The sequence below is a fragment of the Symphalangus syndactylus genome, chromosome 11 (assembly GCF_028878055.3).
Source record: "Symphalangus syndactylus isolate Jambi chromosome 11, NHGRI_mSymSyn1-v2.1_pri, whole genome shotgun sequence".
In the NCBI taxonomy this organism is placed as follows: domain Eukaryota; kingdom Metazoa; phylum Chordata; class Mammalia; order Primates; family Hylobatidae; genus Symphalangus; species Symphalangus syndactylus.
In genome coordinates, this window is record NC_072433.2 from 83,030,136 (window position 1) to 83,318,493 (window position 288,358).

The 288,358-nt window shown below is 41.0% G+C and overlaps 4 protein-coding genes and 4 pseudogenes across 10 annotated transcripts; 3 read left to right on the forward strand and 5 right to left on the reverse strand.

The window, feature by feature from the left end:
* Nucleotides 1-3,090: 3,090 nt before the first annotated feature.
* On the reverse strand, nt 3,091-30,991 carry LOC129492668 (endogenous retrovirus group S71 member 1 Env polyprotein-like). The gene is made up of 4 exons (XM_055297881.1): nt 30,956-30,991; nt 19,623-19,741; nt 7,369-7,490; nt 3,091-4,724 (listed from the first exon to the last, which is right to left on the reverse strand). Exons 1-4 carry the CDS (start codon nt 30,989-30,991, stop codon nt 4,351-4,353), a joined length of 651 nt encoding a protein of 216 aa, XP_055153856.1. The 3' UTR covers nt 3,091-4,350.
* On the forward strand, nt 30,832-117,979 carry RHOBTB3 (Rho related BTB domain containing 3). Of its 4 annotated transcripts, none has more exons than XM_063612380.1 (12): nt 30,832-31,663; nt 31,838-32,063; nt 36,873-37,059; nt 48,429-48,583; nt 52,354-52,465; nt 55,499-55,864; nt 63,648-63,760; nt 68,197-68,317; nt 81,088-81,261; nt 84,635-84,801; nt 89,591-89,687; nt 108,012-108,158. In XM_063612380.1, coding segments are annotated over exons 1-12 (1,815 nt in total). In that variant the 5' UTR covers nt 30,832-31,661; the 3' UTR covers nt 108,107-108,158. The 4 variants fall into 4 exon arrangements, with proteins under 4 accessions (XP_063468450.1, XP_055089348.1, XP_055089349.1 ...); XM_055233373.2 differs by lacking the exon at nt 108,012-108,158 and adding an exon at nt 117,945-117,979 and having other exon boundaries at nt 30,833-31,663; XM_055233374.2 differs by lacking the exon at nt 108,012-108,158 and adding an exon at nt 111,233-112,515 and having other exon boundaries at nt 30,833-31,663.
* Nucleotides 69,450-74,072, forward strand: LOC129457831 (60 kDa heat shock protein, mitochondrial-like; annotated as a pseudogene).
* Nucleotides 115,494-125,890, reverse strand: GLRX (glutaredoxin). 2 transcript variants are annotated; one of them, XM_055233385.2, is made up of 3 exons: nt 123,968-125,890; nt 118,031-118,150; nt 115,494-115,906 (listed from the first exon to the last, which is right to left on the reverse strand). In XM_055233385.2, exons 1-2 carry the CDS (start codon nt 124,172-124,174, stop codon nt 118,037-118,039), a joined length of 321 nt encoding a protein of 106 aa, XP_055089360.1. In that variant the 5' UTR covers nt 124,175-125,890; the 3' UTR covers nt 115,494-115,906; nt 118,031-118,036. The 2 variants fall into 2 exon arrangements, with proteins under 2 accessions (XP_055089360.1, XP_055089362.1); XM_055233387.2 differs by having other exon boundaries at nt 115,494-116,475; nt 123,968-124,557.
* An 8,437-nt stretch (nt 125,891-134,327) lies between these two features.
* On the reverse strand, nt 134,328-137,329 carry LOC129492669 (gamma-glutamylcyclotransferase-like; annotated as a pseudogene).
* Nucleotides 137,330-157,165: 19,836 nt separating this feature from the next.
* On the forward strand, nt 157,166-160,403 carry LOC129457836 (putative uncharacterized protein encoded by LINC01554; annotated as a pseudogene).
* Nucleotides 160,404-193,737: 33,334 nt separating this feature from the next.
* Nucleotides 193,738-268,837, reverse strand: ELL2 (elongation factor for RNA polymerase II 2). 3 transcript variants are annotated; one of them, XM_055233368.2, is made up of 12 exons: nt 268,373-268,837; nt 249,263-249,310; nt 226,041-226,162; nt 220,371-220,534; nt 213,110-213,369; nt 207,351-207,475; nt 207,089-207,176; nt 204,643-205,213; nt 202,011-202,074; nt 197,446-197,617; nt 195,430-195,474; nt 193,738-195,336 (listed from the first exon to the last, which is right to left on the reverse strand). In XM_055233368.2, the coding sequence occupies exons 1-12, from the start codon at nt 268,517-268,519 to the stop codon at nt 195,220-195,222; spliced, it is 1,923 nt and encodes a 640-aa protein (XP_055089343.1). In that variant the 5' UTR covers nt 268,520-268,837; the 3' UTR covers nt 193,738-195,219. The 3 variants fall into 3 exon arrangements, with proteins under 3 accessions (XP_055089343.1, XP_055089344.1, XP_063468449.1); XM_055233369.2 differs by lacking the exon at nt 268,373-268,837 and adding an exon at nt 238,899-238,980 and having other exon boundaries at nt 249,263-249,311; XM_063612379.1 differs by lacking the exon at nt 226,041-226,162 and having other exon boundaries at nt 268,373-268,439.
* Nucleotides 268,838-279,631: 10,794 nt separating this feature from the next.
* Nucleotides 279,632-280,275, reverse strand: LOC129457834 (fatty acid-binding protein 5-like; annotated as a pseudogene).
* Nucleotides 280,276-288,358: the final 8,083 nt, after the last annotated feature.

Here is a 288,358-nt window from a genome sequence, read left to right on the forward strand (position 1 = left end):
TCAAAACAGATTAATATGAAATAGTTGATAGGAAGTAGTAATTTTTTCCACTTAACTTTTAAAATTATTTTACTTAGACTCATGTATAGAATGTTACATGTCAATCTATAAAAATAGTTTTAAATAAAATATAGGTCACCCTTAAATGATTAATAAAATAAAGTATCAATTAAAGAGTTAAAACCAGCCCCATAATATGTTCCTTATGAATACATTGCCTTAAAAATAAATAAATATATTGCCTTAGTCCATTTGTGCTGCTATAACATAGTACCTGAGACTGGGTAATTTACAAAGAACAGAAATTTATTTCTCACCGTTTTAGTGGTTGGGAAGTCCAAGATTGAGGCATGGACATTTTGTGAGGATCAGTCTCCTTTTCCAAGATGGTGCCTTATTGCTGCATCCTCTGGAAGGGAAGAATGCCACATCCTCATATGGTGGACAGGACAGAGGGTCAAGAGAGTGTACTCTTCAAACTTGAGAACTTTTATAGGGGTATTAATCCCATACATGAGGATAGAGTACTTTTTTTTTTTTTTTTTTTTTTTTTGAGACAGAGTCTCCCTCTGTCACCCAGGCTGGAGTGCAATGGCAAGATCTCAGCTCACTGCAGCCTCAACCTCCCAGGCTCAAGTGATCCTCCCACCTTTGCTTCCCAAGTAGCTGGGACTACAGGTGCACACTACCGCACCTGGCTATTTTATTTATTTATTTGTTTTTATTTTTTATATTTTTTGTAGAGATAGAGTTTTGCTATGTCACCCAAGCTGGTCTCGAACTCCTAGGCTCAATGATTCGCCCACCTCAGCCTCCTAAAGTGCTGGGATTACAGGCGTGAGCCACCATGCCCAGCCAGGATGGAGTACTTATGACTTAATCACCTGCCAAAGGCCACATCCCTTAATATGGCTGCATTGGGGATAATGTCTCAACATGAATTTTGGAGGGGACACCATAATTTAAACCATAGCATATATAATTAAGTATTTCATTCATGAAATTCAATAATTCCATGTTACTAGCATGTCAGTGACCATTTAAAAATATATTAATGGTTTAATCACAACAAAAAGTTCTCTGATTTTCTTTTTTTTTTTTTTTTTGAGATGGAGTCTCGCTCTGTCGTCTAGGCTGGAGTGGAGTGCAGTGGTGCAATCTCGGCTCACTGCAAGCTCCGTCTCCCGGGTTCACGCCATTCTCCTGCCTCAGCCTCTCCGAGTAGCTGGGACTACAGGCGCCCGCCACCACGCCCGGCTAATTTTTTTGTATTTTTAGTAGAGACGGGGTTTCACCGTGGTCTCGATCTCCTGACCTCGTGATCCGCCCGCCTCGGCCTCCCAAAGTGCTGGGATTAAAAGCGTGAGCCACCGCACCCAGCCTAAATTCTCTGATTTTCAACTTTTTCAGTTTTATGTACAGAACTAAGTGATTAAAATTTTTCTTTAAAAATTCAATAGAGGTCAGCTGGTAATAATGTGTATGAAGTACACTCCTCTAATATAACTTTATAAAAAGAAAATGAATTGAGTATTTGTGGGGAGCTTGCTTTAAACCCAACTCTATAATGATTATAAACTAGATTAAATTTTACTGTAATCTAATAGTTACCCAGTTTTTTACTTCACTATGAGAAGCCTTTTCATTTTCAATGATTATTTTACAGCTAATAACTGTCAAGAAACACACAAACATTAACTGACATCTCAACAAAAGAGTTGGTCAAAATCTATCTCAACAGAATTATATCTCTAGTGTTTTTCCATGGGGTTTTATTACTCAGAAACCTTCCCAGATTTTCTTTTTTGATATTCCAAAAGGATTTAGCTATCTCCTTACTTTTCTGTTTCTGTAAGGAAAGTAAGGGATGCTGGGAGGAGAATGGGAGAAAAAACAAAATGTTACCTATAATGTTTGGGGGTTCAACAATTCCTAAAACATATCCATGGACCTCCTCCCACTCCCAGCAAAAACAAAAACCGACGTCTCAGACCTTTGTTTAGACTGATTTGTAACAGATCCTTTAACGGCCCACTTGATTCCATCAAGCTATGAAGTCTTCCTGAATAAGGAGAGGATTCACTTACTTCCTAGAGGAACTGCCCAGTTGATATGGTTTGGATTTGTGTCCCCACCCAAATCTCATGTCCAATTATAATTCCCGGTGTTGGAGGAGGGTCCTGGTGGGAGGTGATTGGATCATGGGGGCGGATTTCCCCCTTGCTGATCTTGTGATAGTGAGTGAGTTCTCAGGAGATCTGATTGGCTAAAAGTGTGTAGCACCTCCCCCTTCCCTCCCTTCCTCCTGCTCCAGCCACAGATGGGTGGAGACGTGCCTGCTTCCCTTTCACCTTCTGCCATGACTGGAAATTTCCTGAGGCCTCCCCAGAAGCAGAATCCTGTACAGCCTGCAGAATTGTGAGCCAATTAAATCTCTTTTCTTTAGAAATTACCTAGTCGCAGGTATGTCTTTATAGCGTGTGGGAACAGACTAATACACCAGTATAATCTAAGGTAGATCTCCTTTACATCAGACAGGTAAATTAAGTTGTTTCTCTCCCTTCTCATTCCTTTCATCATTTAAGTAAATTCTTAAATTCTAATTTTTTTCTTCAGTAACTAGAAAAGAGGACAATTTCTCCCTTTCTCAGTCTTATCTAAACAGAAACTCTGAATATATTATCTAATCCTTCAACAATATTTATTGTTTTATATGCACACAAATACCACATTTGCATATATATAATTTTGTATGCAAAGTATACCTTTATTAATATTTGTTTAATATTTTGACTTTAATGTTAAAGAGACAATAAGATCCCTGCTATCAGAAACAAGTCTTCTCAAGTTACTTGTATAACATAACAGGGCAATGTAGAGTTTTGATTTTGCCATTTTGACCCTCCTGTTTTTGGCCTTGAGGGTATTTTGATAGAAAAGCATTTTTTAGTAAAAATATGTAAATCAGAAACTAACATTAGTGAATCTTAGAATTCATTAGTCTGATAAATTATCATTCAAGAATAAAAGTGAAATGAAAGCTTATTTTCAGACAGAAATCAGAAGAATTTACCATGAATAGGCCCTAGCTGTGAAAGAACTACTAAAGTAGGAATTTTAGGAACAAGGAAATCTTGGAGGAAGAATGAGTGTGAGAAAGAATGATAAGAAAAGCGAGTGATTAACACATGGATTAGTTCAGACATAGAACAAGAATAATTGTTGTACCCGAGTGAGTTAGAAAAACGCCACACTTTGAGACGAATTAAGAGTCCTTTATTAGCCGGCGACCGAGAGACGGCTAACGCTCAAAATTCTCTCGGCCCGGAGGAAGGGGCTGGATTAACTTTGATACCTTGGTTTAGGAAGTGGGGGGAGGGGGGGTCTAGTTAAAATAATTTTACAGAAGTAAAGTAGTCAAAAAGTTAAAAGGATAAATGGTTACAGGAACATAAACAGTTCCAGGTGCAGGGGCTTTAAGACTACTACAAGGTGACAGACCCGGGGCTTTGGGCGTTATCAATCGGACGAATTCCTGGGAACTGCAGATATAGCTTGCCACAGTATCTTATCAGTTAATTGCTTTCTAGGATGTGCTGGGAGTCAGCTTGCACAAGTTAAGTCCTTGAGGAAGGGGCTGCCAGTGAAAGAGCCAAGATGGAGTCCGTCTGGCTCTCTTAGCTAAGGGAGAGTCAATTCAGGTGGAAACAAGGCTAGCTGATTAAAGGAAAAGGGAGAGTCTAAAAACACTTAGTAAAAACCAGGTTGGGCATTACATTCCCCACTTGTGTTTTTGGGGAATCAAATCGTTGATTCCTCAGTTATAACAAGGGGGTTGTATTGAGTCTTAGGATACATAAGTTTGACAGAAGCTATGCATTGTTTTAAAAAATTAAGAAGCCAATTTAATATACAAGGCCCAAAAATTAAACTTAATAGTATGATGAGGAGAGGTCCAGCTAACCCAGTGATTAAAGTAGTTAGCCAGGGATTCCAGTTGAACATGTTTTGATACCAGGGGATGTAATTTTCTCGTTCCTGTTGGTGCCCATCTAGATTTTCTCGAACTTTTGGAGTGTATCTTTTATGACTAAGAACGGTGGAGGAACAGTTAAATCAACTTTGTCAGGGGGTTTCTGGGACATAGGGTCACCTAGAGCAGTCAAAGGCCCCATTGGCTTAGGTGGGCTCCGTGAGACCAGGATTTTTTTTTGGATGGTGAACATAGTCCCAACATTAAATCCTGGGATATAAAATCTTAATCCCCATGACATGCCATAATATTACTGAGTTGAATTAGGGTCATGGACAGTTATAGTAAGAGGATTACAATTTTTTCTAGTACATAATTTAGGACGAGAAGCATAAGTTATGGAATGAAGATCTGGTTGATCCCCCAAAGTAGGTGGCTAAAGTTACATATGTCCAATCAGGGCAGAAAAACTGATAAGTATCTCGACAGCTAGCGTCAGGGTGATTCCCAGGACAGAGGTAAAAGTCAATATTTTGGAGTTCTTTTTCTGCACCTTTGGAGATGCCACATCCAGTTTGGCTCCCAGAGTGTCCAAATCCTGCTGCAAGGTCAACACTTTCTGCTCCTATGACCAGTAAGTTGTGTTGTTCATGGGTGCGAGCTGGCTCTGGGAACAGTGCACATAAATCGACTGCAAAGGTGACTTCCTTGGAAGTACCGGCCCTCCAAGTAGTGTTGGCGAATACACGTCCTGTTGTGAAAGAGGTGAGGAGGAAGGAGTAGGAAAGGCACAGAGGACATAATAGGCGAAAACAAACAAGTAAATAAAAAGAATTAATCTAACAGTTTCACCCGACTTAGGCGCAGTTTTAAGGGGCCTGATCCAGGCTTGGGGACCCATGTTTCTAGTTGGGCTCTGTTGGCCTTTTTGATGCGGGACTGGTGAATCCAAGCAGGAATTCCGTCCACCTTCAGAGCCGTTGGCATCGTGAGGATGACTGTGTGAGGTCCCTTCCAAGCAGGAGTGAGTCCTTCTCTCTGGAACTTTTTAATAAACACTAGGTCTCCTGGCTGGAATGAATGGCAGGGCCCCGTCTGTTCAGGAAGTGGATTGGGATGGGCTCCTTGAACAAGTGGCAGAATAATATCTTGTGGAGAGACTGTAGGTACTGCAATAAATTAGCTTGTGATATTTCTGCCAAATGGGCATCTCTTAGCTTAGGCAAGACAGGCGGCGCCCGCCCATACACAATTTCAAAAGGCGATAACCCAGCCTGATAAGGGGTGCACCTTACTCTAAGTAGGGCTAAAGGAAGGAGACTTACCCAATTTTCACCGGTTTTTAAAATTAATTTTGTAAGAGTATTTTTTAGGGTGCAGTTCATGCATTCTACCTGCCCAGAGCTCTGGGGTCGATAGGCACAATGGAGCTTCCACTGAATGTTTAACGTCTTACTGACCGACTGAGCTATAGACGAGGTGAAGGCAGGTCCATTATCAGACCCCACAGCAGCAGGCAGCCCGTATCGAGGGATGATTTCATTGAGTAAGAACTACTGTATTGGCAGTTTCGTTTTTGGTAGCAAATGCTTCAGTTCATCCGGAGAACGTGTCCACTAGTACTAGAAGGTATTTGTACCCAGTCCGGTTTGGTTTTACTTCTGTAAAGTCAATTTCCCACTTTTCTTCTGGAGAGTTTTTTCAGAGACAGTGGCCTGGGCTGGGTTTAGGACCTTGCTTGGCATTTACCTCGGCGCAGGTTGTGCACCGGAGAGCTGCTTGATCTGTTAGGCTTTGAAGACGGGGGATTCTTCTTTGTTTTTGATAGCCTTTCCTGCTGAGGTGAGTAGCCCACACTCCTGGTAGATGGCTCCATGTACGTGCACAGTAGCAAAGGTGTATCTGCTGTCAGTGTAGACGTTAATACGTTTATCCTTACCCCATCGGAGAGCCTGAGTGAGGGCAATCAATTCAGCTTTTTGCGCTGAGGTGTTTGCTGGTAAAGCCTGAGCCCACAACACATCTGTCTCCATGGTAACAGCTGCACCAGCCTTTCATACTCCCTGCTCGAGAAAGCTGCTACTGTCTGTGAACACAGTGGCGTCCGTCTTCTCTAGGGGCACATCTTGAAGATTGGGTCGGCCGGTTTCGGTAGTTTCTAACAGTTCCTGACAGTCATGGATAGTAGCTGGATTTAAACACCATGTGGGAGAGAAAGTCAAACGAGGCTGATCTAACAGTAAACTCTGATACTGCAGGATGTGAGCATTTGACATCCATTCCCCAGAAGCACTTTGAAGTAAAGTCTCTAAGGCATGAGGAGCCGTAAGGGTTAAATTTTGGCCCAGAGTTAACTTATCAGTTTCTTGGACTAGGCTTGCTGTAGCTGCTATGGCTCGCAGACAACTTGGCCATCCAGAGGCCACAGGATCCAGTCTCTTAGACAAATGCGCCACTGGGCGTCTCCAGGGTCCTAAAGTCTGAGTAAGCACCCCTTTAGCAACTCCCTGGCTTTCATGGACAAAGAGGTGAAACGGCTTTGAGATATTAGGGAGGAGGAAAGCAGAGGCTTAAGTTAATGCCTTTGTCAGGTTTTGAAAAGCCTGTTCTAATGTGTCTGTCCAAATTAACGGGCCATTTCATTCTGTACCTCTTGGATAGCCGCCACTAAGATTTTTGTTTGTCCTTTAAATGCTTTATCAGCAGCCTTTTCAGCTGCCTGTGTTGCTTGTTTTTGTTTTTCAAACTCTCGGTTGTCAAAAACCTTTTGGGCTATTTCTAAAAGCTGACTGATATTCATTCCAGCAAATCCCTCCAGTTTTTGGAGTTTTCTTTTAATATCTGGGGCTGCCTGAGCCACAAATGCCAAATTAAGAGCACGGCTATTTTCGGGGGCCGCCGGGTCAAAAGGGGTGTAAATCCGATAAGCCTCCTGGAGGCGCTCTATAAACGCTCCTTGTGACTCATCGGGCCCCTGGACGACTTCAGTCTCCTCAGACAAGTTTATGGGCTTCCGAGCGGCTCCCTTAATACCCGTGAGGAGATACCGGTGAAAATCGTCCAAAGCTCTCCTTCCACTTGAGGAATTTGGGTTCCAGTTAGGCTGGGTAGAGGAAAAGACCTCCTCAAATAGGTCTCTAGCTTCCTCCTCCGGTCTATTGGCTGATGCAAGGAAGTGCTTTCTGGCCTCTCTCTGGATACGCTCCCTCTCCTCAGAGGTAAAGAGAGTTGTTGGCAGCCATCCCAGGTGGGCCAATGGGTCCGGAGTGTGGACTCCACTGGGGAGATCGAAGCCTGGGGCTTTTCAGAGAAGGGAGGATTTTGGGTTTTCCAATTATACAAGTCAGAAGTAGAAAAAGGGACATAAACCAAGAAGGGGGCTGAGCGCTCGTTACCTGGAGGACTTGTGCCTCTCTCGGTGGTAGCAGAGGGGCTGCTTCCTCCCGCCGCGGCCGCAGTCGAGAGGCAATGGGTGGCGAGCCCACAGGGGACGTCGTCGAGGAGACACGGGATGACCCTAAGGGAGCAAGTTGGTTGTAAGGCGGTGGGACTGGGTGAGGGAGACTCTCCTCTTCTTCAGAGGGAGGCAGTACAGAGGGAGCTGAACTCTGGCTGACCCTCGGCTGAGGGTCGAGGGTGGAGGCGAAAATGCGGCCTGGCTCAGGAGGACTTTGGAGGTGGAATTGTGAATGGCGCGTGAACGGAGCCATGGAGGAGGATTCCTGACCAAAACCATTGATTTATATAGGGAAACTAATCAGGGTAGCCAGGAGCTTCGGTAACAACCCGCCACATGGCTTGAACAATTGTAGGATTCAATGACCCTTCAGAGGGCCACCCAACTCCAAACTTTGGCCATTCTAATTTACAGAGTGTCCGGAGCTTGCCTTTCTTAAGGCGGACTCCATAATCCTCTGAGAAACCAAGAGAAAAATTTTTCAGCATACACTGGAGGGGGCTCCAACCCTTGCAAGGCCGGGACTCTATAAATGACTAAGTTTTACAGTTAAAAAAAAGAATACTAAAGTATTGGACAACAATTACATGTAAGTTGTGTGTCCGGAATTGGTGGGTTCTTGGTCTCACTGACTTCAAGAATGAAGCTGTGGACCCTCGCGGTGAGTGTTACAGCTCTTAAGGTGGTGCATCTGGAGTTTGTTCCTCCTGATGTTCGGATGTGTTCGGAGTTTCTTCCTTCTGGTGGGTTCGTGGTCTCGCTGGCTCAGGAGTGAAGCTGCAGACCTTCGCGGTGTTACAGCTCTTAAGGCGGCGCCTCTGGAGTTGTTCGTTCCTCCCGGTGGGCTCGTGGTCTCGCTGGCTTCAGGAGTGAAGCTGCAGACCTTCGCAGTGAGTGTTACAGCTCATAAAAGCAGTGTGGACCCAAAGAGTGAGTGGTAGCAAGATTTATTGCAAAGAGTGAAAGAACAAAGCTTCCACAGTGTGGAATGGGACCCGAGCGGTTTGCCGCTGCGGGCTGGGGCAGCCTGCTTTTATTCTCTTATCTGGCCCCACCCACATCCTGCTGATTGGTAGAGCCAAGTGGTCTGTTTTGACAGGGTGCTGATTGGTGCGTTTACAATCCCTGAGCTAGACATAAAGCTTCTCTACGTCCCCATCAGATCAGTTAGATACAGAGTATGGACACAAAGGTTCTCCAAGGCCTCACTAGAACAGCTAGATACAGAGTGTCGATTGGTGCATTCACAAACCCTGAGCTAGACACAGGGTGCTGTTTGGTGTATTTACAATCCCTGAGCTAGACATAAATGTTCCCCACATCTCCACCAGACTCAGGAGCCCAGCTGGCTTCACCCAGTGGATCCCGCACCGGGGCTGCAGGTGGAGCTGCCTGCCAGTCCCGCGCTGGGCGCCCGCACTCCTCAGCCCTTGGGTGGTCGATGGGACTGGGCACTGTGGAGCAGGGGGTGGTGCTCGTCTGGGAGGCTCGGGCCGCACAGAAGCCCATGGAGGGGGTGGGAGGCTTAGGCATGGCGGGCTGCAGGTCCCCAGCCCTGCTCCACAGGAAGGCAGCTAAGGTCCGGTGAGAAATCGAGCGCAGTGCCAATGGGTTGGCATTGCTGGGGGACCCAGTACACCCTCCGCAGCCGCTGGCCCGGGTGCTAAGCCCCTCATTGCCTCATGCCTACCCAGAACTCCAGCTGGCCCGCAAGCGCCGCGCGCAGCCCCGGTTCCCAGTCGCACCTCTCCCTCCACACCTCCCTGCAAGCTGAGGGAGCCGGCTCCCGCCTTGGCCAGCCCAGAAAGGGGCTCCCACAGTGCAGCGGTGGGCTGAAGGGCTCCTCAAGTGCCGCCAAAGTGGGAGCCCAGGCAGAGGAGGTGCCGAGAGCAAGCGAGGGCTGTGAGGACTGCCAGCACACTGTCACCTCTCAGTTGGGCGTGGGGACATTCACATAAAATTTATATATTAACTAATAAAGAATTGAGATTCAAATGATGGCAAGCTGTTTCATCCAAGAACATGTATGTCAGATTACATTTTCCAAAGATGCTGCAACAATATTTCCCATACCACAATGTGGCCTTGACACTCCTCTCATCAAGAAATGGGGTCTATGTCCTCACCCCTTTAACCTGAGCCATCTTGTCTCTGAGTTGTAACTGGTAGAATGCGGCTGAAGTGAAACTGTGTGAATTCTAAGACTAGGTTATAAAAAGTGATATAACTTTCTCCTTGTTCACTGGCACACCCACTTCTGTACCCCTGAGCCACCATGTAAGATGTCCAACTACCCTGAGGCCTCTATGCTGTGAGGAATGCAAGGGCAGGGTATGTGTAGGGCATCTGGTTATCAGCCCCAGCTGAAGTCCTAGCCAACTGCAAGCATCAACTGTCAGACATGAAAGTGAAGGTGCCTCAGGATGATTCCAGCCTCGAGTCACTGGGCCACTTGAAGATGTTGAATCACCACAAGTCATTTGAGTTTTCCCACCTGAGGCCCCAGACATCATGGCCATTCCTATTGTGTTCTGTCTAACCTCTGACCCACAGAATTTGTCAGTAAAATGAAATGGCTGTTTTGAGCCCCTAAACTTTAGGATAATTTTATTTGTTATCTTAATAGCAACTAGAGCAAACAGGGAATGCCTTTTTCATGTTGTTTTTTTAATTGCTTTTCTTATCAGTGTTTAAAGTTTTCTTCATATAGATCTCATGCATTTCCTGTTAGTTGCATTCCAAGAGATTTTATCCTTTTTATTATTACTGTAAGTGAAATATATTCTCCTACTAAGTTTGCAAGTGGGTGTTCTTTACATGTATAGATTATGCATGCATACATTTGTTCCTAGAAAATTTACTTAATTTTTCAATTTGTTTTAGCTGGTTTTCCTGTTGATTCTCCCACTGCCAGCAAAAGCAAAAACCCATGTCTCAGACCTTTTTTTAGACTGATTTGTAACAGATCCTTTAATGGCCCACTTGAGTCCATTAGGCTATGAAGTCTTCCTCAATAAGGAGAGGATTCACTTACTTCCTAGAGGAACTGCCCAGTTGATATGGTTTGGATTTGTGTCCCCACCCAAATCTCATGTCGAATTGTAGTTCCTGGTGTTGGAGGAGGGTCCTGGTGGGAGGTGATTGGATCATGGGGGCGGATTTCCCCCTTGCTGATCTTGTGATAGTGAGTGAGTTCTCAGGAGATCTGATTGGTTAAAAGTGTGTAGCACCTCCCCCTTCCCTCCCTTCCTCCTGCTCCAGCCACAAAGGGGTGGAGACGTGCCTGCTTCCCTTTCACCTTCTGCCATGATTGGAAATTTCCTGAGGCCTCCCCAGAAGCAGAATCCTGTACAGCCTGCAGAATTGTGAGCCAATTAAATCTCTTTTCTTTAGAAATTACCTAGTCGCAGGTATGTCTTTATAGCGTGTGAGAACAGACTAATACACCAGTATAATCTAAGGTAGATCTCCTTTACATCAGACAGGTAAATTAAGTTATTTCTCTCCCTTCTCATTCCTTTCATCATTTAAGTAAATTCTTAAATTCTAATTTGTTTTTTCTTCAGTAACTAGAAAAGAGGACAATTTCTCCCTTTCTCAGTCTTATCTAAACAGAAACTCTGAATACATTATCTAATCCTTCAACAATATTTATTGTTTTATATGCACACAAGTACCACATTTGCATATATATATATATAATTTTGTATGCAAAGTATACCTTTATTAATATTTGTTTGATATTTTGACTTTAAAGTCTCTTGGGACTTCCAGGCACACAATCATATCATCTGAAAATGATGATTTTATCCCTTTTCCCTAATGTTTTATATCTCTATTTTATTTTTCTTTTATGTTTGCCTTGGGTAATTTAAATTCTATACACGTTAAGTTTACATAAAAATATTATTTTTAGACAAAGTCAGCAAATTTTTATTATTAAGCTTGCTGGGGAAGGATCAACTGGGGATGACTAGGCAATTGGATATACAGGCTCGAGGCTCAAGAGAGTAATACGGGATCTGATAATTTGAAATCTGAGAGTCATCAATGTAGGAGCAATCACTGAAGCCATGAGAGCAGATGAAAGGGCTCCAGGAGGAACAATGTATAGCAAGAGGAGAGAAAAGAGTCTAGGACAGAACCCTAAGAAAATCAATATGTACGAGACTGACTGAACAAGTAATCCTGCAGCAGAGAAGTTGAAAAAACAAGAGTATTTTGCAATAGAAGGAAAAAAAGATGGCATTTCAAAAAGGGGGAAAGGTCTGCAAGCTCTTGAGAAAGCTAAGGAGTGTCCTTCGGATTGGGCAATTTAAGGGCTGTTGGTGACCTTGAAGCAGCAGTGTGACTGGAGTGGTGGAGGAGGAAAATTCATTCGTAGTGAGTTGAGAAATGAATGGCATTTAAGAAAGAGAGAATCATTTTTAACAAACTTTGAGGAAGTTTGTCTTAATTATTAGAATTAATAATGGGACTTAGCAGTGTTATGAGGGCAAATCAATTTCAGAAAAACAACTGTATTTTTATACACCAATAAGAAAGAGGTAGATGATGAAATAGCAAATGGATTCCCTTTATATTCCCTTTATAATAACATCTAAAAATATCCAGTATGTAGGAATAAAACATTATTGAAAAACATTAAAGAAGACTTAAATAAGTGAAGAGATACATACTATGTTTATAAATTGGAAAACTGAATCCCATATTAATTCATAGACTTAATGCAATCCCAATTAAAATCTTAACTTCTTTGTGTAACTTGACAGTCTGATTATAAAATTTATGTAAGACTGTGGCCGGTGTGGTGGCTAATACCTGTAATCCCAGCACTTTGGGAGGCCAAGGCGGGCAGTTCACGAGGTCAGGAGATCAAGACCACACTGGCCAACATGGTGACACCCCGTCTCTACTGAAAATACAAAAATTAGCTGGGCGTGGTGGTGTGTGCCTGTAGTCCCAGCTACTCAGGAGGCTGAGGCAGGAGAATGTCATGAACCCGGGAGGCAGAGGTGACAGTGAGCTGAGATCGCGCCACTGCACTCCAGCCTGGGGACAAAGAGAGATTCCATCTCAAAGAAATAAAAAAAAAAAATTATGTAAGATTGCAAAGGGCCAAGACAAAACATATTTTTCAAAGGCGAAATAATTAAGGCAGCATAGTATTGACAGGATAACCAAGTAGACGAATAGAAAAGCACAGACACTTAACATGTGAAGTAGATGGCATTGCAGAGCAACAGGGAAAGGAAACTTTTCAAAAAATGAAATTCAAACAATAGAATATCCATATGGAGAAAAAGAAAATTGTTTTCCTGTCTGGAGTTATGTATAAAAATTATTTGCAGATAGATTAAATATCTACATGTGAGAGGCAAAATATAACTCTACTAAAAATAATATAGAAAAAATTTTATGATCTCAGGGTAGGGAAGAATTTCTTTAACAAGAGAGAATAAGTCCTACTTATAAAGGAAAATATTGATAAATTTGATTTCATTAAACTAAAGAACTTCAGTTCAGCAAAACAAAGAAATTAAAAGATAAACTACAGAATGAGAAGCCATATGTAACAGATATAGCTAACAAAAACTAAAATCTAGAATACAGAAAGAATTTGTTCAGATCAAGAACAAAAACCACTCAATGTAAAATACAGACAAAAGATTTCAACAGATACCACATAAAAAGACAAATCCAAATGGCTGATAAAGCCATTCTTATTATTGTCAAGGAAATGCAAATGAAAATCACTATGACTCACTGTCCACCAGAACTGGCAAAAATACAAAAGTGTGAAAACAACAGGATGGTTACTTTGGTGAGGATGGAGAGTAGAGAGGAGAGAGAGTAACAGAATCACTGTGTACTATGGGTGCAGTGTAAATTGAAGCTACCACTCTGGAAAAGTGTCTGGCATTCTCTCATAAAATTAAATATATGTGTATTTTATGATGTGGTAATTCCAATCCTACATATATACCATAGAGAAAATTGTGTATATAGATGCATATTTCAAAATGTTCCTAGATGCATTGTTTATGATAGCTTAAATCAGGAAACAACACACATATTCATCAACACTAGAATGGATACATAAATCATGGTATATTCATGTATTAGAATTCTATATAGCAACAAAGATGAATGAACTGTTACATACAATAATATGGATGAAGCTTCTGTAAATAACATGGAACAAAGGAAGCACAACACAGGAAAATACACACCATGACTCCATTTATATCAAATTCAAAAGCAGGCAATTATATTGCTTAGTATTGTGTGCTTGGAAAGTGTATTGGCATACTTAAGCTGAATAATCAAGGACTATTTAATAAAAAGCATGGGCAGAGTTTAGGAAAAACTACAAGGAATGGTGCATGCCCTCAGGCTCATAATAACCAGAGCCGTAACCATTCCTAGGCCTGAAGAGTTGCATGGAAAGGTAAGTCTCATAAGAAATGTGGCCTTTTGGGCCGAGCAGTGGCTCACGCCTGTAATCCCAAATAACAAACAACCACAAACAAATAACAGTTGTAATGCCAAAATACTTGAATAAGGGGTCCAGATATTAGCTACTTTAAGCCATTTTAGTTAGGGAGAAGATTTGTAAAAAATGCAAAGCTCTCAGGACCCTAAATTAGGAGTGTGTTTGTGTGTGTGTGTGTGTGTGTGTGTGTGTGTGTGTGTGTGTGTGTGTGTGTGTTAAAAATAAAAGACAGAATTCTCTATTTCTAAAAAGGCCTATTAAATTTTTAATTGGGCCAGGTGCGGTGGCTCATGCCTGTAATCTCAACACTTTGGGAGGCCGAGGCGGGCGGATCCCCTGAGGTCAGGAGTTCAAGACCAGTGTGCCCAACATGGTGAAACCCCATCTCTACTAAAAATAAAAAATAAAAAAATAAAAAAAATTAGCTGGGCATGGTGGTGATGCACACCAGTAGTCCAAACTACTTGGGAGGCTGAGGCAGGAGAATCGGTTGAATCTGGGAGGCAGAGGTTGCAGAGAGCTGAGATCGTGCCACTGCACTCCAGCCTGGGCAACAGAGCGAGGCTCCATCTCAAAGAAATAGAAATGTGGCCTTTGGTTGGTGTGATGGCTAATTTTATGTGTCAGCTTGGCTGGTAATATGGTTTGGCTATGTCCCCACCCAAATCTCACCTTGAATTGTAGCTCCCATAATCCCCATGTGTCACGGGAGGGACCTGGCAGAAGGTAATTGACTCATGGGGGCAGGATTTTCCTGGGCTGTTTTCGTGATAGTGAATGAGTCTCATGAGATCTGATGGTTTTATAAAGGGCAATTCCCCTGCATACGTTCTCTTGTCTGCTGCCATGTAAGACATGCCTTTGCTCCTCCTTCACCTTCTGCCATGATTGTGAGGTCTCCTCAGCCATGTGAAACTGTGAGTCCATTAAACCTCTTTTTCTTTATAAATTACACAGTCAGGTGTGTCTTTATTAGCAGCTTAAGAAGAGACTAATACAATAAATTGATACCAGTAGAGTGGGGTGCTGCTATAAAGATACATGAAAATGTGGAAGCGACTGTGGAACTGGGTAACAGGCAGAGGTTGAAACAGTTTAGAGGGCTCAGAAGAAGACAGGAAGATGTGGGGAAGTTTGGAACTTCCTAGAAACTTGTTGAATGGCTTTGACCAAAATGCTCGTAATGATATGAACAATAAAGTTCAGGCTGAGATGGTCTCAGATGGAGATGAGGAACTTGTTGGGAACTGGAGTAAAGGTCACTCTTGCTATGCAAAGAGACTGCCGGCATTTTGCCTCTGTCCTAGAGATCTGTGGAACTTTGAACTTGAGAGAGATGATTTAGGGTATCTGGCAAAAGAAATTTCTAAGCAGCAAAGTGTTCAAGAGGAAGCAGAGCATAAAAGTTTGAAAAATTTGCAGTCTGGCAGTGTGACAGAAAAGAAAAATCCATTTTCTGGGAGAAATTCAAGCCAGCTGCAGAAATTTGCATAAGTAAGGAGGAGCCAAATGTTAATATGGTGACTAACAAAGACAATGAGCAAAATGTCTCCAAGGCATGTCAGAGACCTTGCAGCAGCCCCTCCCCATCACAGGCTCAAGGACTAGAAGCGAAAAATGGTTTCCTGGGCCAGGCCCAGGGCCCCCCTGCTGTGTTCAGCCTACGGACTTGGTGCCCTGCATCCCAGCTGCTCCAGCCACGGCTAAAAGGGGCCAAGGTACAGCTCAGGCTGTGGCTTAGAGTGTGCAAGCCCCAACCCTTGACAGCTTCCATGTGGTGTTGAGCCTGCAGGTACACAGAAGACAAGAATTGAGGTTTGGGAACCTCTGCCTAGATTTCAGAGGATGTATGGAAATACCTAGATGTCCAGGCAAAAGTTTGCTGCAGGTGCAGAGCACTCATGGAGAACCTCTGCTAGGGCAATGCACAGGGAAAAGTGGGGTGGGAGCCCGAACACAGAGACCCCACTGGGGCATTGCCTAGTGGAGGTGTGAGAAGAGGGCTGCCATCCACCAAACCCCAGAACGGTAGATCCACCGACAGCTTGCACCATGCACCTAGAAAAGCCACAGACACTCAATGCCAGCCCATGAAAGCAGCCAGGAGGGGGGGTTACACCCTGCAAAGCCACATCGGCAGAGCTGCCCAATGCCATGGGAGCCCACCTCTTGCATCAGTATGACCTGCATGTGAGACATGGAGTCAAAAGAGATGATTTTAGAGTTTTAAGATTTGACTGCCCCACTGGATTTAGGACTTGCATGGGGCCTGTAGCCCCTTCATTTTGGCCAATTTCTCCCATTTGAAATAGTATATTTACCCAATGTCTGTACCCCCATTATATCTAGAAAGTAACTAACTTGCTTTTGATTTTACAGGCTCCTAGGTGGAAGGTACTTGCTTTATCTCAGATGAGACTTTGGACTAGTGGACTTTTGAGTTAATGCTAAAATGAGTTAAGGCTTTGGGGAACTGTGGAGAAGGCATGATTGGCGTTGAAATGTGAGGACATGAGATTTGGGAGGTGCCAGGGGTGGAATGATATGATTTGGCTGTGTCCCTATGAGAATTTCATCTTGAATTGAAGCTCCCATAATCCCCACGTGTCATGAGAGGGACCCAGTGGGAGGTAACTGAATCATGGGGGTGAGTTTTTCCCATGCTGTTCTCATGATAGTGAATAAGTCTCATGAGATCTGATGGTTTTATAAAGGGCAATTCTTCTGCACATGTTCTCTTGCCTGCCACCATGTAAGACATGCCTTTGCTCCTTCTTCACCTTCTGCTGTGATTGTGAGTCCATTAAACCTCTTTACTTTATAAATTATGCAGTCTCAGGTATGTCTTTATTAGCAGTATGAGAACAGACTAATACAGCTGGGTCATGGGGTCCATATATTCGGTTGCTTCTGTGAAGTTATTTTTTGAATGAGATTAACATTTAAATTGCTGGACTTTGAATAAAGCAGATTACCCTCTATAATGTGGATGGAACTCATCAAGTCAGCCAAAGGCCTTAACAGAATAAAGATTGTCCTCCCTCAACCAAGAAGGATTTCAGCCAGCAGACTGCCTTTGAACTCAAACTGCAACTTTTCCCTACATCTCCAGCCTGCCAGCCTACCCTGTAGATTGTGGATTTATTTGAGTCTCCACAATTGCATGAGCCAATTCCTTAAAATAAATCTCTCTCTCTCTGTCTCTCAGTATATAGATATGTATGTGTATATGTGTGCATATGTGTGTGGGTACACACACAAACATGTATCTATTTACATTATATACATATATGTGTATGTTTGTATATACACACACACTACACACATATATATATACACACATCATGTTGGTTCTATTACTCCAGATAACTCAGCTTATACAGTTGGTGACAAAGGAGACTCTGCAGGGGAGGAGCCAGGGGAAGAAAATATCCTGTCTCATTCTGCTCCCTCTGATCTCTGCATTGACTAAACCTAACTAGAAGCCAGAGGCCAAAGGAATCTGTCGATATACAAGCTAGCTTCCCAGTGGATGCAGCAGGATGGAAAAGAGGAAGAACTGGCCTGGAGGGACAAACAAAGGGTTAAAAGAAAAGGTGAGGAATCATTATAATAAAATTCAGTATGGTGGTTATCTCTAGAAGGGTGAGAAGATTGATTTAGAAGGGACATATAGGATGGGGTTATTTCCTTGACCTTAATGACAGTTAAGTGGGTATTTGTTTTACAGTTATTCATTAAACTATACATTTATGTTTTATGCCTTTTGTATATTTTGTAATTTAAAAGTTTAAAGAAGAAAACAATGCTGAGTAATTAAGAACTTATAATATATTTGAATGCTAAGTGGTAAATAATTTTCCAGGTGAGCAATTTTGTAGCATTTAAAACCAGTTTGCTTTAAACACTAGAAAGTATGTTATAGACCATTATACAAGTCTTAACAAGTGAAAAAGTTAAATAACCCTGAACTAAAAGATACTTTCTCTCTTTTTTTTTCTTTAAAAAAAAGTTGCTTCTAGCCATATGGGGAAGAAAGAATAACAGCTAGAGACTTGCATATGTTTAAATGCTAACAGCAAAAGCAGTAGAGAGATAAAAGTTGAAGACGGGAGAAGAAAGGGGAAATAGATGCAGTGCAGTCCCTCCAAATTAAAAGGAGATCGAGACCACAGTGAAACCCCGTCTCTACTAAAAAATACAAAAAATTAGCCGGGCGTGGTGGCGGGCGCCTGTAGTCCCAGCTACTCGGAGAGGCTGAGGCAGGAGAATGGCGTGAACCCGGGAGGCGGAGCTTGCAGTGAGCCGAGATTGCGCCACTGCACTCCAGCCTGGGCGACAGAGCGAGACTCCGTCTCACAAAAAAAAAAAAAAAAAAAAAAAGGTCTACACAAGGCACTATCAGAGGGATCAGCCTGAAATCAGATAAGGCATTCTTATTGCATTTTGACGGGAGGAAAAAGTAAAGAACGGATGTGGCTACATGCAAATTTATTAGCTAATTGTGGGAAGCTGAGAGAAGTTCCCCCAGCTGATGCCTCCGTTTTCTCTGACAGAAAACATGAGACTGAGGGAAGAGATTTCAAAGTTAGAGACAGGGGTAAGTGAGAAGACTTGAACCACTTTGGAGAGCCAGGCAATACCAAATGCTCAACTGAAGTTGGAGGCCATGAATTTACAGTGCCATCAATACGCACTATTTTGAGATTTTCTACAGCAATATTTTACAACCCAGATATGGATATTGAAAAATCACACACTAAGGTTGATCCAGGGTTGGGGTTTTAGACTGAAAAACAATAGAACAGGGCTATGAGAACAGAAACAAGAGATGCAGCATGAAATCTCAGTTGGATAGGGAAGAAAACGAAGACAGAAGAGGTCTAGCACAGAGGGAGAAAGCAGGAGGGTCAAGAGTTAGGAGGTCCCAGGAGAGCACAAGCAGGGAGCAACTGCATGATGAAAACAGGGTAGAAGGCTGCTTGTCCAAGTTGTTGGATAATTGAATGTGTTGTTTTAGATGTGGAGCTGTTGCAGGCAGTGATCTAGGGTCTGGCCATGGTAAGGAGGTATCAAATGGAGGGGAGGTGAAGGTCATCATGGAAAAAGAGTCTGAGATGTTGAGAAGGAGTTCATGAGGACATTGAGATCATAGAGGACATGGACATATCTGGGGTCGAGAGAAAGACAGAGGCTAGATACTGAGCATTTAATGAACAATGTGTGTGTTGAGGTTCCGGAATGAGGTTAGGTGGTTGACTGGGAGGTTGCTAAATGACAGCAACAGGAGAGAGAGACGGGAGTATAGTAAATGTCTTCCTTGAATCTCAGAAGAACAGAAGTGCTTCAGGAAGATGAAAGAGTAATTAACTGGCTCTTCCTCTCTACTCAGAATGGAATTCCAGAAGGTGAACTAGAAAGATTCGGCAGGAAGCAAAGCATGGGTAAACCTAGATGGGTAAACCTAGATGGCCAAGATAAGTTACAGCTGGGCCTGTAATAAGGCTATCAGGGAATGGGGCAAGTTAGGTTAAACTGGCTATAAAATTTTCAAGAATTCATTTTAGTAATACCCTGATACTGGGTAGTGAGCAGTATTGGTCTAGCTCTGGAGATTCCAAGTTTTTACATCACTACTTGATATGAGAATCTAATAGTAAAAAACATATATACCTTACATGCAATTATTTGCATACCTGTTCAGAGACTTGTAAGATTTCTTTGAAGAACCATATTCAGAGACTGGCTTTGTGACTGTGGCCCCTGGATGATCCTTGTAGTTAATGCCATCATGCAGATAGGTCACCAGTCTTTCCTAAATGGCTGAACCTGCCAATCAGAAGAGAAAATTTTAGAAAATTGGTCAAGGCGTAAATTGGCTTAATGCAGTTTGCTCTGGAAATGATATCTCTCTGTGATAACTCGGTGTTGGGGTAGTTCTAATAAAAGTGTTTATAGATACAAAACATCCTTGGGATCAAAATGACCTGTACTCCAGGTGCTTAAAAGTGTGTGTTGAACTGAAAAGATAATAATGGGCTTCCCATGTAGAGTTTCCCATAAGGGAAGACAGCTACCTATTATAAGTTTCTACCCCTTTAATAGTCGAGAGTCCCATTACAAATGAGCAAATTAGTATTCTAGTTTACACATTGGCCTCTTGTGCATTGGATTGGGACAAACCTAGTCCCCTGAGTGAGATCAACCCTGGGCACCTTGACAAAATAAAGTTTCTGAACTTGCAAAACTGAAGAATGAGTCTTGGATAATGTGACTTAACAGGCAATGTCATCCTGAGGCCAGCCTGAGCAGCCCAGCTGGCCTCTCCCCACGATATTTCTAGCTCAGTTGTTTAGAATAGTGACTCTATTTAGATCAATTTCACTTCCTGCAATAAAAATATTTGAGATTATGATGGGGATCATTAGCAAAACATTGTTGTAATCATAGTTAATGCAAAAGGACTGAGGAATTTATATTAGATCATAGTGAGTTAATAAAATGCACTGGCTGAAAATGTCTCCTAGCTCTAGAGTCTAGCATGGAGAGTTACTAACAGTTCAGTTTGTGACTGTTTGTGGGTGGTGGCCTAGTAACAGACTGTTCCATTTCAAGGCTACAGCTAGTGAGTACTAAAATGCTTGTGCTGAAACAAAATGAAGCAAAGTAAACTCTGCTTTTTTTTTTTTTTTGTCTGTTTTATTTGTATTACACTATACTTCACTGCTTCTTATGTTATACCAGGGCTTCACATTTCTGAATGTCTCATTCTTTTTATTCATAGATAGACTCATAGACTTTTCCCATGATTCTGAAGAGTTAGACATAATAATCAGTAAAAACAGATTTTTGCCAATATGACAAGCTTTCTAGTAACAATGACTGATTATTCTTTTGTTTCTGTTCATCTACAAAAAGAATTGTGCACTAACTTGTTCAACAAAATGTCATTTGTTGCCATATTTTACTGAAGAAAAAGATTTTCTGGCTCTTTAGAATTTAATAGGTTCTTCTTATGATTTGTCAATTTCTATGGTGGTAAACCAAAGTGTATAAATAAAAGTCACAGTCTAAACATGGCACATCCCTTAATTTTACCTGGTGGTAATTAATCCTTATTTTTATATTAAATCAATAAGGATACACTATGACTTAAAGGCAAAAAACCTTGGGAAGATTTTGAAGAAATCAGGGCTTGTGCTGCACTATTTACGTTGCAGCCTGAATGAGAGTTTAGGGATGGGAATAGTGGAGGCTTTGTTCAGGTATCTCTAACTTAGTGGAGAAGTTTGAAAAGCTCTGCTTGCCACTGAGATTAGTCCAGAACGACCTTTGCTTGGCTCTCTGTACTTATCACATCACTGAGAAAGGTCTAAATGTCTTTTAATGTAGATGGAGAGTGCCCTTGTCCTACCCAAGTCCTAGAACTGGTAACACAAGAACATGCTGAAGATGAACATTGAAAACACTCCTTCATTAGCAGAAACAGGATGGGCCTTGTTGGAGTTGTGACAGTTACTGACTGGGCAGGAGGTTTGGATCTAGCTAAATATAGCCAGGGAAAAGAAACTAGTAGTATAGCTGGAAAGATGGTAATGATTACACAAAGGCATATGTTTTAATTTGAAGGTAAAAGAGGAGAGAATATCAATCAGAGACATTACTTAGGTCCCAGCTTAATATTTTAAATATTTAAGGTGCTCTAAAGAGGAATATCTGCTTCTACTCAGAGAGAGCATTAAAAAAAAAAAAAGGAACATGAAGATCACAATAAGTAAGAATGTGTCCAAGAGAATCTCAGGAGAGAGTAATGTGCAGGAAAAAAAAAAAAAAAAAAAAAAACACGAAGTGAAAAAATGTCTGTAAGATAAGCCAAAATTGTTAAATGTTTCAGCTAGGTGATCTATTAGAATGCCAAAATTCATGAGGGGTAGAACTGCCAACCTAATATATAATGGCATTAGCAGGGCTTTTCTCAAAAAAAAAAAAAATCTCTAAGAAAATTTTAATTACTATTAACTGTAAAATCAAATTTTTAACTGCAGACAGGATTATAGAGTGAGAAGTGAAAAGTTGTAAACAAGTTGAGAAAAATGAGGACCAAATGTATTGTGTGAGGGCAGACAAGGTCAAGGGAAATTATCTGTGATAGCTTCTGAATAAAAAAGGAGAACATTTCTAAGCATATTTGTAAAATGTGCCAGCTGGGATAGTACCCAATGGATGGCCATAGCAGAGATGCATGTAAACAACACAGCAAGCAAAGGGAGTGCAAGAGATGGGGAAGGCTTTTAATACAGTTAAAACATGAGTCAAATTATAGCAATACTGAACAAAATCTATCTTTTAACATATTAGAGTTCATTGAAAAGAAGATATACTTGCAAAGTATTAAACCACTTAACGCTAACATACTGTATTCCTGTATGACTACAAATGGAAAACTTCAAAAAAAATTATGCATAACTATATAATACACAATCAATGGTGCTTGATAATAATACTTGTATTTATTTATATACATCCCTGGGGGTGGTATTTTATAATTTAAAAGAGTTTTTTTTTTTTTTTTTTGAGATGGAGTCTCGCTCTGTCACCCAGGCTGCAGTTCAGTGGCACGACCTAGGCTCACTGCAATCTCTGCTTCCTGGGTTCAAGCGATTCTCCTGCCTCAGCCTCCCAAGTAGCTGGGACTACAGGCTCCTGCCACCACGCCCGGCTAATTTTTGTATTTTTAGTAGAGGCAGGGTTTCACCTTGTTGGCCAGGCTGGTCTTGAACTCCTGTTGATCCTCCCACCTCGGCTTCCCAAAGTGCTGGGATTATAGGCGTGAGCCACTGCGCCCAGCCTAAAAGAGTCTTATCGCTTTTCAACAGCTAAATAACAGAGCAGGCATATTAAAGGCCAGATTACCAGATTTCTGTGGAGTTCAATCCTTTGAAAAATGCTAGTAGAAACAGGGAGTTCTGATTCAAAGAAATGTAAGTTCTGCTATTTTTAAGTAATATTTTAACTGCGAAACCAAACAATCGTCTTAAACATCACTGAGCACAATGATAGAGGTGGCTGGATAACAGAGGTTCAAACAAAGAAACAAACATAGACATTTTCTGAAAGAGTTTGGGATAGCTGGATTTCACGTGCACATAACATTCTAGATCAGGGCTTCCCTGGGCTGTACTGGAAGAAAAAGAATTGTCTTGGGCCACACACAAACTACACTAACACCAATGATACCTGATGAACTTAAAAAAAAAAGATAGCAAAAAAAAAAATCTCATAATGTTTTATGAAAGTTCAAAAATTTGTGTTGGGCCACATTCAAAGCCATCCTGGGCCACATGCGGCCCTTAGGCCACAGGTTGGACAAGGCTATTGTAGATTCTCGCTTTGACTTCTCCAAACACAACTGAGATTACAGCCTTGCAATTTAAAAGAAATCGACAATTTAGAAGAAGACTGTAGGCTCCTTCTCTGGGAATAATGACCCAGGGAATAAAATGAGTAAAGTCAGCTTTGCTGAAGACTGACTAAATGGTTATTGGCTTTGGTGAATGACTTTGCTTAGTTACTCTCATGAAGTACGTGCAAACTCTTGTTTTTGTTTGTTTGTTTGTTTTTTTAAAAAAGCTAATCTTGAAATTTATAAATTTTGTGTAAATTTGCACACTTTGTCTCCCATTAGATTAGTTAAAACAATACAAATACATTTTTCACAGAGCTGATTTCTAGGCAAGTGAGTCTGCAGTTCATCTGTGTTGCTTTTCCCTATCTCTCCTTTACTTCCTGTCTCGCAGCCTCCCTTACCACAGTAGCCAACCCCAGCGCTGTGTTCTGCATCCTGGCAGTCCCAGCTTCACTGTGGTGTCTCTAAGCTTGTCCTCCAGAGCACAGCCCAAAGCACCAGCCAGGAGTCTGAACTTTTTTGACCGAGCACCCCATCAGGAAAAAATGTGAGCACACTCCCAAGGGCTATAAATTACATGCATATATTACTATGAATACAATAAAACACAAACAGAAAATTTTTAATAGATGAGATAAAGATCAAGTCAATCATAGTTTAATGTATTAATGGTGATACATTATTTGATAATGACACAAACATTATGAAATTTTCCTCTCAAAAGTTATTGTGAATAAAGCTTTACAGGGAGAAGGATAATTGAATATGTCTCATTTTAAAATCTTGGTTTATACTTTATGACACAGCAATACAGTTATCTGGTTTTATGATTAGTTTATTTAAAGGCTCTCTGAAAAGAACTTAAAAAGATATGTGGAATTTAATGAAGAGCTGCTTCATGGTTCTCATTTTTCAGTCCCATTATGCAAAGGTTTTTGTTGATATTTGATGAATATATTTCCCACTTGCAAAATGTTACTCATCTGTTTCTGAAACTAATCAGAAGTGTAATACATTTTTACATGTTTAACACATAGTTTCAGAACTGACTGAAATTATATTTGGAAAATGTTTAGGGAGTTAGAAAATTCTATAAGATAGAAGAGTTTTTATAGGTTACATGCATTGTTTTCAATCACAAACATTACATAATGAAGGAGGTAGTTTCAAACACTGGGTAAGGGCACAGACCCTGGGGCCAATTGTCTGAATTGGAATCCCAGCTCCTTTACTCCCTACTTGGGTAGCTGGGATTACAGGCTCCCACCACCACGCCCCGCTAATTTTTGTATTTTTAGTAGAGATGGGGTTTCAACATGTTGGTCAGGCTGGTTTTGAACACCTGACCGCAGGTAATCCACAAGTTTCTTGCCTTTTTTTTCAGGTGGCCAAGTTTCTTAACCTCTTTGTGCCCCATTTTCTCTCTAGTAAATTAGGATAATAATAGAACCTACCATAGGGTGGCTGTGAGAATTAAATGAGTCAATATTTGCAAAGCACTTAATGTAATGCCTGGTACATGGTAAGTATACTTAAGTATATAAAGAATTATGGAGCTGGGCATGGTGGCATGCACCTGTAGTCCCAGCTACTTGGGAGGCTGAGGTGAGAGAATCAATTGAGTCTAGCCTAGTCAACAAAGTGAGACCCCCACGTCTTAAAAAAAAAAAATTATGTGTAGAACCCTGGACATACACACGCCATGTGACCCAGCACACCCACAAATATACTACATTTTGAAGCAAAAGTGATCCTAGCAGCTTGTTTATAATAGGCAAAAACCTGGGAATAGCCCACAAGTCTGTCTACAATGGGATGGATAAATAAATGGTGGCATATATTTTCATTGGATGCTATTCAGCAATGAAAAGGAGAAAAACAAACCACAGCTACATCAACACCATTGAATCTTACAAATGATGATGAGTAAAAGAATCAAAGCACAAATACATACAGTGTGATCTCACTTAGAAAGAGTTCAAAAGGAAGCAAAACCAAAATATCTGTTTAGGAATGCACGTAGAGGTTGTAAAAATCTAATGAAAAATGAATAATAATTACAAAAGCCAGGCTCATTATTATCTCTGAGGGAAAGAGGAAGAGGGCTGTAGCTGAAGAGGGGCGCCATGTGTGCACACACACAAGCGCACGCCTTTGCGTGAGCACTGAGAATGCTCTCATTTTTGACCTGAGAGATTTTAGAATGTTTATTTTATAATTATTTATTAAATCATCTGCATAACTTTTCTGCACTTTTTTTATGTGTGTTGTATTGCACAACAAAAACTTTTTCAAGCTGCTATAAAATTCTTGTTTCTACAAAATTAACTACTTGTATAACCTCTTACAGTGTTGTGTATTCTGGCTCCAACTTCTTTGTTAGAATAAATTGCATAGGAGATATGCTGTGAATGAATTTCATGTGGTTGCCCTCATTGTAATGTTAGCTTGGAATTCTTCTTTCTTTTTTTTGATGTTTAGTCAAAACAACTAATCCATCAGTGGTTACACGTAAAGAAGTTTTGCATAAAACACAGTTTTTATTTTTAAACAGTCAATTATTGTTTACAGTATTGTCAAAAGATGTAGAAGAGAAAATATGTCTTCTCTACTACAGCTTTTCTTTAGTGGATCACAAAAAAAAGTTATTTCAAAATGTATTTCATTTATTGGAACACAATGTAGTAAATACTACACTGAAACAGAATTTCTCAAATACCATAAAGTGGAACATATTAAAAACATCTGTGCTTTCAGTTTAACCTTATAGTAAACTTCCCACATTGTTTAACTTGTTCAAATACTTATGACTGGAATTTTAGCAAAACTTCATGTGAATATTCTCAAGGTATTTGCTAACAAAGGAATGCAGTTGTTTTTTTCCATTTGTGTTCTATGTATTATTTTAGATATTTTTATCTTGGCAAGAAGAAAACTATTTCCCCAACAGTGTGTTGCTTTTTGACTTTCATTTTTAAGAAAGCTCAGAAGAGACTTTGTAGCATTTATTCTTGGTGACTTTTCTTGAAAGTATTGACTTGTATATAGTACACTACTTAAACATGCTAGAAACTTTATTGAGTTCGCCTTCAATACTTCGATGTTTAGTTTTTAAGTTGCTAGCTAATTGTAATCAGTTCAGAATATCATCGTCTATTAACTATAACATGCACTTAGGATGAAATCAATGTTAGCAAGAATGGTCGTAAATTCATACTTAAAACAGTGTTCTTTATAATCCATTATTATGGTCAACTTCTTGGCAAATCTGATTAGTCGTCGGTTTTTTACCTTGCAATGTGGCTCCCAAAGAGTGTCAGAAACATCAGCTTGGCTGGGTGTTTTTGCTTGTTCTTGCATTTTTAACACTGTCTCCCTTGGTTCCTGCTGTAACAGTAGTTTACTTAAATATCATTCATAAGTCCCCTTAGAAACAGAAACTGCAACATGTGGCAATATATTGAAAGTGAACAAAGGAGGCAGCCCTCCGGCTACCCCTCTCTGTGCATCCTATTGCTGCCATGCCCCCAGCACTCCTTGTGTCTGCCCACTTACTGGTCAACCTGGGGTACGAGCATCAATCCCGACATTAACTAGTAGTAAAGCTTAATTTCTTTCTCCCTTTTTTTTTTTTTCCGGCAAAAAAATAATGTGTGTGATTAGAAGTTTATTCTGGAATTTCAGGGATCATCTTCTGTACCCCACCTTGAAGACTCTGGCTCTAGATAAGTGGTCTTAAAAATTGCGTTTGTTTTTAACCTTAGAAAACCCATCTTTTTTATGAAAATGAATACGAAACTTTAATATTTTTTAAAAAGATAGCAATAAGACTGCTCTGATTGGCTTTAAGCTGACGTGTCAGAGTTCAGGTCTCACTGCTTACTCTTTTTCTGCCACCTCCTCAAGCTGGTTTGAAGATTCTTCTATGGAAACCTAGTTTTCCTTGAAACATAGTTGGAAAAAATCTTCTGCCAAGCCTAGATCTCTAGGCCTGCCCTCACCAACGCTTACTTCCTCTCCAGCTGTTAAGGAACCAAGACGTTTTTCAAAAACTGGTATATGAATATTCACAATTTGGGGACTAGTAATAGCCCACCGAATTACTTTACACATCCTCACTGTACTTTATGCTACATCTTATTTAGGGATAAGAACAGCTAATAGAGTAAATATGAAATGGTGGCATTTCAGCCACTAAAATATGAAAAAAATATTGTTTGGGTTGGAAGCCCTTCCTGTGTGTTCCCCAGTGACCTTGAGGTTGGAGGACACGTGATATCTGTTCTGTTAACACTGGTAAAATAAAATTTTTTAAATGTGCTAATGAGAGAAACTACAAATACATAAACCAAATAAAAATTTAAAATAAAAGGGAAATAACTTTTAAAAAGTGGTCATAAGAAAATTATGAAAAGATCTTTAAGATATCAGGAAATGGACCACCTGTGATATTCTTTTAGCCAAGATAAATAACACTAACTGCTGTAATAATTGACCTCAGAATGTCTGGCTCAACTCACTGAAGATCTATTTATCACTCAAATCACAGTACAATGCATGCTGTGAGGAGGCTCTGCTGTAACTAGTCATTCAAGGACTGGTTCCACACTGCAGTGCTAATAGCTTCAAACACCTGGCTTCAAGGTTGACCTGACTTCATGTGGTTGAGACAGGAAGATAAAAGAGAATGGAGAGACACACTTCTCTACTGCTCAGCAGGGATCATATTCTGTTGATGAGAACTAATCATGTGGCCCTACCTATATGCACAAAATTTGAGAAACGTCATTTAGCTGTCTTGGAAGAGAAAACAGGTTTGGTGAGTATGTAGCCAGGCTTTGTACCAGATACTCAATTTGTAGCTTTAGTATCACCAGGTATGACTCCAGAAATCTCTTGGGAAGCCTCCACCACTCTTTTTTCTGCCTGCTTTAATATAGAAACCTTCGTGCCAGCACTAACTTCATCTCTTGCTGTTCCTAAGACAAGCCATAATCTTCCATTTCTTTATAACTTTGCATGTGATGTTTGTCCAGTTCTTTCAAGTACTCCTTCCCTTCTAACCTCCTCTTCCTCCAAATCTAACAAACTCTTAATCTTTTAAGACCTAAGACAATGTTTACTTTATGAACTTCTATCTGACACAGAAAGCACAGATCTCTTCCTAACATTCACTGAACTTACCTTTACTTTGTACCTATCTCTTTCACTGACTGCCTAGGCCTGTGTCATAATCACTTAAGGAACTAGAATGTTTTCAAAAGGATTGAGTGTGCTAATATTCACAAACTAATTAATATGTCAGAGGCGTCTGAACCAGAACGACTCCATCTTGAGTAGAGGCTGGGTACACCGAGGCTGAAACCTACTGGGCTGCATTCCTAGGAGGTTAGGCATTCTTAGCCACGGGATAAGATAGAAGGTCAGCACAAGATACAGGTCACAAAGACCTTGCTGATAAAACAGAATGCGGTAAAGAAGCCGGCCAAAACCCACCAAAACCAAGATGGTGGTGACAGTGACCTCTGGTCAACCTCACTGCTCATTATATGCTAATTATAAGGCACTAGCATGCTAAAAGACACTCCATCAGCACAATGACAGTTTACAAATGTCATGGCAACGTCAGGAAGTTACCCTATGTGGTCTGAAAAGAGGAGGAACTCTCAGTTCTGGGAGATGCCCACCCTTTCCAGAAAAACTCATGAATAATCCACCCCTTGTTTAGCATATAATCAAGAAATAACTATGTATTCAGTCGAGAAGCCCATGACACTGCTCTGCCTATGGAGTAGCCATTATTTTTTACTTTACTTTCTTAATAAACTTGATTTCACTTTATGGACTTGCCCTGAATTCTTCGCTGGAGGTCCAAGAGCTCTCTTTTGGAGTCGGGATTGAGACCCCTTTCTGGTAACAAATTGCCTTAGCTTCTTAAGGTCAATGACCAAGTCTTATGTATCTTGGGATCTCCTATGCCTACCCAGCACAGGCTTGGCTCACCTATTCAGTAACTAAGGAAAAAATGAATAATTTCTCCCTTTCTGACACTTCCAAATTGTCAGCAACTTTGGTGTCTTTTCTTGTTTCATTTTTGTATTAATATTTTTATTTTGTCATAAAATATAACAATATTTACCATGTTAATCATGTTCTAATATTCAGTACACATTCTAGTGTTTAGTTAATAATGTTCCAGTGTTCAGTTCTATAGTTTAGTATAGTATGAACTATATATGCACCTCATGCAATAGATCTCTATAACTTTTTCTTCCTGCAAACCTGAAACACTATACCTGTTGAACAACCCCCCCTTTTCCCCTCTCCCCAGCCCCTGGTAACCATTATTCTACTTTCTGTTTCTAAGAGTTTGACTACTTTAGATACCTCATATAAATGGAATCACTTTTTGTGATTTGCAACTGGCTGATTCCACTTAGCACAAGGTCCTCAAGGTTCATCCGTGTTGTAGTTTATGAAGGAATTTTCTTCTTTTTTAAATGCTAATCATCCATTACATGTGTATACCACATTTTCTTTATCCATTCATCCATTCTAGTGTCCTTGTTTTTGACTTATGGGTTTCTGGAAGAGACTGATGAGAAAATATATTTTCCATTAACCCAAGAGAAAAAGTGATCCTGCATGCTGGAATTGTTAAGGATGGTTTAGGTTCTAGAGCCTAAAAGAGAAATCATAGAAAATGCAAAGGGAAATTAGATTTAAAAAAAAAAAAACAGTGACCACATAAAGAATGTCTCCGATTATATCCTCTCTGAGCACGAGAAACTATTAAACTACTTTCAACCGAGCAATAAGGGCCCATAATAAAAAGCTGTTGCCCTAGTTTTTTTACTGCCCTACTCAATACCCCCTCTTTCATACCCTCAAAATAGCTCAGTTGAGAAAAGAAACAGTCCAATTTTACAGAAGGGAAAAATAAATAGATAAAAGGATAAGCAAGAACTCTTTTCAACACAGAGTAAGGTACTGGTTAGAATTTTAATACTGTATGGAGGAGTCTAACCCCAGAGTAATCCCTGGCCCATTTTGGTGTTAGTAAGTGGATCCCAGTGTTCGCTTGTATCGAGGTAGTTTGAAGCACGTTAGGGATATTCATAGCCTTTACTTCAGTGCATTATTATGAAAGAATCTAAAGTATCTTTGCATTTAGATGATTATGTTTTCAGTTGGTCTGCGGAGCTATTATTAAATATGTGGCCATAACGTGTACAGAAAAATCTCCAAGTAAACTGGCATTTAACTTACCAACACGTTAAACCCCCATACATAACTTCCTTTAAAAACGATCACACTAAAAATCCCAGCATTGAAAATCCTGACGTTTTCGGTAAAATACGCTAAATATAGCTTGAAATAGTAAATAATCCCCCCAAGGCGACATTAGCAAATTAATTGGTGTGTGAACAAAGAACCTTTTCTGCAGCAGCATGAATGTTGCCTTTATTTTTTCTCAGAAGTATGATTTTAGAAAACAGCTGTAGCGCATGTTGACAAATGACAAAGCGGCAGACGTGGTAAAGCACTTTCGGTCAAGGCCAAGGAGGGGGGAAATCGGGTTGCTGGGGCGGCACTCGGGCTGGAATCCCTAGCTTCCCTAACCTCCTTTTTCCAGTCCGGAGTGAGCGGGGGCCCCATGGCCCCACCCCCCTTTCCTGGCTCTGGTTACGGCCTTGCGAGTTGAACAAACTTGCTGCAGTCGGATTGGCGGCCGGGAGCTCTCGGGCTGGGGCGTTGTATTTATTAATTTATATTCCGCGGCGCCCCGCGCGGGCTGCTCCTTTGTGTCCAGCCGCCGCCGCCGGAGCTCCAGGGCCTCGGCGGGGAGCGCGTCCCCCGCGTCCGCCCGACCCCCAGGGCCGGCACGTGCTGAGCCCGAGCCCAGTCCGCCGAGGGGGCGGAGGCCCCGATCTCGCCGACCCCCCTTCTCTGCCTAGAGGAGGAGGAGCAGCGGCAGCGGCAGCAGGAGGCGACAGCTGCCAGCCGAGGAGGCACGGCGGAGAGGGGACTGCGGTCAGCTGCGTCCACTCGGGGCTGCGCGGCGGTCCAGCGCCCAGCGATGTTCCCCGGCACTCCCTGAGTAGCAGCAGCTTGTCCCCCGCCCGCTAGCCCGCCCTGGTCCCCAGCTCGCTCGCTGGCTGGCGCGGCCCCGGCCCCGCTGTGCGTCGGCCCCGCCGCGGTGGAGGCGCGCGGGGAGGACGCGGCCAGGGATGAGCGGATTGCGGGTGAACTCGCCGCCCCGGGGCCCCGCGAGGCCGTGAGCCGCTGCTTTTCTCCGAGTCGCCGCCCTGCCCTTGGATTTGAGATCATGTACGTACGCGCCGCCGTCCTGCCATTGTCTCTCTCCAGCGCGTGCCGTGCGCCCCAGGGACAGGGGCTGGTGCCCATCCTCGCCGCGCACTGTCCTCCGCACTTCCTGTTCTGAGGGGAGACCCGCGCGCTGACCGTGTTTCCCTTCTCCCCTCACCCCCTCTGTCCGTGCAGGTCCATCCACATCGTGGCGCTGGGGAACGAGGGGGACACGTTCCACCAGGACAACCGGCCGTCGGGGCTCATCCGCACTTACCTGGGGAAAAGCCCTCTCGTCTCGGGGGACGAGAGCAGCTTGTTGCTGAACGCGGCCAGCACGGTCGCGCGTCCGGTGTTCACCGAGTATCAGGCCAGTGCGTTTGGGAATGTCAAGCTGGTGGTCCACGACTGTCCCGTCTGGGTAAGGAACAGCAGCTGCTCCGCGCCAAGGCTGAAGAAGCTTTTCTTTCCTTTTTTTTCCTCCCTCCCCCTTCTGCCCACTTCCGTGAGTGTGGAGTGTCCGCGTTACATGGGTCAAATTTTTAAACATTTTTGAGAAAATCTTTGGTCCTTTGTTTCACTGGGCAGGGAACAGCCCCGTCAGAGAACACTCTTAGGAAGATAGAAGGCCCCAGTGGGAATGTGGAGCACTTACTGGTACACTTCACGACTGTGGGTTGTCCCTTGGTAGGCAGCTGACAGTTAAATGTGCCAACTCCAAGGGACGGGGTCACTACGTTTCATCAGCAAAAAGCAGTGTTTTTTTATGCCTACCCTATGGGTGATAGTGTAATATTAGTGTTCTAAAAATACAGCCCTCTCAAAGCTCAACACAGGCAAAAATACTTTTCACTGGGACAGTTCAGAAATAGTTCCTCTGGAAAGCGGAGGAAAAGACAGGGACTGGGAGTTAATTTTAAATGACTCATTTATAACACTATTAATTGATCTCTGAAAACTTTTAATTTTAATAATGCAATTACTCTTTATGTATTAGCTGTTTGTCTTAGTGACTCATAAATCAGAAATAATATTACTAATGTTGCTTGGAAAACTTAAAAAAAATTAAAATTTGTAATAATTGAACAAAATTGTAGTGAAGTAGATAAATTATAGTCCGATTCTTGAGTGTTTAAGGAGAAAGGAACTTACTTTCTGACACATGTAAGTATTTTCAGTATACAATAACATTATGTTTGAATGATTTTCTTTCATCTTATTTGAAAATCTCCAATTCTTTACTGATATTGGAGTTATGTATGTTTCAGCTAAATGTTACATTTAATAACAGAAGAAAGTTAAGTGCCTGAAAAAATACAAATTTTCACTGTGTGAGATTTCACATTTAAACAGCAATATTAAAAAAACTGAATTAGGGCTATAGGAAACTATCACGCCATTCTAAAAAATGTGTAGAATGTACTTGGAAAAATTTCTTATGCAAAGTTCCATATAACAGAAAGAAAAGATCACTCGCTCGTGTAAGTTTTCAGTTAAAGAAGAAAGTTATGTTAATTTGGTAAAATAAAAAACGGGCCTTTTCAATTAAGAGATGCTATTAAACCCCTAGTTATGACAGTGATGACGCTGTTCATGAGAAGTATTGATGGAGAACCTACTGGCCAGAGTCGATGCAGGCAAATGAAACATTTCTTTGACTTGGGCTCTTTCGTTGTGAAAGATCTTACAGCCTAAAAACATAACGGTTCAACATGCAGTTGAACAAATGTTTAGTGAATCCAGTAAATGTAGAGAAAATAAAATTAGCTACATTAGGTTGTTAGCATTGCTTTCCCTGTATTTAATTTGAGCTGTTAACACTTTCTGGTTTATATTGTTAATTTCGCAAACAGCAATGCTTGTGATCCCATAAACTTTGTCTAGTTAAATGAAATCTTCCAAATGGAGAAAATAAGCACCTATAGTACGGATTTTTGCCGTATTCTGGTTGTTATGGTTTATCTTGCTAATCACTTTTTGTTTGGTTAGACTCTGGCCCTGTTTAAGGCACCAAGTTTGTAACCAGGTACAATTTTCTAGGTTATAATGATCTTCAGATATGAGATTCCATTTCTAGAGTTGTTCTTTATAATGTGCTTTTCTTCACTTGGTGGTAAGTAAAGCCCATCAGAGATACTAAAGCTGATTGCATTAATCAACTGTTATTTGACGTATGTACGGAATCAGAATATTAAATATAGCAGAGCAGATAGAGTATAGCCTTTGATATCAAAAGGATCTGATTTCAGATTCCCACATTGCCATTTCAGGTCTGTGTGTCCTTGTTAAATCACTTACTTTCTCTCAGCCTTATTTTCCCTATCTATAAAATAATCTGCCTCTTGGAGCTATGCTGAGAAGTGAATGAGAAACTAGCATGTGTCAAGTTCTAAGTATAGAGGCTGGCATTTAGTAGATGCTCTATAAGTGGTAGCTAATATAAAAATAAAGAGTTATAACTTTAGTATAGTTATGTATCACTTATATTAATACTAAGCAAAAGTAAGATTTTCACAGGTCATTCAAGATTTATACAACTACAGTACCAGTACACTGGGGCACCGATGTTCATACTTCATACATGCAGCCCCACAATCAAGTAAAATAAAATAGTTTCACTGTAGAAATTCAGATTTTTTTTTTTAAAGATGAGTTCAATTCTCCAAATGTGGCTCCAAGCCTTGTGTTGCATAACCCCCTAGAGGAAATCCTGGAACTGATTTACAAGGGGTGGGAGAATTTGATTTCCTTCATAATTCTAGAAATCTTTGGAGTATTTTCTCTTTGACATAGTTTGAGAAGAGATGTGTTGTTGTTGCCTTGAAGTTGAAACGAGATAGCTGTGTTTCTCTCCCCTAGTTCTGTTCTATAGATCCTTAGCCTTACCCTGGATCCTTGCCTTATATACTTGGCAGTTTTAAAACAAATGTGCTGCAGATTCATTAGACGTAGCATATTATTTAGTATGTCTTTCTCTCTCTTTCCCATCTGTTTTTTTGATGTGGTACATTATTATTTCATTTCACGTTTCTATATCTTTTACTGTTTATTAAAAATATTCCACAAAAAGCAGTGAGGTAGTTTAATAGATTTACAGTTTTCTTTGCAGGGTTTGAAGCTCTGATTTGGATTACAAATGAAGTATTTATAGTCTTCACCTCCTCAATCCCACAGAGTTAAAGATGCCCAGACCCATTTTTTCATAACATTTTCCCTTAAAGGTCCTCCTCTTCCCTGCATACCTCTCCAGTAACTCTGGAATTTTGAACTATTTGGAATTCGAAAAGCAGCTACTTTTGATTTATTCTCTCAGAGTTAAATGGCTGCTTAATATTGGCCCCACTTTTGTTTAGTTTTTTATCTCATTTGCCTTCCTTGTTATACTTACGCACTCTGTTATACTTGTATACTTTGAATTTGAACGCTATAACAGATGCAGTTGGAACTGAATCGGCTGTGTGGTTTGGGATTTGGCAGTTTGAGAGTTCTGCTGGGAAGCTTTCCCATTTTTTTCACTGTGTCCCACTTCCCTTCTCCCCCCTTGCACCCTCTACCAAGTTCCACCCTTTGCCTTTGTTGTTTATAGTCCATATTTTGCCTTTTTTTGTTGTTTTTTTTGGTTCTTTTACCTCCCTTCAAAAATACTATACGCATCCCAGTTTTGATAGGGTATTCATGACAAAAAATTCTGCAGTTCTTGTTACTCTGAGTGTACTTGTGGGAAATGAGTGGCTGGGAGGGTATGGGGAACTGGGGGAGGCACTGATGAGAAGAAGCTCTCTCTTCAGAAGGGCATTGCTGTGTGATACTCCTCCAGAATGTGCCATCGTAGGATAAAAGCTCTGTCACATAGACCTTGGTTGGCTGATTCAAACACTGTTAACCCTGTTTTAGACTCATATGTCAAAGTTTGAACTTTCTTAGCTCGACAGCTTTTGGACCTGTTAGTCACACCTAGCTATTTTCTTAATCTAGCTTTATTACATCCTAGAAGTATGTACCAAAGGCCACATAAAAGGACAGATGATTAATAGTTAACTAGAATGTGAGAAGAAAACTACTTGCACGTTATTTGGTAGTGGAGTTAAGATACCTAAAGATATTTTCCTCACATCACTATTCATACAGAAACTGAAAAATTATATTTAAAATATCAACCCAGGCCAGGCACGGTGGCTCATGACTGTAATCCTCGCACTTTGGGAGACTGAAGTGGGCAGACTGCCTGAGCTCAGAAGTTGGAGACCAGCCTGAGCATCATGGTTGAAACCCCATCTCTGCTAAAGTACAAAAAATTAGCTGGAATGGTGGTGCACACCTGTAGTCCCAGCTACTCAGGAGGCTGAGGCACAGGAATTGCTTGAAACTGGGAGGTGGAGGCTGCAGTGAGCCGAGATCGCACCACTGGAATCCATGCTGGGTGACAGAAAAAAAATCAAAACATTATATTTTTAAGGAATAGTGTTTGTAATAAATTACTTACTGGCCCCAGTTCTAAATAAATATAAATGTTATTAGCTGTAGCACAAAAGTAAATATTTCAGAACTAGAAGAATTTATCCTGAATTTTTAATTTATGTAAGCAAAATACATGAATTGAAAATATATTCCTTACCATGTTAACACCTTGTAATACACAGTATCTCTTTTTTTAATAAAGGAATTTCTCCCTCACCCCACATTCATACTGTGTATATACAGTACTGTCCAAAGGATGGATGAAGTTGAAAAGTATACATGAATTTTCAAAATATGAATAAAGTATATGGAACTTCACAGAATTTAAAATGTATTGCAGTTCAAAACACTGAAAATCCTGCAGTGTCTAACTGGGTCACAGGAAAACCTTTGAAGCTTCGTTACTCATACTGTTGCTCTTCCATCTAATGCCATAATGTTACACTTTTGAATTTATGAGGTGATAAAAATATAGTGTAATTTTAAAACAAAGGGCTTATTTTTAAGTGCAAATAGTGAAAGAGGTTGCTTATTTCATCTGACTCTCAAGAATTCTCAGGTTCTCCTGTTTAACCATTATATAATTGTCCAGGCTACATGAGTAAGTAAACATTTTTAAAAAGAGAGTTGGCAGACTGCAACACTTTTAATTTTATGTGGTTACTTATTTTAAAATAATTTTTTATGAATTCCAAAAATTAATGTCATAAATTATTTCAGGATTGATTGGAAGATAAGTAGACTAAAGATTGCTATTTGCATTTTGGTTTAGGACATATTTGACAGTGATTGGTACACTTCTCGAAATCTAATTGGGGGTGCTGACATCATTGTGATCAAATACAACGTTAATGACAAGTTTTCATTCCATGAAGTAAAGGATAATTATATTCCAGTGATAAAAAGAGCATTAAATTCAGTTCCAGTAATTATTGCTGCTGTTGGTACCAGACAAAATGGTAAGTATTTAATATTCTTTTTTGTAGTGAGCATGCAAATATTATATATATTTTAAATAGTGCTAAGTTTATTAATGGATAATAGGGTTTGTTTTTGAAAACCAAAATGACTTTGGTTCAATGCCAGCTGCTATCGCTTCATCATTTGATACAATAAAAAAACAACAAAGGGGAGGATCATGAACTTCTGCTGTGATTCCACTGGGTGCAAATCTGTCTTCTAAATGGCTCTTCCACAGTAGTGATGGAAGTCAGCAATTGTATTATTTTGACATATGAGAGGTATTAGGCTGATGCTGAGCCCTAGAAAACTCTTTTTGATGATCTGAAGGTCTACCCAATTGGGAAGGATAGATTGTTCACATGAAGATGTGGGCTTGGGAGCAGGATTTTTAGGTAGATAACAATGAGTGAGCTGGAAACACTGACAGTGCTGCCTAAAAGAAAGGATTGCTTATTCCATGGCTGATAGATTCATTGGGTTCAGGCTGCTTCAGCCATTGCTGCTGTGCATATTATTGTCAGATATCTTAGGGCCAACTCAGGATTCAGTTTGGTTTGGTGGTATTTTACAGATCTTCTTAGTGGTATTTCCTAGTAAAGCTATTTTTAAAATTTTATTTGTACAGATTATTCTAAAAACTTTTAAATTGAGGTATTGCAAAGTAAAGGACATAAACTTTACTCATCTTAGAGTGCAGCTAAATGCATTTTTACCTATGTATGCAGCCGCGCAACCCACACAGATCAAGGTATAGAACATTTGCAGCATTTGAGAAGGCTCCCTCACGCTCTTCCCAGTTAATAATGCTCCTCCTCAGAGGTAACTGCTATTCTGACTTCTAACAATACAGATTAGTTATACCTATTTCTGAACTTCATACAAATGAAATTATATGGTATGTAGTAGTGTCTTAGGTTAGGCTAATTTCAGTTAGCATAATACTTTTGAGATTTGTCCATGTTGTGTTTATCTGTAGTTTGTTCTTTTTATTACTATATATTAGTCCATTGTATGAATATGCCATAATTTATTTATCCATTCTTCTTTTGAAGATGCTTAGGTCATTACCCAGGAGCAGGATTGCTGGGTCAGAGGGCAGGTATATATATAGCATTAGTAGATACAAGTAAGGCAGGCATGACCTACCCGTGACCCCATATCCCCTCTACTTCCCTATCTTTCTTTTTATTTCTGGTCATGATTCATAAAAGAGTTATCTGCACTTCCCGAGTCCATTTCCTATTCATTCTTCAGTCCACTACAGTCTGACTTTGACTTTCACAAGTACACCAAGTTTTTTCTTACTCAGGGTCTCCAGTTGCTGTGGTCTGAATTTGTTCCCCAAAGTTCATGTGATGGGCACAGTGTTGGGCAGTGAGACTTTAGGAGGTAATTAGGGCAAGAGGACTCTGCCCTCGTAAATAGATTGATGCTATTATCTTTAAAATGGGTTAGTTATCATGGGAGTGGGCTCCTGTAAAAGGATGAGTTTGGCCCCCTTCTGCCCTCTGTCTTGTGAGCTCTCTTGTACTTCTGCCTTCCACCATGGGACGATGCAGCAGGAAGGTCTCACCAGATGCTGGCGCCTTGATATTGGACATCTCGGCCTCCAGAACTGTGAGAAATAAATTTCTTTTCTTTATAAATTACCCAATTATGTGGTGTTCCATTATAGCAGCACAAAACGGACTAAGACATCACTTATATCCTCGTTAGCCAAATTTAATACACTTTAATAACAATTATCTCTTATTGAAGAGATAAGAGATAATAATACTTATCTTTTATTGAAATTATTGAAACATACCTCTCCCTCCACTTAATAAAGCTACTGGTTCTTTTAACTATCTGTCTCCTTTACCTTTCTCCCATCCTCCCACACACACAGTGGAATTGTTTCCCAGGGTTCCATCCTTTGACCTCACCTGTTCTTACTCTTCAGCCAAACCATTAACCTGCTAATCTGTTGCCCTGGCTTCTCCTATGTAAACACTGATAACTGTTCAGCCTGTCTCTCTGGCTTTAGTCTTGCTCCTGACACATATCTCCATAGACATCATCTTCCTCTGGCCAAATTTCCTGTCTTGGTGAATGATGCCAATCCTATCCACTCACCCAAACAAGAATCATCCTAGACCCAGCCTAATTCCCCATATCCAGTTGATTAAGAAGCCCTTTTGTTTTTACATTTTAAATAAATCTCAAACTCATTACTTTCTCTTCATCTCCATTGGATTTCACATTCTAGTCATTTAGTTATTTGTCATGGTGGCCTTCTTTTTGGTCTCTTTAAGGGATGGTTTCAGATTTTGTAGGGCCTCAAACTTATACCATCTGGGAGGTCCTTCATAAGGAAAAAAACCCACAAAACAACAGATACATATATGTACAAACGTAAATATTTAGAATGATAAGTGAAAGCACAACAAATTACAACTAAAAAGTTGTCAAATACTGCAGACATTTTAAATATATGTGTATATTTTTGAGATAGGGTCTTGCTCTGTTGCCCAGGCTGGAGTGCAGTGGCATGATCATAGCTGACTGCAGCCTGGACCTCCTGGGCTTGAACAATCTCCCCCCACCTCAGCCTCCTGAGTAGCAAGGACTACAGGCATGTGCCACCACACCCAGCCAATTTTTTTATAGAGATGAAATTCTGCCATGTTGCTCAGGCTGATCTCCATCTCCTAGGCTCAAGCCATCTGCCCACCTCAGCCTCCCAAAGTGCTGGGGTTACAGGCGTGAGCCACCACACCTGGCAACAGATCTTTTTAACAGCCTGATACTTCTTCAACTTTTCTTATATTTTTTGGGAGACCATAGTTTTTGGTCATCTCTTCATATGATAACCACTGATAGGTTATGGCTGTGTCCCCACACAAATCTCACGTTGAATTGTCATAATCCCCATGTGTCATGGGAGGGACCTGGTGGGAGGTGGTTGAATCATGGGAGCGGGTTTTTCCTGTGCTATTCTCATGATAGTGAGTAAGTCTCTTGAGATCTGATGGTTTTATAAAAGGGCAGTTCTGGTCATGCTCTCTTGCCTGCTGCCATGTAAGATGTGACTTTGCTCCTCCTTCACCTTCCACCATGATCATGAGGCCTCCCCAGCCATATGGAACTATGAGTCCATTAAACCTCCTCTTCTTTATAAATTACCCAGTCTCAGGTATGTCTTTGTTAGCAGCATGAGAACAGACTAATACAACCACTTTATGATATTTTCTACAGAGACGAGAATGATAATCGTTTTTCTTTCAGCATATTTCTTCTCTTTCCACATCTTTCTGGTCCTGGGCACCAGAGTTTGTGTTGTATTCCTATTTCAGCTCAGGATTCTTGTCATGACACCAAGTAAGTGTGCACTGTGGGTGGCAGAAGCATTTCTAAAAGTCATATGTGTATTAGGATAGTTATCAAACACTCAACTATACATGGAAGTGACTATAAACCACAAATAGTTCATTAACCCTAAGGTTAAATTCCCTTTAGCAGCATCCCATAAATGCCCGTAGTTACTCCAGAGCTGCCTGATACAAGATGAAGTGATTTGGAGTGGAAAGAGACAATAGTCTTGACTAAATATCTTATTTTGCAAATTTTGCAAAAGAATATGACCATGTGAAGATATATTGCTCAGGTTCTTCCTGGGGCTTGGAAAGGATCCACAAGAAAAGAGTCTTGAAGCTTGAGCTTCATCAGCTTTATGGTAAATTGGCCTCTGGTGTGCTATTCCTGGTTTGTCTCTTTCTGAAATAAATTCTCTCAGAATAGTCATCCTAGAATACAAGTCAGATCATGGCACTCAATGCTTTGAATTCCTTAAGAACTTTCTTCTTTGCCTCTTATTTTGCAAAATTTCAAACCTAAGAAAGTTGACAAGAATAAGACATTTAACCCTAGATTTTATAAACACACACACACACACACACTTTTTTTTGGCTGAACTATTTGAGAGTAAATTGTAAACATTATGAGATTTCTTTATTCCTAATTACTTTAGCACGCATCATCTAAGAACAAGGCCATTATCCTATTAAGCCTAATACAATCATCAATCAAGAAATCTAACATACTATTACATTTTTACTATTATTTAAGATATAATCCGGCCGGGCTCAGTGGCTCATGCCTGTAATCCCAGCACTTTGGGAGGCCGACGCGAGTGGATCACGAGGTCAGGAGATCGAGACCATCCTGGCTAACATGGTGAAACCCAATCTCTACTAAAAATATGAAAAATCAGCCGGGCGTGGTGGCAGGCGCCTGTAGTCCCGGCTATTCGGGAAGCTGAAGCAGGAGAATGGCACGAACCCAGGAGGCAGAGGTTGCAGTGAGCCGAGATCACGCCACTGCACTCCAGCCTGGACGATAGAGCGAGAATCTGACTGAAAAAAAAAAGAGAATCCGTATTTACATTTCCCCGGTTGTTTCTCTATAATGCGCTTTAATAGCTGGGGCTTATTATTGTTGTTTTTTTAACCAGTCCAGGATGCAATTAAATATTACACATTGCATTTAGTTGTTATATCTCTCAATTCTTTTTTTTTCTTTCTTTTTTTTTTTTTTTTTAGGGACAGGATCTTGCTGTGTTGCCTAGGCTGGTCTGGAGCTCGGGCTTAAGCAATCCTCCTGCCACAGGCTCCCAAGTAGCTAGGATTATAGGCATGCATTACCACATCTGCCTTCTAATCTCTTTTAATCTGGAGCAGTACCCCCAATGGTTTTTGGGGGGAGGGACTGTGTCTTTCATAATATTAACATTTTTAATGAACCCAGGCCCTTTAGTTTGCGTAATTCCTTCATTTATGATAAATGTGCTTGCAAAATAGTGATGTTTCTATCATTCTTCCTATACCTATTAGTTGATATTCTTCTGTAAATGGAGCTTTCCTTTTTCTTTGTTCCCAAATTTTTCTCTTAGAATTATTATGATTCATGGATTTGTATTTTAAATTCAGTATTTTATAATCTGTTTTGATTATTCTTTTGGATGCTCACATTGCTCCATATTTGCTTGCAGGGAGTCATTTCAAACTACCTCTAATCAGTTTTTAGCCCCTTCCTTGTTTTCTGGCACAAGATATTCCAGGCTCAGACTTTGCCTATCCCAGTCCTAGAATCAGCCATTTCTTCAGGGAACTCTCATTCCTTCTAGGGGGCAATGATATTTAGAAACCAAGGTCTGGGCTCTAGGATGCTCATGACTTTAGGTGTCTTTACTTCTGCACCCTTTAATTGGCTAGAGCCAGGGATTATACTTTTTATTTAAATTATGGGCGCTGATGCCCTTATTTCAGTCCAGTATTTGTATCTCATTTCAATAACTTTTTCTTGTAAAATCTTTACCTGAAATACAAGATCCTTCATGAGGTAGCCTCTGACTGTTTCTATAATCTTGCAGGGCACAATCCCCTGTCTTATGTGTCAGTCACACTGAACTACTTGAAAAACTTAATGTCTTTCTTTAGGTCTAGTAAAGTCTTAACTGTGTGACTTCCGATATCACCATCCCTCCATTTTCTCTATTCTCTTCTTTTGGGACTCTTATTAGACTGATGTTGAAACTTCTGGATCTGTTCTCTGATTCTTTTATCCTTCTTTTATATTTCTTATTGCTTTATTTCTTTGTGTTGCATTATGGGAGAGTTCCTTGGCCTTTTCTTCTGGTTCACACATTAGTTCTGCTGGGTCTGTTCTGCTATTCTGCCTTATTAAATTTTTTATTTCAAAAGCTTTTCATACCAGATCTCTAATGGCTGCTTTCATAATTTCTTGTTCCAATCTTAAGGATGCAAACTTTTATTTAAAAAAACTCTCAGGCCAGGCGTGGTGGCTCACACCTGTAATCCCAGCACTTTGGGAGGCCGAGGTGGGTGGATCATGAGGTCAGGAGATAGAGACCATCCTGGCTAACACAGTGAAACCCCGTCTCTACTAAAAGTACAAAAATTAGCCAGGTGTGGTGGTGGGCACCTGTAGTCCCAGCTACTCGGGAGGCTGAGGCAGGAGAATGGCATGAACCTGGGAGGCGGAGCTTGCAGTGAGCCAAGATCGCACCACTGCACTCCAGCCTGGGGGACAGAGCGAGACTCCATCTCAAAAAATAAAAAAATAAAAAATAAGTAAATAAACTCTCAGGATAATTAATGATGCTTAATAATTCAGTTTTGATTTTTCTATTAAGTTTGGTTTTAAGACGACATTATAAGTCATTCTACTTGATGAGATTTTATTTTATGGTATGGATGTTTCTTAAACATTGGGGAATTCTTAATTTGCCTACTTTTGCAGTTGACTTTCCTTATTGGATTGATGCCTTCCTCTTTCTCTGCCTAGCTGCTGTCTGGGGATGGGGGTGTAAGTAGGAAAACACCCAGGATCAACAGGCCTGGCTGCTTCCACTGGGGTTCTCCCACTAATCACCAGTCATTTGCCTTTGGGCCTCCTCCTCCTTGTTGCTCCCTGCATTGTTGAGCAGGGAGCACTCTGGTTGTGGCTGCAGTGTGAGCCTCTACTCAGAGCTTCAGGAGGCCTCTTCGGTCCTGTGCTGCCTCCCTTCATTCTCTCAAGCACTCCTAGTTTCTGGGCTGATGAAGTTTCCCCTCTAGTTTTTGAGCATTGCTGCGTATTCAGTCCTTCCTGCCTCCCTCCCTGTCTTTCTCCCTCCCTCTCTTTCTCCTTCCCCCTTCCTTCTTTCCTTCCCTCTTCCCTCCTTCCCTCCCTTCTTCCCCCCCCCCCATTTTTTTTTTTTTTTTTTGAGACAGAGTGTCACTCTGTTGCCCAGGCTGGAGTGCAGTGGCACGATCTCAGCTCACTGCAACCTCCACCTCAGGTTCAAGTGATTCTCCTGCCTCAGCCTCCTAAGTAGCTGCAATTATAGGTATGAACCACCATGCCTGGGTAATTTTTGTATTTTTAGTAGAGGTGGAGTTTCATCATAGTGGCCAGGCTGGTCTCGAACTCCTGACCTCAGGTTATCCACCTGCCTCAGCCTCCCAAAGTGCTGGGATTACAGGCATGAGACAACACACCTGGCCCCTCTCCCCCTTCCTTCTTTCCTTCCTCCCTCCCTCCTTCTTTCTTCTCTCCTTCCCTCTCTTCTTTCTCTCCTCCCCCCTTCCCCCTTTATTTCATCATCTCTGTGATTTGACAGGGAGGGGAGATCACAATGTGGGCTTAGCTTTCCATCTTGAAACTGGAAATGAATGTTTTCCTTTCTTCTCACATCCAGTCCCCTGTATATGCTGTATTCTTAACTGTAGTGCCCCTCTACACAGCCCCTATCATATCAGCATAGCAAATTCACACTTATCTTTTAAATCATTACACTTTCTGTGAAGCCTTCCATAATCCCCCCAGACAGTTAACTTTCTCTCCTCTGTTCTGTGGTGGCTTTGGACACCTTTATTTCAGTGCTTGTTATGTTATATTATAACTGTTTGCAGTCATGTCTATCTTCTCTCAGTAGACTATGAGTTTTTTAATCATTGCATTTTTATATCCCTGGCACTTGATGTGTGGTAGGTATTCACTAAACGTTTATTCAATGAGTGAATGGTTTTATGGATGATCTAAGTAAGTGAAAAAGTCAATTTCACTAACAAGATGAAATTAATTTGCCATACAAGATGTAATTACAAAGTAATTACAAAGCTAAATCTGGCTATTCAACTAGAGGACCTTTATTGGCTTCCCCCCATCCATCCCTTGGAATACATGAAACTGTGCTGGGTGCTCTCCTGGTAATTCCCTTGGAACTCTTTTTACCTTTTTGTTTGTTTGTTTGTTGTTTTAAATAGAGATGGGGCTGGCCACGGTGACTCACGCCTGTAATCCCAGCACTTTGGGAGACTGAGGTGGGATGATCACTTGCGATCAGGAGTTCAGGACCAGCCTGGGCAACATGGTGAAACTCCATCTCTAGTAAAAATACAAAAATTCACCAGGTGTGGTGATGCACACCAGTAGTTCCAGCCACTAGGTAGGCTGAGGTGGGAGGATCACTTTAGCCTGGGGGAGGCAGAGGTTGAAGTGAGCAGAGATCATGCCACTGCACTCCAGCCTGGGTGACAGAGGGAGACCCTGTCTCAAAATAAATAAATAAATAAATACAAATTTAAAAAATAAAAAAATGGATATGGGATCTCGCTGTGTCGACCAAGCTGGCCCCCAACTCCTAGGTTCAAGGGATCCTTCCACCTCAGCCTCCCAAGTAGCTGGAATTAAGCATACGCCATCATGCTCAGCTTCTTGAAATTCTTTTTAAAGTTAAAAAGAATTCAGCAAATATAATCCAGTCTCATTTCTTTCCTTTGTTACACATATTTTTGACAACCTTGACCCTATGGATGTCTTCATCATACTTGGCTCTGAATAAATTTTCGGCTTATACTAAATATTGAATCTATTTTGAAAAGAGAATTTTTTTTCAGAATGTGCTTAGAATGTATTCATAGCTTTAAGCTCCCAAAGACAGGCATCCTTTCAGTTATTTCTGACGCTCTGGTAGAACCTGGTCCTTTACTAGGCCAGAAGTTTTTAAAAGAATTTCTAAAACTTCCAAGCAGTGGCAATGTTGTAAGAATTAACCTGCAGTTTCCCAAAGCCACTACTTTTCAAAGAGATGTTATCCATTAGAATGTCAGAGTTACATTGTGCTTGCTTTTTAAAAAATAGACAGCATTTTATGATAACATCTTAAGCATATAAGGGAAAAAAAGACTATAATGTTAGCTAGAAGTGTAGCACCCATTCAGAGTCACATGACCATGCAGCACCACAATTTAAAATTAGTTTGAATCCTCTGCTTGTTCCTAATTAAATGGTTAATGTAAATAAATTTAATTCTGAATCGGTTCTCCTGCTATAACCAATACAAGCCAGACTTCTACTTGGACTCTTAGATCATATAGCTGATTGATATTGAAGAATATAGGAATGGTTCAAAAGAGAACCACAAAGTAACTATTTAGAAACAAAAGCCTCTCAAGAAGGTTTTAAGAAGTAAGATTTTAGAATCCAGATAAAGGGTAGGTAGCTAAGTGGCAACATAGTTACAGCATAATATGGTGTAGAATGACTAGACATTTTTTCCTTTCTGGCGAGTGAACAAAAACAAATGTCTTCAGTGACATAGAAGAGATACAGGGGCACTTTCTAGGAACGTGTGTAGGTAAGTTGCTTACAATCACACACAGTGGAAAAACCACCCCGCTAGCATAAACCTGAAATTAGTTGTATTTTCTCCCTCAAATCAAGATTGTTAAAGATTATTTTACATTGTGTTCACTTCACTTTTCCACTTGAAACACTCTTGTCTCTGCTTGATTTCTGTCCAGAAATAAAGTGTAATAAGATGATCTGGCTACCCACTCCATTCCATCAACATAAGGAGACCTTTGTAGATATAAGAAGGCCTCTGTTTTCAGAAAATCAAAGGCACTGTTTAGGAAGGCTTTGTGAAGAATGTGAAATACCAACATGTTATTTTTCAAGATAGGCTAAATTCTGTATGAAAACTTAATTTGCTCCAAACTTAAAATGATCTTAGAAAAAGTAAAAGTAAAATCTCAAATTAGAATTTATGGCATAATTTAGAGAACTCGTTTAATTTTTAAATCACTGTATCTTTGGAATCAGTAATTCTTTACTAAAACTATATTTTTATTTTTCCTTTTGGTGTCACTTTTATTATCAGGTAGAGCAAGTAGCAGTATTATGATTGTTTCTCTATCTCTAACCCACAAGGAGACTTGGAAAAGTCACATAACCTCTCTGAGCCTCAGTTTCTTCCTCTGCAAAATAAGAATATGAATATATGACTTTTGAGCTCCAAAATGCTTTCAGTGAAGCTAAAATTATCTAAGCCATGTGTGTCTGTGTGTACGTGTATGTGCATTTTTACATACATGGTATGCATATGCACTAAATATATTTAGCATATACCCAATATTTACATATATCTGCTCCATCTGTATGCAATTCATTCACAGGGAAGTTGCTGCGTATGCGATGGGGAGTTGCTCAAATGTCGTTTCAGGGCCAGTGTACTTACTCCCTCCATTATTGGGGCTTGTTGGCTGCTGCTGGTGCACATCTGAGCCCCTTTCCATGCCTTACTCTGTGCTGATGGGAGCTGCCTTGCCCAAGTTATGCCTGCTCCAGGGGCTCAGCCCTTGTCTGATTACTGGTCGATTTAAGGATAGGATACAGCTCAGCTACCTCCTTTCCCCAAGGAACAACTCTAAAAGGCCATCTAAGCTCCAGAGCCCCCTGTAGGATCAGCTTTGGTCCCTGTTCCAACAGTACTGCAATTCCAATTTTCCCTCTACCCAGTCCCGCATTCCTCACCCCCGAGGAGAAGCTTTATTCCCAAGATCACTCCCCAATTAAGCTTCTCCACACCACTCTTCATCTTAGAGTCTGCCTCCCCACGGGAAGCCAATCTACAACAACATGCATTTCTAGAAATGGATTTACCCTCTTTTGATCTGGCAGCCTTTTTGAATGGTGACACATCTGATGTTGTGGTCACGATACATAACAAATCTGGCCGACAAATATGGAGTTAAACATACGTTTTTAGCCTTACTAGGGATGTTCTTATAGATAGATTGTTCTATCACCTTCCTAGCCATAGATCTATACATGGTACAACTGTGAATTTTGGGACTTTCACTTTTTGAGTTAATACTTTTTATTTCTTCAGTTTTTAATTTTTTAATCTTAAAGGAAAAGATAAAGAATGATTGAACTTGTTCTCTGAAGTTGAATGCTTTAGAGTTTAATGATTGAAATGTCTGAATTAATAGGAATGTACTCCATATGAAGTTTACAAAGAGAGTGACAATTTTGTTGCCTGGAAAATCAGGTCAAATTGAAGGTTCTGTTACAATAAAAGTATGAGTTTTACTCAAACTTTGTAAATAAATTTTAAGTTTATTATATTAAAAAAGCAAATCCACTGTTTTCCATGCTCTCCATGGCAATCAAGTTGTTACATTTATCTTCTTTTCTACTGGCCTAGAAATACTGATATTCAGGATGTCAAGGTTGTGTAAAAAGAAGCAGGCCCACGAGTACTGGTTGTTTGTTAATACCCATTCACCTACTTTTAAGTGTTTCTATTTTCTAAAATACTATTTATTATTCTTGCAGTGAATGCTTGTTTGCGGACCTTTCTATGGTGATTGACACTTTGTGCTCAGAGTTTAGTGGGTAGTGGATATACTGAATGCTTTTGAGCTGTGGCTCTGGTGTGAGCTCTTAGTTTGTTGTTTAATGTTCAGATTGTCTGTGTACCTTTTTTTTTCCTGTTTAATTTCAAAACTCTTTGTTTTAAAATTTGTTTTCTCAGAAGAGTTACCTTGTACATGCCCACTATGTACCTCAGACAGAGGGAGCTGTGTTAGTACAACTGAAGGGATCCAACTTGCGAAAGAACTAGGAGCGACCTATCTTGAACTCCACAGCCTTGATGACTTCTACATAGGAAAGTATTTTGGAGGAGTGGTAAGTGGAAATTCCTATTAAGTATAAAGTTATTTGTCAGGTTGGCTCTTTAGGTATTTTCTAGAACATCAGTTAGAACTTCAGATTTAAGAGCATGGTTTGTCATACTTAACCTTGAGAAATAAAATGAGAGTGAGTGGCAAAGGTTTTATCAGAACAAAATTATAATTTTATTTTTCTCTCCAAATGAAACCTTTTCTATTATCTAATATTATATTTTGGAATTTTTCATTTGGTGATCTTTAGTAGTCTTTGTTGTATGTATCAAAAGCATGTTTACTTAACCAAACCTGTGATGCCACTTTTAATAGTCATCTTTATACAGCTGAATGAGCCTGGCAGCCTGAGCCAGCAGGCCCTGAAAGTTCTCTTTCATTTCCATCTACTAGTTGGAAAGAATGATTTTTCTTCCTCTGTGTGTGCTTTGGCAGAATTTTATATCCTCCTAATCTTGTTGTAGCTCAGACAGATTCAGAGGAACTACTTATACAAATAGCTGCTTGTTGGAAATGTGGGAGCAAGTTTGCTTGCTTGGTTGCAGTGGCGCATACTGGGTTCTGCAGTCATTTTGGTGCTGATCTTAACACACAGGACCTCCCATATAGTATTAGGACTGTAATGTCCTTGGTGAATACTGTGGAGTTGTATCATTTAAGAATTTGCTGACATAGAAACTACATTTCCAAACCTCTAAGAAGCAACTCCTCTCAACAGACAAATCTGATATACACGGATGAGAAGTTAAAAGCAAAGAAAACCTACCTTAAGCAGCAGCACTTTGGCATCCCCCATCAGTTCCCTAGCTCTTCACCAAGTACTCTTTCCAATATGCCCCAATATTCATTATGTAAATTCATGTTGAAATGTTGAGGTTCCACAGATGACTACAGAAGTATCATTTGTGTAAATGGGTAAAATAAAGACCAAATATAAATGCTGCCAATTTCCATCAAATATAAATGGCTTTTATTCACTCGGTAATATAAAGAAACATTAATATTACAATGTTAAGGAAGATATGCTCACAATATTGATATTATTGATGACTGTGAGAAACTTTTGTTGCACTCATTTATAGTGATGAGCAGTGAGTAGAAAGGTGGATAAGAGAAATTTAATCTTCCTGTCAAGCAGATTATATTCTAGTGGCTTTTTAAAAAATCTTAATTTGGCGAAGAATGGTGCATTTCCTAAAATCCTTGGGGAGCTAGAGAGCAAAACGATGGTTTGGTTTTGCTGATTGTGAAGGTTCATTTGTCAGATAGTTTTATGCGTTAGATTTGGTTTCATTTGTTGAGGGGAGGCCGTTGCCTTGGAAGCCAGAGGTCTCCTTGCTCCCTGTTCCAGGATCCTGAACCTGAAATTCCCAGGATCACTCTTCCCACCTTCCCACTCCCACTTTCTCTCCTCTCTTTCTCTTCTTGTGGCTCCTTTTTTCTCTTTCTTCCTAATATCTAATGTTGCAGTTAGGGTTAGAGGCACGATGAGGATTGATGTGGCCAAGGTTGGGAGAAAGACATGGCAGTTTTTTTACCTTAACTCAAGACCTGTTGAGAATACGGAAACAAGATCAGAATGATCTCTTTTTAGATGCTTTACTTTCTAGTAAAGTACAACTGGGATCTCGAGTGTAAAATAGAATGGCACTGGCAAACATATGGATGGAGATGATAATGTTAGAATAAAAGGAGCATTGAAAATCTGCATTTAAGGGTCAGAGTTGAAGAGCTGTGCAGTACTACCCTTAGACCTAGGCCAGAGAGAAAGGTGCCTGCTTTCCAGCTTTAGAGAGCTCCATCTGTCCGTCCTCCAGTTGCACACCTCCCCACAGGGCACAAGTCAGTGGAGCCAAGGGTTGTGCCCACCTGGAGCTGGTGGACTTCATTCCTTTCTAGAGCTGTGCTGTCCAGTATGGCAGCCACTAGCTGCATGTGGCTATTTATATTTAAATGAATTGAAATAAAACCAAGTAAAATTCAGTTCTCCAAGCATATGAACCATATTTTAGGTGCTCTATGGCTACATGTTGCTAGTGGCTACTGTATTATATAATGCATATATTACAGAACATTTCTATCAACACAGAAAGGTCTGTGGAATAGTGCTAGGGCTATGCTCCCAAATCCAGTACCCCAGAATTCTCTGGCCACTGGTCCTGGGTCTCTTTTTGGCCTGTGCAGGCCATTTCCTGGGACAGTCTTCCTGATGGTGGACCACATTGCTGGTATATGCACCCCTAGGCCTGCGGGGTGGCCAAAGGGTGAGTCTTTATAGGGAATGGGGGAGGGGACAGTGGACAGAGCTTGGATGTCCACTTGTGTGCACAGAGCTCTTTAAAGCATGAGTTAGAGCAGGAGGTGAGAGGAGAATGGGTGGTCTTAGGGCTCAGGAATTAGGGATCAGCTGTCCCTTTGCTGTATGAACCTCTGAAGAATCTCAGAATTTTAATATAAATCTTGCCTGCCAGGCTTTTATGATGAAGTATTTGTCAAAGCAGAAGTATAGAATATCTTTGATATAACAGTTTGTTTTCTTGATTTACAGCATTTAAATATTTAGGTGTGTGGTGGGTGGGCCTCCATTTGGACTTTACCCCAGGCCTTGCAAGCTAGGGCACAGGCCTGAAGCTATGTAAATGCACCTGAGTGAGATTTTTAGTTTGTAAAGGACAGATTTTAAAGAAATTTGTTCAAGAGAAGAAAGTGAAGTTTCCTGGCTCATGGGAACATCTGTAGACATAGAGGCAGCTCTGTTCCTGCTTTAATTTCACTAATATTAACTGTGGTGATTGCCCACTGAGAAAATTATTAGCAGCCACACGATTGTAGTGCTTGGCTTTCTTGAGTATTCAAGAGAGTAGCTGCGTGGGATGGCATGCACTTACAATCCCAGTGACTTGGAAGGCTGAGGCAGGAGGATCCCTTGAGTCCAGGAGTTTGAGTCTAGCTTGAGCAACATAGCAATACTCCATTTCTAAAATAAAAAAAAAAAAAAAAAAAAATATATATATATATATATATATATATATACATATGTTAAATTTTAAAAAGAGAACCAACAATTCCTTCCTTTAAAGAAAAAACTTTTATTTTAGGTCCAGGGGTACATATTTGTTATATGGGTAAATTGCATGTCACAGGGGTTTGGTGTTCAGATTATTTCACCAACCAGGTAATAAGCATAGTACATGGTAGGTAGTTTTCTGATCCTCACCCTCCTCCCTCCCACCACCCTCTCAATTAGGCTCTGGTGTCGGCCAGTCACTTCTTTGTGTCCATATGTACTTAATGTTTAGCTCCCACTTATAAGTGAGAACATGTGGTATTTGGTTTGTTGTTCCTGTTCGTTTAGGATAATGGCCTCTAGCTCCATCTATTTTGCTGCAAAGGACATCGTTTCATTCTTTTTATGTCTGCTTAGTATTCCATCGTGTATATACGCCACGTTTTCTTTATCCAGTCTATCGGTGATGAACATTTAAGTTGACTCTATGTCATTGCTGTTGTGAATAGTGCATGTTTCTTTGTGGCAGAATGATTAATAACAATTCCTTCTTGAGTGGATAGTTTATTTATGTTCAGAGAAGGCACAATCTGCTCTACTCAATTCATTTTTTTAAATAAAAAAATTGTTTATATGTCTTTGCTAATGCATACATATAAATGGTACTGACATTTAAAATGTTTGACAATTGTGACTTCGGATACAAATTTTCATGTTGGATATATAGGTTTGTTGGATCCTCAGTTAAAATTTGATTCCTGTTTTAGTTGGAGTATTTTATGATTCAAGCCTTAAATCAGAAGACAAGTGAAAAAATGAAGAAAAGAAAAATGAGCAACTCGTTTCATGGAATTAGACCACCTCAACTTGAACAACCAGGTGCATTTCTTAGCCAATGTCTAGACATTCATTAAACATTCATTACAGATCCTTTCTCACAAGTCTTAGAGCAATTGTTCTCAAACTTGAGCATGCTCAGAGCTTACCTGACATTCTGATTCGGTCAATCTGGGATAGGGCCTAGAATCTGTGTTAATCAACCTCCCAGGTGATGCAAAAGCAGATTGATACTTGAATCACATTTTGAGAAATACTGCTTTAAAAATTGAGCCTATAGATCCTATGTGTCCTGGGTTGGGAGCTGTTCTAGATTAAAGTCTAATGCTAAATAACTACTAAATGCAATGCATGGACCTTGATTGGATACTGGTTCAATAAAAACACCTAAAAGATGTTCTTGGGACATGGGTTAAATTTTAATATGGACTGGAAATTAGATTATATCATGTAATTACTGTTAACTTTCTTATGTATCATAATGGTATTGTGATGAATAGGAGAATGTTCCTGTTGCCAGGAGATGAAGGTGAAGGTATTTTAGAGCCCCGGGAGCGGTGGCTCACGCCTGTAATCCCAGCACTTTGGGAGGCCAAGGTGGGAGGATCACGAGGTCAGGAGATGGAGACCATCCTGGCTAACACGGTGAAACCCCGTCTCCACTAAAAATACAAAAAAATTAACTGGGCGAGGTGGCAGGCGCCTGTAGTCCCAGCTACTCGGGAGGCTGAGGCAGGAGAATGACATGAACCCAGGAGGCAGAGCTTGCAGTGAGCCGAGATTGTGTCACTGCACTCCAGCCTGGGCGACAGAGCAAGACTCCGTCTCAAAAAAAAAAAAAAAAAAAAAAGTATTTTAGAGCCAAGGCATCCTGATGTCTGCAACTTTTAAATATTTCCACTGTGTGTGTGTGTGTGTGTCTGTCTGTCTGTCTGTCTGTCTCTCTAGAGATAAGGGGAAAATAAAAAATGTTAATAATTGCAAAATCCAGGTAAGGGATATATGTGAAGGGTATATGTGTGTTCATTGCATCATTCTTTCAACTTTTTTGAACGTTTGAAAATATTTTTAATACCAAGTTCAGGGCAAATAAACTTAAAAATAAATAAATAAATTATATCAACTGTTATCAGAATTTTCTGCATGATTTTGTAATAGAAATAGTAGAGTAGCACTTTGTTGGATCAATGTCGTTTGGAATTTAAGGGACCTCATCTCTTTAAAAAAGTACAGATATATAGACCACATATATATATAAATGATACACACTTGGCTTTGAATTTCCTGGTGTGTAAAGTGAAAGGGGAGACATGGTCTATTAGGTTGCAAACCCTTGTGGATTAGAAAATGAGTGGGAAATGACCACATAAATAATGTAGATAATTAGTTCTTAGTTCTCATTAATCAAGAAGACAAAATATACCAGATCCTCAGAGAAAGCAAAACATTACATGTCATTTAGCTTTAAAAGAAATATCTTGGCCCAGGCATGGTGGCTCATGCCTGTAATCCCAGCACTTTGGGAGGCCAAGGTGGGCAGATCACCAGGGGTCAGGAGTTCAAGACCAGTCTGGCCAACATGGTGAAACCCTGTTTCTACTAAAAATACAAAAATTAGCTGGGCATGATGGCGACGCCTGTAGTCCCAGCTACTCGGGAGGCTGAGGCAGGAGAACTGCATGAACCGGGGAGGCAGAGGTTGCCGTGAGCCGAGATCATACCACTGCACACCAGTGAGACTCTGTCTCAAAAAAAAAAAAAAGAAAGGAAGGAAGGAAGGAAGGAAAAGAAAGAAAGAAAAGAAAAATAAATCTCTTGTGTGAGTCTTCATGTGGGGGCACTAAGTGATATAGTGGACAGGGCCTTCAAAAGTGTCTCTTCAGGAAATGCAGCCTCAGCGTTCACAAGGCTGTTTCTTGTACTCTTCCGTTAAGAGAGCTGTGTGTATAACACTAAAGATATCCCAGGGGTTCAGAATAATACGCACTGGGTACATATTTGGGGCTGATTTGTTCCAAGGACGGATCCTGGGCTCTGGGGCACATGGCATTTAGGGTTCTGTGAAGGGACCACAGGCAGTGGAAGGGAGGAGGGTGGACTGGAATATAGTGCTGGGAGAGCCTGGCCTCCAAAGGACTTTGTTGTTATCTGTTTTATAGGCTGGGGTTTGCTTTGGAATCAAGCATTTCTGTTGCTAAAGAAGTTTGAATTCCACTGATTTAGACAGTTGCATACCCTTCAAGCAACCTTCACACATATCACTTTCCTCAGCTCCTCTTTGGATAAAAATGAGATGGCAGATGTTTTACAGTTAGGGTCTGTGGTGAGGGCCTGGAGTGTAGGTATTCTGAGTTGATTGAGGGCTCATCTCTCTTTATTGGTGATCAAACTAGTAAACTGAAGGTTATATTCTCTTTTAGAAATTAGGGAACTGAGTCAGCACTTTTGCTGAAGTGTTTTACTAGAAGGAAAAAATGCTGGTTTTGGAATCCAAATAAAGGGGTCAAAATGTTTTCAAACAGTCGAGTTCAAGACTCTGAGCCTTGACTTTGAGAAGTTGCCGAATTTTAACAGCTCAGCCCTCTACCTCTACTTCTGGTCCCACGAGAAAAAGGACTTCAGATATGAGATTGGGTTCTTCGGAACTTATTCAGTACTTTGAATTTTTAAAATCAAAGAAGTAAAGAAGGATGACTATGAAATACTAAAGTTCAGTATTTGGCGGATTGTTTTATTTTGGGACACACAAGTAAGAAGAAATGTTATTTTATTGCTCCATACGTCATTAATAGGTTTTTCATTTGCTCTATAAAATGTAAATAAACTTAATATTTGTGTGTCTGTGTTATAAAATTCTACAGTCCCTGAATAATTAGTTTATATATGTTTATAAATTAGGTTAAGCAGTAGAAAATTGCTGCTTTTGTACATGAAAAAATGGTTATTGGCTGTTTCTTATGCTTTAGCCTAATAATATTTTAAAATATTATACGATTATATTTAAAGTAAACATGAAATTGTTGGGTCTGTAAACCTGAAAGGAATTTATTATTTTTATTTTCTTTTTCAAAACAGAAAAAATGCCTGTCTTAAAGGCTGAAGCGTCACATTATAACTCTGACTTAAATAACTTGCTGTTCTGCTGCCAGTGTGTGGACGTGGTATTTTACAACCCCGATTTAAAGGAAGTTGTAGAGGCCCACAAGATCATTCTCTGCGCTGTAAGCCATGTTTTCATGCTGCTTTTCAATGTGAAGAGTCCCACTGACGTTCAGGATTCCAGTATCATCCGAACTACCCAGGATCTTTTTGCTATAAACAGAGATACTGCATTTCCAGGTGCTAGCCATGAATCTTCAGGCAACCCACCATTACGAGTCGTTGTTAAAGACGCCCTCTTCTGTTCTTGTTTATCAGACATCCTTCGCTTCATTTATTCAGGTATCTTGTCAAGTGGTTCTGGTTACTTACAATCTCATAAGCTTTGGAAATGAAACGTGCCTGTGACACTCAAGGGTACTGGTTAGTTTTACAGTGATCTTTACCTACCATCTGAGATTAAGATTATACATGAAATATTATTTGCTTTATATAAAAGAATTGGTCCAAGCTTTCTGTTTTCCTTACAAATGTACTTGCCTCATCTTTTTCCTATCAATTTCATTTTATTGTGGTAAAATACATAGAACACAAATTTTACTATCTTAACCATTTTTAAGAACACAGTTCAGTGGAATTAAACACATTCATAATGTTGTCTAACTATCACCACCATCCGTTTCCATAATTCTTTTCATCTTATAAAATGGAAATGCTATACCCATTAAACAATGATTCCCCATTCTGACCTCTTTCCAGCCCCTAACAGCCACCATTCTACTTTCTGTCTCTGTGATTTTAACTCTCGTAAGTGCCTCATGTAAGTGGAATCATACAGTATTTGTCATTTTGTGATTGATGTATTTTACTTAGCATAATGTCTTAAAGGTTCATCCAAGTTGTGGCATGTATCAGGATTTTCTTCCTTTTAAGGTTGATAATATTCTGTAGTACATATAGACCACATTTTGTTTACCCATTCATTCATCCACGGACACTTGGGTTGCTTCCACTGTTTTAGCTATTGTGAATAATGCTGCTGTGAACATAGTGTACAAATATCTCTTTTGAGACTCTGCTTTTATTTTTTGCATATATACACAGAAGTGGAATTGCTGGATCACATGGTAATTCTATTTTTGATTTTTTACAGAACTGCCATACTATTTCCCACAGTAGCTATACCACTTCACATGCCTACAAACTGTGCACAAGGGTTCCAATTTCTCCACGTCCTTGCCAACACTTGCTGTTTATTTTTTTTAATAGTAGCCATCTTAATGGGTATGATGTGGTATCTAATTTTGGTATTGATTTGCATTTCCCTAATGATTAGTGATATCAAGCATCTTTTCATATGTTTTTGTATTTGCCTTGGTTTTATATCTACTTGTAAAAACAATAATCTGCCAAACAGGTATGTTAATATTTTATTTCTTTAAAAAACATCCAAAATATGAAATGTGAGAATTTATTGTCCAATTTAGTTTTAAAGACATAAAATATTCCAAGAGTAAATGAAATCAAATGTCTATACCTTAAAACCTAGCTATTCACTCTTCAGTTCGACTCTTAGGTTTTGTAGGGCGTCAAAGAGAGAATTGCATTCAGCTTACGGACTGGAAATCAATATCCAGTGTTAGTTGAGGTCTGATTAACTGTGGCTATGACTATCATAGACGTTACTTTTTTTTTTCCTTACTGCGCCCTTTCTTTTTAAGATTTAGCTTATCAAGTATTTTTCTCTTTGCCTTTTTAAAAACTCAGTAGCAACTATATTTTAAAGATAGAAGTTCTATCTGAATCATTTTAGCAAATGAATTGAAGGTCTTACATCTAAGTGTCCCATGTAAGAATGGAAAAGAACAAATGTAAAATGAATTTTAATGTAAGCATCTAAATATAAGTTTTCTGAGAACTCCTGTCTTTAATTTTCTTTACCCACTTCAAATCATGTATCAATAACCTATTAGGCTAAGGTCACTCCTGCTCTGCAATGTGTCTGGAGAAACATTTATAATTAATTTGCTTTTAGGCTTCAAATAAAGCCTAGTTGGGAACAGATAAAAAGTTTAAGGTCTGCAAAGCAAGTATCATTTCATACAGGTAGGGAAATTTGGGGCAGCCTTTATTTAAGTAATTGATGTTAAAAATGAGGTATTACTTTGTTCATGTGGGTTGTGGTCACGTAATTTTATAAGTTAAAACTTAAATTATGATTTTGAAAAGTACAGTTGCAGCACGCAGATTTATGTGGATAAAAAATACATATTGGAGTAGAATGTGGTGCTATGTTAGTGAAATATTGGCTTGGAAAAGGCATAAATTAAGCACCTGTACAGCACACACCCAGCACATTGCCTTCAACGGGTTCTCTATAAGTTTTAGTTGAATTAAAGAGTAGGCTCCAGTAGCCGGGCATCATCATATCAATAAGCCAAACTAGTTAAAGACTTCATTGAGTACTATAGATTTTAACGTTTAAACTTAGAATGTCACAGTTCAGAATTTAAGATTTTGAAAAACTAACATGTTTACATGTTGAGAAAAAACTGTTTTTAATCATATGTTTAAGGAACTGTGAGGGGTGTGACTTTTTATGATAATTTTCTGTTGAAATTATATGAATTATTCAGTAGTTTTCCACAATTATTCTTGACTACTTTCAAAGGCATATGAGCACTCTGAAGTCTTATATCCATTTTAACATAGTAGCAGTAAAATAGCTAGATATATCTCCAGTGGCTGATCCTGCCTAGCTTTCTCCTAGGGGGACTGCTTTATTTAATTGCAAAATTAATACAGGCAGATGGAAAAAAAGGGAAAGAGAAGAAAAAAGTTATCCTTCTACCCTAGACCCTTTCCCCGGAGTCATTTACCTGTTGTAATTTTTTTATGCATTCATTCTGATACTGTTTGAAAGAGATTAATATGCTGGGGACATTTGCATTAATAAAAATGTAATCCTAGGTAGCTGCTGCTTTCCAGGGATCACAGGCCATTTCCCACGGCTGCAGTATAGAGTGAAAGGTGATGGCTGGTGGGTGATGAGGTGGGCAAGGCCTGTGGAAGCTGTTCCTCCTGCTCTTACACTTGTGCTAGAGTTTTAAGCATGATCAGACTGGGCTTTAGAAAGCTCATCTCTGGTGATGGTTGGAGGGTGGAACAGTGCAGCCAAGACAGGCATTCAATCAGGAGGTCCCATTACTCTGGCAATCAGCCCCAGGAAGGCCAACATTCAGACAATGGGTGGCCCTGCCATTGGCCCTTCATCGTCTAGGCCAGTGCTTTTCAAACCTTAAAGTGTGTGCAGATCATCTGAGGATCTTGTTCCTGTGGAGATTCTGATTCAGTTACCTGGAGTGGGGCATGAGATTCTGCATTTCCAGTAGTCTCCCAGGTGGTGGTGGATCTCTGGACTACCAGAACCAGCTGGAATACCTGCTTTTGGAAGAACTGGGAACCAGCCAAAGCCAGCAAACTAGAGCCTAGAATTCAGTGCAGAGGCCTAGGAAGGCTACCAAGTTATCAGCTTAGGATTCAGAGTAAAAATGGGGTGAGCTGCAAGGCTGACTGATGCAGAGCTATTCGGAACAGAGCTCTCAGTGCCCTGTGTGTCCACTGCCTGACGCGAGGAAAAGTGGATGCCTAGTGGTTGGGTGGAAATTAAGTAAGCCTGGAATAGGGATCGGAGGGCAGGCAGGCATGATTGTGTGGAGAGCCTGCTGAGCTACAGGTCTTCAACCAGTTCAGAGTCCTGGCTTCTTAACCTGACACTGACCCGTCCCATTTCGGCTGTGATCTCTCCTTGTACATCACGGCCAAAGCCGGAGATGTTGTCTGGTCTGAGCAGGGGCACGGGCCATTGACCTGGGGCTGCAGGGATCCAGATGCTGGTTAAGGAAAAGGGAAAATAACTGGTTCTGCAGGTATCTATTTATTACTCTTTAATTATTTACAGATTACAACCTCTGGCTCAAGGAAAAGTTTCTTTTACATTATGTTAAAAAGAGATATCAAAGCTGTATTTGCACTAAAAAGACAATTTTGAAAAATGCTGAAAATTAAGAGAAAAAAATTTACCCAGATTCCACTATCAACAGAAAATATCTAAACATTTATTGCTTTGTTTGATCCTCTATTCGTTTGTTTGTGTATGAGTGACACTGTTTTTGAAAAAATGTATTTTGTAATCAAATCAAACAAAAATTGTAAACCTACATTTTTCTCAGAGACTTCAGTAAATGGGCCAGGCTTGTTTTGTTTTGTTTTTGTTTTTGTTTTTGTTTTTGTTTTTTAACATTTTTAAACCTGTGAATAGAACACAAGTGTTAAGGCACGGTTATGCAGTGGTTTTCCCACAGAAGTACTGTGCACTGCCCTTGGGTTATGCTAGAGAACCATTGAAGACATGAGTTGTTTGTTTGTGTTCCCATCAGATGGGTTGGTAAAGCAGAGGTTGAACTCCATCATGTGCTCAGGAATATTTGCCTTGAGCAAACATGGGCTAGAGAATTATAATAAGCCTATCTCCTGTCCTTGTTTTTTTTTTAAAGAACCAAATTACAAAGAATATCTTAATTCTTTTTAAATAACATGCTTTTTTTAACCCTTAGGAATTTGAAATTTGGTGTGTGTTACGTCACCAAAATTGTTATGAACATTTGGTTCATTATTTAGGAGCGACCTGTTTAACAACAGTCCAGTTAACATTTTACACCTATCTATTCCGATTCAAATTTTTGATTCAATAGACACAGTCAAGGTATATCTGTTTTGTATATGTTAGTTTTCTATTGAATAACAACAAACACTGCATAATGCATAAGTACTTAACTACTAATCCTAAGGAACAAGGAGTAATGTGATAAGTGAAGCCAGCCCTTTCCTGGTCGTCAGGGAGTAATTCTTACATGGCACACAATTGTAACATTCTTATAATACTTGATACATTCTTACGGTTGCACATTCTTGAGTCATATGATCTCAGATGGTTAGGAAGTGAAGTATTTGTAAGAACCTCAAGAATTTAGCTTTGAGCTCTTCCTGCCACAGATGGCCCTTAGAGTTTCACATCACTTATTGAAATGCCATCAGAGTAGACAAATATGTGGAAGCAAGCTTTCATCTTCAGTTTATGTAGCATTCTCCAGTTCTTAGAATTATTCGGTGGCATGCCCTTTTCTGTATTGCATAAAAACACAGCCTGGTATACATGAGTATACCATGCGCTCTAAAAGTCTAAGTGAATTCAGTGCTTTAAGAAGTTAACTAAAGAAAATCCCAGTCAGTGATGCAAGATGTCATCCTGCCCTTGTCTGCAGTTGATCAATCAGTAAAGTTATGCAAGATGAGTAAGTTCTGGAGACCTGCTGTATGACATTGTGCCTATTGTTAATGATATTGTGTTATATACTTAAAGTTTGCTAAGAGGGTAAATCTGATGTTAAATGTTTTTACCACCAGAAAAATAAAAGGAAAGTCCCAGCCTTAGGATTATTGGTTTATTAGGACCTAAAAGTCTCAAAGATGACTTGATTAATGTTTCTAATTATGAAAACAGCCCAATCAGCAGTGTGCTCTTGAGAATTAGTCTTACTTTCATTTTCAGTGAGTGATTCTTCCTGTGTGTGTTCTCAGACAGTTCAGTGGCCTGTGGGGATTTACCTGCTACTAATTCCATCTGTTTCGATTATTTGATGCTTGCTTGCTTTTAGATGATCTTCTGAATGGAGATATTTTATAGGTGTTTTTTAGTTAATATGCTTTTACTTAAGTAACAATGTAACTTTTACATATATAAGTAGGTAAAAGAACACAGAAACAGTACTTATGTTCTTCTTTAGACTGGATGAGTGTAGACAATAAAAAATACTTACATATTCCCTTTCCTGGATACCACGGACACTGGGTTTGGGTAATGGCTGAAATTTCTTTCCTTTTTCCTCTTTTTTTTTTTTTTTTTTCTTTTTTTGAGACGGGGTCTCACTCTGTCACACAGGCTGGAGTGCAGTGGCATGATCATGGCTCACTGAAATCTCTGCCTCCTGGGTTCAAGCAGTTCTCCTGCCTCAGCCTCCCAGGTAGCTGGGATTACAGGCACACACCACCATGCCCAGCTAATTTTTGTATTTTTAGTAGAGACAGGGTTTCCCCATGTTGGCCAGGCTGGTCTCGAACTCAGTGGTTGAAATTTCTAAAGGGAAAGCAGTGGCCATCAGCAGCATACAATGCACATTAGGGTCACCAGGGAGAATTTTAAAACACTGATGCCAGGGGCTTCAGGCCCAGAAATTCTAATTTACTTGATCTGGAGATGAGACCTCCTCTGATGGTATTTTATAAAAGATCCCAGGTATTTATAATACACAGGTATAGTTGATAATCACTGGCATAGAGTAATTTTCTTCATCTGGGATCCATTGGCTTCTAAGGGGTTCTTACACTCTGACGTTGTTATACTGACTTTAATGTTTGTGTGCACTTGAAATTTTCTGGTGATACAATCCAAAGAATTTATGAGATGGGAAAAGAGGATGTGGCCACAACGTTAAAAAGCATTCATGCAGAAAGAGAAAAACAGAAATCATAGAGCTCTTCTACACTACACAGGTTTGGGAATTTGAGGAAGAAGGGGAGCAATCAGTGAAAGCATAAAAAGAGCTAGCAAAGGCAGGAAGAAGCAGTGGTGTGCTGGAGCTGGCACCAGCTTGTGAGAACCCAGTTGCGTTTATCATCCCCGTTTCCTTGTTCTGTGATGTCATATTGGTAGCATCACAAAAATGGCAAATGCTACATATCATTTGACTCCCTCCCCCAGGACACACTGTAAGTATTAGGAAGGCCAGGTGGGGAGAAGTTGAAAGGATATGCATTAGTGCTTAGTGCTGCAGGGCTCAGCTGTAAAGAGCCTGAGAGCTTCTGGACTTGCAATCTGCCCCTTCCAATTGGATTTGGTTCCAGTTGGTACAGACTGGCTGCAATTGCCTGATCTCATTGGTTTAATAAATGTTTATGTGCCTGCCTCATTCCCCAGTATCCATGAAGGCATCTGGTGAGTGCTGAACACAGGAATGAAAACATCAGAAGAAATAAACTGAGAGCAGATAAAAAAGGGTCTCGAATTACCCAGAGAGGTGAAGTGACTTGTCACACTAGTAGTTAATAGCTGAGGTAGAACTGGATCCTAGGTCTCCTAACTATACCGCCCACACTAGGCTTCTTGAATTATATTTTTAGGGGATAGGACCTTCTATAAATCATAGGATGGATGTGGGTAATCTCTTGGAATATCATGATCAGATTCGTGCTTTTGAAAACTCACCAGCTTTCAGTAATAGGATGGATTTGATGGGGAAAAGGCTGTTAGGGAGCAGGGATGTTGGATAGGAGGTTGCTGCAGGCCAAGTAAGAGAAGTCCTTGGGGAAAAGGTCAGCTTTTGCTGACCATAGAATAAGAATTTTGCAAGACATAGAGGAAAAGAGGCTGACAGAGTGGGAGAAGTGAAATGAGCCTAGGAAGAGAGTTTTGAAGTGGGCTGGGGAAAGGCAAGGGACGGTGGGGTGATTTTGCTCCGATGACATGAGCTACATGGACGATGTAGCTCCCTTCCTCAGGCTGGTTTTGTAGAGTTGGCTCTCAAGCATCCCAGTCTGCCCCTGAGAATGCATGAGACCTTCTGAATGCATTCTGTTGCTGCTGCATGTTCCTCTACCTGATGGTAGTCACTGCTGCCCATAACTGGTAAGATTTAATTCACCCTTGGGAAAAGACCACATCTACCTTTTTACTCAGGGCAAGTAAATAATTTGGGTGCTGGACCACTTGTCATGGGAATTCATATTCTGACCATTGCTGTTATCACTAGCTGCCCACCTATTGCAGAGAGGTAGCAGCAGTCCGGGGAGGAAGACTTCAGATTTTGAGAAATAATTTAGGGGGAGTTAAACTGATTTTCTTGAAATGTGAGTGCTGTTTAAATGTTTTAGTATAGTTATAAGGATATATATCTGGTAAAGAAAAATTGAAAGCACTAAAAAAGGGAATGTTGTATTTAATAAGAGATTTACTTTTGTTACTTCCTCATTTAACAGAAAAATCCAGCATGTACTAATTTGTTTACAGGTGCTTTTCAGTGGGAAGAATTGGAAGAAGATATCAGGAAGAAGTTGAAAGATTCTGGGGATGTTTCAAATGTAATTGAGAAAGTTAAATGCATTTTAAAAACACCAGGAAAGGTAAGTTAATTTGTTGTAAGTTAGTTTACTTTGACCCTCTGAATTATAACTCACATACTGTGATGAATATAAAATTGAGTCGTTAGAAGAGTCAAATGCTATACAAATGTAAATGTTTCCCTTAAGTATATTTTGCCATTTAAATATTTAAAACATAAACATGGGTTACTTGTATCTTAGATTGTGTGTGTGTGTGTGTGTGTGTGTGTGTGAGAGACAGGGTCTCACTGTGTTGCCGAGGTGGGAGTGCGGTGGCATGATCTTGGCTCACTGCAGTCTCCACCTCCTGGGCTCAAGTGGTATCTCCCACCTCAGCCTCCCAAGGAGCTGGGACTACAGATATGCATCACCACACCTGGCTAATTTTTAAATTTTTTGTAGAGATGTGGTTTTTCCATGTTGCCCAGGCTAGTCTCAAACTCCTGGGCTCAAGCGATCTGCCCACTGTAGCCTCCCAAGGTGCTGGGTTTACAGGCATGAGCCACCATACTTGACCCCATCTTAGACTTTAATTTATGTAAGAATTAAAATACATGTGAGTCATGTCTTTAAAATGCTTGTTTAGAATTCTGCGTTCTGAAACATTCCCCTGGAGCTCTGGGAATACACCATCTATATCAAGAATAAAAGGCTGTTTAATTTGTCCAGGTACAGTTAAGGTTATTAGAGCGGGTGCCTTCTCACTCCTCACAATTTAAGTCTCAAAGAGTTTTTGAGAGGAAAGCAGTTTTGCATGTCCCTTTTTCAAGTGTTCTGAGAAATCTATTCAACAAGGTGGACAGTTAAGTATTATCTCATCAATTATAGGTTCAAAATTATAAATTAGATTCAAGTTTATAAAAACAGACTTTGTATATTGCCATAGACTGGTACACACTAAAACAGTAACTTGGGATTGTGTAGTCTGTAAGGGCTTTAAAAAACATTTCAAAACTTTAAGCCGTTACACAATTTAGCCAGTGTATTCTTTTTTCTGATTTTGTGATAAACAAATTGGCTGCAGTAGATAAATAAGGTAAGTTATATGCAATGCTTAGCGGAATAAAGGTATTTTTAATTATAAGAAAAATGATTATTCCTTTAATTTTTTAATACAGATGACTTTTCTGTTTTCTAAAACCTGTTAACATTTTAAAGTTAATGTTTTACAAATATAAAACTGTGCTAGCTTTTAGTGAAGATTCTTGATTGTTCTTTAGTTGAGAAAATAGTTTTTTTGTAAACAAAGTAACGTGGAATTAAGGGGTAAGATTTTTTTTTTTTTTTTTTTTTTTTTAGTAACACATTGAAGCAGGTATACAGAAGCTGTCCAGTTTTACAAGTATATGGCAGGATGGTAGCTCTTGCTACCATCAAATTCAACCAAAGAATCATTTGTAAAAATTTGCACATATGCCTATATTCTCATTTTCAAAACAGTTCATCTAGTTGTCTTGATTAACTTGTTTATGGACCAGTGGAAATGTACGTCACGTACATTTGTGTTCTCTCAAACTTCTGCTCTCCCATTTTTTTCAAATTCAAAACAGAATAGATGAGGGAATCTGTTTATAGATTCTCTCCCTCTCCAGTTCTCTCATACATTCATGTGTAATATACATCTATAAAATAGTCACAATATGCAAATTTATAACCTTTATATGGCTGACAAATACAGAAATCTTGCCTTTTCTTCTAACCCTGAACCTTTTCTTGAGTCTGATTTGGAACACATTCCTTTGAATACTGAGAATAAAATGAATTCTTGTTGCGGAAAGGGAAGGCTGGGTGATATGATTCCATGGTATTGCACTGAATTCCCTCCTCTGCACAAGGGGAAAGAAGAGTTATTTCACCCCTTCTTCCTGTGCTTTCCCAGGGTAAGGGGCTCTCTCATTTACTGAGTACCACACAGGGATGTAACCCTGAATTGGGACTCAGGAAACGTAGATTACAATTGTGAATCTGCCACAAATCATCTCTGTGGCTTTGAGCAAGTGAGGGCTTCCTATAAAATGAGGGATAAATTGGATGGTTTCTGAAGCCTCTGCGAGCTCTCCAATTCAGTGACACTTTTTGTTTTTGTTTTTTGAGATGGAGTCTTGCTCTGTCGCCCAGGCTGGAGTGCAGTGGCATGATCTCGGCTCACTGCAAGCTCCGCCTCCCGGATTCACGCCATTCTCCTGCCTCAGCCTCCTGAGTAGCTGGGACTACAGGCGCCCACCACCACACCCAGCTAATTTTTTTGTGTTTTTAGTAGAGATGGGGTTTCACCGTGTTAGCCAGGATGGTCTCAATCTCCTGACCTCGTGATCCTCCCTCCTTGGCCTCCCAAAGTGCCGGGATTATAGGTGTGAGCCACCGTGCCCAGCCCAGGATGCTTTTTGACTGTTACTCTCCTTAAGCGTGGCAGTCACTTGACTCCCATGCCCGAATTCTTTCCATGTGTATGATGGTATGTTGTGTATAGGATCTCAGAATGACTTTATAGGACCAGGATTTGTATGATTCTGTTTTGCCTCTCTGTTTTGTGTATGGATACCATTCTGGAATGTTTTTTTCTGCCTTAGGAGGAAGAATAATATCATTTCCCCCCCCAACCAAAGATTTTAAACTTCCCACCATAGTAGATTAATTTAGAGTGAGAAGTAGGTGTCATTTATTCTTATTACTGCTAATGTTGTATGTTTATTTCTTAAGGATAAAGCTTTCAGAGTTTCCTAGCTAGCCAGGCAGAGGATTATTAGCATTCTGACCAGGGCTGGGGCTCTGAGATTCAGCAGGGGAAATGGGTGGAGACATCAGAATTTAAAGTGAATAAAATATGATATTTCAATAAAAATCATAAGTAAATCATTCCAAATTAGGGAACAACATAGGCTTTAGGCAAGATTGTGGTCTTAATGAATCCTAGTATTTAAAATGACTTATTATTTCATCATCATTTGGGTAACACTACCTGAAAATATTCAGGCTTGTTTTGTTTATCCACTGTAAACAGAGTAAAATTTAAAAAAAAAAAGAAAAAGAAAGGAAAGAAAAGAAAAGAAAAAAGGGTGGCGGGTATGGAAAGGGAGGCTGGCCCTTGACTTCCAGGAGGGTTGGCACACAGGGGATGCCTGAAGACCACAGAAAGGATAAAGCACTGAGGCCTGAGTTAGACAGAGAGGCTGCTCCCGGAGCCACTAGCTCCAGCCAGGCACGACAGGACAGACAAGTTATCAAGGGAGAGAGTCTCCAGAACGCCAGATCAGAAACCCAGGAAACTCTTTATAGGTTCTAGTGGGCTCTGCTGTGAGTAGGAAGGACAATTAGGATTATAAGATTGGAGATGAAGATGGTGGTGAACCCGCCGGGCCTGGTGGCTCACACCTGTAATCCTAGCATTTTGGGAGGCCAAGGTAGGCGGATTGCCTGAGGTTAAGAGTTTGAGACCAACCTGGGAAATATGGCAAAACCCTGTCTCTACAAAAAATTAGCTGGGCGTGGTGGCGCATGCCTGTAGTCCCAGCTTCTCGGGAGGCTGAGGCACCAGAAGCACTTGAGCCTGGGAGGTGGAGGTGGCAGTGAGTCAAGATCGCACCATTGCACTCTAGCCTGGGCCACAGAGCAAGACTCCATCTCAAAAAAGATGGAAGTGAACCACTTCATCACTCTTGGTTATTTTTTTAAATGCTCACTCCTTTAAGAGAAAGTGTTAAGCTAGTAAGCAGAAGAAGGATATGGTGTGATAAGGGAAAGTTGTATTTTTCTTTTCTTTTTTTGGAGACAGGGTCTCACTCTGTCGCCCAGGCTGGAGTGCAGTGGCATAATCTCAGCTTACTGCAGCCTCTGCCCCTCGGGTTCAAGTGATTCTACTGCCTCAGCTTCCCGAGTAGCTGGTATTACAGGCACGTGCCACCATGTCCAGCTAATTTTTGTATTTTCAGTAGAAACGGGGTTTTGCTATGTTAGCCAGGCTGGTCTCAAACTCCAGACCTCAAGTGCCCACCTTGGCCTCCAAAGTGCTGGGATTGTAGGCGTGAGCCACTGCGCCTGGCCAAAAGATGTATTTTTCTTAATTACAAATCAAGGACTATCTTAATGAACAAATTAGGTTGTACATGTAAACATATTTTAGTAGGCATTTGTATGGAGTTGGACTACTGTTGTCTGTTTCTCGACAAAGAGTCATAGGGTTTCAGGACCTTGCAGCTTCTCAGCCATGGAGCTGAGTTTTCACTTAGGCAATTCGTTTACTGCTGTGAATGCCGAAGAGAGCAGTGTTGTTCACTGACTGGCAGCCCATACAGTTCTTAAAGGTAAGTTCCTTTGAAACCTGTGATCAGAGATGCCATAGAGTAGGGAATCATATTTCTTTTGAGATTTAGCATAATTTTCCAAATTCCTAGCCTAACCTATATGTTATCAAAGCATATTAAACAACCTTTCCCCTGTATTTTTGTTTTCCCTTATAGATTAATTGCCTAAGGAATTGCAAAACCTATCAAGCCAGAAAACCTCTGTGGTTTTATAACACTTCCCTCAAGTTTTTCCTTAATAAGCCGATGCTTGCTGATGTTGTCTTCGAAATTCAAGGTATGGATCAACTTTTACAAAGTTTATGATTCATTTTTATTTCTTATTTTCTTTCCTTGCTTTCTACTTCAGGTTTGAATGTTTGGTGTGAAGGAATGATTATTCCCTATTGAGGGATGTAGATTAATACTACGTTAATGTCAACAAAATCTTCTAGGTAAATAGGAAGTATTTTATTAAAATGATAAAATAAATCTGTATTTCCCATAGTATTTTTTCCTTTTCCATATGCTTCATCAACTTTTAGGGCCTAGCAAGGGATGGGATGATCTATAATATTTTATTATATATTTTTGTGTGTATTTCTTTAAGATCCTAGTGTTTGCTGCATCTGGAGCTAACCCCCTTAAAATTATTTTATCTCTAGCTTATTTTATCCAGCTCTCTTCCTTTTTATTTGAGCAAAAGGAATTGACCATTGTTTTATTCAGCTGTCTTCTGTTTCTTTTGAGCAAAAGGACTGAGGGTTATGCCTGGCCCACCTCAGGCACCCATGGATATTGCTACATTTATTCCTCCTAGCACTCTGAGAATTTTATCACCAGAGCAACTGAGAGCTGCTGCTTATGTCTCTAAGAAAGTAAGGCTACCTAATTTTAATGAAGATGAGCTGTTTGAGTGCCCATTATTGATTACTCGCTTGGATAATTTTGTCACTTTAGTAGATTAAGATATAAAGAATGTGGTGGGAGCCGCCAGCACACAAGGTGCCACCAGGTGGGGGAGAGGCGGAGGGAGGGGACGTGGCTCATCGCCATGTGTGTCTTGCATTCTGTCCCTCACTGGCCGCTGACCTGTCTGACTGCACAAGCTCTGCTGCTGCTGCCCCATAGAAATACTTGGATTACCCAGTCTTTCCGCAGATGAGACCAGGATACTAGGATCCTCATCTCACTTGGGCTTATGCCAAAGATGTAAAATTTGGTGCAGGTGCCTGAGCCTTAATTCTTCAAGGTGTCGACCTTTTAGCCGGTGCCGTAGCTGCTACAGTGGGGCCGAAGGGAAGAACTGTGATTATTGAATGAAGCTAGGGAAGTCCCAGAGTAACAAAAGATGGTGTGACTGTTGCAAAGTCAGTTGGCTTAAAGGATAAATATAAAAATATTGGAGCTAAGCTTGTTGCCGGTAACACTAAGATGTTGCCAATAACACAAATGAAGAGGCTGGGGGTGGCACCACCACTGCTACTGTGCTTGCACTCCCTATGGTCAAGAAAGTCTTTGAGAAGATTAGCAGAGGTGCTAATCCAGTGAAAATCAGGAAAGATATGATGTTAGCTATTGATGCTCTAATTGCTGAACTGAAGAAGCAGTCTAAACCTGTGATAACCCTTGAAGAAATTATTCAGGTTGCTATAATTTCTGCAAATAGAGACAAAGAAATCAGCAACATCATTTCTGAAGCAATGAAAAGGGTTGTCATCACAGTAAACAGTGGAAAAACACTGAATGATGCATTAGAATCACCATATCTAATTTTGCCTACCTTATTAATACATTGAAATTTTTGTGTATCTTATTAATGCATCGAATAATTAGGCTAAATTTTTGCATAACTTATTAATACATCAAAAGGTCAAAAACGTGAGTTCAAAGATGCCTATGTTCTGTTGAGTGAAACAGAGATGTCTAGTGCCCAGTCTATTGTACCTACTCTTGAAATTGCCAGTGCTCACTATAAGCCTTTGGTTGTCATTGCTGAAGACATTGATGGAGAAGCTCTACGAACCTTCCTTTTGAATAGGCTAAAAGTTGGTCCTCAGGTTATAGCAGTAAAAGCTCCAGGTTTGTTGACAATAGAAAGAACCAGCTTAAAGATGTGGCTCTTGCTATTAGTGGTGCAGTGTTTGGAGAAGAGGGGTAGGCCTCATAACACAGGAAAAGTTGGAGAGGTCATTGTGACCAAAGGTGATGCTATGCTCTTTAAAGGAAATGGTGACAAGTCTTGAATTGAAAATTGTATTCAAGAAATCATTGAGCAGTTAGATATCACAGCTAGTGAATATGAAAAGGTAAAAGTGAATGAATGGCAAAACTTTAAAATGGAGTAGCTGTGCTGAAGGTTGGTGTGACAAGTGATGTCAAAATTAATGAAAAGAAAGACAGAGTTACAGATGCCCTTAATGCTATAAGAGCTGCTACTGAAGAAGACACCATTCTGGGATGGGGTTGTGCCTTGCTTCAGTGCATTCCAGCCTTGGACTCATTAACTCCAACTAATAAAAATAAAAAATTGGTATAGAAATTATTAAAAGAATACTCAACATTCTGGCAGTGACCACTGCTAAGAATGTAGGTGTTGAAAGATCTTTGGTAGTTAAAACAGTTGTGCAGCGATCCTCAGAAGCTGGTTATGAGCTATGGTTGGAGATTTTGTGAATATGGTGGAAGAGGAATCATTGGCCCAACGAAGGATGTGAGAACTGCTTTATTAGATGCTGCTTGGGTGGCTTCTCCATTAATTACAGCAGAAGTTGTAGTCACAGAAATTCCTAAAGAAGAGAAGGACCCTGGAATGGGTGCGGTAGGTGGGATGGGAGGTGGCATTTCTGATTCCTAGAATAGGGCTTGACATTTATTAATGAACTGTGATAGGAAGCTCAAGGCAGTATTTCTCACCAGTAACTACAGAGAAATCATTTGAGGAAAATGACTGAGGAAAACGCTGGGTGATGTTTTTAAAAAATCACTACAACCATCAGTTACTGATTTCAGCTGACAATAAATAGCAGTTTACTGCTGTCATTGTTCATGCCTACAAATAATTTACTTTGTATTTTTGAATAAAAAGGCATTTTTACATTCCTGATACTGGGTGAAAGAGCCACGTACCAATGTACTGCTTTCAGCTTAAATCGCTGAGGCATTTTTACTACTATGCTGTTAAAATCAGGGTTTTAGTGCTTGCTAACAGCAGATGAGAAGTTAAGAAGCAGCTTTTCTGTGGAGAGTAAGAATAATTGTGTACAAAGTAGAGGAATACCCAATTATGTGACAACCTTTATTTAATACAGATTTGTTTAAAGTTAAAAAAGAATGAATTGTCAGATACCTTCAGTTATGCAAGAAAGATCGAAGGAGCTGTTTTCCAGTGAAAATCTGAGTAGAACTTTAGATGGGCAATTACTAAAAGGAAGATACAATCTAATCTAATGGTAGAATTGTGTAGCAGCTAATAATAGTCATTTACTTTTAAAAATATTTCCTCAGAAAGATGCACATTACTTTTAACTTTGGTCATCTGCCAAGACAGGGAAATGGAAACTTTCCAATGTACCTTCCGAGAAGCCAAGGCCAGCCCCGTGTGCAGTGTGAACCTGGGACGCTGAAAGTAGGGCAGCAAGAGTGACCTTGAGATACAGAAAAACAACTGGAAAAAAAGCTAACAAGAGGACACAGACTTTATATCATGCTTTCGTCATTTTAGAAAGACCTAAAACTGGCTCTAAGCCCCTCATATGATCACACCTTGATTTATTTGTTGCCTAAATAAAGATCCTAAGTGTCTATCTAAAGACAGCTTTCATAAATTGCTCATTATAGGTAGGGCACGCCTAGTCAGGGATAAAGCTCCTGGCGATTACAGAATTCTCTCATTAGCTTCTAGGAGAGAACTGTCTGTTGATGAAGACATTTACTAAAAGTGTTTGGTACGCTCTATCCATACCAGAGAAACACAGGAATAGATAATTTTGTACAATCATCTAAGAAACTTCTCATTTCAACAGAAAAGACTACATCCATTGTTAAGAAGAAATATGATTGGTAAATTAAAAAGTATTTCCACCTTTCTAAAATTAGCTTTTAAAAAAAAGTCTAGTTTATGGAGATTGAATCAGTTTCTACATTCTGAAAGAAGGAGAATGATGCCGCCGGAGATGGCTGAATGCTGTCTTCCAGATGACTTCCTGGGGGGCACTGGGGTCACCTGTGATTTAGGGTTGATTGGACTCACACTGAGCAGACTCTGCAAGATGGAGATAAGGCGGGGGAAAACCATTCCAGTGACCATTATAACAACCTAGGGCACTGCTTTTCATAACCAGAAAAAGAATTGGTAATCTGAAGGTTATATGGTGAACACGTGAGAGTAGTGTCTAGTGGTGTTTGATCCAGGGCATGGTACATTCTGGTAGATGTCTTCTGTCCTATAACATAGTGTTTGTATTAACCAGACCAAGCATCTCTGATCTTCCTAGATGTTCTAGCTACTGGTTCTATGGCCAGGGCTGACCAATCTCTTAACATTTGCACAGTATTTTATACAAATTAGGTACAGTGTACTCGATTAGGTATTTACTTCCCAAGTCATGAGTATGTTTTAGTCCTCTGTCTGCTCCTTTTTTTTTTTATCCTAGGTCCTCTTGATTGGAGTTTCGGATGTTCCCAAACCCCTCAGTCATCCCCTAAGACTCTGGAATTCTGGGTTATTCTCTAAATGACTAATCTCATTCTTTGTGTGTGTGCTTTAGAAGTTTAACTGTGAGAAGGAAGCCATAATTCTTGGCCGCAGGAGGAAACTTAAAATTTCCACTAATAAAGGATCTATGTTGTTACATTGCTGTGTCTCCTACAGTCCCTAGAACTGTGACTTGCCTTTAATAAATGGCTATTGGTAGTAAGATTAATGATCCTAAACTTGGGAATCCACCACTGAAGCATAAATGCACGTGAAGAAGACTTTGCCTTGTAATAAACTTGTGAAAGGAAAGAGGGTCCATCTCTTTGCCAGGGATGTTCATTTTGCAGCATAGTTTGAGAGCAATCTTTTTCAAGTAAATTGAATATGAATGCCTGGCCCCATCACACATCGATGAATTAGGGGTTGTCTCCCATCCCCACCTTTTCTCTTTTGCTGTGTTATAAAATAGCTACCAAATTTGCTTATAATTTGCATGGGAGGCATTGGCATCAAACATTATGTTAGCATAACTCACTGAAAAGATTTTCAAAGGGAATATGTAACACATGAAAATATGTGTCATATTAAAAAAGAGAGATAAGCAATGATGTGGCGAATCCTTGCTCTTCCTAATCTCGTGCTTTTCTTCCATGATTCTACTTACTGCAGGCACCTGCTCCCCTTTCACCCTTTATGCAGGGGCTGGGGTCAGGAAGGGCTGGCTGGATGTCTGTGCTGATGATGTGCAGCAACTGCTGTGGTGCTCTTCATTGCTTCCCTAGCTCTAAAACCAAGTCTTCTTGGGAGTCAGAATCAGGGAACAGCAGGAATGGTGGAGGCAGGATCCGGCAGCAGCTTCTCTAAGGCCAGCTGTAGGCGAGGCACACCAGCACCTGAGAGTTGGGGAGGGGAGCTGTAGACAGCAGCAGCAGTGTCATTTCGTCAGGATGGGCCCCAGTTCCAGCTTTGGCTTTGCGTCCTGACCAGTGTGTCTGTGAGCAAGTCACCTGACATTTCTTGTCTTCAAGTCTCGTTTGTGAAGTGAAGAGGGTGACGAACCACACAGATAACAAAAGGTTCTTTTTAGTGGTAAGAGTTATGTAACTAATAGCCATCCTTCTTTGATTCTTCTTGCACTACTTGCAGGGTAGCAGTGAGAAAACTAAGAAGAAATTTTGAGTTAGAAGTTGAGTGAATTCTTGCTCCTTTCATGGTTAAAATATGTGACCACTAGCCCATTGAATGGAATGGAGCATGTTTTTTTTTTTTTTTTTTTTGAGACAGAGTCTCACTGTGTCGCCCAGGCTGGAGTGCAGTGGCACGATCTTGGCTCACTGCAACCTCTGCCTCCCGGGTTCAAGCGATTCTCCTGCCTCAGCCTCTCAAGTAGCTGGGATAACAGGCGCCCGCCATCATAACCAGCTAATTTTTGTACTTTTAGTAGAGACAGGGTTTCACTGTGTTGGCCAGGCTTGTCTCGAACTCCTGACCTTGTGATCCGCCCACCTCGGCCTCCCTAAGTGCTGGGATTACAGGCATGAGCCACCGCACCCGGCCTGGAGCGTGTTTGAATTTGCCTCACTGTGGTCACTCTGGAAGCAGGCTCAGCTTACCAGGGCCATTTCTCTGATGTACCTTTGGAATTCTTCCAAAATGTATAGGGAGAAGTAGAAAAACCAGAGGCATTCTGAGTGAGAAATAAGCAGATGACTCAGCAAATCACCAATCTGTTTCATCTCCTTGAATAGCAAATAGTTGAATTTCATGAAGAAACTTTAATTTTTTCTGTTTATGAAAGTCATATACGATTGTTTTAACCAAGTGTGCACAGAATGATCACACTTATAGAAAATGTCTGTTTTGTTTATAAGTTAATTAAAAAGGTCAGGAAAGTTATATTCCATATTGTGAACAGTGGTCATCTTTAGAAAATGAAATGGGTGGCCAGGTGCGGTGGCTCACGCCTGTAATCCCAGCACTTTGGGAGGCCGAGGTGGGTGGATCACAAGGTCAGGAGGTCGAGACCATCCTGGCTAACACGGTGAAACCCTGTCTCTACTAAAAATACAAAAAATTAGCCGGGCGAGGTGGCGGGCGCCTGTAGTCCCAGCTACGCGGGAGGCTGAGGCAGGAGAATGGCTTGAACCCCAGGGGGCGGAGCCTGCAGTGAGCCGAGATCGCGCCACTGCGCTCCAGCCTGGGTGAAAGAGCGAGACTCGGTCTCAAAAAAAAAAAAAGAAAATGAAATGGGCATGGTGATTAGAAAAATTTTGTATGTGCTCATTGTAGGACAGTCAGATAACATATAAAGATGCAAAAAATAAAAAATAAAAATCACCCATAATCCTATGCCCCAATAACAATCACAGTTTGATTTTGGCATAATTTCCCTCAAGTCAGTTTTCCTCTGCTTAGAAAAAGGGGCTGGGAAAATAGATACTGTGTACTCAATTGTGTCTTTTATTTTTAAACTTATGTCTTAAGCACTTTACACTGGATTAAAAACCCCTTGTTAACTAACATTTTTAATGTTATTATATGGCTATATCCTATTTTTTTACTATAGGTGTAAATTTAGGTATCTCCTTTATTTTCATTATTAGAAATAACAGCTGCATTGAAGATTTAATGTAAATATCTCACTCTGAAATTAGGATTATGCCCTTGGAATAGATTCCTTGTCAAAGAATAGGAACATCTCTAAGACATCATAAATGCTATGAAATTGTATATGTCCAGAAACATTGCACTAATTTACATTCCCATTGTCAGTGTATGAAAGTGCTTGTTTTCATACAAACAAATCCTCGTCAGCATTAAGTATGCTTATATCTTAATTTTTCTTGCAAATTTGATACTACTGTGTGTTTTTAATCTTCTAGTCTAGAATCAAGAAGTTCAGACTGTGCAAATCAAAATCCAAATCTCTTCAGATCCATTGAATCTTTTAGTATTGAGACATTTGTAGTACGTATATATATGATAGCATTGACTCTGGCCGCAACTCTGCTAGAGATTGTATATGTAAATCTCAAGTCTTGAAACAGTGTTGTATTTTGGTATTGGTATTCACAGCCCTCCTTGCCACATGATGGTGGAGCAGAGATTTGCACTTTAACTCAAAGGCGAGCGTGAGAGTGCTTAAAACACCTGGTTAGTGCACCTAGAAAAATTAGATTGATTTCAGAATGGCACAATCATAACTGTTGCTCTATTTAAAGTCAAACTGCATTCTCTCATATATCCTATTTTACATTCTTGTCATTAAGGGTTAAGTACCCTTAATCTAAAACTCAAAATCCAAAATGCCCTAAAATCCAAGATTTTTTGAGTGCTGATGTGGTGCTCAAAGAAAATGCTTATTGGAGCATTTTGGATTTTGGATTTTTGGATTAGAGATGCTAAACTATTAAGGAGATTAGAGATCCTAAACTATTAAGAATGTGTGTATATATATATACTATTAAACATTCTTAATAATATATGTATATACATATCTCTCTCTTTCTCTCAAATATTCCAAAATCTAAAAAAAAATGGAAATGTTGAAACATTTCTGGTCTCCAGCATTTAAGATAAGGGCTACTCAACCTGTGCCAGGCATGAAGGTTTGCTTTTTAGATCATGTTAATGCCTCTCAGTGTGACAGCCTTTAGGCTCTATGGTTTTGAATTGTAGCTAAATTATTAACAGACAACTAAATTTTAATGTCACTCTGAAAAATGAATGTCTAATTTTGGGGGCTGTAAATGGGAATAGCAATTGGAAGTGTGAAAGTACTTCTCACTTTATCATTGATGTGTAATCTAAATGTTTTACACCAAACCAAAAAAAAAATTGGGAAGGAAAATATTTTTATATTTTAAATTTATGTCAAACTTAAGACAGACCCTCAAAGTAAGGGTCGGTAACCAGTCTCAATTATAAACTTTTTTTTAAGTTACGGTGAAGTCTTCAGATAAATTTACAGTTTTTTTTGCTATACACTTTACTTAAAATATTTATGATGCAAAATACACACTTCAAAAGATTCATAGTTGTGAAATAATTCACATTGGAATGTAACTTTGATATTATCAATACAAATTTATGTGAAGTAATTGGAATAATAATTTAAAAATTAGATGATTATCCATTTAAATGTAATGTTTTGGCTGGGCATGGTGACTCATGGCTGTAATCCCAGCACTTTTGGAGGCCAAGTTGGGTGGATCACCTGAGGTTGGGAGTTCAAGACCAGCCTGGCCAACATGGTGAAACCCCGTCTCCATTAAAAATACAAAAATCAGCCAGGCAAGGTGGCACACGCCTATAATCCCAGCTACTCGGAAGGCTGAGGCACAAGAATCGCTTGAACCTAGAAAGCAGAGGAAGCTGTGAGCTAAGATCATACCACTGTACTCTAGCCGGAAGACAGAGTGAGACTCTGTCTCAAAAAAATAATAATAAAAATAAAAAATAAAATAAATTTTAAAAATGCAATTTATTTTATAATTATATTTTGTAATTATTTCATACAATAATAATAAATTTGAAGTCACATGTAATAAGTCTTTGGCTTCTTTACTCCAGTTTTGAGCGTGAATATTAACCTCATGAGAGGTTTAAGGAAAACTAAATGAGAATGGAATCTATGGAACAATTTAGACCAGAACTGATATACTGAGGCACCTTGATGAGGTGGTAGTGCCATGAGTCAGAAAGACCTGGTTAAGGTCTTTGCTTGGTTGCATACTTACTATGTAGGTTTGGCTATGTTACTTTACATTTCTGGTTCTTTTGGTTTTTTGCCTATAAAATAGGGATACTAATTTCTACTCTGTGGCGTGGTCACAGGGGTTGAGATAGTGCATACAAAGGACTAGCAGAGGCTTCACCTGCAGACTCCACAGGGGTTGAGATAGTGCATACAAAGGACTAGCAGAGGCTTCACCTGCAGACTCCACTCCTCTTCACCTGCAGTGGCAGCTAGTACCGGTGGATCGCTGTACTTTTTCCTGCTGAATCCACGTTCGCAGCCAATCTTTCCTTTAAATTGTCCCAGACCTTCACCAAAAACTGGCTGGAATTAGCCTAGGATAGAAAATGGGATACCATCCCTATGACAGGTGATCATCAAATATATATATTTTCTCTACCACTCCCAATTTGTTGTTTTGGCATGTAAAAAAAGTTACTATAGCAGTTCTAAAGTCAGTCTTGGTAAATATTTAGAGAGGTATGGATGTCCTTTTGATATGAGTCTCTGTCACATGAAGAGTTCTTTAGAAAATTACATTCCCTCGCCGTTTACTTAGCTAGTACATATTTTGGATGTCTCTTGAGCTAGGTAGGTATCATTTTTTAGGAATGAAACCAAAAACAGTTCTAAAAATTTCACTTTTGAAACCTGGAAAGTAGTATGAAGAAAGTGTGACAAATGTATTTTAGTAAACAGTCAAAACAAAGATCCTTGATAATCTATGTAAAGTGACTAGAAAACTTGGGCTTTTCATTTTTGTTTCACTCTTGTAGTTCTTTTCCTTAGAAAAAAATTCTTAAAATTGTAACATCAAATGAATACTACAAAGAAAAGATAGTTTGACCTTGACAGTTTTAAGGAACATGATTATCTTTTAACTAGAAAATGCTATCTGCCTTTTCCTTAAGTAATTTCTTTACCTGTATCCTATTGCCAGTTAGTACATAAACCATAAACCGCATTATGTTCCTTCAGCATATTTTTATATACAGTGTTGAAAGATCTAACCATACTAAACCATATTACAGTTTCACAACAGAACGATTTATAACATCAAAACAGTAGTTTAAAGAGGTGAAAAACTGAAGTTGATGTTTTCTTAACAGGAAGTGTAATGGTTTTCCAAACTAAATTCCAACCTTGAAATAGGCTTAAAAATGCTTAAAGGCACAGTTGGCCGGGTGCAGTGGCTCACGCCTGTAATGCCAGCACTTTGAGAGGCTGAGGTGGAAGCATCACTTGAAGCCAGGAGTTCAAGACCAGCCTGGCCAACACAGCAAAGCCCTGTCCCTAGTAAAAATACCAAAAAAGTTAGCCAGGCAAGGTAGCGCATGCCTGTAATCTCAGCTACTTGGGAGGCTGAGGCATGAGAATCATTTGAACCTGGGAGGCGGAGGTTGTGGTGAGTGAGATTGTGCTACTGTACTCCAGCCTGGACGACAAAGCAAGACTCTGTCTCAAAAAAAAAAGTACAGTTGTTCCTTAATGTCCATAGGAGATTGGTTCCAAGGACCTCCTGCAGATACCCAGATCCGCTACGCTCAAGTTCGTGATATTAAACGGCTTAGTATTTGCATGTAACGTATGCATATCCTCCTGCATACTTAAAATCATCTCTAGATTACTTACGATACCTAATACAATGTAAATGTTATATAAATAGTTGTTATACTGTATTGTTTAGGGAATAATGACAGTTTTTTAAAAGCTTTGTATATGTTCAATACAGTTGCAGGGTTTTTTTTTTTCTGAATATTTTCTACTCTCTGTTGGTTTAATCTGTGGATGTGGAACCCATGGATTCGGAGAGCTAACTGTACTGAGTGTTTTGTTGCTGAGTTTTGCAACTCTGTTATAACCAGATTATCAACAATTTCTGTTAAAATTTCAAGGTTACTTATCAAATTCTACCCCCATCAACTATCTACTTGGTATTTTTTGGTAGATCTTAAATCCCTGTGCTTAACCCAAGTGATAGATCATCCAGTTTATTTAAGTCCTGCTTCTAATTTTTAAAAGAATAGTGCCCTATTTATCTTTAACATTTTAAAACCTTACAGTTACAAGTCAAATGGCATGACCTGTTTGTATTCTTTATTAACTGCTGTATACAAATATAGCCAGCATGCTTTAATTATGGAAACTGGTCCTTCCCGGTGGAGGGACACTGTCACAGTGAGGAGAGGAGGGGAGTGTGCCTGCCAGGAGGTGAGTGTTGACTGGGTGGGAGGGCTTCCCAAGTTACTTCCCTGCTCCTCAGGTAGGTGTGGCTGTGCAAATGGCAGTGCCAAGCAGTAGGCTCAGAGCTGGCAGTCCCAGGTGTTGCTTATAGATCCTGAGTGATTATTGGCTTTGGAAAAAGCCACTGGGCTTAGATGTAACTCTTTTCTTCTTTCCTGAGTCAGGAGATGTTTTGCTTGGATTTAAAAGGGATGAAGAACCCAATAATTGTAAATGCTTTAGAGAAAACTATATATCCCTGATGAGTATGAGATTTTAGAGATATGTAGGTAAACTCTTGGGCAGGGCTGAGTGGTTTGGTTTGGTTGGAGAGTTACTTTCTGGAATGTGACAGCTTTGTCACTCACACTGGCTGTGGTGTCTTCTATGAAAGTAAAAACTGCTCCAAAGCAGAGGTAGCTTTGTCTTCCTCCTCTTTGTATCTTCAATTCCACGTGCAATGATTGGCACGTGCTGATTCTCGGTAATAATCTGTTGAAGTGATCCAGGCTGAACTGAAGGCTGGCAGTGTGTATTCGTGGTTTTCTAAGGTGGTGGAAGTAGAGAGCCCTGGCCACCCATGGCCCTATCCAGAGCTGCCTTTGTGTGGTGCAGCAGTAGCTAGAGAGCCTAGCAAGCTTTTCCTAGAGAGTCAGTTCAGTTCAGTGAGTTCAGTGAGCAGTATGGGCTGAGAGAGCCCTCAAAATTCAACGTAGCGCTGGCTCTGCCCGCGGCAGGCATTGTTCATGTAAGACAGAATGGTTGCCTGGGGAAGTAGTGTGCTGGGGAGACTGCAGGGGTTAAGGTCATCCTCTTCCAGATTTTCCTCAAGTCTGAAATGCTCTCCTTGGCTCCACAAGAGATCCTCTTGCTATTCTACTGTGGTGTATGGACTGCTTATGGTTTACTTCTTACAGTTTCCTGTTTCAGATAAGGGGAAGCATGGCCAAGATGGTTCTGTGAGTCAGGCCCAGAAGGGTAATGGGGTTTTCTTGGGAGGCACATGGGCACGGGTAGTATTATTAATATTTCAAGCCAATTGGAAAGGATCCAATTGTTTCATTATATATATATATATATAATGAAAATATATATACAATTGTTTCATTATAAAAATATGAAGCAAAATATTTCATTTCAGTGTTTCTATTTCTGGAAATACAAACTAAGTAACAAATAGTTGTCTGACTTGCAAATTGTTGGTTTCAAGGTCAACATCTGAACTTTCTTTATTGCTCCCTTTAAAATTAAGTAGTTTCTGGATTAATGGTAGTTACCACTCCCAAATTCAGATCCTGCATATCAGCCTAGCTGTTTCTAATGTAGTAGTCTAATTAGAAGGAAAATTGCTGGAATAACCCTGCAGGTTTATCTCACTTGTTTCTTGTTTCCCTTTTGAACCTTTCAGGTACGACAGTGCCAGCCCACAGGGCCATCCTGGTGGCCCGTTGTGAAGTGATGGCAGCCATGTTTAATGGCAATTACATGGAAGCAAAGAGTGTCCTGATTCCTGTTTATGGTGTTTCCAAAGAGACTTTCTTGTCATTTTTAGAATACCTGTACACAGACTCCTGCTGCCCAGGTTAGCAATACAAATGTTGATAGTATCTCAGAATTCTTTCTTTTGTTGCCACCCATTTTGTTAAATTGCATTCTGTGAAATCTATTTTCATTTAAGATTTATTAGTTGACATCATGGAATGTACTTAGCAGTTAGAGGTGGTGCTGGAACAACAATGAATTTTCATTCAGTTCAAGTGGAAGTGCAGTGATTGGGTGCCTTTTATGGGTCTCTGACACCGGCACAAGTTCACATGTCTCAGCCAGCACCTACAGCATGGGGATCACTGTAGGCAACCGAAAATGGAGGTGTCTTGTGGTACCCATGGCTACTGTAATTCTAGAGATCGGGGCAGATTGTTACTTGGAGCGCTGTCTCTTCCACAAGAAGAGGAGGGTTGCGCAACTGCTTTGATGTCTGTGACTTCTGATTGGGGCACTTTTAAGGACTTTCAATATTCTGAGACTTTTTTGGTCTTCCTTCTGCCCAGAGGATGTGGGATTTGTAAAGGCCTCCTTCTGACTTCTGCTAAAGTCAGAAACTCCTCAAACTGACTTCTCTGAAAACTTTTCTTGAGATGTTTAGAATGCCCAGTGGACTATAGGATTCATTTCCAAATTCACTGACCAAGGACTATCTTTGACCAGGAACCAGACATCTGTGGCAGCTCTAGGTTGGAACAAATCCAGCAGGGTTCTTCTAGCTGGAGGTGCTTGAAGAAATAGCAAAATTTTTTCTACAGGCCTGGAGCCTTGCTTGGGATGCTGGCAGAGAGGCCCTCTGTGAGTAGTCTTCAGCCTTTGGCCACCAGATGGCTCCCACCACAAGCACAACTAGATTCGGCCCCGTGGAGCTCAGTTCAGGAGCCTGAGACCTTGATTAGAGAACCTGGTCAGGCACCCTAATAAACATAAAAAGCAAACACATATTTCAAGCCAGACCTCTCTTCAGATTCACTGCTTTAATTTTTGGAATGGAAAGGTTTTCTTACATTGGGTATTGAAATAAGTTTTAAACAAGTCATGAGCCCTCTAGTGAAAAATTTTAGAAGTTCAAAAAGAAGCAAATTTATTTGTTTTGATTAAATTAACTCTGGGCTTGCAGCTTGCTGTAGAGTATTTTGGAGCCAGTTGCAGTTGTTTCTGTCAGTGTTAAAGACTGACTTATGGCCAGGTGCAGTAGCTCATGCCTGTAATCCAAGCACTTTGGAAGGCTGAGGCGAGCAGATCACCTGAAGTCAGGAGTTCAAAAACAGTCTGACCAACATGGTGAAACCCCTTCTCTACTAAAAATACAAAAATTAGCTGGGCGTGGTGACGTGCGCCTGTAATCCCAGCTACGCGGGAGGGAGAGGCAGGAGAATCGCTTGAAGCTGGAAGGCAGAGGTTGCAGTGAGCCAAGATGGCGCCACCACACTCCAGCCTGGGTGACAGAGTGAGACTCCATCTCAAAAAAAGACTTAGTATTTTTGCCTGATAAAAATGAAAGCATTTGTTCTTTTTGGAAATAAAGCTTATTGTTTATTATTTCATTGTTGGCAAATTTGTATATTAAATTTACAAATTGACCAGATTTGGAATAATAGGAAAATTTGATTTTCAGTCATCCTCTCACTCGAGTAATTGAAGCTGCTAATATTAAGTTTTACCTTGCTAATTAGAAAATATTACAGAGGAAAGCAGTAATAATGATAGGATGTTTAAAAATTGGCAAAAGTGTGTTAGGGAAAAATGAGTTAAAATGAATAATCAAAAAGTTAAGCCAGATACTGGAATCTATGCATTGGGAAGATCACAGAAGACAGGTAATGTTATTATGTTAAATATTCACCATACACAGTGTTCTTGGTTCCATAGCTGCAAAAGAATGTAAGAATGTAAGGAGGGATAAGAACGAGAATTACATGAAAAACCAGATTTCTAGGGAAGTATTGAAAAAACCCCCAGCCAAACTGGGTGGTTGCCAGGGGCTGGGGAAAGGGGGAAACAGGAAGTTAGTGTTTATTGGGTACAGAGTTTCAGTTTGGGAAGAAGAAACATGTTCTGGAGATGGTGGTGGTGATGACTGCACAGCAGTGTGAATGTACTTCATGCCAATGAATCATATACTTAAAAATGGTTAAAATGGGCCAGGCATGGTGGCTCATGGCTGTAATCCCAGCACTTTGGGAGGCCGAGGCAGGTGGATCACGAGGTCAGGAGATCGAGACCATCCTGGCTAACACGGTGAAACCCCGTCTTTACAAAAAATACAAAAAAAATTAGCCAGGCTTGGTGGTGGACGCCTGTGGTCCCAGCTACTCAGAAGGCTGAGGCAGGAGAATGGCGTGAACCTGGGAGGCGGAGCTTGCAGTGAGCCAAGATCGCACCACTGCACTCCAGCCTGGATGACAGAGTGAGACTCCATCTCAAAAAAAAAAAAAAAAGGTTAAAATGGTAAATTTCATGTTATATTTATTTTATCACAATAAAAACAAAACAACAAACCAACCAACCAACCTGAAGACTAAAGTCAAGAAAAAAAAATGGCAAGGATCTAGTTTAGCTAACAGAAAGATTTACCGGATAGTCCTGGAATTAATTTTTAAGGGCAATTATAGAATCACCTTTTCTGAAGAAAATTTAAAAAAATAGATTCACTTCTGAGTATGAAGGCTTAAATGGATTCTTTTAATTTATTTTTACTTTTTTATTTATTTACTTTTATTTTATTTTATTTTTATTTTTATTTTTATTTTTTTTTGAAATGGAGTATCACTCCATTGCCCAGAGCTGCAGTGCAGTGGCATGATCTCCGCTCACTGCAACCTTCGCCTCCCAGGTTCTAGTGATTCTCATGCCTCAGCCTCCCTAGTAGTTGAGACTACAGGCGCCCGCCACCACACCTGGCTAATTTTTTTGTATTTTTAGTAGAGACAAGGTTTCACCATGTCGGCCAGGATGGTCTTGATCTCTTGACCTTGTGATCTGCCCACCTCAGCCTCCCAAAGTGCTGGGATTACAGGCGTGAGCCACTGTGCTCGGCCTTCTTTTTAAAATGGAATAATAGGCCGGGTGTGATGGGTCACATCTGTTATCCCAGCACTTTGGGAGGCTAAGGTAGAAGGATCATTTGAGCTCAGGAGTTCAAGACCAGCCTGGGCAACATAGTGAGACCTGTCTCTACAAAAAAAAAAAAAGAAGAAGAAGAAGAAGAAAGGAAAGAAAAAAAGATAAAATGGAGTAAAAGTGCAGAATGCTGACTCCCTCAAGGCTTTTCCTAAGCATTCTATTTTATGGTTGATGATACGGTCAGCATGTTTTTTTAATTGTTGTTTTTTGTTGGTGGGGGATGTTTAGGTCATTAAATAAATGGTTTTATCATCCACTTTCTCTCATGTCCCTTTTCTCATCAGCTGGCATATTCCAGGCCATGTGTCTCCTGATCTGTGCCGAGATGTACCAAGTGTCCAGACTGCAGCACATCTGTGAGCTGTTCATCATTACCCAGCTGCAGAGCATGCCAAGCAGGGAACTGGCATCCATGAACCTTGATATAGTTGACCTGCTTAAAAAGGCCAAGGTAATTGACTCTGTGTATCTGATAGCCCAATTTTTTATAAAATATTTTTCAAATTCTACTATTTTAAAATTTATCCTTTTTTAACATACGTTAATACTAGTCTTAGTTTGGAAGTTTGGCTAATGAGGCTAAAGTGCCTTCACAACAGTTTATCTGGCTAGATAATTTTGAAGCATTAGGGTTTGTGTGCAGTCCCTTTATAAGGAGGCAAAATGTCCAGATACGGAATTTTTTTAACTAAATAGTGGCCCTTAGCAGAGTCATTTGAATGAGGTGCTATACTGTGTCACATAGGCATTGTAGGAAATAGAATTTATGTTGAATTTCCCCAAACAATCACATCTTCAGGTTCCTAAAAGGGAAATGACAGAATTGGTCCATATATACTGATAGCAATGGTTAAGCTAAACTAATTTACTTCTTCATTTTTTCATCCATATAATGAACACATTTTGAAGTTTCAGTTGTATATAGGAGATATTGGTGTGCCTCATTTATCCTTGCAGAATGCCTTTTGTTTTCATGTCTCACCGTATTAGCAATCACTGCCGTATATATACATGCTTCTTCTGGGCCTCTTGTAAGCTCAGAGTCTTTTGTTTTCAATAATTATGTCATTACTGATTTTAGAGAACGGGGGTGGGGGAGTTACATAATTAAGTTAATTTTAAGTAACTGCAGTTACAGAGGCCCTAAATTATGAATCGGAGCCAGGACTGTAAATAAGCTAGGACTACTGTGTTGAAATCTACTTCCCAAACCCCCAGATGTGCTCACAGTCAAAAACCTGCCAAATCCTTATTCCCACTTTCTTTCATTCCTGGAAGCAGAAAGCTTATTCAGATGGGCCATCCTACCGTTGGCCATTCTGCCATTCCATCCACTGCCTGAGACAGTTTCAGGACTTGTGGTAGTTATGGCACACTTTTGTGTACTCAACTTGTGGTAAGCCAAGCCCTCTAGGTTTTTTTCACAGGAGTATATTTGTTCAATCACTACAGAGTGTCAGTACTTCTTGAAATATTATCTGGCATCCAACATATCTATACCTATCAACTTTGACATCCAGGGTTACAAAAGCATGACAACTTTTATCTCCATCCACATTGCTAAAATGGAGCCACATGATGGGGCAAATTCCAGATCTGTGACAGCTGAATGCTTGCCTCCAAGCTGAGAGGATTTCATTCATCAACACTTCTGTTTATAGAAGGGAATTTATTTAAAGCATCTAGGTCTTCTCCTACTATCTCCTTAACTATTTTGGACTTCATTTCTCTCATAATCAAGTCTTATGATCACCTATATTTAATTAGGGCTAAAAATAAATTTAAAAATTGAGTAGGGCCGGGTGCGGTGACTCACACCTGTAATCCCAGCACTTTGGGAGGCCGAGGCCGGCAGATCACAAGGTCAGGAGATCAAGACCATCCTGGCTAACACGGTGATACCCAGTCTCTACTAAAAATACAAAAAAAAAAAATTAGCCGGGCGTAGTGGCAGGCGCCTGTAGTCCCAGCTACTCAGGAGGCTGAGGCAGGAGAATGGCGTGAACCCGGGAGGCGGAGCTTGCAGTGAGCCGAGATCGTGCCACTGCACTCCAGCCTGGGTGACAGAGTGAGACTCCATCTCAAAAAAAAAAAAAAAATTGAGTAACACTCATCTCTTTTTGTAATATGTTTACATTCATCTCATGATAAATAAATAGCTCCCCTCCAAATTTAGTTTACAGTTTTTAAAATTCTTTCTAGTAGTTTCACAATCTCAGTTCATTTTTGATGTATCATTTTCATACTATTCTAACAAGTTGTTCATACTTTTTTAAAAATTGGACACAAGTTTCTTTTTCCTCATCTTTTAGTATCCTCTTAAATCGTTTATGTATAAGAGAACTTCCCGTGTGGTCCCATTGATTTCTTTAGATGCCTCCCCTCACTGCCCACCTACACTTGGTTCCTCATCAGAATCATTTTTGATTGCACTGTCGGAAATTCTTGACTTGTTTTCCCTGATTCTCTGGTTTGTGACTCTGTGATTATCCTTATCTTTTCCCCTTGAATTTAAAACAATCTAAGATACCAGCTCATTTTGAATTTTGTTTCTGAAGACTTTTTATTTTCTAAGATTAACCCTAAATTTACCAGTTTTCCTGTATTCTTTTCCTGGTGGTTCCTAATTTGGCAATTGTGAATTCCAGATAACAGAAGTTTTCTTCCCAAGTTTTCTTTGAAGTTCCTAGTTTGAGGTTTCACTTCACCAGTCAGTTCACCCTGCTGGTCAGAATTTGGTTAACTTTTCCCTTGCCATTTCTTTGACTTTTAGGAGTGAAATTGTCTTTTAGCAGAATTAGACACCCAATAGCTCTCCAAATAATCAAAATTTCTGAACACTCTGACAGTTTTGTACTGTATGTCAGGAAACATCATTCATACTTTCTTAGATAGATGAGCAGTGTGGGTATTCTCTCACTTCTCTGTCCTTTTCCCCTAACCTCTCTCAGTTCTCCACCATGATTTACCTTCAGGTTTCCATCAAGGAGGACTCTTAAAATACAAGATTTGAGGTGGGGATTCCTTATCTCTACTCCTGTTTAAACCCTATCTGTTCAAACTTTGGTGATTCCTGTGAAGTTGTATTTATTCTCGTATTAAAAATGTTAATGCATCTTCTTATTTATAATCTATATGTTAATATTTGGCTATCTGAGGCACAAGTTGTGTTTCTGAGAGTTTCCAGGTACTTTCTTGTGAGTTTATGGGTATTTTCTCCACGTTCTTCTTGTAGCTCTTAAGTTCTATTGCATTTGGTTTATGGCTTTTTAATGCCTTTTTAAAAATTCTGTTGCTTATTTCAGTTTGAATCCATTTTCTTACGTCAACACATATCCTTCTAAAACCTAGTTTTTATAGTGAGACATATTCCATTCCTGTTACAGAGTCCCTAGATTATGAATCTGGGCCAGGTTGGTACATTAGCTAGAACTGCTGTGTTGAAATCTACTTCCCAAACCCCCACATGTGCTACCAATTCCTCATTCCTCAGTTCTTTCATTCCTGGAAGCAGAAAGCTTATTCTTTGCAAAAGAATCCACAATAATAATATCTTAAATCTTGGTCAAAAATAAAATTCTTCATTTTTAAGCATGCTTTGTAGCCAACTGTTTATTTCTGTGACCTCCCTTTTCCTTCTCAATCACAGCCCTTAAGGCAATGTCCTAACCTCCTGGTGTTTTGTTATCTGCTCTGGGTTAATCATCTAATAGTAGTGGTGGCTTCTTTAAAAAGCTGAAGGTTCTTACTCTGTTCCCTTGAGATTGCACACATTCATCTGCTAAAAGATAAGGAGAGAAAAAACTGTTAAAATGTTATGTGGGATTAGATAAACTATAAAGTTATTTCCAGTTCAAAAATTCTGATTTTATATCATGAATATGAGGGACCTGTGAATTTGTGTTTAAATACTCTCACACTATACAGCTTTAAAAAAAAAAAAAAGCAAATCCTTGAGTTTTTTTAATTAGGGTTTGAGATTACTAATCTTTCTTCAATTTAGCATTACTTGTTGCTTATTTAATATTTTTGCATCTCCCTAGAAGAGCTATACTTAGCCAAAAGGTGGAAACAACCCAAATGTCCAGTGACAGGTGAAGAGATAAACAAAATGTGGTATATATGTACAATGGGATATTATTCAGCCTTAAGAAGGAATGAAATTTTGATATCTGCTACAACATGGATGAAACTTGGAAAATATTACCCTAGATGAGCCAAACATAAAAGGACAAATATTTTAGAATTTCACTTACATGAGGTAACTAGAATAGTGAAATTCATGGAGACAGAAAGTAAAACAGTGGGTGCTAGGACCTGGTAGGGATAGGGAGAAAACAGATTGTTTAATGGTACAGAGTTTCAGTTTGGGGTGATAGAAAAGGTCTGGAAATGGATAGTGGTGTTGGGTTGCCCCACCATGTGTTTGTACTTATTAATGACACTTAACTGTACACTTAAGGATTGTTAAAATGGTAAATTTTATGTTATACATATTGTACCACAATAATAATGAAAAAAAGAGTTCTATGCTTCTGTACCAAAGTTGCCTGCCAGCAAGTTACTGTCATCTGCATTGGTGGTTGGATGGATCAGTGGGTGTCACTGGATGGGCACCAAGGTGATGATGTCAGTGGCCTGCTTGCTTGGAGTTTTCCCTCCATTAGCAGCTGTTGGAACTCAGAATGAGGAGAATGGAGCTGGAAATCCTGCTCAGTTTACTGTACATCTCATTAAAAGCAAATATTTAGACACAGCTTCCTCTTAGAAACATTTACACATTAAAACCCATGCCTTCGGCCGATGGTGTTTCCTCCTCAAAACATTGTTTGGCTTGCTCCTCAGGTGAACTTGTTTTAACATTGCTCACCATCATCTGCTACACAGATACAGGTGCAGTTAGTGAAGTCCGTGGCTTTAGATTAAAAGCTTAAATTAAATCTTCAAGAACCTCAAATAGATGCAGCCATGCATTGCTTAAAGATGTTTGGCCACTCCGACAGCCATAGATTGTTATTCGCTGTTGGCTTGGTTTCTTCCGAGAATGTACTTTTAACATTATTTGCTAATAGTGCTCCCTCATCCTGTCTGCTGTCACAGTAGACTGAAAGCTGCATCAGGTAAAGGCACATTAAACATGAATATGGGCTCTCCGTGATTGCTCCGAGGCCATCCTCTTGATCTTATCATACTGGTGGCCATTATGTGCAATATTATTTCACTTTTCATTTTTCTTGCAGTTTCACCACTCTGATTGCCTTTCAACCTGGCTACTTCATTTCATTGCTACTAACTACCTCATCTTCAGTCAAAAGCCTGAATTTCAGGATCTTTCAGGTAGGTTGCTAATTTCTGTTTTGAAAAGAAAACTTTATGTTCTTTGTTCTTAGATTTGAGACATAAGTTGTAGAAGTAGTACTTTTAGCAAAATAAGAATAGTCCGTGTAATAAATTTCTTGTAAATTATGCAGTGTGGTAATTGAGGAAACAATTTATAGTCACCTGTGTTACATAAGTGGCTTAACCTGTGTTACACAAGAAGTTTTCTAATGATTATTTTATAGCTCCCATCCATTTTTAAACGCATTTTCTTTCCCTGAAATAGATAAGGTGACAAAATGTGTCCTCAGGTGGCATTTGGTTGTGAAAAATATCTTAGTTCTAACTACCTAAGTCAGTAGCAAAGTTTAAACAGTACAGATTTAAAAAATTTTTATAAAGGAATTTAACTCTTGTTAACTATATGATATATAGCTTTATTGTACTGGATGTCTGTATTTACTGAGTATATCTATATGGGAGTCCATTATATTACTTTGGAATAACAGTTTTTCATATATAAAAAATGTTGTGAAACTTACTGAGAGTATATGTAATATGCTTTCTAAGGTAAATTATAAAAATTAAAACCAAAATGTGAACTACTGAGTACTGCATAAAAAGAAAAAAATGAAAATATAATAGTTGTCAGAATAGACAGTTTAGATGCTGTGGTTTGCTCATGTTATTATCTAGCATAGACTCAAGGAAAATTTGAGCTAAAAAGAAAAGCAAGTGAAAGATTACCTGATCAAGGAGTTTCACACTCTGGACAAATAAATCTCTGTGGAGATAACCAAAGTGTCTTCTAGGGTGGGGGACAGAAAGTAGGGAGTAGGTGAGGAGAAGGAGAGAGAGAGGGAGTAAGGGAAAGGGAAAGAGAAGGCTAAAATTTACAGTTCTTGGACTCCTCCCTCCCTCCTTCAGTCATAGTAGTTCCACTTTATCTGTTTCATATCCTGAGTTCTATCTAAAATTTTACTCCGTAAAAAAGACTCTCCTGGTAAAAGACATAAAAATCATATGGTCGAGATGGTGATTCCACCTCGGTGCAATCCCAGCCAACTTGGGAGGCTGAGGCTGAAGGATCACTTGAACCCAGGAGTTTGAGTCCAGCCTGAGCAACGTAACAAGACCCCTGTCTCTAAAAGAAAAAAGAGTAAAAATCTCTTGTTTTTATTCAGCTGCTTGTTGTACAGTTAAAGGAAACCCAGGAACACACAGTCAGTTTTGGGAGATGTATTCATCCAATCAACAAACATTATATGTCTATTGGGAGCCTCCTTACACAAGTCAGCTATTAGTACAGTAGAGAAGCGTAATCACATCAAAACAAAACAACTGGTATTTATTAGCTATGTACTTTGTGCAAGGAAAAAGCAAAGTCAGTTCATAAAGATAAGGCTTGCGTATGCTTGCTGTCAGAAGGAACATTCTTCTATAGTTATTCTTTAAGTAGCTGCTTCTATAGTCATTTAAGAAGCTAGCTAAAAGTTAAATGAATTGCACTTTGGTCCTGGAGCCACTTTCATTATGCTACCTTAGGTCACTCTTATTTGTAAAAGAAGGATAAGTTTATTTTCTACTTACTACCTTGTATAGATATATGGTATATATGGAGTACTGTTACAACCTTGGGAGAAAGATGCTCTATAAATCCTTTTAGTTATGAATTTTCATTATATGGTATTGTCCAATTGCCTGTAAAGTATGTTATGACACCTGGCATGGTGCAAAGCAGGACTTCCAGTGTGATGTGAGGTGGCAGGCTAGGGAGGAGACGATGTGTCGATGTTGCCTTCTGTTCCTTTGATGGGAATTAAAAGGGAATAATGAGAACTCTCATTCTGCAGTGCCTCTTCCTGTCAAGGGTCCTGCTATGAGGTGTCATCCTCTTGGGCAGAGGAAAAAATCGCCTTTTGGATAAGGGAGAATTTAATTGTTTAAATCAATAGTGACTAACTGGCCATCTATGGTTTAGGTGTAGCCTGTCAACGTGTTTTATTGGGACCCCACAGTTAAAAATATATAGTACTGGTATTTAAAAATCACCATATTTTGGCTTCTTTTGAAAAATTGAAAGATCTGGCTACCCCAGGCCCATCATCCTAGTGGCAACATGTGGCTTGGTGCTGGCGGCCCACCTAAAGGAGCATGCCCTCTCCAGAGGGTCGCAGTCACTTCTGTCCAGTGCTTTACACCTTGTCCACTGCACACGGTCACTTGAAGTTGGGAAATGTTCTCGTCACAGTCACTCTACAGCTTCCTTATAGAACTGCCCATCTTCAGTTTCAAAAGTTCTCAAATTATTATTGGAATTCTATAACTTGTTTTCTGTTGACTGAGAATTTTTCATTTTTAGAGGTGTTTAGAAATCAAAAAGTGAGACTGGAAAAGATGTCATGTCAGTACAGGCACAGATACATCAGAACCCAGTTAAATAGGTCATTAAGTATTAGGTTTTTTTTTTTTTTTTTTTTTTTTTTTTTTTTTTGTGAATATAATCAGTATATTTGATGCACATTGCTTATCCTACTGCGTTGATCTAAGTGGAGGGTAAGAGCATGGCCTTCATAAAAATCATAAATTACTATATACTGGACTCATGAACACAAACAGCAGTGCACAGGAATATGTTACCCTTGGCATTTATGGATTCATTATTCTCACAGTTTAGCTCGATATTATGTGTTATGTGTTACGCGGTTTTGTTTGTTTTGTTTTGCTGGCTGCTAGAGCTCATCTCTAATAACTTTTCTCTGGTTTTTAATATTTACTGAGGGAGTAGCCTCGTGTCACCTTTGCTTCCTATTGAAACTTAGAGCTGAGCAGCTAGTTTGTATGGTCATGCAGCCTGAATCAAGACCCTATTAGTCTGACTTATAATAGATGAGGTTAAACAGTAGATGGAGAATCAAGTGATTCTCCTACCTCATCCTCCTCAGTAGCTGGGATTATAGGCATGCGCTGCCACACCCGCTAATTTTCTTTTTCTTTCTTTTTTTTTTTTTTTTTTGGTAGAGACGGGGTTTTGCCATGTTGGCCAGGCTGGTCTCAAACTCCTGACCTCAAATAATCCGCCTGCCTCGGCCTCCCAAAGTGGTGGGATTACAGACATGAGCCATCGCGCCTGGCCTCCAGCAAGGTCTTTATGATCTGTATCTTGTGTCGACCTCCTATCTCATTCTGTAACCTAGAATGCCTAACTGTCTGGGAATGCAGCCCAGTAGGTTTCAGCCTCATTGTCCCCAGCCCCTATTCAAGATGCAGTTGCTGTACTTCAAATGCCTCTGACAGTTGTGCTTCACCAAAACTAGAGAATGAACAAAGCGAAGGACCTGGAGTTCAGGAATGGAGGGATCCAACCCCAAGGCAGGAAGCAGGTCCAGAAAGCAGGCAGGGCAGCAGCAACAGGAAAGAACAACTTATCTGATGACTGGCTGGGTGGGAAGCACAACTGAGAGGACTTGAAGGACTTTGAAAGACTAAGTTAGCTACAAAGAAAACTAAGTATTACACACAAAAAAATTAGCCAGGCATGGTGGCGGGTGCTTGTTGTCCCAGCTACTCGGGAGGCTGAGGCAGGAGAATGGCGTGAACCTGGGAGGCGGAGCTTGCAGTGAGTCCAGATTGCGCCACTGCGCTCCAGCCTGGGCGACAGAGCAAGACTCCATCTCAGAAAAAAAAAAAAAAGGAAAGAAAACTAAGTATTGTAAGTGGAAAAAAAAAATAAGTCCGTTATATCCAGGAAAAACAAAAGCTTTATTGGAAAAGAAAAGGAAGCCAGGCGTGGTGGCTCACGCCTGTAATCCCAGCACTGTGGGAGTCCAAGGCGGGCAGATCATGAGGTCAGGAGATCGAGACCATCCTGGCCAACAAGGTGAAACCCCGTGTCTACTAAAAATACAAAAAATTAGCTGGGCGTGGTGGCACACGCCTGTAGTCCCAGCTACTCGGGAGGCTGAGGCAGGAGAATTGCTTGAACTGGGAAGGCAGAGGTTGCAGTGAGCTGAGATTGCGCCACTGCACTCCAGCCTGGGCGACAGAGCAAAACTCCATCTCAAAAAAAAAAAAAAAAGAAAGAAAAGGAAAATAATCAAATACTACTCGAAGTAGTGGATGAGATATATATAATTGTAAGTCACATAATAACTTAAATCCTGATACTAATTTAACCAAAATGGTAGTAAATTGTTTGGGAAAACTTGTGGGAATGGTAAGAGATGTATCACAGAGCTTGGATCTCATCTATTAAAGAGGAAATCAATAGCTGATATCTTAATTGATCCACAATAAAACATATTCAGTTAACATTCTTTTTCTTAAAACTTCAGTGGAAGAACGCAGTTTTGTTGAAAAGCACAGATGGCCGTCGAATATGTACTTGAAGCAGCTTGCGGAATACAGGAAGTATATTCACTCCCGGAAATGTCGTTGCTTAGTAATGTAACCTGGAGCTTTTATATACTACATTTCTTTTTTATTATTATGAAGAATGGGATATCTCCAGGTTCCAGTAAAATTCTTCTGAATGAAACCAATGTGGGTGTTAGAAAAATTACCATATAGCTTAATATGTTTATTAGTTCTCTTTGGAAAAAAACTACCATTGTGGTCTTAAAAGGGAACAAAATATACCATAGGCTAAAACTAAGGCTTTCACTCTAGAATGCAAAGCTGTTTTGCAGCTATGTTTTCCCTTAAAGATGTCCTGTTGCTTTAGTGATATTTAGACCCCTCTCAGTTAAGAAATGCTTAGATTTAAAAAAAAATTATATAGGATTAATACAGAAATTTCATCATGTCTGATTAATTGCTCTATTAAAATAAGGGGCATTTAAAGACCCAGCATAACCATTTGTATAATGAGAAATCTAGAGGAAAACCAATCAGTCCAACGTGAGATTTTAGGAATAGAAATTTGCCAGCCATTTGGAAAGTGAAATGCCACTTAGTTCCCAATTGGTAACAGTGTTTGAATCATCATAAAAAAAAAACCTGCTTTTCATCTGGACAACCCAATTGAGCCACTTTATCTCCTTTTGGCAATCTGAGTAGGCAGGGAACCTAGGCAGGGTTGGCTTTCTTAGCGTGTAACTTGTATAGCAGCACAGGGCCCACACTTAGAAGGACCCTGCACTTGGTTCAAGGCTCTGCTATAGCGGAAATTCTTAATAATGTTTGAAGAAGGGCCCCGTGATTTCATTTTGTGCTGAGCCCTCAAAATTGTGTCTATTTCGTGGCAGGAAATATCCTATGTTTTCTTGCTCAAACAGCTTTCTCTCTGAAAGCAGAAAAGAGGCACTGATATAAAGGGAAGAGAAGGAGGCTCACTGGAGGGAAGAGAACATAGTGAAGATTCCCGCCTTTGGGGAGGTCTGAACCACCCAGGGCCTCCACTGCCACCTCGGCTGGCAAGGGAGAAATGTGTTGTGTTGTCTTAGCTTTAAAACAGTCACAGTTCTTGCTCTATCATAGATGAACAAATACTTTCTTGATCGTTCTGTAAGACCAGGAGGTTGGTAAGAGTGACTAACCAGCTTAACTTTAATACACATGTATAAAGATGTTCACAGAGAAAGATGCTCTGTAGAGAATTTGCTACCGAAGTTGGCTCAAGAATTTTTTTTAGTGTTATTTACCAAGATTGGGATGTCAGTGGCTTAAATTCTTTGAATTCTTTTCAAGGACTGCAAGATTATTTGATAAAGAGTAGCATGAATCTTGTCCTCTAAGATTACACAGTAAGTTCAAAGAAAGGATGTAAGTCAAAGACTTGTTACATAGAGGGAGAATGGACTGGGATAGAGGACAGAATGATAGTTTCTTTCTTTCATATCACATGTATAGAGAAATAATTATATCAGAAACTCACAAACCTAGAGATGGAAAAACAGATTACTGTCTATTGTCAGCATCATTTTCATCTGTAAGTCAGTACTGGAATATATTTTTCTTTTAATTTCCAGTGACTTCAGAATACACAGTTTTTCCAACTTTTCAAAAATTTGATTAAATGGTTTTATGGTATAATATTGGGACCCCATACCGTTAGCCCTTGTATGTATACCAACACTGCCAAAGTAAAACATTAGGCCAGGCATGGTGGCTCAGGCCTATAATCCCAGCATTTTGGGAGGCTGAGGCAAGTGGATAACTTGAGGTCAGGAGTTCAAAACCAGCCTGGCCAAAACAGTGAAACCCCGTCTCTACTAAGAATACAAAATTAGCCAGGTGTGGTGGTGCACACCTGTAATCCCAGCTACTCAGGAAGCTGAGGCAGGAAAATTGCTTGAACCTGGGAGGTGGAAGTTGCAGTGAGCCGAGATCGCACCACTGCGCTCCAGCCTGGGTGACAAGAGCGAAACTCCATTTCAAAAAAAAAAAAAAACCAAAGTGAAACATTAAAAATTCCCTATAGATATATTCCAGGAAATATTTTAATTGGGCTGATTTTAATTAGGCTGTATCAGTGAAGATTACTGGAATCGATTTTATGTCTTTTGTATTTTAATCACTTGAGTTAATCAACCACTGGCAAATCCCATTTGACAAGGATTAGCCTTATAAAAAATAGATACTGTGGTAGATTTCTAGAAATTCATTCACATTTAAGACTTTTAAAATACAATAATAGCCTTTTGTTTTTCATGAGCATATTCGCACCCCTATATGAATTACAGCATTTAAAGTTCAAAATCAGTAACTTTTAATCTAGGAAATTGAAAAATATAAGTTGCAAAGCAAAAAAAGGTATTTTCTTGAAAATACTATTTAACGTTTAACTAGACTATAGGTAGTTCCTTAAGGTTGTTTGACCTGAAGTGGAGTTGGGTTTGGAAGCTGGTGCCCAGTTGGTGTGGAGTGTGTAGTTTTGTTATGAAAGTTCTCTACCACCTACCTGTGTGAGTGACACCAACACCCAGATGTCACAGCTCTCCAGAGCTAGTCAGAAATCAAATTAGTGTTTAAACCTATTTGCATATTGACTCGTCAGTACCTTTAACTCAGATAACAAGAAATTGTAAAATACTTATAACCTATCTTAGAGAAATGAGTGCTGGTTTTGAGAGTTGTTTTTTAACTGAAAGATTATTTCTAGATGGGTAGTGCTTTGTGCCGGTTTCTACTTCCATATATTTCCCAGTCGTTTTAGTTAGAGAAGATACTCTATGATAGAACTAAGGCCTTTCCTTTCTTGGCCAAAGTCTTTACCCTATTTAACCCTTTGTATATTTCTGACTGCTCACTGTTCATATTATAGGAGACTAGATTTGTAATATAGAACTCTCCATAACACGAATGAAATTAATTCTGTCCAAGCCAGCATGGTGGCTTCATATTGAGTAGTAACAGAAGTCTGAACAATTGGATAAATTTGACTTCCAAGACAGCTAAACTTTTCAACTGCAATTTTAAAAACTACACTACACTGTTATAGTTAATCTGACAAAAATGTCCTCAAAGAGTACTTTATTTTATTTAAAGCATCTGTTTAATTCAACCTTTAATAATTTTGCAAAGAAGGGTATGTGTGTATTTTAATATAGCCTGACCTGAATTTATATGTTTTTAGCTTTAGTATTTAACTTTTTGTAACAAATAAACCTTTTTTAAAACAAGTTTAACGAACTGTCCTGTAATTATTTTACCTTGGATGTTGAAATACTGAAATGATTTGGAGAATGCTGCCTTGTACTTCTCAAGCATAATTATGCTTCATAGATAATTTTCATTATGTGTAAAATATCTAGAATGTTGCTGATACTATAGCTGACTCATATGTGTGGTGAGATAAAGAAATTTATGTTATCTTTAAAAGTCAAGACCAGAATTTATCTCAGCAAAATAACTGCCTTTATTTAGAAAAATGCTTTGATAATTAAACATAGAAGTGAGCCCCTTGTAGACGTGAGTGTTGCCTGGGACCAAGGCTTAGGAAGTGGAGAAGCTGCTCTGCATAACAGATGGAAAAGAATTTGGAACTTCCCAGGGCTGAGGAGCCCAGGTAGGGAGGGGAAAGAGACAAGGCAGCCATACCATGAGAATGGATGGTGCATGGAATGATGCAGCCCCTCCCCAGAAGCTTCCCAAATTTTCAGTAAAGCCTACTAAACTCATGAAGGGCTCCACAGTTCCTTTGGAATTATGTTCCTAACACAGATCTGATCTGGACACACATCTTCATAGAAGAGCCCTATTGCCTTTAGTTACCTCCACAGTCCTCTTTGCCATGAGGCCTTTTATAACTTAGCGCTGTCTTTTCTGCCTGAGCACTCCTCCCCCAGGCAGAAAAGGTACTGCCATCTTGACACACTGCATTGTCCATTAAGATTGTGTACTGGCAGACTTTAAACTCTTCCTATGGCTTGGGGTGGGTTGTCATTCCCTGTCTACTTTGCAAACTTCTGCATATCCTGAAAAGGCCATCTTAAATATCATTTCTCTTTTGTTTTCTGTGACTTTCCCAAGAAGAATTTGTTGCTTTTGTATGTGTCTTTCCTTAGCTCTTTATTCATACCTTTATTATGGTGCTTACGGCATTTCTAGGTATTTGGGTATTGGTGGTCTCTACTGGGCTATTACTTGAGGGACAGGGACCATGTCTTGATTTTTCTTCGTGACCTGCTTCCCAACCCTCCATCTAGCATAGGGCCTGGCATAACCTGTGTAATACATGGGACTGAAAAGGCCAGATTGCTTCAGCTGGAACAATAATTGCAAACTTGCAAATGAAAATGAAAAGCATGCTAACACTTAAAACTGTTTGCTCAATGTCAGGAGTAGCCAGTGTCAGCCAGCATGTGGGACCAGGGTGATCAGGGAGGCTAAGTGTGTGGGGAGTTGATGAACATGTAGAATGGAAAAGTGATAAGTGATGGACCACTGAGGAGATGCAGAATATGAACAAAATAGTCCTTGGAGACATCTTTGCCTGGGAGTCTTCACTGGAGTTTGGGCAGTAAGATGAGATGGGGAGACAGAAGAGTTTTTGTTGGGCATAACGAAGTTGGGAATTCTCTTGGTGCTATACACAGTGTTTGACTGTAGGCAGATGTTCCTTTAACTGCATGCACTTAATTTTCCATGTCATGAGGCAGGCTGTGTCTCAAAATCTCAGTTGTCCTCTACTGTTAAAGCTTAATGTTCAACAGTAAACTAATGATCAGCATTAGCATAAAAGTGTCTGGCATTCTCTCACATGTTCAGAGCAAAGAGCTCTCTTATTTATAATTATTTAAGAAAATAGCATGCAATTTATGCCACAGCCCGACAAGTTCTTCCTGCCTGCTGCCTCCCAAAAAACCAATGCATTGAGAAGGGGGTCTCAGGACCAGGTGGTATCTCTTGGTCTGCCAAAATGCTAAATCTGAAAAATACCTGAAAAACCAGTTCTTTAGGTTTCAAAATAGTGGTATTATCCATAGGAGTAGATGGGGAAATTACGAATTTTGCAGCCTTCAGTTGCATAACCCTGGGGCAGTAAGCAACTTACAGAAAAACAAGTTAAGCAAACGATGGTTATTGTTCACCTATGCCTATTCTTTAGCAAAGTTCAGGCCCCTACCATAATTCTAACCTTGTGACCTTGTATGGTTTCAATTTTTGAACAAGGAAGAGATCAAGTTCAAGGAGGGAAAGAACTGTTAACGATTTCCACACAAGAATGAGCGAAAGCACTTTAGACTGTTAGAAGCAAGATGGAGTCAGTTATGTTAAACTTCCCTTACTACTATAATTTTTGCAAAGGCAGTTTCATTTAGTGGACACAATATATTATTATTTTTTAATTAAGGGGAAAGGAATGGGGATCTCAACCCCTCTTCCTTTGTTGGGCACTTGGAAGATCTGAAGAACTTTTTAACTAAAAAAACATATGAATAAAGTCCAAAACATTAACTTGCCTTGAAGGTCAAGCCCAGTCCCTCATCTTTGACTTAGTGCCTATCCTGTTTTGTTCATGCCCAAGCAAGATTCTGTTTCTTCCCCTACTACCTACATCACCACTAAAATGCTTTTGCTTTCAATACTTGTAACCTCTAGGACTCCAAAGGTCCCAGTGGTTTGATCTCTGACATGTCATATTCAAACTCAGTGGTTCAACAGTCAGAAATTACTAAAAGGGGTCTCATTCTCTTTATTTTTTGATGGTTAACATTGTGTAAAAGGTAATATATTTGCCTGGCTCAAAGCTCAAAATAATATAAAAAGTCAACTTTAAGAAGAAAGTGCTAGCTCCCATTCCTTCCCCTCATGCCCCGCATCCTTCACAGGTATTCGGATTTATTAGTGTCTTGTGCATGAAAACTGTTTATTTATGTGAATACAAGCAAATGAAAGTGCATATTTCTCATCTTCCTACCTATAGGAAATAATGGCCTCCCCAAAAATGTCCATATTCCTAATCCCCAGAACCTGTGAATAGGTTAACTTTCATGGCAAAAGGGATTTTGCTGATTTGATTAAGTTAAGGATCTTGAGATACAGAGATTGTTCCGAGAGGCTTCGTTGTAATCACGAGGGCATTTATAGGAGGCTGGCAGTAGAATGAGCATTAGAGGAGAAGGCAGTGTAATGGCAAGAGATTTGAAGTGGCTGCCCTTTGCACTCAGGGGCCCTGAGCCAAGGAATAAAGATGGGTTCTAGAAGCTGGAAATGCCAAGGGGGTGGAGTCTCCCCTGAGCGCCTCCAGAAGGAACCAACCTTGCTGAGACCTGGATTTTAGTCCAGTCATTCTGATTTTGGACTTCTGACCTCCAAAGCTGTAAAGAGAATAAGTCTGTATTGTTTTAAGTCACTGTGTTTGTAATAATTTGTTACAGCAGCTCAGTCAGTCCAGTAAACAGTTGGTTTAATGAATTGCTTTGTGGTGTCTTAATAGCTGAAACACAGCATTTTGTTAAACAAGTTGTTCTCAAACTGTAGCAGTCATCAGAATCCCCTGAGGGGCTAATTAAAACAGGGGCTGGGTGTGATGGAGTGTGCCTGTAGGCCCAGTCACTTTGGAGGCTGAGGTGAAGGATTGCTTGAGCCTGGGAGTTGGAGTACAGCCTGAGCAACACAGCGATACCTTGTCTCCTAAAAAATAAAATTAAGGCCGGGCACGGTGGCTCAAGCCTGTAATCCCAGCACTTTGGGAGGCCGAGGCGGGCGGATCACCTGAGGTCGGGAGTTCAAGACCAGTCTGACCAACATGGAGAAACCCCATCTCTACAAAAAATACAAAATTAGCCAGGTGTGGTGGCGCATGCCTGTAATTCCAGCTACTCGGGAGGCTGAGGCAGGAGAATCGCTTAAACCCAGAAGGCAGAGGTTGCAGTGAGCTAAGATCACGCCATTGCACTCCAGCCTGGGCAAGAAAAGCGAAACTCCGTCTCAAAAAATAAATAAATAAAAATTAAAATACAATTTAAAAACCCAGAAACAGAATGCTGGGCCTCAGTTGCAGAGTTCTGATTTTGTCCATCTGGGATGGGACCTGAGAATCTGCATTTACAAGAAGTTCCCAGGCGATGCTTATGCTGCCGGTCCACAGATCATGCCTTGAGAACCCGTAAGACAATTCATTCCAGTTCTCAGGTCTGGAGCAGAACCCAGCTCCTTGAGGGCCGTTCCTTCTCCTCCATTCACTGGCCTAGCCCACAGGGGCTTACAGGGGCTTCCTTTGCCCTTCCACCACCAGCGTGACCTTTGACCTCTAGACCCCAGTCTCCTTTCTCCTTGAGAGTTTTTCCAATTCCATCACTCGACCCGCATTTTTCTAATTCTGTTGCACAAACATTTGACCAAAAGACCACACTTTTCCCTGAGGCCTAGGGCAGCCTAGCGGCTACCACCTCCCAAAATGATCTCTCTTTGTGGGAGGGTGGGTGGGAGCTGGGGGCTGACCTAGATCTTCTCAGGATCACACATTCAGCCCTGTGCCCTCCCTTCACATTTTGTTGACCTTATAATCTCTCCTGCTCAGGGTTTCTCTGGGCTTATACTAAGCACTGGGTCCTTGACCTTTTGGACCAATCAATGACCCAGGGCTATGAATTCTCATGGAGTTGATACAGGAGTTATTAAGAAATACTTTTTAGGCAGATAGTAAGGTTCTCCGTGGAATTTTTCCTGTAATAAGGAACAACCCCTGAACCATCTCTTTCCTAACAGAAAAGGCGGCTTGAAGGGCCAGGCCAGCAAGCTTTGATATGCCAACGCAGGCCCATAAATCTGGGCTCACTTAATATGGCGATTCCTGCCATCTTTTCCTTGTCACCAGGTGTACCAAATGTCATGGCCACCTCCAGATAACACCATGGGTTCAGAACATCATGGCGACCCGCATTTGCATACAAAGGGCTAAGGTGGGAGGGCCAGGCTTTTTGCGGGCTAGGTAAATGACACATCTGGTCAAACCAATCCCCTGGCCCCTATGCAAACCAGACACCACCTCCTCCAGCATCGCAATATAAGCAGCCACTTTTCCGTGCACACAGGGTTTTCTCTTTGTTCGAATCTCCCCTCCTCTGTGTCTGTACTGGGGAGCTACTTTCTTCTTCCTTCTGTTTCTTGCCTATTAAACTTTTTGCTCCTTAAAACCACTCCACGTGTGTTCATGTTATTAATCCTTTTGGCTCGAGACCAAGAACCCTGGTGTTCCTCCAGTCATCAGAGCCCTATCAGAGTTAATCTAAAATTAAATTCTGAAAAAACTTAGAAACAGTTTTATATGAATTTTAAAGCATTTTAAACATGAAATTTGAGTCCCTCAATATTTTTTGTTTACAATGATAGAATTTTCTACCGTTTCAGAATACATATTTTTACCTGAGTTGTCTACCTTTTTGTTAATTTCTGATTTTTTAAAAATATTCAGCTGTCTTGTAAGAATGAGGATAAATATTAAGCACAATCATAAATAAATAATCTTTTTAAGCCTAAGAGCCTTGCAACACCAAATTTGGCTAAGCAAGTTCTAAAGAGAGTTACTGAGTAACCACTGTCCTCAGGCAGGCTGGCTTAGAACTCGAGAGTGCTTTTTCCTTCCTCCTCCCAAGTGGAAGTATCTTGCTTTTGTCTTTACTTTTCATAAATTTAAGGCTGAGGAAAAATGCAACATCCTCAGTTTCAGTTCCCATAAAATTAAAATTTATGTAGGCAATTTTCATTTTCCTCAGAATCTCTCGTCTAATTCTCTCCTCATTGTGAAGCCTGAGTCACTGAACACACCATTGTTTTGGGGGCTTCTGTCCCATTGGTTGGAAGAGGACTAGGGTTGGTTTTCTAAATTTAGTGACTTCCTCTGAGGAATGGATGGCCTCTGAGGCAATAAAGCTGTTCTAGTTTAAAGTAACTGCATACCAAAATCCCTGAGAGGCCACCTGGTAGAACCCTGATTGCAATGTTGCAGTGCCCAGGCGAGGTTAAAATGCTTTCTTTGACTAGGCAGAAAGCAAAAGTTAAGAAAATTCCTTAGCAAGAACTCAGATATAAAGATTATGTACAAAAGCTAATAGGCGCTATTAAGTATGCCTGGGCATTTTGCTAAGCGGCACATCACCACCACCACCACCACCAACAATAACAACAAAACCTTCTCTTTTATAACCTTCACAATTTTTGTTGTTTGCTTGTTTTGAGACGGAGTCTCACTCCATTGCCCAGGTGATCTCCATTCACTTCAGCCTCTGCCTCCTGGGTTCAAGGGATTCTCTTGCCTCAGCCTCCCGAGTAGCTGGGGTTACAGGCACCCGCCATCACACCCGGTTAATTTTTGACTTTTTAGTAGAGACAGGGTTTCACCATGTTGGCCGGGCTGGTCTCGAACTCCTGGCCTCAAGTGATCCACCTGCCTTGGCCTCCCAAAGTGCTAGGATTACAGGTGTGAGCCACAGCTCCCAGCCTGGCCCTCACAACTTTTAACGAATGTGCTAAGAAAGACTGATCTTGTATAGCACCTTAGTAGGCATTGGGTGGCCCTACGCTGCTAGAGGGTGTCCTTGTAAACATATTTGTGGTTTGTAACTTACTTTTTTGTTGTTGTTCACAAATGTTATTTGCTCAGACATCCAAAGAAGATGGGCTACCATTAGCTCTTACTTTTTGTGTGTCTTCTAACACTCTCTCTAAAATATAATAGTTGCTCAGGAAATGTCTGTTGAATGTAACAGAACACAGTGGGGAACACAAAGTCACTGGTCTCCAAGTGGATGGTATTGACTGTTTGGGCCCAGATACCCATTTGTGCTTGGGGCCCAGGGAACTTGGCCAGAGGGCTCAGGGGAGAGGCCTAGGGGACACCAACATCAGTGGAAGGGTGAGGCACCACCTCTAGGGACTTCACAGGCAGGACCTCAGGGAGGGGCAAGTGTAGAAGGACAGGAGGTCCATGGGAGGCATCCCAGGAATAATAGGAGACACTGGGGCCTGGTTTTGGAGCAGGCAAGAGGTGTTTGCATGAAGTCCATAAGCTGGTGAGGCCTGAGGAAATGGAAGTATTAGTTATTATTTCAATATCACCATTTGTTGTGCTCTTACTGACGGCCAGACATTCTGCGTACATGATTTCCTTCAGAAGAGCTGATATGGCACAGGAAAGTGGTCTGGTGGGGTGGTTGAGCATGTGATGAAGCCAGACTGCACAGGCAAATTCACATCCCAGCTCCACCCCTTACTGTGTGACCTCAGACAGGTAAAGTGACCTCTCTCTGGACTTTATCTGCTCATTATAACATGCAGCTAAGGGACTACTAACCCCATAGTGTCACTGGGAGGAATAAATGAGGTCATACACATTAAGTGCTGAAACCAGTGCCTTGCACAGAGTTAGCACTCTGCAAGTATAACCACTCTTATTATCTCTATCATTTTATTGTCCCAGCAATCCAGTGACCAGGGGCTTTGCATGTCTCTATTCTAAAATGGGTACAGTGAGTAATAGCCTAAGGTCCCATGGTTAATAAGTGGCAGAGCTGGGAAGAACTAGGACCTGACTCCAAAGCTCACATACTCTACAGACTAGCAAACAGCCTCCACAAGCATTCTGAGAAAAATGTACAATAATCCAGCAAACACGGAAGTCAATGTCCTCCTTTGAGGATGCTGTTGCATTGCTGTCTTTGGGCAATGTGAGGGAGGCTGGGCATGTTGCCAGGAGACACATTCTTTTTTTTTTTTGAGACGGAGTCTCGCTCTGTCCCCTAGGCTGGAGTGCAGTGGCACGATCTCGGCTCACTGCAACCTCTGCCTCCCGGGTTCACGCCATTCTCCTGCCTCAGCCTCTCCGAGTAGCTGGGACTACAGGCGCCTGCCACCACGCCCGGCTAATTTTTTGTATTTTTAGTAGAGACGGGGTTTCACCATGGTCTCGATCTCCTGACCTCGTGATCCGCCCGCCTCGGCCTCCCAAAGTGCTGGGATTACAAGCGTGAGCCACCGTGCCCGGCCTTGGGAGACACATTCTTTTAGTTGACTTGCAAGGCTGACTCTCCAAGGTCAAGGAGTTATTAAGGTCATCCTCCCTCCCCACTTTCCTTCCCACCCACCTCTGAGGAAACTATTCCAAAGTCTGACCTGATTAGGATTCTTCAAATGTTGTGACTTGTTAACACACCAACCTTGTGGTTAATATTTGACTTAACCCAAATCGGATAATAGGAAAAAACAGCATGCTTGGTGGGAAGTGTTTGGGGAGAATGGAGAGCTGGTTGCAGGGCCCATTCAGCCACAGGGAAGCCAGAGAGTGAGGTTTCTTTGTTAATCATCTTTAATTTTAATTTAATTAGTTAATTTAATTTTCATTATCCTTAATTCTTTTTTCTTTTTTTTTTTTGAGACAGAGTCTCGCTCTTTCACCCAGGCTGGAGTGCAGTGGCGCGATCTCGGCTCACTGCAGGCTCCGCCCCCCGGGGTTCACGCCATTCTCCTGCCTCAGCCTCCTGCGTAGCTGGGACTACAGGCGCCTGCCACCTCGCCTGGCTAATTTTTTGTATTTTTAGTAGAGACGGGGTTTCACCGTGTTAGCCAAGATGGTCTCAACCTCCTGAACTTGTGATCCACCCGCCTCGGCCTCCCAAAGTGCTGGGATTACAGGCGTGAGCCACCACGCCCGGCCGCTTAATTCTTACAATAAAAAGCCAAACTAGAGAGATTTGCTTACCTATAGTCACACAGTTGGGAAATCACCTAACTGGGATTTGAATTCAGTCCACGTGGCTTCTAGACCATGAAAGGAGCAGGAATTTTAGATTCTAGGGCCAGTTCCTGTTAGGAGCTGAGCAGCTTATACATTCCCTCATTGAAGAAAATATACTTCAATAAAGTTGTAGAAAAAGGAAGAAAGAGAGAAGAGAGAAAAGAAAGAAAGGAGGAAGGAGGACGGGAGGGCAGGAGAGAAGGAAGGGAGGAAGAAAAATATAGGTAGCTAGAAAAATGTGTTCTGACTGGTTCTGTAACTGCTGTAGACAAGTGATGTTTTCAAAGCAAGGCCAGCAAAACTGGATAAAAATGGAAAAATTTTGTTTCTGGGCAAATGCTTCTCACACCCTCTTGTGATCTTCTTCTGAATTTATTACCCACCGTGACACCCACAATACAGCCTTGTGACACGGAATTCTACAATCCATGAAGAGCAAGTGCACCTTTTTGTGTTTGCTTTTGCTAACTGCTTGCTGCAGTTAACAGGTCCTAGAATTTATGATTTTCCAGGAGAGTTCAATCTTAACGATGCCATTTATACAGTTGTTGATGCTTTGGACTGTATTGATAAATCAGCTCTAATAGCTCTTAGCACAGACTTTGGTCTATAATGATGCTTGAATTGAACCAGGAGATGAAGACTCTGATGGACTTTGTGTCATTATTGAGAAACTTCGGACTTACACCAAGTTATCAGCTGAAAGTGTAAATAAGTTACAGAATGCTGACAGAAGAATTGCCAAACATTGACATGATGCACCCATTCAGCATCTGTCTTAGGCTGTTGGAGCTGCTATAACAAAATACTATAGACTGGGTAGCTTATAAACAACAGAAATATATTTCTCATAGTTCTGAAACTGGAAAGTCCAAGACCAAGTTCCTGGCTGCTTCAATGTCTGAAGAGAACACATTTCCTGGCTTGTAGATGGTGCCTTCTCACTGTGTCCTCACATGGTAGAAAGGACAAACTAGCCCTCTGGGTCCTCTTTAAAAGGGCACTAATCCCTTTCATGAGGGCTCCACCATTATGACCTAATCACCTCCCACAAGGTCCCACTTCCTAATACCATCACCTTAGGGGTTAGGATTTCAACATATGAATTTAGGTGGGGCAGAAACATTCAGACCATAAGAGCATCCCTTGCATGAAATGGTGTTACTGTGGAGAAGCAAGTGAGAGCGGCAAAGGGGAGAGAAGTCAAAGCACAGAATATTAGCATTTCCAGTGCTTGTGACCCTTAAAATGAATTCTGAGAGAGGTGCTTCTTGAAAAAAGGATAGGTAAAAACTTTGAGACATAATGGGTACTTAGTCACTACTTTGGAAATTCACAATGCATGTAACATATTAAAGGCTCTGGCAAGTTCCAAGGTCAAGCTTCCAGCCCAGCAGTCTTCACAAGCCTGTGTGAATGTCTGCTAAGTAAATTTACCAAGCTTGGGGTCTGTCCAGTGCTGTCCCCTCACTCTGCTGCTACTGTCCTGGACAAATGAAACATCTACTTCTTTCTTTCTTTTTTTTTTTTTTTTTGGTCTGAGATGAAATCTTACTCTGCCGGCCAGGCTGCAGTGCAATGGCGTGATCTCTGCTCTCTGCTCACTGCAACCTCCGCCTGCCAGGTTCAAGCGATCCTCCTGCCTCAGCCTCCCGAGGAGCTGGGACTACAGGCACACACCACCATGCCCGGCTTTTGGCTTTTTTTTTTTTTTTTGGAGACGGAGTCTTGCTCTGTCATCCAGGCTGGAGTGCAATGGCACGATCTTGGCTCACTGCAACCTACACCTCCTGGGTTCAAGTGATTCTCCTGCATCTGCCTCCCAAGCAGCTGGGATTACAGGTGCCCACCACCGCACTGAGCTAATTTTTGTATTTTTAGTAGAGATGGGGTTTTGCCATGTTGGCCAGGCTGGTTTTGAACTCCTGACCTTAGGTGATCCACCCGCATCGGCCTCCCAAAGTGCTGCGATTAACACGCGTGAGCCACCGTGTCTGGCCTAATTTTGTATTTTTAGTAGAGACGGGGTCTCACCATGTCAATCAGCATAGTCTAGAACTCCTGACCTCAAGTGATCTGCCCGTCTGGGCCTCCCAGAGTGCTGGGATTACAGGCGTGAGCCACCGTGCCCAGCCGAAACATCTACTTCTAACATGTTGCAGATACTAATTCCACAGTACTTCCGGAGTGTCTCAAGTGTAAGACTGGATTAGGAACCCTGATTGAGCTCATCTGCTGCATGACTCCACATGACTGATCCCCTCTTCATCCCTCTAAGCTGGAGGTGCCTCTCAGGGATGCTGTTTTCCATCCATCCTCTGTTACCCTTTCGTATATCTCAGCAAAGGGAAAGAGGTAAATATTTTAAATGCTTGTGGGGTTTAATGAGGCTAAGAGTATCTGTTTTTAAAGTTTATCAGATAAAAGGCATAGACTCTAAAAATGAGCACAAGTCCTTCAGGCCAGCATCGTATAGCCCAGCATTTCCAAACTCATGGGGCCCATTTTTTCATGTAACATTTGCTGACGTGCCATGGACCCAGTGTTCTGAGACAGCTACTCTGGAGACTCTGAGCTCGAGTAGCTGGGATTACAGGCATGCGCTACCATGCCAACTAATTTTTGTATTTTTAGTAGAGATGGATTTTCGCCATGTTAGCCAGGCTGGTCTTGAATTCCTGACCTCAGGCAGCCTCAAGCGATCCACTTGCCTTGGTCTCCCAAAGTGCTGTATATAGCCTCTTTAAATGCCTGGGAAACACTGCTAAAGATTCCGTATACACTGACCTTGGTAAGAGTAGACCATTATTTGGTTTTATCCTCACATGGCAGTGATTTGCTAGATTCTCTGTAAGTAGGAAACTTCAGAACTACCAGTGTCAGCCACCTCTTTGATTCAGAGCAGTAATTTTCAACATTTCCAAGCTTGTAGACCCTTTTTCTTGGCCCTAGTAAAAGATGAGGCCGACCACAGCCTCTCCACAAATACTGGTGTGCTTTTGCCATCAACTGAAAAAGCAGAATTGGTCAAAAGCTACTATGAATGCTGGGATACTTTTCTAAAAAAAGTAAATTAAATATTTTGAATAGATAATTATATGTACATGGCAGTTATCCTTGAACTGAGTTTATATTTTATTCCTTGCTGCTGCCGCCATACAGAAAATAAACCAGGAAAAACTTCTAACTGGGTAAATCAGCTGTTCACCTTTATTGAAATATTGGAAAAGGGCCAGGCATGGTGGCTCATGCCTGTAATTCCAACAGTTTGGAAGGCCAAGACAGGCAGATCACTTGAGGTCTGGAGTTCGAGACCAGCCTGACCAACATGGTGAAACCCTGTCTCTACTAAAAATGTAAAAAATTAGTTGGGTGCCGTGGCACACACCCAGCTGCTTGGGAGGCTGAGGCAGGAGAATTGCTTGAACCAGAGAGGCAGAGGTTGCAGTGAGCTGATATGGCACCATTGCACTCCAGCCTGGATGGCAGAGCAAGACTCCATCTCAAAAAAAAAAAAAAGGAAAAAATAGATGCAGTTGAAGCTTTGTAGACTCGTACCTCTTTATGTATATACAATGGAAAACAGGATATGTGTATTCTCTGATCCTCTCAATAGGCCTGAGGACCACTCCTCACCAGAGTTCTACAGTGCACAGCGGCTCAATCTCCTGTAGTCAAAAAGTAATCAGAGGAGAAAAAGTCCGTGTACTAAAGCTCATGCTCCTTAGTGGGGATCACTTATCCCTCACTTATCAAATTCCTATAAAGGAGGAGAAATTTTTCTTTTCCTTCCAGCTCAGGGAGTGTTGAAGGGGTGCTTTGCATCCTTTGCTCATTTTCTCACTTGGAGGAGGAGGATTCCTCTGGTTAGATTAAGGACAGTCTATCTGCCATTGGGCCACACCTTCACACAGGGGTGGGGAAACGGACTCAAAAATAACCTAAGGTGTGGCCGTCCCTCCCTTGTGCTGCCAGCTAAAGGCTTCCTGGATGGGGAGGAGAACTAGGGCTCCTTGGTTTTCCTGTGGTTTACCTGTCTGGAGATGCCCACACACTGTTCCCTTTCTGGGGGCAGCTGTCCCTGCCACCCCCTGAACTTTGTAATCGTACAGCGACTGCTTTGGTGAGGCTAAAGGAGATCTTCTATGCAGGGGGCTGGATGAAGTCACCCAGAGTTAGCTCTACACAAGGGTCGCATTCTAGATGTCGGGGGACAGCCCCTGTGACCACAGGTTCCAGCTGCGCTCTTTAGTTCTGTCTTCCCAGGAGTTGCTGGTCCTCTATTCCCAGAGTGGGTCCTTTGGTCCCCATTTAACACATCTGTCTAGAACCCTGGGCAGACTGTGTTTAAAGATCGTCCACACTCAGTTCTCAAGGATGACTTAATAATGGGAGGAAACGCAAAATCTCCACCCCATAAACAGCTTGTAATTTTACATATGAAATGTTTTAAGTTTCACAAGGCACACAAGAGAATAGGAAGGAGGCATCTCTTCTTGCTTCTGAGAAAGCTCAGCTGCAGGTCCCCAGAGGCTTGAGCCCAGCCAACTAGGAGGGAGGAGTTGAGTGTGCTGGAAGAGCCCGTAAAAAAACCCAGAGCCTCAGCTTGCACGATGTTCTGTGCACGATGTCATTGGCTCTCCTAGTTCCCCTCTCTCTCCTACCTTCCGCTCTACACAGCTCACCAGAAAAGTCGCCTGGGGACAGGAAGTATAAACTTGTGCATAAATATAGACCCATTTTAAAATATCACTTGTGCTTAAAGGGACGAGGCCAGAATTCTCTTCCCCTAATGAGCAAGATTAAATTCTGCTCCTTCAAACATTCAGTGTGTTTGGTAAGAAGACCCCTATTAATGTAAGAAAGGAATTCTAAGTAAAATATTTCAGGATCCCAGTTCTTTACAATATTTCCGACGACCTGTGAACAATTATTATGGTGTAGTAAATTAGGGAGTATGGCTTTCTCTGGCAACCAAATGTCAAGATAACGACCTAATAATACTCACTGGGGATATAAATAGTGTGGTCTGGGCCACATAGATCCATTTACCACCAGTTTAGGAATTTACCATCAGTTTAAGAATTTACCATCAGTTTAAGAATTTACCAGTTCTTTCTCCTTAAGGGGCATCTTTGGACAGCCTTGAATTGGAAGAAATGGCTGTCTGGGGTCCAGCCCAAAGGGCCAGGCTAGAGGAAGCAGAGAAGGTGGTTATTAAAATCAACAACATTCACAGGAGATTGGATCACTTGCTTTCTTCAGTAAACAGAAAGAGTAGAGCTTTGGCTGTGAATTTTTTGGTTGTTAATTTTTGCTGTTTTTTTCTGCGTGCCAATCTCTCTCCATACTCTTTGAAAGATCATTCTTTCTACCCTTGCAGATCACACAGAATAACTCAGCAAGGAGCAGGGCAGAAAACAGGAGGTTACATGAGAGTCTACACACCGGCCAGGAAGCTGCCAAGTCCCTTTTCCCTGCTTGGCAGCCAGAACCCTGAGGATGAGGCCCAACCCCCAGCTGTGAAGCTTGAAAGACTGAATGGCTCAAAAGAAAAGGTGTCCAGGAATCAATAATTGGGGGATCTCCCAGTGAGGCAACAAGATCCATACCTGTTCACTTATCTTTAATTTGTTCACTCAAGGAAGAGCCTACTATCTGCCAAGCAGTCTTGATGCTGCAGATACAGCAGTAAGTAGACACCAATCCCTGACCTCAAGGCACTTATATTCTAATAGTGAAGAGACAGGAAACTAAATAAATCATACCATATATTAAAAGATAGACTGGGTGTGGTGGCTCACGCCTGTAATCTCAGCATTTTGGGAGGCCAAGGCAGGCAGATCACTTGAGCTCAGGAGTTTGAGACCAGCCTGGGCAACCAGATGAAACCCTGTCTCTACCAAAAATACAAAAAAATTAGGTGAGCCTCCATGGAGGCATGTGTCTGTGGTCCCAGCTACTCAGGAGGCTGAGGTGGGAGGATCGCTTGAACATGGGAGGATTTCTTGAGCCCAGGAGGCAGAGGTTGCAGTGAGCTGAGATCGTGCCACTGCACTCCAGCCTGGATGACAGAGTAAGACCCCATCTCAAAAAAAAAGATAAATGCTATAGAAAAAAATAAATTGAAAAAGAGGGATAGGGAATGCTAAGTGAAAGTGGAAGGGAGAGTGTTAGATAGGGGGATGGGGGAGCCCTTGCTGAGAAGGTGACATTTGAACAAAGACTCTATCTACGGTGAAGCTATCAGTTGGCAAGCCTAATCTATGCACACAAGTCTTCCAATCAGTTTTTTAGTGCCTCATTCTTTAAATATTTACAGATAGAGCTCCAGACATTTGAGGAAGGCTTTCAAATGTAAAACGGAGAAAGAAAATTGGGGCTCAGAGGAAAAACAATAAAAAAGAGAAAGATGCAGTTTGCTAATTTTCTTACTACAGCCATTCTCCCCTTCTTTTGATATAGATCTCCTCGAGTTTTAGTGAGTTTTAGTTAGGTAAGAGGCTTCCCAGGCAGGGTCCCCTCTCCCTAACCTACCCGCAGCTGGTGGGGCTATGACACTAAGTTCTGGCTAATGGGATGTGAGCAGAAGTGGTACATAGGACCCCTGGGTCAGTCATGACCCCTTGGAGCAAATGCCACCTGCCTGCCTCTGGACTTTTTTGATAAAGAAGCTTCTATCAGGCATTATATCTTTGTTACAGCAGCCTAGCATGTTGTGGGGGAAAGAAAGAGAGACTGTTACTGTGTCTATGTAGATAAAGGAAGACAAGAAACTTCATTTTGATCTGTACTCAGAAAAATTCTTCTGCCTTGAGATGCTGTGAATCTGTAACCCTAACCCCAACCCTGTGCTCACAGAAACATGTGCTGTGGTGACTCGAGGTTTAATGGATTTAGGGCTGTGCAGGATGTGCTTTGTTAAAAATGTGTTTGCAGACAGTATGCTTGGTAAAAGTCATCGCCATTCTCCAGTCTCGAGTATCCAGGGACACAGTGCACTGCGGAAGGCCGCAGGGACCTCTGCCCAAGAAAGCCTGGGTATTGTCCAAGGTTTCCCCCCACTGAGACAGCCTGAGATACAGCCTCGTGGGAAGGGCAAGACCTGACTGTCCCCCAGCCCGACACCCGTAAAGGGTCTGTGCTGAGGAGGATTAGTGAAAGAGGAAGGCCTCTTTGCAGTTGAGATAAGAGGAAGGCATATGTCTCCTGCTCGTCCCTGGGAATGGAATGTCTTGGTGTAAAACCTGATCGTACATTCTATTTACTGAGATAGGAGAAAACCGCCTTATGGCTGGAGGTGAGACATGCTGGCGGCAATACTGCTCTTTACTGCACTGAGATGTTTGTGTAAAGTCAAACATAAATCTGGCCTATGTGCACATCGAGGCACAGCACCTTTCCCTAAACTTATTTATGACACAGAGTCCTTTGCTCACGTTTTCCTGCTGACCCTCTCCCCACCATTACCCTATAGTCCTGCCACATCTCCCTCATCGAGATGGTAGAGATAGTGATCAATAAATACCGAGGGAACTCAGAGACCAGTGCCGGCGTGGGTCCTCCGTATGCTGAGCGCCGGTCCCCTGGGCCCACTTTTCTTCCTCTATACTTTGTCTCTGTGTCTTATTTCTTTTCTCAGTCTCTCATCCCACCTGACGAGAAATACCCACAGGTGTGGAGGGGCTGGCCCCCTTCACATATATTCTAACTCATACATGTGGGTCACAGGAAAGAGGAGATCCAACATAGGAGAGAAAAAGGGAATCCCTAGAATGACAGTGAAGGGATATCCCAGGTAGAGAACTCTGCCTGCCTCAGGACAGAGCGCAGCAGTCTAGATTGGAGCAGTGTAATTTTCCATGTTGAGGGTTCTCTGTAGTTGCATAGTTTTTAACTTGAGGACAGAAAGCTGAAATGGGCCTGAAGCAGATCCTTATCTGTACTTAGCTTGCCTGGTGCTGATGACATTTCTGTTCTCCCTGCTACACAGCTGGCCAGCTGAGGAGGTGTGGGTGTGCTTTGATCTCCTCCTGAAAGCTGGGGGCAGGGACATGCTGAGCTTAGAAGCAGAAAATGCAGAGCAGCCCTCTGCCATTACCATATTTCTGGGGGACACCCCGTGCTTGGCTCACACAATAGCCTCCCTGATCATGGGGTGCCATATTTCCAAGGACTCACTCAGCACCACTTCTGCTTCCCCAGAAGAGGCTCTGGAAAACTTCCGAGGGATGCTGAAGCCAATCTATAACTCAATGTTCAGTTTACCTGTTTCTTGGGATTGTTCGTCTAATTGTGATATCACCTTTTTCTTACACAGCTAGGTCGGTGTTGTTTTTCAAAAGTAAAACGTATTGCTTAGAGATATTATAAGGAGTAAAACTATAAAGTATCAGAATGATTACAAGAAAAATGAACTAGTGGTTACCTCTATGGAGGGATGGAGAGAGGGAATACCCTTGGGGAGGGACACACGGCCCTGTAAGATACTTTACCAGGACCTGGGTTTGAGGCGGGTAGAGCAGGAAAGACTTTTAGTACTATTTGGCTTTTTAAACCATACGCATACATTGCTTTGACAAAATAGCTCTTCTATGCTGGGAACTGGGTTTCCATAGTTAAGTCTAGGTTCTTGCCTTTGGGTACTTTTTTTTTTTTTTAAGACAGAGTCTCACTCTGTTACCCAGGCTGGAGTGCAGTGACATGATCTCAGCTCACTGCAACCTCCACCTCCCAGGTTCTAGCAATTCTTCTGCCTCAGCTTCCTGAGTAGCTGGGACTACAGGCATGTGCCACCACACCCGGCTATTTTTGGTACTTTTAGTAGAAATGGGGTTTCACCATATTGGCCAGGCTGGTCTCAAACTCCTGACCTCGTGATCCACCCGCCTGAGCCTCCCAAAGTGCTGGGATTACAGGTGTGAGCCACCGCACCCAGTCGCCTTCGGGTACTTCCGAATTTGGCAAGAGACCAATACAGATGATTAACTACAACATAGCCTGATAAGAGCTGTAAAGTATCTACATGCACAGTGTTTTTGAATTCCAGAAGAGGGAACGATGATTTTTCAGTCAAAAGGCCATGAGAGGAGAGAGAAAATATAGGGGAAACGATTTGTAAATCAGGCCTTGAACGAGGAGGAGTTTCAAAGTAAAACAAAGAAGAAAAGCCATCTCAGGAGAAAGAAACACAATGAACATTGACAAAGAAGTGTGAAAGTGCAGGCAAGTGGTCCAGAGTGGATCAGATACTATAACCTCTGGTGGGAGGGGCTTTCATATTGTGCAGTGTGTAAACTGAACAATTATCCATAGCAATCCTGGTTGAAGGGAGTGGTTAGAGCCCACAAAAGAAAGAGGCGAGAAGTACAAGGGCCTTAAGTGGGAAATGGCAAAAAGGAATATGAAATGAAAAAAGACTGTTATTAAACCCTAAGCATTATTCAGTAAGCCGGGGCTGGCATTTATTTCAATATGAAATTTCAAAATTATATCAACCATTTGTACTCAGTGAGTGACAGCAGCACGTGTCTTTATTTATAATGGCAGAGCCAAACATAAACACACTTTTAAGTTAGTGTATTTCACATAACATTCCTTAATGTCTTGAGAACATGGAAACGAATTGGACAAAAATCACTGAATCATCTATAGGTATTTTTTTATTAGAAAAGAAATTAAGTGTTGTCACTAGAGACTGAAGGAAATTAACAATCTTACAATTCTACAACAGGCAAACTTCATGATAAGGGATTCTTAAGTTTTCAAAGTGTAGGAGCTGTTCCACAGATACACTCTTGGTGTAGGGGGCTGTAAGTTTTCTCAGATGTTTTACATTTCATGCTTTAATCTTCGCTGGTAGTCTAAATCAAATAAATACACAGTGTTCAGGATTATCTGGATAGCCATCTTAAATAACAGAGTGTTCCGCGTGACCACAGCCTCTGCACTTGTGCCTCTGATCCATATGACACCAAGACCAACTATGCTTTTCATATGATTTCTCCAATTGGGTCCTGTGACCTTTCACAGAATTGTTGAACATTTCCTATGAGATCTGTGGAGGACAAGGTGGAGAACACTGGTTCAGAGCAGTGATTTTCAAGGTAGGATGGGATGGGGTGGAGTTGAGTGGAGAGATGTATGTAGTTAGAAAGAACACATTCAAAATACCCACTGATTTCATAATACAAACTCCATAAAGTCAAGCAGCAAAATGATTTCAGCTAATGAGCAGTAGCAGATAACCAACTGTGGATTCATCATTGTAGAGAAGGAGTCTGGATAAACATAGTTGAAAAACACTGGCTTAGAGGTAGAGGCATGCTGACACATGGAGAACAGTAAGAAATGCATGCCAAAGAGAACAATTGAGGGTCAGTGAGAGAATCCTGGGCCAGAACTTGTCACAGTCTTCTGAAAGCCAAAGAACACATCCAGAAGAAAACCAAGATGGCCCGTCAACCTTCTTGGCCCTGTGCTTAAGAGCAAGTTGGTCCACTTTTAAATACTGAGCCAAAAGAGGAAAAAAGCTGTTTGTGCCCCCAAATTCATCCACCAGGAAGTGCTGTCATCATTTGCAATGCCATCCAGCTCTTGAGGAGGGACGTCAGCATGGGGCCTGCTCTGCCAGGAAAGAAAGAATGGGATCTCCTTGTAAGGCAAAATCCTTCCTTTCTCTCATTACCAGAACACTTACACCTGCCATATAAACACACTCTGTTGCAGATGGTCTTGAGATGCAGCTGCCAGTAAAATATTGACAGCATAGAACACTGAAGGAAAAGGCCAAATGCAAATAAGGAGACTTTCTGAATATGGGGGACTCTAATGCCCACACCAAAATAGAAGCAGTTGGAGAAATAACATTTCCCATCTTCTCCCATTCTTAATCTAAGCCTAAATTGCTAAACATGTCCCAGAATAGGAAACATTTGGTACCACCATTAATTGGATTTGAGTGCATTTAGTACCAGTGGTAAGGCCAGGAAGTGAACTCAGACAGACATAGGGTGCACCTGCTGTGATGATATCGTAGAATTTTGATTAGAAGATTTATAGCATTGACTATTTCATTTCAGGGAAATCAGTGGTATTTTTTCAGACCTTTTCCCCCTTCTGTTGCTATGTTGAGTAACCATCACAAATAATGTATACTCATTGCCCAAGAGATGAGTTATTAATCAGCAGGCAATAGATACCCCTCCAAGAACATTTTGCTTAAAGAACCATTCATTTCTCCCTCAACTAAAGCAGCATTTACGTCTCTCTGTGTACAGGTCTCTGAATTGGCGTGCTTGGGAGCTAGCTAGCTAGCTGTGCTGGAGAACTGGGGGAGGGAGGAGCTCAGACTCCAAAACCATCACGGTTCCTTTCTAAAATGTTCATCGCCCTGTGGTTTTCCACAGAGCCAAAGATCTCCTTTAGGTTACTGATTTTAGAAAACTTTGTTTTGGCTTTTGGGAAGCCAATTAAATAGAGTTGATTTGACAAGTGAACACAGGTAAAGCCAAAATGACCTCAGTTTCACATTGCATTTTGAATAAATCCAAATTGCTTACCATGGCCTGGGTGCTCTGGCCCCTGCCCACCTTTCTCGCTATTCTTCCTTCTCGCTGTACTTCATTCACTCTATTCCTGCTTTCTTTCTGTTCCACGAACATCCCTTACCTGTTGCCACCTCAGAGCCTTTGCACTTGCTATTCCCTCTGCCTGAAAAGCTCTTCTGCTTCATCTCTGCATAGCAGTCCCCTTGTCAACCAGGTCTCAGCTCAACCCTTCCTGGGAAAGGCCCTCTCTTACCATGTTAGCTCAATTTTCTCCCCACCCCCTGACATATTCTATCACATTATTCTATTCTATTCCAGGATTTGCTTGTTTTTGATCTGTCTACCTCTCTAGAATATAAGTTCCAGGTTATCATTTTATGCATTACATTCTCATGTGTCTGGCACATGCTCAATAAATATTTGTTAAATGAAGGTTGAGTGAAAGGATTTCTCCCATTGACACTATCTCTTTGTAAAGTGTAAAATTTATAAGTGATTGACATCACTGTTCCTCAACTCACCCCAAATCGTTTTTTCCCCAGCCAGAATGCTGTCCTACAGTATAACAAACCATGACAGAAGAATTCCACGGTCTCCCATGTTCCTGGCCCAGCACCTCACCTGCCACTCACCTGTGGTTACTGCAGAGCTCCAATCTGCTTTAGCCGCGTCAGCAGTTCCCCACTCTGTTGCAAAGAGACTAGATCACTGCATCCGCCTATACAATCTTTACCGATAAAGACTCGAGGCACCTAAAAAAGCACACGACCCAGGACATTACTACATTACTAGATTAGAAAGAACATTTCTATCCTACCAGTGAATATTTCCCATGATTCCAAACTTTTCAAATCACTTTACAACCTCCTCATGTATATGCTTACAGGACAGGACTTCCTTACTGTTATAAGGGGTAACATTATTAACTCAAGAATGTTTTTATGCCAGAAGAGTTTTCAAGTTGAGTGTGCTATGCATGAGCTTGTCTAACTTGTCAAAGGGATTTAAAAATTTCACTCTACAGAAACATGTTTTAGAAGGAGAATTCTGATTGGCTGCAGTCAGACCACCTAGCTTGAACTCTGCTCTCTCTGCATCAGGGACCACACCTAAGATTGTAAACTGGGTCACAGCAATCAGGAAGGAAGGAGTTCGTTTCTAAATACAGCTGGAAAAGTATTTGCATTAGGTCTCTGATTTTTCAGGTCCACGGTTTATTAAATATAATCATCTCTCTGTGTTGTTAAAACACAGGTGAGGGCCAGGCATGGTGGCTCATGACTGTAATCCTACTACTTTTGCGAGGCTGAGGTGGGAGGGTCGCTTGAGCCCAGGAGTTCAAGACCAGCCTAGGTAACATAGTGAGACTCCGTCTCTACAAAAAATACACAAATTAGCCAGGCATGGCAGTGCATGCCTGTAGTCCCAGCTACTCAGGAAGCTGAAGTGGAAGGATTGCTTTGGCCCGGGAGGTCGAGGCTGCAGTAAGCTGTGATGGTGCCATTGCACTCACACCTGGACGACAGAGCAAACCAAAGAAAGCAAAACAAAACAACACAGGTGAGCTCTGTCCTCGACCAGGGAGGTGTAGTGGTGTTTGAGTCTCCTTTAATCGCTGGTCATCATAAGATGGTTAAGTCACCCCGGACGTGGGTGCGTCACCCACGCCAAGCCACAGTCATGACACCTGCTGAATAGGCTCCTCTCTAGTTACACGCTTCCTCCCTGCTGCTAGCAGCAGACACATTCCAGAATTTCAGAGGGCTTTTAGAATCGCAAGGGAGGAGGAAATACCCTCAACGTGGCTGAATTTCTAGGCCAAGGGTGTTCCACCAAGGCTGCCTGGCAGTGAAGAAACTAGCCCCATGGAGGTCACGGCGTCATCAGAGCCAGCGGGCCTCTCCCCGAGTACCAGGAACACACTGGAGGGGAGGGAGAGGTGGAGGCAGAAAGCAGTGAGACTATTTTTCAAAGCTTTGGGCTTTCCTCAGAAAGCATAATAATTGAAGCAAATTGTCCAAAAAGTGAGAAAGATGAGAAAAGGGGCTTAATTACTGTGGATAAGTTCTTACAGCACTTTTATTAAAAAGGGGGTCTGGGTGAAAGTAGGCATTAAAAATAAAGTCTAAAAATTAAAAACAAATCTTGCACATTTCCATGGCTATTTCCTGTGCTCTCACAGGATAACTGAGGCTTCGAAAACCCACAGCCCTGGAGCTGCCCCCCAGCCTCCCGAGAAGACCCTGAAATGTGACCAGGCTGCTCCCAGCGTGGAGTTTTGTGCTCAGTGTCTGGCAAAGAAGCGAAAGGCTCCTTTACCCTCACACCCATCCTCTAGTCTGGACAACTGCAAAACTGCCTTAAATCGTATCAGTGAATGGTACCCCTAACCGGAGCTGAATGGCAGGCTGTACAGGACGGCACGGGGGGCTGTGGCAGTGAAACCAAAGCAAGAAGTACTGTTGATAAAGCTGAGCAAAGAAGAGGAAATACCCTGTGCTGCTTCCCCTCCTGTCCCTTCCTGTCCAAGCCTCCTCTTTAGAGGAACTTGAGAGTCCACTCTCAAGCAGAGGAAAGAACTGCAACCCCAAAACGAGTTTGGTAATCCTGTGGTTCTTATTCTCCTGGAGTAGGTTTCCCCAGCCTCAGTCAGGCAGCATCTCCCGCACGCTAGCTAGGGTTACACAAATGCAACTACTCAAAAGCGATTTCTCAACACTCCTCGGGTACGTCCCTGGTATAAGCCACCTTCATTTGTCACCTGAATAACTGCTATAGCCTCCCAATGTCTCCCAGCTTCAACCTTCACCCTTGCCCTACTGTCTCTTCTCCCCACAGCTGTCAGAGTGGCCCTTTCAAAATGGGGTCAGATCAAGTGACTCGTCTGCTCCGCATCCACCAGGGGCATCTCATCTCACACCGAGTACCAGTCACAATTCTTCCAAGCTCCCATTAGCTCTCAGACCTCACCTCCACTAACTCTCCTACAGGCTCACAGTGCTGCAACCATACTGGCTTCCTTACTATTCCACAAACCTGCCAGGCAAACGTCTACCCCAGGACCTTTGCATTCACTCTACCTGTAAATTGTGTACACCCATCTCCCTCAGCTCCTATAGATATCTGCTCGAATGTTCCCTTCTCAGTGAGACCCAATGGTTCCATTTAAAACTGGACCCTGCTGCTTCCTCCCTACCTTTTCTGCTTTTCCTCATAGCATGTGCCACTTACCACCTCCCATACTGTTTTATTACTGTATTTGTTTGTCTCCCCCACTAGAATATAGGTTCAACAAAGGCAGAAGGTTTTTTTTCATGGCAGAAAAGGCAGAAATTTTTCCCCACTGTCTATAAAAGTGTTTGGTACATAGTAGGTGCTTAAAAATATTTGTTGCATCCAGTAAAATCATTATTCAAATGTGAAGGAGAAATACTTTCTAAGATAAACAAAACTTGAGGGAATGTGTTACCAATGGAATCACCTTGCAAGAAATGCCCAAAGAAGTTCTTCAGAGAGAAGGGAAATGATATAGGTCAGAAACTCAGATCTATGTAAAGAAAAGTGCCTTAGAGGAGAAATAAATGAAGACACTAATTTAGGAGCTGTGACTATAGCAAAACAAAAACAGGTTTTACGAAGTACATGGCTTGATTGAAGGCACTAACTTTCCATAATCATGTCCTGCTGATTACTTACTAGATACAGCTACTTTATAGAATAATTAAGACTGCAGGTTCAGGCCGGGCGCAGCGGCTCATGCCTGTAATCTCAGAACTTTGGGAGGCTGAGGCCGGTGGATCACGAGGTCAGGAGATCGAGACCATCCTGGCTAACACGGTGAAAACCCGTCTCTACTAAACATACAAAAAATTAGCCAGGCATGGTGGTGGGCACCTGTAGTCCCAGCTACTTGGAAGGCTGAGACAGGAGAATGGCGTGAACCCGGGAGGTGGAGCTTGCAGTGAGCTGAGATTGCACCCCTGCACTCCAGCCTGGGTGACAGAGGGAGACTCTGTCTCAAAAAAAAAAAACCCTCAGGAGCTTTCAGACCCTTTGAATACAAACACTTCCCTGTTGGGGATCAAACATGCAGCTTTAAAAGACTTGTTCTTCCCCTAGGAGGAATGCACTCAGAATTCAAGAATCTGTGAAAAACATTTTTCTAAAAATGAAAAACACGCTTGTTGAGGTGGATCACATCTGTAATCCCAGCACTTTGGGAGGCTGAGGTGGGTGGATAGCTTGAGGCCAGGAGTTCAAGATCAGCCTGGGTAACATAACAAGACCCCCATCTGTACAAAAAACTTAAAAAATTAGCTGGGTACGATGGCTCATGCCTGTAGTCCCAGCCACGGGAGGCTGAGGTGGGAGGGTCACTTGAGCCCAGGAGTTCAAGGCTGCAGTCAGCTATCATTGCACCACTGCACTCCAGCCTGGGTGACAGAGCAAGACTCTGTCTCTTAAAACAAACAAACAAACAAACAAAAACCTTAAAAGATCACTACAAGAAATATTGTTGTTCTACAAAGAAATGAAAAAGCAATTGTTGACCAGGTGTGGTGGCTCATGCCTGAACTTTGGGAGGCTGAGGTGGGTGGATCACCTGAGGTCAGGAGTTCGAGACCAGGTTGGCCAGCATGGTGAAACCCCATCTCTAATAAAAATACAAAAATTAGCTAGGTGTGGTGGCGGGTGCCTGTAATCCCAGCTACTTGATTGCTTGAACCTGGGCAGTGGAGGTTGCAGTAAGCCAAACTCACACCACTGCACTCCAGCCTGGGCGACAAGAGCGAAATTCCATCTCAAAAAAAAAAAAAAAAAAAAAAGCAATTGTTAAATGAACACATGAAGAGGTTTGCTTTACCTACTGGAGAATAGATGCTGTTGGGCTGAGAACAATAATCACAAATTATGTTGCACATTGGAATCCCCAAGGGATTTTTCCAAATAGTAATGCTGGCCAGGTGTGGTGGCTCACCCATGCAATCCCAGCACTTTGGGAGGCTGAGGTAGGTGGATCGCCTGAGGTCAGGAGTTTGAGACCAGCCTGGCCAATATGGTGAAACCCCGTCTCTACTAAAAATACAAAAATTAGCTGGGCGTGATGGTGGGCGCCTATAATCCCAGCTACTTGGGAGGTTGAGGAGAACCCAGGAGGCAGAGGTTGCAGTGAGCCAAGATTGCACCATTGCACTCCAGCCTGGGTGACAAGAGTGAAACTGTCTCAAAACAAACAAACAAAAAAAACTAATGCTTGGCTCCCACCTCTGACATTGTGATTTAGTTATTGAGGGGCATAATTTGGGCATAAGGATTGTTTTAAAAGCTCTCTAGGTGATACTAATGTGCAGCAAAGTTTGAGAACCAATGGCTAAAAGGTCCTCAGGGTGGCAGCCACAGTGGGACCCGTAGTAGTGTTTGCACTGCCCTTTACACCTCTCAGGACCTGGGCATCCTATGCAGCTGGTGGTCCCACTAGGCAGCAAGAGCCTCTCTCGTCATTGTGTATACTCCAGGACCTCAGCACACAGCAGTAGGGTAACACACTAAGCCCCCCTCTGCACCAAAATGCTGACTTCTTATTAGAGAGAAGGGGAGAAACAACCTCCAATGCTTTATACTCAGAACCCAGAGAGAACCTTGTAAGTCAAACTAAAACTGAAACAGGGTATGTGCTTGGCCCAACACTGTGCTGTAGAATGTGCATCTTAAAAGGGAACTTAGCTGAGCTGGTGTGACATTTCTCATCCCACCTCACAGCAGAACTGATACAGGTGATGTGGTTGGCGTCCCTCCTGAAGCCCAGGATGCAAAGCCAAGGATGGTGAAGAGAGGAAGTCTTTCAGATGGAGGAGAGCAATTTTTAGAGGGTCCCACAGTCTATTCGTAGCAAATGAGACTTTGAGGTCTCCTAATCTGGTCTTGCAGCTGGGATCTTTGAGGACTACTGGGGTGGTGACTTGCCCAGGATCACACAGCCAGCCATTATAAGAGCCAGGCCAGAACTCCAGGCTATGATTCCCTACAATGTGGGGCCTGGAAACATCCATAATTAATTTAGAACAAGGGGCAGATAATGGTAGAGTTTTCCAGTGGGAGGAATTAGATAAGGAAGAATGAGTAAATTAGAAAAACAAAGCCTAGAGAAAAGAATGAAGGACATGAATCTCATGTTAAATAACAAACACATCACACCCGGCCCTCCACCCCAGCTTCCACCTCCAGCCCTGCCAGCTGAAAACTGTCATTTCCTGGCAGTGCTTAAAACAAAGACTCTAGATAATTCCCCAGGGACTCACCGGCAAGCTGCTGGTGCCACTTACCCTGCTGCACAGCAGACATCAGCTGCACTCCCTCTTCTGCTCTGTGAAGACCTTTGGCTGCAATGCCGCCGCTCATTCAAGTGACCGAGATCCTCTCTAAGGCGCCCTCCCCCACACCCCCCGCCCCGCTCAGCCCTCTGGACGCCTTGAAGGACGGAGCCACAGCCTTATCCTAAAGAAAGGCACAGCTCTGACAAGAAAAGGCAATCCGGGAGCCTTTCCCTAGCCGTTTAAAATGAAACTCACCGTTCTTGCTCCCGTGAGCTGTTGCAAATAATCTTGAATCTCGTTAGTGTGGTTGGTGGCTGTGATATCGACAAATTCCAGAAGCCCTTGTTTGATGGGCAATTGACTGAGGATCTCTTGGGCCCTCCTGCAGTACGGGCAGGTGGGCTTGATGAACACAACCACCTTCCCAGGCTGGATTTTGCAGTTCACAAACTCTTGAGCCATGCCGATGGGCTGCGATCTCCCCGAGAAGAATCCTCAGTTGCAGGTATTGCTTGGGGTACTGAGCCCTGACCCAGCCAGTTGGCTCCTATTTAATAAGGAACCTCCCTGGAGGCGGAGTTTGCCTGGTAGCTTGCTCGAGTTTTAAAGGGACAGCTTCGAAGACATTTCCATCTGGTATACTTCACTAGTTAGCAATGCCTAGGAATGCAATACTTGCTATTTAATCATTGGTAGCTATGAAAGACACTCTGGGTGTCTTTGTTGTCCTTGGACATTTGGGGAGTGCCTGCCCATTGGCAATGATCAGAGTTTAGTCACCTCTGGGGAAGCATAAAGTGCTTACTCACAAAGGGGCTGCGGAGGCAGTGACTTCTTAGAGCAAATTCTTGTTTTCCCTTTAGGAGGTACAGTTGTATTTTAAAATGCAAACAGAATCACTTACGAAACAGGATACTTTGAAATCTCTTTAGAGGAAGTGAAATTGAAACTGAATTTGCAGTCCTCATGAAGGTTGCTCTTAGAGCATTTTGCTTGGACTGTGTGGTGGGTGTTTGTTGTGATCTTTTTGATGGAATTCATTCTCAGTATTTAAAAATCCGGAGGTCTCACAAAACAATTTGGACTCACAACTTCTCTCTGAAAAGTCAGGTCAGGCAATACAGAGCTTGCACCTTTTAGTGGAAGCTGCTGGGGCTGACAGCTGTTGCCCCCTTTGCATAGGGCAAGTAGTGGCTTTGGTTTGCCACAGGTCCCAACGACAGGCCCATGCCTGAGACACCTGCTTCACTCCATAACCCTTTGAGTTGGTAACCCTTGAACGGCAGTTTAATATGGAGGCAAATTCCAACACAATCCCTGATACAAAACTACAGATGAAATGAGAATCTTTTTTTCTGGTTGAGCCTCTGTTTGTGACCCTCTGCTTTTAACTGTTTGTGAGGGGAAGTAGTGTTGTAACTCAGACACCACATTCACTTCAAGTGTTATAAGACACGGGTTCTAACAGTAGGAAATCTTTCACTATTCCCCAGGGTGCCCATTCTCCTTATCCCGCGAAGCAAAGTCTTCTACTACTGGGTCTAGTTCCGGCCCCCTCTAGTGTATGGTAGCTTAAATAAACAAATCAAGGAAAAACTATGTCCTTTAAACGTGAATCATCCTTTCCCCAGGAAGTTTTATGGTGAAACCAGAGTATCTTCAAAGAGGTGGGGCCAAGGCCAGAGCTGGACACCACCACTGCCACATAAGAGGAATCCCAAGCATACTGCGATCAAGGGAAGGGAAGAAAATCCACTCCCAGAAGCAGCTTTTTACTGTGACTCTCATCGTTACTAAAATTAAAATGGCAAAATGAGAAAGTCAGATTCTGAGTCACAGAGGGGGGGCTAAGTGACAACTCTGTCCAGAGAAAAGGATGTGGCAGGGCTGGGAGGCCCCTTACAGGGTCAGGGCTCCGGACTTCCCACTTCCTTCCAAAGTAGGCTCTGCCACAGAGTCTGAGCCTCCTCTCTTTTTTTATTCTTTTACCTCAGAACCCTGTGGCCAGGCTCCTTCCAGAGGCTCCTGCCAGGAGGTCCAGGGTCTCTTTCAGGGCCCTCAGGCTGTTGCCTTAGGTTCCCTCAGCCTGAGGTTTATCCACACGACTTGCAGCTGCTACTCACTCAGAGCCTTTCTCTTCTCCGGTATGTTGGTGGCTCCTCCCTTCCTGCTGCATCTTCCTCAGCCTGCCACTGTGTTCAAGTTAAAAGCCACCACCACCACTCTCCCATTTCCTGCTTTCCTGCCTCTGCCCTTTCATGAAATTTACTGTCTGTACTTTTCTCACCTCCATTCTCTCATCTTATTGCGATCTGACCTTGTCAACCATTCTGCTGAATTGTCGGCCGACAGCAATCATGGCCTCTATGTCGCCAAATAACCATTTAGCTAGGTATCCTGACCTTTTGCAAATTAGTCATCTGCCCCAAGAGGCTGGGATCCAGGGAGACTATTGTCTGCCTCTCGCTCAGTCCCAGGGACTGCCTGGTGTCTGAAGCCTTAGGATAGATGGCCATAAGGCACAAGCCAAAGGCATTTTTTTTGTGAGGCACCATGTGGAAAATGGGAGACAAAGAGATGGCAAAGAGGGGGTGTCCTCTCCCTTTCTCAGAAAATGCTGTGGCTTCAACTCAGTGAAAAATGACGAGCATAGAAGCCTCTGCTGCATTGTACAGCAGGAGCTGAAACCCAGCACGGACCTCAGGGCATCTCAATGGGAAGCTGCCGTGGGGGCTGCAGATGCCTCAAGTGCTGTGGATGGAAAGAGGGTGTGTGTGTGGAGTAACACATGTGGACTCTCCTTTGGCTTATGTGAGACACTCCCAAGCACTCTCAGAAAATACACCTTGGAGGGTGGGAAGTAAGGGCATTTTTTAGGGGAGAATCAGTCCTGCTGTACAGATGGTTGGCAACAAGCTAGTGAAATATGTGTGGTTACTCTCTTTTTTTTTTTTTTTTTGAGATGGAGTCTCACTCTGTCGCCCAGGCTGGAGTGCAGTGGCACGATCTCCGCTCGCTGCAAACTCCGCCTCCCAGGTTCACACCATTCTCCTGCCTCAGCCTCCAGAGTAGCTGGGACTACAGGTGCCCGCCACCATACCCGGCTAATTTTTTGTATTTTTAGTAGAGATGGGGTTTCACCGTGTTAGCGAGGATGGTCTCGATCTCCTGACCTCGTGATCTGCCCGCCTCGGCCTCCCAAAGTGCTGGGATTATAGGCGTGAGCCACTGCGCCCGGCCAATGTGACTTCATTTGTACCCACAGGCTGATGAGGGCTGCAAAACATGTGGCCACAAATGAACATTCTTCGGGTTTTTCCTTATTTACCCACTGTGCAGGGTTTGACCTGTAGATCACTGAAGGCCTCTGGAAGTTCTCTTCCCAGTGCCCATTGCAGCATGATCTTTTTACTCTTTCTATTGGATATTGTCTCAGTCTCTTTGTTAAGAATTTTGCCTACACATATGGTCTATCTTGGGGCTTGATCTTCTCATTGTGTACACACCCACTCCTTGAGAGGTCGTAGCTCCACACATGACTCCGGCTGTCAGCTTTTTACTGATGAGCATCACATGTTTTTCCTTATCTGGACCTGTCTCCTAAGCTTCAGGGATGGCTATCTCATTGCCTACTGAAAAGACCCACCTGGGGATTCCTTAGGCCTCTCAGCCTCTAGGAAACCAAAACTGAATCTCCCCTGAAGCCACCCTCTTTCCTCCACACCTGCTCATTGAGCCCGTATGCACCTTCATGTACCTTTTTGGCCAGGGCAGAAACCCGGCAGGTATCTGTGCTGGCCTCTGCTTTCACTTATGCATAGTGGCCAAACCCTACCAAGTTTGCCCCGAGTGCCTCCCTAGTCTGAACACCTGACTGCTCCTGCTGGTCCAGCCCTCATTAGTTCTTCACTCCCTGTTGTAGCACCTCCACCTTCGCCTCACTGCCTACTCCACACTGCTGCTGGGGCAATCTTTAAAAATACAGAAACTATCTTGTTCCCTCTTAAAACTAGTCCATGGGCTGGGTGCGGTGGCTCACGCCTGTAATCCCAGCACTTTGGGAGGCTGAGGCGAGCAGATCATGAGGTCAGGAGTTTGAGACCAGCCTGGCCAATATGGTGAAACCCCATCTCTACTAAAAATTAAAAAATTAGCTGGGCATGGTGGCGTGTGCCTGTAGTCCCAGCTCTTTGGGAGGCTGAAACAGGAGAATCTCTTGAACCCGGGAGGCGGAGGTTGCAGTGAGCCCAGATTGTGCCACTGCACTCCAGCCTGGGTGACAGAGCAAGACTCCATCTCAAAAAACAAACAAACAAACAAAAAACTAGTCCATGTTTCCCCAGGACAAAATCCAGATTTCCTTGTGGGGATGTGGCCCTGTGTGATGGGTCCTCCCTGCCTTGTTCATCGTATCCCAGCCTCCCCCGCAACATTTTAGAGACAGGAGGCAGCCAAGGGTCCCTGGTGAAACCCTGCCTCCAAGTCTAAAACAACCTGAAGGCTGAAAAACTGGACTGCTGTCCTAGCACTTTGGCAGGCCAAGGCGGGTGGATCACCTGAGGTCAGGAGTTCAAGATCAGCCTGGCCAACATGGTGAAACCCTATCTCTACTAAAAATACAAAAAAAAAAAAAAAAAAATTAGCTGGGTGTGGTGGCAGGTGCCTGTAATCCCAGCTACTTGGGAGGCTGAGGCAGGAGAATTGCTTGAACCCAGAAGGCAGAGGTTGCAGTGAGCCGAGATCGTGCCATTGCACTCCAGCCTGGGCAACAAGAGCAAAATTCTGTCTCAAAAAATACCAGAAACAAAGACAAAAATTGGACTGCCGGTCCTGGATGAGGCCCACCCTTTCCCGAATGATTCTTTCTGAATAATGCCCACCTGTGCACTGGGAAGGCAGAATGGAAATTTGGGAAGTTTGCACTGTTTGCAGCAAGGAGGAGCCTGGCCTCTCCTGTTCCTATGTGGTGACCTGGAACTCAATCTGTGAGCTGGGAAACCTGCTATCAGGATTCTCTCTTGCTTTGCTGAGAATTACTTTTCCTTTTTCCTTTTCATCCAGTAAATTCCATTTTCCTCACCCTTCTATGTGTCCGCAAGCCTAATCTTTCCTGGTCGTGTGACAAGAGCCCAGTTTTACCTGAACTAAGGGGAAAGTTCTGCAACAATTTCTCCTTTGCTCCAACTGTGTGGACTCTGAGCCATTTCCTCACTGCTGCCACTCACACTTTGGACCTGCTGCTCCCTGTGCCCAGGGTGTCCTTCCTCTTGTTTCTGTGTGGCTGACTCCTGCTGGCCCAAAGGGATCCAGATCAGGATGGTGTGTTAGCACCTCTAGGAAGTACCCCAAAACACACACCTCTTTCCCCCATGGGATGGGCGCCCCTCCACGGAGCTCACATGTCATACTGCGCCCTGACTCATCACATGTCATTGTTCCTTTGTATTAATTTTCTGTCATCTACAGTGAGTTCCTTGAGGGCAGGGAAAGGGCTGTTATCTCTGCATTACCAGAGCCCAACAGATACACACTGGTTCTTATCCATCCACCCATCCATCCAACAAACATTTACTAATCAACTACTCTCAGCCAAACACAAACATCCATCATACAGTCCCAGGTCTTAGGAGTTTATAGTTTTGTGGGCAATATAAACAAGGAAAATGGACACAAGTGTTAGAAAGTGTTCTAGTTAACAGAAGTGTGTACGGGCATTAGGTTCACTCCCACCTGGAGGGTGGCTGGGGAAAGGGCCCATATCAAAGGAGAGCTAGGCTGAATCTTGAGGGATAAGAAGAAGCTTCTGAGTGTACAAGGAAGGGGAGGGCATTGCAGGCAGAAGGAGTAGGAAGAGGAAGAACAACATAAACGGTGCTCGACATTGAACATGGATAGAGCATTGGGGGTTTGAGTTGGGAGAGGAGAGACAACTGGAGAGCAGGCAGAGAATAAGGGAACTTCACCATACACTGCAGAGAGAGGAGTTCACACACAGGCACCGAGGAGCTGGAACAGGTCTACTTTACACATGGATAGATTTGTAGTCAAACGTTTGATGTATTCATGATGGTGTCACATCTCCCAAGACACACAATGAGTACCTAAATGCAGTTTGAACACAGAAGGGCTCTAATGAGTGACAGGAATGCTTTGGAGCTGGCAAAACTTTCAGGGTCCCTCTGTGTTCACCCTGGGACCAGTCCTGGCTTCCATAAGGCTTGAAGTGGTACGAAGGGGCGGCTCAGGGGGTAGTGGGCTGCCATTGCTCCAGCTGCCCTCAAGGCTGCTACACTAAGCATGGCTGCCCACGTGGCCCCTTAGGCATGCTGCTGTGGGGGCTCAGGTGAGAGACCCTTGGTACCAGCCGCCCTTTTCAACCTCAGAGAATGAAGTTTTTTGGTTTGGGGTCGTGCCTTGTTTTCAGAGTCTAATTCTTTAAGAAGCTCTCTCTGGCCCTCTCCAGATTTGACTGCGGGGGGCACTGACTCTGGCTCTAACTGCAGTCTCTCTGGACAGATGTTTCCTTGCCTTCTACCTCTATGCAGTGCTGTGTGATACTGAACTCAGTAACACTGACAGCTACCATTTACTATGTACCTACTGTGTGCTGGGCTCAGTGCTAAGAGCTTTATATGCATGATCTCTAATCATCACAGCAACTTTGAAAAGTTGGTATTTTGGATCCCAAACTGACTAGAAGAATAAGGAAAATCTTTCTAACTTGAGGGACTTGAAATTCAGCCAAGGTCAGGAGTACGGGCTGCCTCCCTACAGGCTCTGCCATACATTTGGAAAGTCTCTCTTGCTGCCCCGACTCTGCAAACAACCATGTCCAGAGGAAATGGGAAAGTGTTATTCTAAAGTTTTCCCACAGCAAACCTCACCTTGTGTTCTTGGTTAAATTGCATCACAGGCTCATTCCTAACCCAGAGACTAGCAAAAGGAATGGAGTGACCACCACTTTTGGAGAAAATGAGGCCCATTGCTGGATTAGAAATGGTTTGACTTCTAAAGGGAGAGCTCTGATGGGGAGAAGTAGATTCCTTAGCAAACAGGAGTTCCCTAGGAAGGAAGAAGAGAAAAATGGTTGTGGGGTAGGCAAACAACAGTGTTCATTGCCAACTCCTAGCACAAACTTCTTAGAACCAGCGAGCCACCAGTAGGAACTTTATCTTGCTTAGACAGACAAAATTGAAAACACTGAAATAAAAGGTGGGGCTTGTGCTGTTGGGAAGACGGTTTTATCTACTCCAGGCCTAAATGTTTTTCAATGAGGTTATCGAAATGATATTTATTTAACAAATAAGTATCCCATTACAGTAGGTATCAGTACCTGCCATTTGCAGGTAAGAAAACAGACCCAGGAAGGTTAGGAGACTTTGTCCCGGGCTTCCCAGCAAGGAAGTGGCAGATGTGGGATTCAAGCTCAGGTGTTGGGTCCAAAGCAGATGCTCTCTCTGCTGCTCTACAGAGCAAATTCCAAGGTCTTAAAGGAAGGATAACACAAGCCTGAAAGGGGTCCCAAAGACCATCTATTCTAACCCCCTCGTGAGCTTGCCTCCATGCCATGGCATTTTTCCCACTGGGCGCTTGTCCAGCCTCCCCTTGAACCCCTCCATGGAACAGGCAGGAATTCACATCTATGAAAAGAATGCTGAGTGTCCCTCATGGAGCAGGAGCCCACTCCTCAGGGAAACTGAGTGCCTGCACCCAAGGCACACACGACTTTCAAGTTAGAGGGAACACGTCATAGTGTCATTCAGGATCTCAGATCCAGGATCAGGGAGAGGCAGCACCTGTGTGCATGACAGCATGTGAGATAGAATCCCAGCCTTGCTTGTGAGAAAGAAAAAGAGTGGTCCCAAACAGAAGTGAATTTAAATTCACATGGCAAGGTTTTTCTGAAAACACACCTGAGCACATTTCTGTTTGAAATCTATTGGTGATGTTTCTACCAGCTGGTGGTCTATCTGAGCACCAGCTCCATCCTAAGCTAGGCTTACTCCACACAGCAGATAGAGGCTCAGCAAAGCTTAACTAGGCCTGTCATGAACTCGACCCACAACTGAAATGAGACATTCCTGTTATCTTATTCCTAGTCTAACTTTTATCTGGATAATTCTTTTTGTCTATACACGTCCAACCCCCAAACAATCTATGAACTGGATATCTTTTGTCGTAAATAAAAAAAATAAAGCATTGACAAGTGTTCAACTTAAATACTCCTTAAAGGGGCACTAATTTAGAAATATATCAATATAATTAAATACTTAAAAATTTGTTTTTAAAGAGGCAGAATTAAGTCAGTTGATATGAAATGATCTCTAAGATATGTTATTAAGATGCAGCACAGTGGCATCAGTATGCTAGCTACCATTTATGTTTAAAAAATGGTATATTGAGTGGGACTTTCTTGTTTGAGTAGAATTGGAAGGGGAAAGCTGAGGATTATGAAGGATAAATAATGCACCTTGTATAGAAAGCCACCAACAACAGGCCAGAATTCCTTTCTAGGGCTTTCTTAAAGATGAAACAACTGACCTTACAGCTATCAGCACACACTCCCCACCTTCTCACCCTAGTTGGCCTAGTAAGGAGTGTTGGAGTTTTTCCTTTCCCACCACGCCCCCCTGCAAGCCACATGAAATGGGCCCCAAGAGAAACATCATTAAAGATTGGTGTTTACTTGCAAGAAGAGGAGGCTGGTGCCTCATTTACCAGTTAGTCAGCTGCTTAGGTATAGTTGACGCATTGATCTGCCCTGTGCCTCCTGACCAGGGGCAAAGAGCCTTGGGAGAAATCGCAGAGTCTGGCTTGAAAGAGACATGTGAGTCTCCCATGGGCAAGTGCACATGGAAGGTGACAGCCTTGAGTTGTCTTGTTTCCTATCACTGGGCAAGGAGAGCCCAGCATAAGAGGCTGTGGGGTGTACACAGAGGCAGAGGCTGAAGGGGCTGGAGGAGGTCAACGTGCAGCTGGATCTGCCACATTGGGGAAGCCATGTATGTGAGAGAGCCTCTTTGAAGAACTTATCTGGCAACCTCAAACAGCCTGTTTGAGGGTGCCAGCCATTAAGATGGTTAGTGTTGGCCAGTGAGGCCATGAGCATTCACAGAGAAAGAACCATAACATGGGAAGTTCAGTAAGGAAAGTTACCCTCCCTCTCCATTGCCTCTCCCAGTCCCCAACTTTGATAAAGGAGAGGCAGGAGCTGTCATTGAACCTGATCATGACCCATCCCTCTCTACTCCAAGAGGAAAAGTGAAGGGACAGGAGTAAGAGACATATATGCCCCCTGCCCACTGCAGGTGCCCCCAGGTCATGATGGGGGTGGGTGGTTTGAGTAGATATGATTGTAATTTTAGACTAGATTAGACCAGAATTTTTAACAGCTAAAAGTGAGAAGAAAGCTATGGGACCCCTTCATTTTCTGCCTCCCTTGTAGGGATGGGAGATTGGACAGAGCACAGTTGTAAGTTGTGATCAGTTAAACCCCCGCCACCGCCCCACATTTTAGGTTAGTTTCCCACAGCTCCATATATGTGGTTATGGGCAGACTGTCTCTGGAAGGATAGAGAAGAAATGAGGAAATGCCTATTGAAGAGTGACTTGCAGACTGACCCCAGGCCTGGTATACTTCCTGCATATCTTTTGTGCTGGTTTTTGTTTGCTTGTTATCACATACAAATATTACACAAAATAGGCAGAAGGCATGCCAAAGCAGTGACAGGGAACAGGGAGGATGGAAGAATGGAGACAGGACCCTTATATCTCAGAAAAAAATCAACCAAATTTATCTCTTTAAGGTAACAGGTTCACACTGAGGTGCAAAACTCAAGTCTATTATTTGCCCCAGAAGGAGTGGGTGCCGGGGTGATGGAAGCTACTCTGCACACGGTTTGGGCCTGAGGGGCAGATGAAGTGAGAATGAATGAGGATACTCACAGACAAGTTGCATGCTAGAATTGGCCTATCCAGGTGGCAGGAGACAGAAGAGACGCTGGGATGCACACAGCCCTCCACCTGCCTGTTCTCTGCCTAAAGGAGTCTCTTACCCACGTCCTGGGTCATGAGAACATTCCAGAAAGTGGAACTTGACCCTGGCCTTCCCCACCAGACTGCCTGCGAAGGAAAACTCACTTCATTCAAGGATGAGTAGTCAGAAAGTACCATCACGAGATCTGTGTACAGATAATAACAGAGGAAAGGGGTCTGGGACAGGGAGAGAAGAAACATCACCACGGTATTACAGACATATGTACAGGATTCTCCCTGTGACGCTGTTTGTAATAACGATAATAATAATAATAACTTTAAAACTTGAGAATGGCCTAAATATCCATGAATAAGGAACTAATTATACAAATCATGGTACATCTATATAAGTAGTTCTTTTGAAGCCTATTTTGTGTAATATTTGTACGTGATAACAAGCAAACAAAAACCAGCACAAAAAGTATGCAGGAAGTATACCTGACCTGGGGTCAGTCTGCAAGTCATTCTTCAAGAGGCATTTCCTCATTTCTTCTGTATCCTTCCAGAGATAGTCTGCCCATAACCACAAAATCATGAGTTCTGTCTGTACATGCTAATATGGAAAGATATTCAAGATATATAACTTTAAGTGATTTATTAAATAGGCAACATATAAACATAGTATAAAATCCTAATAATACAAAAGGGTATACAGTGCAAAGGAAGTTGCTCTTTTTTTAAAAACCACAAATATGTTTATTCCTCTAAAAACAGCATACCATCTTTCCAGTTTTCAAAATGTTATTATCAATTATCTGCAGATTACTCTCATTAATCTAATTTTTAAAAATCTCAGATAGAGCAGAGCAATTCACCAGCACCATCATCAAGCAAGCTACAAATCTATCCTTTACCATAGCAAGGAGACACTTAAGATCAAGTCAAGAGAAGAGCTTTCAGTGTTTACAGAAGGGGTACTCACATCCATTTGTCACACATTTCAGGGCCCCATATCCCCCTTCTAAACGGTCTAATTCCTAACCCAGTTTATTTTTATAGTCTGAAAACAAGAAGTCACCCAAGTGAGATATTCCTTCAGAGCACTGTTGAAAATGGATCAAACATGGAGATTCTCCAGATCCCTGTTCTCAAGTGTTAAAAAATATTTTATATTAGCACATAGAGCATCATTAGATATACTGTTTTGTTCTAAAGAGTTTGTGTTTCTTGCTTTTTGATGATGTCTTCAATTTCTTCTGAGACCTTTCCTGTATAGTCATTTGGTTCTATTGCTTTTAACTTCTCTTGATACTCCAGTGGCAAACCATTTTTATTTTTGCACCCATGCAAATAATCTTTTTATACTGTGAAGACGGAGGAGCACTTTCGTAATTTGTCATCAGATAACTTTGACAGGTTACTTCTCTTCCTTCTTGAGTTGAAACTTTAACTTCTATTACAACATATGTTCCTTTTTTGTTGTTTTTTTTTTGAGAGGGAGTCTCGCTCTGTCGCCAGGCTGGAGTGCAATCGCGAAATCTCGGCTCACTGCAAGCTCCGCCTTCCGGGTTCAAGCAATTCTCCTGCCTCAGCCTCCTGGGTAGCGGGACTACAGGCTCCCGCCACCACGCCCGGCTGTTTTGTATTTTTAGTAGAGACGGGGTTTCACCATGTTGGCCAGGATGGTCTCGATCTGCAGGCGGGCCACACAGAAGCCCGCCGCCGAGGGGTTTCGCAGGTGGATACTCTCGTCAGCAGGTTGCTACCGTAGGCGAAGTACAGAAAACTGTCCTCATCCGGGCCCGGGACGTCCCTGCAGCCCGAGTTCGCCAGGTCTCATTGCTGCCTGCACGGGAGCCTGGAGCAGAGCTGTGAGGAGCCGCCAGAGAGCGCAGTGCGGCGGCCCGGGACCCAGGCCCAGTGACTGCCTCGCCACCGCCTCCAGGAAGTTGCGCTTTTACCTCATCCCTCAACAGTTCAGATCCTCTCACCAGGGGCAACCCCTATTTTTGGATTCTTGTGCTAGGATATGTTATTAAATTTTTTTAAAAAGGTCAGACCAGCGTATAATTCCATATGTGTAAAATTTAGAAGATTACATATATATTTGCAGGTGTGGGTATGTGTACAATATATATAATATGTTATACATATACACAATATATAAAAGCAATATATATTATTTTTTCTAAAAAGGGACTGATGACTCTATTAATTAATTAATAATTTCCCCATCAGTCAGATGGGGAAGGGGCTTATTTTCCATCTTTCTTCATTGAATATTTACCATATGCACTTTCACTTGTCTGTTTAATCTTTTTATTTATTTAAAGTAGGTACTAGGATGTAGGGAAGTGGAGAAACCCGTTTGGACTAGACTTTAAGGAACTGTGGCAGAAGGGTATGAGATACAATAATAGCTTGAGGGAATAGCAGGATTGAGAAATAGCATCTTTCATTTAAGGGAACCTTGACTATGTTTGTTTTATTTTTTTCCTTTTGCAGAGGAAGCAACTAGTTGAAGGGGGAAATATGAGAGAGAGAGAGACAGAGAGAGAGAAAGAGGTTGCTTGATGGAGCAAAGTCACCAACAGCACTGGAGGAGGGGACAGAGGGCCAGGCAGTGGGGCTGACCTCGGAGAAGAGGGGTGCACCTTTGGAGGGTGCACCGGTGGGGAGGGGACAGACAGGGAGGATGCTGAGGCTGAGGATGGGCAAGCTAACTGGCCACAGTGCAAGCCAAAGGGACGAGGGATTCCACACTCTGGACACACGGCCGAAATAGCCAACTGTGGGTTCCTGGCTACAGAGGAAGTGAGTGGAGCCAGGAGAAGATAAGAGAGCAGAATGGAGAGGCATTAAGTCAAGATGAAGAATAAAAACTGGCTCAGTGCCAGGGTTTAAAGAAACAATAATATTTTTAAAACGTTATGCCCAGTGACAGGAAATTCAGGCTCTGGGTGACAGGAAATTCGGTAGCCACTCGGTGGCTGCTGGGCTACATGACTAAATTTGTGTAGCAATGTCGAATGCTGAAACAAAACGATAAAAGTTTTTTAAAAAATACTTTCAAGGTTTTGGGAAATATAATTTTTGTTAACAAGACCCCACAATGAAATGAGGTCTATTTAATTAGGGAGGCAGTACTTCTGGAGGAAAACAAATTGCCTAGGCTGTCAATTTAGCAATGCAACAAAACATGAAATCAATAGTTTATTAATATCAGATGTATGGGTATACACCTGCCTTATACAGAAGTAAGAGCTACCTTCATACACCTGGTTGCAAAGAAATTAAACATGAGCTGAGATGCTCAAAGGAAATGAATCACTTAGGGATAGAGCATCTCTAATTAGAAAGGACAGTTTGTCCCACCCAGAAACAATCTCTGGGCTCATGTGTAGAGGGAACTGTCACTTGGAATGACTTGTCAAAAGGGCTTCAGGTAAAACTAAAGTTGAAACTGAAAGATAAAACTCTGAGCTAATAATAACTATTGACCCACATCACCAGAAAGTTTTGGAAACGAATCAAGAGGAAACAACAGCCGCTTAGCCCTTCCTCACCCAAGAATCCTCTCTGCCATTCCTTTCCATCCAGCACTTTTCCTGTGTGTGATAACTTTTGGCTTTCATATTTCATTACTCCTCCACAGAATATGAGGTTCAATTACAGGACTCTCACACAGATAGATGAGAAGTGTACTTGTGACAAAATGTTCTTCAGTGGGCTTCTGGCTAATGTATTTTTGGCACATCCAAATTATGAAAGAGGACACAATTGTTGATAAAACCAAGGAAGGCATGTATGTGCTGAGTATTCTGTGTCTAAAATCCAAGTAGGCTGGGCGCAGTGGCTCACGCCTGTAATCCCAGCACTTTGGGGAACCGAGGTGGGTGGATCATTTGAGGTTAGGAGTTCGAGATCAGCCTGGCCAACATGGTGAAACCCCATCTCTACCAAAAACACAAAACTTAGCTGGGTATGGTGGCATGTGCCTGTAATCCCAGCTACTTGGGAGGCTGAGGCAAGAGAATCGCTTGAATCCAGGAGGTGTAGGTTGCAGTGAACTATCACAGCACTGCACTCCAGCCTGGGCGATAGAGTGAGACTCCATCTCAAACCCTCCCCCCCGCAAAAAAAAAAACAAAAAAAAACCACTCACAGAAAACAAAAAACAAAGTGCAGAACCATGTGTATAGGACAATCTCTTTTTTATGAATATAAAAATCCAGGGTATGAAAGCATTATATAATGTGTGTGTATATGGTTATATATGAATGAGATAGAGCTGTATATCCTAACATGAAACATTTCCAAGCGAAAAACATACTAAATTTGTCACTTTGCAAAGTAATGTCTACATCTAAAAGATGAAAAATTAAAAAATGACACATACATAGACGCATGTGCTGTGCAGTGTGGGTGCCTAGACAGGGGACTACGAGGAGGCACAGCCAGCCATGGGCAGTGCGACCTTGAGGAGGAGTGAACTGGAGCGGGATGGTGCAGGTTTTCAGCTTTGCTCTGTAAACTTCTATATTATTTGAAACTTATACAATCAGGATATATTCCTATATGACTTATGTAAGAAAATAAAGAGAAACAGTAAGCACCAAAAATGAAAAGTGTGTAATCAACTCTTTGAGGCCTTCATGGGAAACCGGAGAACCAGACAGGAGTTAATACAAACATGAAATGACACATCCAGGTCTACTAATCATGACCACACTGGGAAAGAGGGGACAGAGAATTTGATAGGCGTGGCAGACCCAAGTATCTTACTTCTGCATATTTGAGGAATACCAGAGAACTGTGAAGAGACTGAGCTTGAAAGTCTATCTCAAAAGGTCTTTGCCCTTCAGCAGTGACATGGCAGTGGGGAGGAAGGAAGAAAACAGGCTGTCTTTGTGTGGCTGGTGATGCCTAAGTGCTGGAGCATGAGATGGTCCCCAGGCCCTGTGCCATAGCTGACATGCAGGAATAGGCGTTGGCACTGGTGAGAGCCAGTCTGCATGTGACAGAAGCAGCAGATGATCAGAAATGGAGGGCGCTCTCTGACAATGACACCATCATCCCACAGGGAAGGAACATCTGACTCTTGGCTCACACTAAGATGCTGCCAGCGCGGCTGGTCTCAAAGGGCAAAACAACAGCCCCTGATGGAAAGTTCACGAAGCAGCCTCCGAGGTCCTTCTGCTCAAGGTAAGAGCCCTGCTTGCCTGGCTCTATCTGGATTCCTGAAAACACTCAGGCACAGGGCAAGCTGAGGAAGGGGTGGTGTGGGGCGGGGTGGTAGCAACAAGTCAGTCTTCTGAATCCCCTATCAAAAATCTGGGAAAGGTAGCTTTTTACAATGAGGGTTGGAAACACTGATACAGAGGATGCTGACTGGGGAGGTTTGGAGCCAACCATGGGACCAGGCCTGTCCGTTACAATAGAACCAACAGGGCAACCTGGAGTCACATAGGCTAATCTAAAGCAGCCTGACTGATCCCCATGTCCTTCCCAGGCCTTCACTGCTCCAAGAGTAATCAGTCACATGTCTCAGTAGCAGGAATGAAATCTTTGACCTCACAGCAAGTGAAGCTGGTGAAGGAACAGAAGAGAGGTGAGAATGGGTCCATCTCCACAATGAGGGGTAGACAGCATGGAAGAGGGAGTCCAGGCCTTGCCAGCTGAGGAGATGGGGACATAAGGCACAGCTGTGGAAACCCTGGGCCACTACTCTGCAGCGTCCCCAAAGCCTGCTGTGGTACTCTGTGGCTGCCCTCTGCATCCTGTCTGGCTACCAAGGCGAAAGGGTCTCAGCTGTTTAGGCTAGTGCCAGCCATGCTCCCTCTAATGCCTAAGTGAGGGTTCTGAGGCCTCCACTTCAGCATCTGGGATACCACAAGGGGGACCCAGGAGGAGAAGGGGCCCTAAACATGAGCAGGGGATTTTGGCATCCAAATGTGTTGGCCTGGAGACTGTGGGGAGCATAGAAGCTTGGAGAACACACAGCAGGTGTTGATGTGAGGCTGGGCGATGGGGAAATGGAGACTGGGGTTGGGAAACCAACCCATGGAACAGAGGAAACACAACGCCTTAGGCCTTTACATAACCAGCTTTCAATCTGTCTGCACAGGAGAGTCTCCTGGGAAGCTTTAAAAATACGTGTCTGGGCCCCAACCCAGAACAACTAAATTGGAACCCCGGGGGTCCTCTTGGACTTACGCTCCTTCCAGAGACCTTTCTTCCTCAGAGGAAAACCCACTCAGAGGTGTCTTTTCCGTCTTTGCTGGGAGGTAGAAAATTCACTTGGCACACAGGCTTCTCTGCCAAGTCTTGGGAAGTTTACCTACTCTGTGAGGTGCTGTTTCACTATGAAATTTACTCCTCTGTGACATTCAATCCAGGAAACTGAGTCGCAGGGACCCTGGCTAACAATAGCCCTCACCTCCCTTTTGGTGTATCCCCATTTATTTATGGAAAGTATTTTCTGCCACGTGAAGCACAAAGATTTACGGAGAGGAGGGTGTAGCAGAGTGGTGGGTTAATCCTGAGTGGAGTTGCTTTGCTGTGCAGGTAACTTCCTCTTCCCCCTTACGGCATGAACAGACAGGCCTTTGTGTTCTGAGTTCTTGATTCCCTTGTCCTGGGTATGGAATGGGCAAATGCTAGGCTCTTTTGCTTTTTAGAATGGAGATGTTGTTTTGAAATGTAAGCTGGAGAGAGGTAGGGGATGGCAACTAGGCTTTGAGAAGAAGAAGGGAGTAGCCTGGCTCTGATGGTAGAGAGAGGGTGGCCAGTCTTGAGCGGTGGGGACTTGCATGCCACCCACCATCCAGCACCCAAGTTGAGATATACATCTTAGGTGAACTGAGTGAACTGAGGCCATGGATACCTGGGGATGAGACCTGGAGTCTCAGGAACTGGAGCCAAGTGAAAGGGTCAAGGACCTCGCCTGACCTGGAGATGGTGGGGGCCACCAGAGGAGCCTGCAGATGGGGGCATCGTCCTGGGGGCCTGGACAATGAGCAGCTCACTGGCTACCATGCTGCACTAAAAGGCCTCTGCCCAATGTTCCTGAATGGTGGAAACTCTAGGACTCTAGACTTCTTTGACCTTCCCAAGGGAGGGATAAGCACAAGGTGATTGGGGACTGGGCCAGATTTAATTTTCTTTAGAGAAATTAAGAAAGGTGGCAATTCTTTTTTTTTTTTTTTGAGACAGAGTCTTACTCTGTGGCCAGGCTGGAGTGCAGTGGTGTGATCTCGGCTCACTGCAATCTCCGCCTCCCGAGTTCAAGTGATTCTCCTGCCTCAGCCTCCTGAGTAGCTGGGACTACAGGCCTCCGCCACCACGCCCAACTAATTTTTGTATTTTTGGTAGAGACGGGGTTTCACCATGTTGCCCAGGGTGGTCTCGATCTCTTGACCTCATGATCCGCCCACCTCAGCCTCCCAAAGTGCTGAGATTACAGGCGTGAGCTACCGTGCCCAGCCGAAATGTGGCAATTCTTATGCTCTAGGGTAGTGGAGTGATTCACACGACCTATATAGATTTGTTGGTTTAAGCAGATCATTGAGGGAGGGAGTTTCCATCCAGTGGCTTTGAAGAAGAGGGTAGAATTAAAGTCTGGTGTATGGCATGAAAAAACCCAACAGAGCCAAAGGGGTGATGCAGGAAAGCCAGGGGAGGAGATCCTGATAGAGGTGTTCTAAAAGGAACTTTGGAACCAGCAATAACTGGCATTTTCTGTGGAATATGGATCTAAGGCTCTTCTGTTCCTCCTCTAGGGCATCTTCAGTGAAGTTGAACCTGGTTCCCTAACGTCTACACGTGATGGCTTCTCTTACCCCAATTCCTCCTTGGAAATTTTTTAAAGTAACTGTGATTTATTGTTACAAAAACTCCTATAAAAATGTGTACTTCCTCTCATTCCTGACCCCTAGCTTCAGTTCCTCTCACCAAAAGCAACCACTGTTACCAGTTTCTCGTGTCTCCTTCTGGCGATGCCCTTCATGTATTTTTTATTAAACAGTATCATTTCTGCTGCTGTTCCGCCCCAGCCCTGGTCACTTCACAATTGACCTTGAGCGGATGTACCCCTAACTCATTTTTAGAATGCTACTCACGATTCCATTTTGTGAATGTACCCTCATACATTCAACCAGTCTCCTGTTATTGGAGTTTCCAGCATGACTTTCCTTTCTGTGTGAGTGTTTTCTTTTGGAGAACTCAGAGGTACCTGGGGGGGACTCAGGAGCTTGAGGTCAGAGGACCCAGAGAGTTGAAATCCTGGGGAATTGCTAATATTGGGGAACTTTGGGGTTTCCCCAGCCAAGGCATTGGAGATTTGAGGCGATACTAAAAATATCTCAAGGGTTGATATTTCAGTTTTTTCCCTTCTCTGAATCCCAGAAATTTCTGGACTAAGCTCCCTTATGTGCATTAGTGGAGGGATGAAGAGAATGCACCTTTACATGCCCTGCAGTCTGACCCAGAGGCTCTCCATAAAACTGGATTGAATTGAATATACCTTATCTTTTGTGAACAAAAATATAGCATTTGTTACACAGTTTTTTTTTTTTTTCTCCTCTGAATCTTCCAGTAGAGAACGGCAATCCTTGCAAAGACCTTCCTATTAGTTTTGGGAATCAGCAGTTGGTGTCCGACATGCACTTAATTTGTTTTTTCCTTCCCCCCAACTCTGGCCCTGTCTTTTTTAGGCCCTGCTGTTTTGCTGGGCTGAGCAGTATTCCTGCCTTTCAACATCATCCTGAAGGCTCTGACCTGTGAGCACTGATTCACAGGCGGTGTTGGAGGCACTTTAAGATTCCTGCCATGTCATCCTGTTCCTCTTCTGACACAGGCAAGAGCAGTAATGTTCCAGTTGGGTGTTGGCTTCTTCCAGAACTGGGTCAACATTCAGGAATTATGAAACTAGGTGCCTCATTTCCTCATGATCTGAAAAACCAAAGGCAATTCCCTCAGGAGGAACAAGTGGGCGGCTGCCGTATAGACACCAGCTGGATATCCTCACAGCCGGAGTTTGAGATGAGGAAAGGGTGATGCCCCTTGATAGCAACTTAATGCACATGAGGCATTATTCAGACACACAGTGACACACCTGGCTGTTGTTACTCCTCTTGGATTATTCCATCCCTTGTACTGAGAGCAAGGCCGGCCCCACCATGATGAAGCAATTGGTTGGGAGGAAGGTTTACATAAAAGGAGAAAGAGAATGATGCAATCTCCATTTTTGTTTCTTCCTCACCTAGTTGAATTCTATAGCAATATTAGCAGAAACGCTAGGTCCTAGCTCATGATTCCCAGTTGCGGTGGTGGGAAAGGTGCCCCCAGGAAGTATTGCAGGACTCCTGGAAGTATACACAGGGCTAATGCTGGGCTGCAGTTCAGCAGCATGCGGCAAGGACCAGCAGCAGTTCTGATTGGTTGGGGCCAACGTGATCTGGGGCGTTAATATTTTAAATATGTCTAGGTGTATTCTGATATTTAATATTATATAAACATTTTATATGTGGAAAATAAAGGAAGGGAATTTTGTAATTCAAACTACAGGAATTGGTAGGTGAGATGGAGAAATGCAAAAATCACGGTGGGAGGAAAGAAATCCCTGGGGACCATCCCAGCATTTGGAACGGTGGTAGTAAGAATTTTGCACGTATCAGAAGGGCACATGAGTAAAATATGGTTGAGAAACACTATATAAAATAGAGGTGGTTCTGGTTTGATACCAGCAGGGGCGATACACGAAGAAAACTCCTGTTATAAATCTTCTGTGCATGCCATTGCGGGGTGGTGCATTGTCAGACATAGAGATTGAAATCACTCAGCCTTGTGGTCATGAGGCGTGCCAATGGCCTTCCCGAGTCTTTGGGGGCTCCTGAGCAGTATTCCAGGCACCCTGGTTTGTTCTCACCATTCTGTGATTTCAGGCTCATGTGCTGGAAAAGGGCTTCCTGAAGTAGAGGCCCACAGAAGGCACTACAGTGTGGTGGTGAAGAGCGTGGTTTCAGTTCCAGGCAGACCCAGTCCCAGTTCCTCGGCTGTCACTCACTGGCCACAGAATGCAAGCGAGTGACTTAATCTGTCCGGCCCCCAGTTTCCTCTTTGGTGAGGGTCATAGGACTCACCGCAGAGGAGAGGGGAGGAGCATTTGAGATGATATACTGATAATGTGTTTTCCACAGGGCCTGGCCTAGAGTAGGTGCTTAGTAAGTGGTAGCTGGCACTGCCAGTGCACAGGAGTGAGAGAGCTTGTGAGTTCCACTTCAGCCACAGAAGAGGAGGCAGAAATGCCATGAAGGTTGAGAACTGGAAAAGATGATGATCAGGAATAATGATCCTAAGGAAGCAGGAAGTCTTCTGAATCCTCGAAGATTTCCCTGTCCCCAGTAAATCTCCAGTCCTGATGAAGAAAAAAATCTTGTTTCTTGTTTTTGAGAGTGTCAGAAGTAGCTGGAAAGATGTGTCCTGTGCCTAGCCAAAGTTAGGAGAAGAGAAAACACCTAGGAACCAGAGGCAAAAAAAAAAAAAAAAAAATAGTAGCTGACAGTCAGCCAAGACTCAAAGTGTGGCCCCAGGGGCTTGGTCAACAAGAAACCTGTGGCAATTCCTGACACAGTAGTTCTGGGAAGTTGATTTACCCAATAACTCTCCCTGCATGGGCTCAGTTTCACTTTGTGGCTTACTATAAATAAATATTTGTTCGGTGAACACAACTGAATGGGCAGGCTAGCTTGGCTAATAGTATCTACGATTTAGCTACTCCAGAGCCCTCCAAAGGTATCAGGTGTGCCTTATCCATTAGCACAGAGAGGCACAGGGCTGAGCAGGTGAAGGGAGTACACTGCTGTGGTTTGACCTGCTCGATATCCCTTCTTCCTGAAACAGAATCTATCTTTTCTTCTTGGGGAGCCACCCCTCCCTTACTTGTAGCCCTTGGTTTAGGTTCCTCTTTTAAGACTCAGTTCTACCAGGAGGTAACCTCCGGTAAATTCTCAAATCCCAGTGCCAGGGTTAGGCATGCAATCAAGGCGATGTATCCGAGGAGGGGTATGGGAGGCAATTTGAGCCAATGAGATGCAACTAAATACCTGGAGCCCCTGGGCCAGAGACTTGGAGTTTGTATATCTGCAACTGTTGGGGTTTTGCCTTCTCTCCAAGAAAGACTGAGTGAGGATGAAGACAACAGGATAAAGCAGAAACAAGAAAGGGAGAGATGGATTCCTCCTGACACCATTTGAGCTCCTCCTTCTCCAGCTGAGTGTGAGCTAGCCCTGCATTTTCCCATTGCATGGGCTTGTAAATTCTCTTAGTGCTTAAGCGGGTTTGAGGTGGGCATCTTTCCCCTAAATACAGTGGGAAACTGAGAGGATACCTTGTGTTATCTCTTCACCAGCAGAGTGGAAAGGCAACAGAGTCCTCCTTGTGACCCGAATTATAGATTTCACAGCTCTTTTCAAGGGTTAGCCTCTGTGTTGAATTTTGGTCTTCCCAACTCAGGTGCTTGACTCAAGGTCTAGTCTGAAATTAATTCCACATTTTGTAAAATAAGGAGGAAACAGGAGTTGGTGAGGAAGCATCAACATTTTACAAGAAGATCGATTTATATAAAATTTGCTAAACATCCGCCAGTGTATCCGCTGCCGAGCCTGGATTATCATCTGCAGCATGGAGTACTGTCTTTTTCTTAACTTCATGGGAGCCATTCTGAGACACAGCAGGAAATAACTTTGTTAAAAGATGGAGAAGAGTCATCTGGACAATGGAAATTAGTATTCTATTACCTTTCAAGTTTGATGAGTATGGGTTTGGGGTTTAGTAAGTAGTAAATACAGTTTGCATGTCTGTGTCTCTGGCAAGAGGATATATATCTCTGAATAGAACCTGGGCAGCAAATATAAACTGCCTTTAGGTTCATGTAGTTTGACAAACATGCTTTTCTAACCTGTGGGTCAGATGGAGATGTGGTTCTTTCTTGTTCCCTGCAGACACCCTGGTCTCCCTTTGTATTAGTCCATTTTCACACTGCTATAAAGAATACCTGAGACTGGGTAATTTATTTTAAAAAAAGAGGTTTAATTGACTCAGTTCAGCATGGCTGGAGAGGCTGCAGGAAATTTACAATAATGGTGGAAGGCAAAGGGGGAAGCAAGGCGTGTCTTACATGGTGGGAGGAGAGAGAGACAGCAAGTGAAGGGGACATGCTACACTTTTAAACCATCAGATCTCATAAGAACTCTCTCACTATCACAAGAACAGCATGGGGGAAACCATGCCCATTATCCAATCACCTCCCACCAGTTCCTCCCTCAACATTTAGGGATTATAATTCAAGATGAGATTTGGGTGGGAACAGAAAGCCAAACCATATTATCCTTCTTCTACATATCCAAAATGTTCCCTACCTTTTCGATTCAAGCCATGTGTGAGATTGGGAAAGTTCTCAATGTGCTTCAGTGATCTTATCTGTAAAATGAGCAGCTTGGACTAGATCAATGGTTCCAACTTATAAAAAAGGAGTAGAATTCTTTGTTCAAACAGAGCTTACACCGAACCCCCATAAAGTAAACAGATAAAACTGGAGCTATTGAAATGTGGGTAGGACCTGGAAGCCTCCTTGGTTGGCCTCAAGGATGGCTCTTGAGGTAACTTCATGAGCCTTTAAGACTCAGATGAACGGCCAGGCCCGGTGGCTCATGCCTGTAATCCTAGCACTTTGGGAGGCCAAGGAGGGCGGATGACCTGAGGTCAGGAGTTCGAGACCAGCCTGGCCAACTTGGCAAAACCTAGTCTCTACTAAAAATACAAAAATTAGCCAGGTGCAGTGGCGGGCACCTGTAGTCCCAGCTACTCGGGAGGCTCAGGCAGGAGAATCTCTTGAACTCGGGAGGTAGAGGTTTCAGTGAGCTGAGATTGCATCACTGCACTCCAGCCTGGGCAACAGAGAGAGACTCCATCTCAAAAAAAAAAAAAAAAAAAAAGACTCATGAACTATTTCAGAGCCTCAGACCAGATGTTCTCCAAGATCTTTTCCATCTCCAAACATTGCAGTCCTGTTTTTAAGTGCCACATCTTCTGTGAAGCCTTTTTAATACCCTGGCTCATGCAGATTGTGTCTTTTTCTGTGCCACTTAGCATTTGTGACTATGCACACACACTGCCCGTGTTCGTACACTGAACCACGTATGGAGATTGTCTTTCTTTGAAGTTTGTACCTCTATGCGTTTCTTTTGGAAACTGATTCAAAACTGACTAGTAAGGTACAGAATGTAACTGAAAGAACTCAGGAAACGGAGAGATAAATTTTGTTCACAGTCCAGGGAAAGGTCTGTCATCCTGGGGCAAGTCGCCTGTGCTGGCAAATGCTGAGCTGCTAGCCCAAAGCAAATAAAATCTGGATAGATATGAAGCATGGGTACCAGGCACAGCTGGGTGGGCACAGACCTAAGGTCCCTATAATTGGTCCGTCTCCCAGATCTTTTTTTCCTGGTGCTCGTGTTGGCCAAGCTGTGGTAGTTGGAAGTCCACGGAAGATGTTTGCATGGCCTCACCTTTCAGCGTCACTGGAACAGCCACTGCAGTAGATGGTTAAGGTTACTACTAAAGACGCCGTCGGGGGAAAATCCTGGGCTTGTCTTTACTACCCCACCTCCCTTAGTTGTTTTCTTTCCACTGTGGGTCGAGTTCCGCTTTCCTGAATAGCGGGCTTTTTTACTGTCATCCTCACTCTGGGGTTCTGTGTAAACTTTAGGGAGCTTAGAAACATACTCACACTGGTATTTTTTTTTTTTTTTTTTTTTTTTTAAGATTTTGCAAGACCAGCCATGTTCAGTGGGACCTACCCTAGGACAGTATGTAGTGAACAGGTTCTGGAGGCTCAGGAAGAGACATTATGGCTGGAGCACCACCTAGTGGCAGTGAAGAACAGTGCGTGTGATGAACCAATGATCTTCCCAATGAAGTGTAAATGGGTAAATATTAAGTTAAATCGCTTTCGGGGATTCCCTTTCTCCAAAAACAATCCCATTTAAAATATGCTTTAAAGAAAAAGCTATACTGGACATAATTTTTAGTCTTTTACTAATTATTCCAAATATATCAGTGTCGTCATAATGAAGACTAATTATTATAGAGTTCTCAGTGATAAGATGCTTAATATTAGCCTGTAAATGATTGCTATCATTTAAAGAGGAATTAGAAGAAAGAATGTGGCTCAGTGGAAACTCACTTCTGAAAATTATTCAGTTTGCCACAGATCTTTTGGAATATTGAATCTTAGAACCTTTGTGTTGTGAAAAATCTCAAGGATACACTAGCCCTGTGCTGAACATTTTCTTAGCCATGGAACTCTTTCTTCTAATAAAATCTTATTCTGCCACCTGTATTACCTTCAAACCCTAGAACTGTCAACAAGGGAAGCCATGCAGTTGTCTATATGTTCGAATTTGATGTACATATGAGGTACAGCTTATGCTGTGGTCATACTGAGCTTTTCCACAAACCTACTAAAACATGTACAAAAAAATTATCACCACTAAAGGCGTCATCTTCAGAGGCAGTACTTTTATGCCAATAGAACCACAACTGATTGAGATAATTTGGGGACTTCTCTTTTAAAATTGCCTTTGTATTAGTTTATACTGGTGACATGAAAATCGTATTACATTACTTTGGGTCCTACTTGTTTGGAACAAAAAACTGCATTACACAGCTCAGTCAACTTTCTTAATTATCAAATTGATCAGATATCCTGTATTTCTCAAAACGAAATCTTTCCAAAAGGTAAGAAGATGATGGTCGCGGATTTTGTAGTACATCTCTGTGCCTCTCAAACTCTGGGAGATGATTTACCCTTGAAAGAGCTCAAGGTGATGACCTTTAAATGGTTTGCAGATACAAGGAGAGAGATAGATGGGCAAAGAAGTGCAATTCATTTTCAATTAGAAAATATTCCTCTAATTTCTAATTAGAAAAGTTTTAAAGTGATGTAGAAGGTAAGACTAGGGTGAGTGAGGGTAATGAGAATGAGGAAGTCTTTAACAGGGGGACTGTTAAAAGACTCACTCCTTCGGGATGGCTTTGGTATAATGTGTATGATTGTAGAGACAGACTTGGTTCCTACGACAACAGATGTAAAAAAAAAAAGAGGCAAATATTCCTATTTTTTTCATAAAATATCCAACATTTCACAGCAGTTTGCAAAGGTTAAAGTCGGATCTCAAGTTAAACCTGGTGTGTAGCCATACTACTAATCATACAGAGTACTCTTTGTCCATTTAATTTAGTTGAAATTAAAAACAACTTTATAAGTATAATTTTAATAATGAATTATTTTAAATAGGCAACATACATATCAACAGTTGGTTTCAAATCTGTGCTTGCTGGCTGAGAAGAGGGGTTAAGAGTGTGAGCTCTGACTTCCCGGGATTGAATTCTAGCTTGACCTTGGGCAAATTACATAATATTTCAGTGCCTTAGTCTCCAGCTCTGGAAAATGAGGATGATAATAATTGCACCCCATTAAAAAGTTGTTGTGAGGAATGTAAAAGAACATTTTCTCTGTACAGGAGCATTTCTCAAGGATGGATCATAACTGACTATTGTGTTTCTCAAGGTTGGCTCCAAACCAGCAGAAGCTGAAAAAAGAACAGTGAACTTGGAATGACTGTGGGATGCTAGGCTCTTACTGGTCCTAACTGAAGACTTTTTCCCAACAGCGAGCAATGGGGCTTCTTTTAACCAACTCTATTTACAACTTTAGATTCATTCCGTTCTTTCCAAAGTACTGGATTTCAACACTTAATTAGCAATAACCACTTGAACCTACCCTGGCAAGCCCTTTAACAACTCTGAATTTTCCCTCTCAGTGAGCTACTACTTAATTCAGTAAATTTCTCCCTATCCTGTATTCCTGTGGCTAGCAAGTCAACAGACTCAGCTTTTATTTTATTTTATTTTGAGACAGAGTCTCGCTCTGTCATTCAGGCTAGAGTGCAGTAGCTTCATTTTGGCTCACTGCAACCTCTGCCTCCCGGGTTCAAGCGATTCTCTTGCCTCAGCCTCCTGGGTAGCTAGGACTACAGGCATGTGCCACCAGGTCCACCTAATTTTTGCATTTTTAGTAGAGATGGGGTTTCACCATGTTGGCCAGGCTGGTCTTGAACTCCTGACCTCAAGTGATCCACCCGCCTCGGCCTCCCAAAGTGCTGGGATTACAGGCATGAGCCACTGCTCCTGACCTCAACTTTTAATTTTTATCTATCGATCTAGTCTGTTATTACCTGCTACTTACCTACCCATCCATCCATTCATCCATCCATCCATCTGCCCATCCTTTTTTTTTGTTTATTAGCTCTGCTCTTTATTTTATTTGTTGATAGGCCCAAGTAAATTAGTATGTGTAAAACTCACTTAAAACAGTGCTTAGCACATGGTAAGCATAATATGTGATAGCCCTTATGATCTAGTAACTCACCAGTATCTTGCGTGTATTAGAAAAATGTGTCTCTGAAATATTTTAATTATATCTCTATAAGAGCATACATAAATGATAATATATAAATCTCAATATCAGAATGTTTCTAACCCAAGTTTTAAGTAATGATGTGTGTTCAGGAATACTTCATCTGGCATCTAAGGGAATGGTTGGGAAGATTTTGAGCTTCCCCAGTGGGAAAAAGGCTGGCATATTCAGGTCTAACTTCAGAGTCAAAGTCTTTGAAGTTAATAAAGAGTTTTTAATTTTGAATAAAATAAAAACTATTTTTTTTAGTTTGAAGAAAGACTATTTATTCTGATTCTCTCCAACTTATGAACTTTTTTTTTTTTTTTTTTTTTTGAGACAGAGTCTCGCTCTGTCGCCCCGGCTGGAGAGCAATGGCGTGATCTTGACTCACTATAACCTCCTCCTCCCAGATTCAAGCGATTCTCCTGCCTCCACCTCCCGAGTAGCTAGGATTACAGGCACCCGCCACCATGTCCAGCTCATTTTTGTATTTTTGTATAAACGGGGTTTCACCATGTTGGCCAGACTGGTCCTGAACTCCTGACCTCAGGTGATCCACCCGCCTTGGCCTCCCAAAATGCTGGGATTACAGGCCTGAGATACCATGCCCAGCCGAACTTAAGAACTTTTGAAAATTATAACTCTGAGCTTTTTAAGGACACAGGGTTAAAAGGTGGTTTGCTGGCAGATGGGCATCAGCAAAGCCTGTTTCGAAAGCTCAGCATGAGTGCACACATGCACTCAGCCTTGGCCTTGCACTGTAAATTTTTAGCAAAGTACACAAGTATGGGGTTTTGTTGCCAAGGAAATGGCTTTGTTTCTCTGAGGAAGGAGATATTGAGGACACTTCTCTGTAAGTGATCACCGAGCAAGGCCATATTGTTTCCCAGACCTGCTGTTCTGTACAACGTGAAGCTCTTCCGTCCTGTCTGTGCCTCTCTGGCCAGTCTTCATTACAGTGGCAGCAGGCAAGCCAGGCTTTTGCTGACATCTGCCTTCCCTTTCTACTTGCCCAGGCAATTGTGGCTTGTGTTTGAACTGAACGATGAAGAAAGATCTCAGGCAGTTTTGAGTCAGCCTTCGGGTTCCTCAGAAACTTTAAACACAGGAATGAATGAGGTCACTGAGGTCAGGAACTCCAGGCGCCCCTGCCTCATGCTTAGAGCATCAGCTTCTGGAGGTCAAGGGTAGGACTATCAGGGGCTGCATGACGAAGATGATAGTGGTGAGAGGTGACAGCGTGCTGGCAGTCCTCACAGCCCTCACTCGCTCTCAGCACCTCTTCTGCCTGGGCTCCCACTTTGGTGGCACTTGAAGAGTCCTTCGGCCCACCGCTGCACTGTGGGAGCCCCTTTCCGGGCTGGCCAAGGCCGGAGCCGGCTCCCTCAGCTTGCAGGGAGGTGTGGAGGGAGAGGTGCGAGCGGGAACCTGTGCTGCGCGGCGCTTGCGGGCCAGCTGGAGTTCCAGGTGGGCGTGGGCTTGGCGGGCCCTGCACTCGGAGCAGCCGGCCGGGCAGTGAGGGGCTTAGCACCTGGGCCAGCGGCTGCGGAGGGTGTACTGGGTCCCCCAGCAGTGCTGGCCCACCGGCGCTGCACTCGATTTCTCGCCGGGCCTTAGCTGCCTTCCTGCCGGGCAGGGCTCGGGACCTGCAGCCGGCCATGCCTGAGCCTCCCACCCCCTCCGTGGGCTCCTGTGCGGCCTGAGCCTCCCCGACGATCGCCGCCCCCTGCTCTACTGCGCCCAGTCCCATCGACCACCCAAGGGCTGAGGAGTGCGGGCGCCCAGCGCGGGACTGGCAGGCAGCTCCACCTGCAGCCCCGGTGCGGAATCCACTGGGTGAAGCGAGCTGGGCTCCTGAGTCTGGTGGGGACGTGGGGAACCTTTATTAGTCTAGCTCAGGGATTGTAAATACACCAATGGACACTCTGTATCTAGCTACCCTGGTGGGGCCTTGGAGAACCTTTATGTCTAGCTCAGGGATTGTAAATACACCAGTCAGAACTCTGTATGTAGCTCAAGGTTTGTAAACACACCATTCAGCACCCTATGTCTAGCTCAGGGTTTGTGAATGCACCAGCGGACACTCTGTATCTAACTACTCTGGTGGGTACTTGGAGAACCTTTGTGTCTAGCTCAGGGATTGTAAATGCACCAATCAGCACCCTGTCAAAACAGACCAACCACTAGGCTCTACCAATCAGTAGGATGTGGGTGGGGCCAGATAAGAGAATAAAAGCAGGCTGCCAGAGCCAGCAGTGGCAACCCGCTCCGGTCCCCTTCCATGATGTGGAAGCTTTGTTCTTTCGCTCTTTGCAATAAATCTCACTACTGCTCACTCTTTGGGTCCACACTGCCTTTATGAGCTGTAACACTCACCGCGAAGGTCTGCAGCTTCACTCCTGAAGCCAGCGAGACCACGAGCCCACGGGGAGGAACGAACAACTCCAGATGCGCTGCCTTAAGAGCTGTAACACTCACCGTGAAGGTCTGCAGCTTCACTCCTGAGCCAGCGAGACCACGAGCCCACGAACCCACCAGAAGGAAGAAACTCCGAACACATCTGAATATCAAAAGGAACAAATTCCGGACACGCTGCCTTTAAGAACTGTAATACTCACCGCGAGGGTCCGCGGCTTCATTCTTGAAGTCAGTGAGACCAATAACCCACCAATTCCTGACACAGTGGGATCACTTAGAGAGAGCCAGAAGTCCGGGCCATGACAAGCTGGGACCCAGCTCTGCTTCACATGTAAGTTATTCGTCTTCTAATTGTCCCGCTAGGTGAAATTAATCATTTATTCAGAATCTCCACTTCCTGCTAGTTGTCCAGCTGGCGTGGCTGTAGCTCCTTCCTGCAAAGCAATGTTGAAGAAGCTATGGAAGCAAGAAGGAAGCATAGATTCTAAAAACTGACAACAAACCACTTACCCCTATTGCTCTTCTTCCTAAAGCTAAAGGTAAATCCTGGCTGGAGTTGCAAATGGGAATGTTAGCAAATGGCAATAGGAATGGTGGTTCTAATGCTTGGGGCTCACCACCTTCCCTCCCTTATATTCCTTTCCTGATGCAGAGTGCCAGAGTAGCCAATACCCCCTTTCAACAGGAGCTCACAGTCAATACTTAAGGAGGAAAATTACATTAAAAGAAAGATTAAAACTGCACAAGACAACAATACATAGCACCCAAAGCAAAAATATTAGAGCAAACAGACCAAGGATTTTTTTTTTTTTTTTTTTTTTTTTTGAGACGGAGTCTTGCTCTGTCGTTTAGGCCGATGTGCAGTGGTGTGATCTCGGCTCACTGCAACCTCTGCCTCCCAGGTTCAAGCGATTCTCATGCCTCCACCTCCCAAGTAGCTGGGACTACAGACCATGCCCAGCAGAACCCGAGGACCTTCAGGACACCATTTGAAAATTATGGAGAACATGGCATCCTAGAATGAGAAATCCACATCTGGTACTGTCAGCCAGGGTTCCTAGCTTTCAGCAGAGAGGGAATTATTAAAAATAGATAGGATAGCATAGCTCACCCCACCCCCGAGAGGGAGAGATGACAAGCTTGGAGGTAGGGAGAACGGCCTGGATTCAGAATGCAGTGAAGATACTGCTGCTGCCGGGCACAGCAGCTCTGGCTCATATCACTAGACATGGGACCTGGCTGGGGGGCTCGTACCAGGGAGCCTGGACACGGGACCCTGCTGCTGGGGCTGTGGCTGCAGGGCTTCTGGAGGGTCTGTGTTGCTGAGACTCCAACTGCTGCCCCCACCCACAGGAATGGAGCCTGCGCCAGTTTCTGATTCACGGTTTGAGGCAGGAGTGTCTCACTGGAAGATCTTGCACCACGGGCCTGTACCTTAGCTTTAAAGAAGGCTGTGGAAACGCATATATGGCATTTTTGTTTCTGTAATTTGAAGTAGCTCTACCTAATAAGACAAAATTCTCCAAAAGGAGAAGGAGGTTCAGATACCAAGGGAGGAGGAAATAATGACAAATGCTTACTACAGGAACTTTGGCAAATTGCTTTATCTCTGAGCATTATTCCTCTAGGAAAAATAATGGCCCTTCTAAGTCATCCATCCATCCATCCATCCATCCACCCATCCATCCATCCATCCATCCATCCATTTATCCATCCATAGCAAACATTTAGTAAGAGCTGTTCCAGCTATCTATTGTTTCATAATAAATGACCCCAGCTTAGTGGCTGAAACAATCATTTCAAGGTATCTCATGACTTTTGTTGGTAAGGAACTCACACAGGACTCTGCTGGGTGATTCTGCTCCCTGTAGAGTCAGCTGGAGTCCTTTGAGATATTCAAGTAGCAGCTGATTTGATCTGGACTTGTCAAAATGGCTTTGCCGACTTATCTGATCCCTTGACCGGGATGGCTGGAAGGCTGGACTCCACTGGGCTCCACTCCCTCTCCATGTGGTCTTAGGCCTTTCCACATGGACTCATCAGCAGGGTAGCTGGGCTTCTTACATGAAAGCTCAGGGCTCCAAGAGACCAGGTTTGCCTTAAGCCTAGGCTTAGAGGTGTCATAATGTCACTTCCACCATACTCAGTTGGTCAAAGCAGTCACAGGTTAGCCCAGATTCAAAAGGGGAAATAAAATACATAGACATCACCTCTGGATGGGAGGCATCAGTGAATTTGTGGTAAGAGCCTTTAATCCACTATAAGAACCAACTACGTGGCAGACATAGTGTTAAGAGGGGGAGATACGAAACCAAGACATGGCCCTGTCTTCAAGGAGCTTGCAGTCATACAAGGTTACAAATGAAGGCAGTTAATGAGATCAATGTCAAGAAGCATTGTAAATGGTAAAACAATTTTAATATGAAGGATTGCTTTATCTCTGAGCTTTATTCCTAAATAATCCTAAAACCTGGATCTAACAAATCCCTCTAATGCTCTCAAGTATCAGTTACTATTTGTTGACTGTTCACCAAGAATCAGGCACTCAGCTAGGAATTCTTTTGGTATAATTCTTCCCAATTCTCAAACAAATCCCACTGCAGCAATTTCTTTTTTTTCTTTTTTTTTTTTTTTTTGAGACGGAGTCTCGCTCTGTCTCCCAGGCTGGAGTGCAGTGGCTCAATCTCAGCTCACTGCAAGCTCCGCCTCCCAGGTTCACGCCGTTCTCCTGCCTCAGCCTCCCAAGTAGCTGGGACTACAGGCGCCCGCTACCATGCCTGGCTAATTTTTTGTACTTTTAGGAGAGACGGGGTTTCACCGTGTTGGCCAGGATGGTCTCAATTTCCTGACCTCATGATCCGCCTGCCCCAGCCTCCCAAAGTGCTGGGATTACAGGTGTGAGCCACCGTGCCCAGCCTACTGCAGCAATTTCTACATGCCAAAGCCTTGCCCATGCTCCTTGTTTGATGACATGATATCTTGGGTTTGGTCTTATATCAGCACCCACCACTCTACCCGTCGATGCCACTTAATAGATGCTTCTCGACATGCCCATGCAGGGCTCTAGCCACTTAAGGAGAGATTTTCAATTTACAGTGACCCAACCAACCACTCGTTAGATGCACTGATCTGTTCCTCTCACAATTATTACTTTAATTTGCTGTCCTCTCTCGGGCTGTGAGGCGACAAGCTTGTAGGCTGCAAGGCAGACAGAGTTGAAGATGTATTTAAAAGTGCTTATGCTCTATTAGCAAAACTTACTAAATTCCTGATGTGTTTAGGGAACTAGACCACGGAGCACTGTGAGCCAACACAGTTCCTGCCTCAGAGAATAGTCATCCAGACAAGATTTTAAAACTTTTCATTAGTTTTACCTGATTGATAAAATTAGAATGCAGAAAATCAGAAAAGTAAAAAACGAAAAAGCAGCTGGTCATAATCTCTGTCCAAAAATGGTGCTATTCACATTTTGATTTATTGCCTTCTGGTTATTTCTTTATTTTTAGTTTTAAGAAAATTAATACACTTCATTTTTTAGAACAGTTTAAGGTTTATAGTAAAATTGAGCAGCTAGGACAGCTGTTTCCCTCTGCCCTCCTTCCCTGCACATAGTTCCCCCTATTATTAACATCGTGTAACAAAAATCTTGTATCAGTGCCATATATTTGTTACAATTAGTGAACCAATATTCATACATTATTATTAAATAAAGTCTATCATTTACTTTAAGGTTTATTCTCTGTGTTGTACAGTTCTGTGGGTTTTGACGAATGCAGGTCAGTATCCATCATTTCAGTATCCTAGAGAATAGTTTCAGCATTTATCTTTGGTACTGTCAGCTCCTACCATCATACACTCCTGCCTGCAGCTTTTTTTCTTGTTTCTTTATTTTTCATATGTGAGCCTAACACAAGCCTTCCTTTATGCTATTGTACCCTTCCTCCACATGTTTATAAACTCTCATAAACATCATGGGATACACCATTCTATACTTAACCATGCCCCTAATGTTGGACATTCATGTCGATGACAAGCGTTCATTTATCATATAGGATATTTTAAAATCATTTCATGGAAATAGATTTCCAGGATCTAGATAGCATTCGGTGAAAAAAATAATTTAGAAAGAAACAGCATTGTATGGTGTCCCCCAGCACCTCCTAGACAAAAGACTTTTGTCTAAAGGTTGGAGGCCTGTGCTGTCTTGGCCTAGTGAGTGCCAGTTTCCGCGTGGCTGCCCAGCACCCTTAGGAAGGCTGTGGGGGGGGACGGTGCTGGCCTGGGTCTTAGCTTCCCTGCTCCTGCAGGAAGGTCTGGGCTTCCTCATTCACTCCCTTCTACTCTCATCCATCAGCGCCTTCAAACCGAAACCTGGAACTATGGTATTCTCTTTGGCTCTTAGGACAGGTTGGCTTAATGGGGGAAGTATTAATAGCACTGGTGTCGGTGGAAGTGACCTTGATCCATGTAGCAAGATCTTGATAAAACGTGTCACTCTTGTTACCTATCAGGATCAAACTGCATCACGGAAGCTGAACACGATGACACCCTGTCTGGAAAGTTTTTGCCAGAGGGCAAAAGACTGAAGTAGAATATCCCTTTGCCATTTCTCATGTAAGTGCACACCAGAACTAATAAGAATAATATGAGAATAAGAGTACTTTCTTTTTTTTTTTTTTTTTTTTTGCTGTGAAACTGATAACCATAAAATTCGATATCTAGAGTCCTGAAGTGTAACAGCTCCTTCTCATACATTAGCTTCCATTCATTACCCCACAACAGTTCTGCATGCTAGCTGGCATTTTTGCCATGTTACAGTGAGGAGCCTTGGCATCTCGGGTTCCGGAGAGATGATGTTGCCATATGTGGTTCTTCACGACTGTCCTACAGGCCCTCAGCTGGAATGTGACAGAATTGGGAGCTGAATCCAAGACAGTGGTTTCCTTATCTGCTCTAGCCAGGAGCAGGCCAGGCCACCCTTCTGGACACAGTCTATCCCACGTGGGGACAGATTGGCCAGCCCTAGCCCATGGGTCTCAACACGGCCAGAGCGGCTGTGAGAAATCTTGTTTGTTTTAGCCTTTGGAGTCCTGTCTGTTCTCTGACCTCTGACCCAGAACTGTGTGTTTCAACCACTTCCCAGTCTGTTGTCCTGGCTCAAAACAAAGTGAACGAAAGCTCTTTCCTTAAGCCCTGCTCTCATTCTCAAGGGCTCCATGAAAATGAGTGGTATGGGCATGTGGCTGGTGAGTTGCTGTGGCCCTGAAACGAGCAGGAAGATAGAGGGCAGGTCCGGGCCTCGGAGGGCACTAACGGCAGGGAAGCAGGAGGGTCAGCATCAGGAGCCTGGCCTTTGGCCTGCAGAGACCTGAGTCCTCCCCTTACTCCTGAGCTGTGTAAGCTTAGGCAGGGAACTTACCCCTCTGGGCCTCAGTTTCATCATCGGGAAAGCAGGGCTGATCATAGTGCATGGCTTATAGAGCAGTTTTGAGGATTTCATGAACAAAAAAACAAAGGTAAAGCACTTAGCCTTCTGCCTGGCATGAGTAAGCCCTCAGGAAACTGTAGTTGTTATTATTTAGTAGCCAGGAAAATACAGAACACTCAATCTGTTGGCTCCCTGGTGTTTCTAGAACTGTCAGCAAACACTTCCACATCACCAACCAGCAGGGCCATTCCTCAAACACCTTTGCTTTTGTCTGTCAGGCCTCCCACTTCAACAAGTGTCCCTGGGTTTAAGTCAGTAACCTCCTAGGCAGGGAAAGTTGCCTCACGCATGTGACATGCAAGCACGTCTCTAAAGCGGCAGAGGATCTGGCAAAAACATAGACTCGCAACTTGTCTGTTTCCTGAGACACCCACAATTGGCCTCATGGAAGCGGTTGACTTCTTCCCATAGCTGGCTGTGTCTTACTTCATCGCCTCCTCCAAGCCTAGGGCCAGCCCTGCCTGGCTGGGGGATCATGACAGTCTTTGTTCCCATATGGGCAAAGTCTTTTGAAAAGAGGGAAAGATCATTAGTTAGCTGTCAACCTCTAGCATGGTTAGGTCATGAGTAATTCTTCTAGAGAGCCAGAGCACTGGCAATTCATTTGGTCGAGAACGTTTTATCTACTTGCACGGCATAGGGAGGAAATAAATGGAACAAGTTATATAAAAATCTCTGTCGACTGAACAATTCCTTACCAATCCAACAAGGAGTATGACGACGATGCCACTTTTCCTACCTTTGAGAGGTCATGCACAGACACACGCACATGCACACACCACATTATACCCCCCCCACCACAAATGGGTGCACCCTCCTCCCCCAACCACATACTCGCTGGTGCACACATACACGCCACACCACATTCTGTAGTGAGGAAAGGATCACATGCGGCCTTAAGGACTGGTTTGCGTAACGGGTGCATATTTCTGCTAGTGTTTTTGTTCTTGCAGTCAGGACTGGCCGTTGTCTGAAAGCAAACCTCAAGGACAGGACTTCTTGGACTCCGCAGCCACCCCAGGCTGCTGCTCCATCGCAGGAAGTCCAGCAGGTGGCGCTGCACCCCGCGCGGACCCGGCTTGCCTGTCTTGGCCCCAGGGAGGTCGGTTGATGCGCAGTCGGGAAGCGGGTCTGCGCGCACCCCGCTGCAGCTGTGGCAAACGCAAACGATGACACACAGGCTTGACGAGGGCCTTTGTCAGAAGCAATGGGGATCTGGCGTCATCGCACAATGGGAAACAAACTGCTTCTGCCTGGCTGGCCAGAATGCACGTTTGCTCACTATTGATGCCGGGGCATTTACAGGCAGAATGAGTTCATGTGAAATTTCAGGATCTGCCATGACTCAGATTCACTTTCTGTAAACCAGAGTCAACATTACATTTCCCTTTACTCTGGGCCATTCCTTGAATTTTTAGGTCTCACCAGTTGTTTTTGTACTAACTGAAGGGATTTGAGTATTTCACAAGCACCTTATTTTTATTAGTATTTTTAGGGCATTACCAATTTGGGACTGATCTGTAGTGTGAGAGATTGTTGTCACTCTTAGCTCCAAACATGGGTTGGCTTTATATATTATTAACATATTCCGAATTATACTGTGTAGAAGTTCAAGTGAAACTTGTAAAATACTTTTCTGGCACGAAGCCCTGGAGAGGATCGTTCAGGGAAACAAGGATGGCGACTGGAGTAAGAAATGCAGGTGACTCGTGGGTGGGCAGGGAGTGGAAGAGAAGACAGCTGGAAGGTTTTAGCATTCAGGAAAAAAATGGAGACAACTAGAGTTGATCTGAAGATTATGGCAGAATTCAATATTGGGGGAAAGAAACAAGATGGGGGTTAGAAATTCGAAATTAGAAAGAGCAGAGCTCCACAGGTTGGAAAGGTTGGAAAGGATTTGAGCAAGAGAACAAGAAGGAGCCTGCTAATAGCACCCTGGGTTTACATCAAGAGAAGCACCTGGAGAGAATTAACTCGGGAGGCGGTGGGAGCATGGGAAACCTTTTCATCTCCAAGAGGGGGCAGGAACAGCAGCTGGCCTGAACTTGAAGGTACACCAGGTAGCTTGCCTGGGCCAGGAGAAGGTGATTCTCTTCTATGCCTCTCTCCAAAGCCCTGCTTCTGATGCTGCTCCTCTACCAGTATTGAGGGGAAGATACATCCCTAAGAAGTTCCCTGCACCCCATTCTTTGTTGTGGCTAACTGGTCCCCTAGGAATTTTTCTACTAATTTTCAATTCCCCTTCTCACCTGGTGAAATCTTAAATCTTACTGTTCAATAAAAGTTCTACTGAAATTTCTATACCACGTTGAATTTTTTGTGTTTCCTTTGTTTTTAGTTCTTTGGGAGTTTTACTTAGAAAAAAAGCCTCTGTGGACTAGATAAGGGAGGAAACCCTCATGTGGACCCTCTTGAGCTCTGTTTTCTTTCCTGGCCTCACTGGTGTGGGCTCTCTGGCTGCCCTGCTGATCTCTTGCCTTACTGGATTTGGGTGAGGACTGAGGAGAGGGACAGGAGTGTATTCACTGGTTACTATTCAGACTAAAGGATTAGATGTCGCAGGTGAATAAGCAAGAAAGCAAACACATAAACAAACAAAACATCTGAACGTTTTCAATCCAAATGGAGCAGAATTTAGCTTTTCCAGCTAAACTGCCCCACCCCTGGCACCCAGGGAAAATGGTGCTCGTATTGTAATATGTTCTCCCATGGATGCATGCAATATTATGAGTAATTTTTGCCTTGTGATGTAAATTCTCTTTCTTCCTCACTCAGAAAAACATATTCTAGTTGAAAGAAAAAAAATTCTGGCCGGGCGCGGTGGCTCATGCCTGTAATATCAGCATTTTGGGAGGCCCAGGCAGGTGAATCATCTGAGGTCAGGAGTTCGAGACCAGCCTGGCCAACATGGCGAAACCCCATCTCTACTAAAAATACAAAAATTAGCCGGGCATGGTGGCAGGTGCTTGTAATCCCAGCTACTCAGGAGGCTGAAGCAGGAGAATCGCTTGAACCTGGGAGGCAAAAATTGCAGTGAGCTGAGATTGTACCACTGCACTCCAGCCTGGGTGACAGAGTGAGACTCAGTCTCACAAAAGAAAAAATAATTCTGATCCTTTTTGAGTGTGTGTGTGTGTATGTGTTTTATGTGTCTGTGAGAGGACACAAATTCAAACTGAAACTTTGCTAAGTAATAGGTTTTAACTGATCTGGATACATCAGGGTAGTGAGAACAGTAAGTCTGGAAAAGAAAACAATAGTTATCAATACACATACACTCTCTCACACATAGAACAATGCCTGGATCTACTGCATTTTAATATCCGCCGAATAGGTAGCATGAATTCACATCATTTCAGCGATGGGGAAGTGGAAACTCTCAGAGAGCTTAACTGAATTTCCTGAGACCATGGGATGTCAGAAGGGCCACTAAATCTTTCAACTTCCAACTCATACTTTAAACTCCTGCCTCTTATCCTTTTCGAAGTGACTGCGGAAGACCAGGTACAGATCTGTAAAGTGTTTCATTCCATTTTCAGAGGAGCTGAGGTCAGATGCCTCCTACAGTCAAGGTCTCGCCAAGAAGACGGTGGCCACATTCCTCAGTTCTCAGGAGAGTGTTTTGACGCCTGGGTGCTCCTGCCTGATGAGCCCAGCATTCATGAAGCACATGTGACAAGAGGACGGCTGGAATATTGCTCAATATTTTCAGGCCGACGGCACTGGCTGCATGTAATTTGAGAGGAGTGTAGAATGTCAGCTGGACTTTTATGACGCACCCTTCTCCTCTTCCTGAGAATTGTTTGCATGTGGAGATTTCCTGCCTATATTTTTAGTGTCAAATTTTTTTGTGGTTGCTCAGGTACCTTCGGCCATGTTTTAGTGACTTACGCAGAAGCCCTGATGTCCCTGATAAAACTGATGACCATCGAATGGAAAGAAGTCAGTGTGGAAAGCCCAGGCATTGTCCCATAGCTGGCCCTGTGGGTTTGCACTGATTCCTCAGAATAAGTTTGCAGATAGCTTAACTTCCAGAATTCCTGAGTTTCACTAGTCCGCCTTCTTTATGATGAATTGGAAAAAGGGTATATTCTGGGGTAAAGCAAAAGGAAACTGGGTGCAGCAAAGATCCCTAGACCATTTTTTCCCAGTGGCCCATGCTCCTGCTGCTTTTTTCATGCCAGCTGAATCTCCCCAAGCCCCATGTCTGCGGCAAAGCCTTCGTGGTGAAACAGGTTGAGTCACACTTTTCTGATTCTCTGCAATTACAAATGTTATCACCTCATCTGACATAGAGAGGGTGTTGGTTGGAAATACGCATTAGGAATAAGCTCTTCGGAAACAGCAAAACTGCCTTCATGAAATGAAGACTTTTTTTTAGAAAGTCTGGAGCTAAAGTTATAAAAATAAAGAGGAGTCATCTCCCTTTCCTTCTCCTACAATAATGGAAATGAAATATCAAAGTAAACAGCACCACATCTATGTCGTCAGCACATGTGACTCGCTAACAGAACCATGCTAGCCACCCCATCCCTTCTCTCCCAACTTCTCTGCTGTTCTCACTGTCTCTCAAGACCTGATTTAAAACTACCTTCACTAAGAAGTCTTCCTGTCCCCCTTCTGGTCCTTCACGGAATATTATTTTGCTTCTGAAACTTAAAAAAACAATTTTGTTCTCAGGTCATTCTCTGTGTACATCCCATCTCATCCATCCTACAGATTAGATGTTCTTCCAGGGTAGAGGCGACCCCATCTCATGTCTTTTTATTCTCCCTCTGCTTTTTATTCCCACAGGCAGTCTTCAGTATGAGAAGCATCAATCTCAGATCTTACTCATTTCCAACTTGTACCAGTCAAAGGCCCTCCTAGCCAAGATAAAAGCAAAGTCTCCTTCCTCCAGAGCACATGGGAATGGCCCCCCAGTAGCTGGGGCATGCAAGGTAATGAAGTTTCATCTTCCACCTCTACCCACATATGACCTTGCTGATACCATCTCCTATTAGATGACAAATCCGGATGTTTCTATTGCATAGTTGTTATTTGCCACATGCTTTCTGGACAAGTTTCTAGGTAACCTTAATGTCTGTGCTTCTGGGGAAGGAGGAGTAGAAAATAACTCACCTCTTCAGTAAGTGGTTTTAAAAATATAACAGTGTTTAAAAGCTTTTAGAGAGCAGCTCTCCTTCCGGCTGCTCCAGCTCTGTTTGCTTTGTGATAGGAGCCCCCGTAACGCTTCGTGCTTGGCAACATCTGACGAGGACAGAAGGCAGGTTTAAAGCTGAGAAGATTGATTTTTCCTTTGTAGGGCTTTCCATGAGGGGCGTGGGAGAGAAGTCACTTGAGGAAGCAGTGGTCAGTGAGGTTTACTTCTCCATATGCTCTGCATTCATGTGTAAGGCTAAACAAACGCGTTGTCTCCTCAAGCAAATCCCACACCACAGAGAGGAGCAGTTTGTCCTGGAGGTCCTAAGGAGGCGACCAGTGACCTGGAGGGTAAAATGTTGGGGCTCCTGGGACCTTTCCTCTCACTCTCATTTCCATCCTACACTGGCAGGGGAAATGTACCCAAATTTCCTGTGTGTTTCGATTTGATGTGACCACTCAGGATCGCTCCGGTGCTGCTGAACTCCACGGTTCACATTAGGCCCACCTGTCTAGTTTTAGAAAGTGGGAGATTTCCCCTCTGCCAGGGCTTGGGGTTTATGTTCCCCGGAGCATTGAGCAAGAGCCTCATGTTTACAGAAATCTCAGGCCCCATGATTTCTTCCTGTCGGGGTAGAAGGAGAAGGAGTAGGCACAGAATGTGGAGTAGATCTTGTCACTTCAACCCCTTTGTTCTTGCCCAGCACGAGGTTACCAAGGAAAGGATACCTGGGGCGCTGGGGGTGAGGGTATATATTGGTTGTTTGAACTCTGAAAATATAATTTTAAAATTGGCATTGTAAATCAAATCATTAGGTCTTCTGCATATACTTTTATTTTTTCTAAAACTTCATAAAGCTGTCAAAAATACCTACACTATATTTTAAATGCTGTGGGCAATATAGTTTTTTTAAATTTTATTGTGAAGTGCTGTTGTAATTCCTTTAAGAGATGTACACTGTCTACCTGGTTTACTTTTTGTGCAAATATGCATATATACACTATATACATATATACATACATGTATATACACACATACATGCATGTATATACACATACACATGCATGTATATACACACATACACATACATGTATATATACACATACATGTATATACACGCATACACATACATGTATATACGCACATACATGCATGTATATACACACATATACATACATGTACATATACACACATATATATTTCAAAGTTTTTTGAAATCTAGTGCTCATACAGTATTTGGTAGTAACTAACAGTTGCTAAGTCAACCCCTAATCTTCTCAATCTCATCTGGTGTGACTTAGAGCAGAAATGGTCCAACCAGCGCAGCAACCATGTACCCACCCAAGTTGACTCCTATGGGCATATTATCCACAGGTGCTTCTACCTTGGTGTGTCAACTCCATCTTACAATTTAGGAGAATTTGGTTACATAGCACCTACTAGGTCTTAAAATAAAAATATCAATGCCCATTTTATATAGTGGGTCTATGTAGGATCTAGTGAAAATATGCACTTAAACCTTTTAGAAGACATGAGAGATTGAGGTCATACAATTTTTTTTACATATGTGAAGAGAGTAAATACTTAGTGTTCATCAACTCCATGAAAATGAAGATCCCAAACTACCACAAAACTAAGGAATAAAGGTTTATCATTTGGCTTTAAAGACTCTGAAAGTACTGGGTTCTATAACTGCCTTAATTGGGGTCATGCAAGGGTGGAACAATAGGAGCTAAATAGTTCATGTTAAGGCAGATCAAGGCTTGACAAGTTCCAGATTTCCAGCAGGATTTAACTCCTGAGTCACATCAACTTGAGGTACAAGATTCACTGGGAAGCAGGGAGGAGCAAAAATCAGTCTGTAGAACTCTAGAAAGCAGTACCTGATAAAGACCTTTAAAGTCTCCATGAATCAAAGATAGTAAGATTCGTTTTCTGCTACCCCATCTTCAAAATAAAAGCTATTCAAAGCCACAACATAAATATAAAATTCTCCCATGGTAACCACCTGCTTGATTAAAATATGTTTAATTTTTCCTTTTCTTCTGTGAATTGCCTCTGCCCTAAGCATGAGCGTGGTCTGCCTGTTAGCTTCCTAAGCACATCTGGCAAGGCGGGGTAGATGAGGAAGGGCAGCTATGGAGGTGGGCATTTGGGAGAATGTAAATGCAAGGCTGGGGACAGCTCTCACTGGAGGGTAGCGTGACCGCCCAGCCAAGGGCCAAATAGAATAAAGGGACATCCCCGGCAAGTGCTCCAGAGTAGGTGGATTTCACAACGTATGGAACCACTCCTTTTAGGTCTGAAGTGCTACATACTTAGTTTATGATTTGCAAACATTCATCTTCTGGCTGGAAGGCTGGAGGCAAACAGACAGCTCATTAGGAAAATAACCGAAGAGCTAAATAAAATGGAGGAAGTAGGCAGCAGATCCCAGCCAGACAAGTGTGGCTCACAGTCCTTCATGAGAGATCAGAGGCCAAGCCAAACCAATGCGTCCGTCCCTCAAAGGTCATTCGTCTAGGGCTTTGTCAAACCAGGAAGGGAAGGGAGTTTCAAAGGGCCTTTTGTGGAACACACACAGCTCTGGCCCCTGAGATTCAAATCAGGATCGGGAAACCTGTGTAGCAACTGGCTGCATGTACAATGCTTAGCGACCAGCCAGAGCCCTCCAGCCTTCTTTTCTTTTTATGAGCATGAAGTTTTCCCTGTAGATGGGAAAGGGATAATTAAAAAACAAAACAAAAATCTGTCCTGATTGCAATAAAAAACAACCAAGACCTGCAGTTATTTACTTATTTGTGAATAGAACCAAACATGTTAGATATTTTTTGTTGTATGTGATTCAACAAACTATATAGAAATTATATTTAAAAACCCAAGCCATTATTATTTGCATCATAGATCATACTATGTAGTGGCAGCATGAGAAATGCATCAAATATACATGCAGACATTATTTATATATTTATATGTGTGTATGTATATCAAAACGAAGCAAACCTATGAGTAGATCAGCAGTAAACTTGTTAAAAATTGAGATAGAACTTAAGGTGGATTCTCTGTTGTTTCTGATCTCCAGGTTCTTTTGCTGGATCCTACCTTCCATGTACATGATCATCTCTTTCTTTTCCTTAGAATGGCCAGTGATCCTTCTCTGTCCTCTTCTCTCTTCTGTGAGTGTTATGAACATTAAGAGCTTTCCCAGAAAACTTGGGCATTGTGCCTATATTTAGTTTCTGTTGTTGTTGTTTTGAGACGGAGTTTCGCTCTTGTTGCCCAGTCTGGAGTGCAATGGTGCTATCTCGGCTCATTGCAACCTCTGCCTCCCGGGTTCAAGCGATTCTCCTGCCTCACCCTCCCACATACCTGGGATTACAGGTGTGCACCACCATGTCTAGCTAATTTTTTGTATTTTTAGTAGAGATGGGAGTTCACTATGTTGGCCAGGCTGGTCTTGAACTCCTGACCTCAGGTGATCCACCCGCATCAGGCTCCCAAAGTGCTTGGGTTACAGGCGTGAGCCACCATGCCCAGCCTATATTTAGTATTTTGCTCCTCAATCTCGTTCAGTTTTCAGTCAGCACACAGTTCTTTGTTTTTGTTCATGTCATTTTATTTAGTTTCACCAAAGGGCTCTGGGTTCCTCAGATGTTGTGTTGTGAGAAGAAGACCAGGCCCAGAGAGCAGAAGAATCCCTGGCCTGGGTCAGGACTCACTTTCTCATCTGAGGCCTCCAGCTGGTCCTTTAGGTTCTCTGAGATTCAGCTTCTGCAACTGCTTACCTCACAGAGTTGCTATGGACATCAAACCAAATAATGACTATAAATCATTCATGTAAATTATGTGTTATTATTAGAAAAGTTTCCGTTTTATACCAAGACAAAGGAACACTGTTACTCATTTGGCGTGTTTTCTTTTTATTCTTATTCATTTTACATGTTTTCCCCTTCTATTTCTGTCCATGGTTCTCTTCAAATTTTATAATTTAAAATGATGTCATCATTATTGAGTCATAACTGAGTGAGCCATTGAGAATATGAATCAGCTGAAACTGAGGGAAAAATAATCTCAAGTCCAGTAGGACCTGACATTACAGAGTCAATTTCTGTTGGTGACAAAGAACCTTATTTCTTGAAATAAGTTCTAAATGAAACCCCAAGTCAAAGTTATGTTAGAACTTCTAGGACAAGGAATCGGGGAACTCAATTGGCAATACATAGGGAGTCAGGGGAGTTCACAAAGGCTGCAGAGGGCAATTTTGAACCTGAAGGCCTAGTAACCTGTAATCATCCTTGAAGTCAAGAATATCGTAATCTCAACAAGCTGAATAAAGGTTGCCAACTAGTGAATCAAGCCTGTGGTTATGCAATGGTTTGCCTTGCAGTTCTGAAAGCTTGCTGACAGTAGGTTCTCTTTATCTCCACCCTTTCATTGAAGTGTCTTAGCTCAGGAGGGTTGAACCCGTATTAGAAGCCCATGCCTAAATTAAATTTCTTAAGCATTGGCCATTATCATCCACCATGTTTCTGTTATGATTGATGTATCTATAACTGACAATTCAAGAAACCTAGTGCCGGGAGTGCCAATCTTTGATTTAAAAACATGGTGTCTTTTAGAAGTCTTGTAGAACCCTTGACTCTTTCTCACAATGCTGTTTTTAAAACCATAAAACTAAATACATAGGATACCAAAGAAACCAATTACACTGAAGAATAGTTACCAAATACTTTTTAAAAATATGTGATATAGTTAGATGCTTCTTTATTAATACATTAAATAAGATCTACTGATGGATTTAAATAAGTATTGTATCTTCAAAATGGTGATGAACTTAAATGATGTTTCAAAGCATTAGCAACAACTGTTGGTGACTGAGTCACGGGTGTTGATTGTTTGTTACTGCTATGGTTTGGATATGGTTTGTTTGGCTCCACTAAATCTCATTTTGAAATGTGACCCCCACTGTTGGGACTGGGGCCTGCTTGGGGGTATATGGGTCATGCGGGTGGATCCCTCATGAATGGCTTGGTGCCATTCTTGCAGAAGTGAGTTCTCATTCTTAGTTCTCAAGAGAACTGGTTGTTGAAAAGAGCCTCTTTGGCCAGGCGTGGTGGCTCATGCCTGTAATCCCAGCACTTTGGGAGACTGAAGCGGGTGGATCATTTGAAGTCAGGAGTTCGAGACCAGCCTGGCCAACATGGTGAAACCCTGTCTCTACTAAAAATACAAAAAAATTAGCCAGGTGTGGTGGCGGGAACCTGTAATCCCAGCTACTTGGGAGGCTGAGGCAGGAGAATTGCTTGAATTCGGGAGGCGGAGATTGCAGTGAGCTGAGATCGCGCCACTGAACTCCAGCCTGGGAAACAGAGACTTAGTCTCAAAAAAAAAAAAAGCCTCTCACCTCCCTCTTTTTTCTTTCTTGCTGCTTCTCTTGCCATGTGATCTCTGCACCTGTTGGTTCCCCACTGCCTTTTGCCTTCAGTGAAAGCAACCTGATGCCCTCACCAGGAGCAGATGTTGGCACCATGCTTCTTATACAGCCCGCAGCACCATGAGTCAATTAAACCTCTTTTCCTTATGAATTACCCAGACTTAGATATTTTTTTATAGCAACACAAATGGACTAAGACAGTTACCTGCCTTCTTAATCAAAAAAATTGCTAAATTTTAGTTACAGGTTAGTGAAAATAAATAAGTGGGTCTTTCCCCATCCAAGTTTATAGAAACTTGGAATTCTATCCAAGAGCCCCTTGGGTGTCTGCAGACCCCAAAGTCAGCCCCTCTGACAGGATGGCTTCTTTGCTACTGGCCCAAAGGACAATCACAAGAACTAAAAAGAACAGTATTACCTGTATCTTCCTGGTATATCTACTAATAAAACCCAAATTTCACAGCTTGTCCCCAACTGGCAGGCTTCTATAGTATAAGCTTAATGGCAAGAAATGATAAAATTCATGTGAGATCTATAGCCAATGTATATTTGCTTTGTGTTTTTGCTAAAGTGACCAGATATTTCTACAACAGAAGTCATGGCTTTAGATTATTTGTCAAAATAAACTTTTAGAGTTGTCTTGACTTCCATGCCTTCTAGGCCCCTTGAGGGAAGCTGAGAAGGCAAGTACAAAAGTGGGCTAACAGCTACATAAAAATAAGCTAAGGCCCACATCAAGATGTGGCGTGAGGCTGGGCATGGTTGCTCATGCCTGCAATCCCAACACTTTGGAAGGCTGAGGCCAGGAGTTCAACACCAGCCTTGGCAACATAGCGAGACCTGCCCCCTCAAAAAAAAAAAAAAAGCTGGGCATGGTGGCACACACCTGTAATCCCAACTACTTGGGAGGCTGAGGTGGGAGGATCACCTGAGGTCAGGAGTTTGAGACCAGCCTGGCCAACATGGTGAAACCCCAGCTCTACTAAAAATACAAAAAAATTAGCCAGGCATGGTGGCATGCACCTGTAGGCAGGAGGATCGCTTGAACTCAGGAAGTAGAGGTTGCAGTGATCTGACATCGCACCACTGCACTCCAGCCTGGGTGACAGAGCAAAACTCCGTCTCCAAAAAAAGAAAAAAAAAAAAGAAAGAAAAGAAATAAAGAATGAAAAGTGGCATGAGAGTAGGAGCAGAAAGAGGCAAGAAATATTTGGGCTCAGGCACCAAAATAAGCCCAGGCTAAACCAAGTTTCACAAAACTTCATCCCCCAGCCCCAAGCCTGGGGAACCACAGTGTGGGCACAGTGAACACGTTTGCAGTCACTTCCTCAGCATGAGCTGAGATACCACAGGAGAAGAAATCAAAACAAAACCTACCTCTTTTTTTTTTTTTTTTTTGGCTTGAGGGAGCTAGTTTTATTTTAGGGGCTAAAAAGAGGAAAAGGATGTACTGATTTCCAGTTAGGCAGTATCTATACAGAATGTTTTAAGAAAGCAAAAAAGTTTAATAGGTGTTAGAAATAGTATGCTTTAACCTTTTCAAGTGGCATAGGTTTTAATTTTGGCATAATTTTTAAAGGAGACATTGCTATCTTTTTTTCTTTTAATGTGTACAACTTATGCAGTAAATTATAATGGTGTTGGCTAACACATTTTATATACATACATATATATTTGTGTAAAATATATATGTATATATTTTTCTGTTTTTGTCTTATTAGCTAATACATACAAAGAAGCTAGATACAAAAGCATCACTTCTAGAAAATAAAGGATACTAAACCAAAAAGATGATACAGGAGTGCTCATGCTTCCTTAGTTGTTTGTTGTTGAGTCACTTACATGGTTTTTCCAGACAAATGTCTGAGGGAACTATACCTGCTTTGATAAGGGTTGAGTCAAAAGTAGATGAAGGAACTGCTATGAATAGAAAAAAGGAAACTCAAGCTGCTGGTAAGCTTAGGAAATGTGGAAATGAGATCATATTCAGAGAACAAATTTACTTTTAGTTTTGAAATAACCCCTTCTCTGAATGGGTAAGTTCTATGTAGTCCAGCCTGTGGAAAATACTCAGAGTGATTAAGGGGCTGCCAGTGGCTATGGGAAATGGACTTGGTTGGCTTCTACTGGAGGTGGGGGTTTGCTGCTCCTCCTGAGAAATGGGGCTGCTAAGGGAAGGAGTCAGCTCTGTAGGTCAGGTCCATGGGTTCTCAGTGTTCAATGCCATGTGCTTCACAGCGGCCTGAGTGTGGCATTTTCAGTGTTGCCTTTGATTGCTATGTTTCTGAGAAGCAGTTAGTCTCACATTGATCTCAGCTTGGTGGTCCCTGGGTTTAGTGGGAACTCCCCAGCCATACTTAATACCATCCTCTGCGTCCATGGTGACACTGGCTCATGGACTTGCCTCTTTCTCCATTCTCTTTCACAGAAGGCTGATGGTTAAAGTCCCAGCCATAATCTTATCCAGGAATATAGTTCCAAAATTTAACTATGGGAAAAACATGACCATAAGTTTCCCTAGAACTCATCTTTGCAGTGTTTTAAATGGAATTCTGGACCATTTGTGGTCTCTTGCTCCTGTGAAGAGGTTGTTTCCTGCTTTGCTTTATAGATGCCATTTCCTCCCTGGCGCATTTAAAAAACCACTGCATACAGCATTCTGGGAGCTATGGAAGGATTAAGAATGACCTTTAGCTGAGGAACGAGACAGCACAGCTACAGGAGATTCTGATCTATTTTCTTTTTACATATACAGTGTTGCACCTCTATAGAAAGCACTGGCCAAGTTCCAAGCCAGCCTCAAGCGGACCCTAAATATTCCAAAGAAATAGCCTGCAGTCACTACAAAACTTGCCTAAAGACATGCCAGGGTAAAAACCCAGTTCAAATCTGCTAAAGGTATCTCCCACTCAAAGGATAGAGGGCAGGATTTCTTTCTAAATGAGGGAACATAAGATAAGGTACACATTATGATAATACCATTTCCTGCACTTGATAGTTTGAAAACTACTTTCACAATGGTTCTCTTGTTTGTTTTTTGTGGGGTTTTTTTTGGCCAGGAAAGTACAGTGTACATCATTTGCTTTTTAGACATAAGGTTAATAGAACAAGAGCAATGATACAGCTAAAAGTTATACAATCAATTACATAACAGATATACTTAACAAGAGGTAAGAACTTTTTTTTTTTTTGATACAGAGTCTCATGCTATCACTCAGGCTGGAGCACATTGGCGCGATCTCAGCTCACTGCACTCCACCTCCCGGGTTCAAGCGATTCTCATGTCTCAGCCTCTCGAGTAGCTGGGATTACAGACTTGAGCCAACACAGCTGGCTAATTTTTGTATCTTTAGTAGCGATGGGGTTTCACTGCATTGCCCAGGCTGGTCATGAACTCCTGACCTCAAGTGATCTGCCTGCCTCGGCCTCCCAAAGTGCTGGAATTACAAGTGTGAGCCACCGCTCCCACCCAGAACATTTGTTTTTTAAAAAGTCTTTATATATGTTAGATAGTTAATACAACGGATAATGGCAATTAAGGAATGAAGCATGTTACACAAGTAGACTTAATTTGGAAGGAAAATAAACATTTACAAAACAGCTACTATGAGCCAGGCATTGTGCAGGCATCTTGACATGCATTATTCCACTTAATCCTTACAATAGGTTAGTAGTATTCACTAATTTTTCAAAGAAAAAGAAAAAAAACTCTAAAGTTCAAAGAACTCAGTGGTTACACTGAGGCACATGGAAATTGTACGATCTGAGAGGTGAGCCCATGTCTTGCCATTATACCACCCTACCTCATTACTTAGGATAAACGTTGCCCATGATTTCTTCTTTTTCCTTTTGATTTTGCCATCCTTTCATCTGAATGTGATTACACTCATCTCACTCTTTATAGCTCCTTTCACCATCATCATCACTGTCATAATAATGGTGATCGTTCATTGACCTCATTTAATGCATCTTATAGTTATAGATTTCTCTTCTTACCCATGTTAGTTATACCATGTTTCTTGAAAGTAGGTCTCAAGTCTTATTTATTTTTATATATTAAGCAGCAGCTTACATACCATTCTACATCTATTCTCTTCCCAATAAATGTTTTTTGAATGAACTAAGTGAAGCAAAATGGCATGCCTGCCGTCCTAGCTACTTGGGAGGCTGAGGTGGGAGGATCCCCTGAGCCTAGGAGTTTGAGGTTGCAGTTAGCTATTATCATGCCACCACACTCCAGCCTGGGTGACAGAGCAAGACCTTGTCTTTAAACAAAAAAGAAAGAAAAGAAAAAATCAGAGCAGAAATGACTTTTAACAACAGACTGAGAAAAAGATGACACATTTTTGTTTGTTACTGGATCATCATAACAGTCATGGTCAGTGAGTTAGGATGATAATCTGATGAAATTGATTTGCTTACGAGTGTCCTTTAGATTCTATTCCCATCCTGGCAGCACTTCTTGGGTACCTTCCAGGACCTGCTGTCCACAGCCTCCAGCCTGACCCTCTTGCCTTGACCTGTTCATCCTGCTTCATCCTGTCATGCTCCGGACCAGATGGGCCTCCAATGTCATTGCTTGGTTTCTGGTTTCCATCTCTACCTCATCATTTGGACTTGATGCCTGACAGAGCTTTGGATTCTTCTCTCCTGTTGGCTGTCTCAGGACACGTCCGGAATGCTCTTCTGGGGACACTGATTTCCCATGCAGTGAAAAGACACAGGCTACATGAAACTTAACTTTTCTTTTCTCCTTCCTTCTTCCTTTCCTTTCTCTCTTCTTTCTTTCTCCTTTCCTTTCCTTTCCTCCCTTTCCCCTTCCCCTTCCTTTCCTTTTTTTTTTTTTTTTGGACAGTCTTGCTCTGTCACCAGGCTAGAGTGCAGTGGTGTGATCTCAGTTCACTGCAACCTCCACCTCCCAGGTTCAAGCGATTTTCATGCCTCAGCCTCCTGAATATCTGGGATTACGGGCACACACCACCACATCCAGCTTATTTTTGTATTTTTAGTAGAGACGGGTTTTTGCCATGTTGGCCAGGCTGCTCTCAAACTCCTGACTTCAAGTGATCTGCACTCCTTGGCCTCCCAAAGTGCTGGGATTATAGGCATGAGCCACCGTGCCCGGCTAGCCACCACGCCCGGCTGATTTCTGAAAAAAGGAACTTATAACCTTAGGTCACTGGTCAATTTCCACACCAGTACTTAGTGATCAAAATTTACTGTTTGTGGATTAATTTACAATTGGCACCAGTGATCACTCAAAAATCAGAGAACAACACTTTTAGCCTAGGGTGGTGAAGAACATGGACTCTGTAGCCAGACTGCCTGGGTTCAAAGTCCAGCTCTGTGACTTACTAGCTATCAATAGCTGTGTGGCCCTAAGAAAGTACTCAACCTCTCTGTGGCCCAGCCATACAATGGGGATAACATTTGTAGGTTATTATGAGGAGTAGCTGACTTAATTATTTTCAAAGTGCTTGCAGCAGTGCCAGACGTACAGCAAGAACTATATAAGTGTTTGTTAAATAAAATATTTGCTTTCTCTGTATTCTTCTCCTGGGAATGCTTGGCTCTGACATTCACAGACTGTTAGCCCCTTGAGGGCAGGACCTTGTTTTGTCTACTGTGTTATCCTCAGTACCTAGAATGGTGTCACATGGGAAATGTGCCATAACTATTGGTTTTAATGAATGAATGGGGATTCTGGAGGCAAACCATCACAATCATAAGAGTTGATTACTTATTAGTCCTGTCTTCTCCCATATGTTTTTCTCTCCTTTATGTTTTTACATCAGATGCTTCTGCCTGGGACAGGCTGCCAGAGGCAAAACCTTGACTAATAGCATCGTAGACTCTGTATCTCATTCAGCTGGAAATCAGCTAACACTCAACAGCTGATAAATAGAAAACTTCTCAGAAATAAGAATCCCAATGCTAGTTTTTATAAAAACTCATAAGTTTAGGGCTGTGGTCCTATCCTAAAGGAAGTATCGCTAAAGGGAAGCTGTGAAGAGAAATGTTACTTAACATCAGAATCTGCACTTCTGAAATTAGGTTGTAAAAGATGGTGGCTTCCATCTTAAGTGCGATCACTTGTGTTCTCTCTCTTTCAACGCTCACTTTGGGAGAAGCCAGCTGCCATGTGTCAGGACACTCAGGCAGCCTGTGGAAAGCTGTACATGGTGAGGAACGGAGGGCTCCAGTCAAACGACCAATGCCAACAACCATGTAAGTGAGCTTGGAAGTGGATTCCCCAGCCCCTGTCAAGCCTTGAGACAACTGCCGTCTCAGTCAATAGCTTGGTTGCAACCTTGTGTGAGATCCTGAACTCAAACCATCCAACTAAGCTGCTCCTAGAAACTGTGTGAGATAATAAATGCTTGTTGTTTTAAGCTGCTAAATTCTGGGGGAGATTTTTTTAGACAGTAATGGATGTAGATTTGAAAAGTATTGTTTAGGACATTCAGTCCACTCTTGCAGAATTTCTGGGATGACTAGGTATTTATGAAGAATACTCATGAGACCAAATAGGTAAAATAGTTGTATTTCCAGAAATACTATGTAATCTTTTAAAACATATGGCCATTACAAATTTCAGATTTTTATCTTAGATTTTACAGGAGGTAACAGTTGGAACAATGGCAGTTTTGGAGTTTTTCTTTGCACTTGTATAACTCAACTCTTCTGTGTACAGATAGTGCAAGTAGTTTTTAGAAAGAGAAATTTGCAGTAGTACCAACCTATTTTTTCATTTTAAAGATTATACCAAAGCTATCTATCTCTAATCTTCTAAAAGGGATTAAAAATAGATGGTGATAAATATTGCTAAGTCATGAAACTATTAAAAGAGATGAAATGACACCACTGACTACAGTTGTGGGGAGGTAAAAATATACTCAAACTAATCAATTGTAATCGGGGACAAAACTCAATATTTAGTTTCTGACACAAGACAACACAGTGGGCACCAAAGTTCTCATTATCTAATTTAAGGAGGTACATTGGTTCACCCATAGAGATATACATTTTCTCCCAGCATAAACTCTAAGAAAACTTTATTATATAATTTTATAAAGGATGCTGGATAACAAAGAGTTGTTGAGAGCAACTGTACAAACAAACCGGGATGTTCCTCATATCACCATTACTTACAGGGGCCTTAGCTCTGATAAAGAGATGGCTTAAGAGGCAGGGAACTAGGCTGGGCGCAGTGGCTCACACCTGTAATCCCAGCTATTTGGGAGGCCGAGGTGGGCAGATCACTTGAGGTCAGGAGTTCAAGACCAGCCTGGCCAACATGGTGAAACCCCGTATCTACTAAAAATACAAAAATTAGCTGGGCTTGGGGGGGGGGGGGGGGGGCGGGCACCTGTAGTCCCAGCTACTCGGGAGGCTGAGGGAAGAGACTTGCTTGAACCCGGGAGGTGGAGGTTGCAGTGAGCCGAGATATTGTGCCACTGCACTCTGGCCTGGGCAAGAGAGAGACTCTGTCTCAAACAAACAAAAAAACCACCACCAACAAAAAACAAAAGAGGCAGGGGAGTAGAGCACAGGTGCATGGCATTCTGGGGACCTGACTTGCTGTAGAAATAGTTTTTAGCATAAAACCTGAAGTAGCACTCCCAAAATCTGTGTTCTTGGAAAATTGACTCTAAGAAACTCTGATAAAATGGGCACACTGTGGTCTCTATGCCCTCTTGGAGAACATTTCAGCATATTAAAGGTGTATAAAAGTCCTTCATAAAAATAAAAGTGTTGGCTGGGCATGGTGGCTCATGCCTGTAATCCCAGCACTTTGGGAGGCCAAGGCAGGCGGCTTCTGAGGTCAGGAGATCGAGATCTTCCTGGCTAACACGGTGAAACCCTGTCTCTACTAAAAATTACGAAAAATTAGCGGGGCGTGGTGATGGGCACCTGTAGTCCCAGCTATTTGGGAGGCTGAGGCAGGATAATGGTGTGAACCCGGGAGGCAGAGGTTGCAGTGAGCCAAGATTGCACCACTGCACTCCAACCTGGGCGACTGAGTGAGACTCCGTCTCTCAATAAATAAAGTGTTAACTATTAAATCTAGCATTTTTCAAATGCTACAAAGGCTACAGAACTCTTTTTGGGTAATGCCTACATTCCCCTGTATTTATTTGGGAGATGCCAGTCTTACCTAGGAAGCTGATCCTCACTTTTCACCATTCATTTGAATCACCTGGTGAATTTTACAAACACCCTCTGCCTAGGCCTCACCCCAGCAGATTCTGGTTCACTTGGTCTAGGTCGGGGCGTGGGCAATGGTGTGGTTTAAAAACTCCCCAGGTGATTCTAATGAACTAGACGGTGGAGAACACAAACAGCCTCAAGTAAGGATCACCTAGAGCACTCGTTAAAGCACTGATTGCTGGGTCCTACCCATGAGTTTTCGATTAAGCAGGTTTGGGGAAGAGCCTGAGAATTTGTATTTCTAACAGGTTCCCAGGTGCTGCTGTTGCTGCCGGGGGCGGTCAGAGGATACCCTCTGAGAACTGGTGCTCTGACGATCAACGGGTAAGCATGGCTGCTGTTAGGCTATCCTTATCATCAGTGTCAGTACAGATCAGAACAAGGGTGTAGAACAGCGAAATTTCCTTTTGTTCTGAGCTGAATTCAAACAGCAATTACCATACGTTGCACCAATAGGTGGAAACTGAGTCTGGCCATGGCGCATTGCATCCCACCTCCAGGCAGAATACAGGAGGAGGGCTGGTTACAATAGTGGGTGGGGGTCCTGAGGGCTGTCAAGTTATCTGTGGAATGGCCTTAACTCAAGGGTGATGTTAGCAGGAAGGGAGGCATTTTCATAGCAGATTGAGGTGTTTACCTGGTTGTAGAAGCCGAGGCAGTGAGGAATGCCTGGTCCAGAGCAGAGCAGGGCAATGGAAATGTTACCTCCTGTAAAAAGGGGTTTACATCAGTACTCTTAGGGGAAAAACTATCTTTCAAGGAGGCAGAACATGACTGGGCTGTGAGGAGACCTTAATGGGTCCCCCTAGTTACCAGGCCAATTTTGGGGCTCAGCACCAAGCCTGAGAGGATGAGCTCTTAAGGCAGGCTGACAGGAGGTGGGTACAGTGGGCGAGATAAGACCTGTGTTTTGTTTGTTTGTTTTGTTTTTTGAGACATGGTCTCTGTCGCCCAGGCTGGAGTGCAATGGCGTGACCTTGGCTCACTGCACCCTCCGCCTCCCAAGATGAAGTGATTCTCCTGCCCCAGCCTCCTGAGTAGCTAAGATCACAGGCGCCCGCCACCACGCCTGGCTCGTTTTGTTTTGTTTTGTTTTTGAGACGGAGTCCCGCTGTGTCCCCCAGGTTGGAGTGCAGTGGCGCCATCTCAGCTCTCTGCAAGCTCCGCCTCCTGGGTTCACGCCATTCTCCTGCCTCAGCCTCCCGTGTAGCTGGGACTACAGGCGCCTGCCAACACGCCCGGCTATTTTTTTATATTTTTAGTAGAAACGGGGTTTCACCGTGTTAGCCAAGATGGTCTCGATCTCCTGACCTCGTGATCCGCCCGTCTCGGCCTCCCAAAGTGCTGGGATTACAGGTGTGAGCCACCGTGCCCGGACTCATTTTTGTATTTTTAATAGAGACAGGGTTTCACCAGCTTGGCTAGGCTGGTCTCAAACTCCTGACCTCAGGCAATCCTCCCACCTTGGCCTCCCAAAGTGCTGGGATTACAGGCGTAAGCTGCCACGCCTGGCCACAACCTGCATTCTTGTCTAGCGCTGATACCGATGGACCTTTCCTGGCCTGTTTCTTCTTGGTGGTGTATTCCACCTCATGCTAAAAATAGTTTAAAAGAAAGACCCATTGAGAATGCCTGGAAACATTTGTAAAAGGCATAAAGAGGCCAGGTGCGGTGGCTCACGCCTGTAATCCCAGCACTGTGGGAGGCCAAGGTGGGAGGATCACAAGGTCAGGAAATCGAGACCATCCTGGCTAACACGGTGAAACCCCGTCTCTACTAAAAATACAAAAAATTAGCCAAGCATGGTGGCAGGTGCCTGTAGTCCCAGCTACCGGGGAGGCCGAGGCAGGAGAATGGCTGGAACCCGGGAGGCGGAGCTTGCAGTGAGCCAAGATCACGCCACTGCACTCCAGCCTGGGAGACAGAACGAGACTCCGTCTCAAAAAAAAAAAAAAAAAAAAAAAAGCATAAAGCATTGATTGTCAAGTGGTCTAGTAAGAAAATACTTATTGCGCTTCCTTACTTTTGCTCATTTTTCATTCCCAAAAGGGCTCCTTTTCAGTTTCTCTGACCCTCGGGCATCTTTCTCCCAGCCCCCTTGTTTCAGTTTCCTGCTTGCCCACCAATAACCTCGTTAGAGTCACCACACACATGGTTCGCCTGCTGCTGACAACAGAGAGAGCTCATGAGCAATTTTAATAGTACAGATGTTATTTCTCTTCTTCTCAGAGAAACTGCCTCTGAGAGCCCCACAGTGATGGGGCTATAACCGCAGAAACCTCCACAAGGGAGGGGCCAGCCAGTCTCGCCTCTCTGCACTCACTGTGCACCAGCCTCTGGCCTCCAGGAAGATGGAGGGCGCTGGGGAAGGCAGTCATGGTTCCTTCCCAGCTCAAACTTTCCCATGTGGAATCCCGTGGGCCAGTTTGAGGTCCACTGGCCACTAAAATGCAATCTCTCTGTTTTGGAAACTTTCCTCAGAACTACTTAGCAACAAGAGAAGCTCACAGATAAGAACCTCAAATACCAAAACACCACTGATAAGGCACTAACTCGACATGCCTAGACCTCAGGAGGGAATCATGTCTGGCCTTCATCTCCCCAGAAATGGGTAGTAAAGGCAAACAAGCCATTGAAGGAACAAGTTCAGCAACAAAAAAGCAAGTCCCTAAATAGCTTTTGTTAATGAGAAGTGATTTGGATACACATACATTCAGTGAGCCTAAAGGCCGTCTTACCTCGGGGCCTGTCTACCATGCTCTTTATGGAGCTCTCCCCTCAACAAATATTAGCTTTAGCCACCTCCTGGGGAAGCCTGACCCCACTCCCTCACTGTGCCACGTCCCCTTATTATTAATTCTCACAGCCAACCTTTTATTTTGGAGCATTTACCACAACTGGAATCAAGTTGTGTCGTTTGCCTTTCTCTTGTTCAATGGTGTATTCCCACTACCTAGCACAAAGTCTACGTAAATATTTGCAGAACAAACATGCACGGCTCCTATGACTGAGGAACTCACAAATATACATAAGAGGGTTTCACGCAGGACTTGCTGACAGCTTTGGTTGAAGCCACAAGATGTGCCATCTACATCCACAACTTCCACACTATAGTGTAACTCAGATTCTGAACCCTGTATTACAGGACTCACAGAGGGGAGTAGTAAAAAAAAAAGCCAGTTTTTCTCCCTTCACTTCTGGCTCCTCACTGGTGTAAGGGGTGGAGGTAGAAAAGTCAGCCCATGTTAGAAATCAGGGTTTCTATAGAGTGTTGACAGTGAGCTTCCCCTCTTGCCACAAGGCTAAAGAGAACAGCTTCATAAAGAGTACTTAGAAAAAGTAATTTGTGACACCTCAAGCTTGCGGGACACACAGGGCTGGTATGTGACTTGTGCCTGAAAATAAAGGTCTAGCAGAGTCAAGGATGCATTTGGAAGTCACTACACTCATGGATACCAGGCCAAAAATGCTGATTGGTCTATGATTGGGGTGGGAGTGTGGGTGAGCAACCAGATGGGACACCCGGAGTTGGCATGTCAGTATGACCATTTTTAAATGGGCAGTAAGCTTACTGGCTTCTTGCCTGAAGTGATGGCAGTATGCTATTGGAGGCAGATGCTGAAGGGCACTGCAAGGGCCAGCCATAGGAGAGGTCAGAGGAGTCCGAGACACCCAGGGTGGGCTTTGACAATGCCCAAAGGAAACCAAGACCAAGGACTTCAAAGGTGTCATTCAATCCGCCCTCTCATGCTCCTTATCTCTCCTCCCTACCTTCCCACCCTTTCATCCTGGGAAGTGCTGGGTGGTGGGAGGAGTGGGGAGAATGGCAAAAAGCACTTGGCTTCCAGCCTAAAGCAGGCCTAAGCTGGACGAGAGGAGAATATTCAATTCTAAACGTATCTCAGAACTGTGGCTGTTACATGACTGGACATGTAAGTTGCTGAAATGAGGCCCTTGCTAAAAGTGAATACAGGACTTATTTAAAAGTAGCTGTCTCTGAGGAATTCTGGGAACTGCCAGAAAGTTCATCTCTGAAGGCAAACAGCCCCCCAAAAGTGGATTTGTAGGGACACAAATGACAATCGCTGTTGCTTTATGATTGTCCCTCATGGTCAATGTGACAGTGTTTAAACTTCACAGGCATTATCCCACATTACCAGGGATGAAAGAAAGAAGATCTAGGGGTTTAGGCAAATTGCCCCGGGTCAAAGGTAGGTGAATGTCACAACTGGAACTCAGGCCAAGGGTAGAGAACTCCATGTTGCATTCTTTCCCCCAATACCACAAAGCATTTTCTATCTTCCCCAATTTTTCATGCTTTTAGGTCCCTATTTCTGACCTGACCTTGTCACCATCTATATGTCAGTTCATTTTTAACCAAAAACAAGGGGAAATGGTAAGATGTGCATGTTAACAGAAGAGGGGAGCCAGGGTCGTTCACTCAGTCAAGAGGAGGGAGTGAAGAGAAGGGAGAAGCAGGTGGGGAGGGTGAGTTAAGGAATGGAGGGGCGGATGATAATTGGCTACCACAGCAATAAAGATTTGTCAACATGGGCAGAGAAAGAGGAGGGAAGGAGGAGGGTGGAGAAAAAGGTGGCTTTGCTGACAGTCCCTAGTGTCCCCTTACAGCTGTTCTCAGCTGCAGAGTTCTGAAGCTCAGGTGGCCACGAGACCCCTAGAGACCCTCTTGGCACTCCGTGGACAAGGCTGATTTAAATGAACTCTATCCTTGGGAGGAGAAGGAAAAACTTACAGGTGTAAGAAAGAGTGATTTTCAGAGCAGCCTTTTATCCAAAGCATCTTACCTGTAACGAACAACCCCCTCTAGTAACTAGGTGGCAAGAAGCACTTAGGCTTCCGGACAAAAACGCTCTTTTAAAAACTGTCCTCTATAAAGACAACTGGAAAAGAGAATAGAATATTCAGAGTTCAGCTCAAGTTGAGAACAAATGCATCAGCACTGTGTCTAAGTTACTGGTAGCCAAGATGCCAAGAGAAGCTAATGTGGGACTTGAAAAGATTCACAGAGGGCCGGGCGTGGTGGTTCATGCCAGTGCTGGTAATCCCAGCACTTTGGGAGGCCAAGGTGGGCAGATCACGAGGTCAGGAGTTCAAGACCAGTGTGGCCAACATAGTGAAACCCCATCTCTACTAAAAACACAAAAAATTAGCTGGGTAGGGTGGCGTGTGCCTGTAATCCCAGCTACTCAGGAGGCTGAGGCAGGAGAATCATGTGAACCCGGGAGGCGGAGGTTGCAGTGAGCTGAGATCGTGCCACTGCACTCCAGCCTGGGCAACAGAATGAGACTCCCTCTTAAAAAAAAAAAAAAAAAGATTCACAGAAAAAAAAAAAGTATTTCATAGAGATATCTGATTTTTCATAGAGAAATCAATAGCAGAGCTTTTAAAATGTTCTGGGCTGTGTCCATTTACCAGGGGAGCTCAATCACTTTTTTTTTTTTTTTTTGGATTTGAAGAATAATTTTTTTTTTTGTTATTATACTTTAGGTTTTAGGGTACATGTGCACAATGTGCAGGTTTGTTACATATGTATCCATGTGCCGTGTTGTTTTGCTGCACCCATTAACTCGTCATTTAGCATTAGGTATATCTCTTAATGCTGTCCCTCCCCCCTCCCCCCACCCCACAACAGTCCCTGGAGTGTGATGTTCCCCTTCCTGTGTCCATGAGTTCTCATTGTTCAATTCCCACCTATGAATGAGAACATGTGGTGTTTGGTTTTTCGTCCTTGCAATAGTTTACTGAGAATGATGGTTTCCAGCTTCATCCATGTCCCTACAAAGGACATGAACTCATCATTTTTTATGGCTGCATAGTATTCCATGGGATATATGTGCCACATTTGCTTAATCCAGTCTATCGTTGTTGGACATTTGGGTTGGTTCCAAGTCTTTGCTATTGTGAATAGTGCCGCAATAAACATACGTGTGCATGTGTCTTTATAGCAGCATGATTTATAGTCCTTTGGGTATATACCCAGTAATGGGATGGCTGGGTCAAATGGTATTTCTAGTTCTAGATCCCTGAGGAATTGCCACACTGACTTCCACAATGGTTGAACTAGTTTACAGTCCTACCAGCAGTGTAAAAGTGTTCCTATTTCTCCACATCCTCTCCAGCACCTGTTGTTTCCTGACTTTTTAATGATGGCCATTCTAACTGGTGTGAGATGGTATCTCACTGTGGTTTTGATTTGCATTTCTCTGATGGCCAGTGATGATGAGCATTTTTTCATGTGTTTTTTGGCTGCATAAATGTCTTCTTTTGAGAAGTGTCTGTTCATGTCCTTTGCCCACTTTTTGATGGGGTTGTTTGTTTTTTTCTTGTAAATTTGTTTGAGTTCATTGTAGATTCTGGATATTAGCCCTTTGTCAGATGAGTAGGTTGCAAAAATTTTCTCCCATTCTGTAGGTTGTTCACTCTGATGGTAGTTTCTTTTGCTGTGCAGAAGCTCTTTAGTTTAATTAGATCCCATTTGTCAATTTTGGCTTTTGTTGCCATTGCTTTTGGTGTTTTAGACATGAAGTCCTTGCCCACGCCTATGTCCTGAATGGTATTGCCTAGGTTTTCTTGTAGGATTTTAAGGGTTTTAGGTCTAACATTTAAGTCTTTAATCCATCTTGAATTAATTTTTGTATAAGGTGTAAGGAAGGGATCCAGTTTCAGCTTTCTACATATGGCTAGCCAGTTTTCCCAGCACCATTTATTAAATAGGGAATCCTTTCCCCATTGCTTGTTTTTGTCAGGTTTGTCAAAGATCAGATAGTTGTAGATAGGCAGCATTATTTCTGAGGGCTCTGTTCTGTTCCATTGATCTATGTCTCTGTTGTGGTACCAGTACCATGCTCTTTTGGTTACTGTAGCCTTGTAGTATAGTTTGAAGTCAGGTAGCGTGATGCCTCCAGCTTTGTTCTTTTGGCTTAGGATTGACTTGGCGATGCGGGCTCTTTTTTGGTTCCATATGAACTTTAAAGTAGTTTTTTCCAATTCTGTGAAGAAAGTCATTTGTAGCTTGATGGGGATGGCATTGAATCTATAAATTACCTTGGGCAGTATGGCCATTTTCATGATATTGATTCTTCCAACCCATGAGCATGGAATGTTCTTCCATTTGTTTGTATCTTCTTTTATTTCATTGAGCAGTGGTTTGTAGTTCTCCTTGAAGAGGTCCTTCACATCCCTTGTAAGTTGGATTCCTAGGTATTTTATTCTCTTTGAAGCAATTGCGAATGGGAGTTCACTCATGATTTGGCTCTCTGTTTGTCTGTGATTGGTGTACAAGAATGCTTGTGATTTTTGTACATTGATTTTGTATCCTGAGACTTTGCTGAAGTTGCTAATCAGCTTAAGGAGATTTTGGGCTGAGATGATGGGGTTCTCTAGATATACAATCATGTCATCTGCAAACAGGGACAATTTGACTTCCTCTTTTCCTAGTTGAATACCCTTTATTTCCTTCTCCTGCCTGATTGCCCTGGCCAGAACTTCCAGCACTATGTTGAATAGGAGTGGTGAGAGAGGGCATCCCTGTCTTGTGCCAGTTTTCAAAGGGAATGCTTCCAGTTTTTGCCCATTCAGTATGATATTGGCTGTGGGCTTGTCATAGATAGCTCTTATTATTTTGAGATATGTCCCATCAATACCTAATTTATTGAGAGTTTTTAGCATGAAGCGTTGTTGAATTTTGTCAAAGGCCTTTTCTGCATCTATTGAGATAATCATGTGGTTTTTGTCTTTGGTTCTGTTTATATGCTGGATTACATTTATTGATTTGCGTATGTTGAACCAGCCTTGCATCCCAGGGATGAAGCCCACTTGATCATGGTGTATAAGCTTTTTGATGTGCTGCTGGATTCGGTTTGCCAGTATTTTATTGAGGATTTTTGCATCAATGTTCATCAAGGATATTGGTCTGAAATTCTCTTTTTTGGTTATGTCTCGGCCAGGCTTTGGTATCAGGACGATGCTGGCCTCATAAAATGTGTTAGGGAGGAGTCCCTCTTTTTCTATCGATTGGAATAGTTTCAGAAGGAATGGTACCAGTTCCTCCTTGTACCTCTGGTAGAATTCGGCTGTGAATCCATCAGGTCCTGGACTCTTTTTGGTTGGTAAGCTATTGATTATTGCCACAATTTCAGAGCCTGTTATTGGTCTATTCAGAGATTCAGCTTCTTCTTGGTTTAGTCTTGGGAGGGTGTATTTGTCAAGGAATTTATCCATTTCTTCTAGATTTTCTAGTTTATTTGCATAGGGGTGTTTGTAGTATTCTCTGATGGTAGATTGTATTTCTGTGGGATTGGTGGTGATATCCCCTTTTTCATTTTTTATTGCATCTATTTGATTCTTCTCTCTTTTCTTCTTTATTAGTCTTGCTAGCAGTCTATGAATTTTGTTGATCTTTTCAAAAAACCAGCTCCTGGATTCATTAATTTTTTGAAGGGTTTTTTGTGTCTCTATTTCCTTCAGTTCTGCTCTGATTTTAGTTATTTCTAGTCTTCTGCTAGCTTTTGAATGTGTTTGCTCTTGCTTTTCTAGTTCTTTTAATTGTGATGTTAGGGTGTCAATTTTGGATCTTTCCTGCTTTCTCTTGTGGGCATTTAGTGCTATAAATTTCCCTCTACACACTGCTTTGAATGTGTCCCAGAGATTCTGGTATGTTGTGTCTTTGTTCTCGTTGGTTTCAAAGAACATCTTTATTTCTGCCTTCATTTCATTATGTACCCAATAGTCATTCAGGAGCAGGTTGTTCAGTTTCCATGTAGTTGAGCAGTTTTGAGTGAGTTTCTTAATCCTGAGTTCTAGTTTGATTGCACTGTGGTCTGAGAGACAGTTTGTTATAATTTCTGTTCTTTTACATTTGCTGAGGAGTGCTTTACTTCCAACTATGTGGTCAATTTTGGAATAGGTGTGGTGTGGTGCTGAAAAAAATGTATATTCTGTTGATTTGGGGTGGAGAGTTCTGTAGATGTCTATTAGGTCCACTTTGTGCAGAGCTGAGTTCAATTCCTGGATATCCTTGTTAACTTTCTGTCTCGTTGATCTGTCTGACAGTGGGGTGTTAAAATCTCCCATTATTATTGTGTGGGAGTTTAAGTCCCTTTGTAGGTCACTCAGGACTTGCTTTATGAATCTGGGTGCTCCTGTGTTGGGTGCATATATATTTAGGATAGTTAGCTCTTCTTGTTGAATTGATCCCTTTACCATTATGTAATGGCCTTCTTTGTCTCTTTTGATCTTTGTTGGTTTAAAGTCTATTTTATCAGAGACTAGGATTGCAACCCCTGCCTTTTTTTTGTTTTCCATTTGCTTGATAGATCTTCCTCCATCCCTTTATTTTGAGTCTATGTGTGTTTCTGCATGTGAGATGGGTTTCCTGAATACAGCACACTGATGGGTCTTGACTCCTTATCCAGTTTTCCAGTCTGTGTCTTTTAATTGGAGCATTTAGCCCATTTACATTTAACGTTAATATTGTTATGTGTGAATTTGATCCTGTCATTATGATGTTAGTTGGTTATTTTGCTCGTTAGTTGATGCAGTTTCTTCCTAGCCTCAATGGTCTTTACAATTTGGCATGTTTTTGCAGGGGCTGGTGCCAGTTGTTCCTTTCCATGTTTAGTGCTTCCTTCAGGAGCTCTTTTAGGGCAGGCCTGGTGGTGACAAAATCACTCAGCATTTGCTTGTCTGTAAAGTATTTTATTTCTCCTTCTCTTGTGAAGCTTAGTTTGGCTGGATATGAAATTCTGGGTTGAAAATTCTTTTCTTTAAGAATGTTGAATATCGGCCCCCCCCCTCTTCTGGCTTGTAGAGTTTCTGCCGAGAGATCAGCTGTTAGTCTGATGGGCTTCCCTTTGTGGGTAACCCGACCTTTCTCTCTGGCTGCCCTTAACATTTTTTCCTTCATTTCAACTTTGGTGAATCTGACAATTATGTGTCTTGGAGTTGCTCTTCTCGAGGAGTATCTTTGTGGCATTCTCTGTATTTCCTGAATCTGAATGTTGGCCTGTCTTGCTAGATTGGGGAAGTTCTCCTGGATAATATCTTGCAGAGTGTTTTCCAACTTGGTTCCATTCTCCCCGTCATTTTCAGGTACACCAATCAGACATAGGTTTGGTCTTTTCACATAGTCCCAAATTTCTTGGAGGCTTTGTTCGTTCCTTTTTATTCTTTTTTCTCTAAACTTCCCTTCTCACTTCATTTCATTCATTTCATCTTCCATCACTGATACCCTTTCTTCCAGTTGATCACATCGGCTACCAAGGCTTCTGCAATCTTCGCGTAGTTCTCGATACTTGGCTTTCAGCTCCATCAGCTCCTTTAAGCCCTTCTCTCCAGTGGTTATTCTAGTTATCCATTCGTCTAATTTTTTTTCAAAGTTTTTAACTTCTTTGCTATTGTTTTGAATTTCCTCCCGTAGCTCGGAGTAGTTTGATCGTCTGAAGCCTTCTTCTCTCAACTCGTCAAAGTCATTCTCCATCCAGCTTTGTTCCGTTGCTGGTGAGGAACTGCGTTCCTTTGGAGGAGGAGAGGTGCTCTGCTTTTTAGTTTCCAGTTTTTGTGCTCTGTTTTTTCCCCATCTTTGTGGTTTTATCTACTTTTGGTCTTTGATGATGGTGATGTACAGATGGGTTTTTGGTGTGGATGTCCTTTCTGTTTGTTAGTTTTCCTTCTACCAGACAGGACCATCAGCTGCAGGTCTGTCGGAGTTTGCTAGAGGTCCACTCCAGACCCTGTTTCGCTGGGTGTCAGCAGCGGTGGCTGCAGAACAGCGGATTTTCGTGAAACCAAAAATTCAGCTGTCTGATAGTTCCTCTGGAAGTTTTGTCTCAGAGGAGTACCCGGCTGAGTGAGGTGTCAGTCTGTCTCCACTGGGGGGTGCCTCCCAGTTAGGCTGCTCTGGGGTCAGGGACCCACTTTAGGAGGCAGTCTGTCCGTTCTCAGATCTCCAGCTGCGTGGTGGGAGAACCACTACTCTCTTCAAAGCTTAAACGGAGATGCAGAAATCACCCGTCTTCTGTGTCGCTCAGGTTGGGAGCTGTAGACTGGAGCTGTTCCTATTCGGCCATCTTGGCTCCACCCCCCGGGAGCTCAATCACTCTTATGCAAAAATCTAAATTAACCTAATAGGGTTGTTCAGCTCTGACTGGTTGCTTTGCTACATATATTGCTACAGAACTTTCCACCTCTGAATAAAAGATGGAAAGAAATAATTTTAAAGTATCCAATAAAAAGACACATAGTAAACTTACGAGGTGCCAGACACCTCTCTACGTATGTGTCAGCCCAGCAACCTCCAAGGCAGGTACTATCCTGTTCATGATGGGAAACAGAGGATCTGGGGCTTTATAAACATGCCCACAGTCTGTGGCTTGTGAGTGGCACAACAGGACTTTAAGCCAGGTTGTCTGGCAAGACTCCTTGCTCTGAAGCCCTGTGCCCGCTGCTTGTGCTCTGGCACAGCTTGCCTGGCACTTCACCACTCCTTGTCTTTGTATCATTTTTTGGAAGTGGCTGCTGGGCTGTTCTCGGCACCACCTAGGAAGAGTGTGTAAGCTCCTGAGGTCCCATCCTGCCCTCCCATGTGCTGTCACTTAGACATCTTCATTTCACCATCTACAACGTGAAGGGTTGGGATTCCTGTAACTGGAGAACTAGCAGAGCCCATCAACAGCATTGGGCTCTGCTAGTTCTTGGAAGCACTTGGAAGATTACACAAATGCTAGGCATAAATTAAATGTCAATAAACACACATGGCAAAAGGACTCGCAAAGTCAAGTCAGTGTCTTAGTCCATTTGCATTGCTATAAAGGAATACCTCAGGCTGGGTAATTTATAAAGACAAGAGGTTGATTTGGCTTATGTTTCTGGAGGCTGTACAATAAGCATGGTGCTAGCATTCACTTCTGGGAAGGGCTTCAGGGAGCTTTTACTTATAGTGGAAGGCAAAGGGGGAGCAGGTATGACACATGTGAGAGAGAGGAGATGCTAGGCTCTTTTTAACAACCAGATATCCCATGAACTTATTACCAAGGTGGGGTGGGGGGGTGGGAGGGAACACCAAGCCATTCGTGAGGGATCTGTCTCCATAACCCAAACACCTCCCACCAAGCCCCACCTCCAACACTGGTAATCACATTTCAACATTAGATTTGGAGGAGACAAATATCCAAACTCTGCCAGTCAGTTTGTCATGGGTACCAGTCTGCCATCGTTAACTGATTCCTAATCATGACTTTGGGAAGATAAAGTGGCAAGGAACACAAACTTGAATGAGATAGCAGATTCTTGCAGTAATCCAAATCCTTGGGCCACATGAATTTTAAATATGACCGTTAGAAATAGTTTGCCTCATTCATTCTTGCAATAAATTATTACTGAGCACATTTTATATGGCAGACACTAGTCTAGAGGCTGGGGACACCCTGGTGAACAGGACAGTTTCTACTCCCACAGAACTTACTAATGCAATTAGTATCCAGTTGTGATAAATGCCACAAAGGAGAAGTATAGAATGAAAGACAGCATATACCCAGAGGACCTGGGTAGTGTGGGGGTGGGGGCAGGGGGGCGGTTAGGGAAGGCTTCCTGAAGGAAGTGATGCCTAAGTGGAGATCTTAAGGATATGGAGGACTTAACTAAGTGAGGAAGGGGTGGAGGGTGGTATTGGTGGTACAGAGTCTACTTAGCACATGAGGCCTTTGGGATAGGAGCAAGGAGCATTGGAGAGCCTGAAGGAAGGTCTGTGTGACTGGTGTGTGGAGAGTGGGAGGAACAGGCAGCAAGACTGGTAAGGTAGATCATGCTATCCATGTACTCCACAAGGGGATTTTGTAAGCCTATTTGGAATTCAGGAAGTATGGAAGGGCAGTCAGCATGCTTCTAGAAGCCCCAGCTGTAGAACTCAAACATGCTGGCCAATTATGTGGGCTCATCTGCACAAAGCACACTTCTACATTTATAGTCCTAGATAGATGTGAAGTTCTCATTGTCCATCTACAAATGCTCACATTGTATCAACCATTTAATTATAGTAAGAAAAACCAGCCAGGTTGGTCAGTTGAATGAGGCAAGCAGTTGAAATGATACATCTCCACCATTGCACCTGGCAGAATCATCTGATCCCCAACTTGAGAATTAAGCAATCATGTCAGAGCCTCCTACTGCCACTACCACTGTCAGCTTTCTGTCCCAGTCTCAGAAAGGTAAAACCAGTAGAGCAGGTACGCGTACACCCAGCATTCAATAAAACAAACCCCAAACACCTCACCTTGAAACCTCTAGCTTCTGCCTTTGTCCCCTTTGCAATCAGTCAAAATGAATTCATTCTCACATGGAAAGTAATGCTTCAAGAAACACCCGTTCTTGCATTCAGCAGATAATCTGTAAAGAACGATTTTTTCACAGAATTCCCATGTGCTTTTATAAATAGTGAAACCCCTCTATGCTTCAGTAAGAAAAGCATATTTTTCATTTTACAGCTGAGGACAGGAGCCTGTTAAAGGTCCAGTGGGAGAAGGGACTGGGGAGGGCTCCTGACTGTCATTATGTTGTGAAACTCACTCATCCTTGAGGCTTCTCATAAATATGACCAGAGGAACCGCCCACATTACTCACTCTGGGTTTTTAATACCAATGTTTGATTGAGGCTTTCTTCCCTTCCTCCTACATTATTCCTTCAGAAGATTTTTAGAAACTGGAGGTTAAGGGTTCAGCTGGGAGAATGCCCTTATGTCTTCTCAGACTGGATACCCCTAAGCTGGAGTCTGTTCCTGAGATAGCCTTTTGGTATGAAGAGAAGATGATATGATTACAAGACTGTACCTTCCCTCCTACCTCCACCGCCCACTTTCAAATACTCCATTGTTAACACTGTACACTTCCAAAAGTAAAGCGAACATAGGGGAAACAACCTTTTCTCAAAAAGTGTGCTAGTCTCCCTTCAAATGTATTCTGTGATTTCCGATAAATCAACTCCCCCAAAATAATCCACTAGAAATCACTCCGACCCCCACATTCTAGCCTTCGGAACCAAAAGGTCTTATCTAGCATATGTGGTATCACTGGAATTGTCACTTTGAAAAGATTAGTCTTATCCTCTATAAACATATGAGGCCCAGGATGGAGAAGTGGTTAGGAACACAGATGCTGCGGTCAGACTTCCCAGGCTCTGCCATTTACTAGCTGTGTGATAGGCAAGTTTCTTAACTTCTTTATGACTTAGTTTGCCCACCTGTAAAATGGAGATAGCAGGTGGTGAGGAGAAATGGGATAATGCAACAAAAATGTGTAACAAAGAGGAAACCCTCCATAAATGGTAACTATGATTATTGTTCCCCTAGTAGAAGTTGCCCCTGGAGGGCGTGTCCTACACTTAGAAAAAGGCAGATCCCTGGAGCAAATTCCCTGCTCCCACTTCCTAGAGCCCTAACAAGTAGTATCTCTGCAAATACTTTGTCATAAGCTCTTTCTGTTTGTTTTTAAGACAAAGAGGCTTGAAATGAGACAAAGGAAAAACAACTACCAGAATTGCAAAGTTAACATTTTTATTGAACTGAAATTGGTGTAGAACAGGGGCCACCACAGCTGCTGAGCTCAGTAACAACTGAAAAGCCCCTGTGACATTTTACCTTCGAGAGTCCTAACACGGTTTGAGTGGAACAGCTGAGAAACAGCATATATATAATTTAACACCTCAAAATAGTTTGAAATGAGCCTCACAGCCTTGTTCAATCTTCAGGTTACAAATAACATTGATAGCATCTTCTGTGGCCTTCAGTTAGTAGTGCCAGTTAATATTGTTTCTGAAAACTTTCCTCTCAAAGTGCTGGCTATAATTTTTTCTCCATCCAGTACACATAAGAAAAGGATTTAGTAACACTTGGGCAAATAATAAACTGTAGAACTTTAAAAGTAGTAAAGGCATATACCAAGCATACGTGACTCCACACATTGTCAGAAAGGCAGTGAACTGGCTAACGAGTTTCTGCCAAGTTTCAGAAGCAAAGAATCCACTAATGAAAAGCATAAGGCATCCAAGCAGAGTGTCTGAACTGATGGACCATTTTTGTCTAAAACTAATTTCAACATCTTCCAATATGCAAGCAGGCATTTGTTTTACATAATAAGGTGAAACACTTTATAAGAGAAAACTCCTATAAAGCTTATAAGATCAATCAGAAAAAATTAATACTGAATTTTTATAATCAATGCATGGAGCAATGATATAAACTGACCATAACAATTTTGTGAGAACAAGTATAAAACATCCATTACTACCTTAAAGAGTTGAAAGTTAACCCCTCTGAAGTATTCAAGTGGAATAAATAACAAGGTAGGAAATGCAATACCTATATATTTTAAAAAGCCCACATCTAGTTAATGTTCTCTTAGTTTGTTTTAAATCAGTTGTTCATCCAATCTGGAGTTGATTTAAGGATGTTGGTAAAAATCGTCAAAAGTCCTTCAAATCATTTTAGATGAAATGTGATCGAAAAAACTATACAACTCTAATCTTGCTATTTTTTACACCATCCTTCCAAAAAAGAAAAGAAAAAAAAAAACTAGATAAATTCTTCCACCAGAGCAACTGACATTAATTGGCCACTATTCCTGTAGTATTCATTTGTAAGAATCTAAAAGTCTTGCAGTAGGGGATGAAAAATGATTATAAATTTTTTAATAGGCTCATGCCTCATCTTCAAAAGGGATGAAACTTGGATAATAGCAGATTCAGAGATCTATAATTTTCAAATTTACAACTAATAGACAGACACACTTTTGCAAGGATCTGTCCAACACATACAACTAACATCTAAATTAAGGCTTTTACTGGTATGTAATCAGGTCTAAGGGTATGCAATGCTGGATTTCCATTTAGCATCTCCAGCTTTCATTGTTACCCAACTTGTAAACCAGAAGATGTGCTGATGTACAGGGTAGGAGCTCCAATGACTAACCATTCACCATCTGGAAGGCTTGTTCGTAAACAGGTTCTGAAATAAGAGTTGGCAGTGAAACAACTGAGGATGTGCCTCAGATCATGCAAAGGGGAGAAGTGATTTGCACCTGCTGACATGATGGACATTAAAAAAAAAAAAAAAAAAAAAGCCAATAGTTGACCTTCAGTTCAAGATTTCAAGATTTACAGACCTAAAAGTTTAGAACTACATCCAAGCCAATGGTTCTCATACTTTAGCTTGCAAAAAGTCACCTACAGGAAACCTGTGAAAATGCAGATACTTGGGCCCTATACCTAGAGATTCTAACTCAGGTGATCCAAGTGGTCCAAGCACCTTTTGCTTTTGAGAAACCTTGCTCATAGCAAATAGCAGCACAGTCTTTGATTAAAAGGCCAAGATGTCCAAGAAATAACACCAATGAGTTCATTACCTATAGACAAACCACTCAGGAGACTCTATCATAATAATATGATGCCTGAATTTATCCCCAATTAAGTTTCCCTTTCCTTTTTTCAATTAAAAAGTTTGAAATAAATTAACATTTAATAATGATTGTACCAATTCTGAGGTAAAAAAAGAGCACCAGGGATCTCAATGCTAAAAGAAACAGAATTCCTTAGGAGGTCCATGCTACATAGAAATAAAATTTCTGTGGTAATGTTATAAAGTTGTAGTGCAAAAGGGTCTTGTTTCAGTCTTTTTGTATAGTCTGTATACTTCTGTATACATTTAGTATATTATCTAATCTTTCCAGTTAAGGTTTTAGAACTCCAAAGAGAAAAGTTAATCTACATGCTCTCTCAAGTTTTCTACATAACCAACATTTTTCTGGGTTACAGTGATACACGACAAAGTTATTTATTTTTTTTCTGGATGCTGGAGACAAACATCTTTATTAAAGACACTACCAAAATTTTGGCAAACATTTCAAAACAGATTTGTAAACATAATGCTTCCCTTTTCAACTGGCAGCACTTTGAAAAGACAATACAATAAGACAATACAACTTGAATCAACATTAGTTCAAAAGCCTTATATTTTTGACCACATAACTTATGTTCCCACATGATAAAACAAGTGACAGTTTAAATCAATGTCAACAGATAAACTCCATGAAATGAAAGTTTGTGCTGTTTGATGAATCACAGTATGTTATGGTTAAATATATCCACTCTTTTTTATATTCCTGGCACCAGGATGAAAAAAAAAATCTTTAAATATACATCTTATGTAGGTAATAGCTTCTTTGCACATCTCTCTTCAAAAAATACTTTATAGCAGTATATAAATAGGTTACCTACACATTTAATTTTATAATTTTGTCCCAAAACTATAGATCTGTTTCATTTTCATGACATATCAATTTTTGCCCAACATTAATAAAGCTGACAAACTCGTTGAAATGGAAATGCTTTTGTCTTCCACAACAAAAGTAGCAATTTGATAGAAAAAAAAAACAAAAAAAAAAAACACCCTACAGTAACACTCGTCAGTTGTTTAACCTGAGCGTTTGGCCTACTAGGAGTAGCAGCTTTTTTTCCTTCATGCACGCTCACATCCACACCACCTCTGCACACATACAGATCGAGCACACACTTCCAGATGCTGGTAGGCCACAGTATGCTTCCCATTGCTCTAATCAAGTGGGAAGCAGTGTAGCTAATGATTAACCACACTATGTACACAACTAGCAAACACCTTAAGGCAATCATTGCAATGGGGGGTTAACTTGCAGGGCGGATTTAATGTTCTAGATCAAGTCAGCCTGTATATACATATGTGTATGTGAATCTATACACATACACCTTTCTATTTTTTAACCCTCCAAGACAATGTTTATTTTTTTAATTTTGTGCAAATTTCTAAATATTCTACCATTTAAGGCAAAGAGTTTGCATTAAGAAAGGTCAGAAAATAGGCTTACGTTTATCCAAAAGCATTTCACCTTGCACATTACTGTTGTTGTTTTTTAAACACATACAACTTTTAAGTGTGGACACTGGATCCCCAATATCTAAAAAATCATTTCTAATAACAAACACAAGTTTTTGAGGAAAAAAAACTGATTTGAAATATAGACAATGGATCCCCAATACCTAAAAAAATTATTTCTATTAACAAACACAAGTCTTGGGGGAGGGATGGTGGGGAGGACCAGAAAGAGCAGCTTCGAAATGCAGGGAAGCAAAGTAAAATGGAAAAGAAAAAGTAACTCAAGTTTACTAATACTGAAACTTTCAAAAGCCAAAGTTTCACCTTTTTAGAATCTAGAGCAACTCATTTGGAATTTTAAATAAATAAGCTTAAGTTTATTCACATCTTCTGGTCCAAGCAGAGTTCTAGGGCCATGACTCTGCTTGCTGTTGGTCAAATTCACCTATTAGCCTTTTGATGTGAGCCAGCTTGTTATGAAGATATTCACATCTGTATTTTTCTTCATGGTAATTGGGACTAGACTGCAGATGAAAAAAAAAAAGTGAGGAATGAGGTTGTAGAATTTACAACATTTTTCAACCACAGGTCAGAAAATCAACAGTGATGATACCTACCTGCTTTATCTTCTGATATTCTTGTAAGACTTCTTCATGAACATTCTACAAAATTAAATATTAGAAATCAGAAGAGAACAACTTCTTTTGTGTGTGGCAATACAAATAGCTAACATGCATTCAGCAAGAGTATAGGAAATATTGACTGTGGGAATGTAACTTGAAACAATCTTTATGGAAGGCAACGTGGCAACAGCTATCAAAATAGTAAATGCAAAATTGACTCAGCAATTCTACTTATCCTATGGACATACTTGCTCCCCACTGAATGGCACATATACAAGATTATTCACTGTAGCGCTGTTTGTAAAGCAAAAGACAGTAAACAAAATTGAAATGTCCATCAATCTACACAAAGGATACTAAGAGGCCATTAAAACATGCAAAAGTGTTTTATGTACCAATATAAAAAAATTCTCTAAGATGCATTATATTGTTTAGTGAAGAAAGCAAAGTGCTGAACAATATGGACGGCTTGATACCATTTGTTTAAAAGAGAAAAACAGAACAGTATTCTAAGAATTTCATTACTTGTAAGATGCTCATTTCTCCCCATTTTAATGAAACCAGTACAAATAATAATATATCATAATTTAAGTTATTGGGCATAAAACAATGGTGTATCTTACAAATGAAGAAATCTTAGATTCAATTAATTATGGTATATATGTTGAAATTACTTGTGTAGATATGTACATACATTTTATACCATGTGTACATACATGCACATCACACATAAACACACTTCGAAAGAATACACTGGAAACCAGTAACAGTGATTTTCTGTGGGGATTGGTCGGTGGGGGAGGGGGTCAGGTGCCTGGGGGAGACAAAACCCTGATGTATGTACCAAGTACCGGCATGGATGCAGGCACTTTACTGTGCCTACTTATGTTTATTCCTCATAACTCAATGACTATCCCATTTTATGGATGGGGAATTCAAGGCAAAGAGGCATTAAGTAACTTGCCCAAGGCCACACAAATATTAACCGCTCCTAACCAAGTAATCCTTGGAGTTATATTCTAGTTTCAGTATAATTATATACATTGATAAATGACGATATATATAAAAAAAAAAATAAACCCCAAACCACCATATCACCAACCTCTTGCACCTCTGAACACCGATTCTTCTGGCAGTCTCCTATAACTCTCCCCAGATTGTTGAAAAAGATTAAGGCTCTCTAGTAGAAGACATAATGAATCTCGAGGACACAAATGCTCTCAGGCTGTTTCCTGTTGTGGGAAAACTCATCCATTGTCTCACGTAGGTTCCAGCCAGAACACTGGTAGTGGGCTGGGACAGAGGCACCACTATACCACCTGTGTCCGTGAAGTGTGACAAAGTTATCTAGCCCATACAGGAGGGAAATACTCATTTCTATCAATCCCTTTGCTAAAAACTACAAAAAATAATCAGGAGACAGGTCAGGCATCTCCTGCTCTTTGTCAGCTGTAGTCATATTACCACTTCAAGTAGGAAAGTGAAAACAGAGTAAGACTGGTTAACAAAGATCAGTCTTTGTAGCCAGAAGCAGCAGACTTCTTTACTTAAACCCCAAATCTCTGTGTATTAAGCCCTCTTTATTTCCTATGTCTGTATCTTCCCTATTCTATCTCAGATTGAGGTTTAAAGAAAAATACTTGAAATAGCACTGTTTTGGGATAGCACCAGACCTATGAGCTGTAGTCTAAGTTGGCAGTGTAATTAATCAAATATTTAGCTGAATCTCAAGATCCAACTTTTTTCCTATTTAGTTGTGTTTGGTATTTTTCTCAATATGTGATATGTTATAGTGGCACAAGGTTTTCTTCCACTGGTAGAAATACAGGTTGACTATGTTAATTTATTTTCAAGAACTATTTCAAATATTTAGTTTCCTAAAGCAGCAGCGAGGCTGGTCTGCAAGAGTACTTACTCTAAAGGCCACTGTAACGGCTGAGGTTGAGCAGGGCAGGGAAAGAAAGAAGGTAAAATATGAAAGTCAGTCCATCTAGTTACAAATCCATTTACCTGATACTCTTTTGAGCCTGGAGAAAGGCGCTTTCTTTGTGCATCTAGTTTGATAAATCTTCTAGCTACAGTCTCCATCCTGGCATGCAAAGCTCTGTACTCATCATACTCTGCATTGAAGTCATCCTTATAATTCTGGCGTTGCTCATAGGAGACGATAGCGATATATTTTCTAATAAGAAAAAAGATAAATGGAGAGTAGCTACCCAATAAACATGACCGCACAAGTCTGAGATTTAAACCAAATATTTAGAGATTAGATCCATGCATGTGTCACTAATATTTAATGCCACTCTGCCACTGGTTGGCTGCCAGGTCACTCCTCCAAACATCTTCCAGGTAAAATTATCACACAGAGTTTGAGAGCTTCAACGAAGGAGAGTAAATGTGGTAAAGACATGGTGGCAATGGAACTAAAATGCAACTAAGTAAAAAGAAAACAGTATTTACACAGATCTAGTTTCCTGAACCTTTCTCTATCCAAGATAATTCACTACCACACTAATGGTGAATGCTAACCCATCTGTTACAAGTCACAGAGAGACAGAAGGACTCAATGGGCAACGTGAAACCAGGAGAATGTCACACAGTCACTGAGTGCTGAAAGTCAAAGCTCTCTCTGGACCTACTGCTTTATGAGAGGCAGTCTGTTGCTTGGCCTCTCAGACATGCTTCCAGCAGACATCTTCAACAAAGTGCCTCAGGCTTGCTTCCTCTATCCCTTTCCTCATATTTCTGACCAAGCAAATATATGAAATACAAAAGGGAAATTACCAACCATTCTGTAAAATGAGGGTTAGACCAAAAAAAGGCATATTTCTCTAGTTCTTTTCAAACATTTAAATGTCATACTATGTTGAACAAAAGCCAGTGTTGTATTATTAGTCCAACTTACTTTCTTAATAAAATGCCATAAATCTGTGTTTTACTTTGGGATGTGAATTACTCTTAACTGGTAAGAGAAGACCATTTTCCTGGAGCATCAGTTTATTCAATAATAAGTAAATTAAAACAGCATTTTATTATTAAACTTAGAATTACAGTATTACTTTTTTTTTTTTTTTTTTTTTTTTTGAGATGGAGTCTCGCTCTGTCGCCCAGGCCAGAGGGCAGTGGCACGATCTCAGCTCACTGCCACCTCTACCTCCTGGGCTCAACCGATTCTCGTGCCTCAGCCTCCTGAGTAGCTGGGATTACAGGTACATGCCACCATGCCCGGCTAATTTTTGTATTTTTAGTAGAGACAGGGTTTCGTCATGTTGCCCAGTCTGGTCTCGAACCCCTGGCCCCAAGTGATGCACCCACCTTGGCCTCCCAAAGTGCTAGGATTATAGGCATGAGCCACTGTGCCTGGCCTATTACAGTATTTATTTGTAGATCTGGGAACTGGGATCACATAAGGAACTGGCCTGGTTCTTTGCACTCTGTGTTCCTGTCATTAATGCAAAATTCCCTTGAGTTTTTGAAATAAAAATTGAGATTTCAAAGCAATTTCAGGCAGGTGGCAGGAGCTTCAGGATGCCCCTTGGGAGTACACATATATTCTTCACTGCCATAAAATCTTGGAGTTCAGTCCTCTCCAAATGGTCTTATATAAGCCCATCAGTTTGTTTAAATTACCAATATCACAGATGCCTAGCAGGAAATGTGAGAAAAGTGATGCAGTGAGCAAACTTAGTGTCCTCATTAATATTTTTATTCATGCTGAGTTAGACAGTGTAGAGGTTTAATTTTCTAAGTGTAATTGAGACAGTGATAGTCTGCTGATGTAAAGCTGCCCTCCTGGTGTCTTAGCTATAAAAGGTACACTGCCAGCCAGGCAGTGAAGCAGTCCTTCCTGGGCATGGGCTGTATTGACTGTACACCAGAGGGAGCCCCGGGGTAGAAAGAGGTCCCTGGGGATAAGCATATATCAGCAGCACAGCTAAACAGATCTTGAAACTTAGACTTAATTTGTTATATATTTATCATGCTTTCTCAAAATCACACCTTCAGTATTTTATTTAATAATTTCCTTAGGGAAATTATTCAATGACCGCAATGGTGTGGTCAACAACTGTGTTGCTATTATAGAAGAGATTATTTGGTTACACTGGCATTTTTAAGAAAAAAGTTTCCCTACTTTTACGAAAAATTGTTGTAGTTCTACAGTTGGCTGTTTATGTGGTGATGGAAAAAATTTTAAACAGTTTTGATAGCTTAACTACAAGTATTCTTATTACATAAAAATTAGAAATATTTTGGTTAAGTATGAATTATTCAAAGGTTGATAATTTAGGTTTTTTAAAAATTATTATTATTTTTTTGAGACGGAGTCTCACTCTGTCGCCCAGGCTGGAGTGCAGTGGCACCATCTTGGCTCACTGCAAGCTCCGCCTCCCGGGTTCACACCATTCTCCTGCCTCAGCCTCCTGAGTAGCTAGGACCACAGGCACCCGCCACCACGCCCGACTAATTTTTTGTATTTTTAGTAGAGACAGGGTTTCACCATGTTAGCCAGGATGGTCTTGATCTCCTGACCTCGTGATCCGCCCACCTCGGCCTCCCAAAGTGCTGGGATTACAGGCATGAGCCACCACACCCGGCCTCGATCATTTAGGTTTTATAGTATATCCCTTTAGTTTTCTTATGAGGCAACTTAAGTTCTGTAGTTTTGGTAATTTTTCTGAAAATCCATGCTTTTTCACTTTTTAGAAAATTTGCTATGTCTATATAAGACTAGTTTTTGGTTAATATAAATTGCATTTATTTAAATAAATTAAGCAAACAATCACATAGTACTAGAAACACGACAAACATACAGAAATGCACTGAGGCAGATCCAGGAACCATCCTTAGATAAGTAACCTGAAAAAACCTTTTAAATATGGAATTATGGCCAGGCTCACACCTGTAATCCTAGCACTTTGTGAAGCTTGAGGTGGGTGGATCACCTGAGGTCAGGAGTTCGAGACTAGCCTGGCCAATATGGTGAAACCCCATCTCTACTAAGAATACAAAAAATTACCCATCTCTACTAAAAATACAAAAAATTACCCGGACGTGGTAGTTGGCGCCTGTAATCCCAGCTACTTGGGAGGCTCCGCTTGAACCCTGGAGGTGGAGGTTGCAGTGAACTGAGGTCACACCATTGCAGTCCAGCCTGGGCAACAAGAGCGAAATTCCGTCTCAAAAACAAAAAAAGGGGGATTTACTAATGAACTTGGCAAAACACAACAGCCTTGAATCCATGGGGAAAGTTAAGCATTGTTTTTTAGTTTCCCCACATGATTTTGTCATATATAATAAGTATATGTCACTATTATAAAAAGGAATTCAAAATCAAAAAAGAACAAGAGCACTGCAATGGCAGTTGTTACTCAAGGGGGCTGACATTTAAAGACTTCTAAGGAGAAGTGGTTTGCAGTTAAAGAGGTGAACTCCCTCGGCAGCAGAGCCAGAGGCTGTCCTGGAAGCCTGGCTGCAGACAACTGACCCTTCCTGGGCCAACTAAGTGGTAGGTGATAGCTGCCTTTCAAGGCCCTCCTAGAGAACTCTAAAACCATACACTACCTCAGATGAGAGGGTACTCAGCAAGGTTTCTCAAGTTCCTGTTAGTTAAGAGATGATAACCAGCATTATGGTTTCATACTGTATCATTCCCCAATAAGTATATCTTTCACACTACTGTTAAGCAGAAGTAACACATTTTAAATCTAAAATGATCTTTACTCTGGAAATGAAAAGGGCTAAACAGCATAGTTTAACATTGTCCACCATGAGATGCTACTAATAGAAAAAAAGTGTTCAGACAGCCCAGATTCCATTTTCCCTTTTACATTCTAGCTATTTTGCACATTTGTTCATTTTCAAAGCTATCCAAAGTCAGATTTGTTTGCTCTTTCCCTCTCCATTTTTCCAGGCTCTTGCAACTTAATTATTTTCTTCTTACAGAGACCTTTTATTCTGTAAAAAAGCTAGAATTATGTATCCAAGTTATAATTTCTGTGATAACCAGTTACAAAAATGTCCCTAGCTCAGCATTTAGCAACTTGCTGTCACAACAAGAAAACATTATAACCATTACTAAATTGAAATGATCAGATTTTACTCTTCTCTCCTCTAAAAATTAATTTGAGGGCAGAACTTTACTTAAATAAAAATCAATCTATCTTTACACTTTGTATTATTATGTACAGAGGTTCAAGCACTTTGTCAGCAATAAACCATCCCTTTGGGGGACCCAAGTAAATGACTGTGCATTGATAGACTGTCAGCTTTGAAGAGTCAGATCCCTAAAATCTTTCATAATCAAATGCTTAGCCTGGCCCCGGAACAAAGGACAGGCTTCTCTATACTTAAAGGCCAACGAATACAGCTCAGAGCAGGGGGAGGCACAACCTGCTCATGCAGACAAGGGTAGATTTGGGACAAGCAGGCTAAATGGCAGCCTTTCAATTGCAGGGGTGGCTCCAGGACTCTATTTCTGGAACTTCTTACTTTTCTGATTTGCAAATTATGGGAAAAGAATTTGCAAACTTTCTAAAATTAAGCCGCTCTCTCCATTGGCAGACATATGAACTTACATCAAATAATCTGGGAGTTCAATTGCTGAAGGTTCCATGGAGGCAATGCAATCCTCTTTAACTCCTACGAAGAAAAAAAACAAAATCAGAGCATTCATCAACCACGAAGGTTATCAAATGCCTGTAATTCTAAAATAGATTAGAAACATCTGGAACACTTTTCCTCAAATTCTATTCTTCCATCTCAATAAGCAACAGTGAGCAAGGAATACAATTGAACACGAACAATAGAGGCCCTATGACCAGCGCCAGCAGAACCGACGCCAGGCATTTAAAGCACCCTGGCTACTGCAGTGTCTGCACAATAAAGGAATTCCATCTTAACCCAAGGTCAGTCTTCTATTCTTTCAACAACAGTTGTGGCATCTGCCCAGCAATTCAAAGACTGTGGTGGCAGATGCAGCCAGACAATGGGAGATACAAATTTTACATCAACATCTATTTTTCATGGGAGTCAAACAAGGCAGATGAGACGATAGAGTCAGGTAGCAGACTGCTTTGGTCACTGTATTTTTATTGCCTCCCTTTTTTGCATGCAGACAGTGGAATTGGGTAGAAAGTTTTCCCATTGGTTTAAAGTAATTTAAAATAAGGTATTATTGAATGTCGATTTATATTCCTGTAATCTCTAGCACTCATAACACTAAACAGATTTTTTTTAAGGACAAAAGAAGTGCTAAACATTGTGGCTACACAGTGAAAGTATGTAAATCCCTCAGTATGCCATTTGCTTAAATGCACCATGTCCAGAGGATATGTTTAGATTCTTTATCAGGGTAATTTTTTATCATTCAGAGTAGGGTTAAACTGATAACTCAAACCCTAATCAGGCCCACTGGCAAAACATATAAAAGTGAATGTTAGATAATTTCTCAGTTTAATATTTTAAAGGACAAAGTACCCTAAACAAATATTAATACATAGACTCTGAGTGCATGCTGCTCACCTATAAATTCATGCTTGGGTAAAAGAACATGCTTTTACAGTAGTCTGAGTCTTAAAGAGAAAGGCATCAAGTGCAGGTCACCTGGCTTCCCTTCTGCCACAGATACCAGATAAATTCCAAAAAATGCAGGGGATGTGGGTCTGGAGCTTTCCTAACTTTGTAATTATCCCAACTGGTTCTGAAAGTTACTATATCCTCAGTAAAGAATTCAAAGAGACTAAGTCTGCTTCTCCAGGTCTCCAACTCTGAGAACACTTGAAACTCTGATGTAGATCTCAACATACTGAAATCCACTTTTCCTGTCTCTAGCCTTTGACTCAGAAGCACCACCTGAGGGTGGAAAGTGTGGAGAGTGGAGTTTACCCAGTGGCTTATGAACTCTGAACATAGAGTTCTACTTCTTCATTTCTTTTCCTGACCTGACAAATTCAACTACAAGAGTGTTGAGGGAAAAAGCTTAAATCTACCTTTTGTGCCATGACATAGTATTATAGTGATTGAAATATTTAAACAGAAATGCTTTGACATGCAATGTATCCAATCTAGATCAAGAAAAGCACGTATCATATATTCTACAGCGGCTTCTTTGGAAGTAACACTAAAAGAAAATAGAGCTTCTCTCATATGGCAAAGATGGTCAATTAAATCTAAGGATTACAGACTTTCAGAATCATGAGCAAAATACAGAAAGACAACACTCCTTATAACTCTACTCATTAAAGTAGTTTTTCCAAAGCCATATTTTCCTATGGAATTTTGCCTTAGTTATTCTGGTTTTAAAACTGGCAGCAATGCCAAATGGTGAACTTGGATCTTCTATGTGGTGGCATGCAAGGAATTAAGTTTTAGAGGACATATTTTCTAAATAAGAAAAATCTAATTTTGTCAGTTTTTAACACTCAGGACATCTTAGGCAAGCAAGCTTTTTATGAATTAGCTTTTCTTTAGAGGTAAAGCTTTAAGTTTCTTTGGATCTCTAGATATTTAGCATTTAAGCTCCTAAAGCTTGAAATGGTTAATTTTACAAATAACAATTGATGTTAGTTCACTAAAACAGGACTCTCAAAATTGGGGGAAAAACCCCTAAACCTTAAGATCTATTAAGTGAACACTAGCCAACAGCCTTGCAAAAGACAAAGTGTTTTCACTCTAAATAAAGATGATGTTATGAATCTGCAAATGAAATTTTATCTTGGCCTGATTTATTAAAAAGTTGACATTTCCCCTGTGCTAATATTAATTAAAGCAAGGGTGACCCTGTTTCATTGAGAAAGAAAGAAATGAATATTCTTATTGCAAATTGTGTTTAGTTAAATCAGTTCAAGAATGGCATATGGTCATGTTGAGGCTGCACAATATCATAACAGATATGGAAAAGAATGTTAAAGGTCCATCTTCCAAAAGGGAGTCTCAAGTATGACAGTCATTTTCAAATGCCATTCTTATTAATACAGAAACCATGTTTAACAGTTGGCCAAAGAGATGGAAAACAACTGCTGTAAAATGACAAAAAAAAAAAAAAAAAAAAAAAAACTGCTCAAAAGCACAACACTAAGATTAATAATTAAATGAAACGTCATTTGCGAAAGAAATTACTAATTATAAACTGTATAATTTCAAACTCATGATAGCATGCACTTCTGGTTCACCTAACATGTAGTCAGTACTTTTACAAAGGTAAAATACCTCCACTGGAATTTGGACTGGAGTTATTTAGCTTGGCAATTTCCTCTTCTCTCTTAAGATCTTCCTCCTTTTCCTCAATAGTCTCAATGTCGTGCTTTTTTATTTGGTCCTTTTCCTTATGTTTTTTAGACTTCTTTTTGGACTTTTTGTGAGACATTGAATGGTTTTCTTCCATAGGCTTTGGACACTTTAGCAGAACTGAACCAGGGGGTAAGGTTTCCAGAGAAGTCCTAGAGGTATATTTGTCTTGCTGGTCCTCATAGATACTATCGTTTTGACTAAAACTGTCAACAGGTAGGTCTTGAGTCCCCCGGCCTTCTGGAGTGCTAGGGGAATTGGAGTTAGAATTTACAATCTGAGGAGGATGTGAGACGGGCAGATAGGTTGAAGGCAGCGGTGGAGGGGTAGGGATGGCAGCAGCCGCAGGGGGCAGCGGGAGGCCTGCAGCAGATTTTTCACTGGTGGGATTCAAATGACCATTTAGTGTTGGTGGTACTCTGTTCGTCAGGTGAGATATTCGGGCTTTTTTATTCATTAAAGGATCAATAAACTCTGAATCCAAAAGCCGTTTCTAGGGGAGGGAAAACGAAAAAAGTGAGCCAGTTTGCACTAAAATAAATTCAATATATGCATGGCTGGTTAAACAACTAAGTAACCTTACTTACTATTAATTCTTAATATTACTAGGGTTGTAATATTACATGCTTTCTTCATGCTTAAGCAAAAAACAAACAAAAAACCCAAACAAAAACTAAACCAGAACAACAACACAAAACCAAATGTGAAATAAATTTTCATGTTTAATGTCAAAAAGCAGAATCTGGCAAATGTTTCTTGAAGTGCTTACTGAATTCTTTCTAAGCATTACAGCTTTACCCTAAGTTCCAAGAGAGACTATGCTGATTTATGTCGATTGTACCACTCAGGAGAGTATTAAACAGAGGCAGTCACCCTCCATTGCTGGCCATGGTTGACCTAGTTATATTAAATGAGAGGAGAAAGCAATTTGTACCATTTGACTCTGTGAGAACTAACACAGCTAGGTAAAGGGCAATAGCCTGCACTTATTTTAATCTTTAATGGGCTAAAATGCTCCAGTTAAGAATATTTTGACTGTCTTTTATCATTCCACCTGTCTTAGAGTGGGAACAGACAGCACTTTCAGAATAGTTTCTCTAATTATCTCTATCACTGTTGAAATGCTATTTTTTTTTTTACCCTTACATATCTCTTTACTAGATTGGGAGATAAGTCTTAATAATTGGTCCATTAAAATTAGGTGGAAGTACTTTAAAAAAAATCATGGTAATAGTAGCCTAATCTGTCAACAACAATAATAGTATTTAAGTTAAAAAGGAAATTTGGATAGTTGAAAACTATAAAATATAAATTCACATTTATGCTTAAATGTAATGCTGTGGCTTGTATTCTGGCTTGAAAGAAAATAATGGTTAATCAACTCATTACTTTATCTTGTTTTCAATTTAATACCATTTATTTGGCACCTAGTATATAATTTGATCAGAGTAGAAGTAGTTTCATAATAGCTGGCATTAAAAGTGAGACTTCCACAGACATTGTATATATGCAAGGACAGACCTGCTTTTTGTCCTTTTTCTTTTTTGTTCCCCCTCTGTTCCTCACAATAAGTTTCTAATATTTTCTGATGTGCGAATGGCTGTTTGCCCAGGGCATGCTTAGCGTTCTCCACACATCTGTGGGCTTCTCACTAATTCTTGGGAGTAAGGTCCAGAGAGAGAGAGGGAGGACACTGTGTCAGCAGTACTGGGGTGGGGAGGTCCGTTCCACTGTCTGTCAAAAGCACCCAGAACACCGAGAGAGTTCTGAGTTTGGCTAGTCAGCTGAGAGGCAGGCAGGCTTCACTCTAGTACTGCCTAGGACCTTCTCACCTTTTTCTAGGATGAGCTGAATCTCTTGGGGAAAACTCTAAACTGGAAAAGAATCTGATTGGGAGTACTCTGATAAGGATCCAATTGAAAAGAAAACATGGAAACATGCCATCATTTTTATTTGTTGACTGTAAATCCATTTTCCCCCCAAAATATTCTTCTGGAACATGTTGACAGACAAAATTAAATATCTTCAATTTTCCATATAATCTGATAATTGTATGGGACTGGGTAAGTCTTTTAGTTAGTGACCAAATTGGAAAGTAGATAATCTTACAACAAAATGTAAACTTTAAAAATGGAAAGCAAGGTAGACATTAAGTACTCTGACAAGCAGTGCTGTGTAGTGGAGAGAGTTCTGGGCTGGAAGCCAAGACCTAAATTCTAGGCTAAGCTCAGCCATAACCAGCTGGCTTTGGGCAGGCAAGCTGTCCAGCTTCTCCGGGTCTCATTTCCTTCACTTATACATCAGAGGACCTGATTAGAGGCCTCTAATGTCTATGTCAGGTCTATAATTCTGTAAATTTATGAAATACCTGAGGAGAAGATACAGCGTCTCTACTAGAACATACAGGAGATTCTGAACGGCTGGTGCCTGCAGCATTCTGAGATGGATTTAGTTTTCTGTAAAGGACACACATGTTATGTGTTAAGGAGATGATTTAAAAATGTTCATGATGGAAAGCTCGCCTTGCTTCTCTTCCCACCTTAACACTAAAATAACGATGACTAAAATAATGACTTATTTCCATAATTTTTAAAGAAACATTTTTTTAAAAGCAAGAAAAAAGAATTCACCTAGAGAGCACTGACTCCAATGACCGTCTGTCTATTTCACTGTATCCAGGCCAGTCTCTTTGAAGCTCTTTAAAAACATAATCCTTTAAGGTATATGAGAGGTCCTTAGGATTCAGATTGGCTACCTGGTATGAGGTATAAAAACAGAGCATTAGGTATTTTTACTATCATCCCCTAACCTAAAACAGGCAACCTTTAGGATTTACACTGAAAATAATTACATCAATTGGCCCCAAAGGGACTGCTAGTTTTGTATTTATACCAGATCTCAATAAATGCCATTAATTTCATTTTGGGAATTAAAGCTTTATATACACAGCTAAATGTTTTTTCCCCTGAATGGCCACTGAATTTTTAATATTTCTAATCAGATAATAAGCCCATATTAGGAAAAAAGTGAAGATTTTAAAAAAATCAATTATTTTAGTCAAAGGAATCCAAAACAGTTGCACAGTAGTCCCCTCCTTATCTTCAAAGGATACATTCAAACACCCCCAGTTGATGCCTAAAAACTCCGATGGTAACGAACCCTATATATACTGTTTTTTTCTTATACATACATACCTGATAGTTTAATTTATAAATTAGGCATGGTAAGAGATTAACAACAATAACTACTAATAAAATAGAGCAATTATGCCAACATGCTGGCAACACTACTCTTGCGCTTTGGGGCCATTACTAAGTAAAATAAGGATTACTTGAACACAAGTACTGTGATATTACAGCAGTCGATTTGAAAATGGAGATGGCTAGTGACTAATGGGGGACATACAGAGGGTTATCCGATCCACTGCTGTGGTATCACAGTGCATGTGTCCAGGTAACCCTTACTGTACTTAATAATGGCCCAAGATGGCTACTAAGTGACTAATGTGAGTGGGTAGCATCTACAATCTAAAGCCGAACAAAGGGATGATTCACATCCTGGGCGGGACAGAGCAGGACAATGTGAGGTCTCATCACATTTCTCAGAACGGCGTGCAACTTAAAACAAAATGTTTACTTCTGAAATTTTCCTTTTAATATTTTTGGATCATGGTTGACCATAGGTAACTGAAACCCCAGAAAGCAAAACCACGGATAAGGACTACTGTATTACCAACATCCTTATTTACTTCTGGGCATTGAGTCCATTACTTTTGAGTCACAATAAAAATCCTTGATCACTTGTATTAAGTAGAAACCAAACAGTGCCCAAATGTTGGGTTACAAACTTTCCTTTTAGTCATCAACAAAACACTGTCCTCATAAATAGTATCAATTCTGATAACCTCGTCTGTCTTTCTTTGGATAACCACGCTTGCTCCTTCTATCTGCCAGTTCTCCTGAAGAACCACTTACTCAAAGTCCTTGAAATTCCCCAAACCAATAAATGAAAACATACGCCTAGAGAACCCCCAAATTACTGTTATTAGTCAGCCAGTTTATTCCAAAGTGTAATCTTTTCTTATCCCTTAACTGCAATTCCTAGAGTTTCGGGGCTTAGCCATTAACTAACTACACGAACATATGGGTTCACGTGCCAAACCAAAAGTAATTTTTAAGGCTAGGAGAAAATTACTCTTGCTTATGACTTCCTACTGGAATAGATCATTCTGTGTCTTTTAAAAGTACTATCAAATATGATAGTTTATGCTTCTCACAACTTAGCTGAACACTATTCTAACATTAATGTTGCTATAAAGGAGAAAATAGGTTTATCTTAAAATTCAAATTTGCAAATAAGTTAATATAGGATACAACCAGATTTCTTGAGGTGGAATAAACACAATCCATCCATTTTCTTTTTTCTTTCTTCTTACTCTTTCATTTTTTCAGACAAGGTCTCACTCTGTCACCCAGGGTGGAGTCCAGTGGCAGGAACATGGCTCACTGCAGCCTTGACTTCTTGGGCTCGGGTGGTTCTCCCACCTCAGCCTCCTGAGTAGCTGGGATTACAGGTGGACACCACTATGCCCGGCTAGTTTTTGTATTTTGTATTTTTTGTAGAGATGGGGTTTCGCCATATTGTGTAGGCTGGTCTCAAACTCCTGGGCTCAAGCAATCTTCCCTTGGCCTCCTAAAGTGCTGGGATTATAGGCATGAGCCACTACGCCCCACTGGCAATGCTTCCATTTTCTTTTACCCCCAGCACTACACACATTAACACTCCCACCCCCACAGCAATCTGTTTTCTAGGTTTTTGTAATAGGACATTCTCCTGGTTTCCTCCTTAGGACCTTTTTTTTTTTTTTCTTTTTCCCCAAGACAGAGTCTTGCTCTGTTGCCCAGGCTGGAACGCAGTGGCATGATCTCAGCTCACTGCAACCTCTGCCTCCCAGATTCAGGCAATTCTCCTGCCTCAGCCTCCTGAGTAGCTGGGATTACAGGCGCCTGCCACCATGCCCGGCTAATTTTTGTATTTTTAGTAGAGACAGAGTTTCACCATGTGTTTCACCATGTTGGCCAGGCTAGTCTCGAATTCCTGACCTCGTGATCCCCCCACCTCGGCCTCCTAAAGCGCTGGGATTACAGGGGTGAGCCACGGCACCTGGCCTAGGACCTTTGTTTTTTAAGTCTCTGTTTCTCAATCCTCTATATGTTGAAATGCTAAAGTACTCAGTGCCTGTTTTCTGCTCTGTTTTCCTCATTCTCTTCATTTCCTCCTAAGATGATTTCATTAAGTTTGAAGACTTTCAATACCCAATATATATGCTGCTAATTCCTAACTTTATAACTCTAGCCCCAACTATCCTCTGACAACCACACCCTTACATATAACTCTCTATTGACACCTATCTCCACTTGGATACGTCTAATAGACATCTTCCGAATGGAGTCTATGTAAGACAGAATTCCTGATCCTCTTCTCCCCCTTAATCCTACTTCTCTTCCATCCCTCCCCATCTCAGTCAAAGGCTCAATATCCATTCAGTTGCTCAGCCAACAACCTAGCTATAATCACAGATTCCGTTCTTCCCTTCATTGTCTCCCTACACCTAACCGTTAGCAAGTCTTATCACAAAATATTAGGCTCTTTAAGCAGTCTCTCTCCTACTCCTGCCCCTCCAAGCCATTCTTGCCGTAGACGTCTCAGTGATCTTATTAAACTTATAAATCAGATTACATAATATCTTTGTTTAAAACTATAATGAATTCCCATCTCACTCAAAATAAAACCTAAGCTTCTTGACCATGGCCTAAAAAGATTCTCTAGAATTTAACCTCTGCCTCCTTCTTCTGTCTGCTCTGGCCTTCTTTGTCTTCAGCCCACCTACAAGTGCTGACTCATCTTCTTGTCTTTCACTCAGCATTTCAGTTAACATGTAGCCATCTGAGAAAACGTTCCCTGATCTGTCCACTGAAAGTAGATGATTCCTTCCCCAGCTCCCTTCAACTCCTCACTGGTCCTGAAATTGTCTCATGAATAAGCTCCATGAGGGCAGGGTTTCTATTGGGGTCACTTTGGGATTCCAGCATTTAAAACAGTGTCTGGTACACTGTAGGAACTTAATAAGTTGAATTGAATGAATGAATGTTGAGCTTGAGCCAAATATCCAAATGTTAAGCTGGAAACATTATTCAACTTTATTTAGTTTCTGATTGTTAAAATTTAGTTTTTCCATAAAAAGTCATTCTAAGAAAAAAAGGTTTTATTAATACATGCCAGTTTAATAATAAACAGCAATAAACAAATTTCCTGGTGGATGTTAAGCACTTTTAAATTTAGGTACAAATTTTACTGGGAGCCAACATCTTAGTTTATTTTAAAAACCTATTAGTTTGATGAATTAATAATGTCCACAGGGTTCTGAAAACTACTGTGTAAGTAACAAATAAGCAAATTATCTCTACTGGCACAGGCAAAGCCTGATTAATTATTTTAGGTAACTTGTTTCCCAACTAGTTTGTCTGGGACAGAATAACCAATTTTGGGATGATTTGTGTGTATCTTGCTGCTCTTCTTTTCTCTGGTGCCTACTTTTGGTCAGTTTTATTAGAGCAAAGTCATTTTATTTTTCTTGTTAGCTGCTAGCAATGTTAAGGAAAGGGAATTTAGGTATAATTGGTTTATGTCAAAGTTATGAATATGCCTGATATCTTCCTTGTGAGGATAAATGAGATCGTGCACATGAAATGCCTAGCACTGTGCCTGGCACATAGTTTATGGTCAAAAAATGGTAGATGTTGTTAGCCTTTCTGTGTTTTCACTAGGCCAGTGGTTTCAGCTCATATATTAGAATCATTAGGGCCATATACAATATGAGTGCCTAGGCCCCACCTTCAGATACTTGGCTTTTGTTGGTCTCAGGTGGAGTTCAGGCACTGGCATGTATTAAAGGCTACCCAAGGGATTCTAATATGTTACCAGGATGAGATGATGCTCTAGATTCTATCAAATGATCAACACTAATAACTCTCATGCCTCACTTGCTTGGGGGTAAAGTTTATCTACACTTTGAGATACAAACACACACACACACACACACACACACACACACATATATATATATTTAGATATCTATATGTATACACATAATCACATAACTACTGCCATAATCCCATAACTACTGCCATATATCAATAGTAGTCTATGTGTGAATTGCCTCTGCAGTCATTTTGCCCTCTCCATTATCAAACTGAGAAGGTAATTCACAACCTTTCTGGAGATGCAGTTACCAAATGTTTTGTGATTTGTAACCTGACTCTCACTGCTTCTCCAAATATCAAACTGAACACACACACCCTCATTCTCATTTATTCTCTCCTTTCTTTTGAGCTCTTAAAACTGCTATGTGACATATAGATTTAAATTATTTCCAAAAAGTGCTAAAGGACTTAATAACGATCCTTAAGATTGATTGAGATACCTTGGGGACTGGCTAACCTGAATTGGAGACAATGGTTTTACCCGTTCATAACATTTAATATTATGTTGTGAATGTAAGAGATAATGGATAAAAAAATAGACTTGAAAGTGTTACTCTTTGAATAACAGATCAAAACCTGTAGGGTTTTTTTTTTAATGATAAAATTCAGAATAACTTCTTGGAAATGTTATTTCTCCAGAGAAAATAAAAAAGATGGACCACCATTTATGGTGGAACTGAATGCTCATAAAGATTTATGACAGATGGACAGAAGGAAGGAAGAAAAAAATATATAGGAGGTTACAGTCTAAACCACTGACTTTAAAAAACAATGGCCTACTTTTTTACATGTAAGCTTGTAATAAGGTATGGGATCACTGCTAATACATTACAATTTCATATGCTTTTATGCAGACAAGTGACTGATCTTGGCACACTTAGTGGCAGAAAAAGACAGAGTAATAAGGGCAGCACGAAGTATGTGGGGCAAGGTACATTTTAAACTATTTAGTAGGCAAAAATGTTCTGGCTTATACCAGTCAAAGGCCAACAGAATACATTGCACAATTTCACTGACAATAACCAATACAAATTAAGGCAATACTTTAGTGTATTCAAGACTAAAAACAGATAACAAACACTTCTTACTTTCTTTTTAATGGAATTTGAGAACAAAATTTGTTGGTCCCAAATAAAGACAGTGCTCACATTTCAACTAGTTTTTAATTAAGTGCTTAAAATAAGATGATTTAACTTAATATTCAGGAGTTGTATTTCACATACCACTGATCAAAATAATCCTAAAATTTCTCTATCTCAATAATGATAATAATGACAACAAGCTTTTTTAAATGAACATTTTAACAAGAAGGTAAGCAGGAAGGACCTCTCTCCAGCTGTCCTCACCTGTTGCAGAATTGCTCCCAGGGAGTTCTTGTCTTTTTGATTGACACCATCTTTCTGGAGTCTAGCAAGTAGCTCCGGTTTCTTGTAGGCCTTCAGGGCCAGTAAGTGAATCACCCTGTCCCTGTATGGCCTCTGAGAGACGCTGCTGCTGCTATGTGTCTTTCGAATTGTATTTGCAGGGTTCATGGGGGTTGACCTTTTCCTCTCAGGAACTGTATCTGAAACAGCTTGAGGTGCTTTCCGAATTTGCACTCTTTTCCCTAAAGTCCAGTAGAAATGACATTGTTACACATTTGTGGGTTACAATATGAGCATCTCAGTTTCCACAATTCTGATTTAGGTAACTCTTCATTTCTAGAGGAAATAATAATAAAGGCCACTTTATTTCAATCTTTAAGAAGGCATGCAAACAGAAAGCATTTTCAATAAATGGTCTAAAATTTGAATTAGAAATTATTTTAATAAAATCATTTCTTGGAAATGATATGTATTATGCATGCATTTTGGTCATTTTGCTACAGAAAGATAATAACTAGTAACACAAACTGTAACAACAGACTTGATAACTTATATCTTAAATAAATATATGCCATTTCTGAAAAGCAAACTATAATACAGTGAACATGGTGAAATGTCAGAAATACCTGTCAGACCTCTCTAAGAACACACTCTTGGCTAAGCATTACGTTAGTAATTTCACACAGTCAGAAGCCACAAAGAGTGGGGAGGTCAACATCATGAGGCATCTGTTAGTGATATTCTTTTTTTTTTTTTTTTTTTACAGGCCGAGACAAATTTTAGGATCCATAAAACAAAACCAACCAACCAACCAACTAATCTCAGAGGGCACAAACAAATCTCTCCTCTGCAGTGCTGAGACTACACACGTGAGTTAGAGAAATGGAAAATGGTACAAAGGAGGCCTTCACACCATTCTCACATGGGCCAGTTTTGTTCATGTGGTTAACCCATTTGCTGTTTAGACTGAACACTGACACTTGGCAAGTGGCTACTTCTAGAACATGTGTGGGCTGAGGTGAACTGGGTATTATGTGTATGTGTGAAGCTATCCAGACATGCCTGGTCACTGACAATCCCAGCAACCATTCCTTGCTGAAGAGACAAAAAGTAGCATGAAACTGTGTGAGACTCTCATTTTATGATTTTACAGGTGGAATCTTTTAGCTTGTTTAGGACACACTAAGCCCCAATTCTATGCCCTCTGGTTAAAGAAGGGGAAGAACTTGTAATGACATACAATGTGGACAACTGCATTAGGAACAAGACTAACAACTAGAAATAATGTGTGGGTAAAAGCAGCTCCTATAAGCTGTGGTCTGGGGTGAAAACAGCTCAATGGGACAGGAGCTTTACTGAATAGTAATTCCGTCCATGCTGGGCTCCCCAGGCCTGGTCAGAAGGCCTGTGTGTTTTGATTCCATCCTACCTCCAGTGAGGGAAAAAAGATGAATGCTGTCAAACTGAAACCTCTACTGGCTGGTATGTTTCTTTACTATCTGTACAAAACCAATTGCAAATATCAAACTATTACACAACAAACGAACTCAACATTAAGGGGACACTGCCTAATGGTAAGAAAAACTTAAGTTATAATTAGAGTTTCAGAGACAGATTTAGATTGGGGTTTCTGTATTTTTCTTAAATTAGAGACAGCTGGATCAACGTCAGCTGGATACTTACACACCAATTATGTGGGGGACACTGTGCTAAGAGCTGCATACACATGATCTCATTAGGTCTCACAATAACCTGAAAAGGCAGGTACTGTCCCCTTTCACAGATGAGAAAACTGAGGCTTTTAATGGGATATGCTCAAAGGGTAAAGTCCTCACTTAGCATTTGGGAGGTTCGGTGATTTGATTAATACCTAATTTTCCTGCCTGTAAGTCTTTGTGGGAAAGGTTTTATGAACAAATGCCTAATGTTTGCTGTTGCTTTGTGTTAGGCTATAAGCTCTACGAGGGCAGGGCAGTGGCTGCTTTGTCCACTAGCATGCCTTGAATCAGTATTTGATGACTAAATGAATGACAGCAAGAGAGCAAGTAAGCAGAGGAGCAGTAATCAACACAGTCCATATTTCCCCACGTTGCCAGGCTGCCAGAGTGTGAATACACACTGAAATTTCTAATGTGGCAGGGGAAACCATTTAATCCACCATTTCCCAGTTGCAACAGCATTAACAAATATTAGCATTCCTTAAAATTTTAATAGGAAATATTTTTAAAAAACAGAGTCAAGGTCACAAGTTTAGAAAATGCTATAAATTCCACACTCCCTGCCCCTTAACAAGTCTTGCAAAAAAGAAATTTGTTTAACTCTTTTCCAAACCAAGCTAACTGGGAAGCCCTTCTTTCTTTCTGGGAAGGGGGATGGGCAGAGAATGTTTGTTAGCTAAGCTACACACACTAGGACTGGTCATTTAGGATGAATTCAAGCGGCAAGGCAAATAAAAAGAGAAAGTAACAGTACTGCCATAGTTTTCAGGTGCCCTACCTCCTCTGTACCGCTGATTCACCTCTGATCCTTGTCTCAGGAGGTCTCCAAGATCTACTGGGTTTATCCCATGCTTCCCCAAAGCAGGTATAGAGAAGACAAATAAGGGAGGCTAACTTTGCCCTTAAAAGGGATATAAGTATGATGTTTGGCAAGAAAGTAAGAGCCTGATCGAGAGAAGACAGAACTAGAGTTTTACTTGGGGCCCATTGCTAGACTGTCATCTCCCCATGAGTCCCCTACCCCCAAAACACTCACTTTGTCCTTTACCTCATTTTTCTTTTAGACAGCTAGTTAGGGGTTAACTCATATTTCATTCAAACGCTTGAAAGAACAACTCAGCCACACTGGACCACTGAATTATACTCAAAGATCACTTGTTCACTACCTCCCCATCCCTGTTGTGCCTATTCGACAAGGAAGGAATCCTCTGGTTTAAGGAAAGACAGGCTACAGATGAAAAAAACATCAGTGATAAAAGTACTTATAGAATTGAGATGCTAAAAGAAAAAATGAAAAAGTAAAGCAAGAAAATGTCAGGTTCAAAGTGGGCAGAAGAAAGGATTTATTTTTTATATTTGCCTCAGAAAAAAGCCATTTTAATAAAACCGATGGGAGAACCTAATTCTCTTCCCAGACCCAAATGCTAATCAATTCCCTGGGCTCTTTATATAAACAGCAGCAGTGGGTTCGACAGGGTTGGGTAGTCTGGGACTACAACTAAATCGCTGTTTCATAACAAGGAGTCCAATTCTAGCTTCTTCATTTAATAAAGATGGCAAAAGTATTTACCCCTCAGTCTAATGGCGCTGAGTAAACAGTCTGAAAGGAAGGTGTTAAAACATCCATCACAAAGAGAGAAGGGACTGCAGCCATCTTCTGCAGTTGTTTTTCCATTCTGTGGAACCTGACCAGAAGCCCTGGCAACACAGACCCAAGGCTTTAAAACCATCTGCAAGCTCATGACAATGACATGACTCTGTCATGGTTAACTACATAATCCATTGCAAGGGAACTCTCCACCACTTGGCATGTGTGACTACTTTTTCAAAAAGTTTACTACCAAAATATATATACTGAACATTCACAAAATGTTAGCACTATAAAGGACCTTAGATCTTGTCTAGTTCAAATACCCACCTTTTTTTTAATATTTGAGAAAAGTAAGATGTTAAATGATTTGTCTGTCATCAAAAATAAGGTTTGTTCACAAAGAGTAGAAATTGAAAAAAATAATAAGGACGTTGGGCTGGAAGTTGGAAAAATTGGAAACAGAATCCTAGAAATCAGATTGGTTATTTTGTATACCTAAACAAATATTAGTACATATAAAAATTCATAATTTAATACACTTCCAGAATTTAGGTAGAAGTCAGTCAGCAGACTTAAAATATTGGTGAACTAGAAGCAGTGGTGACTAGTGATTTTTTTTTTATATCAGTGTTTACCACTGATATAAATGTCATGACTACAAGTAAAAATATTACTGGAAGATAATGTTTTCTAGGTTAAAGCCTTTCCTGCTCCTCTCTAGGCAAACAGATTTTGGTTTCTTCTGCCCACAAGAGGGTTACAGAAACTCATATTCCTGGGTGATGAGGCCAGGTGACCCCTAGGAACACAGTCTTCATTGCCTCAAACTGGCCTTCCTCCCTAGTCTAGCTGTCAGCCGGCATCACGCTACCACCACGCCATAGTGGCATCAGCATTATTCTCATTGGTCTTCTACCCAGGCTGACACTGTTGAAAGAAACCTTGTCCTGCAGGTACCTCGAAGCTGGCATAGGTGAACTTTTAGCATCATTTTATGTGATATAGTCTATTATTAATTAAAGGGGTATATCTTACTGTCTTAAGAAAAGCACAGAACTTGTTAATGAGATCACACTCACATAATTTGCTATTTGCTGATATCAACAATTTGGTATGTAAAATACAGACAGAATAATAACATTCTTCATAGGGTGATTATGAGATTCCAATGAGTAACTACATATGAGTGCTAACCAGTGCCTTGTGCACAGCAAGCACTCAATAAGTGCTGGGTTTTATTAGTATTGAAGGGTGATTGATATTTTAAAGAACTGGATGAATCAGACAGTTTTGAGACACTGAAAGAGGCAGGAAGATACAGACTGAGCTGCCTGGAAGGAAAACAATATATGAGAAAGGGCTGGCAATGGATAAGGTTAAAAGAAAAAGATCAAAACATGACCTAACAAAATACAGTAAAAAAAAAAAAAATCAAAACAGAAAACAAAAAAGCCAATCAGGATACTTGAATCCATTGCTCCCCTGTATTCAGAAATGATCACACTTTTTCTTTTTTTTTTTTTTTGAGACGGAGTCTTGCTCTGTCTCCAAGTTGGAGTGCAGTGGCACGATCTCGGCTCACTGCAACCTCCGCCTCCCGGATTCAAGCGATACTCCTGTCTCAGCTTCCCGCTTAGCTGAGATTACAGGTGCACGCCATCATGCCCAGTTAATTTATTTTTGTATTTTTAGTAGAGACAGGGTTTCACCATGTTGGTGTTGGCCAGGATGGTCTCGATCTCTTGACCTCGTGATCCGCCCGCCTCGGCCTCCCAAAGTGCTAAGATTACAGGTGTGAGCCATTGCGCCCGGCCTTGCTCAGACTTTTAAGAATAGTGTGGCCAGTTTTGAACTCTGAGGTGAAGAATTGGAGGCAGTCCAGAGGAGAGCAATAAAATAATTAAGGGGTTGGGATACAGGCCATATTAAGAAAAGATAAAAGGAGCTGGGGTTATTTGACCTAGAGAATAAAAGGCTGAGGAGGTTAAGACAAGATTTATGACCACAGAAGAACACTGTGCTGTGACGGTGAGTGGCTAGGACACTGAGGACAAAGCAAAGAGGAAAAGGCCTACAGAGTGCCCGGATTGGCAGAGATCACCACAAGCCTCTGCAGGGAGGAAGAGGGTGTACAGAGGGAGGCCAGCTCTTCTTAGGAGAGGGGAGGTGTAATTTGGTTCACGTGTAAACTCTGATAACCTCAAATTTCCTGTGGTCACCTCCAAAATGTATGTAAATTATTTGTAGTACCTATAAGAAACCTTGCAAGTTCTAAAATTCCCAGTACCATTAGGAAGTGGATGGACTGTGGGATTTGGGGTGTTGAAGTCTGTTGTGTAAGCTATAAACAAACTGTACCTGACTCTTTGAAAACAAACAAAAACACAGACGATACCCAAGGACCATTCAATGGAAAAGTGCAGTCATCATCGCTGATTTTCAAGCTTTGGAATAAATCAAGGGGAGGGTTTTTTTTCAGCTAGTTATATCAGGAAGGAAAAAAATTGTTTTGATGGTTTCAGTTTTCTATTCCTTTGTCAAACACAACAATTTGCCTCACTGTTTATAAAATGGTGGTATTGGGCAGAGGAAAACAACATTTTCCAAGCAACAGGGGTAGATCATTCATAGTTTGTACTTAAATGTAAGTGTGGTAGATCTTGTGTGTTTTAAAAACAATTTGAGATTTAGTCTACTAACCCAGAAAGTTAATTAAGTTACTTCTGAGGATAAAGGAGAAAGAAAGGAGGCTGGAAGTTGCTACCTCACTCAGCAGGAAAGAGAAGGTAAAAAGTCTCATTGCTAGTAACTTACTGAGCAGGGAACTAGGCCCCATGGGTACAGATATCTGGGGAGGGGATGAATTGTTGTTAAACCAAACTAAATGTATCTAAGCTAAGCACCAAGCCCCAGGAGCATTTGCTTTGTTCCAAAGAAGTACTTATTAAAGACACTAGTGGAGCTTCTCAAAGCTGAATATACTGTAGCTGGATCAGCAGTGGGAAAATACAGAAGTAGAATGAAGCCAAACCTTGGAAAGATGCTAGTTAAGGGACTTGGTTCTTCAAGAGACTTTTTGTGAGCGTTTAAGTTTCCAAATTAATATCCTTTCATCATTTACTATAGAGTGACTTGTGTTATTAAATTGACCAAGGACTCAAAGAGCTCCTCCTCACTCTTGATAATTCTATTACTGTTAATAGTCACCATGAATTGACTCCTTAAAGTTGTTAAGGTCACTGCTCACAAAGGAGAGACTCATCTTGCAAGTCTGGTCTTATTTCCCTTCAATCTGACAGACACTTGAGTGAGCTAATGATAAAAATGATGGGGGTCGGATAGGGTCTTAATTAATGGATAGATGAGGATGAGGATCACAACTGAGGAACCAAAGAGACATCACTCTAATGCTCTGTTGTAATGCTTTGCTATAAGCACATTTTATATTTTTGTAATGAAAAATCCTTGTTGTACAAAGATGCTCTGAAAATGTAAGCAAAATCTACAACAATGAGATTATCAACACATAAATTCTACTAATAGATTTTACTATAAAAATAGCCCTACAAAAAGGCAAAACAAGAACCATAGTATCCATCACTGAAATTACATCATCTAGTGACAAAGAAAACACAACGGTACCACGATTGCAACTTCACGCAGTAATGTGACCAGATCCCAGTACTATAAAATAATAGTAAGTAGCCAACGGAAGATTCAGGATTTAGGAAAGTCATAGAACTTTAAAATATGCTCTTCAATTTACCGGCAGTCTGAAGAGAATAAATAACTTTGTTTTCCTCACCATGTTATCCAAAATGTTCTGAAAACTAGTTTCTGTGTTTTCATTAAGTTAATATTACTGGTATTTACCTATGGTGATCTTGAATTACTCCAATCAATCAGCAAGAGGAAGAAAGATATCTATACAAACCTACATATGGTCCACCAGGTTTGATAACTTTTGTGCTTCGGTTGCGGGATTCCTCCTCTGCCTGGGTCATTCTTTCTCGTGTCATCTGATACGAGTCGTTTGTTGCACACACTGTAATTTTATCTTGTATAAATCCCAGGCAATTGAGCTGGGAGGCTCCAGAGCTGTCAAGTAAGTCAGTGGCTTTGTTAGACATGACCTTCATTTTGTACAATAAAGGCAAACAAGAATTATATAATCCTAAAATCAGCAGCCCAACTAAGTTTGCAATCCTAAAATAACTAATATTAATTTTTAAATGTAAATGCTATTTAAAATATCTAAGATCCTTCTCTTCACATCACTTTTTTTCATATTCTTCATCTAATGGATGAAGTGAGCTCTCAGAGACCAAATCCATAAAACTTTGAAAAAGAAAAAAAAATCAGTATCTGGAGCGAGACCAGAGTTCTGATGGGCATTGTAGTTCTTTTATTTAACTGTTAACTATTTTAAAGAATTATCTAACACTGATATGGGGAAAGTTAAAAAGTTTACTTTTAGTAAAACCACAATATACATGCTTTGAACTGACTAGTTGAAATGGACTCACCACACATTCTTTTTTATTTTAAATAAGATATTAATTTTAAGGCTAAAATACTGACAAACATTAAAGCTTACTTTAATGTTATTAGTCCAAAAAGTTCCTAAAAATTTGCAGAATTTGTATTTACTTTGTTAAATCTCTATATAAGATGACCTACTTATATAGCAAATGTTGAAGAAAACACACAGCAAATGATTTTTATAGCAATTTTTTTTAAGGCCAGGCACGGTGGCTCATGCCTGTTAATCCTAACACTTTGGGAGGCCAAGGCAGGTGGATTGCTTGAGTTCAGGAGTTTGAGACCAGCCTGGGCAACATGGAGAAACCCCATCTCTACAAAAATTAGCTGGGCACGGTGGCGTGCGCCTGAAGTTCCAGCTATTCAGGAGACTGAAGTGGGAGGGTCTCTTGAGCCCAGGAGGTGAAGGTTGCAGTAAGCTGAGATGGCGCCACTGCACTCCAGCCTGGGCAACAGAATGAGACCCCATCTCAAAAAAACAAAACAGAACAAAACACCTTTTACTGAAATAATCATGAATATTAACATGGACCTACAAGATGGCTCTGTTTCAAAGTAACATGTTAATATTAGGGGGATCATGGTCACAGTCATAACTGGTATTTTATAAAGAAATTGCTATGGCCTGAAAACAAACTGGAATATAAAACTAATGAAAGTGACACTACAGCTCTGATCATCTATTTCCAAACTTCATTAGAAGTAACGTTGTTATAATACAAAGAAATAAGGGTTGATAATTTTTTTTTTTGAGATGGAGTCTCGCTCTGTTGCCAGGCTGGAATGCAGTGGTGCAATCTTGGCTCACTGCAAGCTCCGCCTCCCGGGTTCAAGCGATTCTCTTGCTTCAGCCTCCCAAGTAGCTGGGACTACAGGCACATGCCACCACACCCAGCTAATTTTTGTATTTTTAGTAGAGACAGGGTTTCACCATGTTGGCCAGGATGGTCTTGATCTCTTGACCGCGTGAACACTCACCTTGGCCTCCCAAAGTGCTGGGATTATAGGCGTGAGCCACCACACCTCACTGATAAAATCTTTATAAATTGCTAATAACTGTCTTTACAAATGCTATTTAAAACACACACACACACACACACACACACACACACAAAAACAGTTAATTCATCTCATAAATACTTATTGGGCAGGGACTGCATGCCTAGCAATGTGTGAAGCATAGAGGTTGTGACAAGAACTAACAGTTGTGGTCCCTCCTTCAAGGAACTAATGGGTGACAGGATGGGCAAACTGGAAATCACAACACAGTGTGACAAATTCCAGGGAGCAGAGGACTCCCAGACAGGTAATCTCACCTGGACTTCCCAGAAGAGGTGATGACTGAGGTGATCTAGAAAGATGACTGGGCAAGGGGGAAGAAGAATGAAAGTGTTCAGGGAGGAAAACTAATCTGTGCAGGCCCAGGAAGAGCAAAAAGAAGGTTTTCAAATTGTCCAAAGAAAGTTGGGAAGGACAATTACAGCTGAGGCTGAAGAGGGAATGAGAAATACATCACAAAGGGCTCTGAGGGTCATGTGTTACGGGTTTTGGACCTTGTCTAAAAGATACAAGTGGCTGAAATCAGGGGAGAGAAAATAACTCATTTGTATTGCAGAAAGCTCAATCTGGATGGAGGATAGATTGAGAGGAAGGGGGACACCCGAAGGAAAGAAGAGAGGCCAGTTAGGATGCTACTGAAGGATTACAGGCAAGAAGTGATGGCATGAACCAGAGGAGGGCAGTGAGAGTGTAGAATAGTACACAGCTTCCAGAGATAGTGGGGAAGTGGAACTGACAAAACGTGGTCAGTAGTTAGCCACAGTCAGAGAGAGGTGGGGGAAAAAAGTTAAAGATCATGCCCAGGTCACGAGGTATATGGAAGCTGCTATGTACTGAAACACTGAACACAAGATGAAGGACAGGTTGGGAGATAGGACTAGGACAAGGAACATAAGTTCAGTGTTGGAGATGGTGACCTTGAAGGAATGAGGAGAGAAGGGGTCTCAGGAGGGAACCAACTGTGAAGAACACTAGTATTTAAGCAAAAGGAAGAAAAGAAGACCACATGACTCTGAAAAGCCACAGCTACAGAGGTAGGAAGGAAACCAGAAGAGTACTGTGTAATGTAAGCCACTGGAACAGATGCTTCAAGCAGGAGAGAGTGGTCAACAGTGTGCAACACTGGCAACAAGTCCAGAATAATAAGGAATCAGTAACACATCCACTGATTTTGGGGGCAGGGAGGTCACAGCTCCCTTGGGGAAGCAGTTTCAGTGGAATGGTGGGCACTGAAGCCAGATTTTGGGTTGAGAAGTGAATGTAAGAGAGGTTGTTTTTGTTTTTTACTTTCTTTTTTAATAAGACAGACTTGAGCATGTTTGCATGCCAAAGAAAAAAAAAAAACCATTGAGAGAGGAATGCTGAGAGAGGGGAAGGTAATCCTCAGAGGAAGTGGGAGAGAGGGGGGAGAATGGGAGAAAATGACTACAATAGAGTGAAGGTCTGGTGGCAGAAAGTTTGTATTTCAACATCTCTTCCTATTATTTACTAAGTAATTTACATAGTGAGAATAAGCTGAACATACTGCCACTCATGCAAAGTCAGAAAACAGATCTTTATGCAAAACAAACGGAGCTAAACGCTGTAGGCAAGAAGGTACTCTCTAGAATTCTTCACTCGTCCCTTCTCCACCGAGTTACCCTGAAAGTTTAAATATTTTAGACAAATGTATATAAATGCTCCCTTAGTCTTTCTCTAGCCTAGCTCACCATTTCCTTCGCTTAAGTGTGCATTATTATACACTATAGGTCCCAGACTATATATTTTTCACTAAGCCTGAAAATGGGTAGATTTAAGGAATTTTTGAAAGGCAATTTTGACTGTGAGATTGATTTCATTTTATATATGAGAAAAGTGAGAATCAAGGAAGTTTAAAAATATAGATAAGAAGACTAGTTAATTTGTATTTGTTGAACATTTGTTTACTGAGCATCTGTTTTTACCCTTTTATCTCCAGGTTGAGTCAATAAGCATGTATTTTGAGCTCAGTCAGCACTGTGAAATTAGAAAAAGGGCGTAAGAAAGCCTCTGACCTTGAAGAGCATGCACTGTGGTCAGAGAGAAAAGACCCATAAGGAAAATGGAAATTAAATTGAATGGAAAAGGTGGAGCCAGATTATGGACAGGTCAGCTTGCCAGCCTGCGAAGTGAAAGCCTGAGAACAAAAGCTAGTGCTTTTGTTTTCCTAGTGGCAGACTTCAATTCATACCCTTACTACCTCATTTTATAAAGCACCTTGGATTATACAGAGGGGATACATTAGCCCCAATATTCTCACAATAAGTGTTTCTATTCTCTTACTGCATCATATATAGTTTTGTAAGTGACCTTAAATCCTTTTCCAAACAAGGAAGGTAGAAATAACCACACAGGGTATTTATAATGTAAGAGTAAAGCCATATTACTTACAATGATATGAATGCTTTTGAAGAGAGGATTAAGCTCCTTAATAAAATTCCTAAGGGGACATTGTTCAATTTGATATCAAAATGTGTTCACTATAATAAAACAACAATCTAGAGACAAGCACCACAATTAAAAATTAGTGTACCATGTTGTGTGTAAAGAATACCGGGGTAGGAGTTAGAAGAACTCAGTTCTCATTTAGCCCAGCCACTAACTAACCAGCTACATAACTCTGGATAAATCACCTGTGAAATGAAGGGACTGACTCACACAATCACTAAGGACCCTTACACTTGGTGATTCTATAATCTATCATAGTGCTGATCAACAGAACGTTTTGCAAGAGTGAAAATGTTATATAACTGTGCTGTCTACTATGATAGTAACATGTAGCTACTGAGACCATAAAATGTGGTTAGTGTGAATGTGCAATGACGTTTTAAATTTTATTTAATTTTTTATCAGTTGAAATGTAAATAGCCAATGTGGCCAGTGGCCATCACAGTGGACAGCACAGAAAAGTCTATATAATCTACAATATAGCAATTCGTGCCAAAACTAATTTAAGTTTGAAGGTGGGTAATTTTCAGAAAGCAACATGACTATATCCTCAGGGAAAATGACAGATTAAATAACAAAAAGTTACTTAGTCACCTTAAATGGGAGGATAAAGGTAAAACTCTGTCAGTGTCTTATTTTGTATCTCTGCCTCCTGTACCTGCTGGAAACATAACTTTGCTTCTTCTTTCCCCCCACATTGAGCAAGTACTTACATAGTTTCAAGTACCGCACAGATAAGTCACAGAGATATGCTGGTCTAGGGTACTTGGGGCTAATGTCAAAGCCTTACATGAGGAGGAAATGAGAGAGACCCCAACCTCCCTTGTCTATATCCAGGGGCAGAACAAACTCCTGCTCAAGGGCCTATTCTTTAATCAGAAACAACCAAAGCAATGAAGAGTGAAACAAGTGGCTTATTGTTTACAGAGGATCTAAGTAGATAAGCGTTCCATGGTACCCTAGGGTGTGGGTGTGTATATTCTTGTCTTCCTCCCTCCTTTTTTTTTTTTTTTTTTTTTTTTTTAAGAAGAAGAGACTGCTTTACTGGGTTAATTTCTAGTTTCCATGCAGCTGTAGAATAAGGATGTTTAAAAATCTACCTTCTACCTTAGAACATGGCTTGAACAGGGAAGAAGGAAGACAGCATGCAAGATGGATATTTTTAACTTCTTTACCCTGGAGTATGAGCCTCAAATATGCTATAAGATTCTTGCTTAAATTCAATGAATTAAATATTTCTTAAAAAATCCTCAATTTGCCTTTAGTTTTTAAAAACCGCATTTTTATAGGTAAAAAACATCTTCTGTACCTTAAAAGCCCCATTAGACAAAAATCTTTGAACTGTTGTGATTATATCCCCATTACAAATGAAATTTCTATTACACAGTAGGTGCTTAATATTTTTCAGATAAATGAGCTCTGTAATTCAATTTAATACACATTTATGGATGACTATTATGTATTTTATTGTTTAATTTTCTAAAACCCTCTCAAATAAAAAATTTTTCCCCTTCGGTGTACCTTGAAAAGTACTTACCTGGAGAATGTTTGCTGGATGCAGTCAAAGCTGCCCTGAGGGTTGTCTTTGCCCACATTTGACAAATAAAAGTTAAAGTTATGAACTTCATTGAGGGGATCATTTTTGGGAATTTTGACAAGCTAAAATGAGGGGAAAAGAGAGAAACGCCTCAAATTATAAATTTGCCGTAGAAAAGTCTTAAGACTGACTTACTGGTTTTTCTAGTGAAAATCATTTTAGACCTAAGCCCTTTTGATATATACATCCTCACAGCATTTAAATGACCAAACAATTCAAGGTATCTGGCAAACATGCCTATAACTTACCAGATTCTTATTTCCATTTTCTACCTTTAAGTGTCAGTAATCATTTCTGCTCAATAGTTTCTATTAGTTTATAAGAGGAACCCTTTTCATTTCAAAGTAGCAAATGGTTACAGTTCATATGAAAAAGTTATTAGTGAATTTGTAAAAAGCTCTTCCTCTTTTGAGCTATACAAGTTTTGTCTTTGGCTTACATGACCCCCTTCTAAATAGCTTCTATATATTGAAGCAATCTCTGAGATAGAGTCCATATCCGAATCTTTGGCTCTTATAATAAAAAAACACATTTCATTTTAGTTCTTGCTTCTTGGAGTAGTATTTTTGAACAAGAGTAACAGCATAAGGTTAATGCCATAGTTACAGTCACAGGTAAAAACTGCTGCCCTAAGATGCCATTATACGTCCTCATGTTTACAGAAACGGTCTGCAGCCTACAGAGATGATTCTGTAGGTCACTCCTAGGCTAAGCCCCAGGCAACACCGTGGAACAGGCAGATGTATTTTCTTTGTTGTTGTTGTTATTTTTATTTTTAAATTTTTAATTAATTAATTAATTAATTTTTGAGATGGAGTCTCGCTCTGTTGCCCAGGCTGGACTGCAGTGGCGCAATCTTGGCTCACTGCAACCTCCACCTCCCTGGTTCAAGCAATTCTCTGCCTCAGACTCCTGAGTAGCTGGGATTATAGGTGCCCGCCACCACGCCCGGCTAATTTTTTTGTATTTTTAGTAGAGACGGGGTTTCACCACAGGCAGATGTATTTTCTACACCCTTGTTCAAGGGCTGGCTTCCCTACTAGATGGGAAGTCCCAGGAGCAAAGGGACAGAGTTGTTAAAGACCACTGAGGTACTGCATTGGCCACACTGCCTGATACGTAGTAGGGGCTCAAAAAAGGTGTGTACAATTGGAATCTTCTGTCCTTCAACTGCTCCACTCTTCCTAGTGTCTGAAACCTTTCCTCCCTTGGGTCTGCATGGTGTTAGGTGATAATTTAAAAAAAAGGATTAGTTAGCAAGAATGTAAAATATGACTTAACCAAACTTGAGCTCCCAAACATACAGTCTTAGCAATTTAGCAGACAAGTAGGGAAGGGAAAAGTGTTTTATAATCCTCATTCTCCAAAAAATCTGTCCTTTCCATTATAAGATGAAGACTCAGCACTAACTTGCTGCTTAGTGTGTATGCACTCACACTCATGAATGGGCACAGGCATGTATGATTCCTGCCTTTGCTCTGCCCTGCAAGATAACCTGCAGCCACTGACTTGCTCAATCTAAAAGTCTCCCAAACCTTGACCTACAGGAAAGAACTGCAGCCACCAATTCCTGCCTTCCCTTCCTCCCAACCCTGGAAAAAGGTAAAAAGGTAAGAAGGGAGACAATTTGTAGTATCTGGCACATAGTAGACATATAATAAATATTTGTTGAAGGAATAAATGAACAAGAAGAAATAAGTCAAAGAAAAATGTTTTTTGAAAGGAGATTCAGACGACTTGTGTAGAGCTTTAAAAGGTCAAATTTCACCAAAGATACTATAGATAGATAATACTCCATAGAGCCTCCATCATCCATGAATTTAAACTATCTTTGACTCCCTATTTTAAATTAGGCACAAGTTTCTGTGTTTTTTTATCTATTTTATAAATATCTTTTGAGGGCCCTAACGTTACTCTTTAATTCCCAAAACTTTCCCCAGTTCTAAAGTGCTGTAACTTTGTGAACAAGTCTTAATTTACTCTGTAGGTAGGTACTCATCAGGCTGTCTTACTGGGTGTGCACACTCAGCACCTAGTTGGCATACATATATTGGCAACTTCTTAATCCTACAGCAGTAGAGGCAAACAGGAGCCAAAGGAATGCTTGTGTCAGGCACAAGAGAACATAAGGCTACCTGCATACTGGTATAACAGTACTCACTAATGTCTGCTTTTGTTTTTCTGGGAAGAGCAGGGTTCTGCTGACAGAGAAGGGATATGCCTAGATAGGTAAGAAAGGTGTGGACACCTGAATGAAATCCCCTCCCTAGGCATGACTCATTTAACTTCCATCCATCTTCTCCCCTAACCCTTCATCTAGATCTGCAGAACCTGGTTGGAGAAATTTTTAAAGTGGTTTTAAAGAGGTCTCATCTCCATATGATATTTCATCTTCCTATGAGGCTCCAGCTTCGGTTTAGATCTAAAGTTTTCCCTACTGCATAGCTCAGGTTTGGGAATATAGCAGTACTTCCATACCTATCACAGAATGTAAGACCATCCCATCTGGTAGACTCTAAATTGCATTTTTTTTTTTTTTTTTGAGACATAATCTCTCTGTCGCCCAGGCTGGAGTGCAGTGGCATGATCTCAACTCACTGTAAGCTCCGCCTCCCGGTTCACACCATTCTCCTGCCTCAGCCTCCCACGGAGCTGGGACTACAGGCGCCTGCCACCACGCCCGGCTAATTTTTTGTATTTTTAGTAGACACAGGGTTTCACTGTGCTAGCCCGGATGGTCTTGATCTCCTGACCTCGTGATCCGCCGGCCTTGCCCTCCCAAAGTGCTGGGATTACAGGGGTGAGCCACTGCGCCTGGCCTAAATTGCATTTTTAAAAGGTTGAATTGTACAGTTTTTTTTCCCCTATTTTTCAAGAGTGATTAGAGTCTGTACTCAAATTCTGTAAATGTGCAGTGTTCTTTTAGTGAAAACTTTTAACTTAATGGCTGGAGTCCTTTAGTTCAAATGTCCACTAAACAGAGTGTTACAGAAAGATCTTAACAAACCTTTGTTACTTAAATGTAGCTTTTTCCTTTCTCATCCTCCAAACCACCCAATCCTAACTTCTTAAGTAACATTTATGCTTTTTAAGGTAAAATAATTATCTTTCTATGCATTTTTTTCTCTTAAAGCATTATAGTTTGGCCTGATGATGGACACAGAAGACTTTCATATTCTTGTTTTTTAAAAGCTTCTTCAGTAGGAAAAGAGCTACAGATTTTAAAAATATGATCATGACCAGAATAGAATCAGCTTAAAAAGAAACAAAGTTTTTAACAAATCATAATCCATGCTATGTACTCACCAAAGTGTTTTGAAATTTGTGTTACACATAGATTAGAACAGTGGTTCTTAACAAGGGGCAATTTTGTCCCCCAGAGGACATTTGGTCTGGGAGGGTGCTATTGGCATGTAGTGGGAGGCCAGAGATACTGCCAAACACCCTACACTGCACAGGACATTCCCTCCAATTACGCAGTACAAAATATCAGTAGGGCCAAGGCTGAGAAATTTTGGATTATAAACAGAAATAGGTCATCCCCTTAGAAAAGAAGTCAGAGGCTGGGTGTGGTGACTTATACCTGTTATCCCAGCACTTTGGGAGGCTGAGGTGGGAGGATCACTTGAGCCTTGGAGTTCGAGACCAGCCCGGGCAACATAGTGAGACCCTATCTCTATAAAAATAAAAAATAAAGTGAAAAAAAAAAAAAAATAGAAGTCAGAATTCTGACTTCATTGGTTTCTGAAAGTCAATGAATAAGTGGAGAAAAATGGCATATATAAAGAAATATATAGATATACTTACCCCAAATATATATTAAATAAATATATTTACCCTAAATATATTTATTTAGGGTACCCTAAAATAAATACCTATTTTATTTCAAATGAAGGGATGCATTTTAACTTATTTGAAATACTTATTCTAGCTTTATAACTTTCCAATCAGGAGGAACTGAAAAGCAAAGATAAGCAGCACACACGAGCCATATTTAAAGAATATTTAGCTATAGAGAGAATGTGAAGATTAAGTTCCTACTACAAATAAACTGCACATTCTTCTAAGTACCACGAAGCCGGCAAATAAACAAATGGCTTAATGGGCATTATTTAAAAATACTTTTATTGGAACACCTACTCTGGTTTTTTTTTTTTTTAAAAAAAAAAAAGGTCTTAAAAATATAACTTACTATGAACAAACTCAAAATAAGAAAAGATGATTTGAAGATAATGAAAGTGAATCTTGGTAGAATGACACTCTCTGAGAATTCTGTTCCCCTATTAAGTTCTAAAAGCCTCTGGCAATAACAAGTAGAAAAAACTAGTGTGGTTTTCAGCTTAAAAAAATACAGAGTAACTTATCTGCAGAATGCTTTCAATCCCTACCATTTTTCCTTATTCTTACCATATGCCACACACAATGATAAGATTCTCAGACTGCTAAAGATCAGTAACAAACCACTCTGTCCTCAGCTCTGATAGCAGAACTTCTCAACAGTCTCTCCTACCCGTGCGTAACACTATGGGTATATTTGAGCAGTATGCAGACAGGGCAGGGGCAGGCATCAGGGCAAATAGTGTTCACTTTGAAACCAAAGGGTGACTCTTGATGCATGTCATGAGTTTCTTTGCAGCTACGGAGCTGAAGTGGAGCTTAGAGGTTAGGGAACAAAGGGACATGGAGCCCAGGCCAATCAGAGTTCTACATTGCCTTTTCTTGGTAGTTTCAGAGCAGCATCAATGCAGATGGTATGGTCTGAGCTAATCTGAAGCTTTTCAAGAGTAAGATGTTTTCAGGCAAATTTTACATCCTTAAAATTTCAAAAGGGTTTGTAAACTTAGTGCATCTAATTTCTTGAAGATGTATTAATTAGACACAAAGTTAATTGTATCAATATCCAAGTACACTCTTAAGAATGAAATGGGTATATAAGGTAGCACTTATGTTTATGGCTGGTAAGGCTGTGTAACAATTTGGCCGATGGACAGGAAAGCAGGAGACTTATTGGAAAGAGCAGGTAATATATGACAATTAGGGCAGGTTGGTGAGAGGGAAGCTTTAGAACTAAACTATGGCAACTTCAGAGCAGACCAGAACCTGCGGGACTGTTGAAGGCCAGAGCTAGGGTGGGTCTGAGACCTTGTCTAATCTAGAGCCATTCAGGCAGAGTTTCAGAGGAACCTGTGGATATGCATCAGTCCCCTCTGATATGCACGAGCCTATTCCATTGGGTATCTAGACAGTTCTTTTTTCCAAAATTGTTATGAAGCATTTTCTTAAAAACTAGCCTTCAGGTTCATGAAATACAAGGAGGAGGAAGTGAAAATGTACTGACTGCTACTGGTAGACCTAGGGTCAGCTTTGAGGACTGAGGCAACCACCACAGGAAATAAGTTTTGAGGTCTGATTTTGAAACAATATTGGAAGACCACTCCTTTGTGAGATAGAAACTTCTCTATTTTAATTTTAGTATTTTAAGCTTTTCCTACAGGTCAGTTGGGAATAACTTTTTATTTAGGGACTCACAATCTTGAATTTTTAGCTAAATGCCTTAAGAATAAAATATTATTTTAAAAGTATTAAAATGCTGTGATTCCAAACAGTTTCTTGTTCAAGATGAAGAATATAAAAATATACCACCATGTCTCGGCAACTGGAAAAGCAGATTTTAATTTTCATTCCAAAAATGAGAGACTGAAAATCAAAGGCTTAGGACCACAATCCACAACCCTCCTCCCAACCTCCTGTCTGTCTTTGATAAAAAGCTACAAAGAAAAAGTTTCAGGAAACTTTCAGACATTTATAATTAGCATAAACACTGTATACCAAGATGTGTAAGTCAAAACGTCTAATTACTCTGGGATACAAGCTCAGGCATGTGGCAACAGAATACTGTCTGAAAGGTCATTTCAAAATCAAGTCACGGATGTCCTATTTACATAAGGATCTAGGGCAGAAGTACAATGTGCACACTGCTGCAACTTTCTCATATGTGAATGCTAACATCTGCTGAAAAGCTGTTGGTACCTTTACTGCAGGTTTCCTGTCCTTGAGTCAAATACTTTCTACTCAATATTGGATTGAGGTATACATTAGATTAAAAATAGAACCAGCAAGGGTTCTCTTCATTTATTTAAGTGTTTTTGTTCTTCTGTGGGATTACAAATCATTCAAACTTACAGAACTCTTGTTTGACAGACACCTTTTCTGATAAGGTGATCGTAAATGCTCAATGAACCAGCAGTACCATGGTCTGATATGACAATTCCTGGTGTTAAAGTGGACTCATACAGCTGAGCAGGCCAAGATCATCTATAATTTCTTTTTTATAGATTAGGGACAATGAGGCTTAGTGATTTGTTCAAGTTAGAGCCATATTTAAATTGACAATCCCTGTACTACAAATCCGAGCCTGCTCCATGGCTGTCTGAAACACTCATTACCTTGCAATACTAACATATTATGTTTATAGTCTTTCTCCCTCCACTAGAATATAAGCTCTGCAAGGACAGAGGCTTTTGTCTGTTGTGTTCCCTGAATATATTGTCAGCACCTCAAGCGGTGCGTGGCACAAAGTAGTCACTCAATGCATATTTGTTAAATGAAAAGGTGAATTAATGCCTGAGCCAGGCCTAGAACTGAAGTGTTTCTTTCTTTCCACCAGCATTTCCGAAGCATGCTGAAAAGTTTCCTTATGTGAAAGAGGGATTCTTTCCTCAAATAAATTTAGGAAATGCCAAGTTAAACAAAATAACTTTCATTGCTGTGGGTCCTTTCATACTGAATAGTTTCCCAATTTGTATGGCCTCAGAACCCACCTCCCCTCCAGCATCCCAGGAAGCCAGTCCATCTCTTAATTTTATCTAAAATCTATTATTTGACTATATATAGACTGTATATATTAGCTTAGATACAAACTTACTGCAAACATTTAAACATTAGAATTCTCTGTTGTTCTCAAATTATTTCTAGACTCTTGATTCTGTGATTTCCTTAAAATCTAGAAAATATACTTTAAGCTAGAGAAATATATTTGCATGTACTATTCAGGTTCCACAGTACAGGGACAGAAGAATCTAGAATCAGAACAGAAAATAGAAACCTCAACCTGAAAGCCACATGTGCTATTTTTTAAACTAGATCTGCAGTTATGACTTTAGGCCCAAACATTATGGGTTGAGGGGAAAAAAAAAAAAAAGCCTCTCAGATCAGCCCAGATGTGCAAACCAATGCTGAAGGGTGGAGGAGTAGGAAGGGGACGGTAGCCTTCACTGGCAATAGAAAAAGTGAAGTATTAGAGAAATCAATAAGAGCTAAATATTCCTACTGACAGGGAAGGGCAGGGGATAGAGAGGATCCAACATATATTAGAGCCATCTGAAATTTCCATATGATAGTTATTTTACTGAGGACAGTAGTACAAAATGCCAAATTTTTCTAGCACAAAGAGAAATATTGGCAGTTATTCCCAAAATTCAGGTCATATAACAATAATTCAGGAATTATAATTGATAAATAATTCAGGAAAAATAAGTCCATTTATTTCCTTCCATTGTTCCTCTTTAGCAAGATGTATATTAAGCAGGGAAAAAGTAAGGTGAAATTACTTTCCCTGTTATTTTTCACATGGTTCCCCTGGATCCAGTATTAAAATTTCTAGTTCTGGATTAAAGAGCAGAGCAGCCTAATACTGAGGTTTCCTATTTCTGTTATTTCTGTAGGATATAGTCTTATTAGAAAAACAATTCCTGAGAACTGCATTCTCATCCCTAATGTATTCTTTTAAATTTATGACCATTTTGGAGAAAATATCATCGATGGCAACATTTCACAACCAATTTTAATTACAAATACACAATAACATCGATGGAAGTAAACTAGTAATTTTTAAAAATCAAATACACCCAATACACTCAGTTGCTATATAAGTGAAATTACAAAAAACTACCTTCAGTAATTTTTGGCTCTCTTAATATGGCTTCTCTATTAATATGAAACTAGCCTTCTGAATGTTAGTGTGTCTCGTAAGATGACATGGATTAATTGATTCTTTCATTTAATTCATTTATTCCACACATATTAACTGAGTACTACTGTGCTTGGCACTGTTCAGGTTTCTATGACATAGTAGTGAATAAAACTGACAAAGATTCCTGCCATTGTGGCACATATGTATAAAAGTCCAGGAACGAGATAATTATGCCCAGGACCAGGACAGGGAGAAATGGATGGATTTGGGATGTATTTTGCAGGTACAGGCAGCAGGATTCCTAGACATATTAAATATAAGAAATGAAGGGGAGAAATCAAGAATGACTCCAGGGTATTTTGCCTGGAAGAATGGAATTGTTTCAGTATGTGTATGTGTACATATAGACATATATATATATATATATATATTTTACTTTGAATGCGATAATGAGCACCTTAATGTAAATGAATCCATTAATTTTTAAATACTGTACAACTGACCAATGTTGGTTTCGTCAGCTAAAAAGGGGCTTCAAAGGGAGTTTACTTATGATTCATTTTTGTAGCTTCATGGCTAAAAAGTATTTAGAAGAACCCAGGTGTCTGAGTGTGTGTTGTTTGGTAGTTGGGTATTTCCAGGAAAAAAGGGGTGATGACAGTTATTGGCAGGGGAAAGATGGAAATAGCAGATTAATACTAGAGATACTGCATCAGGGAAAAGGTATACAGACTATGGAGCATGAGAGAACAGAAACTTTTGTTTAAAAATGAATGCAAAGTTGAACCAAGTGCCAAAGTGGTTTTGGAAGAGAAGTGAGACAGCCATTGAGAAAATCTAAATAGTTTCTTCAAAATGCAGTCATGGCTGGGCTAAGCCACAAGTTCTTCTTTGGTGGCAAAAACTAAAACCTCCCACTGGGTTCAGCAACTTATCATAAAGCTGCATTTCATTTTTGTTTTATTAACCAGTCCCTTCCAAAATTTAAATATACAAAGCTGATATAAACTAAATTATCATCTCGTTCCTAAATCTTTCCACCCTCCCATATTGCCCAGTTAATAAGCCATCATTCATTTAGTGCTGAGATTACTGGCATCCTGATGAGTGAAATTTGACTCCTCTCTCTCACACTACTCTACACCCCTCAATATCCAAATCGTAAGACTTACTGCTTTTTCCTTCTGAAACATTTCTTAAATGTATATTCTTTCCTCTGCTTTGGCTCAGTATTACCTTTTGCTTGGACAACTTGGCTTTCGGCCTCCACTTTTGAACCGTTCTCAATGAGGTTCCCAGTGAGGTGCGTTTAGAAGCCCGCTTTCTGAGTCCCCATGGTCCCCTCACATCTAGGCGCTCATTGCTATTGCTGCCTTCACTACATTGTATATGCTAAGTACTCACTCATTTATTTGCCTTTCTCTCCCACCAGACTGTGAGTTCTTTGGAGGCAAGGACCATGGTCTTACTCACTTTTTTTTTTTTTTTTTTTTTGAGACACAGTCTTGCTCTGTAGCCCAGGCTGGAGTGCAGTGGCGCGATCTCGGCTCACTGCAACCTCCGCTGCCTGGGTTCAAGCGATTCTCCTGCCTCAGCCTCCTGAGTAGCTGGGATTACAGGTGTGCACCACCACACCTGCCTAATTTTTGTATTTTTAGTAGAGATATGGTTTCACCATGTTGGTCAGGCTTGTCTCAAACTCCTGACCTCGTGATCTGCCCACCTTGGCCTTCCAAAGTGCTGGGCTTACAGGTGTGAGCCACTGCGCCCGGCCGGTCTTACCCACTTTTATATATGTTTGAAACACAGTAGAGTAGATACCTAATAAATATTTGTTAGATTTATCTGAAGAAACTTAGAATTAGATTAAATTCACTCAGAAGGTGCCTTATGTCAGGGATACTAAAAAATTATAAATGGATTTGAAATAGATGACTTAAGAATCTGTTGAGAACCAGGGTTCCCCAGAGAAGGCAAAAATAAATACCAAGATGAAAGGAAGGGTTAAAAAAAAAAAAAAAAACAACCCCCACACAGCTGCCTGCTGTGTGGTACAAATGTCAGGATGAGAAAGTTTCTAACCTCTCTTGTGCTATGTTTAGCCCCAAAACCTAGGCCAAGTGGCTTCCTAGGTTTGTGGGACTTAAGTTCATATTATACATTTTTCTTTCTAAAAAGTATCTTCGTCTTTATTAAAACACTCGCCGAATACTCTGGCTTCACGAAATTCCATTTGAAAGTATGACCCAACCTCTTTAAAACCATTTTGTATTTTTAAAGAATTTAGAATGTAACCATACTAAATAATTCTAAGTTCATTAATTCTTCTTGTCAAGTAGGAAGCAGAATTTTGTTTTAAAAAATGGTTTCTCAGAAACAAAGCCCAAACCTGAATTCTACAAGGAAAAAAAATCTTAAATATGAATGGCAACTTCCAATTCATTGCCAATCTCCTCTTGTACCCTGGAGCCTTGAGCAACGTTCTTATGCATTATGCCAGGAAGAACTGCTGGCAAATGTAAGTGGGCTTAGAATTCATGACTGCAGTCAGCAGCAGTTGTGTAAATCTAGGGAGAGACTGGTATTTGACACCTGCAAGTCCTCAAGGTTAACAGAAGTCTCAAAAAGCCCAAGCCCTAGATTTTGTAAAACACATGGTTTCACCCCAACCTAATCAATGTCACCAAGGAAACTTGTAAGTCCAATAAGACAAACAATAGTTAAGTCTGCAGAATATTTCCATATAGATTTAGAAGTATATTTAGCTCTTAACTCTCTGCTTTCAATATCAATTGTTTTTGAGCCTTTTCTTGGGTAAAGTTACCAAATGCTTTTTTCAAAATAAATCATACAGGGAAACCCAACATGTATTACAAACAGAAATGCTCTGGTTAAGGAAGGAATGATGAGAGACTGGAATTGCTGAGGCAGCCACTGTGGTAAAGTCCTCCCTGGGGACCAAAGGCACAAGACCACAGTCTATGCTAAAGAAGGAGAAACAGCAACAAGACAATATTTGGGGTATATCATTTTAATTAATAAAATTGTAGTCAAATCTTAAACGAACATTACAAAAGTGTGTAAAAATATGCACCATTTTGTGCCATTTTTTTTTATGAGAATTGGTGCCAACTATTTGGAGAATACCAAAGGCAGGAAATGGTGTCCTGCTTTCTTGTTCTTTCTCTTTTTTAAAATGCTTTCTTTAGAATTTTCCCTTTGCACTTCCAGTTCCAAGTTGTTCCTCTCTCAATGGTTTGAGAAGAAAGTGAAAACTTCTCTTTTACAAACAGATGAAAAGAGAGAGCCCTAATGGACTACATCTAGGATGCCAGATCATTGGCTCTGGAGCAAACTACCTGGTTTCCAACTCTGGCTCCAGAATCTACCATCTGTGTTACCTTGGGCAAATAACCTCAGTAATCCCCAGTTTCCATACTTGTAAAATATAGATAATGATATTACCCACCTCATATGACTGATGTGAAGTTTAGAGATAACCCATCTAAGGTGTTTGGCACAAGGCCTGGTACACAGTAAGTGCCAAACAATGTTTGCTTTGATAATACCAAGACAATATTGGGGAGCTCCCACTCCAATTCTGACCTGTTTGATTCTAACACACACATGCCTTCCTTACTATAATGAGATGTTTGATTTTTAAAGTAATTTCTGGTAACAAGCTCTTCGGATAATCAAAAGTTGACTATATTCATTCTGAATCTTCATAATTTAGAGAAAAATAAGGGGCTACAAGTCTTCTGGGTCAAATCTTAAGTGTTAGTGTAAATGGAAGGCAAATAAGGTATCTGGAAAAATAAACAAATAATGAAAAGAACTAGCAATATTTCCAACTGTCTCAAACTCAAAATACAGAAAGATAAGGTATGAGAATGAATCAGCTAAAACAGGTGTCCATGGAAGGCTGAAAAATTACAGATGCCTGCTGCTCCTCTAGAAGGGTAGCAAACACTGCTTCACAAGTGCCCTATCCACAAAAAAAAAAAAAAAAAAAAAAATGCTGCTTTCAGATTCCTGGAGTCCCAGATACTAGCTACAGCACAACAAAGAAACAAAGAAAATAGAATTAAGGGTTCTCATGGGAATCACAACTTTATGACTCTAAAGCATTCAATCTTCATAAAATCTAAAGACTTCATTAAAGTCTGTGGGGTGTTTTTTTTTTGTATCAAGCTATAGGTAGCCCTAAAAATGAACCAAACATCTAGTATTTTGATTTTTATACATCTCTTTCCGAACATCTACTTTGAAAATGCATTCCTGAGGGAGAGTCTGGTTTACTCCATAAAATTTATCTCTATTCAGTTTTCATAAGTCAAATTTGTTTGTTAATTTTCTTCAAGCCTATAAAGAAAATAAAACTATTTCTAATTTCACATGTATAAAGCTATTGATATGCATAACACATCAAGAGCTAAATTAGAGACTATAGTTCTGATTTCTAAGAGATTGGCATGTCTGATGTAAATAGGAGCGCCTGTCAAGTTTCTTAGATAGACTGATTTATAATTGCAAGAAATATAGGACCGAAAAGATTTCTAAGGATGGTTAGGCTATTGGCAAAGCCATCAAACCTATGCCTTCACATAGAGAAAGAGACACTTTGGCAAAAAAGGGCAAAGGTTTACATATGGGTAATTAAGGCAATTACTATATTTGAATAACTAATATTATAATACTTTTGCTTATCTTTTAGATAGTTATTTAATTCTGCTAGGAGGTAGAACCACACACCACAGAGTCCCTCTAAAATAATGAAACTATATAAAGTAGTAAAACATTTTATCCCCTGGCCAATAACTCACAGCTTTGCTCCATGAAAAAAAGAGATCCATACCGCTAGGCTTTGTGAGACGTTTGCAATGTTCTTTTAAAGAAGGCAGGCATCTAAAGATGAAGGTAGAAATTCAAAAGCACTAAATGATTACGACCACAAACAATGGTAAAGAAAAATGTCAAAAGAGCAAAATACAGTATGTAAAAAGTTATATAAATAGTATAATTATTTTCAAAAGTTAGAGAAATAGAGTAATTTTGTCAAAGGGAGTCCATGAACTACTAAAATAAAAACTCTCCCCACCATATTGGGAGAAAACATGAATAGTATAAAGGAATGAAAAACTCAAAACCACTCCTTCTAGCAATACCAGATGGAGACAACAAGGCACTGGATGTTACTTCACGCTATCTTAAAACATTGCAGTATTTTACTCATGTCAGATTATAATCAAACAAATCACACTATCAAACAATTTCTAAACATTATCAAATGATTAATTTTGAAATTCAAAAAACACGTATCCAATATTGGCTGGGGAAAACCCCTTGTGACTGGCACTTTCGAACAGCTGTGGGAATATAAGGCAGCAGCAGCTTTCTAGGGGTGGCGGATGCAGATGGGATAAATGATTTGGCGACAGTTATTGAAAACTTTAAAAGCATTCTGACCTAATAAATGCCATATCTAAGAATCTATCCTGAGGAAATAAAGATAGCAATAATAATTTATGCATACAGATTTTAATCATACCATTATTGTTATACAGAAACCATACATGTAATAGGAGAATGGCTAAATGATAGTGCATCCATAAAATGAAATGTTAGGTAGCTATTTAAAAGCAACTTGTATTATTTAATAACATAGGAAAATGCTCATGATACATGCTAAATGAAAAAAGGAATATAAAAAAGCAATAAACACACTAAGACTGCAATTTTTAAAATGTATGTGTGAGCAAGAAGAAAAGACTAGAAAGAAATTGAATAAAACTGTTTTTCACTATTAGGGACCCTTTTATTACTCATCTTTATTCTTATATGTATTTTATACACTTTACAAATGTTTATTCACTTTGTTTTTCAATCAGAAAAACAATAAAGGCTGCATAAAAATAATAACTAGATTTTAGGTTATCACTGATACTTGCCCTTTGACTCGATTACCTTAAATATTCTTGAAAGAGGTTAGAGATTTTTTTTTTTTTTTACAGAATCAGAAATTACGAAGTAAAAGACTTTATCCCAAATTAATCCTGGATGCATTATTCTATTCTTCAAGTTTTCTAAAGAAGGAACAAAACACTGTCTTCCTTTAGAAACAAAACACAAAACATCAAGCATCCCTAACAAAGTTTTCCGTTATAGTCAAATACAGAGCTTTCAAATAGCTGTGGAAATCTAAGTAAGCATCATCTTACTATTCAGTGGAAATAGAACACCCTCAAATACCTTCCCCTTCCTAATCTGAAAACTGACTTATAAATTACCAACATGACTAGATTAAGGAAAAACTAAAAAGCATTCAGATTAGTCATAACAAAAACTTCTAAGTATTGATTAGTAGAGTATTACTACCTTCATAAATATGGCTATGCCTTATATTCTCACTCTAAAATAAGATATCCATAGCATAACTTACTAAGTGGTTATTAAACCCTAGGCTTTTCATGTATTATAGAGAACTGCCTTTTCCTATGGCTGTTTAGGTACCAACCCTCTACTGATGTGGGCCCAATTTAGTTCTTTAATCACTTGGCTATTGCATTCTGAGTTTTATTCCCCTAAGCTCCCTAAGAACCTCATCTTTTAAAATTCAACCAACTGCTGCTTTTCATTCCCCTAATCTGTCCTTTCTAGACTGGACTTTTTCCTAGGACACTTTACAATGCCACTGCTCCAGAACATCAAGTGTTAACTCAGAAAGGAAAGTAGCCTTTACTCCCACACCCTTGATAACACCAGCAACTCTGCTTGTACCTTCTTTCCACTGGAGAGAGAGATCACAGACAGAGAGAAAACTTTCTTTCTCCACTGATAGATGACAAAGCAACTCTATCAAGTAGTTGACTAGCAAGATATTAGCTGGTGTCTAGCTCTAGATAACAAGACCTGCCTTGTCTGTTCTCCTTGTCAACTTGTTTTTTTAAACCTTTAATATCCAGTTTTTCTCCTTAGAGTCTTGTCATATTTGAACTTGGCATCTCCAAAAATTTCTTTTATGTTTCTTGAACAATTAGGAAATACAGATTTAAAATGCCTTTTTGGCATCTATTGAAACATGTTCTGGTTTTTCTTATTTAACCCATAAAGATGACAAATTATCTTTAATGATAATGAGAACAACTTTTAACATATTTGTTTCTGCAAAATAAGTATAGCTTGATAGTTATGAAGTTCAATGTCATAATAAGAACCTGTAAACTCAAGAACTAGAATGTGAGCAATAACACATCCACCCATACTCCTCTCCTTTTCCCTCTGCCTGCCTTTCCCTTCATGGGTAACCACTGTTCTCATTTTCATAACTGTCATCCCTTTTTTGGTTTTTAGTAATTTTATCACATATGTAAACCTATAAATAGATTGTCTGATTATTCCTGTTATTAAACTTTATAAAAACGGCATCGTACCGTATGTATTCTTCTGCCTGCTTGGAGTTATAAGTTACTGCTTTTCACTGTTGTATACTCTTCCACTAAATGAATATACCACACTTAATCTCTATTAGCCTGTCATTGTTCTTAATTAATCTGGGCAAAATTTAACAAAAGGAGCTTCAAATTCCCTAAATGTTAGTAATTAAAAGTAACAATAGTCATGCTTTCAGTATTCATATGTAAACCAGTATTCTTTAACAGCTAGAAAATAATTACTCTTTAAATAGGGCTTCACATCAGAATTTCATCTGTAAATCTACCTTTTCTTTCTTCTTACAACTAAAGTTCCAGGTATAATTAAACCCAATAAAATGTCCTTTGGAGTTGCTTTTTGAAAATCCTTTTGTTCCAATTCTCCAATGGGAATAGCCCCTGGGCAGCTCCATTATGATAGAATGAGGATTGGAGTGTAACCTGAACACCTCATGGATAACATGTTCCAAACCAAACACACCCATGTCTCCTGTCTCAACCTGCTCTTTTCATCTATTTTAGATTTGAATAATGGCCTCACCACCTAACCAAACGCTCAAGTAATAAATACAGAGCCATCCTTATCTCTTCTTCTTCTTCTCCTCCCATATGTAAGGAATCCCATGTATAAGGAATGACTAAGTCAAGGCAGCCATTGGAGAAGCATGTTAAAATGCAAACCTGACCACATGATTCCCTGGCTAAAATTTTTTAAACAGTTGATAATCTCCTACCATGTCTGGTAAGCTATAATAGATTGTGACCCATTGGAAGGTCATGGCATTAATTTAGTGGATTGTGACTAGGATTCTTTTCAAATGAAAGAGAATGGAATAGAAAATATCAGGGTACATTGATGAAGTAAGGGTAAAGACTATGTTGTGGAATTTTTGTTTCATTTGTGTGAATGTCTACATCTATATGTGTAAAGCTATGTGATGTAAAACAGTTTTGCCTGTGAATTATTTGTAAATGTATTTGAAGGCCACTCATTTACTGATGTAGTTTTCTCACATTAGAGAGGTCAGGTTACCCAGAAATTGATGGAAGTCATGAAGCTTCTGAGAAGAGAATGTATACGTACCTATATATATGTATATTCTTCAAACATTGTTATGACAGTGAATCGAGCTATCCTAAGAAAATCTGGGGAAAAAAATTTGTTTTAAGTCCAGGTTTCCAAACCTCATCATAGCTCTCCAGGGAAATTTTATAGATAAGAAGCACTGATCTCCAAGGTGAAACCTAACTCATCAAGAAGGTGGGGCTGGGTGGTAGATCACCCCTGTAATCCCAGCACTTTGAGAGGCTGAGGCGGGAGGATCGCTTGAGTCCGGGAGTTGGAGACCAGCCTGGGCAATATAGGGAGACCGTGTCTCTTCAAAAAGTTAAAAAATTAGCTGAGTGTGGTAATGCGTGCCTATAGTCCCAGCTACCCAGTAGGCTGCAGTGAGCTATGATTGAGCCACTGCACTCCAACATAAGTGACAGAGTAAGGGATGGTTAAATTTAAGGGACCACAAAGTATCATAGAATTGGTAAAATATTATTTTCCAAGCTTAAATAAGCGTGAGTACTATTAAAGTGACACTGCCTGCAATATAAATAACTCAATTCTGTAAGTTCAGTTTTTGGTGCGAAACAAAAAAGCAAAGCCAATTAGTGACAAATTTTATTGACAAACAGATAATGTCAGGAATACAAACGGGCTATTTTACCTTGTCTACACAGTGTCTACCTGTCTATCATGGTGCCTGGTATACATCGTGTACTCACAAATGTTTGCTAAGTGAAGGCAGTAAGCTTAATTCATTGCTAAGAATACAATTTATGGCAATTGTGGTAGCTTCAGATATTAGTTATAGCTCCAGCTACTGCATTCCAAAATGATGCAGTTTGGTGAAGGACAGAGCAGGGTGAGTACCCCTGTTTGTGCTCATGTTTTGGGGGGCTTGTCTTGCTGTAACTCACAGTGGGGCCTGTGTAAGGGCATGATCCGTGAGTACTTTGAGATAGTTTCCTCAGGCACCACAAACATACAATCAAAGTTATCCTCCCACCCTCTGCTATTCTGAGCTCTTCAAGGGCAAGGGGTGGCCTAGACTGGGTCCTCTGGTCAATTTACAATAGTTTCAAAGTATGATTCAATTATTGTGTGAGAAAATATGCAGTTTCCAGAGTTCCCAGGGGCAGCCCATCTCCTGGGTAAAATGAGATTTTAAAAAATGTGCACTCCAGCCTGGGTGACAGAGCGAGACTCCGTCTCAAAAAAAAAAAAAAAAAGTGTGTGTGTACGTGTTGTGTGTGTGTATATATAAAAACTAAAATTTTTTTAAAATTAGGTAGTTTACTATTTTATTAACACCTTAGTAAATTAACATGTGGCTAAAGAGGTGTAATTCAGCAAAAGTATTAGATGATATCTATGCATGTTAACCACTGTAATATTAAAAAAATTAAAACAGAACTACCATTATAAAGAAATATAATTTTAACATTCTTCTAGTATTAATTATATTCAGAGCCAAGAGTATCAAGGTAGCTGTTAGTTGGCAACATTCAGAGCCGACTGACTAAACACAACCCTTGGCAAAAACCAGTGGGCTAGCCAAACCAAAACGTCAAGGGAAAGAAGTCGGAGGGAAGGCATATTATCTAAGAAGGCATGGCAGTGCTGGGGATTTATGTTTATCTTTGCTGCATATTTCAAGCCGACAGTTATCTTTGCTTCCCCAGGAACCAAGTAGGGTAGGGAAGGACAGTCTGCAGGAAGCATTTTCAAGGGGGTTGAAATTGCCTACTAACTTCAAATACTGTATAATTTAGTTTTTCAAACCCAATCTTCTCCACACCCCCCACAAAGTAAAATAAATAATTAACAAAATATCTCTGAAGGCTTTGCTAAGTTTGGGGATAAAAAAACGAGAAGAAAAATCCAACCCTCTGTTTAATGACTCTACTGAAAGAGTTTTATAGCATTATTCAAGCCTTTAAAGTTACCAGTAAATGCCAATTTCATCTTCGGAAGGTCATTGTGCCTTTTTAGAAGGCATACATTTAGAACTTGTTTGGCTGGCTATTCCTTGTTCATTCTGGGAAAAGTGTGTGTGACTCAGTGTTTCACAGGAGATACTGCATGGTACTTATAGAAAATATTTTCTATTTTCAGTCCTCTTCTTAAATTCTTAAACATGATTTCTAAAAATTAGGCCCTGTATGGTACTTTAAACCTGTAATCCCAGGTCTTTTGGGAAGCCCAGTCAGGAGGATTGTTTGAAGCCAGGAATTTGAGGCCAGCCTGGGCAACACAGTGAGACCATCTCTACAACAACAAAAAATTAGCCAGTCATGGCTGTGTATCTATAATCCTAGCTACTTGGGAGGCTGAGGAGGGAAGATTGCTTGAGCCCAGGAGTTCAAGGCTGCAGTAAGCTGTGATTGTGCCACTTCACTCCAGCCTGGAGAGCAAGACCCTGTCTCAAAAAATAATTATTATTTTATTATTTCTAAAAATTATGTTATGTAAAACTATTTTCTAAAGCCTCTGGGATTGCTGAGTCTGAAAGTAAGCAACTAAATTAGAAAGAATTTAAGAATAATACTCTCATAACAAATACTGAGTTAATACCGAGGTCTAGAATCTCATACACTGTGACAAAGTTAGCATTATTTCTCACTGCCCTGGGGAAATCACTCCCTGGACATGAGTCCCTGAGGCCTGAGGCAAGTCCACTTTGTACGGCTACCACATGCCATCAGATGTGGGCATTATTCACTATTGAAAACTTTGCCATTTCAGATTTTATCTCAATTATAACATACCACACACTTACCTTTGTGTGTGTGTACATGCATACACACAGTTCTTAAACAGGTCTTCTGGAATTTTACACACCTATTGCCAAGATGTGACATTTTGTATCTACTAAAACCCTTGTTTAAAAGGCTATTTCATACCAATGAAAAATATACATAGAAGCCTTGTTCCTGATAGTCCCCCATTTCCATAGAACTTCTGAGTGGAGGGTTCTGAATGAATCCTACATTATGAATTATTTTCTAAGTATTAGTCTGTATGTGTTTGTTAAGACTGTGCGTTCTCTGAGGGTGGAGCCCATGCCATGCCCATCCCTGCATCTTTTCACACAAAGTACATAACAAGCACTTGGCACTAGTAAAGGCTGAAAGAATGTTTGCACAGTGAATAAGAAAAAAGCAGAACAATAAACCTATTAACACATTCATTGATTAGGCTACCTGTTTATAGTTTATTGCTTAGAACAATTACATTGGTTGGTAACTGCATCAGTAACAACTGCTATTAAGGTATGGCAGGAAGAACTTCTCCCTAGCAGCGTGAAGACCAAGACTGTAGTTACAGCTCTGCCTCTATTAACTGTGTGTCTTTAGACAAGAAACTTTCAACAAGCATGCAAATACAGAGTTTAGTTTTTAAAAATGTACTGAAACACATCTGTGGAAAATTTTCACCTGTCACATTTTCAGTACCAGATCAGTAGATAGAACGATCTTGATTTTTATAAAGCTTACTTCACAATAAAAATGTTGCTTTTGGAAATTGGGTGCATTATACCATTATAACCCTCTGAATGTTGTAACTTGAAGATCACAATGCAGTAGCCCATGTGAATCTACCGGCTACCATTTCTGTTTAAATATGCTGTTCTAGAGAGATTTATAATCCTAGTAAACCTTTAGTTGTAAATATCTTAGGTATAGATTGGAACTGTGAGAATTGGTTGATTCACACTCTTCAGAACCAGCAAAGCAATTTTGGATGATTTATTCACCTCCTGATATTCATGAGTTTAGAAATGAGAATCAACTGCTACCATAGATATTTCCTCATTTTTCTGAATCCAGAAAATGCCTTCAATGACCATCTAATTTTCTGAGCACCTTTTTCCATTAAGGAACAGGGGTAGAATGAACAGTGAAAGTCACAATTTATATTTTTAATTCTACAAAGGCTGCTGCCCAACAGTGATAATAAAAATCCAGGTAATCAATGACTTTCAGAATTTCTACTCTTTAGCAGCATATTGCTATGCTTTAATATTTCAGTCTGCATTTATTTAGAAGAAAACTTCAACCTAAGAGAACATGTTCATGCACAAAAGCAAATATGCTTAAAAGCTAACCAGCCAAGACCCAAATTCTGGCCTTCTAAAAACATCACTGAGGGAAAAAAATCTTATAATTAGTAACAAGGAAGAGCATAACCATGCAGTGCTTAGTGTGAGTCTCATCAGGGAAACAGAAAATGATTTTAACACTATATGTTCAGTTTTAAAATGATATTTTAACAATGCTTAGTTATACTTCAAATATGCCTATATATGACAGTATCATGACAGTTAAGGTACATTTTCAGTCACATTTGATGTAAAAAGACAAATAAAATTTCTCATTAAGGAAAAGTATCCTTTGTGGAAAATTTAAATTTAAATCTTTTAATTTAAAGCTCTAAACATATTCCACATGGGAAAAAAATCTGTAAGCATACTGCTTCAGAGAGGATTTAAAGCAATCAGCAAGGCAACGTTAAATTATCATGGCTCTTGAGAAAAACAGAGGAGCAGTGTACAGAAGACCCTCACATCGGTGGCCCTGCATCTTCCCTGTGGGCTGTGCCAACCCACTCTCTCCCCAGTAATGACTCTTTGTTTTTACTAAGTCCCAAAGAGCTAGGGAGAGCTCTGCAAAAAGAAGGGGGGAGGGGTGGATGGAATGCAGCTGCAGGCTCTAAAACAATGCTGAGTCCATATATTTTGTTCCCAGTTAGAATAATGAAAAGAGTGGGGGGTTGAGACAGAATAAGCAAGGTAGGATCAAACATCCTATAGCTCTCAGTCTATAGTACCTCCACTCCTCATCTACTCTACCAAATCCAATCACCATTTGCTTGGGTTAAAAAGCTTATCTGTTAAAATTCAAACACCCAGTAAGATTTAAACCCATCAGTCATTTATATCTAAATTGCTTCCATCAGTGAACTACACCAAGGCAAGGAATAAAGTAGGAAGAGAAAGTAGAGCAGGCAAAGATAAACTGAGGGCACTTGGACACATGGGACAGGAAAGCTACAGGGGGACATAGGTAGGAAAATTTAGAAAAGGTGGTCTAAGGTTTCAAACATAAACTGCCTGCTTTGCAATGCTGCTTAGGGCCCAGGGGCAACTAGTATGCTAGAGAAAACCATACTCCCTCCTAGACTGCTAAAAACTGCAAGGGTCAGAATGGAGAGTTTGGAAGCCTGCACATATTGGTGCCCTATAATTTAGGGTTTCGGCATAACTTGATGCCTCCTTAGAAAATATCCTTTACTTGCATTTCCCAGGAGAAAGAATTAAGGGAAGCATCAGCCCCAGAACCCTACTGCTCCTAGTAAGAGAAATGCAGCTCAAACCTTCTACTCTTCCTCTAGCCCTCTTCTCCCAAGATAATCCTTTAGTGAAAATCCATGGAGCCCTCCAGGGCTGGTAGAATTAGGCCTGACCCTGGCACATCTCTTCAGGTATTATTGCTGCCATTAAAATTTGCAGGAAAACTCAAGAAGCCTTAAATAAACACCTGAACTAAGCCCTCAAATAGAAAATCAGCATGTGCTAATGACTACCTACTAAAAAGCTATACAACAAAATTCAGATGAATACTTATTCCAATTAGGATCCCATTCATGAACACTTAGTCACTGAAGAGGAAAAACAGGACTTCATTGTAAAGCTGTCATGTAGAAGCAAAACTCTGACATCCAAACATCTCCTTCAAGTAAGCATTACAAAACACATTTAGAAGTACTCTTGGTCTGTGTTGAATGATGTAATTAATCTGACTCTTGAACTGTTTTCAAGTTATAAAGGTTAGAAAGACTATTTATTTAAATTGACACTTTTGCATTTTGTGACATAACAAAAATTCAGAAGTCTGCAGATATACAATAATCAAGAATGTTCCTCCCTCAGCTTATGTTTTCTCTATAGCTCTAAAAATCCATTTACAGATATTACAAATTTCCATTTTATAGCTAATATATAGAGGCAAACATAGAATACATATTAATTTAAATGAAGAAGCAAAAAGAATAATTGAGTCTACTATTTATTTTATTACTATGAAATATTAATAGTAATAATTTTAAAGTACTGATTCTGCTCCTGTAAACTTTATCATCTATCATAAAGACAAAATTCATAGGTCCATTTTATTAGGCATTATCATTTATTGCGCTTTTAAATGCAGTAATAAAATACACAGAAAACTTTGTTTATTCTGCATATACGAAAAACTCAATTTCTACTTACATATTTCATTTCCTGGTATATACAACTTTAAAAAGTGCACACACAGCAAAATTTTGTTACTAGTAAAAGCAATCACAATCATAACTTGCCTGAAATAAATAATCCCTTATGAATGTTAAGCTGTGATAAAACATACTCACATAATACCTTGATGTACGTTATACTTCAATAAAAAGGTGCAAACATGCAATTATCCATGTTATGGATAAAAAGCACTGTCAGTATCAATAACCATATATGAATTTTTAAAAAGTAAGTTAAGAAAATAACATAACTCAAGCATCTTAAAGATGTCAGAAATTTTCATTTAGTCACAAAGCTCACAGTATGAGTGGCTGATTATAATAAAAGGGTCAACTGAAAACGGATTTTAAAAGCTGAATAGCGTGCAAGAACATTAGATTTGTTTGTTAAATCAATAAGAGTACTCACCCCATGGAGTCCTTGGAACTGAATTGAAGGTCGAAAAGGAATTAAATTCTATTAAAAGAAACAAAAGAAACAAACAGGTAAACCTTGGTTACTGCGACACAGAACTAAATGTTTAAACTTTAAATCTATGTTATTTGGGCCAGGCACAGTGACTCATGCCTCTAATCCCAGCACTTTGGGAGGCTGAAGCAGGAGGATCACTTGAGGCCAGGAGTTCAAGACCAGCCTGGGCAATACAGTGAGACCCCCCCATCTCTATTAAAAAAATAAATAAATAAATACAGAAAGAAAGAAAGAAAGAAAGAAAGAAATGTATTTGGTCAGTGTCATAATGTGTGAAAATCTCTTTTCATTATATACTTTCTTTTGCATGTTACTATATTAAGATGCCTTGGATGAACAATATCACACTATTTACACTTCTCTCTGAACCACACAAACAAAATATATTTTTTGGCAGTGCAGCTAATCATGTTTTTGAAACTGACCAACATGATTTGGCAAAAAATGGTTAGCATACCAATTCAATTTTACATTAAGAAAAACTGTATTGTTGCATAGCTTCCTGGTATATTTTTAGTAGGGGTGGGAAGAGGGAAGAGATAATTGGAGGAACTTTGCAATACTGTATCAGGATGCTAGAAATATAAAATTAAATATTTGAGAATAAATCTGTTTGCCATTTTCTCACATTTTATCAGAGATATGTTTTTAATTGAGAGCCAAACAGGTTACCAGTTCTCTCACACGATTCTCACCAGGAGAACGTAATTTCTAGATCAGTGTTTTTTATTATGAGCTTTTTCTTCTTGATAACTTCAATATTTTATCGTAGAGTTGTGCATTTAGAAGAAAAGCTGTTATCATAAGTGTCAGCCACAGTCTTTCGCGTGATTTCCTGTATTCAAAGTCACCAGCATATTTTTCTATGGGAAAGCTTTTCCAAATTGCCAACAGAAACCCATGAAGAAATCAGATTTGGGTAATGTTTAATGGTAATACATCAGCCTGTAAACTATTCACACCTTCATATTCAAATCCAATGTACAAAAACAGTGGTTTCTGGTCTCATCTCTACCCCAAATAAAAATACAGAGGCACTAATATGTTCCTCACCTCAGCTACAGCACATCACCTACTACTTCCAAATGCTTTCCAAAACTTCTCTGCAGACTTAAAAGTTTACTAATAGGGATTATAATAAATGAAAGAGAAAGAGAAATAAAGATAAGAACTTCTTTAAAAGACAGACCACCTGAATGTAAAATCAAGTGTAACATTAGCTATCTTATTATTTATTTATTTATTTATTTATTTATTTATTTATTTTTTGAGACGGAGTCTCGCTCTGTCGCCCAGGCTGGAGTGCAGTGGCGCAATCTCGGCTCACTGCAAGCTCCGCCTCCCGGGTTCACGCCATTCTCCTGCCTCAGCCTCTCTGAGTAGCTGGGACTACAGGCGCCCGCCACCACGCCCGGCTAATTTTTTTTGTATTTTTAGTAGAGACGGGGTTTCACCGTGGTCTCGATCGCCTGACCTCGTGATCCGCCCGCCTCGGCCTCCCAAAGTGCTGGGATTACAAGCGTGAGCCACCGCGCCCGGCCACTATCTTATTATTTATAAAAATGAATAAACAAATATCTTCTTGGAGAAAACATTATAATGGATACTGTTATTGTTCTAGTACCATAAAAGATCATTTAACTTTAGACTTATCAGCAGAATCTAAGTACTACTGGGTAACAAATTCATTTATTGGTGTGGGAGAAGTGAGCTTTTTAAAAAGGAAAAATAAAAAGGTAGTACCTGAATCTTTAAAATCTAATTTTTTAGTAGATTTTCATTCTAATTCATGGTCTTTTATGAAAATGTAAATATAGATTAACTTTCTTAAGGTGAAAAACGCCACCCCCAAACTACTTTCCATGGCTAAACTCACTCTTCCTGAAATAATGAAAGCATGCCCATAGGGGCCTAGGTAGCCCCTCTTCATGTGGAAGAGTAAGGTGGCCCTACAATTGAGATTATACAGGTTGACGTTCCAGCTTTCACAATATTTCCATTAGCCCTGCTTTCTGAATGTCCCTCCAAATCAGAAGCACTGAACATAACCTCAGATGCTCATTACACTTCCCCCCTTGAATCCTGGCAACTCAGAGATTGTTTTCAGCTCACCACTGAAATTTGAAATTCTCTCTCCATCAAGTTCATTGATTCTTCTTGGTCAGATAAATGCAAACTTCTCAGCTTTCAAATTGCTGATATCCCCACTGGATATTACCTCTTTCTTACACTTAGAGACATCAGTCCTCCCAGCTCTCTGATCACACCTTTCATTTCAAAAGGCTAGTGCCTCTTTCCTCTTTCTAGATCCACTTCATCCTGGAGGCTCACCGAACCTGTTGGGTGATAACTCTGAATTTCTTCTCCGTTCCTCAGCTGGCACCTCTCCATAGCCTGCTACTTACTACTGCTGATAGGACATTTTGCATTGGAAACTCACAATGGCAGCAAATCTCAATGACTGGCAAATACGAAACTAATTCCCCCATCCCCAGCCTTCCCAACCAAACTGTCACCTCTTTCTTACTTTTCTGGCAAAGGCACTTTTATCCTCTTGGTTCTCCAAGCTCGCCACCTTAAAATTAACTTACAGTCTCCTCTCCCTCACTTCATATTCCATTAGTCATTTACATACTACATGCCACTAGAATCACAGGATTCCAAATCCAGATGAGGCCTTAGAGATAATACAGTTGGTGCCTATGCCCCACAGGATCAGAACCCAAGACTCAATCTCCCTATTTTGCCATGCTGCTTTTCTTCTACTACCTGGTGTTCCACACACATCTGCTAATGGGGTATTCAAGAGTGTGGAGTCATAATCCCTCATGCCAGAGAGTTCATCTTTTAGTTGGGGAAAATTTGAGAATGATTAAGTACTAGGCTAAGTAGCACTGGGAAGTGTAGTAAGAATTCTCAAAAAGGACAGTACGGGTTAGAATAGATAAATGTTTATGGAAAAGGTGGCTCTTGAATAGCAGTTTAGAAAAGGTAAGTTCCAAGAAGAGAGAATACCCTGAGGAAAAAAGCAAGGAGACAGGAATGGACACTGTATGGTCAGAGGGCAGGTCTGTATGTGTATGCTTCTTTCCCACCTGAAATACAACAGCAAGGATGAGATCTGACCTGTAAATTCCTGCCTAATTTTTCCTTATCCTCAAAATGTGTCTTCATTTTTAGTTTCTATTTGCTACAGAATAGGGCAATAATTTAAATTTCAGAACTCAGGATGACTCTGTTCAAAAAGTTTATCACTCTGAAATATCCTGCCCTAATCCCCTCCCTAACCCCTCACTGATGGGTTTTACTCTTGCCTTTAAGTTGATAAACAATTAGAGGCTCTCTCAATTTTTTGTATAAGAGAGTTGCTCAAAGAAGTGTTTTGGGGGAAGGCAGCTCTTTCAGTCATGTGTAAAATAGATGGAGAGAGATGGATCAGGGCAGGGCAGGGCTGGAGAAGTGAGCTAGTGCACAGTCCGGGTGGATGCTTTAGAAATACCCTGGAAGTGGTAATAAAGGCCTAAATTAGTATGATTGCATCTGCAGCTAACAGGGGATAGTGGACACAGCAGATATTCCCCAGGAAAAATGATAAGATGTGCTGAAAGCTTGAATATTAGACACCAAAGAAAGACGATGCCAGCGTGGCTCCAGGGCTCCCAGTCACCAACTCTGGCCACTCTGCCCCAAACTCCCTCAAATTAAGTTCTTAGTCTCCATTTCAAAAGCAAGACCCTTATCACCTCACAACTAGATAATGGCTTTTTCCCTTCCTTGAAGTCCTTCCAAATTGTTCAAACAGCCAGCAGAACCTCTCTCATATACCACTGTTGGCCCACAGTAGTTCTTACCACTGTCTGTCAAAACAAAGCCAACTACTAAATAGAAAACACATCTGCTATCAACCAAGATCAACCAGAATCAACCAAGTTCATCTTCCACTTCCTCCCAACAATAGCTCAGCTATGTTAACCTTTGTTTGTTTTGCAAAGACTTTTCTCTCTAACTCTTTCCTGTTATTCCAACCTGGCATAAATTCCCAAGCTCTACTTTGCCAATCCATAGCTATTGCTTACTTAACATTCAAGTTCAAAATTGATTTCCTCAGTGAGGCCTTCCTTTGGATAAACCAGGAGTCAAACACTCAATGTTTCAATGTCTTCAAAGACCCAAAGGTCTTTGGAACAGATGGATGTAAGGCAACAAGGAGTGGTGAGTACCTGGAAAATGAATGCCCAAAGGAAAGAAATCCAAATTTAAAAATGTTAAACCGGTTTCTAGCCAAACAAAACTCTGGTGCCACCATTTTGCTAACTTGGAACTATGTAACTATGAGTTAAATCTCATTAGCTGTTTGTCCAGATCCCAGCGTCTACTGTTCCACTACATTGGGCATATTTTTTCATAGGTTGTCTTATTCCTGATTGTTATGATACAGGAGTCTTAGGCATATGTAACTTACAAGTATTACATGCTCAGCTGAAAAAAAAAGTATTGTAAAATCATTTTGTATATATTCTCTTTATATATGAAGTATACCACTATACACATTGTACACATATGCAGATTACTATTCAGGGTTGTACAGACAAGACAATATGTACTATTCTTCACAACAAGTTAGAAACTTGCAAGAGTAATTTTGACTATATACAATTTTTTTTTACCTCATGCCCTGAATTTAGAACTTGACTTCTTGACATGCTTATAGTTTTACCTATACAGCTTGACTCCTCAACAAGAATAATTTTTATTTACATAGTTTTCTAATGTATGGCACAGAGCATTTTTATATCCATCGTTTCAAGTGAGCCTCCTAAAACCAGCCCTGGGTGGTAGGAAAGCATCATTATCCCCCATTTCAGAGACAGAATAAATAATGAGTCTCTAAGAGGTAGAATACATCACTCAGGATCACAGACCTGGTGATTAGCAGGGTTGGGCCTTAAATCCAGTTCTCTGAATTCCAAATACAGTACTCTTTCTTTCTCTTGCCTCTGAAATGTGTTACCCCCTAGTGCTAAATATTTAAAAGACCTTAAATGTTCACTCAGTTCTTTTGGCATTTTGTTTCCAAGGAAAATGAATTTCATAAAGTAATTATAATTTCCAAAAAAACTAAAGTATAATTTAGTTCAGTTTCTGATTAAAAACTGAAAAAAATAGTTTTTATTTCCTTTAAGGATGATGTATAGTGAAAGAACATAAATATTTGTTACCATTTTATTTAATACATAATAAAACACTCATTTATGGAATAGTTGTATGTACTTATCCAAACAGGGCAAACTAAGCTCATTGTTACTCAGAAATTCTTTTAAGATATCTAGCAATCTAGAAAATACTTAAAAGAACCTCAAAAGCTTTACTGATTTTAATCCCAATTTTAGAAAAGAACATGTTAACTAGGCTACAGCTCTTGAATGTTTTTAAAAATGCCATAGGGCCGGGCGCGGTGGCTCACGCCTGTAATCCCAGCACTTTGGGAGGCTGGGCGGATCAAGAGGTCAGGAGATAGAGACAATCCTGGCTAACATGGTGAAACCCCGTCTCTACTAAAAAAACGAAAAATTAGCCGGGCTTGGTGTGGGCACCTGTAATCCCAGCTACTCGGGAGGCTGAGGCAGGAGAATGGCGTGAACCCGGGAGGCGGAGCTTGCAGTGAGCCGAGATCGCGCCACTGCACTCCAGCCTGGGCGACAGAGCGAGACTCCGCCTCAAAAAAAAAAAAAAAAAATGCCACAGGAAGAAACAGAACTCTACACCACTTATTTTGTATCTGATCACTCACTGTGTTATTAAGAGAGCCACCAGGAAAAAGTTTAGAAGTCAATACCATTATAAGCAAATGTCTAAAGCATGTTAGTTTTTTATCCAAATTTGTTTAGCCTAAGTTTAATTGTATAAACATGACCTCAACTCATTGTATCTTTAAACATTCGCTGAATACATTCCCATTAGAAATGAGTTTCAGGTAAGGTTTCAACTTTTGCTTTTAGCTGTAATTAAATATTTTCACCAAGTAGCTCTTCCGAAAACCAAGTTACTCTAGGGCTTAAGGGAATAGTATTTGAGCTATAAGTAAGAGAGTGATCTGGTATTTATTTCCAACCAAGAACACAAAGGCAGATTGTAATTGGCTAGGGAAACTCCTTCAACAACCTGATAAAAGTGATGGTTTGCAGTCAAAAGATTCTGTCAAATCTTAGTACTTTCACTGCTCTTAGAGCTCCTTGAATTTACGCTTTTTACCTCTTATGAAATGTTGGGCATTCCTAAGCACAGAATAGTAGTACAGGCAATGCTAAAATGCTCTTAAGTTTGGTTATACTCTTGACATCTGCATTTACAAGCCAATGCTACTGCAACAAGAATTGCTCTGTGACCAAAGAGATCTATGTACACTTATTTCCAGGGACTATTCCTCACAATATATCAGAACTATAAAAGTAATATATAATTTACTGAGTCATTTTCCTAAGAAATATTAATTTTCCTAAGGAATATTAATTCTGACATGATTCCTTTGGGGTGGGAGAAGAGCACAGCTGCGTTTTTGGAGTTGAATAAAAAAGTTATCCTATAAAGGTAGTTTATAACCATCTCTTGATTATTTACATATTGCTTACCCATGTAAACAAATTAAATGTGTGGTTACCTTTCCCTTATGAACAACCATCAGTTTTACAAATATACAAACAAGAAATAGCATTCTTGGCCTAGAAAATAACAATATTTCTAAAAAATATTATAGAGATCTTTCCAACTTTATTAAGGTTAGAGATGTTTTTGAGATACCTTTAGCTTCCCTTTTGAACCCATCATGGAACTTTGAGTTAACTAAAGGTTAACTCTTGAATTATTCTTTACTTAATTCAAGAATTCTTAAATTATTTGAAATCAATCAGCAAGTATTTATTAAATACTTGGTATCTACCTTTGTATCTAAGCTGCATTATAAGCCATGATAAAGATACTGCAAAGAAAAATTCCAATGTCAAATATAATTTTGGAACTTTGCCCAAAACAAAAAAACTTTCTATAAGTGGTGATGGTTCAAGTGAGTACTTAAAGTGGATTGTTTAAAGAAACAGTTATAGCTAACCAGTTACTATTTGAGTGTTTACAATGTATCAGGCACTATCCATTTTTACTACCACCTCTGGGAATTCTCAGAAGCACCCTTGTAGGGTAGATACTATTATTCTCATTTCTCAGGTAAGTTCTATGAATTACTGAAGGCTACACAGCTAATAAGTGACCTGGGGCTCAGAACTGCGCTCTTATTCAGCATTTTATATGGTTAGTCTTTCCTGCCCCTCTTCAACAATGGTAATATGAAATTTGAAACTGAAAGCCAGAGAATTAAGAATGACTTTTTTGGTTTTGCACTATGGCAGAAGGAAAATACCAGACAATTGGAGAACTTGTTTTTACTTGCACTAGTAAAAAGTAAATAAGTAGACACGCTTGGATAAAATAGATCATCTTTCTTTCCCCCTATACTATTTAAGAACTGGTAGTAATGATTCTTTTGTTCAAGAGTCACTTTTTTCTTTGTTCTTTAGGACATCATCTGATAGAGAACCCAAAGAAGACTATCTAGTAATTATATTTTAACCACTGTAATAAAAAATATCTAGGCAAGGAGAGAGGAGGAAGAAAGAAAATTGGAGTTAAAAGCAGAAAATAGCACAGGAAATCAGACAGTTGATGCTGAAGAAATAAAATACACTCAGCTCTTGTTAAAAGCCAATAATATGCTTAGAATAATACATGATATGAAATTTAGAAATAATCCAAAACTACTTTAAAAAATGGTATCTCCTTCTTTGCCTCAAACCTTTTACTAGATGCCAAAAAGAAAGTCATTAAGCTTCACAAAACCAATCTAGTATTTTGCCCTGTGAGTCAATGTAACCTTACATTCAAAAGAAATTCCTTTTCTGCAGATTTGGAAGTACCAAATATGAAGTAAAGAATAATTTCTTTCTAGCCACTACAGCATGGAAAGAGTGAAATATAAGGGATTATCAAAACCAACATCTATTTAGCACAATCCTTGTTTTGAAAGATAGCTTCTAGAAAATGGTGGCTATCTGGGCTGGGCGCGGTGGCTCACGCTTGTAATCCCAGCACTTTGGGAGGCCGAGGCGGGCGGATCACGAGGTCAGGAGATCGAGACCACGGTGAAACCCCGTCTCTACTAAAAATACAAAAAAAAAAATTAGCCGGGCGTGGTGGCGGGCGCCTGTAGTCCCAGCTACTCCGAGGGGCTGAGGCAGGAGAATGGCGTGAACCCGGGAGGCGGAGGTTGCAGTGAGCTGAGATCGCGCCACTGCACTCCAGCCTGGGCGACAGAGCGAGACTCCGTCTCAAAAAAAAAAAAAAAAAAAAAAAAATGAAAATGGTGGCTATCTGATACATGCCAAATTTTATTTATATATATATATATATAAAATCTTCATATATATGGTTGTCTTACATCTTAGGATTGCAAATAGCTCTTGAACATGGAAGGCAAAAATCTAAACCGAACAACCAGCCAAAGTTAGTTACTGTGAACCAGCATTTAAATCAACAACACTTGGCCAGGCATGGTGGCTCACACCTGTAATCCCAGCACTTTGGGAGGCCGATGTGGGTGGATCACGAGGTCAGGATATCGAGACCATCCTGGCTAACACGGTGAAACCCTGTTTCTACTAAAAATGCAAAAAATTAGCCAGGCGTAGTGGCGGGCGCCTGTAGCCCCAGGTACTTGGGAGGCTGAGGCAGGAGAATGACGTGAACCCGGGAGGTGGAGCTTGCAGTGAGCTGAGATCACGCCACTGCACTCCAGCCTGGGCGACAGAGCGGGACTCTGTCTCAAAAATAAAATAAAATCAATCAATCAATCAATCAATCAATCAACACTTGAAGCATAGTATCCCACCATTTTTTTCCCCAGATTTAATGTGAGCCTTATAATTGTATAATTAGCTTATATGTCAAATCTGACTGTAAATGCAAATAAAGGTTTCCTGGGATCATGAACTCTAAAGCAGAAGTATAAGGAGAAGTGGTAAAATAAGCTTAGATTGGAAGATGGAGTTTTTTTTTTTTTTTAAACTAGAAATTAATAAAATGTGGCATCTAAAACATTTTTTACAAAGGGAGCAGCCATCAGGGGGCTTGAAACTGGGAGACTACTTGATTATACTTAATGTTCTGAAAAGATCACTCTAGCTGCTGTGGATTATGGGGGAAGGGTAGAAACTTGAAGGCCACCTCGAAGTTTATGGCAGTGATCCTGAGGAGAGATGATGGTAACTGGGACTGGAATAGCAGTAACGGGTGGGGTTAGATTCAGGATATTTTGAAGGTTGACAGTACTTGCTGATAGATCAAATATGTCAAGAAAACAGGAGACAAATCAAGGGTTGCTAGTCAATTTCTAGGCAATTGATAGTTCTGCTACTTACTGAGATAGGGAACACTTAGGTAGATAGAGATTTGAGGAGTAAAATCATGAGTTATTTTTAGAAACAGCGAAGATATGGAATCAACCTAAATGCCCACCAATGGTAGACTGGATTAAGAAAAGGTGGTACATCTATACCATGGAATACAACACAGCAATGAAAAAGAATGAGATCATGTCCTTTGCAGCAACATAGATGGAGCTGGAGGCCATTACCCTATGCAAACTAACACAGGAACAAAAAAACAAATACTGTATGTTTGCATTTTTAAGTGAGAGCTAAACATTGAGTACGCATGGACATAAAGAGCGCAATAACAGACACTAGGGCCTACTTTGAGGGTGGAGGGTGGAAGGAGGGTGAGGATCAAAAAACTACCTATTGGGTACTATGCTTATTACGTGGGTGATGAAATAATCTGTACACCAAACCCCCATGATACGCAATTTACCTACATAACAAACCTGTACACGTACCCCGAACCTAAAATAAAAGTTAAAAAAAAACTTACTTGATCCCTCATGGAATCTCATATCAACAAAGGAGAGGATCTTTTATAATAACAAAATCAGGTAACATTTTTATAATTTCCTTTATGTCTGTACTTATTGAAATAGTTGATTGTCAGAAGATAGTTTTCTCCTTGCAATGATTAGCCATACCCTTGAGAAAAAACTCCTAAAAGGGTAAAAAACACAGTTTGGATATGTAAGGTTTGAGATGTCTATTAAACTTTGATGAGGAAGTATATTGGAAATCAGTACTTGGAGCTAGAGAAAAGGATAGATCTGGAGATAAATATTTGGGAGTCATTAACGTATAGATGACATTTAAATTCAAAGGACTAAATGAACTCACCCAGGGAGACTAAACAGATAAAGAGAAGAGAGAGAGAGCTCCAACATTCAGAGGCCAGTCAAACAGAGGAAAGTAGGCAAAGGAGAATGAGAAAGAATAGGCAGAGAGGTAGGAGGAAAATCAGGAAAGTGTTTCTAATAGGAAGAAGTGGTCAAGAGAATGGAATACCACTGAGGTCTGGTAAGATGGAAACAAAGAGATGACCACTGGACTTTAACAGGGACCTTGGCAGGTATAACCTCACGGGTGTGGTGGAAACAACGGGCTGAGCAGAGGATAGCAGGTAAAGAAGACATCTCCTTGAACACAAACTTTATAGTGTTCATTTTTTTCACATTTGCCTGCTTCTACTAAAATGACAAGCACTTTCTTGGCAGGGACCATTCATGACTTATTCAGCTTTCTATCTCTAATGCCTAGTTCTATCCCTGGCAAATGTCAGAAGATAAATACATGTTCGCTGAGTGAACAAACGAATATTTGGTAGTTTAACTCTTCTACCTCTTAACTTTTTATTAAAGAAAAAACATCTTAAGATACTCAGCTGAGTTTTTATTACATGGACACTTTTTCTGGTTCTTGAGGCATCATGGTTTCTAATAATGGAGCCAAAAGCAATGATATTAAATGTTATCTTAAAATATGCTAATACTTAAGTTTCTAGCTAAGCATATTTAAGTCTTAAAGTATCTCTGTGAATCTTATAAGAAAGTTCAAGCCTGGCTACACCCTTGAATAAGCTCACTGTTCACTGAAAAAGTCTTCCAGATTAGGTTATCTCCCTGGATCAAGAACCAAGCGCTCATAGTAGTCCATTACAATGTGTATGTATAGCAAGTTTTAAGCACTCATGATTCTTTTGTTATGTTTTTCATAAGGAACTGCCAACAAAAAAAAAATAAAGGAATCAAAACACCAAAACAGAAATAGAGGAAATGTGAAGTAATTGAAAGTACTCCTTCAAGGCCTTTAGGAATTATACTATTTCAAAATAAAACTTGAAATGTAAATCCAGGAACATTATATAGAGTTACTTACGTTTCATTAATCAATAGGACAGAAACCACAGAAGGTCTGATTTCCATGTTAAAATAAAATTAGATTTCATATTATCAGTGCTTTATGATGGCCTTAAGTACAATTTATAGAGGTTATTCAATAAAGAAAGTCTATAAAAATACAAACAAAATTTAAAATGCCTTGCTCAAAACCAAATTTTTCCCAAAGAATTTCAACTTTCTTCAAAACATCAACAATCTCCAAAATTTCCATCCAAATAAAACAGTTTATATAAGACATGTTAAGTAATACAGCACTGTTTTATATAGCTGTCTGCCTCAAACTCCGAATATACTTCTCAAATATAAAACATCTAATCAAACCCAAGTCTTTTCATTATCAATTAAAAGACTGAGTGAATGTTCACCAAAATGTCACTCACATCTTTATCTCTCCTACCCCCAACTCCACTCTCCCAACTGCTTCCAATTTCTCCTTTTCTATTAGGGGTACTCCTCCTAGTGCCAATGGCTAGAAATCTCAATTCAATCCTGCTTCTTTAAAATATCTTGTTAAATTCTTTTTTTTTTTTTTTTTAAGACGGAGTCTTGCTCTGTCGCCCAGGCTGGAGTGCAGTGGTGCGATGTTGGCTCACTGCAAGCTCTGCCTCCCGGGTTCACACCATTCTCCTGCCTCAGCCTCCCGAGTAGCTGGGACTACAGGTGCCTGCCACCACGCCTGGCTAATTTTCTTTTTTGTTGTATTTTAGTAGAGACAGGGTTTCACCGTGTTAGCCAGGATGGTCTTGATTTCCTGACCTCGTGATGCGCCCGCCTCGGCCTCCCAAAGTGCTGGCATTACAGGCGTGAGCCACCGCACCCGGCCGATATCTTGTTAAATTCTATAGACTCTATTCATCTCCTACCTCTCCCACCAACACCCTAGGGTGGACTCCAGTTATCTCTGGCCTGGACCACAAACTTCTTCCTAACTTGTCTATCTCCTTCCAGATTCACATTATAGTCATCCTGCACACCAGGGCCAGAATAATCCTAAAATGTAGATCAAATTACCTTATGTTTCTACTCTGTTCACAGAATAAAATCCAAACTTCTTAGTAAGGTAATGAATCTGCTCCGACCTACTTTTTCTCTCTTAAACTCAGCTATATTTTTCTCTTGCCCTTCACGTTAAGCAGAACAGGGTCTTTATGGCAATTCTTGGAGCTTGCCCTAGCTACCACTCTTCTTTGCTTACCTATGTCATTGTTTCTGCTGGAGATGTGGTCCCCATCCAGTTTGTCTGCTAAAATCTTGCTAAAATCCTTTAAGACCCAAGGATTTTAGACCAATAACATATAGGATCCCCGTGAAGAAAAGAAACTCATGCCATTTGTTTAACAATCTAGTTACTATGAAACCAGTAGCCAAATGCCCTTACTGTAGAGGTCAATTCAAGGTGATAATTTTATTCATGAATCTTCAAGGAGCTTATAGCTTAATGAATAAAATTCCCTTTTCTTATATCCTGAATTAAACCATGCAAATGCCAGTTTTGGTCTTTGCTGGCAAAGTATTAGTGGCAACTCTTAAACCAGTTCTTCCTGAAGGTTTAACATGGCTCTCAAGAGCCATAATGCTGCCACAGAAAAAAATAGGAAGGAAGGAAAGAAGGAAGGAGACAAAAAACAAAAGACAGAGATAGCAATCCTCGCTGGTAACCTGACCCGAGTTATGCCGTGTTTTCCAGCTTTAATTTGCTCTAAAGACATGGACATTAGTTTATTATATTCTACTCCAGAACTGTGGGAAATCTGTGCATAAGTTATAGAAATTCTGTACGGAGCTGAGGTATGCAGGACAGTCAGATGTTGGGTTATATACATGTTGTTTTCTTTATTGTAAGACTTACTTCATCTTCAATGTAGGAATGGCCATAATATCACATTTTAGGGACATTTTCTCAAACAATCCAAAATACATTTGGCCCAATCTAACAAATGGTGGGCTGGATCTAGTGCCGGGCTCCTAAGCTTCTCTGTTGCAGAGAAAAGGGTCATCACAAATTGTTAAAAGTGACCTAGCCTTGGTTCAGCTGAAATTCTCATTTTCCTCTCTCTGCTGGCTTTATCACCAATTACCTAATAAGCCTTAGGAACACAGCTTCTGTAATTTTTCACAAGTGCAAATGGAGCAAATGGAAAGGCTGAATCTGGTGATTGTCCTTGGTAAGCTTTTCTATAAGTCATTCCAAGAATTCTACGCCCCTTTCCTTTTAAATTCTTTTCTTGAACATGTTCCAATCCTTCACATATGTTCTTTCTTTCTCTTCCCAATTCTGGTGCCAAGCTTCCCTGTCTATCTTTTTAGGCAATCTGGCTACTACTTTTCTCAGGGAGGAACACCCTCCTTTGCATTGAGCAACTGGGCATCTGAATAAACTTTCCAAACACCGAAGAATGGGGTACAAACTTGACTTTAATTGATAAAAAGCATTTTAAAATCAAGCACAGACTGAAAATGGGTCTAAGTTAAATGTCAGTATGATTAATTTATTTAAATTAAACTTGGCTACATTTTAAAAGTGGAGCAAATAGAATCTGTTAAAGCAAACCTCACTGTTTTACTTAATAAACATGTCCAACAGTGGTGGCAGTGCTGTGCTGGTAGGTCTGGATGCTCAAGTGGTGGCTTAAGAACAGTCTTCTGTATTATAAGGCAGATTATTGAAAACACATACAAAGTATGGGCAGGCAGAAAAAGAAAGAGAAAAAAGCAGAGTATGAGTCTTTTCTGTTTCTTAACCTATAATGAATCAAATGCTAAGAAGTTCACCTGGTAGAAAAAAAGGATAAGGTGAGGAAGTCACTTACCCTCTGACCTGTGGACTCAGTGATTTAACAAAAGGTCAAGTAACACATTGAAGGGAGCTACTATGAAGGACAATAATTTTGGAGGCTTAAATAAGAACTTATGCTTTGTAAATAGCACCTAAAATTATGACAAATTAAATGGCAATACATATGTACAAATTTTAAAAACATTACCACTTTCCTAGAAGACACTAACAAAGGCAGAAAAATGTATTTCAATCCAATGGAGTTGACAAGAGAATGTGTTAGCAGAATCCCACTTAAAGGCATCTGCTTTCTAATCTTCAGGGATAGAGCAAGAGCAGCCCCTGCCCCCAAACACAACTATGCAAGACTTTTTATGTAATAGTTCAGCAAACATGGTAGTATTATTTGAGCCACCACCTTTGAAACTTTGAGTAAACATTTTTTAAAAACTAAATTGACAGGCTCAGCAACAACAAAATCTGAAAATAATGCTTTGATAAAGTTTTTGTTATAAAAGTAAATTACTCAAACATCAAAATAAAGCCAGCTGCATTACTGAGGAACTTAGCTAAAATGTATTTTTAAGTGTCAGATTTTAATTTTAAATATAGTTTTCCATTTGGGGGAAATATGTAATTACAGTAATATATGCTCATTTAAAACATGTAGAGCTTATGTAGACCACACAATTACAGATAACAATTTAAAATGACTATAAAGTTGTAATTTGTGATTTTATTTATTTAGCAACTTTTCTCCTCATTCAAAATAATCTACATTTTAAAAGGTTAATATTGTAGATATCTGTATTATCATGTCTAAATTTTTCTGCCAATCATGAAAATAACTTTCCAGTTAACATGATATACAATCAACTTGAAACCATTTCTGTATTCAAAGTGAGTGGGAAAACAACTTTTAGAAGATATTTACTCCAACTATAACTCTCATTGCTGGACTCACAATGTCCCTCTGCCTGTTTAGAAAGGCTCTCAAGATCACTTCTCTAAAAATAGGAAACCCGAATAATGAAGGTCAAGTAGGATTATGCGTCTTTTGAAACAGTGAGGAATTGTAATTTGAAAAAAAGCAAGATTTCAGAATTTTCATCAAATATTCTGTTTCCACGAATGCTAAGAACGTTGTAAATTTGCTCAATTATATCTAGAGAAGTTCTCTGTTCTGCCTAAATCATAGCTTCCTAAAATTTTTAAATTCACTTCTCTGAAGGCTTACGTCAAAGTGGGTTAATTTAGAAGAGTAACTCCAATAGACAAAATAATTTGGACAAAAAAAGAATTCTCTGATGCTTAATTTAGGAAATTAACCTGTTGAAATTTCTGGCTCTTAAGTCATTAGAAGAGGAGTAATAGTCATCACTTTACATAGGCCAGAGCTGCTTAGAGGCTACCTGTCATCAAGTACCCTCCTATATGAGTACAGGAATGGTGGCGGACAGTTTTATATGAGAAATTAAAACCATTTCCCCTGCAGAGAGAACAGGTTTGACCACCAGAAACCTCTTCCCAATTAGCCAATCCATGTGAACATGTTCTCAAACAGCAGCTTCAATTTAAAGTCATGAGCCCTATTTCTAATAACGATGGAAGACAAGAAAGACCAAATTAATATCCTCCCACTGGAGGATAAAAGCTCAGTCAGATGCCTACTGCTAGCAACTGTTACTGTGCCCATAGAGGTGCACTGGTCTGGCTGAGTCAGGAGGAGGGGCACTGAGGACACATAGGTGGGCAGAGCCTGCAGTAGGTACCAATGGTACATTCAGTCACCAGAAAGGTATCTATCTCATTTTTTTGGTTTCTTCCCAGTTTTCATCCAACTGAGGTTGACAGTTTCACTCCAATTCCTGCTTACTTGTCCACACCCCTTAAAAAGTGTTTCCATGGCTGAGCTGACAGTGAGTCCTGATAGGAGCTGGTTAAGGATGGTCAGCTTATGTACCATACCCCCCATGCCATTGTTTCCACCACCAGTTTTGCAGGAGAAAAGGAATTCTAGGACTAATACAAGCTACCTGGCTCCATGCTTTAAGGTAGAGAGATCTGGAAAAAGTCTTCCTCCTTTCCCTTTGCTGCCTCTGTAGAGACCAACCAGACCCATAAATGGGCATGTACAGAAATGGAAAAAGTACTAGAAGCAATCAGAAGCAAACAAAGCCATTGACGACTTTGGTACCTCTTAAAAAGTAATTTTTTTTTTTTTTTTTTAATTAAGAACTAAGTGGTGGGTTGGGAGAGAAAGAATTTTTGATCTTCTGCCTCCTGGAAGCTACTGGTATATAAATGCAGGGGCTTTTAGAGCACTGTAAACTTAATCCCAAATATGAAAACACTAGGGTATAGGAAGCAGAAATGAAGGACATACAAAGGTAGGAAAACAAAGCACTCCCTTCTGGGGCCTCCAGTGGTCATGCAGATCAGCAGGCTTTCACTTTCCCTTCCCCAAGTGGACCTCCTCATGTGCCCCCTTTCCCCACAAGTGTACACCGTCAATCTTGCTGTAATCAACTGTACAGTTTGCCTGTTGTTTTCCCAAGGTAGCTGGCTGACCTACTACCCCCAGAGATGCCTCTTCCCACCCACTGTGTCAAGTATTTCTCTGCTCCTCGGGTCTGCTCCTGAATAGGGGCTGGCCGCCTCCTGCTGACTTCTTTCTCTCTGGGCCTCTGGGTTTTCTCTTCACATCCCCAGACCTACCTTCTTCCCACTGCCATTCCTTCCCACGCCCTTCCCTTGGAACAGGCAAGCTTATCTTTCCATCTTGCAAGGCTGAGTTTCTCTCCAGAGTTTCTCTCCACTGTCTGCTTCTGTCCCTCTGCCTGTGTTTCTGGCTTCCCCCATATGGGCCTCCCACTCCGTCTGATGCTGGTCTTTTCACTGCAGGTGCACCTATCTAGAAGTAGCTATTGGCACATGCAGTTTTCTATTTCTTGTATCTCTCCCAGCCATTCTTGAGGTTTTCTCCCGAGATTTCACTGTATGTAGGACGGTACCTTTCTCCCTGTGCATGCACTCCTCCCTGACGCCCCCTCACCCCACCACACAAAGTCTGTGAGTCCTTTTCACCATATGCTTCTCTGGTTAGTAACACAAGTGTCCTAGCACGTACACTCATGTGTCCACCCAATTCTGTGAGTGCCTTCCTAACAATACACTCACCTCTGAGCCTCCACTGCTGTTTACAAATACCCTATCATGTGAGTTCATTTTCTATCCAAAGCGTGCACAACTAATGCCTTCCTCTGTGTGCACACTTATGTCGGGGTAGGGGGGCTCTCTCCGACACTCCCAGTGAACCAGGGTTCACACCTCTCCTGCCGCTCTGCCTCAGACTCTGCCTTTGCTTTATGTATTTAAAGTGCCTGGCACTAGTGGGAGCTCAACAGATGTCAATTCTTTTCCCCACTTTTAGCTGAATAACTATGTGAGTCTGTGTCTCGGTGTCCTTCTGCCCCTCTGCCTGTTTTACGAGACCGGTTGGAGTGTGTTCCTCAGTATAGAATGGGCTATTTGTAAGATGCCCCGTGGGTTCTATCTCCCTTCCGACTCTCTCCTCTCCTGTAAAACGTTACAGGTTCCCCCATATGGCATATCCCTCCCTCACGCAATGTATCCACTCCGGTCTCCCACATAGGCATACAGTACTGCATGTCCATAAACTGTTTCCCCATGCACCCTGGTTACCGCGTCCCTTCTCGGTGCTTCCCTCTCCCATTTTTTTTCCAACATGAAAGCGTCTGGATTTGTAGTCCAATTACAGTGTATGTGCGCCTATCTGAGCCTCTCTCTGTACTGGAGGAGTGTGTGTGTATGTGTGTGTGTGTGTCCATGGGCTTCTCTCGAAAACGAGGGGTGAGAGGCCCGAGTCTCTGCCCGGGATTCATTGTATCCTCCCACCTTCTGGCTCGTTCCCTGTTTACACTTCCCAGAGTCAGCCCAAGACGCCGGGAGCTTTTTCGGGTACATTGAGCGTCCGTGAACCTCTCTCCCCAGAACCCGATGTCTTGCTCCCGGGGAGCGCTAAGAGTGTGTGAGTCCTCAGTTCTCTCCCCGGGTTGGTTTGTGTCCGCCCCGGACGCGGCGCGTCTCCAGTAACACGATGCGCTGGTGTCCCGGAGTCCCTGAGAATGCAGGTGTGTCCCCTCCCCCCCGTACGCGAAGCGCCAGTGTCCCCGCCGTTCCAGTGTGCGCCGCCCCCTTACACGGACTGCCTAAGTCCCTATCTCTATGAGTACACCGTGTGCCCCTCACCATGCGCCCGAGTCCCCATCCCTTCGAGCACACAGTGTGTCCCCTGATACGTGGAGCGCCTGTGTTCCCAAGTCCCTGGGAATACAAGGTGTGTCCCACCCCCACACGCAGAGCGCCTGTGTCCTGTCTGAGGATCCACCGTGCCTATGTAACTAGAAAACGCAGACAGCTGGTGCCCGCGAGTCGTCCCTGGTTCCTTGCCCATACGCTGCTCGCTACCCTCCTTCCCCGCCGAGGGTAGCGTGGTCATTTCACTTCTCTTATCGGGGCCTCTCTCCTTCCTTGGGACCCAGCAAGCCAGGAAATCCTCGGGCGCCGTCGGAAAGTCCCGCAGCGGCAGCGCAGCCGACCCAGGGCTGCGGCTGCCTCGGCCCCGCCGCTAGGGGCCGCCCGACTGCCCGCTTCCTCAACGCCCAGGCTAGCCCGGGACCGCGGCGTCAGCCACCCTGCCCGGCCCGGCCCTGCCCTGCCTGGCGGCTGCGGGCGCTGACGGCGGCAGCTGCCAGCCACGGCTCCGCCGGCCCCGCACCCGGCGCCCGGGCAGGGGGAGGCGCGGCCAGGCCCTGAGGGGTGCGCTTTGCCTCCCTGAACCCAGCCTGCCGGCCGGCCCGCTCACCTTGTGACTCTGGTAAGTCTCGAGCGCCCGGATCGCCGTCTCGGTGAGCTTCACATGCAGTACGGTGATGTTGTCCTGCCCCAGCCGTCCGCACGACAGCCCATAGCGCTGCTCCTCCCGCAGGCCCACTGCCCCCCCCGCCGCCATCTTAAACTCCCCGGGGTGCCGCCGCCGCCGCCGCTCCGGCTCTAGCCTCCACTGCGGCCGCGGCTGCTTGGGCTTCTGCAGCCGCCGCCACTGCTAGGGCCATCCCGCTGCTGACGTACTGTCATATACTGCGCGGAGCCAGACCTCGGACTGCCACCGCCGCCACCCGCCCCACCCTCCGGACCCGCGCCCCGCCCCGGGCTGGTCTCATTGGTCTCGTTCCCTTCAGAACCGCCCTCATCGGCCGCCCTCCACTCTCACGGGGGCGGGGCCCAAAGTCGCTGGAGTTTTACTCCTGGGACGGGACGTCCGAGAGGTAAGAGGCTGACGTCTAGGTGACGCGCCAACTTAATCATGTCTGACGTCAGGTCTGGTCGTCTTGGCTAGCCGGCCGAGATTGGCCAGGCCGGCTTGGGGACTACCCTGCTAATTGGAAGTCCAGGTTGCCTGGTCTGGTTACCTGTAGTTGGAGCCCCGCCCCTGTGGGGGATAGTAGTGAAAAGTCAGAATTGGGGAATCTCGCCCTACGCGGGTGGTCCTTGGAGAGGAGGATCTCCACCTCCACTATGTAAGGGGATGGCCGTGACCAAATAAGGACGTTGTTCCCCGACGGCTGCGGAAGCTGTAGAACTTGGTGCGTGCGTGTGGGGGAGGACGCAGCAGGCGGCCTCGCTAGAGAGCTGCTCCTCAAAACTCCTAGTACTGTAGTTGAGCAGGCGGCGTTGGGAGGAAACTGCTCACTCTAAACTTGAAGTTATCGGGTGCCACACGCAGAGCGTATAAAAACAAAAACAAAAACCCTTGAAATTAGTGAGTCGACTCTTAGATGTAGGAGTTGTGTTAGATTTTGTGGAGCATCTTAAGGACAAAATCACGCGGGAGGTTAAATGCCTTTCGTATGGTGGGCATGGCATAATAGAGAATTGAGCTTCGACGTCTTTCCTACGCCATGCCCTGTTGTGATTCTCTGGGATCACAACTGGTTGGGATGATATCTCCTTAAAAAGGACTCTAGAAGAAGAGTAAAACTGGCATTGATCTAAATTAAAAGAAACCTTGACAATGCTCATTCTCTAATTCAGTTTGAGTTTTGTCCTTTTTATTTGATAGGGCTGTGTGAAAACCTAGCTAAAGGTAAGAGGCTGTCGAGGTTAAGCGAAGGAGATGGGGCGTGAGGGGTGTGCACAGGCCTGGCATACTTTCCATTCCATCCACAGGGTGCTTCCTGTGTAGGTGTGGCTAAAAGAGGGAGCCTAATCTGGAGTCCCTTTCAGATTGTGTGTGGATAGACTGACAGATGGGTTCCTGTCAGAGGATGGATTAATTGGGTGATCAGAAACACCAGATAAAACAAACCATTGAAAGCTTTCAAACTGTTGAAAGGCAGTTTAAAAAAGTTTTTTTTATAAAAAAACTGAGACGCTTGTTTTTACCCTCAGCTTATAAAACCGTGTTCTGTTCTACTGGGATTCCCCGAGACAGTTTATAGTTATTTAATCAGTATTTTTCATTATTTTAAATAGGATTAGGGCCATGATTCCATGTCCTCCCCTCCCAATAAATGCCTTCCCCACCGTACGGGTACACTCCCTTTTGATTCAGACCCTCAAACATAGTAGGTGTATAATGTGAATTACAGAATGAATTGGATTAAGTGGAAACACCTGTATTAAGTGTTGCTCCATCACAGAAAAGTTTGTAAATTGACTAAATTTCAATCCACTAAGATTGGCTAGCTGTTAAGACATGATTAACGCTTGCTAATTTAATTTACTTTAGTGATACAGTGTTATCTTAAATTCATGTAGTAGAGAAATTAAGGTAATCATCAAATTGGATTAAAAAGTTTACTCTTAGAAGGGAAATAGAGGCTTTACTACCTAGTTTTCTCCGCTTTCCAAAAGTAGAAACCTTATTCAAATAATTCATCTCTAAGCCGACTATAGTCTAAAAATAATTCTGTACTTGAATTTTTCTCTTCTCTCTCTCTCTCTCTTTTTTTTTTTTTTTTGCTTTCATAGTAAAGAACCGAGCACATAGCTAAAGCCTTAATTATTTGGGAGGTGAGGGGGAAGGGAAGTTTGACCGGAACAAATAAAACCTGTATCCCACTGCTTTTCCGGTGAATGTGGGTAAATCCCCACCCACATGATATCCTAACTTGGCCTACTCTTACTCAGAATTTCTGATGACATCCAAGGGGGTGGGGGAGGAGTAAGGATGGTTTTCGTTGTAGTTTTCAAATATCTGACCTATAGCTTCTTACTAGTAATTGATTTTTTAAAAAAATTATAGTAGAAAAATTTTTCTCATGCCCTATTTTAGTGGGTAACAAATCTTTCACGGATTAATATATTATTGTAGTGAGTTAATGTTTGTTTGTATTTTTCCCCTTTTGAGCTTTTCAACTGTGGAAGGAGGAAATGATCAAGTACAAAGTAATATGGTAATCTAGTAGTGTCTTTTCATTGATGTCTCACAGGCATAGTACACATTATGCCTACCTGAATCAGATGGTCAAGTTATGATGCTGGTTAGGATAGTTTATTTTGAGTAGGCTGATGAAAGGTGCTTTTTGGGAAGGTTGCCATTTTATACATATTTTCTGTATCTTTATCTGGTTTAAATAATTAAATAATCATTGAATACCAGTTAAGTATAACATGCTGTAGAGTATTTAAAAATTAAACTGTAAAGTCTTTAAAGGAATTTTCTGTTTCAATGTGGCAAGTGAACCAGTATACTCAAAGCAAAGCAATTAGAAAATTAGTAAATGCTAATTTGGATGGTGTTGGTGATAAGCTCAAAAATTCAAAGAAAGGAAAAGTCTGAAGAGGTTTAATGGAGGTGATAGAATTTGAACAGCTCTTGAGGGTTGAGTAGATTATAGATAAGTTGGAGGTGGTATAGATGGAGACAGCCCAACTAAAAATGATCTTCATGATGATTCCAGGTGAACCCATTAGTTTTATGAAGGAGGAACTGAGACCCCCATTAATTTAAAAGCAACCTGCCTAACATAACCAGGAGAGGCAGGGTCGGAATCAGCTCTTTAAGTGTCCTTCCAGTCCTTATATACACAGAATAGCTATGGATTAGATTTAATAACTGAGAAGAAATCTGTTGTATAAGACAGTTCAGTGCAGGAAAAAGGCTAAAAGGAATCTGATGTAGGGCCTGCTCCGTCTCTCATGTCTAGTATACAGTGCTGGCAAAGGATATATGAATATCAAGGCCTTCTCTGGCCTTCAAATGCTGGGCCACTCCTCATTCCAGGTTGCTGCATATTTAATGACTGTTTCTCACATCTTTGGTACAGAGGTCACCAATTCAGATGCCTTCAGGGACCACTGGATACCCAAGTGAGTGGAAAAGGGCAGATACAATGCCATAGGGACTGAAGACGCTGGACGGTAGTGAGCTGGGAGGTTTAAAGGGCTCAGTGATTTCTTGGTTCAGCTGATTGTTGCCAGGTGAACATAAGGTGGCCCAGTGTTGCCAGATCTTCTGTATTTTTTTTAAAGCTGAGAAACAAAGATTTTTATGTAAATCTCCTAATATTTATTCTGTAACACTTAAGTTAAAAATTTTAATAAGCATTTTCTGGACACTAAAAATGTTTTAGGCCAAAGTTAGCCTACAGGTTTCTAGTTTTCCAAATATGCTGTAGTGACTGCCAATGCAGAAGGGCATTCTGTCTTATACCTGTATTAGCAGTTTTGTAGGTTATTTCTTAAACTCATCTATACAAAAAGTTAATGCTTATTAATGTCTTAATACAAGGCAATGGCTTCTGTTACAAAAAGAGAACATAGAACCTTATAGAGTTATAGCACAGAAGCTCTCTCAATGTAGAATTTCCAGAGAGAAAATCTTTCCCTTTTAAATTCTCTTCCCCAATGCTGCTTGCTTCCTTGTGCAATGGTTGTGTTTGACCCAACCATTACACTGCTCTCCCTTCAAGGCTTTGCCCAGCCATGTACTAAAATCTAAAATGTACTAAATTTACTTGCCTTGGACACAATTGAAGTAGAAGCTTGATAGTTTTAAAAGTACTTCAGCAGATATTTATAGAGAATAAAAGTGAGATACCTACAGTTAGGGCATAGATTTTGTTATGTAAATACAGGTTTTAAGTTGAATAATTTTTATTGTATTGTGCGAATATTTACTCTAAGTACAAGAAATGTTACATTGCATTATTATTATTATTATTATTATTATCATCATTATTGCTAAATTTGGCTCTGAGTTCCCCATCTGAGTAGTAGGACAGTTAATTTACAAGTCATACAAAGACTCCAGAATATATGGGGAGGGCTCTCTAATCTAGGTCCATCTCTGCTGGTATAATCTTTTAGAGGCTCAAGAGTTTCTTTGTAGGAAGGGTTTGGGATGGAGCGCAACCTAGATAGAAGGAAATAGAGGACCTGAATTGAAAGTGTGTTTGTAGAGCAAACATACTGTGTTTACTTATGTTGTGTATTTTTATGGGGGTAGGGTTAAGTGGCACTGATGGGGATTATGAGAAGGGAGGCTGAAACCCTCCCTAGCCCTGTAATATGATGATGGACCACGTCCACATGATTTTCTGAAAGGAATCGCTTATCTGAGAACTTTGCTGAAACTGGCAGCCCTGGGGTACTAGCCTCAGCAAAGTCCAGCCTCCCTCCCCAGGTGTATACTTATTGAGGTACTGAAAGGACACTGGACTTCGGCTGTACCCTTCCTGGGGCTGGCAGCCTCTGCTTCTTCCCAGGGTTAGGAGGTGTTACCCATCTCTGGACATCTACCTGTACACTTTCTTAGTCTCCAAAGTTCCTTTCTCTTTCTAGAACAGTCTGGTTATTTAAAAAAAAATTGTAATTTGGAAGTAAGGAAAGTCCCTCCTCCCAGTTCAAAGCCCTTCTTCACTCTTAATGGGGCTGAGTAGAAGGCTAGGTGGCCAGGGCTATCTCTCCTTTCACATGTATTGAATACACACGCACGTTAGCTTCCTAAGATGGAGATACTCAGTCTTCATTAATACCTTTTTAGCTTTTTTCCCCTCTCTCTATTCCTTGCCTTTCTCCACATTAAGAGCAGTCTCTAGAAAGTTCTATGTCCTTTGGAGGAAAAAGGACTCAGATTTGATTCCTCTAAACACCAAGAAAATTCTCCCCATCTTCCCTGATTGAAGAAAATGTCGTGTCCACAGAACTGAACTATGTCCAGCATAGTGACCAAAGTGGCCATTCTCCCAGATGATAATTGTTTTATGGCTATTCAGCGTAGTGCAAAGTGCCCTGAAAGATATCATATAGGCTCTGAAAAGGAGAAGAGTGGTAAAGAGTGACCTAACAACTCTTAGCATTTCCATGCTGTTTTGTACTAAAAAGGAGCACATGTATTTCTGAATAAACTGAGGAGTTAGGAAGACATGGGGTGGGGAGGGAATGTTTGTTTAGCCTTTCACTTTTAAACATGCCAATAGTGGACCAAATGCCATCTGCCTCAAGAATGATTTTGATAATTAATAATAGCTTATTCTTGTCAGGTGCAGTTGTGTGATACTATAGTCCCAGCTACTCAGGAGGCTGAGGCAGAAGGATTCTTTGAGTCCAGCAGTTCGAGGCTGCATTCCACTGGGATCCTTCCTATGAATAGACACTACATTCCAGCCCAGACAATGTAGTGAGACCCTATCTCTAAAATAAATAAATAAATAAGTAAATTGATGTGGTTTGGCTGTGTCCACACCCAAATCTCATCCTGAATTGTAGTTCCCATAATCCCCACATGTTGTGGGAGGGACCCAATGGGAGGTAATTGAATCATGGGGACAGTTACCCCCATGCTACTGTTCTTCTAACAATGAGTGAGTTCTCACAAGATCTGATGGTTTTATAAGGAGTTTTCCCTCTTTGCTTGGCACTTCTCGTTGCTGTCGCCATGTGAAGAAGGATGTGTTTGCTTCCCCTTCCACCGTGATTGTTAGTTTCCTGAGTCTTCCCCAGCCACACTGAACTGTGAGTCAATTAAACCTCTTACCTTTATAAATTACCCAGTCTCAGGTATGTCTTTATTAGCAGCATGAGAATGGACTAATACATAAATAAAAAAGCTTATTCTTGATGGGGCTTTGAAGTTTAAAAGCAATTTATTTACATTACCTCTGAATTTTCTCTGTAACTCTGAGGTAGCCATTGTTTTATACTATAGTTACCTTTTAGGTAACTGAGGCGCAGAGAGGGTATGTGTCACTCACTTGATAAGTGACAGATCCAGACTAGAACCTGAGATTTCCTTTTCCAAATCTCGCATATCTACCTTTGAACATGGCTCTAAGGTCTGAGGAATTATAATGAATGTGTCAGGTTATCACAGTGAAATTAATAAAGAGAAAATGGTTGGTTCTACTTCCATGGGCAGGTTGGGGGCTGGTTTTTTTGTTGGTGTCGAAAGCAAGACTTAAGTCATTTGAATCACTCTTTCCACACAAACACTCAATGTCCTTCTAAATAGCAACAAGGCAAATAAAATGATGCATTCAGCTTTGGTTTATTATAGCTAGCGTATTGACTTTAATGAGAGTTATGAAAGTTAATTCTATTTTTATGTTTGGTATATATAATTTGTGATATATTGGAACCCTTGGTATAACAAATATGCACAGTGCATAGGTGCCCATTTGAAAAAGCTCAGATTATGATTTTAAATTATTGGAAAGATTTACAGTTGTATCTTTGTTTTTATTGCATGTTGTTCATATCTGTGGCTTATTTAATAAGGAATCTTTGGTCAAAAACACATCCCCTAGAATATCACTTTTCCCGTGGGACTGCGTCTCTCACTTTATGACATGGTTTCCAGAACATGTCATGACAAAAAGCAGAGAAGAAATATATCAACACATATGGACACAGAAGACTTTTTTGTTTTGACTTAGAATTGTAGCCGTAGCTGATTTCATTTTATTCTCATTCAGCTGTTTATTCAAGTATCATATTTATCATCTTTGACCTTTGCATCTGTTATGGCCTCCAATATTGGAAACGTTTGCTTTTGCCTTGGGTTTTGGAAAATTAAAAAGCAATATGACCCTTATAGCTTAGAATATTTACAGAATTAGAAACAGGCAGTATAGTCTAATAGAGGATATAAGAGGTGAAGATAAGACCTACTAGGTGAGAAGCACTATGCAGGGACTAATTCAGTGATGGAGGAGTTCTGGATTGTGAGAACATATTCAGCTCAGGGTGTTGGGAAAAGCTCCATGAAAGAGTTAGCATTGGAATGTCAAAGTTTTCTAGCTGCGATAATGGGAGTATTAAAATATTCTAAGTTTAAGTATCTTATGAGCTATCATAAGGTGTTTTGGGGGAAAGATAGTAATCTGTTTTCACGGGAATATGTGGTGCTTGAAGGTGATTGTGACAGATGGAGCCAATAAAGATGGATTGGGGACAGATTGTGAGGAGAGCTTTTAGTATTGGGTTAAGGAATATGGACTTTGATCTGCGAGCAATGGGGAACCGTTGGAGGCTTCTGAACAGGAAGTAGCGTGATCTAATTTATATGTTAGGACTATTCAGGTGACAAAAGTATAAGTAATGGATTGGAATGGATTCACTGTTGTAGGCAGTTATTGGGAAGCCTGAAGGCACTTTGATTTGGGAAAGTAAAGGGAACAAAGGAGATGACTATGGGGAAAGTAAGCAGGGAGACCAATGATCAGAGGAGGCTCTGTGTCATTTGGGAATTGGAAATAAGGTACTACAAGTGGAGGGGGAGTGATTATGACAAAAGAGAGCAGAGTTAAGAGGCAAAAAGTAATGAGGCCTTGTACTAGGGTATTAATAATGGGAATGGAGAAAAGGGGAAGAATATCATAGCTTTGTGAAGGTAGAGTTGGCTGATTTGGCAGCTTTGAGTATGAGAGGTGAGTGAGCATGAGGAATTAAAAGTAACTACTAGCTTCAAGTTTGGTTTACTAGAAGACAATATTATACAAAAAGAAACAAGGGAATCAGGAGAAAGACCTTGTTTAGGTTAGCGGTATCAGTGGATTAAATGTCTGGCAGGCATTCGAAAATGTGATTCTTAGGCCTCAGAGTCAACCTATTGAGTAACAGTAGAGATTATGAAATTGGGCAAGTTTTCTGAGGGAGGTTATGAGGAAAGAGGATGAGGAAAAGAGAATTGGGGAATATTCCTAAATTTCATGCCCACTCTAATGGCAACATACTTCCTTCTTATTTAGAATTATGACTATGGTGGGCCACTCTTACCGACACAGGTATCTTATGCTTGAGGGATGTTTGTATGTATCCCTGTGTATATTTCCAAGATTTTCCTAGTGATAACATCACTCTAAGTCACTTGCTTCATGCATGTTTTTTGAGTGAAGGAAAAAGCTTTGGAATTAATAACCACCCCCTAGGCATTGCACTTATTCGGTGCACACCCATTGTGATGTGTTGACCTTGCTTACCTTACTCATTGGGAACGGCAGAAAAGGCCATTCACTGTTGTAGGCAGTTATTGGGAAGCCTGAAGGCACTTTGATCTGGAAAGTAAAGGGAACAACAGAGATTACTAGGGAGAAAGTAAGCAGAGAGACGAATGATCAGAGGAGGCTCTGTGTCATTTGGGAATTGGAAATAGAGTACTACCAGTGTAAATAATGAACAATGTGAAGCTTAAATGATAATTTGCAACAAGCATTTAATGAAAGATCATTGCTTTTGGTAGTAGCCACATACTGAATAAAGTTTGCTGAGTGTGCACTGTATATTATCTGTCCTAAATGACTCAACATTTCAGTTTGATCCTAGGGAATATTATACAACTGGGAAAGGAAAGGAATACATTTATCTCTAAGAGCCGATATTATTGCATAGTACTAACAGAGATAAGGCCACTCTCAAATTGTCATAGCAAATGAACTTTAATGATGACTAATGAACAGAAATGTGTTTAATAACCTGTGATCTGATTTTAGAAGCTGGGCTATTAACTGAGAATAAGGAGAACTGCTCTCTGTTTCTGATTCTGTCCCTCTAATCTTTGCCTTGAATAAATCACTCATGTATAAAATGATTCTGGATAATTTAAAAGCATCAAGTATTTGAATTGCGACTTTTCTCTCCAATATTTCTCAACTAAACCAGCACAAAAAAATATAAGAAGTATAAGGTATAATTTGATTTACCTGCAAAAAGAGTATTAGCCTCTAATGGAGATTATCCACATTTCTCAAAAACAGCAGTTCGTAATGTTGATGATCTATTATGACTGTGACCCCCGATGGGCATACTGAGACTGGAGTCAGCAGATTGTATTAAACTTCAATAGCATAGAAAGCCAAGCATCATGATTTAGCTTTCTCAAGTGTTGAAAAATTTTGTTTTTGCATAGAGGAAGAAGTCTTTCCTAAATAGATTCTGACTTGGTATATTGACTCAGTATATTTGCCTCATTTTTAGGTTCCTGAATCTCTTTTTTGAAGTTTCTATCTTGTGTTTTTAAAATTACCCTATATTTTACATACTCATTGTAAGCATATAGGTTTGCACAGATTAATTAAATGTAATTTTTGAATATTTGCCAAGACAGAAGCATGGCATTGGAAATGTACTTTAAAAAAAAATTTGAAGGCACTTTTGAGTTTGCAATGACAATTATCCCAAAAAATTTACTATAAAATATTTAAGTATTAGCTCAGGTAAACTTTTTAAAATGTATTTTTAATTTACATACATTAAAATTTATTCTTTTTGGTATATATTTTATACCAAAAATTCGACAAACAGAACAATTCTATTACCTCCTCAAAGGAACTCCTTGAAAATACATTGTCCCTTTGTAGTCAGATCTTCCTGCCACCCACCCTTAACCCCTAACAACCACTGATCTATTTTCCATCACTATAGTTTGGCCTTTTCTAGGATGTCATATACGTGGAATCATACATTATGTAGGCTTTTGAGTCTGGCTTCTTTCACTTAGCATAATGCATTTGAGATTCATCCATGTTGTTGCAGGTACCCGTAGTTTGTTCCTTTTTATTGCTCAATACTATTCCATTCATTGGTCCTTCACAGTTTAGCTGCCAGTTAAAGGATATTTACATTATACCTGATTTTGGGTGATTGTAAATAAAGCTGTTATAAACATTCACAAATAGTTTTTATGTAAATATGTCTTCTTTGTTTATTTCTTTTCTTTCTTTCTTTTTTTTTTGAAACAGGGTCTCCCCCTGTTACCCAGGCTGCAGTGGAGTGGCTCAGTCATAGCTCACTGCAGCCTGAAAGTCCTGGCTTCAAGCCCTTCTCACATCTCAGCCTCCCTAGCGGCTGGGACTACAGGGCATGCCACCAAACACAGCTAATTATTTTCTTTTTATTTTGTAGAGATAAGGTCTCACTGTGTTGCCCAGGCTGGTCTCAAACTGCCTCCCGAAGTGTTGGGTTTACAGGTGTGAGCCACTATGTTCAGCCAAGTCTTATTTTCCTTGGGTAAATACTTAAGAGTAGGATTATTATGTATAGTAAGTGTATATTTAACATTATAATAAGCTGCCCAACTATTGCTCATAGTGACTGTACCATTTTGCATTTGAGAATTCAAGTTTTTCTGTGTACTTGTTAGCACTTGGCATTGTCAGGTTTTTTTTTTTTAAGTCATTCTAGAGCATACATAGTAGTATCTCATTGTGGTTTTGGTTTCCATTTCCATAATGACTGGTAATATAGACCACATATCCATGTGTTTGTTTGCCATTAGTATATATTTTTTGTTGAAGTGTCTTTTCAGATCTTTTGTCCTTTTAAAAAAAAGAGTTGCTTTCATATTAAGGTTTGATGATTTTTATATAATCTAGATATATGATTCAAAAACATTTACCCCCAGTCCCTGCCTTGTTTTTTCTTTCTCTTAAAGTATCTTTTGCAGAGCAAAAAAGTTTGTGATTTTGATGAAGTCCAGTTTCTCAATTTTTTTCCTTGTTCTGATAGTGCTTTTGGTGTTATATCTAAGAACTCTTTGCCTAGCTCAAGGTCACAAATATTTTCCTATACATTTTCTTCTAAGTGTTTTACAGTTTTACATTTACATTTAAGTTTTATGGCCCATTTCAAGTTATTTTTTTATTAGCACAAGTACATTTCTTTACTAACCAAAGGGATGATCCTAATTAAACCAGCACTTTAATTGCACAAAAGATACTAATGGAGGTTTGCTTGTTGAACTGAGCTTGTTCATTCTCTCAGCTAATTACTTTCTAAAGTGATGATAGAATTTTTATTCTACTTTTTTGTAGACCTGAGTACAGGTGACATTGTTCAGGATGCGGTCCACCATTAATTTCCCATTTTTTAACTTTCTTGTTATTGTGCTTTCCTTTCCTTTCCATTCCTGATGTTGCACCAATGTGCCATGTATGAAGTTGTTGACAGTCTGTGTTTTTCTGCTATTAGCTGTAGTTTCTTCAAACTTCTCCGCCAGGGTACAAGAGAACTGTGTTGGTTTCAGAGTGCTCTCAGTATTTATGATAGTTTTTGCTGTCACAAGAGATGTTACAATCTGGTCGGGCCATTGCATGCATTTTTCACAGAACTATTCCCACTCCTAGTTCCATCGTGTATTCATCAAAGCATTTGCTGTCCACTCGATGCTATTGTCCTCCCAGCTGCTGAATGGTGGCCAGCATGGGTGTACGAGCAGAGCAGGGTCTGGCTCAGGGGTGGGGGTAGGATATTGAGCCAGGTTTTTTGTATAAGGTGTGAGATACGTGTCTAGGGTGATTTTTTGACATTTGGGTTAGTAATATTTGTTAAAAAGACAATTGTTTTTTCCATTGAACTGTGTTTGCACCTAAGTAAAAAATCAGTTGACTACAGTATTTGTATGGATCTATTTCTGCACTCTATGCTACATTGATCTATGTGTCTCTGCTTTCATCAGTACCCACTGTCATGATTATTGTGGCTTTATAGTATAATTAACTTTAGAACATCTCTGCGAGAAAGAAACAAATTCTCTCAAGCAACCTAATCAGTTTCCTTTTCAGTCTTCTTATCCAAGCAAATGGATTATTTCTCAACAATTTTATCTTCAATGTTCATTCAGTTTATATATTGACTCAGAAAGGTTGTAGCTATACTTCTTGTAGCCTTTCCCTGGATAGAAAAAGACTCCCGTACACTATAGCATTTAAGTTGAGTTTCTCTGCATCAAAGTCAAAATGCAAAAATTTGCGTGCGCGTGCACACACACACACACACACACACCCCACTCACCCACCCAAACCAAAAACCGTCTACTGAGCTATCATCTGCTGACATTCCCTTAAGGGGCTTTCCAGGGTGCTACCACCTCTTATAGGCCCCATCACTCTGACCAAGCTGCCTGGACAGTGGTGACACTTTACCACCCATTGATAACCAGCTTCCTGTCTGGTGGAGTGTCAGTTGGTGGGAACCAGCTGTTATGATTCATCCCACTTAAGATTTCTGCCTTTTGAGAAGTGACGCTAATAGACCTTGGCTGAATGGTGTCTGATTGGGAGAATTTTCTTTTTGATTTCTAGTGCCTCAGCAACTGAACTTTTTATTTTAACAGGTACGTTCCAATTTCCAGTTTCTGTGGAAATTCAATAGAGAGATAAATGTTGTTTTCATCAAGTGTTTGTACCGGCTATTATTTCTTCCTGAAAAACAAACAAGCAAGGTAACTTCTCTTAAAAAGGATACTTGTGTTATGAATTCTTAATAGTTTTCCAAGCTTTCTGGCTTCTGATATTCTGCAAAAGGCAAAACATTTCCGGCCTAAGATATGACTTGTTACATTTGGATTTGGTGAAAGAATTATTGAGTGCTTGAGGGGTAGCTTCGCATATCTAGAGGCGATGGCCTTTCTCTTGTGCTACTGAAGCCAGTTTCATCCTTTTCTTTGTTTTTGTCATTTTCTTACCTCTGATAAGCTTATGAATATTATTTAAAAACAAAGTTTGTTAAGGGTCAACCCCTTATGGTTTACAACCATAAGGACAAGCTGTTGTAAATATAATGAAAGAACAATATAAGAAATATACATTTTAAAATATTGATAAGGGAAAGGTATACTGGTTTTTATGAGTTATGCAAAATTAACATTGTCCTTACTTTTTTAAAAACAATTTTCAGCAGTTGCACATGGAGTAACAATTGTCCTTACTTTAGAGATGAGGAGAGGGCAGAGCATGCCATGAAGGAGGAGGACTGTGATTACATTAGGGACATACCAATCATGGTACCAGTGGCATGCATGGGCAGAAGGGGAGCCTATTACCAGCAGCCTTTACAGAATGGGCCAGATTTCTTCAGCATCACTGCATATAAAGTCACACCCCTAAGTATGAGAAAGTCAAATTGTGATGGAAATTTTGCTAATGCTAAGAAGTGCTGGTTTCCTATAGCCAATTAAAGTAGTGCTAGCAGTGCAACATTTTATAACATTTGGTAGTAACAAGTGTTTTATCTTTGGGCTGGCAATACCTTAGGGCAGACATTCTCAAACTTTAGTGTACATAAGAATCACCTGGGGAGCTTGTTAAAATTTAGGTCCCTGGGCCCCAGCCCTCAGAGGTTTTGATTTATTAGGTCTGGGGAGTGGACAAGAATCTGCATTTTAAAAACAAACCCACTCTGTTTGGCACCCTGACTCATTTCTCAAAAGGTTGCAAAATTCTCCTAACAAAAACTATTACCCTTCAACTGAATTTTTAAAATACTCTTTCACGTAGTACAAGTAAGTGTTGTGAAATTTAATGATAGTTGAGCTTCGGGGTTCCAGAGAGGTTGACAATAACCAGTTTAGATTCCCTAGGTGTGAACTAAGATATGCAGTGAGCGGTATAAATAGACTTAAGTTACATTTCTTTCAATTAGAAGTTATTAGTTACACAATTTCCATTACCAGGTCATCTATGCATCCACAGATGGCATTAGGTAAGGGAGCTAGACCAGGCATGGTCTACCTAGGGAATTTCACAAGGTTCTTTTATAATCATTTATTGCCTACTGTGCCCTTAATGATGTTACTCAGGATCCCATTAAGTTAGCCATGAATATAGTAATTGGTCCCCTGACGATAGCCAGGGGGAGTCAAATCTTGTGGCTCCACCCTATTCTGGTCATGTTGGAGGCAAGATAGAAATTGTTGCTTGTAATCTTCAAGAGCACTTTTCCTTTCTGGGGATAAGATGCACTGTGCTCCCAAGCACATTTGTCAAAACACAGCAGGAGTCCCTAGAGAGTCCTCTCCCTCTAATTCAGGCTGGCACTTATGACTTACTTTTAAAAGTAATTTGAAAATCCCATCAAATACAAACAATCAAAATCCAGATTCTCCACCAGCTATTCTGTAGATCTAGTATTCCATTATTTCCATCTGCCCACATCAACCACTTAAAAATATTTTTGGACAAGGTTTTTCCTGCCTTTGTTGATACTTAGGTAAGATGGAGCATTTCTAGAGACTGGACTCAAAGCAAGTACACAAATGAATATGATATAAACTAGTTCTGTGTTAGCAACGGGGAATCAGATTTTGCTGATTTGGTGTTCATATTCAGACAAAGTTCTGCAGTTTGTGGAATTATAATACCAAACCAGAGGTTATTCCTGATTCATTTGAATGAATCCCCGTGCTTGTGGTTCATGTATATAGCTGGCTTTTGAAATTTATCTAACTTTTCATGGCAAAACTTAAAGCAAAGAGAGTTATAGAATCTTCCAGATATGGAAAGTACTTTAAAGAACATACACTCCTATCTCTTGCTTATTATTTATTTATTTGTTTTGACATCCAGGATACACACTGGATTACCTAATTTTTAACTCTCATCTTCTACCTTAACTGTCACTAAATTGTCAGCTTTTTAAGGGAGAAGATTGTTTCTTACTCGAGTTTGTTTTTAATCACTGTGAGATTATATTACGTTCAGCTTCTTGAGTAAGAAGGCTTCATTTTGCACAACTGCCCTGAATAAATATTTTTTAATTTGATCATTCAGTTGGCAGATGTTTTTTCTCATTCCCTGTTTTCCAGTTGGTGTATTTGGCTGCCATATTTCCTCAATTCTGACCCCTGCCCTATCACTTACTAATGTATGACCTTGGGCAAGTTATTTAACCTCTCTGTGCCTTAGTTTTCTTTTCTGTAAAATGACACTCAATAGCATGATGATGATGTTAGCTGTTGTCTTTGTGGATATTTTTTAGCATGATTAATATTTATGTGTCTAGATTAAGTAGATACACTAATAATAGCTGCCATATTTTGAAGACTTTCTTAGTACATTTCTGCTGCTATAACAAAATATTAATGCCACAGACTGGGCAACTTATAAACAATAGGAATGTATTTCTGACAGTTGTGGGGGCTAGGAAGCACTGGCAGATTCAGTGTTTGGTGAGGGCTTGTTCTACAGATGACATTTTCTTGCAGTGTCTGTGCAAAAGGGCAGAAGAAAACAAAGCCACTACCTCAACCCATTTTGTAAGGTCTCTAATCCCATCCATGAGGGCTCTGCCCTCCTGACTTAATCACCTTCTAAAGGCTCTACCTCTTAATACCTTCACATTGTCAATTAAGTTGCGCCACATGTATTTTCGGGGAAATTCACACTGTGCTTATGCTTCCTGTCCTTTCATTTAATAGCCTAAGTTCTATCTGGAAAATACTATGGGAAAACAGAAGTTATTTGAAAGCTCCTGAAAGTAGGACATGTTAACAGTTACAATTAGTAAGTATATACTGTACACATTTTATTATGGTAGATTTTCCCATGATTATAAGTGATTTTTCTTTTTTTTTTTTTGTTTTGAGACAGAGTCTCGCTCTGTCACCCAGGCTGGAGTGCAGTGGCGTGATCTCGGCTCACTCCAAGCTCCGCCTCCCGGGTTCACGCCATTCTCCTGCTTCAGCCTCTCTGAGTAGCTGGGACTACAGGCGTCCGCCACCACTCCTGGCTAATTTTTTGTATTTTTAGTAGAGACGGGGTTTCACCATGGTCTCGATCTCCTGACCTCGTGATCCGCCCGCCTCAGCCTCCCAAAGTGCTGGGATTACAAGCGTGAGCCACTGCGCCCGGCCAGATTTTTCTTTTTTTTTTTTTTTTTTTTTTTAACTTTTTTTAAGTTCAGGGGTACATGTGCAGGTTTGTTAAATAGGTAAACTCATGTCATGGGGGTTTGTTGCACAGGTTATTTCATCACCCAGGTATTAAGCCTAGTTCTCATTATCTGTTTTTCCTGATCCTCTCCCACCTCGCACCCTACACTCTCAGGAAGGGCCCAGTATTTGTCGTTCCCCTCTGTGTGTCCATGTGTTCTCATCATGTATGAAGGGCGACAGGCTAGTCAGAGACGACACCGGTGGCAGCCAAGAGATCTTTATTGGAGAGGTAGAGGTCAGGTCGCGCGGGGGAGAGAGAGGAGAGAGAGAGAGCTGCTGGTATGCTGGGTTTTATATCCCTTGGGCCTACGTGGGGCGGGCCCAAGGAAAGGCGGGAGATGCTTCTTCCTGATTGGCCCTCCTTTGGTGGGTTCAGACAGTGCCCGGTCAAGGAGGGGAGAAGAACCCGGAACTGGCGCCGTTAAGGTACCCCTGTTACCTAACAATGTAGCTCCCACTTCTAAGTGAGGACAGGTGGTATTTGGTTTTCTGTTCCTGCATTAGTTTGCTGGAGTCCCCCAGCTCCATCCATGTTCCTGCAAAGGACAGGATCTTGTTTTTTTTTTGTGGCTGCGTGGTATTCTATGGTGTGTATGTACCACATTTTCTTTATCCAGTCTACCACTGTTGGACATTTAGGGCGATTCCATGTCTTTACTATTGTGAATAGTGCTGCATGAACACACGTGTGCATGTGTCTTTATGATAGAATGATTTATATTTTTTTGGGTATATACTCAGTAATGGGATTGCTAGGTTGGCTGGTAGTTCTGTTTCTAGCTCTTTGAGGAATCTCCACACTGCTTTCCACAATGATTGAACTAATTTACACTTTTACCAACAGAACTAATTTTACACTTTACCAACTTGGCTGGTAGTTCTGTTTCTAGCTCTTTGAGGAATCTCCACACTGCTTTCCACAATGATTGAACTAATTTACACTTTTACCAACAGTGTATGTGTGTTCCTCTTTCTCTGCAACCTCACCAGCATCTGTTATGTTTTGACTCTTTAATTATAGCCATTCTGACTGGTGTGAGATGATATCTCATTGTGGTTTTGATTTGCATCTCTCTAATGATCAGTGATGTTGAACTTTTTTTCATATGCTTATTGGCGACATGTATGTCTTCTTTTGAAAAGTATCTGTTCATTTCCTTTGCTCACTTTTTTATGTGGTTGTTTTTTTTTTCTTGTAAATTTGTTTGTTTGTTTTAGATGCTGGATATTAGACCTTTGTCAGATGCATAGTTTGCAAATATTTTCTCCCATTCTGTTGGTTGTCTGTTTATTCTATTGATAGTGTCTTTTCCTGTGCAGAAGCTCTTTAATTTAATTAGATCCTACTTGTCAATTTTTGCTTTTGTTGCAATTGGATAAGCAATTTTTCAATTGAAACTATAACAAGGAGTTTTTAGGCTTCCTAGACCCACTATTCTACAATATTATATGGAAATCACTGTCCTACAACATAATATTTTTTAAAAAAAAAACCTTCATGGTACACTTAACAAAATCAGGATACATATGCTGATGTAGCACAGAAGAGTAAATTAATTGGGCATTTGAAGTCTGATGAGTTGCACTGACTCTTGGGTTATCAGGTGGTGACTTAATTATGCTACTAAATGAATTAACACTCCTTAAATGTGGGAAATTCACACTCAGCTTCATCACTCCTGTCAGTGAACTGGTGGCAGTATCCAAAAGGGCAAAGTACAGTTCCGAAAAAAATCCAAGTGGTTCACATTAAAGAATAATCAGTATCAGATGCATTAGGGCTCTATCATGTAATGTTGCTAACGTCCCCTATAATATTCACTGCAGACAAACTGGGAAAATATAGAGAAATAGAAAAAAGAAAACTAAAATCCCCTACAATTTCACACCCTAAAACAACCATCACTAAGAACTTTATATACCAATTCATCCCAGCCACAATTATATATATATAAATGCATGAGATTAAAATTGGGGTCATGCTACAGATAAAAATTTGCATTTATCCTATTAAACAAACTCACTGAGAACACCTTCCTAGACAAAATAACTTTTAAGCTTTTCCCTTCTCTTCAGTTACACATGACATATACTAAGTAACATTATCAGTTCAGGATAGAGGATATAAGTAAAAGAAAGATTGACACTGCCCAGGATAGAGAAACAAGAGTATGAACAATAAATATGTGTGTTATTTCTGAATATAATCTTTTTAGTCATCAATAAATTATTTATGGGGAAGAGTTGAAAAAGGCAGGACTTAAAAATTATTTTTGGAAAAAGTACAGATCTCAAAAATGCTTCAGAGAGAATTAGTTTAAGTTTACTAGTGATCTTTTTGGGAGGGCTCAGTGAGTACTTATTGTATGGATTGATTTAAGAAGATCTATACATATAACAGTATGAACACATTCCCTATAACCTAAATCCTTTCTCTCCCTCATCTAAGACTTATTCCAAAGTCCCATGTTTTTTCTATATTTAAAGCTGCATAGGAATTTTAATTTTTAAAAGTAGAAGTGTGGCTAGGCATGGTGGCTCGCGCCTGTTATCCCAGCACTTTGGGACGCTGAGACGGGTGGATCACCTTAGGTCAGGAGTTTGAGACCAGCCTGACCAACATGGTAAAGTCCTGTCTCTATTAAAAATATAAAAATTAGCCAGGCATGGTGGTGGGCACCTGTAATCCCAGCTACTTGGGAGGCTGAGGCAGGAGAATTGCTTGAACCCAGGAGGCGGAGGTTGCTGTGAGCCAAGGTCACGCCATCGCACTCTAGCCTGGGCAATAGAGTGAGACTCCATCTCAAAACAAACAAACAGCAAAAATAATAATAATAATAATAAAAGTAGAAGTGTTACGCTGATTTTCTTTGTAGACATATATAGAAAATATGGAAGTATACCTAGATACTGGCAGATATACAAAGAATTGGGAGATCTGTGCTTATAGTTCCTGGTGCTGGCTTATATTTTCTGTGATTGAAAGTCTCCTTTAATAAAAGGGGGATGAGCAAATCTTTTGTTGCTGAAGGGTTCCTGGAGGCCATCTTCTAATGAATGCTGCTTTTGGTACCCATTAGAGTTCACCACTGGGCCCATGCATCTGCCAAATACAGCCTGAAAGTTCATCTTTTGATTCCCAGTGGCCTCTGTAGCACTGGCTACATCACTTGTGAGGCCCAGCGCAAAATGAAAATGTGGAGCCTCCTATTTAAAAAGCAAGAAAATTAAAATATGAAGCTTTTTCTGTTATTCCACAGTCTTTCCCTCAACCTATCATGGTGTTTTTGTTTGCTATTTAATGTTGCACATTCTTAGGCATGGAAATACCTGCAGGATGAATGCAGATTCACATAGGGCCTCGCTCTGTGACTAAGCCCTCACATCACCCACCGTTAAGTTCTCCTACTGCCATCCACTTGCCCAACCCATTCCCTGGCAGGTGGCAGAGAAGGCATGTCAGGCATCTCCCTTGCCCTGTGCCCACCACCCATGCAACCCCATGGTGGCTGGGGACCCCCAAGAGTAGTGCCACCTCTATGCCAAACATGCTAGATCAGAGGCAGGTAAGACTCCCTCCTGCCCACTAATACCCATGAACATGCCATGGGGCTGCCAGTCTGAGACAGGAATAGCTGC

Coding starts and splice junctions, on each gene's coding strand:
- LOC129492668 (XM_055297881.1), bottom strand. CDS start 30,991: ATGGGGCCCCCGCTCACTCCGGACTGGAAAAAGGAG. Junction 7,491..19,622: donor TCTTACAAGTCTCTGAACAG/GTATGCAAATAA, acceptor TTGCTCCCTTAG/GGTCATCCCGTGTCTCCTCG. Junction 4,725..7,368: donor GAGAGGCACAAGTCCTCCAG/GTAACGAGCGCT, acceptor CTTTCACAACAG/GACGTGTATTCGCCAACACT.
- RHOBTB3 (XM_055233372.2), top strand. Junction 37,060..48,428: donor TGTTGGTACCAGACAAAATG/GTAAGTATTTAA, acceptor TTGTTTTCTCAG/AAGAGTTACCTTGTACATGC. Junction 84,802..89,590: donor ACCTGCTTAAAAAGGCCAAG/GTAATTGACTCT, acceptor TTTTTCTTGCAG/TTTCACCACTCTGATTGCCT.
- GLRX (XM_055233385.2), bottom strand. CDS start 124,174: ATGGCTCAAGAGTTTGTGAACTGCAAAATCCAGCCTGGGAAGGTGGTT. Junction 118,151..123,967: donor AGCTCACGGGAGCAAGAACG/GTGAGTTTCATT, acceptor GTGCTTTTTTAG/GTGCCTCGAGTCTTTATCGG.
- ELL2 (XM_055233368.2), bottom strand. CDS start 268,519: ATGGCGGCGGGGGGGGCAGTGGGCCTGCGGGAGGAGCAGCGCTATGGG. Junction 197,618..202,010: donor GAACTCCCAGATTATTTGAT/GTAAGTTCATAT, acceptor TTTTCTTATTAG/AAAATATATCGCTATCGTCT. Junction 195,475..197,445: donor CAGGCTCAAAAGAGTATCAG/GTAAATGGATTT, acceptor TTAATTTTGTAG/AATGTTCATGAAGAAGTCTT.